The sequence below is a fragment of the Lissotriton vulgaris genome, chromosome 4_1 (genome assembly GCF_964263255.1).
Source record: "Lissotriton vulgaris chromosome 4_1, aLisVul1.2, whole genome shotgun sequence".
Taxonomy (NCBI): Eukaryota; Metazoa; Chordata; class Amphibia; order Caudata; family Salamandridae; genus Lissotriton; species Lissotriton vulgaris.
Genome location: NC_141691.1, coordinates 148622035 through 148910392, shown reverse-complemented (window position 1 = coordinate 148910392; position 288358 = coordinate 148622035). Strand labels below are relative to the sequence as shown.

Genomic DNA, 288358 nt, shown 5'->3' with positions numbered 1-288358 from the left:
GCGGCCAGGGGAATCTTCCGGCGCCTCCTCACGCAATCCTTGACGAGCGCGCTGTTCTCCCGGGCATGCGCGTAGCTCTCCGACGACTCCGCCTCCGCCCTCACGAGTCGCGCTACTCCCCGGAGCCTGCGCGATCCCAGCCGGAAACTTCACCTCACAGACGCTGCACTTCTGGGCCTGCTCGAACCTAGGCCCCTCCTGCCTCCAGTAGCGGTCACGCTGGGGACATGCGCGGAAGCGCTTCCTTCTTCCACTGACGCGGCCGGTGCCCCCGGGGTCCCGCAGACGATCGGAGCAGCGCCGCTGCTCTCCCTCAGTCACTTCCCTCACCGGCTCCACAGGAAGGATGTTCTCAAGCAGCGCCCTCGCTCCTCAGGACATTTATGGCTCCACAGACCCACGACTTCACCAGGGCACGACAAGGAACTCCAGCCACGTCACGGGGCTCACAGCTGTTCTTCCACGCTGGTAGGTGCAGCGCTGGGCATGGGAAGTTAGGGATATCCTCATTAAGAGTGTCCTGTCAGCTTTCACTGGGGTTCAGACTTAGAAGGGTCTTCCTTCACACGCAGGTTGCTTTTCTTCTCAGCAGTTGATGTATGGGGAGGGACTGGTCAGAGGCTGAAGGGGGAACGTCTCTCTGAAGTGACTGTCTGCCTCCAAGACAAACTAGCTGCTCTCAGTGCGTCCACCTCCTCTCACCACTGCCTCACTCCTCCACTCTTGGGTCAGCACCAAATGGCTGCTGGTCACTGGCCTTATATAGGGTGGCCTGAGACCTGCAGAAGTCTCTGGTTGTTTCTAGAAAGTTCCCTATGTTAGCCTATGGGCCTGTCCACCAGTAGTGTCCGTTATGGCAGTTGGTGGACACCATTTTAGGTTTCTGGATGTCCCTAGATTTTCAAGGGGCCTGACTAGGCCTCACAGGTTATGAGGGAAAAATGGCGTCATAGCCAAGGAACACCTAGCCCCCTGACAGCACTGAAAAATCCTGATGGACATATATATAAAAATAAAAATAGAAACTCTGGGAGGCTAAGGGGGACAAAAATAAATAATAATGGTTAGAATATCCCCAGAAGCAGACAGGTCTAACACGCGTCCCCCCCAGCTGAAAGTGGGGAGAACTACCCAACCCCTTGGGAGTCCTCATCACTAAGGCGGAAATACCTGGATAGACCGTCTGCATTGGCATGGTCCGTCCCAGGTCGGTGTTCCACCCTAAAGTCCATTCCCTGTAGGGAGATGGACCACCTTAGCAATTTGGGATTTTCCCCCTTCATTTGCATCAGCCAACGAAGGGGGAGGTGGTCAGTCTGAACCAGGAAGTGCGAGCCAAACAAGTATGGCCGCAGCTTCTTCAGGGCCCAAACCACCGCAAAGGCTTCTCTCTCAATTGTACTCCACCTCCTTTCCCTGGGGAGTAGTCTCCTAGACAGGAAGACCACGGGTTGATCCAAGCCCTCATCATTTAGCTGCGATAACACTGCCCCAATGCCATGTTCTGACGCATCTGTTTGGACAATGAATTCTCTAGCAAAATCAGGGGCCTTGAGAATGGGAGCGGAACACAATGCTTGTTTCAAGGTCATGAAGGCTCGCTGGCAAGCCTCCGTCCAGACTACCCGTCGGGGTTGTTTCTTAGAAGTAAGTTCAGTGAGGGGTGCCACAATAGTGCCATACCCCTTCACGAAGCGACGGTAGTATCCAGTGAGGCCCAGGAAGGCTCGGACCTCAGTTTGAGTCTTGGGGGGCTCCCAGGCGATGATAGCCTCAATCTTTGCCTGGAGGGGCTGCACCGTCCCTCTGCCCACCAAGTGACCTAGGTACACCACCGACCCCTGTCCGATCTGACACTTGCTGGCCTTGATTGTCAAGCCAGCCTGTTGCAGGGCATGAAGAACAGCTTGCAGGTGCTGCAAATGGTCCTCCCAGCTGCTACTGAAGACAGCAATGTCGTCCAGGTAAGCAGCAGAAAAAGCTTCCATTCCAGAAAGGACCCTGTTCACCAGCCGCTGAAAAGTGGCAGGGGCATTCTTGAGCCCAAAGGGCATCACACGAAATTGGTAGTGTCCCTGAGGTGTAGAGAAGGCTGACCTTTCCTTCGCCTCCTCGGTAAGGGAAATCTGCCAGTACCCTGAAGTTAGGTCAAAGGTACTTAAGTATTGAGCAGCTCCCAGCCGGTCAATAAGCTCATCCGCCCGTGGGATGGGATGTGCGTCAGTTTTGGTTACTGAATTCAAGCCTCGGTAGTCCACACAGAATCTCAATTCGGGTGTGGCGCCTGGTGGGGCAGCTTTTGGTACCAAAACCACCGGGCTAGACCAAGGGCTACCAGAAGGTTCAATCACTCCTAGCTCCAGCATCTTGGCGACTTCACTTTTGATGCTGGCCTTCACCTTGTCCGACAGCCGGTAGATTTTAGACTTCACAGGTGGGCTGTCTCCTGTGTCCACGTCATGGGTACACAGGTGGGTCCTACCTGGGACAAGGGAGAACAGAGAAGAAAATTGCTCCAGGATCTGGCGGCAATCACTCTGCTGTTCAGGAGTCAGGGATGGCGAGAGAATCACTCCCTCCACCGACCCATCCTTTTCTTGGGACGAGAGAAGATCAGGGAGAGGTTCACTTTCTTCTTCCTCTGCTCCATCGGTTACCATCATTAAGACAACCTCGGGCCTCTCATGATGTGGCTTGAGGCGGTTGGCATGCAGCACCCTGTGGGGCTGCCTCGGGGTCTTAAGATCCACCAAATAGGTGGACTTCCCCTTTTTCTCCAAAACCTCAAAGGGGCCTGTCCAACGGTCCTGGAGGGCATTTAGCTCTCCAGGTTCCATTACCCACACTTTCTGTCCAGGCTCCAGTTCCACTGGGTGAGAGTTGTGGTCATACCACTCTTTCATAACTGCTTGGCTGGCCTCCAAGTTGTCTGAAGCTTGCTTCCACAACTTAGCCATTTGGCTCCGGAAGGCCAGCATGTAGCTCACCACGTCCTGAGGAAGCTTCCTGGGAGTCTGTTCCCATCCGTCTTTCACCAGTCTGAGAGGTCCCCGTACAGGGTGCCCGTACAAAAGTTCGAAGGGGCTGAAGCCCACTCCCTTCTGTGGCACTTCCCTGTAGGAAAACAAGAGACAGGGTAGGAGGACGTCCCATTTCCTCCGCAGGCTCTCAGGTAGACTCCGTATCATACCTTTCAAGGTTTTGTTAAACCTTTCCACAAGACCATTGGTTTGTGGGTGATAAGGAGTGGTAAACCGATAGGTAACGCCGCACTCCTTCCACATAGCCCGCATGTATGCTGAAAGGAAGTTAGTCCCCCTGTCGGACACAACCTCCTTGGGGAAACCCACACGGGTGAAGATCCCCATCAGGGCCCTTGCCACTGCAGGTGCAGTGATGGTCCTCAGAGGTATTGCCTCTGGGTACCGTGTGGCATGATCCACCAAAACCAGTATGAACCGGTGACCAGCTGAAGTTGGTGGATCCAATGGCCCTACAATGTCGATGCCCACCCTCTCAAAGGGGGTGCTAACGACAGGTAGTGGTTCCAGGGGAGCTTTTAGCTTCACCCCTGTTTTCCCACTGGCTTGGCAAGACACACACGTCCGACAATATGTATCAGACGCCACTTTCATTCGAGGCCAGTAGAAGTGGGGGACAAGCCGGGCAAAGGTCTTGTCCTGTCCTAGGTGTCCTGCCAATGGTATCTCATGAGCCAGTTCCAAAAGAAAGGCTCTAAAGCATTGAGGGACCACCAAGGCCCTGGATGATCCATGTCCAGGTGCCTTGGGCTCACTGTAGAGGAGTCCATCCTCCCAGTAAATCTGGTAGCTCCCTACAATGTTTCCTGCTGCCTGGGCTTTGGCCTGTTGCCGCAGCCCCTCGAGAGTAGGACACTCTTTCTGAGCTTTGCAGAACTCTTCCCTGGAAGGACCTCCCTCCACATGCCATTCAGTAGGGATGGGTAGGTTTTCCAGGGAAGCAACATTCTCCCCTGTGGACTCCAGATCCACCTCCGCAGGTGGCCCGTCTGTCTCACGAGGTGGAGATGTCGAGGCAGGGTCCTCCGGCCTCCTGTCCTTCTCCTCTCTGGCAGCCGGCTGGGCCATTGTTCCAGGCTCCAGCGTAAGTGAACTCCCCCTTCGGGCAGTCGCGGACCTTGTGCTGACACAAGTCCAGTCAGGGGGTCCCAGCATCTCAGAGTGAGTCTGGTACTCCACCCTCCTCCAAGCATTGTGCTCCATATCATTCCCTAACAGGCAGTCAACAGGCACGGCAGGGCTTACGGCAACTCGAAGTGGACCTGCAACCCCTCCCCACTCAAAGGGAACCTCAGCCACAGGGTAGTGGCCCAATCTGCCGTCAGCCATTACGGCGGGATGGAGTACATCTGGGATGACCTGCTCTGGAGACACCAGCTGACTCCTTACCATAGTCATGCTGGCTCCTGTATCTCTCAGAGCCTCCCCTCTACGGCCATTGATGGTGACCCACTGCTCATACTTAGTATTATTAGAGGGCAGTTGGGTCTTTGGAACCATCTCCTTATCTCCCAGGGACACTAAAGTGACACCCGCCCGCTCCCCTCCGTTAACCAAAGGCATCTCCTCCCCGAGCACTACACTAGTTATTCCCGGGGCTTTTCCTCCAGTGGGAGGGGGTGGTCTTTTTGGGCATCTCACATCTCCCTTATAGTGTCCCACACCACCACACTCAAAACAATGAACAACCCTTGGCTGCTGGCTTTGGCCAGGGGTAGGGTTGCGAGGGGGGTTACTCTTAGGGATGAATCCTCTGCCCCTTCCTTGCGAAGTATTTTGTGGCCCTTTTGAGAACTCCCTCTTATTTTCCCCTCCCTCTTTCTTCTGGGGGGCGCCCTGTCCATGCTTCTGGGAATCCCCTCCAGTCCCCTTAGTCGACACCCGGGTACTAACCCAGATGTCCGCCTCCTCAGCAAGCTTCCTGGGGCTGGTCAGCTTGCTGTCCACCAGATGCTGTCGTAGTTCGGGAAGACATTTCTCGAGGTGGTGTTCCTTGAGTATGAGGTCATATAGTCCCTCATAGTCCCCTACCTCGCTGCCTCTCACCCAACCCTCCAGGGCCTTCCTGGAGTAATCCAAAAAGTCTACCCAGTTCTGCGTGCCTAGTTTGTGGCTGCCCCGGAACTTTTGCCTATACTTCTCAGGGGTCAACCCAAACTTCCTGAGCAGCGCTGACTTCATAGCCGGGTAGTAGGTCTGTTCACTTTGATCTAGGGCCAACAAGGTATCCCTGCCAGTGGGGGGCATGTATTTATATAACCCACCCCCCCAGTGGGCTTCCAAGATCCCATGGGCCCTCAGTGAAACCTCGTAGGCGGCTAGCCATTTAGCAATGTCATCACTGGGTACATAGCATGCCATAATATCTTTTGGTAGGTAAGGTCTGGGTTCCCTGATGTTGGTCTGGGTATCGCTGCCACCATTCTCTGATTTGGGGGTTCTTAGGTTTAGGGCTTGTAAATCCATCTCTTTGATGGTCCGCTCATGCGCCAACCTCTTGTCCTCCCTTTCCATGTCCATCCTGGCTAGTTCTATTCTCATCTTCCTCTCCTCCCTCCTATCCTCTAACTCGGCGTTGGTCAAACCCCTCTCCGAGACACTACTGCCCACTCTGGAAGGTGTCCTAGGGCCTGTTAAAAGGTTCCCCCCTCCCGCCTGGTACAGTGTTGCGGTCTCCAGGACAGTGTCCCTGTCACTCCCCTCAGGATCTACTTCCTCCCCGGAATGAGCCTCCACCCATGCCCGGATACTGGTCAGCAGCTCAACTTTTCTGGCGCCTTTCTTAAAAAACACCCCCTGCTGCTGACACCATTCCTTCAATTGGGTCACGGTATAATTTTCCAGCTCTTCCACATTTATCTCCATTTCTATTTAGAGTATAAACTTTTACACAGGAGGAATCCAAAAAGTGACCTGGGGTCAACCTCCACCCACCACCAGTAGTTAATTTAGAAAAAGCTAAATTTAGATTAGGAGGGCCGCAAGGAGAAAACTCCTGGTGTAGGTTTAGTGTATTGCGTCGAATTACTAGTGAGTAGCTGCAACCAAGTCAGTATCCCACCGCTAGGCACCAATATGTTGGACCTGGGGTAGCCTGGCCTAGGGCAAGACTAACATACAGAGGCTCTGTGTAAAGGTTGCAGACCACCCAAAAGTAAAGCTACGCAATAGCACACAAAAAGAAAACACTACACCAAAAATTGTGGGAAAATACGTACTGTTTTATAAACATAATATTTTCTTTGTGGTCAAAATTTACAGTTTATGACATTTCAGATTATTGACATTTCAGCTATTAAACCTCTTTACTTCTAGCAATTTATCAGTTAAATTTCCAATTACAGTTCATACAGTTTTCTAGAGATCAGAAAAACCCACTTTCAAAGATGACCAGCAATACAGTACACTTTACAGTAGTAATAATTACACTTCCAATTAATTGCTTAACTCAAGGTTCAGCATTAATTAACCATCTTACGGACTCTGAACTTAACTTCAATAAAGTAATACACAATGACCAATTCTGGTCACTCACAGCACCAACCTCCCTTTGTGTTCACTCTTGCAGTTGATCTAACTCAGGCTCCACAATTTCCCTCTGTGGATTTCCCCCACCACTGCTGGGTATTTATACTGTCCCTTCTCTCACATAGAGGAAGCACCAACTCTGGAAAGAACTCTCCACTCCCTCCTTCTTGAATAACTGTTCCCCTCCCCTTAGGGTGACACTCCTTACTTGTGGCAGAGTTATCTGCGTGGTCCAGGGGAAGAACCTGCTTCACAGGGTCAGGGGAGACTCAACACTGAGGTCACACAGCCACTCGGTATACTTTCCTCTCTTCTCCCGCTCGCGCTGTATTTGCTGCTAGCGCTCAAGCGGGGAGAGAGATCACAACAGCGGAATGGTGACTGGGCTCCTCTCACTCGCCTTTCCGTGGAGCGCTTTAGCTGATCAGGGGATTTGGCGTTGCTTCAGCGGCCAGGGGAATCTTCCGGCGCCTCCTCACGCAATCCTTGACGAGCGCGCTGTTCTCCCGGGCATGCGCGTAGCTCTCCGACGACTCCGCCTCCGCCCTCACGAGTCGCGCTACTCCCGGAGCCTGCGCGATCCCAGCCGGAAACTTCACCTCACAGACGCTGCACTTCTGGGCCTGCTCGAACCTAGGCCCCTCCTGCCTCCAGTAGCGGTCACGCTGGGGACATGCGCGGAAGCGCTTCCTTCTTCCACTGACGCGGCCGGTGCCCCCGGGGTCCCGCAGACGATCGCAGCAGCGCCGCTGCTCTCCCTCATCACTTCCCTCACCGGCTCCACAGGAAGGATGTTCTCAAGCAGCGCCCTCGCTCCTCAGGACATTTATGGCTCCACAGACCCACGACTTCACCAGGGCACGACAAGGAACTCCAGCCACGTCACGGGGCTCACAGCTGTTCTTCCACGCTGGTAGGTGCAGCGCTGGGTATGGGAAGTTAGGGATATCCTCATTAAGAGTGTCCTGTCAGCTTTCACTGGGGTTCAGACTTAGAAGGGTCTTCCTTCACACGCAGGTTGCTTTTCTTCTCAGCAGTTGATGTATGGGGAGGGATTGGTCAGAGGCTGAAGGGGGAACGTCTCTCTGAAGTGACTGTCTGCCTCCAAGACAAACTAGCTGCTCTCAGTGCGTCCACCTCCTCTCACCACTGCCTCACTCCTCCACTCTTGGGTCAGCACCAAATGGCTGCTGGTCACTGGCCTTATATAGGGTGGCCTGAGACCTGCAGAAGTCTCTGGTTGTTTCTAGAAAGTTCCCTATGTTAGCCTATGGGCCTGTCCTCCAGTAGTGTCCGTTATGGCAGTTGGTGGACACCATTTTAGGTTTCTGGATGTCCCTAGATTTTCAAGGGGCCTGACTAGGCCTCACAGGTTATGAGGGAAAAATGGCGTCATAGCCAAGGAACACCTAGCCCCCTGACAGCACTGAAAAATCCTGATGGACATATATATAAAAATAAAAATAGAAACTCTGGGAGGCTAAGGGGGACAAAAATAAATAATAATGGTTAGAATATCCCCAGAAGCAGACAGGTCTAACACAGAGCCATAGAGTGTGCTGTAAGGAAGAAATGCCCTCAGCTAGCTGTATCTAGAGAGATACAGCTAACCCCACAACCAGCACAAAAAAATATTACTCCAGGCTAATATTACTGGGCACGATACTAGGGGTGTTGGATTTGATTAAGCAGATCAGCCTATGAATGCTTTTCACAGTGATTCATCTGTTTAGAGAGTCTAAGGGAAAAACATTACCAGCTAGGGTACGTGAATTCTATGGTTAGTTGATCTGTTTTACACTTTATTGGTTCAATGGTGTTTATTACTGTGTGGTGTTTTTAGTTCCATATTGTCTTGTGTTCAGTGTTGGGGTATTGTCTTTGCAGTGCTGTTTTTTTAGTTAAAGGAAAATGTGTGATATGGTTGAGAAGGTGGTGTGTCACCACTTGCAGTTGTGTGTAGTAAGGGGGGGAACAGCGTTTACAACGCAACTTTTACCACGCAGTACCTTTACCACGCAACTTTTACAACGCAAGTCGTTATAACGACTTGCGCTGGGGGACGCTGTAGGATAGGGAATAGTTTAATTTACTATCCAAAACCTTCCCTACTATCCACGGGGACTGGAGTTGGAATAGTAAATTAAACTATTCACTATCCAGCGCCCCCCCAACGCAAGTCGTTGAAACGACTTGCGTTGTAAAACCTGCGTGGTAAAGGCATGCGTTGTAAAACCATGCTTAGTAACGACATACATCCAGTAAGGGTGTGTGGATATGCTCTTGTCTGGAATGGGCAAAGTCACAAATCTGAGTTTAACTCATTGAGGGAGGACCTGACCTGGCAGTTCGGGTTGGACTATTTCCATGGGGAGCAGGGTCATGATTGATTTGCATATGGCGGGGTATAAACTGGAATGGCGCGATGAGCAGAAAAACAATGGATTTAAACCAGATGTGTGACTGGGGGTAAATGTTTAATTTGTTCAGTATTCCGCCCATCCTCTGTTCTTTTTGCACTAGTCTTGAATGGGAACACAGTGCTTCAGAAGAAAAGCAAGCGGGATTAGAACAGGTGTTGGTTAGTTGTAAGGAAACAGACAAATTTGGTGGAAATGGATACCTGTTGTATTGAAATACTTAATAAACTTCTTCTATGGAACTGTTTTCAGCATTTTTTGTCACAGTCAATAAGCGAACTTGACAGGCTTGCATTTGAGGCTGCAGGTCTAGGTTTTCCAGGAATTCAGTGTTAAACTGTGCTTTAAAAGGGGTGAAAATGTGGGTGGGGTCTCTAAAAGGGGCCTGGCCAAAGAAGCACAACTAGGAATCCTTTCCAAGAGGTGTGGCATGTGTATTTAAGGGAGTTGCTTAAAATAGGTAAACTAAAATCTCATGCTTCAGCAAGCGCAAAAATCAGTACTTGGGTGATTCTCTGAGTTTTCTGTTAGTAGATCCAGATATATAACTCAACAGTGACATATGAGTAAAACAAGCCAGACCATTGGCTTTGCCAATACTTTTTTGCAATTTCTAACAAATAACAATCAACTTGTAATAAATAGCTAGACCTACAAATGTTCAATTCTAAAAATATGAGACTTAATCAAATATGGAAGAGGCATTGTTCTTCAGAATGGCTCAGTCACCCCTGTTGTCCACTCCATATGACTTTCTTCTGCTGTGTATCACTGTGTCGCCCATTTCATCCAAACATCTTTTTTATAAACCTCCCTCTGGATAACTCTTTCCTCTTTAGCACCATCTATTCATTCTCTCTTTTTGGATGTACTTTCTTTCATCTACTCTACTTAATCATCCTATCCAACACACTCAACCTACCCACTCACCTACAAACACTGCATTTATTCCTTTGGCACTGTCAATATGTTTACAGCTTTATATTGCTTTCACACACTTTCTCATAGCATTACAGTTACAAGTGGCAATAGGATTGCCACTTTGCTCATTTTTTACCAGCTTAGCCTGTATTTTTTTTGTTATATATTTTTTTTATTAAATGAAACAAGCAAGGCAAACACAACATACAGTAGCACTTCCTTCACATGAGGTCAGGTAGACAGTACATCAAATAATAATCAATCATTGTTGGGGGGGGGGAGCATAGGGGAGAGACAATAAACAAAACGATATTACAAACAGTGAATGTGGGGTCAGGGGGAAAGTGGGATATCGATATCATCCACAGCAGGTGGTGTACATATGTCACCTCGAAACCTATTCCATTGCCCCCAGATTTTCTGCCATTTCCGGGGGCGACCCTGGGCCACATACACCATTTTCTCCCGAAACATGCACCAATCCATGTTTTCCTTCCACATCTCAACCGTAGGCGGCCTTTGGGACCCCCACAGTTGTGCAATATCACGTTTAGCAATCATTGGTCCCCGGGGTCGCCCACTGGGTCTGGGCCACACCTCCCTCCAGTGGCTTATGGTGCCCCGCCTCCCTCCAGTGGCTTATCACTGCTCGCGGGTGCAGTTTGCAGCAGGACTTTCAGTGTTTGCTCGTTTCACTGGTGCCGGACTGTCCCCGTGCTGTTTTCCCCGTCTTTGTTGCTTGGAGGCTGTGAATCCGTGGAGGACCCTGATTGATAGGACCCACAGCGGGAGCCCGGGACTGCGAGGACCAGCATACATTGTATCACCCACAGCTGGTGCCTCTTCCTGGGCGTGCCCCGCCTTCTTCAGTGTATTTAACTAACGTTCCACTGCACATCGCGGGACGTGAGCGGGACGGCACCTGGCGAAGCCCGGGCCAAGGGCGGGCCCGTTCTAGCCCGTTCCAGACCGATCAAGACCGGACCGGGCCATCCCTCTTGCGTTGGATCTTTGAGGTCTCCATATCGTATGTACTGTGTATATATAACTGTTACATATATTTGCCTGTGGAGTTCTATAGAGTCAACCTTGATAAGGATGGCCACTTGAGAAAGCAGAAGTAAGGCCGCCAAGGGGGGGGAGGGAACAAACTAACAGGCACTCTTGATAATTTCATCACTAGAACTAATTCAGTAATAGATATGGGTATAAGACTAATGGAGCAAAGAGTATCACTGGATCTAGCAGTGGCTAGAAGAATGTCACAGGACCCGGCAATGACCAAAAGATCATCCTTGGGCTATTGCAATGCGATGCTGCTCGAGGCCCCAGCTGTACTGCTAGATCGTCTCCAGAGAGTTCAAACGGCCGCTGCCAAACTGGCCCTTGGCTGGAATAGGAGATCCTCGGCCACAGCGGCATTGGCCGAGTTGCACTGGCTCCCTATGAAACAGCGAGAGGCTTTTAAATCACTCTGTCTTGTTTTGAAAGCACTGCACGGAGTCGGGCCCAGCTCCCTGCAATCCATGTTCACCTGGTACATCCCAACCAGAGCCCTCCGCTCCTCCACAGCTCGCCTTGTCACAGTACCAAGATTCTACAAAGTCAGGACCGGGGGAAGATCCTTCAGAGTTGCAGCCGCAAAACTGTGGAAAAGCCTGCCCCTCGACATCCGCCAAACAACCGAACTTCTTCCTTTCAGAAAGCGGATCAAAACCTGGCTTTTCCCCAAATATTAAGTCTGGTTACCTCGCTCTGTTGCCCCCACTATCTTCCACCTTAGGAGTTATTTTTACAGCGCCAGGATACCTGCAAGGTGACAGCCGCGCTATACAAATGCTTTAAATAAATAAATACATAAATAAATATAGCATCCACTAGAACACCAGAACGCGCCGATGGCCATGCACTCATTGTGGCGCTACCAGAGGTGCACCAAACCCCGGGCCCACATGTTCAGACACCACCCGCTAGTCAAGAGTCGTGTCCAGTGTCCAAAGATTCCGTACTCCCCTCAGGACCTATTGTAATGGATGACCAACCAAACGAAACAGCAGAGCCAGAGGCTCGGGGAGAAGAGGCTACTATAAATCAACTACGTGGGAGGAAGGAGGGCGCCATACCGAAACGGAAACGCGCCAATACCCAGACAAATGCAAGGAAAAAAGTAAAGGTTACAAAGGCCCATGAGAATAGGGACCCTCTAAACCAAGATGAGCAAGGAACAACCCCTGTTGCACAGGTTGCACCTAGTGACCAGGGCGAGGTCCAAACCGTGGTAGACTTAGACATACAAGAGGGTCTGCAAGATTCCCCAACCCTGAGTAAGATGGGAGACAATAGAGCTGGGAACGCTGATGAGGGCAATGGGATCCTATTAAAGAACATAGGGTAAATCCTAAAGAAACTCCTAACCCCATTGGAATTCAGACTGACACGTATGGAAAATCAGCTACTTGAGGTCGAAAAAAGTATCATCATATTGACAAGCCTCAATATAGTGGGACCATCGTCCAATCACAATGCAGGTGCTGTTTTAGCAACATCAGCACCAGCAACAAATGCGAATAAATCCCAGCCTTTGGATCAGGGACAGGGAGCAAATAGAGCAAACAAAGCCAATAACACCAATATTAGTAATAACATTAACAATACAAATTTAAAAATGGCTAACCCTGTAGGCTCAGTCCCAATAGCTAAAGAACCCTCAGTACTTGCCACTAAGCCCAATCAGAATAACCAGACAGGGCACCCAATGGGGAGTAAATCCAGGGGAGGTTACATCAACTTACCACCAGATGCTAGTCCCTATGTTATCGTATTGACAGGGGTCCCTGAGCTATGTAATCAGCAGGAAGAGACTTTTTGGATACTCAAAAACAAAGTTACACATTGGCTAAATGGGAAGAGGCCCCTACCCCAGCATATAAAGAGTAAAATTCTAATGGTTCGTAGGGTACCATGGATAGGTCCTACAAGAGAAACGATTAATGGCGACTGTGTGGTCGTTACATTTGAAGACCCACGCACTGTGCATTACATAAGTTCCTGGAATTGTTATGATGGAAGTTCTGTAATTAACACCAAACCACTCTTGTTCTTCTATCCACCGAGAAAGTGCACAGAGGGTGGTGGAAGTTGGACTTTGGTTAACCATCATGCTCAGGGTGGGTTTAATGGAGGGAGCCTGGGCAACCCTAGCCAATGGATGGGGCACCAACCACTAACAGATTCAGCTGCTTGGATGCAGTAGACTGACTGAAGCCGACAGTCTGCAATATAACAACCAACATAGGTACTATCATCAATAAATACAGCCCAAGCATGCTAAGTCTGACCCCTGCTAACAGCAATAGGGCAGGACCCATTGAAGTGTCTATAGAAGCGAATGGGGATATGGAACACAACATTGACCTCAGTATAGGTGCCGGCCCTGGGAGCACTTGAAATACTAGTATAACTAGCATCGAAGGAGTATTGGTGGCAGATTGTGCCCAAGGGACGAGACACCATCTTTCACTAATACATAATCTAGGATGTACAAATGGCACCACCATGCAGGGGGAGCAAAATAGAATACATGTTGTACATAATTGGCAGGATGAGCAACCTTTGAGAACTGCCTTTTTAAACATAAGCGTACCCAAGACAGAGTCATTATCATTGAGCTCTCCCGACGATAAGACCATAAAATTAATATCATGGAACATAGCTGGAGTAGCTAAAAATCTGGCTGACCCCCGACTGGGCAAATTATATTGATTCTGGGGATTTTTGCCTACTGCAAGAATCGTGGACCCTTGATACACCCCATAGAGTAGGCTACAAATCATTTGGAATTGGAGCAAAACCCTCTATAAGGGGAAGGCCATCAGGTGGCCTAATCACCTGGGTTAAAGTAACTTCAAGGATCCGGATTGAAGTAATTGACACCGGGTCATTGGACATACTGGCACTAAAAATTACATCTTGTGAATGTAAATCACTTTTCCGAATTAACATTTATAATAGACCTGCTCCCGCATCCAAAGAATCAGCCACCTTGGCTATACTGAATTCCTACCTAGGGAGAATAGTTGGCAAAGATGCCATTATCATAGTTGGCGATCTAAATTGCAACTATTAACCTGTTCCAGGGCTAAGTGATGTCTTTGAGGAAGAAGATCTGGCCAACAACATTCCCTTGTTGGATAATAATGAACCTGCTAAATGCACTGTCTTGGCAGTCCAACTAGTGAAGTTGTGTGCGGAATATGGTCTTAGGGCTTGTAATGGACGTCTCCCGTCTGACATTTCTAAAAAATCCACTTTTTCAAGAAATAAATGTAAAAGTAATTTAGACTTTGTAATAGTTTCAATGTCTATTTGGGAGAATATGATTGACATGGAGGTGAAAGAAAGAATAGAGAGTGATCACTATCCCCTAGACCTATTGATAGAAGCACGGTTGTTTTTGGGGGTGGGGGATGTGTTGCCATTAAATACACATAATGGCCCAAGTGACGAGATTCTAGTCAGTAACAACAGACGAGCACTAAAGTGGCCCCACATACTGGAGAACGGTGACCTCCTCGCAGAAATTTATTCACAACTTGAAAGGAGCTTTGAAGCCTTCGTAGACCTCCCAACTGAGGTAGACAATCCTGTACGTTTTATTGCACTCCACAATGAGTTCTTTGCAGCACTGAAAATATTAGTCACCAAAATGCCTAAAAAAAGCCAGCAAAATGTGCATAATTCGTCCAAAAGCAAGCCATGGTATGGCAAACCTTGTAGTGAAGCAAAGGGTAATCTATTGTTGGCAATCAAAACAAAATCCCCAGAGGATGTTAGGCTAGCAAGAACAGCTTACAAATATGTGCAGGTTGCCTCAAAGAGGGAGTGGGAGGAGCATAGTTGGGCAGAAATGCTGGCGGCAGCAAAGGCAAATGACACCGTAGGATTCTGGAGATTAGCTGCAAACGGGAACCGTGAAGGGAGAGTCGTTAAAGATGTTTACCTAGATGAACTTATGTGGGTTAATCATTTCACAACATTGTACAAAAAATATGATAACACTATTGATGTTAGTAACTAGTCACCATGGCTCACTTTTTCTAACGAGCATTTGGAATTTACAATAGAGGAAACGGAGGTGGCCATTAATGCAGTGAAAAGTGGAAAAGCACCTGGATTAGATAAGATACCAGGGGATCTTTATAAGCATGACCTAAAGATTTGGGCACCATATATAAATTATTTGTGCAATATGTTATCCTGTAGTCTTGAGTTTCCAGAAAGTTGGCGGGGAGCCGAGATTGTCTTAATTTTTAAAAAGGGCGATCGGTCGGAACCTTCAAACTACCGACCGATTAGTCTAATGGACATTCTCCAAAAAATGTACTCTAGACATATCCTATCCCGGATAAATGGGTGGCAAGAAGAGAACAAAGTCCTCACGAAGTTTCAAGCCGGGTTTAGGAGTAAAGTTAGCACAATCGATCAAGTCTTTAGGTTCTGCTGTCTTTACTGGAAATACGTTCACATCAAAAAGGTCATCTATATGTAGCCTTTGTAGATCTTAGAGCGGCGTTCGATCTAGTGCCACAAGATCTCCTTTGGAGGTCCTTGCCCAACTGCTTGTTGATACAGATAATCGAGTTGCATGCTGGGAATTTTGCCAAAGTGAGATGGGGCCCCAATGGGGAGCTAACTCAGAACATACCGATTGAGCGTGGTGTCCGTCAAGGCTGCGTTCTAGCTCCCACATTATTTTCCCTTTTTGTGAACGATATTCCTGCACACCTGGAGGGCTGTAATAATGATTCCCCAAAATTAAATGGAGAAAGGGTACCCACGCTACTTTTCGCGGATTATACTATTTTAATTTCGCAAACAAAGAAAGGCATACAGACACCACTTCATTCTTTTAGTATTTATTGTAACAGGAAAGGTCTGGAAATCCACGCCAAAAAAAAAACCTAAATGCATGGCCCTAAACCCTATTAAACCAGACAAAGGGTGTCTAACACTAAATGGTAAAAAATTGGAATCGGTCCAAAACTTTTCTTATCTTGGGGTCTCCCTTGATTCGAACTTTACATGGAGGCCCCAAGTTGAGAAAAGCAAGTTAATATACGCACAAAACACTAAACCTATCCTTAAAAAGCAAAGTTCAAGCATTAGCAATGCAGTATCACCAGCATTGGAGTTATTTAAATTTTTAAAGTCCAACCTGCAGTTCTTTACGGTGCCGGGATCTGGGGGCCCATGTCAAAGGACGTTTTTTGCGTTATGGACAACAAATTCATGCGTAGTCTTGTCAGGGCCCCAAAAGGTACCCCGTTGTTACCTCTTCAGTTGGACTTAAATGTTAGAAGGACCAATCATTTTGCTATTGTTCGACCATTACTGTTTTGGGTGAGACTCTGGCTGACCCCAGAATTGTTTGACTATCGGAACGGGTTAAAGGAGATAATGTGCTTGGACGTATCAAAATCCAATGTTTGGCTTAAACATGTAAGACTGTGGTTCACTAAAATAGGGTTATCTGACTTCTGGGTGAATTCGGAAAACCTGTCGTTCAATGCAAAAAAAATGGTGAAAATGACTTTCTGGGGCTTCATTTCCGACCAAATAATAAACGAGAATGGTAGTGGAACCTTAGTCAAAAACTTTCTAACATTCAAAGATGAACCCCTTTTTGAGGCTTTCCTTGATGAAGGTGAGCCCCCACTTGCCAAAACCCTATTTATGAAACTGAGATACGGAAATCTTTTGATCAATTCAACTCTGGCGCGTTGGTCTAGAAGAAATAATGATGATGTCCCAAGGATTAGTGAAACCTGCATCATGTGCGAGGCCAAAATTAAGAAGGATGATTTGCATATCCTTTTCTTCTGTACCGCCTATGTGTCAGCCAGAAGAAAGTGGATTAAACCCTTATGCAACCTTTTGGGAATTAGATCATGTAAGACGGCACTAAGAATAATCAAATCTGACACAACCCAAACCATAGTATTCAGTGTCAGTAGATTTTTGTTTAGCATTTATTTTGTGCGTAGGAAGATGTAATGACCAGATTTTCAGACCAGATAGAACCAGCTCACTGAGCAACACCAACCTGGCCAAAACGTAACCACCTCCCTCCTCAGGACCATCTATCCAGGCACCTGGGTACCTACCTGAGGATGGGGAACTCACACTATACAAGCTCATATCATTAGAAACACCACTAAATCTATAGGGATTACTAGGAATACTCACTGATTACTAAGGACATCCATGCCCTACACCACACTCATACCTCATAGTCTCGCGACCACATGGGTCCAGACTAATCTACCCTGGGGCAGTTCTGATTATCTACCATTACACACTGATTACCCTCAGTGCTCACTCGACACGCAATCCGGCGTGTCTACACACTGCTCACCCTCAGTGCTCACTCGACACGCAATCCGGCGTATCTACACACTGGGCTGCAGCCCCAGTGCTCTCTGTTTATCCGGTCCACAATCCGGCGTACCTACACACCGTATCCCCCCGGTGCTCACTCACTTACAACATGATCCACAATCCGGCGGATCTACACACTGACTACCCTCAGTGCTCACTCAAGCCGCAATCTTGCGGGTATACACACTGACCACAATCAGTGCTCTCACTAACGCCACTTACCAATGACGACCACTTTCCTATGAATACCTTCAGCTCTCTGTCTCTCTATGTTGGGAAGTCTCTCTCACTATTCACTAAGGGTTCGCTACTACAATAATATTATGGGATGGCCGAATCACTTAGTGTCAATAATTCCCTAGCTCAAGGGCTCCTCTCTCTCCCTAATTATTCAGACTTACCGGATCAGGGGCAGCATCTGTTCTGGCTGTAACATCTGACTAGAAGAAAAAGGTTACCTGTGCTTTAGGAATAGTGGACACACACTGTATGCCAGAGTTATTCCCTGATTTAAACGCTCCTATTTCCTTTTGATCCATCAGTTGCTAAAGCATCTGGTTAGAAGAAAGGCTAGCTTTATCATAAGAATAACACATGCACACTAGTTCACTAAGAACTGGGGTATCTTTATTACAATAATATCAAAGAATTCATACACAGATCTGCGGGGTCTCTATAACTAACAGAAACTTTAACACACCGCTGAAAGAAAAGGATTAGACATACAGTATGAGGACAAGGTTATCTGCAGGGTCTCTGTGACTAACAGGAACTTTTAACACACCGCTGAAAGAAAAGGATTAGACATACAATAGCCTAGGGAATAAGGACAAGATTAAGGAGTAAGTGTAAAGTGGACTAGTTTAGACTACCTCACCTATTAGAAGGAAGATTTCTCTCTGTCTCTGGTGGGATCAGGGCTCTCTCTGTCTCTCCCTCCGTCACCACAGCTCCACGCCTCTGGCTCAATTACTTCAGCTGACAGCCTCAACTCCTCCATCTGCTTTAATGCATTCTGATAGTCTCTCTCCAGCTTCAGCAATCATCTGCCTTCTTTCTCCATTCCAGAAAACCAATAGAACTGCACTGTATTCTGCAGCTCCAGCAGACATCCTACTCTCCACTCTTCAAGGACCAAACTGACCACTCCTCCTCTCCTGCAATTCTCTAATATGGATTCTTCTCCTCTAGTGAAAAGCTCCAGCCAGCAGCCTCCTCCCACCAGGTCCATGCACCGGGCACCTCGCTCTAGACGCTCCCACAGTGATCAGCTGCTTGTTTCGTCTAGAGACCTGAGCCCAGGGACACTTCTTGATTAGATTCAGCTCTGGCCGGTTCTCTCCGGTTCGCTTAGGGCGAACAACAGCTCAAAACCAAAATATTACCTTTTCTCTTAAAGCATCTCATCTCTGCAGGGATAGAAAGCAAAATGGAGTCTCTCTAGTTCTGGGCCTTGTAGGCCTGAGAAGGATGAAATAACCCTTAGCTCTGTCAGAGTACCTACATAAACCATACCAATGTGTAATATAAAGTAAGGACCACAGGATCCAACCTCTACTATAGGTAAAATAATGAAAGGCAAAGCCAATAGGCAATAGATGGATTAGAGTAAGGGATCTATCATCATATAAAGCAGCTATCCTCTTCTAGGTCTGGAAAAAATGGCTTAAAAGGGAAGAATACAGCCTATAGGTGTGAGCAAGCTTAAAGTCTTTATCACTCCAAAATAGAGCCAAAAAACCCGTCAAGACATTCCACCCTTAGACTTTATCTTGCGAACATCTATAAACAACAACATCCAAGTAAACAAACATCAACATAATCTATCAACAAAACCAAAAACCAAAAGACTCTCTAAAATAAATGACAACTTAAAGAAATTCCAGCTGAAACTTGATGTAGGGAATACAAATCTAACAACCAACTGAAAACAAATCAAAGCACCCTTGACCTGAATGCTGAAACGTATCTAAGATTGATCTGATAACAACAGAAACCAACCAAAGCACCCTCGAACTAAATGTGCCTCAACCTCTAGTGATAACTGATAAAATCTATTGATGTAGGGACATGTTTGTAGAATGAAAACAGCAAGGGGCCTAAATGGGGCCTACCTACTTCGGTCAACTTAAGAACTAAATGTACCTCAACTTCTAATGATAAAGCAACAAAGGGCCTAAATGAGGCCTACCTACTTTGGACAACTTAAGAACTAAATGTACTTCAACTTCTAATGAGAACTCATGAAATCCATTGGTGTAGGGCCATGTTTGTGGAACGAAAATAACAATGGGCCTAAATGAGGCCTACCAACTTTGGTCAACTTAAGAAAGAATTTGGTGAAATTTGACAAATAAACATGACAAACGGTTCTCAAGGTCTGGGCAAACATTAATAATAGAAATAGGACATAACTTGACTAAAAGACACACCTCTCAGAACAACTTAAAGTCTAGGGTAACCACCCTTGGAACTAATCCCACTGTTCTAATTAAGAGTTGATGAATCAAAGTGAAAGTGTAATTACAGGAAAATAAGGATAACCCCATTCCTACAAAATAGCTGGTGTAGCACTATGCATATCAAGCAATAAATCAAAGAAAATTATCTAAGTGTGGTGCATATCTAAAAGATAAATTTGAACCATGCCAAAGGCAATAGGTAAAGGACACAATATCACAAAACTGTTAGCACCTAGTTTCTCACTGTATCACACTGTGGAACACATGTGTGCACCACCATATTTTTTTTATCCCTTCATTGGCAAGACTGTTTTGCAGAAAACAGGAAAACTATAATAGGTGAAAGATAAACCAGTGTAAAGTCAATCCGTAATAGCATAGCATACTAAAGGCAATATATGTATGAGCACTGCATAAACATAACAGAACTGTGATATTTTCAATCGGGCCTGTTTGTGGTAATTGCAAAAGTGGCATAATGTCCATCTGAAAAAAAAAACATGGGAAAAATGCAATGCTCAATTATAACCAAATAATCATAGCACATGACTCGTGCAAAATTTAATTTAGGGTTCAAGGCAGTCAATTGTGGATTCATCAGTGTAGGTCACCACCCTTCATCTTCATCTGTATCCGGTGCCAAGGAAGCACTTCCTCCGATCTGGTCATTAGTCACCAGCTTCCGTCGTTCATCCGCCACCAATCCGGTCTGGTCTGGTTCCATCTTCCAAAAACAACAAACTAACATAAAAAAATTAAAACAAAAAAGTAAAATAACAAAGGGAGTGGGAGGGGGGTGGGCCGACGCACACACCAAACACCACAACCCAACAACCTGAAACGAAAAAACAAGTATCATTAATCTAGCAAAAATACATTTTCCATTTAAAAAGCACCCCAAGTGCTTTTTATTGTCGAAAGAAACCTCCTAATTTATAAAAAAAAAAATTATTCTGAATTCAAGGAATGATTTAAATCATATTCTTTTAAATTCGTTTGGGCAAAATCTAATTTTGCCATACACAGCCAGAAGGGCTGGGGCCTTAGCTACTCTCAACTCATCCGAGAAATAGCCCCTCCCTTCAGAAAGATGTTCGCGCTCAGAGTTTTGAATCCGCTCCAAAAAAAATAAAATAAGCAGGAGCCGAGCTACAGTGCGATGTAATTTTGAATCACTGCCAAGTGCTGATCTCATTGCAGGACCAAGGCTGCTGTCAACCATTCTGTCCAAGCATCTCTAATCTCTAGTCAGGGAAGCTCACTTAGGCCTACTGTATTTATCTAACTCCAAGGGCCAAGCGTCTGCCAATTATTCTGCATGTGCAAGGATCCCTTATCTAAAGTCCATGAAGCTGTCTGCGCCGACAGCAAGGAAGAGCGACTTGACCCCCCCCTTACATAAACATTTCTCCGCGGAAAAAAATTGGAATATAGCCAAGAATAACAAGCTGGCTCACTCTGCTCTCAGAAGTTACACACTGGGCCTCCTCCCTCACAAAGCTCCGAGCTCAGAACTGGTGCCTGGCTCATATCAGCCAAGGTCATTTCAAATTCTTTGTAACTCAAAACACATCTGTTCCCAGGCCAAAGAGCTAACCATTATTCTCTAACTAACCGAAGCAAAATTAAAACGTGATGAAAAGCATCCTAAAATCAATAATTAATAAGGACATATTTTTTGCAACTAAGTCACATGCTAGCATTTTAAAATAAATCTATCATAAAAACAGCTACAGGCTGAAAGGGAAAAATAATTAGATGCAAACACATTTCATAATTCTTTTTGAAAATAACAACATGTAATTTTGCAAGCAGTTATACACTACATATTAAAAAGGGCCAGATTCAACATCATTTATTTTTCAAATAGCCATTTTTCAAGCTGAGTGGGTTAACTTTCACACGCTATGCTAAGGGGCAGCTTGCATTGGAAAAAATAATAAACATGTATAATATCTAGAACACACATTTTATTTTTAAAAGCACACGGTTGCATTTCACTAATTAAAAGCACATTCTATGATGGGTCTGTTTTTATATTTTCTTCTCTGCACAACCGGTAACGCATTAATTAAAGCATCCTCCGTGCAAACCCTTATCTCAATCCGACTGGTTGATTTATAACTTACCGACCTTCGAGACAGACACATTAAACATGTGTTCCAAGGCAAACCCACACAAATACGTGGACGCATTTCAAAAAGAATGTTAAATGAACACAGCTTTTCTCTCTGTGCAAGATGTTACCATTCCGTCAGCAAGCTGACAAAGCACATAGGCAGAACCCAGCAACCAATGAAAGTCAAATCAAACCATCATTCATCTAAACAATCACCGACTTTTAGTGTCAGCTCACATAACCATGCATGTTAAACAGCATGTTAAAATAAATACTGCCGTCACAATTCAAGATATTAACCCTTTGGCAGCTCAAACACAATCATTCCCCAATGTCTGCAGTACATGGGAAATTCAAGAACTTATCACTCCACGTTTTCAAATAACACGTGCGCACATCTACAAAACATTTTCCCCAAGCATTTGAAAGAGATCCAGCTCTCTCCTGCCTAACGCAACAATAGCATGCTCTGTACAAGCCATATCCACATGGCGCTATTCACAAGCCATATTTACAAGAAAGTCAACAAGTTCAAAAAATGACACGCTCTTCACAAGGAATATATTCAAGGCGCAATTCACAATGAATACAGCAAGTCAAAATGAGAACATGCTCCTCACAAGCCACATGTACATGGCGCTATTCACAAGCCATATTTACAAGAAAGTCAACAAGTTCAAAAAATGACATGCTCTTCACAAGGCATATATACAAGGCGCAATTCACAAGAAACAAAGCAAGTCAAAATGAGAACATGCACCTCACAAACCACATTTACATGGCACTATTTACAAGGCATATTTACAAGGAGCTATTTACAAGGAACTCCACAAGTCATATTACATTGAACACATTTCACAATGCACAGCATAAGCAGACGCAGCAAGCAATTTAATGGGCAATTTAAAAGCATTTTTCACACACATTTGTACAATTGGATCATCACAAAGATGTAATTGGCTCCCTCATGTAATGTCACCCTGCAAGCCTGACAGTTCAAACGCCAAGATGAAAAGCATTTCTTCCACCCTGCATAAGTCAAATGCCATGATGTACTGCAATCTCCTTACACTGCAACTGTTCAAGCCATAGGCCAATTTTCGTGCCAAGTGCAAACCATCAAGATAAAAACCAATACAGCGCACACAGGCTTCGTAAACTGTTCGTCGACGCCAGATGTAACTGGCGATTAGGGGACTCCCCCACAACTTATGGGCGTGCCAAGTGCAAACCATCAAGATAAAAACAATACAGCGCACACAGGCTTCGTAAACTGTTCGTCGACGCCAGATGTAATGACCAGATTTTCAGACCAGATAGAACCAGCTCACTGAGCAACACCAACCTGGCCAAAACGTAACCACCTCCCTCCTCAGGACCATCTATCCAGGCACCTGGGTACCTACCTGAGGATGGGGAACTCACACTATACAAGCTCATATCATTAGAAACACCACTAAATCTATAGGGATTACTAGGAATACTCACTGATTACTAAGGACATCCATGCCCTACACCACACTCATACCTCATAGTCTCGCGACCACATGGGTCCAGACTAATCTACCCTAGGGCAGTTCTGATTATCTACCATTACACACTGATTACCCTCAGTGCTCACTCGACACGCAATCCGGCGTGTCTGCACACTGCTCACCCTCAGTGCTCACTCGACACGCAATCCGGCGTATCTACACACTGGGCTGCAGCCCCAGTGCTCTCTGTTTATCCGGTCCACAATACGGCGGACCTACACACCGTATCCCCCCGGTGCTCACTCACTTACAACATGATCCACAATCCGGCGGATCTACACACTGACTACCCTCAGTGCTCACTCAAGCCGCAATCTTGCGGGTATACACACTGACCTCAATCAGTGCTCTCACTAACGCCACTTACCAATGACGACCACTTTCCTATGAATACCTTCAGCTCTCTGTCTCTCTATGTTGGGAAGTCTCTCTCACTATTCACTAAGGGTTCGCTACTACAATAATATTATGGGATGGCCGAATCACTTAGTGTCAATAATTCCCTAGCTCAAGGGCTCCTCTCTCTCCTTAATTATTCAGACTTACCGGATCAGGGGCAGCATCTGTTCTGGCTGTAACATCTGACTAGAAGAAAAAGGTTACCTGTGCTTTAGGAATAGTGGACACACACTGTATGCCAGAGTTATTCCCTGATTTAAACGCTCCTATTTCCTTTTGATCCATCAGTTGCTAAAGCATCTGGTTAGAAGAAAGGCTAGCTTTATCATAAGAATAACACATGCACACTAGTTCACTAAGAACTGGGGTATCTTTATTACAATAATATCAAAGAATTCATACACAGATCTGCGGGTCTCTATAACTAACAGAAACGTTAACACACCGCTGAAAGAAAAGGATTAGACATACAGTATGAGGACAAGGTTATCTGCAGGGTCTCTGTGACTAACAGGAACTTTTAACACACCACTGAAAGAAAAGGATTAGACATACAATAGCCTAGGGAATAAGGACAAGATTAAGGTGTAAGTGTAAAGTGGACTAGTTTAGACTACCTCACCTATTAGAAGGAAGATTTCTCTCTGTCTCTGGTGGGATCAGGGCTCTCTCTGTCTCTCCCTCCGTCACCACAGCTCCACGCCTCTGGCTCAATTACTTCAGCTGACACCCTCAACTCCTCCATCTGCTTTAATGCATTCTGATAGTCTCTCTCCAGCTTCAGCAATCATCTGCCTTCTTTCTCCATTCCAGAAAACCAATAGAACTGCACTGTATTCTGCAGCTCCAGCAGACATCCTACTCTCCACTCTTCAAGAACCAAACTGACCACTCCTCCTCTCCTGCAATTCTCTAATATGGATTCCTCTCCTCTAGTGGAAAGCTCCAGCCAGCAGCCTCCTCCTACCAGGTCCATGCACCGGGCTCCTCGCTCTAGACGCTCCCACAGTGATCAGCTGCTTGTTTCGTCTAGAGACCTGAGCCCAGGGACACTTCTTGATTAGATTCAGCTCTGGCCGGTTCTCTCCGGTTCGCTTAGGGCGAACAACAGCTCAAAACCAAAATATTACCTTTTCCCTTAAAGCATCTCATCTCTGCAGGGATAGAAAGCAAAATGGAGTCTCTCTAGTTCTGGGCCTTGTAGGCCTGAGAAGGATGAAATAACCCTTAGCTCTGTCAGAGTACCTACATAAACCATACCAATGTGTAATATAAAGTCAGGACCACAGGATCCAACCTCTACTATAGGCAAAATAATGAAAGGCAAAGCCAATAGGCAATAGATGGATTAGAGTAAGGGATCTATCATCATATAAAGCAGCTATCCTCTTCTAGGTCTGGAAAAAAGGGCTTAAAAGGGAAGAATACAGCCTATAGGTGTGAGCAAGCTTAAAGTCTTTATCACTCCAAAATAGAGCCAAAAAACCCGTCAAGACAGAAGAAAGGCTTAAAACTATAATGGCAGAAAGTTGAACATGTGTACTAAGTCCCTTTACTTCCATCGTTGTTCAATTTTACTGTTAGATATGTATATTTCAATGTTATATATCGTTTTTAATAGCTGACTATTTATTTAGTAACTGATTGTTGTTTTATAATATGAATGAAATGTGCTGTTATGTAAATCTTTTATGGCAAGTTATCACCGAAATAAAGAATGAATAAATAAATAATAAATAAAGTGGCATTAGGGTTGCCACTTGGCTCATTTTTTACCAGCTTAGCCTGCATTTATTTATTTTTATTAAATGAAACAAGCAAGGCAAACACAACATACAGTAGCGCTTCGTTCACATGAGGTCAGGTAGACAGTACATCAAATAATAAGCAATCATTGTGGGGGGGAGGAGCATAGGGGAGAGACAATAAACAAAAAGATATTACAAACAGTGAATGTGGGGTCAGGGGGAAAGTGGGATATCGATATCATCCACAGCAGGTGGTGTACATATGTCACCTCGAAACCGATTCCATTGCCCCCAGATTTTCTGCCATTCCCGGGGGCGACCCTGGGCCAAATACACCATGCACTAATCCATGTTTTCCTTCCACATCTCAACCGTAGACGGCCTTTGGGACCCCCACAGTTGTACAATATCACGTTTAGCAATCATGGCCCCCAGGGTCGCCCACCGGATCTGGGCCACGTTATAGTCTGTGGGTTCCCAGACGTTTAGCAAACAGCGTCTAGCCTCCGGTAGGAGGGGGACACCCGTAACTTCTTCCATTACATCATAAACCTCGTTCCAATAAGCCACCACGTCGGGACATTCCCAGATAATATATAGAAATGTCCCCACCAGACCACACCCCGCTTACACAAACCCTCCTCGGAGAAGCCCATGTGAACCAAACGGGGGCGCGTGACGTACACCCTATGAAGGATCTTAAGCTGAACCAGCCGAAGTCTCGCTGGGATCGCGACCTCCTTGGGAGAGGAGATCGCCAACTGCCAGTCTTCATCATCTAATTCAAGACCGTCCCGTACCCAGAGTTCACGCAAGGGCAACAGAAGATCTGATCTATCATTAATCAGCTTTTTATATATAAGGGAGATTGTACTATCCGGAACGGGGCCATCTAACAATCTATCTTCCAACGGGGATGACTCGGGTATCGCCTCCCCCACCGAAAAGACAGACAACAAAGCATGGCGAACCTGAACATAGCGAAAATATTCCGAATTCCCCAATTCAAACTCCTTCTTTAACGTATCAAACGATTTCACTTGTCCTTTGACCCATAGGTCTCCCACCTTGCTAATGCCAATGAGGTCCCATCTATCGAACCCTTTTGTCTTCCACAGAGTACCAAGTCTATCTGAGTCAAAAAGTGGGGTCGCTAAAGTCAGGCGGTCCTTCCAACCCATAGAAGCAGTTCAATCATGCCATACACCAAACCGCCGTCCTAGTAGGCCCTGACAGTGACCTGACCACTGATTTCGAGTACAGTGCCCTATAGTAATTACCCCCCCCCCCCGACAGCAACCATTTGTCTATAGCAAACGCGGGATTCAGTTCAGGACCATACATACCGTGATTAATGGCCCCCAACTGAGATGCCCAATAATAGCGATTGATGTCCGGGAGGGCGATACCCCCATCGCACCACGGGAGCATTAGTTTGGACAGCGCAATGCGAGGTCGGCCGTCCCATATCAATTTCCTCTGGAGACCCTCGATGTTACGAAAATAACTAGCGGGGACTATGTAAAGCGTATTTTGGAGGGCGTATAAGAAGCGAGGCAAATACATAATTTTAAAAAGGGCCGCGCGTCCCAGCGGCGAGAGCGGAAGCCTACGCCATCCCGCGACATCCTGCTGCAATCGAGTTAAAGGTGGGAGAAGATTCAGCTCATACCGGGCTATAGGGTATAAGGAGACCCAAATACCCAGATATTTAAATCCCGTTTGTGTCACCTGTATGGGGCAGTTACGCGGGAGGAGGGGGACATCGCCAGAAAGAACATATAAATATGATTTTGCCCAATTGATAATTAAACCGGAGTTTCTACCAAAGGAGGCCAGGACATCACAGAAAACCATCAACGATTTCTTGGGTGAGGTGAGATATAGCAATATGTCGTCAGCATAGAGCGAAATGCGATCTTCATAATCAGTGGACCACCGAATACCCCTTATCGAGGGCTCCCAGCGAATCCAGGCGGCAAGGGGCTCCAGGGCCAGGGCAAACAGGAGCGGCGAAGGGGGCATCCCTGACGGGTACCACGCCCGAGACTAAACAGTACCGAAACTCGACCATTGACTACAATCTGAGCTAGCGGATCTTCATAAAGAAGCCGGACCCTACCGATAAAGCCGGGACCGAAACCAAATTTAGCTAATGCAGCCCACAAATAAGGCCACTCAATGGTGTCAAAAGCCATCGTGGCCTCCAGGGACGCCAAGATGGCCGGCTCGCGCAACGTCCCAGCCCTCACGAGAACTCCATGCAGACGCCTGAGATTCAACGCAGTGTTACGATGGGGAATAAAACCGGACTGATCCGGATGGACCAGGTCACTAATGACAGTGATCTAGCGATTGGCCAGTACCTTTGCGAGAATTTTAGGCTCGGCGTTCAAAAGAAATATAGGACGATACGACCCACACTTGTCCCTTTGTTCCCTTCTTTATGTATAACAACAATCGTCGCAAGTCGCTGGTCTCGTGGGAGAGAACCACACTCACGAGATTCCAAAAACATGTCTCTCAAATGGGGAGCTATCTTATCGGGTCGCAACTTGTATAGCTCTATCGGCAGCCCATTAGGACCCATGGCCTTACCAGACCGCAAGGAGAGGATCGCAAGGGCAACCTCATTAGCGGTTAGTGCGCTATCCATTCACTCTCTATCAAAGTCCAAGAGACTCGGCAGTGCAATGTCACGCAGCAACAAATGAGAGTCCTCCTCTGGCCTATCCGACACGGCGGAGTACACCGTCTGAAAGTGATTAGCAAAGCACTCAACAATCTCTACCGGGTCTGTGACCCGCACACCACTTACCTTCTCACGACCCGACTAGCCCTGTCCTTCTTGTCCAACCATGCTATCAATTTACCTGCTTTATCTCCCACGTCACATAGACGACCCTGTTGCTCTCGACTCATGGCCTTAGCAGCATCTGTAACTAGAGCCCTACATTCCAACTGTTTCAATCTTAACATATGTGTCTTCGCACGGGTTACCTCCTGCTCCAGGTCTAACTCAAGGTCTGCTATTTCAGTTTCAACATTCACCACCGCCTCATTGTTCAGTTTTTTAACGCCAGCAATCAAAGACAGGGCCTGACTCCTGAGAACTGTTTTAAAGGCCTCCCAAAGCGACACTGCTGACGAGACAGAACCCTCATTTTCTGAAAAATATAGATCAAGTGACTTTATCAAATTGTTACGAGTTTTAGGATTACAGAGATACCAAGGGTTGATCAGGGCCACCCGCCCCTCGGTCCCCGAAGATAATTCAATTTGAAGCCACAGAGGAGAGTGATCAGAAATTCCTCGGGCCATATGTTTAACCTCAGCCACAGAAGTCGCCTGTGCAGCAGGCACCAGGACGTAATCAATCCTCGAAAGGCTACCATGGGCACCGGAGTGGAACGTGTATTGTCGCTGAGTAGGATGCAACAATCTCCAACAGTCTACAAGGCCTAAGGTATCGATGAGACCAAAAAGCCAGCTCTGCGCCCCCTCAAGGTGGATGTCTATCAAAAATACCAGACACAACCGCATTAAAATCCCCACCCAATATCAGTGACCCCTCGGGAGAGCTAGGAGAACCCGCCCCAGATCTGCGAAAGTAGTGGATTGCAAACCAGGAGGGACATATACAGATACCAGGGACAGGGTCCTACCCTCCAAACAACCAGTAAGGACGACATAGCCCCCTCTATCATCAAGAACCGTTGCATCCACCTCTAACGGGAGAGAATTTTTAATAAGAATACCCACCCCTCGGGAACCTGAGGAAAACCCTGCATGAGCGGCCAACCGATACCCCTTCCTATTCATAGCGTAGTATGTATTTCCTATCAAGTGAGTTTCCTGTAGTAGGACCACATCTGGGGAATGACGATACCGCCCCACGCTTTATCCTATCCCCCAATCCATTCACGTTCCAATTCAGAAGTCTCAACCCCCTACCCCACATCCCACACAAGAAATAAAGTCCAACCCCAAGAGGAACCCAGCGCTCTGCTCAGAAAGTCTTGCAATACATTGCCTTGCAGAAAACGAAACTGAAAGAACAACACAACCCCCCTCCTCCCCACCAAACAACCCGTTACAACACCCCCCACCCTGCACCCCTGCATAAGACTAGAAAGCCACCCCAACTTGCAGTGTGCCTGTCGCCCTCACATCTAAACTAATCTACAAAAAGTAAAGCAGAGGAGGAAAACGATCCCCCAATAGCCCCGCAACCCCCGAAGTGCCTCACAAAGTCACATTACACGAATTAGTGCGCCACAGTCCAAAGCTTCCAGAATATCCCAGGAACCAGTCAATGATAAGGCTTATTCCTGGTCCATCGTTTTGCTCTCCGTGCCACCACTCTGCCCGTCCTGCGGATGGTGGGCCGGAAGAGTATCAAGCCAGTCGGACACTACGTCTGGTCCGTCGAAAAAATAAGTCCGCTCTGCATGTTCGATACACAACTTAGCTGGAAAAAGCACGACGTATTTGAGGCCCATCTGTCGGAGTTTCCTTTTTACCCCAAGAAAACCAAGTCTCTGTTTCTGCACGGCTTGGGTAAAGTCTGGATAAAAACTGATGGTAGTGTTCTCAAACTTTATGGGACCGCCTACACGCCAAGCCTGCAGGATAGCGTCTCTGTCGCGGAAATTAAAAATTCGTACTATTATAGGCCGCGGCGGCGCACCCGTCTTGGGTTGTCCCCCGGAACTCTATGAGCTCGTTCCACAGAAAAAAAACTGCTCAGTCCCTTGGGTGCAATGTGATTCATGATCAGGTTCTCCACAAAAGATCAGTCGCTGAATCCTCCGCCTTCTCCGGAACTCTTATAATATGGACGTTATTCCGCCTAGACCTTCCTTCAAAATCCTCCAGCCGACGTGCGAGGAGGTCATTGGAAGCCCTTTAGTTGCGAACCTCCGTCTGCATCTCAACGAAGTCGTCTGTCAGGCTAGAGGTCTTAATATCCAGCGATTTAACCTTTTTGTCGGTTTTCGCTAGGTCCGTGCGGATCAGATTCACATCAATCGCCACAGTATCAAGTTTATGGGCAAGAGTCTCCATTTGTCCTCCGAGGGACGATCTGATCCCATTAATGACGTCTTGCAGGGTAGGCTCCGTCGCTGAGGTCAGTGGATCTTTTGTTCCCTCCAAAGACCTACCCGGTCCACTGGGTGACACCTTAGCCTGGGCATAGCGATCCATAATGTTAGTTTGGGTATAGGTGCCCCGCCTAGTAGCCTTTGATCTCTGCTTGTCCCCCTCCGGCTTCCCCGCCATCGTGAAGACAGTGAAAATAATTCCGAACTGGGGCAGGGGGATAAAAGCGCAATCAAGAGGCTGAGTGGAAGGCCATGCCCGGCAACGGTCGACTGTGGTAGAAAGCCGGAGATCTCCGAGGTCCCTCGGGCAGCAGTGCAGTATTTGGTCTTCCCAGCAAACGAAAAACGGAAGTGAAAGTGAGCCGGACCGGTCGTCACCGTCACCTCAGGCCGATGTTGTTTAATTACAACTCGGGCACCATGCCAACTCCACAGCCGGGCATCACGGAGGCGCAGGCCGCGATCTTCAAATTGTCATAACTCCGGCTCACGGGGTCCGATCCGGATTCTGGTTGCAGTATTCGCCTCACCACAGCTCGTCTTAACGGGGATATATATGAAAGTCAGGATAAGCTACAGGATATATGCGGGAGGTTGCGAGGGTCTCGGGAGCCCTGTGCTCACGCGGCCATCTTGGTTGCGCGCGAAGCTCCTTCCCATTAGCCTGTATTTTTAAGTCTAGGCCAGTAAATGTATTGGGAAAAGCAGTGAAAGCCTGTATTTTTTCTCTTCTTATAAATAAATCTAAAACAGAAAAAAATTAAGAAATCAGTCAAAAAGTATTTGAGAGATATGTGTATAGTTTCAGAAAGATTATTAGAGCAAATCGAGGGATAATTGATATGTTACAAAATAGTCTTGACAATTTTCCACTACTTATTCACCTGTCATCTGTTGGCTGTTACATTTTTTATCTAATAAATGTGGAAACTCTAATTGGCACATATGTGGACATTGCTCTGTGTGCCAGGGCTTTCAGTGGTGCCTATCAGGAACACGTCTCACAACCTGAACACATACATACCCCAATATGAGACTTATGGACTGATGCACAAATCTTTTTTGCATTCACAAACGACCCAATTCGCAGAATCGGGCCGTTTGTGATCACAAAAGGGTATTTTCAAATGTACAAAGCCGAAATAGCGATTTAGTAACCTGTAACCGAATCACAACTTCAAATTGGTATTCGGAAGGCGAATGTTTGGGGCGTCCCTTCCCAATACAGATTTATATTGGTATGTACAATTATTTTGCGACCGAAGTGTGGTCGTAAAATATTTGCATTGTACCAGCAACTCAAAGTTGGTAGTAAGCCATTCGCAAAAGGGAAGTGGTCCCTGTGGGATCTCATCCCTCTTTGAGAATGAAAAAATATCTTTTATTTTAAGAGCAGGCAGTGGTCTCCACTGAACACAATAATTTGAATCAGAATCAATATTGACTTCATGACATTGTTCACTGAGCCCAATTCTTGCAACAAGTCGATTGTCTAGGATAAATGCAGCCTCATTATGTCCTGCTCCAGGGCTACAATGATCAGATTGCCCAGATAGACTATTCCTCATACCCCGCAGGTTTGGATAGACTCTACCACTGGTTTCATCAGGTTTGTGAAGCATCAGGGCCGATGAAAGGCTAAGCTGTAAGACTTGGATGCCATACCGAGTACCCCATTGGAACTGAAAGAAGTGTCTGCATGCTGCAAAAATCAGAATGGTGAGGTAGGCATCTTTCAAATCTAAATTGACAATCTAATCGGGCAGTTTGAGAAGGTCTCGCAAAAGATGGATACCCTCTCTTTTGAAATGTCTGTAAAAGATGCAATCATTGAAATCTCGCAGGTTCAGGATCAGCAGGGGGATCAGCATGACATATTGCATCCTTGGTCAATAAATACAAAAATCAATGATTCTATCAAACTCTGCTCACGAAGGGAAAAATTTAAATGTATGGGTTGCACTTGTTGCCCTGGGGTGCAGTGTAACTTGAATTTGAAACACTGAACAGTCTGTAACACCCAAGCATACTGCGTCACCAACAGCCAATTGTGTACAAAAGGGCGGTCTGCCATCCCCAAAATCACACTCCACCGAGGGATACTTTTTACCTTCAAATCATGAGCCAGAACCTCCTGTGGACGCTCCCTTGTAGCCTTCTTTGTGATTGTACTACTGATTATCGACATGAAAAATATTGACATACATGAATATTGAGGACTAAATATCAAAGGACAAAATGACATAAAGTCAGTGCATATAAAGCAGTACAGATTTACTATTCCTAACTCCACTTCGAAGTACCTTGAAGATATGTGTATCAGGTAGGTACATATATGTGAAGTTAGGTATAGAAAATCTAGCTTAACTGTCCATTATTTTTTATATTTTCTCCTCAATATTTAGTACCCTTGATATTCTGACTTTAATATTTAGAAGGCACAACCTCCTCTGTTATCTGCCGTGGCCTTCTCCTGCAGGGGAATAATGTCCCTCCACGTGCACAGTCATACTATCCTCCCCTTCTTAGGGAGGGAAAACCTCTTTGGAGGTCTTGGAAGAATGGGCAGCCTGATGATTGTGGCACCAAATGTACCTAAATCTTTCACAAATGGCACTCCAAATAGCATGCTACCTGCCTCCACGGATGCCAACTCTGTGAGCTTGGGATCAATACACAGTAATATAGATCATCTGTGCTCCACTGAAATTGCGCAATTGTCATTGGCAAGTTGACAAATGGCCCTTTGTGTCCATCCACCCTCGTTTTTTGAACCTCAGTATCATGTCTTTAGACTGTTGCTCCAGTCTGCTTGGATCAGAGACTATTCTTTTGGCTCGCAATAATTGACTGTATGGTAAATGTTCTTTCAACGGTTGGGGACATGATACTGAGGTTCAAAAAATGAGGGTATCCTGATCATATCCTCCAACAGGCGCAAGAACGAGTTAAATCAAAAACCAGAACAGAACTAATGATGAAAACACAACCAAAGGTCAAAGATTCAATTACAGTAGTTTCTAAATATTCTACAGCCAGCAAGAAATATAAAACCATCATTAAGAGACATTGGGAAATTCTGAGAATTGAACAGGACTTTCAACATATTTTCGATGAGGATTCCGTCTTCGCCTATACCAGAGCCAAGAACTTAGGTGAAAGATTGAAACAATCACAGATCGTTCCAATGGTACATAAGGGGACATTACCCTGTTGGAATTGCAATCACTGCAATAGTGTAATTAAAGGTACAGTCAAAAATCATCCCATGAAGGGCAACAAAATTCACATAAGAGCAACAGCTACGTGTGATACCGCAAGCGTAGTGTATATGCTCAAATGTCCATGCGGAAAGACATATGTGGGTCAAACAGAGCGTAAAATAAAAACGAGACTGAATGAGCACAAATCGAATATCAGGACCAAGCAGACCAAATCAACAGTGGCTCAACATTTCGTGGAAATGAACCATAACATCAGCCAACTTAGATTCTGTGTTCTAGAAAATGTACACCGAAGGGAAGGTCAAGACCATAAAAAGAGACTATTGCAAAGAGAAAACTATTGGATTTCCTTATTAACCAGCATGACCCCACACGGCCTTAATGACCGTATGGAATTTACTTGCTATCTGTAAAGAACGATTGTTTGTTCCTTTAATGCGCTAAGTGACTATGTAATTGTAATAAGAACCGTTTCGTATTCACATACATGTATATCATGGTTGAAACACAACATCACACCCCTTTACTACGTTTAGGATTTTCTTTCTTTCTTACTTACTCGGTAAATTATACACTTTTCTACACGACTCGTGTTTACTCCGTCATTTTGAGATTTGGTAATTTATTGTTTAGTCATACTCTCATTCAGCTCACAATTTATTTTCATCACACATCATGAAAATAACAGCGCGTATAAACCACTGACGAGCGTTGCCTAGCAACGATAGCCCTACATAGTTAGATCTTCCGAATACGGAACACCAAACACTTCCGGGTTAGGAGAACGGTCGCGGGAGAGACAAACATGTCACGGTAAGCCCGCATTCTCGAGTGTAAGCCAGCGCAGCTTGAAGAGTATTCTAGGAACTCTAGGGTTTATTTATTTATTTATTTATTTATGTATTTATTTTATAGCATTTGTAAGGCGCACAGCTACCCACAAAGGGTTTCCCGGCGCCGAATTAGCAAAACACAGGGCCACTAGAGAGAGAACAGATCCGAAGGCAATTATTTGTCAAACAACCAGGTTTTTACGCTTTTCCTGAAACTCCTGTAATTTTCTTCTTTGCGTATTTGAATGGGCAGTGTGTTCCAAAGAGTTGGACCCAGGTAGGAAAATGATCTCCCGCCCATTCTGGCCTGTTTATACCTAGGTACCGCAAAGTTCGCTGATGTAGCTGAGCGAAGATTGCGATTGGGAAGGTAAGGCTTGGCAAGATCTTGAAGATACTTGGGAGCAGTCCCCGCTTTGATTTTAAACAGATAGCTCAGGGTTTTAAAGCGAATCCGGTTTTCAACCCTGAGCCAGTGCAGGTCCCTAAGATGTTTAGTAATCCTGGCGTATCTGGGGATTCTGCAAAGCAGTCTGGCCGCAGAGTTTTGTACCAGTTGCAAGCGTCTTATTACTGCTTTGTTTGCACCCAGGTACAAGATGTTACCGTAGTCAAGCCTAGATGTCACTAAGGCATTGACTACGGTCTTCTGGGTGGTAGGTGGCAGCATCCAGACAATTTTACGTAGCCATCTGAGAATAGTAAAACAAATGCCAGCCACTTTGTTGGCTTGCTGTGTCATGGATAGACTGTCATCTATGATGACCCCAAGATTTCTGACCTGAGTGGCTGGTGGCTGGAGCTTGCCCAGTGACGTCGGCCAGTGGGGGTCGTTCCAAAGATCTTTACTGTTCCCTAAGAGGAGGATCTCTGTTTTCTCCCCATTTAATTTAAGTTGGTTAGCCGACATCCAACAGAATATCTCGTGAAGGCCTATTTTGAGTGCAGACGGAGCAGACGAGTCAGATTTGGAGAGTGAAAACAAAATCTGAGAATCGTCTGCATAGGTCATTAAGATGAGACCGAAATTTTCGGCAAGGTTGGCTAGTGGACGAAGGTACAAATTAAACAACAGGGGACTCAGGATAGATCCTTGTGGTACACCGTGGGGAGAGTAGCAAACATCAGAACAGGCCTCAGAAGAAGTGATCTGGAAGGTGCGTAGGGATAAGTATGATTTAATCCATTCTAACGCCCTGCCCTCGACACCACTCTCCTCCAACCTGACAAGCAGTCTGGAGTGAGAGATGGTGTCGAAGGCCGCACTTAGGTCCAGCAAGACCAGTGCCACCGTTTGCCATCATCTCTGAGCTCTCTGATTTTTTCCGTGATCCCGAGCAGGGCAGTCTCGGTGGAATATCCACTCCTGAAGCCAGACTGGGACGGGTGAAGTAGGTCATTGTTTTCCACATATGTTGAGAGAGCCTCATGAATATGCCTTTCCAACATTTTGGAAAAAGCAGGGAGTAACGATATTGGTCGATAGTTGGCCAATATTGTAGGATCTGCAGTCGGCTTTTTTAGCAGGGGGCTGACTATGGCATGTTTCCATAAAGCAGGAACTGAAGCCTGTTCTATGGAGGCGTTAAGTATCTCTGTAAAGGGCGTCAGGGTAGCCTCCTCCAGTTGGCTGATGATACTGATGGGAATGGGGTCACGGGGGGAACCCGATTTGATAGATTTTAGAAGTTTCTTTAGTTGATCCAATGTAATGGGAGGCCAGGCTTCGAGATGACAATTTCCTTTAGAGATTTGGGAGGTGTCCTCTTGGTTATGAGTGGTAATGCTATTTTTATTGATATTAGAGACGATCTTCTCAATCTTTTCAGTGAAAAAGGACGCCAAATCCTGACACTGCTTAGTATTGAGAGGGGCAGCCTCCGCTCTAGAATTTTCTCCAGCCAATTCCTTCACAGTGTTGAAAAGAGTCTGGGATTTGTTAACAGCTGTGTTTATGGTAGTAGTAACATAGCATGCCTTGGCTTTCATGCATGCCGAGTGATAGCTGTTTCTGGCTTTACGGTAGATCTTTTTTTGGTGTAGTTCGTAGTTCTTACGCCACTGTCTCTCCAAGTTCTTACAGGTAGATTTTTCTTTCTTGAGGGCTTCTGTGTACCAAGGGGCAGGGGGACGATGTACTTTTCCTTTGTAGCGGGATAGGGGCAGACAGGCATTCACTGCGTCATTTAGCCATGTCTGTGTGGCCTCAGATATGCTTTCCATATCTCCATCAAGACATGGGTGGTCTTTCTTCAGTGCATTATTAAGATCATCCAAGTTTAAAATTTTCCAATTTCTTCTAAAAGATTTAGAGGGAATAGTGGAAGGGCGTTTAGTGGGTTTTAGAGAAATAGAGAAGAGTGTGAGGAAGTGATCAGACCAGCAAATAGGGGTAGTGTTCAGCCATAATAGTTCTTTCATGTTAGAGATGATAGGGTCAAGCAAGTGTCCTGCTTTATGGGTGGGACCCTTATTGCGCAGTGTCATATCTAACGCCATGAAATCATCAATGAGGTTTTTACAGATCGTATTATTATCATCCTCCAAATGGAGATTCAAGTCGCCGAGTACTGTAAAATTTTGGGCGTTCAAATGGTGAGGTAGAATAAGATTTACCAAATTATCTGACCATGAGGGGTTATTAACTGGTGGTCGATAAATGAGTAAGCCAGAGAAGGTGAAGTTAGGACTAAGGGTAATTTTAAAAGATGCCGCTTCGCAATTAGGAATGTCTGCAGGTTTGAAGTTGCATACGAAATCTCTACTGTAAATAATAGCAATGCCCCCTCCTGTTTGGCCAACACGGTCCCTCCTTACAATAGCGTAGCTCGGGGGGAGTGCCGTGGCAACATCAGGGCCAGCACTATCGTGTAGCCAGGTCTCTGTGAGAAATATCGCACTGGGCTTCTCTTCCATTAAGAGATGAAAGATATCTAGTTTATGTTGAGGTAATGAACGGCAATTTACCAAGTAAAATGTAAAATTGCTAGAACTATCTTCCTGCCGGTGGATTTTATGGAAGGAGCCGTGAGGAGTATCCGGGTAAGGCTGGTAATTTGACAGAGAAAGAGAACACTTAGGACAAGTTTGTGTTCCAGCACAAAACGGGTTCAATGTTGTACATTTCTCATGTCTGGCGGTGCGTAACGCTCTAAGAGACTCACGTGTAATCATCATACCTGAGTAATGGGAGGGGCAGAGTTCTGTGTCCTGTGTCCCGGCCTGGCCCGGACGGGCACAGACTGGCTGACTCTGGCTGGACTCCGGCGATGACGAGGCAGTTTAGTTCTTAGAACTCGTTCAGCGAATTTAGGTAACGAAAGAGCTTTATTGTTTAATCAACGCGCATCATGTTTTAACATTTAGTTTATACATACTTCACATAGATACTCAACAGGAGAACACTGTGTTACGTATGTAAGATTGTTTTCAGATTATTTCGTTATGACTGTTTTGGAGTTCAGACAGTTAGAGGAAGCCCCAGGGTAAAACATGGTTCATTTGAACATGTATTGTGTATAGTCCCATGAAACAAACGGTAAATGTTGCGTTATTTTGTTTTTGTAGAAATATCCCCTGGAAGAAGGCACCGTGATGTGCCGAAATGCATTGGTAGAGATGAAATGTTCAGTACAATAATGAAAATTAAAACATTGGTTTATGAATGAAATGACCAGTGAGAAATGAGAAATAAAATGTGAAACCTAACTACCAAAATATTTTATGAACTTATTGAACCTCTACTTCACGAGAATTTAAAGGAGCCCGGGGGACACACCCCAAATGCATGGGGGTGCAACCACATTACTATCAACTACACTTGTAACGGAGAGTGATACCCCGGAGCACCATACAACTTCGAAGATAGACATAAAATACGTAGTGCGCCCATTCTTCCCTTTTGAAAGTGTCATAGATTGCCACCCTAACAAGGAACAGGGAGGATCAGGCACAGTGGAAGACTGGCATTTGCAATGCAATAGGTCACACATTTGCAAGATTTTAAGCTATTGGCTTTGTATATAACTGTATTATTTATCTGTTTAGATAATTAACTGATAAATAAAAAGGCATTGTCATTTACAATGCCAATAGCTCAAACTCTTGTAAATGCAAGACCTATTTCATTTCAAAGAAGCGACCGCCATGTAAGTGCTTGGAAAGTGAAAATGTGCATGGCGTGCTGAATGTTGCAGGAAACCATGTTCTGCCTGCAATAGGAGAAACTCATTAAAGAAAATAGTGCTTACAGGCTAAATAAGATATATAGACAACAGAAGTAAAAGGGCCAATCCTCATAGGAGGTTACAAATGAAGACATAGTGGTCGTAAAGACGGACTAACAAGCCTATTAACGAATCAAGAAGCTAGCATTTACAAAGGAAAATGACACAAGCCAATAAAAAATGTGGGCGGAGCTTCAAGTCCATACTCTGATACAGCATGCCTCGAAGAGCAGCGCATGCGCTGCCCAAGCTCAACCTAAACAAGCATTGGCATAGACAATAGGTCTCGCCTTTGGGACCTTATAAGTGTTTAGCCATGCAACAGTTGATGTTGTTGCACCAAGGATATTGTGCTGGATAACCAAACACTTATACGGTCCCAAAGGCGAGACCTATTGGCTATGCCAATGCTTGTTTAAAAATATCATTGAATCTCAGGGCTTTCCCCGCCATGTGCTCAGTTGCTCTCTAGGTTGGTTTGCATGTCTCAAATTCTACCTCATTGTGGAGTGTGGGGGTGGGCGGGCCGGAATAACAGGCGTGGAGGCCGGATATAGTGTGCTATGATTAGCAAGGATTTTATTTCTATACAGAAAACTCAAGTCCTTGGCCACGGTGGGTAGGTACAATCCTCGGTGTTCTGGTTGGGCTTCCTCTTGAGGGGTTCCGATGAGGAGAACACAGGTAGGTCTTCTACTGCACGGCTGTAGTTCTCCTTCCTGGTTGCGGGAGTTGGGGTGTCCCTCGGAGATAAAGGAAAGAGACACAGGGCAGTTAGTTCCAATGGTCACGGAACTCAATAGGCTGACACCGACACCGGGAGTGTAAGGATGGAAATAGACCGTGAGGGAGGACGGTAAGGTCGGGGAAGAGGGGAAAGAAAAAGACGGGGTGAAGGTACAGAGTGCCAATAGTGAGGGGGGGGTGTTGGGTGGAAGGTATTATACAGTGCAAGGGTGTTTATAATATACAGTGGGGTGCGCGTGACTTCTGTACAAGATTTACACTATTTATACTAATTACACAGGGAGGGGGAAACACGGAGAATGGTAACAGTTTACTCACGTGCCCCGCCGTAACTCTCATCCGAGTTACGGCCGCTTTCCAGCCACCTCCTGAGGATGCCACCAATCCTCGCACCAAACGTCTTCCTCTTCTTCTCTCTCTCTCCTCGTCCGCTCTCCTACAGTCGTCGCTGCCGGTCCTTCGCGTCTCGCCAACTCCTGCCACGAGTCCACCGCTGGGAACCTTTTCTCCTCTGTGTCGCCGGCTTTTCTATCATCCGCTCGGGTTCCTGAGGAAAGACTTCCGGGGTCAGATGGGGTCACTTCCGGTCCTTTAGTGGCCGTTGCACTTCCGGGGTCAGTCCAGGCCGCTTCCGGTCCGCTGTACTCCGGTGTTGCTGTTGGCGCCTGCAGGGAGACAGAAAGAGGTGTAGCCGGTTTTGGCTGTGGGTTAGTGTTATCGCCCGTATGGGCGGTCCTACGGGAGCGTTGCGCCCGGGAGGTAAGGTCCGCCCCTTCACATCATATTATATCATTCATTTTTTGGGGAGAGAGAACCCGTCAGAGACCGCTGGTAAAGTAGAAGAGCTTGACCCTCAGTGTAACATCTTAGGCAGTCCTCAGGTGCAGGAGAACAGAACTGCTGAGATAAAGGGGAGGATGGGGGCTGCTATCCCTCATCAATGCAATAATAGGTTGTTTCTCATAAACACAATTATAGGTTGTTTTGAACCAGCTCTCCATCCTGGCATCTTTTGGAATGTGAAAACATGCTTTTATTAACCCTATAAGCAGCAAGGTAGACCGCCCTCGCTACATCATGGAATTTGTTTAAGTAAAGACAAGAGAATTGCACTCAGGCGGCAGTTTCTAGTTACCTATCGATTTACCCTTGGTTTTCTGGGCTCAAATAAGCAGATGGAAGATCAGAAGTAATTAAGTTGTAAGGGGGTTATTCTGGGAAGCCGAATATTGTACATACTTGGCACTCCGCTGCCCTGTAGCAGATCACAGAACTCAGGCAACACAGCATTGGCCATTGCCAATGTCTCAGGATTCTTGATAACTAGTCATGTCAAGTTAGGTGGCCTTCAGCTACAGGGAAGAAAAGGCTACGAACATGATAGATGGGAAACAAAAGGTTACGAACATGATAGATGGGAAACAAAAGGTTACATACATGACAGATGGGAACAAAGGCCTAAATATACTAATAGTAGCAACAATCGGCTGCAAATATAAAAGATGAGACCAAAAAGTTATACACAAAATATAGGAGTAAATAGCTACATGCATGATACATGGAAATTAAAGAATGCATATATGACGGATGGGAACAAAAAGTTACACACAGTTAATATGGGAACAAAAGGATATATATATATGAATGGTGAGAATAAAAGTCTTAAGTATAGGCATCTTCACTGACAAACTGATGAAAAATATAAACCTTAACTTAATTATAACAAGACGTGCGGCCGAGTGGTGGGCGAACGAGGGTCAAAAGCATACATGGCAGAAGCCACAAGTCGTGCGGCCGAGTGGTGCCCTTAATGACCCGTGAAAGACAGATGGCGGCTGCGCGCGTGCACGCAAGCGCTAGGCCAGCCAAAGTGTGGGGTAGCACTTTGAAAACTCACCTTCTAAATGTCTCAGAGCAGCACATGCGCTTGCTCAGCGAGACCTAAAAAAACAATCAACTCTGGCGCATTCTTCATGGTAAATTTCTAAACAAAATAAGGACGATAAAAAAGGTGTTGAATCGACCCCGGGGTTCAGCAGTTAGTTGCTATACATCTGGAAACATTAGAGTCTGAATTCTGCAAGATACCACCTCGGTTTTTATTTTCGATTGCTTGCTTGGGGAACAGCATGAATTTCACGCACACATACAACACAAATCCGAGACCATCCAAAACGAATTCACCACAGGACACAGAAAGGTCACAGGAGCCGTCGGCCAAAATACTGACTAAGAAAAAAATATGTGGAAGTACAGATTGTGCGAATTATGTTCCTGGTTTAGAAATAAAACTAGCATAGAAAACTTTCATAACTTGTTTCAAACACATCATAAAAGTCAACCAGATATTAAGACAACAGTAACGGTTTGGAAAAGCACTTGAGGAATTTACCAAATAGCCGGGTTTAACAAGAACATTTCCCAGGTAGATCAAAAGCCCTAATAGATGGTTGTGGGCGAGGTTAAAACCCTGAGAATCTGCTGTGGAAATGAATCCTTGATAACTAATATAAGGGACACTCCCTGCTACGAAATAAAATAAAGTTAAAAACAATATGGCTGCTTTACCAGGGTGACATTTTTCACAATTATGTTCTTAAGTGATTGCAAAACGATAACATGTGGATAACAATGTATTCATTCTCAATTACAGCTTAAAATGTTTTAACTAAAGTGCCATTTTACAAGTCTATGTTTACAAAAACGTTAGAGCACACAAAGCGTATGTCAAATATTTTTGAGTAGAAACATCCACTTAAGCAACTTCTAAAAATACTACTTCAAATTAAAAAAAAACTTCTTTAACAAGAAAGTCAATGGCGATTTCCATTGTTCCTGCTGCAAAGGGTGATGTACTGAAGGTTGGATTTTCCCTGCAGTTGCAATCTCAAGGGTGTGGCTTATTGACACGACCTTCAAGATGCCACAGGCTGATGAACTCAACAAAACAATCAGTCCTGCCTCAGATGAGTCTCGTAGAGGAAACTATGCTGATGGCGGCTGCGCGTGTGAACGCAAGAGCTAGGCCAGCCAAAGTGTGGAGTAGCACTTTGAAAACTCACCTACTAAATGTCTCAGAGCAGGGTACGTGCTTGCTCAACGAGACCTAAAAAGGCTAAAATCCATTTTAACTGTGCTTACTCCTAGGAAACAAACTCATCATTTGATTATTGCAACCTCAACCTGTTAAGCAGTGGGGCATCAGGGAAGAGTAAAACAATCAACTCGCCTCCGTCTACTTCATAGAATTGAAAATTCTTAATGCAGTTGTGGTGTTGCGCTATAGTCTTCGTGAACGCTAGCCCGGGGCATGCTGGGAAAGTGCGGCAGCCATTTTCTTATGCCGCACGCAAATGTATGGAGAAGTCGTGTTCCTGGCGCTCGGGAAGTTAAATGAGAAATTTCCTAGTTATCACAAAGGAACGTTTCAATTCTATTAAGGACGCGGAGGCGAGAATTATGCATAGCCTTTCTTCATTTTATTGACAGCAAGGTAAAAGTAAAACAGAAAAACACGGCATCAAACTACATATCCCATGAGGCGTACAGGTAATCATGGGAGCCAGTCCACCAATCACAGTCCATCCATATCGATAAAGGGAATCCCACGACGTAGTCCTTCCTCTTTCGCTGCCACAGGAAGTTAAGTCGTTCCCAGTCTAATCCGTCTTCTGATTCGATCCTAGGACAATAGAAAGCGTTATAATCTCTTCTTCGTAAAAGATTAGTAAAGGAAAAGAGCAGAGCACCACAAAGCGACAATTGCAGAATCAATTGCATAGCAATAAGATAAACCTTAGTGTAAAAAACATTGTACAAAGGACATGTGACCAAATGAATGTACAAAATGCCATAAGAATCCCAAGAAAAGATACTGATACGTAGCAGGACATCCCTCAGGGCCTCCAAGGAAAAAGGGAGGGAGGCTAGACAAGGCAGGGAGGGATAATCTTTGCCTCTGCGTCCTTAATAGAATTGAAACTTTTCTTTGTGATAACTAGGAAATTTCTCATTCTATGTCAGGAAGCAAAGGCGAGGATTATGAAAGTTAAAGCTTACTCACCACCAGCGCAGCGGCTTCATGGATTGGTTTAAAATAAAACTTCTTAAAAGTAGATTCCGAAGACCAATCAGCCGCATTCATAATGTCCTCCAACCTGCCACCTATCTGAACAGACTTGGAGGCCATGGCTCCCCTAGTGGAATGAGCCCCAAAATGCCTGACATCAATACCAGATTCTGTCATAATCCATTTGACCCACCTAGCAATAGTAGGGGAAGATACCGCATGAAACGTTTTTTTAATGGCAATCAAAAGTTGCCGCTCGCCTGGAGGACGAAGCTCCAAAGTCATATCCTCGTAAGACTTTAGGCATCGAACAACGAAAATTTGGAAAAGCAGGGTAGGTTACCGACCATGTACCTCCTGGAGATGGTAAAGGTAACTCCATCCGGGGAAAAAACACGGGCCGAAATATCCAGAGCCCCGACATCAGACACTCTCTTACAGGAAATAAGACAAAGGAGGATAGCCAGTTTGGCTGAAAGCTCCTTTCGAGATAGATAATCGTTATCTTGCCAGGACAAGAGCAAACGAAGGACCACGTTAACGTCCCAGAGGCCTAAGTAACGAGGCTCCGGCGGACGTGAAAGAAGAATGCCTTTCAGAAGTTTACAAACCAAAGGATGCTCCCCAACAGGAGCCCCATCCACCAAAGAGTGACCAGCCGAAATGGCTGACCTAAAAGAGTTGATAGTGCAATAAGCCAATTTCTGGTGAAAAAGCTCTGAGAGGAAGTTCACAACTTCGGCAACGCAGGCGCCCACGGGATCCAGGTGTTTCGCCACACACCAACGAACCCGTCTCCAAGCTTCTGTACAGCTGGATGTATGTCGTTACTACGCATGCTTTTACAATGCATGCCTTTACCACGTAGATTTTACAACGCAAGTCGTTACAGCGACTTGCGTTGGGGGGCGCTGGATAGTGATTAGTTTAATTTACTATTCCAACTCCAGTCCCCGTGGATAGTAGGGAAGGTTTTGGATAGTAAATTAAACTATTCCCTATCCTTCAGCGCCCCCCAGCGCAAGTCGTTGTAACGACTGGCGTTGTAAAAGTTGCGTGGTAAAGGTACTGCGTGGTAAAAGTTGCGTTGTAAACGCTGTTCCTCGTACCGCTTGGTAATACCCGGGGCCCACGCCTGTTGGATGAGGAGTTCAGCTCCTCTTGAAAGCGAGACGTCAGTCCATCGTCTCCTGAAATCCTCCAAGCCATAAGATGTAAATGGCCTTGGAGAACCAGTGGGTGAGGAAGTACCAGAGGATCTGATAGGATGTTGTTGAAAGACGGCAACCGAAGAGGTCTGTCCCAAGACAATTCTAGAAGGGACTGAAACCAAAATTGGGCTCTCCAAATGGGAGTAATCACGATCAGAGAGGCCCTCTGTCTGCGGAACTGGGCTGCAACTCTCTGAATAAAAGGAAGGGGGGAAAGGCGTACGCTGGAATCCCCGACCAATCCTGAAAGAAGGCGTCCATCGCCTCCGCTCCTGGATCCGGTCTCCAGTTGAAGAATCGGGGGAACTTGAGCGTTCCATCTAGAGACAAAGAGATCCACCAGAGGAAGGCCCCAAAGGGACACAATCTGAGGAAACACTCCGGGATCCAGTCTCCAATCGCTGGCATCCCTGAAATTCCTGGAGTTCCAGTCCTCCACGCAATTCTGATGTCCTGGGAGGTACTCCGCCATCACCGAAATCTGACATTGGAGGCAGTAATGCCAAAAATCCTTGGCAAGATCCGCCAGAATCTTGGAATGAGTACCTCCAAGACGATTGATGTACCTCACCACAGTCGTGTTGTCCATCCTGAGAAGGACACTGTTGGTCATGAAAGATCGAATAGCAAAGGAGCCCACCAGGAGTTCCAGGCAATTGATATGGAGAAGGAGTTCCTCCTCTGTCCACCGGCCTCCCATCGAGAGAGAGCTGCATCAGGCACCCAAGCCCAGACGACTGGCATCTGACTCTATCACTAGATCCGGACGGGAGCCGAAGATCGCTCGCCCGTTCCAGGCCTCCATGTGATCCATCCACCAAAGCAGTTCTGACCTGGCCTCCGAGGAGAGGGAGATCAACTCTGAATAAGTGAGGCATCTGCGAAGATGCGAGGCCTTCAACCTCTGCAGGGCCCTGTAATGCAGGGGACCAGGAAAGGTAGCCTGAATCGAAGATGATAACAAGCCAACAATCCTGGCCAGCTGCCTGAGGGAGATCCTGTTTCGGCGGAGAACCTGCAGAATCTCCTTCTTGATCTTCGATATCTTCTGAGGTGGAAGGTTCAAGGTGGCATCCCTCTTGTCTATGCGGAAGCCTAGAAAGACCATGCTCTGCTGGGGAACCAGATCCTATTTCTGGGCACTGATGGTGAACCACAGATCTTGCAATAGGGAAACCGTAATCTGCAAATGGAGAAGTTGATCGCTGGACTGATCCATCAGGAGGATATCGTCCAGGTAAATGATCAAGCAAATGCCCTTGGTGCGGAGATGTTCCACTACTGGACGGAGGAGCTTTGTAAAGCACCAGGGAGCTGAGGACAGACCAAAGGGAAGAGTCCTGAACTCGTAAGTATGGCCCTTCCACAGAAATTGCAGGAACCTGCAATGAGGAGGGAAGATGGGCACTGAAAGATAAGCATCTTCGAGATCCAGCCAGACCAACCAATCGTTCTGGAGAAGGAGATCTCTTAGCAGATGGGTTCCCTCCATCTTGAAATGTCGGTAAACCAACCATTCGTTGAAGGATCGGAGGTTGATAACCGGCCTGACGCCTTTTTCTTTGTTTTCTACCAGAAAAATATTGCTGAGAAAGCCGCGGGGATGAAGACGAGAGAGAGTGATAGCGATATTCTAAATCTATCAACTCTTTCTCTGAGATTGAAAAGACCAAATGGCGAGGACGAGAGGTTTGTATGGGGGACCCGTAAAACTCTATGTGAAAACCTCGAACTGTCTCTAACACCCAGGAATCTGACGTTAGCTCTGCCCAGTTTGCCAGAAACATAGAAATGTTGCCTCCCAAAAGAACAGGAGAGAGGATTTCTAAGCTTACCATTGAATCCTCTGGAATTCTGGTTGCCACCACGGCCTCTGCCTCGTCCTTTTCCTCCACGGGAAGGGTAGAAGGTTCCTTGTCTACCGTCGATCCATCCATTATTTCGTTTCGCCTGAGCACTGTAGGGCCCTTGGTTATACTGCCGGCCGGAAGAGCGACCCCTGCCGTCCGGCCCCAGCAAAAACCTTCTTAGGGAAGATCTTCTTCATGGAAGCTTGGGCTTTGTCTAGGGCAGAAAAAGTGGCCACAAACTTCCCCAGCTCCTTCACGAAAGGATCGCCAAAGAGAGTACCCTGTGCCACGGGACCCGCCTCAGAGGAAGACAGTTCCCCCAGCTTAGGGTCAATCTTCAAAAGAAGAGAACGGTGACGTTCAGCGGAGAGTGTACAATTGGCATTGCCCAGGAGGCACATTGCCCTTTGTGCCCATCCCGCAACATCGTCCGTTTGGAGAGGAAGACCTGACTCTCTAGAACGTTCTGCCAACTCAACTATCTAATGGTCCTACAACATCAAGAAGCTTGTCCTGACAAGCTCTCCAGGAGCGGTCTATACCCTTCTTAGGGTCCTTCATATATTTAGAAAAGAAGGTGCAAAGCTTGGGGCCTATCTCCGGGGTAGTAGCAACACCGTTAGGGAGAGAAGGTCTGGGGCACTCTGACCTAAGGCGAGATCTCACATCTTGAGAAAGAGGTTGTCGAACCTTTGCAGCAACATAATCTGCAACCTTCTTATCGGGAACCCAATCAGAAGTACGATGGACGAAAGATACAGGTAGGGTCAAAAATATCAGTGTGAACCTGTTCTCCATCCCCAAGATCAGAGCAGGAAGAACGAGGACGCCAAGACCTGCTTGAATCCAGCATATCATCTGAGGAATTGTCATCATCCTTGTCACCCTCTCCGCCATCGGGAAACCGTTCCTCAGAGTCAAAATCTGGGGTGGACTCTCCACCAGTAGATCCGGGTAAGTCTTCCTCCCGGTAGGGTGCGCTTCTTAGCGTGCGCACACGCTTATGAAAAACCTCAGCAAGCTTACTGAAGCCTTCCAGGTGCCTCGCGTCACGCTTAAGGGCCTTAAGTGGCACCACCGAGTGAATGCCACTAGGCTCAGCCCCACTGTCTCCCAGGATACCAGTATCAGTCTTGAAAACATGAGCAGACAGCTTATTAACACTGTCCTTCAGAGGAGCAAGCGCCTGGGCAATGGCCGAAGAAAGGAGCTTGTCAACCTCTGCAGGAGTGCGTCCCTAGAGGGGCGGCACCTCCGCAGAGGGAGCTGCCACATAGTCATGGTCTGAACTTGACTGCATTATCAATGAGGGTCGGGCACCCATACACTAATACACCCAAATAAAAATCCATAGGGTACCCCCAAACACGAGTGCCTCCAACAACAAGCTTGAAAAACTGAGAATGGCTGTTGGTAAATAAGGAAATATACCAATAATGCTGCAGCACCACAATGTGGGTAAAGCTCGTCAAACGTACCGCAAACGCAGCGTCAGTGAAGGGGGGAGAGGCCAAATAATGAATAAATGCCAACCGCCAAAGCCTCTGCGCGTTTTCAGCACACGCGCGCAAAGGGCGCTGTGGTAAAAAGAAGCACCGGTAGCGCGTCGCACAGCGCACGCGCGAAAAGAAAGACGCTCAAGCGAAAGCCTACCGCGTCCACAGCAGATGGAATTCCTGGGTTTCCTGATCGACTCTGTTTCAGCTCAACTGCTCCTTCCCCTTCCCAAGATCAGGTCCATCAAGAGGGAAATAAAATCCACTTTGACCCAGGAGAAAATTTCCTTGCATGTGCTGGCAAGGATTGTGGGCCTTCTGGCCTCGTCGATCCAAGCCATTTTTCCCGGCCCTTTACACTACAGAGCCCTGCAGAGACTGAAAGTCTTTTACTTACAGAGGAAGTTTCACTACGATCACCTAATCCCTCTTTCCCCCGAGGCCCGGGAGGAACTCCAGTGGTGGCTGGAGCACATGTCGGCCTGGAATGGCCGAGTCCTCTTCGGCGCAGCCCCGGATGTGGTTGTCGAATCGGACGCCAGTCAATGGGGCTAGGGCGCTCGCTGTGGAGAATATACCACAGGAGGACGATGGTCAGCAGACAAACTATCATTACACATAAACTGTCCCGAGTTGTTGGCAGGGTCCTTTGCCATCAGGTCTGTCTCACCGCTGAAGAGCAATTGCTGTATACTCCTCCGGATGGACAATGTCTCAGCGGTGAGATACATCAACCGATTGGGGGGGACGAAGTCCCGAATGCTAGTCCACATTGCGAAGGAATTTTGGCACTTCTGCCTGGATCTCAAGATCTCTGTGGTGGCGGAATACCTTCCTGGCAAATTCAATCAGCTGGCGGATTGGAATTCCCTATTTCTCCGAGACTTCAGCGATTGGAGACTTCACCCATCGCTGTTCTCTCAGATCATGACTATGCAAGGCCCCTGTCAAGTAGACCTTTTTGCCTCTCGCCTCAATACCCATCTTCCACTATTTTACAGTTGGAGACCGGACCCAATGGCGATGGGGACGGACGCGTTCCTTCCCCATTGGGGGCAACGGAGGAATTATGCTTTTCCACCGTTTGCGCTGATTCCGAGAGTAGCGACGTTAGTGCGCCGGCAGAGGACGACAATAGTGTTGGTGACTCCGTTCTGGTCGACTCAGTCGTGGTTTCCCACACTGTTGGAGTTATCTGTGGATCTCCCGTTCCGGCTCCCAGTCTTCCCGACGCTTCTGCAGGACCCAGTGGGAGCTTGCCATCCCTTAATCCTGCAGAACCAGTTGACTTTAATGGTGTGGACGCTCTCCTGAGACATGAATGACTTGCAGGCCTTTCACGAAAAGCTTCCGGCTTTATGCAACAAGCGTGGGCTCCTTCCACCCGGAAACGATACTCTGCATCTTGGAAGAAGTGGGTGGGTTGGTGCCTTTCAAAACAGGTGGATCCCGTGGGATCAAATGTAACTGAGATACTGAATTTTCTGTCTGAACGTGCAGCTTCAGGCCTGGCTTACAGGTCAGTTAATAATTTCAGGTCTGCAATTTCTGCTGGTCACGACCACATCGAGGGTAAGCCTGTGGGGGTGCATCCCTTGGTTTGTAAGTTGCTTAAAGGTGTGCGTGTGGCCAATCCTCCTCGGCCCAGGTATTCCACAATGTGGGATGTTACAAAGGTGGTTAATTTGTTGGAAACCTGGCCCAATAATGGTGATTTGTCTTTAAAACAGCTCTCTGCCAAGATCACTATGCTATTGTGTCTCATTTCATGTCGCAGAGTTTCAGATGTTAGAGCTTTAGATTTGGCTGGTAGGATGTTTTCTCCTCAGGGTGTCTCCTTTGTTATCACACGACGGACTAAGACCATGTCACGCTCAGTTGAGTATCCCGCCTTTCCACATAACAGCAAATTATGTGTGTTGCAGTGTCTCAAATGTTATGAAGAACGTACTATTGCACACAGGGTTGATCCTTTAGGTCAGCTGTTGATCAGTGTTCAAAAACCCTTCAAGCCAGTCGCTGCGGCTACTTTAGCCAGATGGGTTCGATGGATCATGTCGGAGGCGGGCATTGATATATCTGCCAATGATGCTCATTCAGCTAGGAGGTGCGATGGCTTCTAAAGCCTATTTATTGGGTTCCCGCTTGGAGGATATCCTAAAAGCGGCTGATTGGTCTTCGGATTCCATGTTTAAAGTGTTTTATTATAAACCTATTCCTCATGTTTCTGATGCTGTGATTGATGAGCTTTGATTGATGAGCTTTCAACCAGCATAATCAGAAGCCTCCAGTCCTGCCATAGAATACAAAATTTTCAAGCTATCGCGACAAGAATTTTAGATTCTATTAAGCACACGGAGGTGAGGATTATCCCACCCGTTGGGACAGTTTGATAACTGTAAAGTTGTTTGAAATGATGTTGTTTAACAACTTTGTACCCGCCCTCTGAGAAATGTAGTTCGTGGGTTTCTTTTCTCAAACCTTCTTTTTCTGTTTCAGGAAATGACTCCAACAAGAGTTAATTGCCTTCTGTGGATGTTGCTGCTCTACCTTCCTTGTGGAAGATCATACCTCGTGGTTATGGATCTTTTCTCCTTTGAGAATTCCTGAGGAACTGTTCTATCCGTTGAGAGTTAAAGACTATGTTTCACTATGACAAGACTGTTTGCGCAAAGAAAGAGGAGGCCAGATTAGTGTCTCTATACCTTATATGCTTGTGACTACTGTGATTGGTTACTGTTATTGGAGGCGTGGTTCAAAGCCTCATGGGAAATGCTGTTTTTTACCATTGTAGTTTTACTTTCATTGGCTCCTGTTTGTGCAGTAAAGAAATGAGAAAGCATAATCCTCGCCTCAGTGTCCTTAATAGAATCTAAAATTCTTGTTGCGATAGCTAGAAAATGTTGTATTCCCTTTATCGATAGGGATGTACTGTGATTGGTGGACTGGCTCCCATGGTTACCTGTATGCCTCATAGGATATGTAGTTTAGAGCCGTGTTTTTCTGTTTTACTTTTAACTTGCTGTCAATAAAATGAAGAAAGGCTATGCATGTTATGTTATGTTATGTTATGTTATGTTATGTTATGTTAAATGTAATTTCTATGGCGCACGGCTACTCCATTGGAGTGTCCCGGCGCTTTATGTTGGCAGCTCATATGAGGATAACATAACAAAGATAAAAACATTTATTGAAAGCGAAGGAGAAACATTGAAGGGTAAAAAGCCAGGTTTTAAGGCCCTTCCTGAAAGACAGTAGATTAGAGGAACCGCGTAAGGCCAGTGGCAGAGAGTTCCAGAGCTGTGGTGCCCTCAGTCTAAAGGAACGCCCCCCAATCCGGGCCCTCTTTACACGGGGAACTGCCGCCAGAAACAAAGATTCAGATCGCAAAGATCGAGCTGGGCGGTAAAAGACAAGCCTGCGCTGAAGATATTTTGCTCCTGAGCCAAAGAGCGCTTTATGAGCCAGGGTCAAAGCCTTAGAAACTATCCGCTTCCGGATAGGCAGCCAATGAAGCGACTGCAAAAGGCCGGACACTCTGACTCGCCTATGAAGGCCAAAGATGGCGCTTGCAGCAGAGTTCTGCACCACTTGCAACCGTTGTACAAGATATTCCGGAAGACCCAGATAAAGGACGTTGGCATAGTCCAATCTGGAGCCAATTAAGGCTCGCACCGTAATCTTCCTGTGCTCTTCTGAGAGCAGAGGAAGAAATTTCCGGAGCATCTTGAGAATGCCGAAACAAGTACCTGTAAGACCGAGGATCTGAGATCGCAGCGACAGACCAATATCGATCTTAATTCCCAGGTTTTTTGCCAGCTGGGACGCCTGTGCTGGGGGGAACAAATCTATCGGCCACCATGCCTGCCAATCAGGATCTGAGGTGCAACCAAAAAACAGCACCTCCGACTTGTCAGAGTGTAAAGGGGAGTCAGTAATGGGCTGGACACGCTGTTTCGGTAAAGCGGGTTTTATTTTCATGTACAATTTCTTTTTCCTTAGGGTCAGTCTTTCCTTGGCGAATTCGGCAGGATCCGTGTTGCCGGCTGGTGTGGCTGCTTTACCAAAGTCCGTCTTGGTCGGGGTTGGGGCTTCTCATGAGGGACCGCTCTCGTTAGGTCCGGGAAGAAACAAAATAAAGAAAAGGACCAATTACTTTCCGTCCTCGTACTTTAGATCAGAGGGTACCGGGGAAGTGAGGGACACCTTTAGTGACAAGCTATTGCCGGCAATACGTGAGGTGTGGTGAGGAAGGGTATTTAAAAGAGGTACGTATTAGCGCGGGAACACACCCCTGCGTCCCACCCAGCTTGTAAACTTGTCCCCTACCTGTCGGAGCCACACTCCTCCCTCGGGAGTGTGGCATGGCGCAGCGCAGTCCCGTTGGCCTCCTGGCTCGTCTTCTTCAGTCTGTAGTGCGTCTACTTCTCCGGATACGTCTGCTTCTCGTCCTGGCTTGTCGTTCACCTCTCCACTTTCTCGCCGGTTCGCCTCCGCGTACTCCTCCGTCCTGTTCTCTCCAACTCCGGTGATGTCACATGCCATCTCCTGGATATCCGGGATCTTATCCAATGCGTCGAAAGAAACGTCACGGTGGGCGGGATCTTCCTCCTGGGCATACTGCCAGTTAAAGGGGCCGAACTGATTACCTTCGGAAAGTGATCGCCACGAACTCTGTTCGTCCTGTGAGGAAGGATTAAGGGATTCCTCGTCATTACAAATCCACCAGTCCGTTTCCTGGTTGTGTCTCTGTATACATGGCACCTTGTTACACTCCTCCCCCCCTAGTTTCTCCCGTTCGGGGAGAACAGGTGATCTAGACAAAAAGTCTGCATTACCATTGTCTCGTCCCTTACGGTGTTTTATCACAAAGGAAAATGGCTGGAGGAATAAGAACCATCTGAGGACTCTGGGATTTTGTGAGGTGTTTCTTTGCATCCATTGTAATGGAGCGTGGTCTGTAAATAGCACAAAAGGACGGCCTTCTAAATAGTCAAGTCAAGTCAAGTCAAAGAATTTATATAGCGCACTACATACCCAGAGGGTCTCAAGGCGCTTAGGGAGGGGAGGAGGATTACTTGTCAAATATCCACGTTTTAAGTTGCTTTCTGAATGCTAGGTGGTTCTGGGTAAGGCGAAGGTAATTGGGGAGTGAGTTCCATGTTTTAGCAGCCAGGTATGAGAAGGATCTGCCTCCCATGGTGGTCTTGTTGTTGCGAGGTACAGTGGCGAGGGCTTGGCTGGAAGAACGTAGTTGGCGGGAGGGGGTGTAGAAGGACAGTCGTGAGTTGAGGCATTCTGGTCCGATGTCGTAGAGTGATTTGTGTGCGTGGGTTAGCAGTCGGAAAGTGATCCTCTTATTGACGGGTAGCCAGTGGAGGTCTTTCAAGTGGCCAGAGATGTGTTCGTTGCGCGGGATGTCTAATATGATCCTGGCTGAGGCGTTTTGGATTCGTTGGAGTTTCTTCTGGAGTTTAGCGGTAGTACCTGCGTAGAGGGTGTTTCCGTAGTCCAGTCGGCTCGTGACCAGAGCATGGGTGACTGTTTTTCTGGTTTCGGTGGGGATCCAGCGAAATGTTTTTTTGAGCATGCGGAGAATGTTGAAGCAGGATGAGGATACGGCGCTGACTTGTCTGTTCATTGAGAGTGAAGAGTCCAGGATAACGCCTAGGTTCCGTGCGTGGTCTGTCGGGATGGGTGCTTTTCCAAGGGCTTCCGGCCACCAAGAGTCGTCCCATGCAGAGGGGGATGTACCTAAGATGAGGACTTCTGTTTTATCTGAGTTCAGTTTCAGACGGCTGTGTTTCATCCATTCGGCAACTTCTTTCATTCCTTCGTGTAGGTTAGTTTTGGCGGTGCTGGGGTCATTGGTGAGAGAAAGGATCAGTTGAGTGTCATCCGCGTAAGAGATGATGTTGAGGTTGTGTTGGCGGGCGATGGCCGCGAGGGGGCTCATGTATACGTTGAAGAGGGTGGGACTGAGTGAGGATCCTTGTGGTACGCCACAGATGACTTCAGTGGCCTCGGACTTGAATGGTGGAAGGCGGACTCTCTGGGTTCTTCCGGAGAGGAACGAGGTGATCCATTCAAGTGCTTTTCCTTGTATTCCGATGTTTCTGAGGCGTTGTAAAAGGGTGCTGTGGCAGACTGTGTCGAAGGCTGCAGAGAGGTCGAGGAGGATGAGGGCGACTGTGTCTCCATTGTCCAGTAGAGTTCGAATGTCGTCTGTTGCTGCGATGAGGGCGGTCTCAGTGCTGTGTTTTGCTCGGAAGCCAGATTGTGAGGAGTCGAGGGATTTGTTGGCTTCGAGGAAAGCGGCGAGCTGGTTGTTGACAGCTTTCTCGATTACTTTGGCCGGGAATGGAAGGAGCGAGATGGGGCGGTAATTTTTGAGTTCGGTGGGGTCCACTGTGGGTTTTTTCCGAAGGGCGGTGAGTTCAGCGTGTTTCCAGCTTTCCGGGAAGGTGGCGGAGTTGAAGGAGCAGTTGATGACATCTCGGAGGTGCGGTGCTATGACGGAGTCTGCTTTGTTGAAGATGTGGTGAGGACATGGGTCTGTGGGGGATCCTGAGTGGATGGATTTCATCAGGCGGGTGGTGTCCTCAGTGGAGATTGGGTTCCAGTCGTTGAGGGTGTTCAAGGGGGGAGAATGTTCAGCATATGGTTGGGTGGGTTGGTCTCCGGGTTGGTTATCGAAGCTGTTGTGGATGTCTGCAATTTTGTTGTGGAAGAATGAGGCTAGGGAGTCGCAGAGGGCTTGAGAGGGGGTGATGTCGTTGGAGTTGGCCGAGGGATTGGTAAATTCCTTGACGATGTTGAAAAGTTCCTTGCTGTTGTGGGCGTTGTTGTCAAGTCGATCCTTGAATGCTGTTTTCTTGGCCTTTCGGATTAGTTGGTGGTGTGTGCGGGTGGCGTTTTTGAAGGCGTCCTTGGTGCTAGTGGTTGGGTCTTTTTTCCAGGCCTTTTCAAGGGAGCGGCAGAGTTTCTTGGACTTCTTAAGATCATCGTTGAACCATGAGGCCTTCTTGCTGCCAGGTTTGTTTTGACGTTTTTTCAGTGGTGCTAAGGTGTCGGCGGTGTTGGATAACCATAGGGTGAAGTTGGCGGCGGCTTGGTCTGGGTTAGAAGAGTGGGCTGGGGTGTTTAGAAGGAGCGATGAGGAGATCTGGTCGATGGTGATTTTGTTCCAGTTTCTTTGCAGAGTTGGTTGGAGGTGGTTGATGGGTTTTGGCTTGTTGTAGGTGAAGTGAACGCAGCTGTGGTCAGTCCAGAGGAGATCCGTAGTGTGGCTGAAGGAGACATGATTGCTGGAGGTGAAGATGGGGTCGAGTGTGTGACCTGCGATGTGGGTGGGGGAAGTGACCAGTTGTTTAAGTCCGAGGTTGAATACCGCAGTTTATCCACGGCTCATCTAATAGCGAGGCATTCCCGTTCTATTGTTGGGTATTTTCTTTCCCGTGGATGTAACTTGCGGCTGAGGAACAAAATAGGATGTTCCTTTCCATCCTCTCCCTCCTGTGACAATACTGCCCCTAATCCTACATCAGAGGCATCTGTAGCCAAAGAAAAGGGTTTGTCGAAGTTGGGAGGTATAAGTACAGGATTCGTTGTTATAGCCTTTTTAGGGAATCAATCGCCTCCCTGGCTTCGTTGGAAGGATGACTCAAGTGAGAGGGTTTGGATGCCTTACTCAGTAGGTCAGTCAAGGGACTGGAAGTTGCCGCAAAGTTCTCGATAAAACGTCTGTAGTATCCTATTAGGCCCAGGAATCCCCTTAATTCTCTTTTGGTGGATGGGAAAGGGGTTTGCATAATGGCTTTAACCTTGTCCTCCTGTGGGGCTATTACTCCCTCCCCTAATAGGAAACCGAGATACTTCACCCTAGGAAATGCGGCTCTGGATTTTTTTGCATTTACATGCAGTCCGGCTTTTTCGAGGGCCTGTAGAACATTCTGTATATGGGTTAAATGTTCCCCCCATGTCCTGCTAAAGATAACAATATCGTCCAGATAAACGGAACAATATTTGTTATGGGTGGAGAGTACCTCGTTCATTAATCTTTGAAATGTGGCCGGGGCCCCGTGCAGTCCAAAAGGAAGTACATTGAACTCATATAGGCCTTCTTCTGTGGAAAATGCTGTTTTTTACTATCCTCTTCTCTCAGGGGCACTTGCCAGTACCCTTTTGTTAGGTCTAGCGTTGTTATGTATTTAGCCTCCCCTATCCTCTCTACTAGCTCATCCACCCTGGGTATAGGATAAGCGTCAAAGGCTGATATGGCATTCAAGGCCCTAAAATCCATGCAAAAACGAGTGGACCCGTCTGGCTTTGGGATCATAACTATAGGGGAAGACCAATTGCTGTGGGAGGGTCTAATGACCCCTAGCTTGAGCATGTCCTCTACTTCCCTTTTCACATCCCCTCTCCTAGCTGCAGGAATCCTATATGGTCGTTGTTTGACTATTTTACCTTCCTCTGTCTGTATTCTGTGTTCTGTCAAATGAGTCAGACCGGGGGTATCAGAAAATATAGGTGAGAAAGGACTTATTGCCTTCATTAGGTCGTCTTTCTCCTTTACCGTTAAGTCAGGATTTATAGGCAACTGCTCTATGGTACTCCTGTTTCTGGTCACAGGTAGACCAAAGTGTGTTGACTTAGAAGGAGGTCCTATCCATTTTTTTAGTAGATTGATATGAAATGTCTGACATCTGGATGGAGATAGTTGTACACAGTAGGTAGTGTGACCTATCGTTTCTACAACGGGATAGGGACCTAACCATTCACTTTTAAACTTTTGGGTGGAAGATGGAAGTAAGAACAATACCCAATCGCCTTTGTTCAGACTTCGCCATCTCCTTCCTTTATCGTAATGATACTTCTGTTTACGTTGGCTTTGTTCTAAATGAGAATATGCCAGATCTCTTAGTTTACCCAACTTGGACTTAAGTTGTTGGGTGTACTCCAACAGAGATCGCTGTTCCTCGGAATCCTCCTGTTCCCATGCTTCTTTGGTTATCTCTAGTAGAGACCGAGGTTGTCTACCGTATAATAACTAAAAAGGGGAACATCCTATACTACTCTGTACTTGTGCCCTTAAAACATACAGGGCGAGGGGTAGAACCTTATCCCAATCCTTGTTTTCTACTGTTAGCATTTTTTTAGTGTTGTTTTCAGTGAGCAGTTATATCTCTCAATGAGACCATCCGTCTGAGGATGGTATGCCGATGTTTTAATCTGATGTAAATCCAACATCTTGCATACTTCCCTCATTAATTTCGAGACAAAAGGAGTACCTTGGGCGGTAAGGATCTCCTTTGGGAACCCTACTCTTGAAAACAACTCGACCATTTTGTCGGCTACGTTTTTAGTAGTGGGGGCCTTTAGGGCAAATGCCTCCGGGAACCTGGTGTGATAGTCTACTATGACCAAGGCATATGTATGTCCGCTCGAGGACCGTGGCAAGGGTCCTATAAGGTCCATCCCAACCCTTTCAAAGGGTTTCCCTATGAGTGGCATGGGTTGTAGCGGGACCGCTTGGGGACGTGTCATGTTTTTCTTTTGACACACGGCACATTTCTTACAGTATAACTCAGCCTCTTTATAAATTCCAGGCCAGAAAAAATGTCTGGTTATATTTTGTGTGGTTTTCTCTGCCCCTGAGTGTCCTGCTGTGAGATGTGAATGGGCATAATACAGGATCTGTTCCCTGAAAGTCGAAGGCACTACCAACTGAGGGTTGTCTCCTGCCTTACCTTCCCTATAGAGTAGATCGTTTTTTATCGTAAATCTTGGATAAGTCAGGGAGGTGTTGGTCTGGGCAGCGTGTGCAGATTCCCAGGCATTAAAAAGTGTTGTGTCATTAGCCTGTGCGAACCTAAAGTTTCTATCCAGTACCCAGGGCTCCTTAGCTAAGTAGGCAGAGTCCTGTTTGGAGGGGGCCGGGAATTTGTCTCTGAACAAGGACATAAAGTCAGGGTTGTCAACGCCTAGAATGATATCTTCTGGTAAGGTTTCTATAACTCCCACTTTGATTTTAACAGGGGCTCGGTTTTGGGGTTCTATGACCATCTGAGCCACTGGATATGGCTTTACATCACCATGCACACATCTAATGTGCACCTGTTCGTTGGGTATAATTTGAGTAGGCAGTACTAACTTCTCTTGTACTACGGACTGGCGGCATCCCGAGTCCAACAAGCCCATTATGTATTTATCATTTATCAGGATACGTACATAGAAGGAAGGTCCCATCTCTGCAGTGTACATGACAGCTCTGGGGATGTATCCAACCTCCATTGGTTCTTCTGGAGGTTTCCGTTTTGGGCACATCCGTGCAATATGTCCCCAATCCCCACAGTCGAAACACTGGGGTCCCTTAAACTGCACGCTATCCACCCTCATTTGCCGTGGTTTCGCCGGAGGAAGCGGATCTGGTTTCTTTTTGTCCATTTTTTGTGCTACATGTGGCTTGGTGCTCTTCTCAGAGTCCCATGCAAATGTTCTGGGTTGTGCTCGAAAGTAATTCGTGGCCATTTCTATAGCTTGTGCCACTGTCAATCTGGAGTGTTGGCGGAGCCATCTTTGCGTTCCGTAGGGTAATGCTTCCATGAATTGTTCTAAGACTATGCTGTCCATAACCTCCTCTTTGCTTCTTTGATTTGGTTTTAACCATTTTTCAGCAGCCATCTTCAGTCTCAAATATAAAGTTTTGGGGTTTTCACCCATTACGCCTCTTTCCTTTCGGAACCGAACACAGTAAGCCTCAGGGTCTAACCCTAGGTGATCAAGTATAACTTCTTTAATTTCTGCATATGGAGTGTTTCCTGCATGATTAGCTACTTGGTAGGCTGCCTGAGCTTCTCCAGACAATAACGGCACTAGAAAAAATGGCCATTTTTCTGTGGGCCAGCCGCAGGCCTGTGCTGCTCTCTCAAAATTAGAGAGGAACGCATCTGGGTCTTCGCCGGCGACATATTTTTGTAGGGATACACTCGAGGGATGGGGAAGCCCAGCTCTGCGATCTGTGCTAAGTCCAGGTGTTTGGGTAACTTTCTGGAGGCTATCTATTTGTGCACTGATAGCATTTTTAAAGAGCTCTCTGTCTGCATCCGCTATAGTGATTTGATTCTTTATGGCCCATTCCAACTTATCTTGTCCCTCTATTAAGTGCTGGATTACTTGTTCCATCAGGGGTTGCTGGTGGGGGTCAGGTAATCCCACTTCTGACACCACTTGTAAAGGGGAGTCAGTAATGGGCTGGACACGCTGTTTGGGTAAAGCAGGTTTTATTTTCATGTACAATTTCTTTTTCCTTAGGGTCAGTCTTTCCTTGGCGAATTCGGCAGGATCCGTGTTGCCGGCTGGTGTGGCTGCTTTACCAAAGTCCGTCTTGGTCGGAGTTGGGGCTTCTCATGAGGGACCGCTCTCGTTAGGTCCGGGAAGAAACAAAATAAAGAAAAGGACCAATTACTTTCTGTCCTCGTACTTTAGATCAGAGGGTACCGGGGAAGTGAGGGACACCTTTAGTGACAAGCTATTGCCGGCAATACGTGAGGTGTGGTGAGGAAGGGTATTTAAAGGGTTTGGGTAGGTGCGAGAAAACTAAGAAGAGGTACGTATTAGCGCGGGAACACACCCCTGCGTCCCACCCAGCTTGTAAACTTGTCCCGTACCTGTCGGAGCCACACTCCTCCCTCGGGAGTGTGGCACGGCGCAGCGCAGTCCCGTTGGCCTCCTGGCTCGTCTTCTTCAGTCTGTAGTGCGTCTACTTCTCCGGATACGTCTGCTTCTCGTCCTGGCTTGTCGTTCACCTCTCCGCTTTCTCGCCGGTTCGCCTCCACGTACTCCTCCGTCCTGTTCTCTCCAACTCCGGTGATGTCACACGCCATCTCCTGGATATCCGGGATCTTATCCAATGCGGCGAAAGAAACGTCACGGTGGGCGGGATCTTCCTCCTGGGCATACTGCCAGTTAAAGGGGCCGAACTGATTACCTTCGGGAAGTGATCGCCACGAACTCTGTTCGTCCTGTGAGGAAGGATTAAGGGATTCCTCGTCATTACAAATCCACCAGTCCGTTTCCTGGTTGTGTCTCTGTATACATGGCACCTTGTTACACAGAGTTACATTTGAGGCTATTCTGCTGAAACCAATTAAAAACAGCCCCAAGACACTCCCGAATGCTCTGTCCGTCAAAATCCTCACCTTTCCTACACGTGAAGAGGAGCTGGGTATCGTCAGCATAAGAAACGATCTGGGCCCCAAAAGACTCCGCCAGTGCCGCCAAAGAGGTCATAAAGATGTTAAAAAGAGTCGGGCTCAACACAGAACCCTGCGGAACTCCGACTCCCAAAGGCGGCATCTCAGCGGAGCTAGGGGAGGCTCAGACCGTTTGTCGACGGCCAGCTAAGAAAGATGTAAACCAGCTGAACACCGTCCCCCTCAGACCGATGTTATAAAGTCTGGCGAGGAGCCCCTCATGGGGGAAAGCAGAGAGCACGCTATGCACGTGCTTCTCCGTAATTTTGGCCAATGCCGGAAGGAGAGAGAGAGGCCTATAATTGGCCAACACCTCAGAATCTAGGCCAGGCTTTTTAAGGAGGGGGATCACCATTGCCCGCTTCCAAGTCTGCGGGACCACCCCCTCCCTCAGAGAGAGGTTCAAAAGCGGGTTAACCAGCGGGCTAACCACAGCCGCCATCTTCGCCAAGAATTTGGCCGGGCAAGGGTCTAACGGCGATCCCGATTTAAGTTTGGCCAAGAGTGCCAATGACGCAGAAGTAGAGATAGGCGGAAAAGCAGCCAAGACAGAGTCCAGGTTGGGCGATGGAACTAACCCGTCCCCACTACTGGGACACACTTCAACCAACCTCTCAGGAAAGGAGTCCTGAATCAATTTAATCTTGTCCGTAAAAAACTTTGCAAGATCACAAACCCACGACTCAGAGGGAGCGGTTTGAGAAAGATTAGATCTGGGGGCCGTAAACTCCCTCACAACAGTAAAGATCTCCTTACATGAGTTGGAGGCTGCCTCTATCCTCCTGGCCAGGTAACCCTTTTTCTCACGGAGGATATCACGATGATAAACTTTGATCGCAGTCCTGTAAGCAAGTCTGGCCGCCGGGTCGTACTGTGAGCGCCAAGCCCTCTCAGCCACCTTACACTGGCGGCGAGAAGCAAACAGTGCTTCCGTGAACCATGGAGCAGAAACCCGCTTTGATGTAGCCCGTAGAGCCGTTGCAGGGGCTAAATCATTCAGCCTATCCGTCAGCCACACCTGCAGGGACTCTACATCCCGCTCTAGGTCTCCCGAAAGGGGACATGGATGGTCGAGAGATGCCTGAGCTAGCATCTCGGGAGTCACCCGATGGAGTGGCATAGAGACAGGTCCATGCTGTTTAGGCGCATTGCTAGGCAGTTTCTTCCTGCCCAGTACACAGAACCTGGCCAGCCTGTGATCGGACCAAAGTACCGGAACAAGCTCTATGTCCTCTAGGGGAGCCGTTGAAAAAACCTGATCCAGGGTATGACACTTATCGTGTGTGGGGCCAGAGAGAAAAGGCACAAAACCGAGGGGAGCCGTAATGTCGGATAGTGTATAATCCTCGCCTCCGCCTCCTGACATAGAATCATAAATTCCTCAACTCTGCTGCAGTTGATTATTTATGCAGCGGAATCACTATAGCAATAGCTAGAATTTTTTGTCAGACATAAATTACATTGCTTCTTCGAAGTCATTGTGGAAAAATCGATAAGGCTTTTTGTGTGTAAAGTTATGGGCATGAATATAGTATACATACCAATAGATCAGATTCTAGCTTTAATTGAACTTTCTCTCACCACAAACTCTCCCCACCAGGGCTTTAAGTGGGCCGGGTCTCAAGGGGTCTGAGCACCGGCAGTTTTTTAAAGAGGGCCTCGAAACGGGTCTCTATCGGGCTCTGTTTTGAGCCCTGGCACAGGCGCTCCGTATTTTTCCGGACTGCAATGGTAGCATTTTGCTGTCAGTGCAGTCCAGAAAAAAGTGCCAGGGCGCACAGAGCCTGATAGAGACCCGTTTCAAGACAGCAGGCACATCGGTGTGTACGTGCTCACATTGCTCACTTCTCACTAGGGGAGAAGTTACGGCATGACGTCATGCCAGGTGAGCGGTGTAATGGAAGGGAAATCCTTTAAAGAGTCATTTTCTTTCCAGATGTCCCTTCTATTTCTGAAACGCTAGAGCAGCAGCATTGCGGTAGGGTCAACAGGGCTTCAATTGGAAGCTTTTTCAATGTTATATGTAACCAGCCATAGTTGCAGCTTATTTACCTTATGCAACTAATAACCATTGACAAAGCCAATAGTCCTTACTTGTTGTAGGTGTAATGTGACTTGTTGTCTCACATATTGGATGCAATGACAGGAACAGCAAAATACAAGTCGGGCGGCACACTATGCTAAACACAGATTTTTTTGCGTGTTATAAACCACGCCCCTAATTACACTGGCCACGCCCCTTTGGGAGACCCTCCAGTTTTTTCATCCCACTTAAAGCCCTGCTCCCCACGATTGGGAAAATGTACCGCGCTCCTCCCCACGCCCCACTATTTTTTTTTTTATAAATCCCTTATCTGCTTTAGTAATGTTAGCAATTTAATATAGGGCCCGTTCTTATGAGCCGCCCACACTGAAACCACTTGGGATAACGTGCATTTGTCAATTAATCTTGATCGCGCTCTATAGAACTTTCAAAATCAAAAATCAAACATCCTCTTCGGGCCCACAGCTCAATCCGGCTTAGTTTTTCGAGCTGTCAAACCACAGCTCGGCTCCGCCCTGAAAGTATAGCGACCAATCGTACTTTAACAGCAAGACACGTTCTATCGGAGTGAATCTGACCAATGGGAATCTCACAACCACGAGCAAGGCGTCGCTGTACCAAGAACATCCCAGGCAATGGAAAGAGAAAAAGGATGCGTTTGCTCATCAGCGACTGTCACCAAAACGGCCATGTCAATATTCTTAATTTTGAACTCGAACGCCTTAACTGAGGGTCCCCAAAACGCAGCACATGAATAGAGTAACATGTACTGTTTTGACGCTGTTTTTTCACAGATATAACTTAGATTAATGTAACTCTACAAAATATCTTACAAACCTGTCCAAAATTAACCACGTTCATTTAGACGCATAGCACAAATTATACTAATCCATGAAAAACAATTAGCTTTACTCCCTATACCACCCTCGAACTGCGTTGACATTACAGCAGTTGAACGTCAAATCGTCAAATGCTGGTTCTGTCTTTTATTTCTTCCGTCACTCGATACACCAAAAATCAAACTGCGCCTGCGCAACCGGCTTTTCTCGACGTCACGTTGATGTCCGGCTTGGGAGGTGTGTCTTTTGCCATGGTGTGAAGTTTTGATCCTTGGTATACACGGAAGATGGCCGCCATGAGATTCTTGCTGCCGGTGCTTGGCGTTCTGTTGTTGGTATGCTGCGGCCTGCCACCCTCCAGTGGACAGAAGAAGAAGGAGGTGAGTGAGGAGGGGAATTCAGCCTCCTGGCACTGAGCTCTGACAGCCTGAGACCCGGAAGTGATGGTCTCAAGGCACTGTGTCAATGCAAGGTGCTCCAGGGCACTTGCTTACGTGAGTGATCTCTGTGGTACCCCCTACTAAGAGCTCCAGGGTGCTCTCTGGCTATCGGATGGGTTGTCTGCCCTGATTGCATGTCGGCTGCAGCATAGTGATTGGTATCTTTTACATGCAAGTGCTCCCAATTATGTTTGGAAAATGGTGTGTTTGTTAAATTGAAGAATGACACTGTAGATAGTTTGAAGTAGTTTAATCCTCAGTAAGCAGGTACACAGCCAGACAGGTAGCAGAACAGTCTTCAACTGAATCCCCAAGAATACACATGACATAAGTAGAACACAGTGACAGTGTTCCATAGAACATGGATGGAACACAATTTAAAGAGAAACTGCATAATACACAACATAACAGTGATGTTCCTTTTTTTCTTCTTGAAACTTGTTTCACTCCAATGCAAATTAATTGAGAAATACATATCACGTATTACATTTCCTTAATCACCATCACGGGTGTCCCCAAATGTCATTTATTTATACCAGTAACGTGGTGTTGTTGTCCTTGTGCGAATCAGTAATGTATCTAATGCGTGCCTTGATCGTTCTGTTGCCAGGTGGTCTAGAATGCCATTAAGCCATGTCTGATTTGGTACTAACTGGCGTCTTTGTACACATTTGCTTTAATTCGTGCATGCTAGAGTTTTACCCGCTGAATTGCTTTAACCATTAGGTGGACTCTTAAAACTAGCTTGAATCGATGGCACGTCTCGTGATTGTGCAGTGGCCTGTATGAAAAGTATTGATATTTTGCATAAGGTCCTCCATGGTTTCTCATTTTTTTCTGTTGCGTTACACAACACACATTTGCTTGCACTACACACTTTCAGGCTTGTCGTGTAGGTATGGTAACGTGCCGTAGGTTGTATTACATACCGTATTTATCTCTTTCTGGTTGTTATGTAGTGCTGTGTTTGCTGTTCTATCAACGGGGCACACTGAACCAACTACTTCCTAGGAGCCTAGTGCACATCATAGTGCCAGTGAGTTATGTTTGACGTGTACTGTTGTAGAGTAATTTGCGACTATTATTTGCTTCTGATATACTGTTGAGATGGCAAATGCTTAGTCAAGTACGTGGCTTGGAGCTTTGCTGTATGCGTAGCAGTGTCAACATTGTATCGGACGTGTATTGTTGTCACTGGTTTTGAATGTTATTTGTTTTGATGTGCAGTCTAGGTGGCAAACCCCCATTCGACTACACGGTTTGAAGTTTTATTGTGAAAATGATGCAGTGCGAACCCTACAGCCACATATTTATAGTTGAGTCACTTTGGTTAAGCCTATAACAACATTACAAACCACGGCCAATTTTATTAACATGAAGGTGGATGCACTTGTTATGACTGCTAGGTGCAAGGCATGGAAACTCCAACCCTCCATAAAGGGGTGCCCAAGGCTCCTGCCCTCTGGAAGTATAGCTCCTCTGCAATGCCCTCCTCTCTTTGGAGTGGCATTTTTGAACATTCTCGAAGGTCCAAATAAATGTAAATGTTCTCTGCAGACTAGAGATTTAAATTTAGCAAGGCCATACTGGAATTGTGAGTGGATGTCACTCCAACTTGATTCAGACATGCAGAAGAGTGTGTTACAATATTTTTTATGTGCAATGTATTTGCGACTGGTTGCTGTACGGTTCTGTAAACTGACGTGTATTGCGTGGCTCGAAGGTCCCACATAGCTTTGCGAACTGTGCCTTAATCCCTCCTTGCTGGATCTTCTTCAGACTTCAGTTCTGTGCCTAGTGGTATGTGTTTCACAAGTTTACTTAATTTGCTTACTGTCTGTGAGTTTTAGGCTGGACTAAAATTGCAGTTTACCGTAAGTGTACACGTATTCCTCGACAAGGGTAGTTAGTTCTCCCAGCGCCCCCACTCCATTTTAGTTTTACAGAGACTGATGCTTGGTGGCAAGTGCTGATCAATTGCGAGATTACAGGCTTTTTTCTTTGTACTATCACAGATGAGTCTCCTGACTATTGTAATTTAAAACTTATCTGTCTTTTATAGCTGAGACTTTGTCCTTCGTTGTCTCCCATTGTAGTGATGAGCGGAGGGAGAGGAGGCAAGCTGTAGTAGGATTTGTATGTATTTTGCGATAATAATATATTACCGAAATGGAGTGTCCATTGAAGTGCGAGGAATCCTTTCTGGCGTCCTCACCCCACCTCCTCAAGATATTTCCCTGTCCTTGTTTTTTAGGTCGACCCTAGCGCAGCGTGCAAGCGCTGCTTAGGAGGTGACCTCTTGGAATTGGTTTGTACTTTTTCGAAAACTCGTACATGTACTGCACTGTTTACAATGAGCACTCGTGCATGTACGGCATCCACCTTGCGGGACCGTGCAGCGGCGCCATCTGTTTCGAATTATCTGCGTTTGTTTGTATTTGCCTGTCTCGCTGTCGCGTTAATTGGAAACAGATGGGGAGTCGCATTTACTTTTACGGCTGCATGTTTACTGATAATTCTCATTGCCTTGCTTGTCTGGCAGTCCTTTCACTTTCGTGCCATGTTGATTTGTGAATAGGTTACTAAAACTGCTCGTGTTTTCAAGACTTAAAAAGGTAACATGGAAAGGCTGTGAATATTAAATGCGCATATATTCCAACATCGGGCCTTTGCAGCATGTAGTATACACAACAGTGTCACTGCCACTGGGCCGAAAATTACAGGAGAAATAAAAAACAAATTACAGTGGGCCTCCGCTCAATGGAAGTTATTTGCTTCAGAAGAGCCGTGCATCACTGCATATTCAAACTGCCAGCGAGGGAGAAATCCAAAATGTATTTCCGGTAGTTTTGCAACACGGATTACAGAGTGCAGTGTCTTCAATGTCCCTTGTACAGTTAAGACGTAGTGCATGCGAAAGCCCAATATGCAGTAAGACAGGCCACGTCGCCATTAATATACTGAACGAGAAGCACGCTTCGCCCCCAGAATCTTATAATAGTTTAAGCTAGAGATGGAGCAATGCAACCAGCTGCAAAACGAAAAGTTATTTAAACGTTTTGAAAAAACGTTTTACCTCTACACCGACAAACAGACACCTCCAAGTGAAAAATAATCAACTTACACACTCGGCAAAACCTTGCACATGCGATACCCTACTAAACTACCGGAAACAGGAAGTAAGAATACATTTCACATGACGCAGAGAGTTATCCCAGCCCACACAATGACATGGATGGGCTACATGAACGTTGTCGTTTTATTTACTGTCGCATGAAAGGGTTGGAGAAACTCAAAAGCGAAGCGAAAAAAGAGTTTATCTCAAAAAGAGAACATTAAAGTGGTGTTTAAGCATCAATGGTATAGATAATATTTGAATTGAAGACTTTCTACGGACGTCTCCTGTTTTTTCAGGCTCTGAAGGTTTTTGAAACTCTGGTATTTTCTCAGCCAGTCTTGCAAGCTTCAACAAAAATATTGTCCCGTAGCGTGTTGTCTGTTTCCAAAGGCTCGCAACCGGCAATGTGGTCTCTTAGTTTTCAGAAAGTACTGAGTGTTGAGACCTTTGTCAAGCTGCTCGTGTTCATGATAGCCACAATCGCCGTAGTTATGCGGCTTTTCCATGCCAATTTTATAAAATTGGAGTACCGAATTATGTGGCCAAGTGGACTAAATTGCCCAGCTTAGAGACCAATTATGTGGCCTACAATTCAGTTAAAGGAACTCTTAGAACCGCATGGTATTTTTACATTCTTTTTAAGTTTGAATGCTGTTGTGGGAATCTGCGTGTATGCTAATAGTGAACAAATTACAAAGAATGACTAAACTCGACGTGCAGCATTTTTTAACTTACCTTTTTATTCTCGAAACAAATATTTTGACAATTTATGCAGCAGATCATACATTATATCGTGCTTGCTGGGCATTAAGTACACAGGACCACTGATGCGCAATGGTACTTTTCCAGTAGCGTGTGAGTATGGTGTTCCATTTCAGTGGCCCTTCCCTCCGCGTAGGAGTCTCTGATGTCATTTCTTACTGCCTATGGCCATCAATGTTTCCTCATTTACCTTCATAGAGATCGTTTTACCTCCCTCAATGACTTCCGTGCACAATGGTACAATCTCTACCACATGTCCAGTTACCACTTGAGAATGTAGGGCACATGATCACCTTTATCTCAGCTACAAGGGCACAATGAAGCAAGGTTAACACACTATAATGCTCCAGTGTAGTGTCTTGTCTGTGGCTCCTGGGGCTCTCGCAACATTTTGCTTGCGGGAGATGGACTTATTTCCTCTTTCTTCAACCTCCTGAAGGAAGTCTGTCACAGCAGGCAGGTCTCCGAAGCTGATTAACCAGCGAGATTCATGGGAGTGACCAGAGTGCACACCTGGATGTCAGCCACAGTGCTGTGCATCCAAAGGCGAATCCGGAGCTCCCAACCCTAATCTTTATTATTCCCTTATCAGTCCAATCTCCCTCTTTCTGACATGTGTCCAGGCCCCTTCCTTGTGATCTATCATTGAATCAAAGAGCCCTTTGAAACGTACACAGATAGCCCGGCTCTTTCATTCTCCAGTGCATGTTCCTATCAGCTTACAGGAATGTAGCAAAACACACCTGACGGGTGGGGATTTCTCCGCTCCTCATGGAAATCCGGGTCCTCCATGTAATGTACCAGTTTAGACACACTTGCACTCGGTGTACATCAACAGCACACTTACTGCGGATTGGTGACGGTACAACGCGTACCGTCACAACGCGTGCTGTTACAACGCGTCCCTTACAACGCAAGTCGTTACCACAACTTGCGTTGGGGGCGCGGATATCGAATAGTATAATTTACTATTCTAACACCAGTCCCCGTGGACACTAGGGAAGGTGTTAAAATAGTAAATTTACTATTTTTAATCTTCTAGCGCCCTCCAGCGCAAGTCGTGTTAACGACTTGCGTTGTTACGGACGCGTCGTAACAGCACCGCGTTGAAACATCCGCGTTGTAACGGATGTTTCCCCTTACTGCACATTACTGTTATCCTCACGTATTATGCTGCCACAAGAATAACTACATGCAGCAAAACGTGCCATCTGCACCGCCTGTTCAGTACTGCAGCCTTTCTGTATTGTACGAGTGTTATTTTAAAAACACACACTGACAGCATACACACATTTACCACATGTGCACTGTATCACACTTAACCCCTTGTGTAGTGTTCTTCTTGAGAGCACACATGCACTCAGCACTTTGTCCATCATGCATGCCCTTCCACATCTACCAGGTGTGAGTTAAGCACACAGCAGAGGAACCTTTGAAAAGGGGAGTGAGTCTTTTGGCCTCACTCCAGTGACACAGGGTAAAAAGGTCCTGTTCACTATACTGATCACTACATGGTATGCTGCCACCCCTGTGCTTGTGCTGCTTAACTCCTGGTGAAGGCTGTAGCGTTCCACCACTATGAGGGCAGTGCTTTGGGCGCACTTGTGGTCCAAAAAGACCGCAATCCGTGAGACAGGCCTATGCCATGGTGTACTTGCATGATCCATGTTCTCCTAGGGCAAAACAATTATCATTCGGGATCCAGACAGTTGTGCAGTACATATCTCTTACTATGCAGAGGACTTTTCTGTCCCAACAGGGACAAACCAAGGAAACTTTTGGCCTGGCTCCTGAAAAGAGAGCGACCAAGCCTCATAATTCTGGGACTGAAAAAGCAAGTGGCACCATAATTGCAACTCAAGGCAGCATAAAAAGGCACTGCAGAAAAACCTGACTCATTTGAAGTGGAAACCGACAGAAGTCACTTGAGGCCTGATGTAGGCCTTTCTTGAAATGCTTAATCTTCCAGTGCTGTCACAGGAAAAGCTAACTAAATTTGAATTAGGATTGTTGTGTAAGCAAATAATTGAAGCAATCAAGGAATACCAAATGGGAAAGCTCTGAGAAGAGATGACCTTCCAGCAGATTTTAATCACGCTTACATAGGTCAGCTGTCAGACATTACTGAAGGTACATGGTGAGGCTACATCACAGGGAAAGCTCCCAGACATGAGAGTAATGATGCTCAAAAAGGAGAGCCACCACTGTACCACAACTATAATTGGCAATTGCCGAGGACTAATTCAGACACTGAAATACTGAGCAAGGCACTGGCTACTAGGTTCCTTAGAGTGAAAAGCTCACTTGTATATGAGGTTCAGTGTGACTGCTACCTGGGTATAGATCCATCTTGAATCTAAGGAGATTAAGTCATCGACTACATGCCCCCGCTCAATTGGAAGAAGATTGTGCACTATTCACGCGTAACACAGAGAAAGCCTTTGACGCGCTTGTTTGGTACCTTGTTTTTGGTCCGAATGACATGGGCCCGGGGGACTTGGTCTATGCTCAGCCAATGGCTCGGGTAAGGTTAGAGAGATTGGTCTCAGAGGGATGGAAAATAGGGAGGAAACCAGACATGGTGCCCACTGTTGCCCCTGCTGGTTGCTCTCAATATGAAGCTTTGGGCAATGACTCGGGGGGGCCCTATACCAGTTGGGCATCAGGGTTGGCGGTGTTGTCCATGCACTGTGATTGTAGGTGGATAACATGGTTGTGTACCCCAGATGACTCTTTGCCAATCCTGCAGTAACCTGACCAATTTGTTGCAGTTTCCAGTCTGCAGACCACCAAACAAAAACATATGTTTTGCGGAGTATGATAGGCATCGCAGTGAATAGTCGGCCAGACTAGGGTCGTCACTGGGAAACGGAAAACATTTTTTTAGATACTGGTAGCACATTCAGCACAAATACGTATGTGCTTAGTGCTTGAGAATCTGGCTAATTCAGTGTGGTTCTGGAGAATTACAGTTGCCAAAATCTTCCTCCAGCGATGTCTGCATGTTCTCACTGTGTCCCTTATACTGGTCAACCTTTCAAGAACTAGATAAGCACTGATATCCTTGGTTTTGGCAGGGAAACGATTAGACCTAACTTAGATATAATCAGACAGGACTGGTATAAGTATTGACTAGTAATGCAGGAGCTGAAGCTTTTATATAGCCTTTCAGTTGCAGCATGCATTGAGATAGATGGGTAGAGGAGGATGATTATGGGGAAAAGGGTTTGGTAGCTGGTACCTGTGAAGGTGAGACTCTAGTAGAGCTACTAATGAGATACCAAGCCATCACACATCCATCGTGTGGCAGACAAAACGATCTTAGGAGGCTGCTGTAGAGAGGATTCTTCAACAATCCCCTTTTGTCGGATCCTTAGAAATCTGGTCTGTATAGCCTTTCAGTTGTAAGCTGAGACATGTGCTTTGAGGGAGAGGAGTGTGGTACAGTGAAGGGCTGATGCTCATCAGGCTCCTTCATAAAATTTGCAGAAGCATAAGAAACGCATTCAGGTCCGGCTGCACCTGTTCCTCCAGCACACCAGGCCGGCCAAAACAGCCAGGGAGATATGGACTCATTAACCAAAGACCTTGATAGAGCTAGGCGGGAGACTGGTCTTGCAATTGTACATGAATAGAAGGCATATAGAAAGAGGACGCCTCTAAAAGTTAGGTAGCAAAGTCAGGATGACCTACAGGAACCGACCCTCTCCAAAAATGGGAGATGGTGTGCTCTCAAGTAAAATAAAATAAAAAGTACAATAGTACGTATTAATGTCATATTCAGGATAACACATTTATAATACCTGTTCTGCACATATATGAAACAACAAAAGCTTAATAGGCTACATCCACATTGAACCTCTATTGGTCCAAGGTACACCGTTTGTGGCCTCCTTTTTATGTATGACGCAGTCCTATGATGTGATAAGTGAATATTGGTGGATGTTGATGGACAGATTGCATTCAATAGCAATCAACATGCTCGGGGTCTCAGTCAAACATATATATTCAGAATAATTTCGAAACCCTAAAAGTGGAAGCTGAGTTAAACATTTACAGTCTTGTGATTGGTTCTGGCTGCATCATCGAGTCCTGCTGGTGCATCCTGTGAAAAGATCTATTGGAATGGGCCCTGGGAGAAGAATCGCATTTTAAGGTCACCAATAGAGAAGAAAGCGCATACTTGGGGGAGATGGTACTGAGTCTTAGGTGGCAGAAAAAGCACCAACAGATTACACGAGAACGGTGATGATGAGACATAAGACAGAAAAGGGTGCAGACCAGACTCACCCAGCATTACTCAACAGAACACAAAACTCTTAACTAGGATGTTATAAAAGCCTACTCTGGCTAATTGTCCTTGAATGTACGGTGCTCACGCAAATAAATAGAATTTTTTTGGGGTATGGATTTCTCATTAGACTACTCTGCCTAAGGACTAACAGGTGCAACATTGTATTTTTAAGTATACAAAATGTGGACCTATATGTTGTGGAAATTTGTATAGTCTATGGTGTCACTTAAAATCAGGGGTGAAAAAACTCCACATAATTAATAGCTACCGTCTTGCAATCCTATATTGTGTATGGCCCTCCGAATTCTCTCACCCAGTTCAGGCCAACAGAGTAGAGGAGCCATGTAAATGTATTCTTACCTCCATCAGCTCTACCTTAAGTGTACCTGGGGTCCTGCCAACCACCCTACTACCCTCCAGGAAGCTATTAAAACAAAAATACCTGGTATCCTGCAACCCTCCCACAACATCCTTGGGAGAACATCATCCTTCCCTGACCACTCCAAAACATTTGGCACTTTAGGAGATCCCATCCTCCCTCAGAAAGACCTTCCTCTCATCCTCCTCCTCGATCTAAAAAACGGTACCTGGCAATATGCCGTGCTCCCTTACCATTCTCCCTGCCTCACCCAACCTGCACAAACCCCGCTCTGAAAGAGCTGGCACTAGCTGACCGCCATTGTGTGAGAGCTGCTGGTCAAGATGCCCTTCTTTGCCCAGTCAGGGCGGGTCTGTACAGACCTGCAGCTGACCATTAGCTCAGCAGTTGGTCCCATAAGAGCACTGCCTGTGATAACCCTGCTCCCTAGGGTCTCGAAAGAATAGGAGTAGCAGAGGATCAGCGCCCGCCAGAGCATCATCTTCGTATCTAGTGTTTCTCCTGCTGCAACTTCAGAACTGTGAAACATTAAACCTGTTCTTTCAGTTCACTGACACCTCTGGAGGGAGTTAGTTGGTTTTGAACCTATCATGTACAATAATGGTTTTCAGCAAGAGCCATATACAACATACATCTTTTGGGCAGTTGGAGAAAAAGAACTGGAGGAGAAGCCAACCGTTCAAGTACTGGGAGCAGGAGCGTAAGTGCAACCAGAACCAGTCAAATTTGTGACATTCAGTAGCAAAGCACTCCAGTCCCATCACATACTGGGCATCCCATGAGTTGTTGGAAAAAAAGTGATAGTTCTTATACCCTCTCTGTCTATGGCAAGTAACATTTTTATATGCAGGTTTTTAACACTGTATGTTTTATTTGGTTTCAGATGGTATTATCAGAAAAGGTTGGACAGCTGATGGATTGGGCAAGCAAACGAGCTGTTATTCGAATTAATGGAGATAAGTTTCGGCGCCTGGTGAAAGCACCACCAAGGAATTACTCTGTCATTGTCATGTTCACTGCTCTGCAGGCCCACAGACAATGTGCTGTTTGCAAGTAAGAAACACAATAATACCCATTCCCCTCAATTCAGTTGTAAAATTTAACCAATTAGTTCACGTAACTCTGTAGCAAAATATTTTTTCACCGAGTGGGTTGAGAATGAATCACTATTTGAAATCGACTATTAACATGACTTAGATCTTGAAAGGAATTTGTGAAATACTGGCAAATTATGCTTATTTGCTTTATGAAAAAACGTTTATAACTCCAATTTTTTTGTCAAGAATGAGTAACTGATGAGTCTTTTAATGATCATGGAGATCAGTAAAGACTTAGAAGTTTAGTTAAGCCCTGCAGATAGGCTGACTACCAGCGGTGACGACAGAGGCAACACTTCCACCACCCTACCCACAGATCACCCACCACATTTACAGAAAGCTGCCTAACCAAAATTGCTTTCACTGACATGGCGAGAGTAGCTTAGGCGGAAACTGGGAATGAGTCGATCCGCTGTTCTGTGGTGGCAGTACCTACTGGCTGACACACGTTTTATTTTCCAAACACAAATCCTCACAGTAGGGAATTTAATGTGGAAAACAAAAAAATTGACGCTCCTGATGCAGTCTGATATATCTCCCAGTGCGTGAAGGCCATTGCTTCTCCTACCCTATGCTACAATGCTGTCACAGACAAGGAAACCCATGGCCTACTTATAAAGTCATCTGGTGGTTTTGCTTTCAACTAAAAGGTACAGGACTCCTCCTGTACCTTAAAGGTAGCATGAAATCTATCTTTAAAAAAATTGGATATCTTTTAAAAGGCACCAAACTCTGCACAGAGAACCAGACACTGCATAACTTGATTCTCAAATTTAGTTTTAAAAATATTTTTATTGTTGCCATGAATCTTTTTATTGTTAGTGAAATTTTAAAATAGTTAATATTTTAATAAAATTACACAATTCATTATACTTTTTACAGTACATAAGACAGCAAATTAAAAGTATTGAGACAGCAGCCGGCCCTTGTTTTTTGCTGAAGCTGCTTCTTCAAAGCTGTAAATCACACTAAGGTACCTAATACTTCAAATATTGATAGACCTTAGAACCTTCATGATCATTGCAGAAATGTATCTTATTTAGTAGAGGATCTTATCTTTATTTCAACATATCTCCTTTTAAACTGATTCCTATCCTTGGGTCAGTAGCAGCTCTAGCTGACTCAACATTAATTGGAACTATATTCTGCTTGTCTTATGTTTCCAAAACGCCCTTGTAATGGCTCGCATCCCAATCAAAACAAATTCTGTAGTGTGCATCACCTGCACCATGAAGACTCAAGGGATTTTTGGTGTATAACATAAGAAACAAAAGAGATACATTTATTCTACAAAGTGAATCTAACTTCTGATCCTGCCAAAAGTAATGACTTAAGCTGTACCTACGCATTCACTCCTGATTGTAAACCACTTTTTCCATAGGGAACAGTGGGCTACGGTTATTCTGTAGTAGGGTTTATGAATACTGATCTACCCTTCAGTACTGATGGCAGGCGATGTGCTGTTTGTGATAACTAAATGATGGTGAACTTGGCCCAAAACACAAAAATAAATTCATATTTATTAAATGTGAAAGTAATAAAACCTTAATACATGTTTAAGTTACTCATGTTCATATTAGTGTTTCTATTTCTGTTTTGATTAGAAAGAGCCAATGTTATGGCATGTTGTAGACCCTTTTTTTAGTGTGATTATGAACAAGACCCACAATGGGTCCTTAAAATGAACGTGGCTTTCTTGCTTTATTTGTGTAAAGCAAGTAGAATATGCTCTCTACGCAAACATTGCCACATGTTTTTTGTTCTGTGTGCTCTGAAGGGGAATTTACAATTTCTTTGCTGCCCTATATTGGCACCATCTGCAGTTACTAGATCATGTTTTTGCTGCAGATTGGCATTGCTCAAGCATAGTTTTTTTTTTTACACTAACTGGGTACTCCATTAACTTGTGTCTCTGAATGCTTCAAATATAAGCATTGTGTTAGGCTGAATGTTGCCCCACCAACTCCATAGAAATGCTGTGGAGAGAAAAGAATATAAACTCTCCATAATTGGAGGGGGCAGAGAGAGGTTGAGGAACATTCTGCCTGTCAGGACATTTAAATTAGTACCTTTCAGTCCACAACAGATCTTCAGGAGGTTCTTCATGTCTTGCACTAGACATCACATAAATGTACCTGCGGTTCTAGAATTATCAGTTAGGGATGTTTTACGAAGACCATTTTATTTAGTATTAGGGTGAGATTCCTAATTTATATTTTTATATCAGATTAGCAAATAATAGACATTTATTTTTATACCATACTCCAGTTTGAGTGTGTACTGATTCTGTGTGGTTTGGCCACAGTCATTGTGCTGCAAGAATCCATGAAAGGGGTGGGCAACATCTGTCTTTCGTTTTTTTTCTGACAAGAACAGGCTTTGGAGGAAAACGAAATCTACCATGACGTGACTCGCAATTAACAGAGGTGTCTTACTTCCTTGGAATGTTCATATCAAGCATTTCCCGCTCAAAGAGGCTCCCTTTGCACTTTTAGTATATTTTCTTAGTAGTCTTTTTCAATTACTTGTGGGAGTAGAAGAACTTCTTGGCACTTTAGCCATCTTTCCCTGGACTCTTTGAACAGGATGTTAAGACCCCAGCTATTGGCCCCCAGAGTACTAAAATATGCGCAATAAAAAATAGTCCTCCCAAGCCGCCTTGATTCTCTTGTGGTGTCTTGGTCATACCGGGAGGCCTTGCCTTAAATGAGATGATGTGAATGGTAAGACCTGAAACAATATCACACAAATATCAGGGCTGCAAAAAAGATGGAATATCCTAGAACACTGTAATTTCACCTTTAAATAAAATATCACTCGTGAAACACAATTCCAACACTGGACACCCAAAGTATACTAAATATAAAATGTCCATGATAGCTATTCAGCAAACACTGTGCTGTTCGTACGTCTGTGGGAACAGTGAGGACTACAGTCGTGTTCTCCTTCACTCCTCAAAACAGTTCATTCTACTGAGCTGTTTCCAATCCCTGTTAAATTTAACATGAAACTATAAATAAAGAGTGTAATCTGTGGGCAAGGATTGTACGGTTCTAGTGCAGTAAATTCAATTGTCCTAGTGTTTGCTGTGAAAAGGTTTTGATCACCTAGTTTTGTCTCCTTGTTTACGGTTAAACAGTAGCTTTTAAAGTTGAATATGTTGCAAAACAAAGATCATAGTGAGTCCGCACCAAGAGCGCCATATCTATGGTGCACAGGTCTTTGTATTGAGAACACATTTTAGGCGTTTTGAACACATAGCAGTGCTTCTTCTGTATGGTGTTTTGTTAAGTGAATGTTCCTGTAAATCAGTAGCTAGCATATGGAATATTATTGTTCAAGGTAATGCATGCGTAGTATAAATTATACTGGATGTCACTAAACCTCTTACTTTTAGCACATGCAGTAGCAGGCCTAAATCAGGTTTAAGAGATTGTTTTAAAACTGAAATGTATTCATGATTGCCGTTTAAGATGTAGTTTCATTGATGGTGTCTTTCCTTTCTTAAGACAAGCTGATGAAGAATTCCAGATTTTGGCAAACTCCTGGAGATATTCAAGTGCATTTACAAATAAGGTGTTTTTCGCCATGGTGGATTTCGATGAAGGATCAGATGTTTTTCAGATGGTAAGGCATATTCTTTTGTATGCATCACGTTGGCCTTTTTGCAAATAGTTGTTTAATTCTGGTTTTATAAATGTAAACAGATAACCTTATAAAAACTTTCCCCTGCAGCGTTGTTTTTTAACAAGTTCACAACAGCCACTTTTATCTTCAGGTACATCAAATTAACCATCTCTCTTTATCTTTATCAGAGTTGAATGTTGTAGCTGGTGAATTTTATGCTTGAGTTCTGTCTTTTAACAACTAGTAGAATCTACTAGTTGGTTAGACTGAGAGTGGTTGGTTGTAGTCTAATATGGACTTTGCCTTATTACTACAAGCCCTGAATTGGTGTACAATATGTGTATCTAAAAGTTGTTATGGGATGACCCAGAGTTGAACCATTTAAATCAATCAGATTGCTAAAATGTCACCAGAAGAGATTTTTTTTAAAGCTCTAGACGGGCAGCAAAGTGTAGTAATCCACACAGAAAGCTTCATATAAATTCTTGAAGTATCTTTAATGGAGGACAAGTTTCATGCAGCAACCATCAGCAATACAAGCAAAATACTGGTTAACATTAGAACATTCCCTGTGATGCAATTCCACTGCATCATATCTTCTCCACTATGGAATCTAAAAGAAAAAAAAATAAAACATTAAAGAAAATGTTCAACCTACGAAATACTCATATTACAGGAACATTTTTTTGAGAATAATTACAAAATGAAATACATATAAAAACATAACATTACAAATGAGATACTTTGCACAAATTACCAAAACTCCACTTCTTTCCATCATCTAGATCAGCCACAGAGCCCTTGACAGAAATTACTTTATGCGGCTGAGAAAACTTACTCTCTCCCTTCTTCACAAATCCAAATTTTCTTACAACAACCCAATCACCTTCTTCAAACACCAATTCCTTAGCACTTTTCCTACTATCAAAATCCATCTTATTACGCCACTGACCATCTACAACTCTCGACCTCATTCTTTCCCTATCAACCCAAACTTTAATTTTTTCCTTCAACCACATCGGCGACTCCTAAGTACCAGGCTCTCTACCTTTCAAAGCCACAAAAGGAGAAACTCCAGTCACCGAATGAGGTGTAATTCTATGACCCCCACATCATTTTCCTTAATTCATCTTTCCATGACAAACCATTAGCCAGAGAAAGTTGAATACAATCCATTACAATCCTGTTCACCCTTTCCACAAGTCCATTGGCTTTCGGACGGAACAAAGCTACTCTTTCATGACTGATTCCAAGACTAAAAAGAAAACTAGTAATTTCAGAAGAAACTAACTGAACTCCATTATCAGTTACAAGAGTTTTTGGCACCTCTTCTTCCAAGAAAACTTATTTAAAAATGCTATCACATTTGCAGTGCTAACGTGTCCCATAGATTTGCAAGTAAACCATTTGCTATGGTAATCAACCAATACTAGTAAAAACCGTTACTTGCTTCCCAACTTGTCAATTGGGCCCAAAACATCCAAAGCTAATTTCTACCAAGGTTTCATAGGTAGTTCCACACATCTCAAAGGAGGTTCTCTTGTAACCTTTACCTTATCACTATTGCTACAAGCATGACAATCTCGCACCAGATCTTCCACATTCTTGTCCATCTGCGGCCACCAATAAGATTCCCTTAATCTTCACTTTGTCAAACTCCTAACTAAATGCCCTTCATGTACAATTTTCAACAACTTTGTTCTCAACAAAACAGGTGGAACAATCCTATTTCTTCTTAAAACTTTGTCACCTTGCAAACCAAGTTCATCCTTTACCGTCATGTATTGTTTATGTAGTCCCTTCGCTAGAGCCGTTCCAAGAATTCATAATCAATTCTTTCTCCTTCTTATATTCCTCATCCTTCTCCACAGCTTCTTTCCACTCATCTTGACTAATAGCAAATTCACAGTCTACACTTACAACGAAATCTTCCAAAATTTCCGCACAAGTCCTCTTCCACTGGCATACTAGAGAGACAATCGGCAATAACATTTCTATTGCCACGCACATACTCCACCACAAAATTGTAGTCTACGACAGATAGTAACCATCTCGATATACAGGGAGTTACACTTCCATCTAAACCCCGTCCACCTTTAAAAATACGGACTTTAAAATTTATGATCCGTCTTTACAACAAAAGGCAAACTCACAGATAACACTTAAAATGCGCCATTCCCCAACAACATGCCAATGCCTCTTTCTCTGTAGTGAGTATGATTTCTCTGCTCCCTGTAATTTGCGTGAAGCAAACCCAATGATAGTTTCATTACTATCTGCCACTTGCAACAACACCGCCCCTAATCCGACATTGCTATCATCCGTAATCAATATAGATTTTTCCTTAAAGTCAAAATGTCCCAATGACGGTGCATTGGAGAGACACATTCCCTGTGATGCAATTCCACTGCATCATGACTGCATCATACAATTCTAAATATCACCACACAAAGGTTGCCTGATACTTCATTAGTAGTGAAGCATTTGTCTGATAGTTAGAATGCTGGACTATTTAGGCTTAGGAGTGCTGTAAAAACCTGCTTTTCACGTGTGCTCTACTTGAAGTGTTGTGCAAGTACTTATCTACAGCTGTTGCAGAATGTCGAGTTTTTGAGACACCAAGCCGGGAAACCGATGAGTGTTCTCACCCGTCCCTAGTTCTCTAACCTGATGGAAGAGGGAACTATTACCGGTAGAATAATCCTTGAGAAAACGGAGAGAAATGCACAATGCTTTCTGGTGCTGGAATGTTTTCAACTGTCTTTTTTGCACAGGACAGGTCGTCAGCACAATAGCTTGTAGTCTTTGCACCAAAGTCGATGTAAATAATTATTATCCGGCCAACAACATTCAAATGAATGGCAATTAAGCAATGAGAACGCCGCTACCTGTCTCCAAAGGAATCGGGCTTGTTGACAAACAATATTCGGAACCTTTCCTGTATCATAGAAACATAGTAGAACTGCTGCAGCAGCTGAAAGAGATGGTAAACGTAGCAAAAGAAGTAAAGGCTCTAAATAGCAATACAACACCCAGAGGTAAAGAATAGGCACATAGGAGGAACGAAAAGGGAGAAACAAAATTAAAATGCTCTAAGCTGAGATCAGGTCGAGCTAAAGTGACAGCAAATAACCAGTGCAACTATGCAAAGCCTTTTTAAGGTTAAGAACTCATGGTGAAACAGTCTTTTGGGCTGCAGATACCCAAAGTGTAATCACCAACCAGGAAGTGCTTCCCCATGGAAAGATTAGTGGTCTAGCCTCTGAAACGTTTAGCAAACTTCCTTCTCTCTTGTCTTCCAAAGCCTCCAGTCTCTCCCTTTATAGGTGTAATGATGCCTATTTGTGATGTTATTTGATTTAACCCAAGAGTGTACAATTTTCCTTTCATCAAGTTATTCACATCCTGATTTCAGGTAGGCCTGATTCTTTTAAATTACTGAAGTGTAACTTTGCAGCTTCAGATTTTTCTATATGGCCATGGTATACATTATTCTGTTGTCTACTATTTAAGACTAGAAACTTTGTTACTATGTGTAAAGATTTTCTTTCTCATCAGTAGTACGAGTAGGTAACAGTACGACGTCACTTGGAAAACGTTGGCTATATTTACATGATTTTTTTCAGCTATTAGGTTTGGGTGCAAGATGATAAATAGAAGCTGAAAATTACTTTTTTAATATGCAGTTTTTAAAAATGGTTTCCTGGGTATATTTCCCTAAGTGGTAAAGTCAAGGGTTTGTTTCAAATACCGCAAAGATGGGTATCTCCAAAAGGAATGTAGATTGTAAAAGTTATGCTATTTATCTATAGCAAAGTATGTTTTTTCGGAAACACTGACTTTAACTGAAGTCTATAGTCTTTTTTTGCTTTTCAAAGATGTCCTTTCTTTTTCTTGGCCTGCTCATCTCCTACAACCCCACCTTTTGAGAAATTCTGTTGGCACCTATAAGCAAAAGGATTTACAATTCACTTTCGACAGACAAAAGTGAATGCAGCAACCCCAACCTGTAAATAACACTCCCTTGAAACTTTCTGAAAAGGAACGCACACTTTTTTCATTGCAGTCCTGCTTGACCGCTACCACTTGGGGTTCGTCTCCATATTTCTCCCTGATGTAATCCCCACAACTTAAAACTAGATGAATGTCTAAACCTTTGCTCTTGCACCTTACCTTGATCATTTGAAAAGCATGTTAAAGTTTTGGGAAAATGCAATGAGGAGGTTCTACTGGATCTTTTCTAGCACATGTCACATAATGACTTAATACAATGATATATTTCTTGGAAGAATGAAATTACCTTTTTTTGTTCATATTGTTCTCAAGGGACCATTCTTACAATCAGTATACATTTTACCTCCACCTTAATTTTGCGAGTGAAGGAATCTGTACCAAGTTGTTTGCTGTCCACATTTGGTGTATTTTAAACATTATTTGTATAACCAAACCTCTGAAGACCTTGTCCGGACAGCTTTACAGCAATGTAAATGATTAATGCACCTTGCTCTAATTTGTAACACAACCTAGTGTCTCTGAACTAGTTTGTTTGCTTAAGAATCGCCCCATTATCAGTTCCCTGTAATGTACACAGCTACATGGTATTTGGGCAACCTGCAATGGCTGTTAATAGCTAAACTATCCCAGTCTTGCATCAAATATTGATAAATATTTAACATTAGAAACACATTTTGGAATTTGGTAAGGGTCATCATGCAACCAAATGTTTTCTCTTATTACTATGCCAGTAAGGTGTCCAGTTTGACCTGGCATCGCCGGTCTACTCAAAAGCAATAAGAGAAGGTCAACCCACCTCTTACAAGGCCACAATAACACACATATCTATAACCTAGAAAGATGGAAGAAGCACTAAAAATAAAACCTGGAAAAACAAATTCAAAGGCAAATGTAACTCATTCACAGCTTCTGTAAACTTTAACCTTACACAAAACCTCATGTACTAATCTCCAGTTCCACCTTTTTTCGTCCTCGTGTTCCTCATATTTATATATCGCAAAACTGTCTTTCATTGTTAACAAAATAAATGAAAACATATTGCTTAATAATGCCTACGACAGGGGACTCCAACCGTCTCTGTAGTCAAATCTACTCCTGCTCATGGAAAGACCTGTTGAGTTACTAGCAAATGTTATCACTGAAATAGGCCATCATGTTCGAGCTAGATATAGGGTTCGCGAATATGATAATGACGCCGATAACCCAATTTATATCAACCTTTCACGGAAGAGGCGCTCAAACATTAATAGACTACATTCTAGTTTCCACTAATAACGCCACACGCATAAAGCACTTTGAAGTGAATAACAATGCACTCGGTGACCACTATCCACTCAAACTAACCTATCTAGAGCCTGATCACCACAAGAACCAAGCTAAGGACCATTTGGCTTTATTGCACCAAGAAACTCTCACATTAAACAGATTGAACGGCTTCACCCTAAAGTGGGGTAACCTAGACCAAGAAATAACCAACACAAGAATAATTAAAAAATGCAGGACTCACATCGATAACTGCCTAAACCCTACTGCAACTGCAGCTGAAATTCTGATCGGATACAATGCAATAGTGAAAACTATAGGAAACAAATTAACCAAACCAGGAAAACAAAACACACTAAGAAAAGGTTGGTTTAACACCCAGTGCACAAAAGCCTATTCGAACCTAAAGAAAGCCCTAGCAAAGAAAGATCGAAATAGAGAAGAGATAGTGCAACTAAGGAAATCATATGCGTATGCACTCAAACAAAGGAAAGAAGAGATACAATGCAACCTTTGGACTCAACTTCTAAATAGCAGTACTCAAAAAGACAGTCTAGCCTTTTGGAGAATAGTCAAGACCCCATTTTTAGCCGGAAACAACGAGGGTCCCTCCTTAGATGTTGCAATAAATGCGGAGGACTGGGTGCAGCATTTTTCAGGGGTTTTTGGAGAAGTTAAATCCGGAGACTCAGCCCCTCCACCTCTCCTCCCATTGGTGAAATACCCGATAGAAATACACTTCACCATCAACGAAACAAAGAAAGCCATTAAGACAACAAAAAACGGCAAAGCGCCAGGACCAGACTCCGTTCCCATGGACCTTTACAAACTCCTTCCTGATCTCTGGTCCCCTCTTTTAACCAAGGTTCTGAACGCAGCCAAGGAAATTAACCTCCCTAACTCCTGGTCAACATCAATCTTGGTCCCTATTTTCAAGAAAGGCAACAGAGACAGTCCTTCCTGTTATCGACCCATCTCGCTTCTGGACTCGGTTGGAAAGATGGCAGGGAGGATACTTCTTGATAGTCTCCAGGAGTGGTCTAAAGAACACGGGGTACTTTCAGATCTTCAATACGGGTTCAGGGCTGGCCTGAGTACCGTGGACCAAGTTCTTAATCGAACCCCGATCCAGCTACAGCAAGCCCTAAACAACTACTGCACTTTTATGACTAATCTTAACTTAAAAGTCAATATAAAAAAACCTATGTGATGCACGCCGGCACCAAAGGGAAAAAGGTGAAGACAATTTTTGTGGACAATCTGCCCCTTGAAAGAACTAAAACTTACCCATATCTCGGCATCACTATTGACGAAGAGTTCAAATGGAAAGAAGCAATCACCTCTCATAAGAACAGTGGGCGCTCTAAAAGCTTTTTCTCTTCGTCTAGGAAAAAGACCTCTGGCAGAGATGATAAAGATCTACAATGCAAAATGCATCAGCACGGCTATCTTCGGAGCAGGAGTTTGGGGAATAACAAACGTAGTACAAATTCAGAAAATTGAAAATTCTTTCCTGAAATTCTTACTAGCTGTCCCAAAGAGCACGACTACCTTTGGCTGCCATTTAGAACTTGGAGTGGAACATATCTCAGATCTCATTAAGATCCAGCCCATAATGTTATGGCGCAGAATATGGGCCACGGACGAATGCCACCTCACAAGAGCAATCATTGAGGACTGTATGAAACTAGAGCATATGAAAAAGATAAAATGGTTATGCTACGTAAAATCTTTCCTTGCAGATATTGGTTTTTCGAGGTTCTTTGATGATCCGCAGTCAGTAACAGACATAGCGAAAAAAGAACTAAAAAAGCTATGCCTGTCCCACTTAACCCAATTACGGATGATGACAGAAATAGCTAAGCCATCAGTACAACACTGCCTAATGATACAAACGGCTCCATCTATACAACCGTATCTGCAGCACGACCTGACGCAATTTGAAAAACTACTTCTCACCCGTTTCAGGTTCAATCTTTTTCATATTATGGTTTCATTCCCTTCTCAGAATATCTGGACACACAATACAACAGCGTGCCCTTGTGACTTTATTTCCCCTCAGTCCACAATTCATGTTCTTTTCTTCTGTACATTTTATACGCCATTCCGTAAGAGGTGGATTGTACCAATCTTAAAAGTAATGAAGGTCAGAAGATGCCGCCCAGCATACCTGGCGTTGCAGTTTTTGGAAAACAGCTTAGTGTCAAAATCCGTGGCACATTACCTTAGAATGTGCCTCAGACATCGTACGAACTTATGAGAATTATAGAGCTGCCTTAATATGGACCTTTAGTAAATGCTCTGTCCTTTATAAGAGAGACTAATTTTAACACATCATGAATTTTTAACGTTTTTAATGGTTTTTTACTGTGTATATTTGTACTTTTGTGGCTTTCATAATGAAAACCGAATAAAGTTGTTTTTGACTTTGACACTGAAATATAGTGAACACACGTTAACATTACACAATGAACACACTAAGCAGGATTATCATTAGTGCCCCCCAAGCATTTGAGGCAAGGTTACCAGCAGAAATGCCATGAAAATGTTTATCAATTTTAAATGCCTCCAACTGAATAATAAATTAGCAGCCAAGCATCCCATATCCTCTGGCACAAATGACATAACCACTGCAATAAGTCTCCCAACTCTCCTTGAATTATTATTCAACAATGAACTTTAAATGTGTTTTTGAATTACATTCTTTTGTCTTCCTCAGCATAGCGATTTGTGTAAATATACACATTTTTGTATACAGTACCTACCACTTTCCATTTTGGACAAGCAAACACTGTTGTTCAGAAGAAAATCAGTTTCTGTAAAAACATCATTTTTGACTTAAAATGATCAGTTTTCATTTTAAGGGAATTTCTCATAGAAAAGGGTGCTCCCAGAATAATAGTTAATGGTTCGGGAAAGGGGGGGGGGGGACAAATAGCAATAAGTAATCACACATCCTGCATAACCCATAAGATTTCAGCAGTGGACTTAATTCCATGTGGATAGACCCCCAAAAAATTTACATGTTTTTCTTTTGATATCATTTAAAAAAAATCTTTTCATTATAGCAAAACCTCTCTCATAAGTACCAAGCATAAAATTCATACATAGATTCACTACATTACATTTGATTCAAAATCACTACAATACAGAGCAAAATGATTTGGGTCACCCTACTCATCAAACCCTCTCTTTCACTCATACACCACTCTCATGCATTCCACATATACAAGTCCTTCAAGAACCCAGAACACAAGCGTTTAAAAATACAACATATTGCTGCTAGGAGAAGGTCCACCAACCCCTTACATGGGCAAAATAACACCAATATCTATAACCTAAAAGACTGAAGTAGCAATAAAATAACACCTGGAATACGGGTCTTGTGATTAGCAGTGCTTCCTTCCTTAATAAGCAGAGACTCTCTGAATGAGGTACTGGGCTTGGTTTCATTTCTGCGATCTACTTCCAGGGTGTGGATGATCTAACTGTAGCTCCTGAGCTACTTAGTGGCAACCCCTTGCCTACTCTTGTGTGGCTCTATATTATCTGAGTTTCTATTGTAGCAACCGACGTAACGACTAATTAGACACAAAGAAAAGGTTTGAAACCTCCACTTGTAAGAAAGTGCCCCTTTTTGCACAGTTGCCCCCACTTTTTATTTGCAAAAGTTAACCTGCACACCTACCTAAGTGTAAATTCTTTGATGCGCGTGTATTCTTTTAATAAATTGTTCGTTATAGGTGCAACCCCGCGTGCCTGACCAGCCCCTGTCAGTCATATAATGAAACACTGAAAATCAAGCACGAGTATGTCTGAGTGCTGGGGTGCACTGTTCTGATAGCCCTGTAAGGTGCTCCTTCGTTTCAACAACTAGTTCTCAAAAACAATTATCAAAAACACTTCTTTGAATTTATCAGCATAAACTCTTCAGTTTTGCTTTCTTGAAGGTCATCAATCAGTATCAATTACTGTTTTTTATCTTCTTATAGCAACAATCTACTTTTATACATATTTCGCCCAAATTTGAAAATAAACAATAATCAGTTTTGTTATGTGCACGATCCCAAATAAAATTTTTAAACAAAACACCTATTTTTGGTTGAGCTGGTGAAACCCTTGTAAGGAAACTCATCAATATATGTCCAATTGAAAACACACTGTAAAAAGGAAGAAAGTGGATAAAGTTGAATAATAAGAATAATACAGAAAATGATTATTTCAATGTAGTGTGAATTAATGTATTTAGTTAAAATTAATTTTTTGTGACGATTCGTCATGATGGTTATGCATGTTTTTCTTAATTTCAACAGTGTTCCCCTGACGAAGGTGCTCGGCACCAAAATGCATTGAGAATCATTTTGAAGTATTATTGCAATGAAGTTGTAAAATATTGGAATATTGTTGTAAAATATTGGAATGTTGTTTTATCAAAAAAACACATCTTGGAAGATTGAATACAGATAATGAACTTACACTCATTGGAATTCTTAGTTGTTTTTTCATAATCATTTTTTCATATCTTGTGTTTCATAACTTGTTTGTTCAAACCTGGTTTAGTTTATTGTTTATTTTCAAATTTGGGCGAAATATGTATAACAGTAGATTGTTGCTATAAGAAGGTAAAAAACAGTATTTGATACTGATTGATGACCTTCAAGAACGCAAAACTGAAGAGTTTATGTTGATAAATTCAAAGAAGTGTTTTTGATAATTGTTTTTGAGAACTAGTTGTTGAAACTTAGGAGCACCTTACAGGGCTATCAGAACAGTGCACCCCAGCACTCAGACATACTCGTGTTTGATTTTCAGTGTTTCATTATATGACTGACAGGGGCTAGTCAGGCATGCGGGGTTGCACCTATAACGAACGATTTATTAAGAGAATACATGCGCATCAAAAAATTTACAATTAGGTAGGTGTGCAGGTTAACTTTTGCAAATAAAAAGTGGGGGCAACCGTACAAAAAGGGGCACTTTCTTTACAAGTGGAGGTTTCAAACCTTTTCTTTGTGTCTAATTAGTAGTTACGTCGGTTGCTACAATAGAGACTCAGATAATATAGAGCCACACAAGAGTAGGCAAGGGGTTGCAACCAAGTAGCTCAGGAGCTACAGTTAGATCATCCACACCCTGGAAGTAGATCGCAGATATGAAACCAAGCCCAGTACCTCATTCAGAGAGTCTCTGCTTATTAATGAAGGCAGCAAGACCAGTATTCCAGGTGTTATTTTTATTGCTACTTCAGTCTTTTAGGTTATAGATATTGGTGTTATTTTGCCCATGTAAGGGGTTGGTGGACCTTCTCTTAGCAGCTATATGTTGTCTTTTTAAACGCTTGTGTTCTGGGTTCTTGAAGGACTTGTATATGTGGAATGCATGAGAGTGGTGTATGAGTGAAAGAGAAGGTTTGATGAGTGGGTGACCGAAATCATTTTGCTGTGTATTGTAGTGGTTTTGAATCAAATGTAATGTAGTGAATCTATGTATGAATTTTATGCTTGGTACCTATGAGAGAGGTTTTGCTATAATGAAAATATATTTTTTTAAATGATATCAAATGAAAAACATTTAAATGTTTTTTGGGCTCTACCCACATGGGATTAAGTCCACTGCTGAAATCTTATAGGTTAAGCAGGATGTGTGATTACTTATTACTATTTGTCTCCCCCCCCCCTCCCCCCCCCCCCCCCCTTTCCCGAACCATTAACTATTATTCTGGGAGCACCCTTTTCTATGAGAAATTCCCTTAAAATGAAAACTGATCATTTTAAGTCAAAAACGATGTTTTTACAGACACTGATTTTCTTCTGAACAACAGTGTTTGCTTGTCCAAAATGGAAATTGGTACTGTATACAAAAATGTATATATTTTCACAAATCGCTATGCTGAGGAAGACAAAAGAATGCAATTCAAGAAAGCAAAACTGAAGAGTTTATGTTGATAAATTCAAAGAAGTGTTTTTGATAATTGTTTTTGAGAACTAGTTGTTGAAACGAAGGAGCACCTTACAGGGCTATTAGAACAGTGCACCCCAGCACTCAGACATACTAGTGTTTGATTTTCAGTGTGCCCCCACTTTTTGCCAAACTGTTAATGTGCTTTGACTGAGTGTGTCCTGGGTTCCTGCCAACCAGGTACCCAGTGCCTATGTTCTTTCCCTAAACTGTACTGTTGCAAAACCCGATTGGCAATGCTCTGGCCACATTTAAGTCCCCTGTAAAAGGTACCATGGGCACTGTGACGAGGGATGGCCTCTAAGGGCTGCAGCACGTATTGTGCCATTTTTAGAGGCCCTTTACCTTTACACATACACACACTGCCATTGCAGGCTGCGTGTTTTAGTGCAGAACAAAGTGAAGAGTCGACATGGCACACATCCCTGTGTGCCATGCCTACAACCCACTGCCCTGGCATAGGTAAGCCACCCCTCTAGCTGGGTGCACTATACCAATGGTGAGGGTACAGGTGCATGAGCCACGTACCCCTACAGTGTCTAAGGCAATTGTTAGACATTTTAAGTGCAGTACAGCCATTGGGAGTATATGGTGCTCGGAGTTTGTCATTACGAACTCCACAGCACCATAATGGCTTTACTGAAAACTGGGAAGTTTGGTATCAAACATCTCAGCACATTAAACCCACACTGATGCCAGTGTGGGATTTAATGAAAAAATGCACTCACATGGCATCCTAGAGATGCTCCCTGAAAAACAACTAACTCTAGTGTCCTGGCCGAGTGGCTGCGCGCCAGCTGCCACCACCAGACATGTTTCTGGACCCCTAGCCTGCCACTCTCGGGGTCCTGAAACAATGCACATCCTGAGACGAGGTGCCAAGCAGCCTCCCCCAGGATGGGCAGAGTCCACGAAAGGGGAGCTTCAAAGGCTTGCTACCTTAGTGAGCTGCCCCAGCTATTTGGTGCTCCCAGCAACTGGCCCCCACCGGTTCTGACCCCCACTTTGGATGGGAGAACCAGCTGGACAACCAAGTTACGAGAGGTGTGCCCACCTTTGCCAACCATTCCCCGCAGGTGAAGCACAATTCTCAGTCTCCGCCATCTTGCAGATGAGGGTGATCCAGCCAACCAGAGAGGCTTATGCCCACCTCCCAACTGACCTCCTCATGGATTTTTGTCACGTCATGCCTGGGTGTATCCATCCTCCAGTCAAGATTCTTCTGGGCTGGTGTGATCCTTTCTCAGCCTCATTCTCCATAGCCACCACCCTCCGGACCCACCTCCAATCTCACCTCCCTCCAGGGTATCCTCTTATTTTGGTGCTTGTGTAGCACATTGTTTTTTGCTTTCAACTTCCGCCATCCCTCAAGTCATTCCTAGGGCTCTTCTGGCATCATAAAGAACCATGATTTCCCTTCAGACACAACCCACAGATTTTTTTAGGAAACTGCATAATGTACTTCATATCTTTTTTGCAAAGCACTGCTTTCACAATGTCGAACAATCGTCTTGTACTTCTTAGGTGGAATCTGGGAACAGCATGGTCTTATTTTCAAATTGGATGGGACCATTTTTGTGTGCTGTCCTCAGGATTGCATTGTGTTACCTGAAGTTAAGAACACGGGCGATGATGGGTCTAGGTCTTGTCCCTGGTTTGGTTGGTGCCCCCAAGACGCAGTAATTTAAGTCAATTTCTTCATTATTCAAGTGACCAGATGATAATAAGAGAAAATGCACTCACCGAGATGTTTTGGGTTGATGTGTATGCACTAAGTTCTTTGTGCATCAATTTTGCCATTTTTTCCCTCCCTTCTTAGAACATTCAGTATTTTAGTTTCACAACCTTTACTTAAAAATGTCAACAAAAAAGCATTCCGTACTTTGTTTATATCAAAATAATTATTTTTCCTATCTTTTTCTTTCATTATAAGGGTTGAGGTTGACATGTTATCATAAAAGCGACACATGCAGTGTTAATATCATTGTTCTCTTTTTATAGATTTAGTTGGTGTACCTAGTTTTAATGGAAGAAGCTGTAGATGTTTTTGAAACTAATGGGGAGCTTTGTTTCATAGCGACTCATGGGCAAGAAGCCTATTGAGTAATCTTTGTGAGGGGTAGGGCTTCAGTTAGCAGGTACTTGTTTTGTTCCCAAGAATAAAGAATTCTTAAACCACCATAATCTGAGCTTTGTACCTTGTTTTTCCCTATTCTCAATCTATTTCTATGCTTGAACCTCTTATGTGAAGTACTTCATCTTGGCATGTTGGCGTTCATAAGTAATTAACGAAGATTACTGCACATTTAGACCATTTGTTTCCATCTTTTCATAGTTAAATATGAATTCAGCACCGACGTTTATCCATTTTCCTGCAAAAGGGAAGCCCAAGAAGGGGGACACATACGAGCTGCAGGTGCGAGGATTTGCTGCAGAACAGCTTTCACGCTGGATAGCTGATCGGACCGATGTCAATGTAAGTACCAATACAAAATGTTACTTTCTGGGATACTAATTTTAAAATGCATCAAAATGATTTAGGTCTATATACTTTTCTTCTAAGTGTCTTGTTTTACAAAATGGACTCCACAGTCCAAGTCCAATTATTAAAATAGTCTAGTTTGGGGACATGTAAGAGATCCCTTTGGCGGCTAGTACTTTGCCGAGGATGATGTCGGCTGAGAGCGACTCCGGGAGGTAGGCTCGCCGAATGAGCGTTTTCGCTGCCCCTTCCTGACCCGGGGGCTTTATAATCAGCTTCACCTGGTGGCTGCTCTCCTTCTGGACATTCTGCCTGGAGCCTGCCTGACCCCAAGATGGCGCCCGTCGGCGCATCGTCGACACGGATTGAGGACTTTCCAGCTCCGGTTTTTACTGAGAGGTCCAGTTTCTTTCCATGCAGTCGGTCGGATGCCGGTGCCCCAGTGCTTGGGACGTGGCTCCACTCTGCTCTACCGTCCTTCTCTCCCTCCCCTCGAGATCTGCTCCACACTCATTGTTGCCTCCTGACTTCCTCAGCGGCGCTGCATTTCCCCCTCCACCCCCCCCACCCCCAAGTCCTCTCTACTGCCTCCGGAGTTCGCCACTGATGCGTTTCCCACTGCCATCCCTCTTGGTTTGCCTCCCTCTAACGTGTGGATCAACATGGAGATTTTATCTGGAGGTATGAAGAAGCTATTCCTCTGGACTTTTGGGCAACATTGCCCCCCACCATTTTGGGTCCACCTTCAATGGTCACTCCGGTCGAGCTCCGCCATCTTGCAACTTGGTCCCTACTGCCAGTCCCACTGACCCCCTCACAAACTATTATTGGTGTCCTTCTCTCCTCCACATGGATACTCACATGTTTTAAAATTGTTATTGTTACCTCTGTTCCTCCCATTCTCTCATGTTCTGTCCCCCAGCGATTATTTGCATGTCTTAATGTTCTAATACTATGGTTCGTATTGTACTGCACTACTTCTTTCCTTTACTCTCTCAGTTAATGTTTGTCTCTTACCATTACCCTTGCTTGCACACCGACTCCTTTGGGTTTTTGCCAGCTCAGTTGACTGCTCCCTGTTGAGCCTGCTTATACCATTTTTTTGACTCTGTTTCTTCTCTAGTTGCCCTTGCGTTTCCCAACCCCTCCCTCTCCTCTTTCCTCCCTCACTCCTCACTTCCCCTAATTTCTTTAAATAACTCCTATGTTCGAGGCATGTGGGCTGCTAAATTCATATCTTAGCATTAGATCGCCGCCTAGTGTTGGGTCCGGATGATCGCACATTGTTGTCCTGGAAGAGTCTTCGAAGTATCCTGAGATAGGTGGCTCCTCCCCTGGACTACAGTGCGCATGGGCATCGGCTCCATCCCCAGATTGTTTTTTTCCGCCATTGGGTTCGGATGTGGTCTCGACGTCTCTCTGTCGGAACCGAGAAAACATAACTTTAAACGGCCAAAAGGCCTTGTATTCTTTACGTCGGTATTGTTTGCGTGCGGTCTCGAGTTCTTCCGTCTCTCGGAGCCGGAATCAGCGGAGTATTTGCACTCTTCGGACATCGAGGCCTTCTCATCGCGACTCGACAGCGACTTTCCAGCATGGAGCGGAGTCCGTTTAAGCTCTGTCCGCTCTGTGGGTCCAAATACCCACATATAGACGTGCGACTGCAGGGCCTGTGCGAGTTTCAGGTCCAAGAAGACACTCAAGATTCGGCGTGCGGTGCGCCTTGAGGCCAAACAAGCGGCCCCGGATCCAGAAAACATCTTCGACGACCAAGAAGAGGAGGACCAGAGCCATCATCTTCAAATCTCCCCGCCCGGAACGGAGGTCGAGGCAGATCCGGAAGACGACGACGGAGTCGTGGGTCAAGGCCTTGAATACGTCGACGAGGTAGGGGACGTCGAAGAGGTTTATGGGGCCGCGGAAGATAGCTCAGGGGACGAGCTATGCCCCGAAGTTTACGGACATAAGGAGCGGGTCACGGGATCGCCTGTCGGCCTTACCCAAGACCCCGTAGCGCAAGCCACGGCCCCGCCTTCAGGCCCGGCCACGGACGTACTTGCTGCGCAGACGGTATCGAAACCGAAACTGAAACCTACGGTATCGACTACACCTAAAATAGCCGACTCAAAATCGAAACCGAAACTTAAGGACTCGAGCGTCCCTAAGATGGCGGCCGTACCACCAAAAACGACTAAACCCCCTGCTTCATCGACTCCGTCGACCTCCGGTCCACAGAAGTCGAAGAAATCTGTCGATTCCACAGTGTCGAAATCGGCGCCAGAGGAGGGATCCTCTAAGAAGGGTGGTACGCACAGGTCAACCGCTGCGACGCCGGCAAAGCCCGCCAAAGCCAGCGGCACGGCTCCAGTTCCGACTGGGACTTCGTTTGTCGGACGCGTGGTAGAGACAGAGCCGTCAAAGTCACACGGATCGAAGGCTGGCACATCTGCGCATCGGTCCAAGGACTCTGGGTCGGCGGATGCGGCATCATCGTCCAAAACTCAGAAGGGCCAACAGGACGTCGGATCCGAAGGCAAGGTCCAGACCTCCTCGTCGGTGCCAAAGGCCACTGTAAGTGACGCGTCCCCCATCGCTTCTTCACTACAAACAATTAGTGAGAAGGCCTCTGCTTCGTCGGCGCCGACGCCATCGCCACAGAAGGCGATAGACATTCCGGTCAAGCCTGCGAGTAAACTCCTCTTCCTTCTGCCGCCAAAAGAGGCGCCGAAGGCCTTTCCAACAAAATCGACGCCAAAGAAGTCGGATTCTTCAACGGCAGGGGCACTTTCAGGTCGAGTACTCGACTCAGAAGAGGATTCTGAGCGTTTTATCGACGCAGAAACGGGCAAATTGACCCTTAGCAAGAGGAGGATCACTTCACAGCCGGTGGACTCCTATGTCATCCCCCTGAAGAAGAAAAAGTTTCCCCAGGACGCCTCAGGCCTCATGGAACCTATCCAGCCCCCTCCAAGAAGGAGCCCAACTCCTTCTCCAGACCACTCTGAAAGTGAGGGATATGATGAAGATGACCAATACACTTTCCCAGTCAATGAACCAGATGCACAGCCAGATTCATATGATGACATTGGTGACCAAGGCACCCTAAAATGTGGGACAGGACCCACAGCCTTTCAGTACACGTGCATCCCCAACAGAGGATTCTGCAGGTTTCCATGCACTCATTGAGAGGGCAGCTGCTAATCATGATGTGGACATGCATGCTGACCCAGTCGAAGAAGACTTTCTATTTGACACTTTTTCAGTTTCTGAAAGAACTGTAAAGACACTGCCTATGCTCAAAGGGGTCCTCAAACATGCTGCGGACATCTTTAAAGAGCCTACCAGGGCGAGGGTGGTCAATCCACGTATTGAAAAAAAGTACAGACCAGCACCTGCAGACCCTGCATACATTCGGGGACAGTTGCCGCTTGACTCCCTGGTGGTCGCAAATGCCCGAAAAAGGGCCAACTCCCAAACAACGGGTGAAGCTCCTCCCCCGGATAAGGAGTCCAAAGTGCTAGAGGCAGGAGGCAAAAGAGTAGCTGCGCAGGCTGCCAATTTCTGGCGTATTGCAAATACACAGGCACTATTGGCACGTTATGATAGGTCGCATTACGACACCCTAGAGCAAATTGTGCAACACCTGCCTCCGCAGTTTCAAGAGGGCACCAAAATGATTAACTGATCTCCAACGCGGCCATAAAGTGTGCACTTGATGCCGCGGACACAGCCGCTAGGACCATTAACACTAGCGTTATGCTGAGACGACAGGCGTGGCTCCGCATATCGGGGTTTAAACCTGACATTCAAACAACCATACTTAATCAACCAGTCAATCCTGATAGACTGTTTGGTCCAGATGTTGACACCACCCTAGAAAAAATTAAAAAAGACAACGAAACTGCTAAGTCTATGGGGGCCCTACAATCACAACAGTTTCGTGGCAATAATTTTCGTCGCTCAGGTGCACGTGGAGTCACCAGAGGACAGATGGGTCAGCAGTCACAATTCTCTAGAGGTGGAGCACAATCCTCGTACCCCAAACAAAACAAGGGGGGCTACAGAGGAAACAGCACCAGAGGACGCGGCAGAGGGAACAATAACTCACGCTCCTCTACCCCAAGCAAACAGTGACTCTGTCACTGCCCCCCGACCACTTAACACCTGTCGGGGGGAGACTACAGCAGTTCCTGCCCGTCTGGATAAACATCACCACAGACAGGTGGGTGCGACAACTTGTCCAGTACGGTTATTGTCTAGAGTTAAAATCCACTCCACCCAACATTCCACCAAGGCAAAGGCCTATGTCCGCAGAGCACTTGCACTTATTGCAGCAGGAAGTGGTGGTGATGCTGCAAAAAGGCGCAATCGAGCTCGTGCCAGTGGGGGAGGAAGGCACGGGGGTATATTCCCTGTACTTCCTTATTCCAAAGAAGGACGGATCTCTCAGACCAATTCTGGATCTCCGTCCCCTCAACCTGTATATACTGTCAGAACATTTCCATATGCTTACACTGCAACAGATTCTTCCCTTGTTAAACCAAGGGGACTTCTTGGCAACCTTAGACCTCAAGGATGCTTATTTCCACATTCCACTACACCCGTCCCACAGAAAATACCTCAGGTTCACTATCCAAGGCAGGCATTATCAGTTCAAGGTCCTACCCTTCGGAGTCACCACAGCCCCAAGGGTGTTTACCAAGTGCCTGGCGACAGTAGCAGCGCACCTCAGGAGGCAGAACATCCATGTCTACCCCTACCTGGACGACTGGCTCGTTCAAGCCAAGTCGGAACAACAGTGCGCCGCATCCATGTCGACTACCATTCACCTCCTTCACGACCTGGGTTTCTCGTTGAATTACCCAAAGTCGCATCTTCAGCCGGCACATGTCCGGCAGTTTCTAGGTGCGACAATCAATACCCTGACGGCCAAAGCTCAACCAAACCAAGTCAGGATAGACAGCATGCAGTCTCTAATCCAAAAGTTCAGACCAAAACACTCACTTCCAGCGAGAGTGTTCATGCAGTTGATAGGCATGATGGCCTCCTGCATCTTCATAGTCCCTCACGCACGGTTGCATATGCGCCCGCTCCAGGAGTGCTTAGCAAATCAGTGGACACAGGCTCAGGGACAATTAACAGACCTAGTGTTGGTTACCAGTCGGGCATACGACTCTCTGCATTGGTGGACTCCACACAACCTTTGCAAGGGCCGACTGTTCCAGGAGCCAGTGCCACAGATTATCCTGACAACGGACGCATCTCTCCAGGGATGGGGAGCTCATCTGCTCACTTACACAGTGCAGGGACTATGGACGACGCAGCAACAGAAGATGCACATCAACTATCTAGAACTGATGGCGATCTTCATGGCGCTCAAGTCCTTCATTGTACATCTGTGCAACAAAGTAGTGTTAGTCCGGACGGACAACATGACCGCGATGTACTACATCCAAAAGCAGGGGGGCACCCACTCACCGCAGCTGTCTCATCTGGCTCAGAGCATGTGGAAGTGGGCCATTCAGAGGAATGTCTTCCTCATGGCAGAACACCTCCCAGGGAAGGACAATCAGATGGCGGTTCTGCTCAGCAGATACAGCCATCAAATGCACGAGTGGGAGATACATCCATCAGTACTCCAGCCGTACTTCCAAAGGTGGGGTCATCCAGAGATAGACCTGTTCGCCACAAGGGAGAACGCACAATGCCAAAGCTTCGCCGCCAGGTTCCCACACCCGCAATCGCAGGGCAATGCGATATGGATGAACTGGTCAGGCAAATTTGCGTACGCTTTTCCGCCAACACCTCTGATACCACTGGTGGCGAGAAAACTAAGGCAACACTCGATGACACTCATCCTAGTTGCTCCAACGTGGGCGCGCCAGGCCTGGTACACCACGTTCCTCCAACTCTCAGTGGTACCGCATCAAAGACTGCGCCTCACGCCCAGGCTTTTGACGCAGAACCATGGAGAAATTCAGCATCCAGATCCGCAACAGCTCAACCTAGCGATCTGGCTCCTGAAGTCTTAGAGTTTGGATACCTCAACCTACCTCCTGAATGCATGGACATCATCAAGGAGGCAAGGAAGCCAACAACCAGAGCATGCTATGCTGCAAAATGGAAGCGTTTTGTCATTTACTGTACAGCCAATGACATCAACCCGCTAGATGCATCTATCCCTAACATCATTTGCTATCTGTTACATCTTTACAAGTGCAAGCTAGCGTTCACTTCTATTCGGATACATCTATCCGCCATCGCAGCTTACCTTCAAAATAGGCAGCATCTCTCTGTCTTCAGGGTGCCTGCCATTAAAGCTTTCCTTGAAGGTCTGAAACGAGTCATTCCCCCAAGAACACCGCCAGCTCCGGTGTGGAACCTCAATGTGGTCCTCACCAGACTGATGGGACCACCATTTGAGCCACTGCACTCGTGTGAACTACAATTCCTAACGTGGAAAGTAGCTTTCCTAATTGCTATTACGTCACTGAGGCGTGTTAGTGAGCTACAAGCGCTCACAATCCAAGAGCCATTCATTCAGATTCATCCAAATAGGGTAGTGCTACGTACTAACCCCAAATTCCTTCCGAAGGTGGTGTCACAGTTTCATCTCAACCAAACTATCGACTTGCCGGCATTCTTCCAAAACCCACAAACGGTGGCGGAAAGAATGCTCCATACGTTAGACGTACGGAGGGCGTTGATGTACTACATAGACAGGACACAACACTGTAGGAAAACAAAACAACTTTTTGTTGCCTTCTCACCACAACACAAAGGCAACCCGATTTCCAAAGCAGGAATAGCCAGATGGATTGTTAAGTGCATTCAAATCTGTTATCAAAAGGCCAAGCGCACTTTAACAATACCCCCAAGGGCGCACTCCACACGCAAATTGGGGGCATCCATGGCTTTCCTAGGGAACATTCCTTTAGAGGACATTTGCAGAGCAGCCACGTGGGTTACACCACATACCTTTACAAAACACTACTGTGTTGATGTGCATTCCAAGCAGCAAGCTGCTGTAGGACAGGCTGTTCTCAAGACACTTTTTCAGGTTTCTGCAGCTGGCACGGGCAACCGCCGCTGATGGAGGGACTGCTATGTATTCTATGCTAAGATATGAATTTAGCAGCCCACATGCCTCGAACTGAATATGCTACTTACCAGTATGCATCAGTTCTTGGCATGTAGGGCTGCTAACATTCATATCGCCCACCCTCCTCGCCCATATCGCCTGTCGCAGCTGCAGATATACTATTGTATTCAATCATTAGCATGGACATCCTTTACACTTTTCACTCCATCTTCTGCCACAATGGCGAAAAACAATCTGGGGATGGAGCCGATGCCCATGCGCACTGTAGTCCAGGGGAGGAGCCACCTATCTCCGGATACTTCGAAGACTCTTCCAGGACAACAATGTGCGATCATCCGGACCCAACACTAGGCGGCGATCTAATGCTAAGATATGAATGTTAGCAGCCCTACATGCCAAGAACAGATGCATACTGGTAAGTAGCATATTCATTCTCCTTCATTTTTGTTCCTGAAACTGTTGTAATTATGTAACTACGTTCTTGAAGCAACTGTACCTCGTTATGTATAGCGCTCTGATACCTCCTGGTCTGCCAGCGCTATATAAAACCTTTCTCTCTGCTCTATGCTTCCCCACTTTCCTGCTACTGACCTTTGCACTCACCTGTCCTGGCTCTTAGTCCCCACCCTGTTTATCTGTGAATTTTCCCTCGTCAATTGAGACCTAGCTATTTTGTCTGATGCCAGATGGAGCTACCTGATTAGCTATAGGGGAGATGGGCTGTGGATTCCCTCCTTGGTCGTCACCTACCCAGTCGGTCTTTAGACAGACTTTCATTCGTCTCTCCTTGTTGTCTCTTCCCTTATCCTCCCTTTCGCACCTCCCCGGCCCCCTCCACTACTTTTCTCTCTCCTTTCTCTCCTCTCCTAATTGTATTGCCTATTGTTTTTGATGTATTGCGTAATTGTTGATCTTTTTCTGTTACATTGTTGATTCTCATGTAAAGCTCTCTGATACCTTCGGGGTTAGCCAGCGCTATATAAAACTCTTGAAATAAGTGGTGGTATGGCTAGGCATGCACATGGCTTTTCTTTTTTGGCTGGGTCATGACGTAGGTTTGGAAATAGATGCCACCAACAGTCTATAGTAAGCCCCATTTTATTGAATGCTTTTTGTGTTCTTTGGACACTAAAGCAAATAGGCATGGTTATGCGGCTGGACATGTTTTCTGCGAACTCCCAAACATTTATTTATTTAGAATTTTTTTTTTATTGCCATTTCCTTTAGTTGCCTACCATCACAATTCTAGGACCGTGCTTCTATATAGGTACAACAATATGAGCAGAGAAATTACATGTCCAAAAGAACAGATGCATATGAGATAAAAATATGCAACAATATCAAAATTCAAGGCAGTTGACCATGCAAAGGCCTCCAGTTAGGGCTCAGAAATAGTAAAAAGCAAAGTATCAAGCAATAATACAAAGCTCGCATAGATGGGGCCTGCTGGAAGACAAAAACGTCAAATTTATAGTAATTTGCTATCCTATGTATCGAAATTAATTAAAATATTTTTTTTAGGATCAACAAGTAAACCAACATATAAAGAATCTATTAGCAACTACACTCGCTCGGAAGTATCAGTTAGTAACTATGTAGACCCAGGCGTCAGTCGATACACAATGCGACGGAGGGAGCTTAATAGGGGGTGGAAGAGAGAGGGTGTGCCATGTGAGTGATCAGGTGGAGTGTGGGACCACTGGTGAAATAGATTCCCAGGATACATGCCTCCCAGGTAAATGTTGAAGCAGATCCTGTGCACCGTGTCAGGTGCAAGGTGACATTGTTCCAGTAGCCAGCAAGTAAGAGGCAAGAACAGAGCAAGTGCACTAGTTCATTGTTGAACAGCATGGGCGTTCAATGAAAATAGCAATTTATTTTATGGGGGGTTAAATAAGCATGGTGCAGGAAGTAAAATGTAATGCATTTGAAACTGGTAGTTCAGGACACTAGCTGGAGCTAGGTCAGCATGAGTCGCCATTCACTGTTGGTGCATGTGTGACCAAGATCTGTGTCCCAGTGTCTTCGCAGTGTGACAAGTGATACAGCAGTATGTGTGTGCATGACGTCTTCTAACCATTAGGTGTGGTGTCCCCCATGCCCATGACACGTAGATAATGGAATATAAGATGTGGTGGGGGTTCCCGTCTTATCTCCCCAGGATTTCTTCAGTATCCCAAGAACAGAGTAAAAGGAATTGCCTAGGTGGGAGAGCAAGCCAGTAAGTCCTCTATGGAGAGTCCTTTCTCGGTATATGTCACCTGAGGAGTGTAAGCCTGCTATGGGCCACTGCTCTAACTCCCTGTGGGAAGTGAATACGCGCTCACGCGGCATTCCAAGGAGCAGCAGAGTTGGAGAATAAGGCTTGATTAAGCGGGTATGAAACGGAGCTCTATGATAACCTCGATAAGTGGTTAGGAGTAGGGGGTGTCCGGAGGCCAGAGCCCTGGAAAGAGGGGAACAGTGCAAGTACTCTTTCAAGATCCCAAGAAGGCAGAAACATTGCAGTACATGCCAAGTTGGCACCTGCAAATCAGTTTGACACCCGCTAGAGTTGGGAAGGTAAATAATGCTGTTTGACGTTGGGAATGTTGAGTCCACTGCTGTCGGGGGGGAGGCAAAGCTTGAGTAGTGCTATTCTATGACGGACGTTATGCCAGATGAGATCTCCTATCATGCGCTGTAGGGGATGGAAAAAAGGACGGTGAACAGAGAGGTTGGCAAAATTGAGCAATAGCCTATGTAAAACCACCATTTTTCTAAGGGCCATGTGAACATTCAAACACTATAATCAATTTTACAGTAAATACCTTCAGCAAGTAACATGACGATTTGATAACTGAAGCTCTGTTGCAGCTAAATTGCTAAAGAAAAGTAAGACGCAAGGTTGACAGCAAATTGCATGGGCTGAAGAAACCAACTCCTGCAAAGCTGTTTTTGAGTATTTGTCCGACAACAGGAATATAGTATGAAGCAAAAGCACCTTACCTTGGTCTATAGTATTCAATTCCTCTTGCCTCCCTACCTCTTCGTTTGCAAGAAAGTTCTCTGTGTAGACTTTCCTTAGCTTTTCACTGTGGTGTGCTGTCGGGGAGTATGGGAGACGCTTGATGTGGAAACCTGCAAAAGTTGCCTAGACCTATTCAGATCCAGGGGTGCACAGATTGCCCTCATTGCCTGGATATGCAATGTAAGAACATGGCGTGAGTTTCAAGGCAGAGTGACAGAGATGCCCACACCTCATCAGTTGGCATGTTGCCCTATGGTTTACATAATTTATTTTTTTAAGACATGCAAACTATCAGGGGTGTCCCATAAAACAGCTCACATGGGGAAGGAACCTTGTTGGCTATGGTAAAGTATAAATTTGCATGTGCATCGACCAATTGAAAGGGAGGTAAGCAACTAAGCAGCTCCCGCCACCGCCAGAACCAGCCTACACGAAGGGATGAAAGACGTCGCCGAGTGGATGAAGAACTCCGATAAAACGGAAGCCCTCATCCTGGGATCATCGCCCTCTGCCTGGGACGACTCCTGGTGGCCCCCTGCACCACTCCCAAGCCAACGGATCACGCACGCAACCTGGGCTTCATCCTGGACTCCTCCCTCTCGATGACCAGACATGTCAACGCCGTCTCCTCATCGTGCTTCAACACCCTGCGTATGCTCCGTAAGCTCTTCCGTTGGATCTCAACCGAGACCAGGAAGACCGTCACCCAGGCACTCGTCACCAGCCGACTGGACTACGGGAACACCCTCTACGCCGGAACCACAGCCAAACTGCAGAAAAGAGTCCAACGCATCCAGAACGCCTCCGCACGACTCGTCCTGGACATCCCCCGACACAGCCGCATCTCCGGCCACCTGAGAGACCTGCACTGGCTCCCCGTCAGCAAGAAGATCACGTTCAGGCTCCTCACCCATGCACACAAGGCTCTCCACGACCTGGGCCCCAAGTACCTCAACGACCGCCTGACCTTCTACGCGCCCACCCGCCAGCTACGATTGACCAACCTCGCCCTCGCCGCCATTCCATGCATCCGCAGAGCCACCGCCGGAGGAAGATCCTTCTCCTACCTGGCAGCCAAGACCTGGACCTCCCTCCCCATCCACCTTCGGATGACCCACGACCATCTTTCCTTCAGGAAGCAACTCAAGACCTGGCTGTTCATGCAGTAACGTACCCCTCTCCCCCAGCGCCTTGAGACCCTTCCGGGTGAGTAGCGCGCTATACAAATGTTATGATTGATTGATTGATACAAAGGGAGAATACCTATACAGTTAACAGAGTAGAACAGTTCTCTATTTGGAGAAATGAATTTGTCCTTATATTACCCCCCACACCTCCTTCAAGCACCTCCCGCCCCCCCACCATTTTTATTTACAAGACAGTTGTTTAGGAGGGAATGCTGATTAGCACATTTGTACAATGTGACCGAAATAAGAAAATTCTGTGGAAGTTTAAAAGTCTCATGTCCGGGGCGTGGCCAAGATGGCGACCTGACCAGACGTCCTTCTATCGGCTCCCCGGCCCTGAACCCCGTATCACCATTTCAATAGCAGGTTATCCCCTCAGAACTCACCGGTTCCTGCTTTGCTGCGTCTGGTAGTACAGCGAGACGCGCCTGCTCGCTCACGGCAAGGGAGATGACCGCCGGAGCCCCTTTCTGATCCTGTGCGGTGCACCTCACAAGCTGCAGCTGTCATGGCGATGGCGGCCTGATACGACCCGACGTGTCGGAACATTATCCTGCGGCCGGCCGGCGAGCGGTGGGGTGCAGCGGCGTGCCCTGTGGCAGAGACCAGAGCCTGGCATTGGCGGCTGGACCTTGGGGCGCTGGAGTCTGCCGGACGTCGTGACCTGTGACAGCCTGGCCTTCCCGGTCGTGCTCGGCCCTGGAGTGAGGCCCCTGGTCCCGGGACTGGCACGGCCATAAGAGACGCCCTGCTGGCCACTGCTCCCTCAGGCGAGAACCCCCTGCTGTGTGCCTGATTGGTGTGGCCGGTCTCCGAGGCGCGGGGGCAACATACCCAGTGGCGACCGGTGTGGAGGCATCCTACCCAGCGGCGACCGGTGTGGAGGCATCGCACATCCGACGGAGGTGAGAGGTGGGAAGTTGCCAAAATTGAGCCCCCGGCTTTGGGCCTACCCCCGGTGTAAGGGTCGCGCCAGCAGCGCGGGTCCGGTGATCGGACTCCAGAGGGAAGGCGAGAGATTCTTCTAATTCGAGGCGGATACCCCCCCCCCCCCCCCCCCCCCCCTGGTGTGTGCGGCCCGAAGGCCGGCTGCGGGTGGAGAGGCCTGCGCACGCAGCACGGGGGGTCATCAAAATCCAACCCCCGGCTTTGGGCCTAGAACAGCATCGGCGGGGGCGGGCTCTCGGCCAGCGCGTCTAGGGACGAGACTCTCCCTGTAGGCCCTCCGACGCCCATGCGCCCAGCTCCCAGAGACCCTGTTGCTGCTGAGCCGGAAGGCCTGCTGAGGCCATAACCTTCACCATTGGCGCCACGGCCGGCCTTGGAGTGGGAGGCCCGGGCGCTACCAGCACAAGAGGGATGCTTGAGACTCTCCACAGCACCTGCACGCAGAGCGGGCCCCATCGTGGACTGGTCCCCGACTTGCCTGCTCGGCGCACTACAGCGGCCCTGAACCCGGAGGCACAGGCCTAGAGGGGACGCTTGCTGGTTCTCCGCGTGGGTCGGCCGCCCCTCTCTGGACTGACTAGGGCGCTGCAAGAGACTGGACTGGGCTGCGCTGCGGAGGAGCTCCGGGCGGCCCCATTGATGACACGGGTCCCCGCGGTCCTCGAGATCCCTGGACTCGGCAGTGGCATGGCTAACGTGGGACGCAGGACTCAGCAAGAACGCCCCAAAACGGGGGAAAACCCAGGCGCCCCCCTCGCCCTCAACTGACGCCACTGGGCAACAGCGAGAGGAAGGAGAGGCTCCCATTACGAGGACCTTCCTGGAATCCCTCTACTGAAACTCTACCTGCCGGACGACGAAGAGTCCGGGGAGGCTTCCCCGTGCAGATCACAAGGTGGGCCCGCACAGCACTCCCGCGATGGCTGGAGCGAGTTCGGCGACTACGCCAATCGAAGGCGCACCTCAAACCTGACCCAGAGACAATGGCCCAGGAGCAAGCAGCAGCCGTCCAGGAGGTGGTCAGAGACACCACAGCTTCCTCCTAAGATGGCTCGATTGGGGGGGAAGCCTTTAACGCTCTGCTTTGACGGTGGGGGGAGGGGCCGGAGAGCCAGAGGGGTTGCCACTGCCACGTTTCCCTACATGATGACATTCTACGGACCTTAACTCCGTTCTGACCGGCCCGAGACTATGGTTTGCATTTGGGGTTTTCAAGTTGGGGTGGGGGGGACAGGGGTTGGAGGGAGGCGGGTTGGGGGAGATGGTTGAGGATTCTGAAGTTGGGGTTAGGGTGGGCACCGGGAGGGGGTGGGTCGTCCAGTGCTCTATGCAGGTCTCAGCCGCCTGGGATACAATTCCGCACCAGGCGCCACCCAGGCTGGGGAACAGCGTTTTCGACTCCAATGTCCCACATGCCATCTACAAGATTTTGACCCTTAATGTACGGGGCTTAAACAACCCAGTCAAACGGCGCGCAATACTGTCCCACTTAGAAAGCACCCAGGCAGACATTTGCTTATTACAAGAAACTCATCTTCTATCCCGCGACTGCCACCGACTCCGCTCACACAAATTCCCGACTCAACTCGTCTCTTCTGGCAACAACAAGACGGCAGGGGTGGCGATCCTGGTGGCACAGCATTTTAAGGGGGAGGCTGCTGGTGTACGGATTTAGGATAGGGGACCTCACGTTTACGAATGGGTCCCTATATAGCCCTAACGAGAACCAGAAGCACTTTTTACACTTGGCCTTGACAGACGTCAGTTACACCAGATAGAAATATCGTACTTGGGGGGGACTTCAACATGGTCTTCGACACGGCCCTGACAGGTCCACCCAGTGCACCCCCCAAACTGGAGCGTTTTCGTCCGGGTGTAGGGACCGGATGGTGGAACTGGATCTTCACGATCTCTGGCGCCGCACGCACCCCCATGATAGGGAATATTCGTACTACTCCAATGCGCATAAAACGTACGCCAGGCTGGACCATCTCCTGGTCACGGGGCCTGTGTGCACGTTAGCTACCGCGACGGAGATAGGAGTTATTTCCCTGTCGGACCATGCGCCAGTCACTACCACAATCCAGTTGCCACCGATATCATACCCCCCCAGGATCTGGCGTCTCAGAGACACCTTATTGCATAAAAAAGCAGTGGTGACGCGCATTCGGGACACTATCCGCGACTACCTGTCTCACAACGCCAACGCCGACACCTCCTTGGCGACACAATGGGCGGCCATGAAGACTGTAATCCGGGGAGAATTTCTGGCCCTTTCCTCTGCGGAAAATAGGGATCGGCAATGCAAGCGAGACTAACTATCCCAGCGGGTGCGCGAACTCTAACAAATGCATCAACGAACGGGAGCTCCCAGAATCTGGAAGTAACTTAAACTCCTAGCGGCCCTGGATATGGACCGGGCGGAGTATCGCACTGCGATTGCAACACGCCTACTATACCGGAGGGGACAAGTGTGGCCGTCTTCCTGGCGAATAGGCTCCAGGGTGCGCGCCAACGGCAATTGGTGAAAGAGCTCTCTGGGCCTGACGGGGCCATGATCACAGAGGATGCCCAAATCGCGGACACCTTCCGCAGGTTCTATGCGACTCTTTACACAGGTAGCCCTCTGGACGACCTAGCAGCAGCGGCATACCTGGACTCAGTCGCTCTTCCCTCCCTGACTCCTTCACAGCCGGAATACCTAGACAGGGATATTCACATTGAGGAAGTGATCTCTGCCATTGCCAAATTCAAACATGGGAAGGCCCCGGGGCCGGACGGCTACACGTCCCTCTTTTACAAAACATTTTGCACGGCTCTGGTGCCGATTCTCACCCGCCTTTTCAATTCCTTTTCTGCACCAGGCGCCATCCCACCTGACCTCCTGCGGGCGTCCCTTACAGTCATCCCCAAGCCGGGGAAAGATAGGACCAAGTGCGGCTCCTACTGGCAGATATCACTCCTGAATGTTGATTTTAAGTTGTATACTAGCCAATCGAGCCTAGCGGCTCGATTGGCCCCACATCTGCCGGGACTCGTAGATCCGGACCAGGCGGGGTTTATTCCCGGACGGCAGATGGTGGATAACACCAAAAGGATCGTCCACCTCATAGAAAAAGCCTCCTAAATCCCTGGGGAGAGAATGATGCTAGCGGTGGACGCTGAAAAGGCATTTGACCGAGTACACTGGCCATACTTAGAACGGGTCCTAACGAAAGTCGGTATTGGGGAGAAAATTTCGCTCCCTCATATTTAACTGTTACAAATCCCCCACGGCAGTGGTGCGCGTGAATGGTTACAGCTCGCAGAGCTTCACCATCGAGAGGGGCACGAGACAGGGGTGCCCGCTGTCGCCCCTTCTCTTTGCCTTGTATATGGAGCCATTCGCCCAGAGGATCCGGCAGACCCCTGCGGCAACGGGGGTGAAGTTTGGCGGCTTCACCCATACCATCAGTCTCTACGCGGACAATGTCATACTGTCGCTAGAGAATCCGCGAATGGCCCTCAACGGCCTGCATCGCGGAGCTAGACATCTTCGCAAGGGTTGCGGGATTCAAAATGAACTTTGATAAATCCGTAGCTCTGGATTTGTCCCTCGCTCCTGCCACCAAAACTTGCTTACAGGACCTCTTCCCCCTGCAATGGTCATCAGACCTCGTGCCGTACCTGGGGATCCAGCTGGCCCCCACTTTGTCGGCCATGGTGAAGGCCAACTATACCGAACTCCACGGGAAGATACGAGAGGAGTTGGGACGTTGGAGGCGCGGCACCCTTTCTTTACTAGGTAGAATTGCAGCGGTCAAAATGACCGTCCTACCCCAAATTCTCTATCTATTTAGAGCGCTACCACTACAGCCGCCTGTGGGTTGGATTTAGCAAACGCAGGCAGACCTTTCGTGCTTTATTTGGCAAGGTCGGAAGCCTAGACTGAAGAGGGCACTGACCACTCTGGCCCCGGAGGCCGGGGGGCTGGGGATACCGGACCTGCGCAAATACTTTCAGGCAGCACAGTTGCGCTACTTAGTAGAATGGAGCAAGTGGGAGTAGGACAAGCACTGGCTCTTCCAGGACCAGGCAGTGGCAGGGCGCCCACTCCAGGAATACCCTTCCTACGCAAAGTCCATCGACCCGCTAACTTGTATGCTTCCTTTGTCACGAGAGTTCCCCTGAAGGTGTGGGACGCCACTAACACCATACACGAGCTCACCACCTTCCCTTCACCACTTACACCACTGTTCGATAACCCAGATTTAACTCCAGACAAGGGAGCCTTTACACACTGGCGGCCCACGGGGTGTTGTTTCCTCTACCACGTATATTTTCCGGGCGGCGTCATTCCCTTCCCACTCTTTAAACAGGAATACACATTACCAGAGACAGAACGGCTGGGCTACATGCAGGTCCGCCACTGGGCACTGCACCCACAAGTGAGAGAGACGGCTGATAGGAAATTCCTACCCTACGAACGGTGGCTTCTATCCCGCACTTCGGACGCCAAACTAATATCAGATCTTTACAAATTCTTGCAACCACCATCCACACACCTCCATAACCCAGGCAGGGATCGCTGGGAACGGGAACTGGGTAGGCTGTTGAGTCATAAAGAATGGGACCAGATCTCATACAGAGCTCGACACTCCGCATAACACCGGGCTCACGGAAACACTAACCAAGGTATCTACATACTGGTATTATACCCCGGAACGGATACATGAGATGGACCGCAGCAAGGACAAAACCTGTTGGTGGGAATGTGGGCACGTAGGCACATTATCACACATCTTGTGGGACTGTCCGCTTCTGCACTCTTACTGGAAGCAGGTGATAGATTACATTGACACTCATTTTAAGACCGAGCTGCCTCGCTTCCCCGCCTACATTCTACTGGGGCTCCCTAACCGATTGACATACCCCCTGCGCTCCCGCACTGGACGTCAGATTGCTATCGCCCTGGGGTCTGCGGTGCAGAATATCCTTACACACTGGCGCACTACTACGGTCCCTTCCCGGGTGGTTACATAGGCTGTGGCACGTGCTGGAGATGGAGAAGTTGTCACTTAACTTAGCTGGAGATATGGATCAGTATGATTAACTTTGGCAGCCATTCCACTCCCTGTTGGTCACTGTATTTAGGGAAATCATCTGCCCGACTGCCCGAGATATCTTCGCCTATTACGGCTCACTGCACCTGAAGGGGGGGGGGATTCCTAAACGGCCTCCGAGTGGGACGTCCTTCCAGGGTGGTGGCAGGGAGAAACTGGGTAGGGTAGGCCTGAACACTGGACGGACGGACGGAGGGAGGGGGGGAAGGAGGGGCTGGGGAGTTTGGGGTTCAGGGGTGGGGGGGTTTCGGAGGGAGTTTCTTCCTTTTTCACAGCACTGCCTATATCGGTGTAACTCTACTGGCTGGATTAATTTTGGAATGTCATCAGGAGGGCTTCCGAGCCTCACGCGCTCTTCTGGCCATCGCAGATCCGCACCTCATATGCAATGTATGTTCTGTTTCTTTGTGCTGCTTCAATAAAAATGATTTAAACCTAAAAGTCTCATGTCTTAAAATCAGTACTTTGATTAGTCAGATTAAGGGCCCATTGCTAGAATGTGTAGTGAAGCACATTGGGGATGTACTTGTCCAGCACTTAGCAATCCATTTATTGTTGACTTGAATGGTTGGCATGTGAAGCTTGTGAAAAACATCAGTACTGCTAGCCACATTATTGCATTCACAGACATTCTTTTAAAATTATATATTTTTTTTTATTGAAAAATAGGAAACCGAATACACGCTTGGCATACCACATGACTGTCTGATTAGAAGTTGCCCATCAATACATCACAAAATCGAGCATTTAGACAATCACACCTGTTCATCTTGACTTCCATGTATAGCGCTCTTCCGGCTCAACCTCCCAATTCTTATATCCCTACCTTACTATCTATTTACCCCTTAATCACCACCCCACCCCACCTCCCCTCATCCGCTCTATCCCCTGTTTTCCTGCCAGGCCCCGCCACACCTTTTCCCATTTCTTAGGGCAGCCTCTAGCTGTATATACCACATGTTCCCTGCATCAATCCAAATCTGTCTCCCAGTCAGCGACCACTGGCACAGAGGTAGCTCCCCCCATATGCCCTGGCTACATTTCTTTTCGCTACTCTGCCCCCCAGTCTTAACCAGATCTCTTTATATTTAGGCCAGTCATGCTCCCCTTTTATCCCTAGGAGCAACCATTTGGCTTCCTGGTGAACCTCCAACCCCATCACCCTCGTCATTCTTGTTAACACTTGCACCCAGTAACCTTGTATATATCGGCAGACCCACAGAACATGAAAAAAGGACCCCTCGCAACCACAACCCCTCCTACACTGTGGGGATTCCACCCTGCCTAGTCTATACATGAGTGTCTGATTGTAGTAGACCCTGTGGAGCACCTTTATTTAAACCAACCTGAACCGGATTCTGATGGCTAACAACCTGGGGGCCTGTAGGGGCTCTGCCCAATCCTCATCCTCTAGTTGTCCCAGATCCTTTTCGAAGGTTATCCTCGAGGGCCTAATAAATCCGGTGAGTTATTCAATAGTTTCTTATAAATCAATGAGACTCCCTGCGTCGTCAGGGCCTCCATCATTACCCGATCTTTCAATGGCAAGGAGTCTGGTATCTGGTCTCCTTCCGACATTTGACATTGCAGGGCATGCCCCAATTGTATATATCTGATCAGTGTCAGATAGATCGAACTCCCTCTGTTAAACCGCAAATGTTATGTATGCCTGGTTCCTCCGGAAATCCCTCAGAAGTTAGATCCCTATATGCATCCATATTTTAAAAATCTTTCCAATCCCTTAACTTCTTGGAGGTGAGCACTGTATCACAGCGGTGTCAAGCCAATGAGTTTTACCTGCCAGCCCTGGAACCGGGTGGCCTCTTTCCATATGTCAAAAACTGTTTGTGTATGCCACGGTCGGGGGATCCCTCTTCCGGTCGCATATATCAGTACCTCAGAGCCACCTGGGCCCTTGTTGGCTCTGTCTACCCTAAAAACTGGGTCATTCACATTCATTCACAGCCAAGAGCTGTAAGGCCCAATAGTAGTTTTGTGTATCTGGGACCGTGAGTCCCCCATCGTACAACCCGCGGTACAGTTTGGCTAGTGCAATTCTAGGTGCGCCCCCTTTCCATATCATTCTGCGGACTTCCTGATAAATTCCTCTATACACCTCTGGTGGGATTTTGTAAGGCGTGTTTTGAAGCATGTAGAGCAATCTTGAGAGGCTCATCTTATAAAGAGCAGCCCTCCCAACCAGCGTCAACGGTAGGGTACTCCAATGTGCTACATCCCCCCCCCCCTCCTTTCCAATTGCGAGTCGATATTTTTCCTAAAGAACTCTTGCCGATCATGTGATATAGATCCTCTAATAATTGAAACCCTCTGGTCTCACCAGATCTAGGCATTTTCAGGGCAAGTGGGGTGCCCCAGCAGATATTGGGTTTATTACCAACTTGGACCAATGAATCGTATAGCCTGGGAGTGCTCTCCAAAGATAAGAAACACTTGAATAATTCATTAAATGGAGCTCTGAGGTTGCGAGATATATAACAGCACATCGTCCTCAAGCAACACATTTTTTCCACCTGGAGCCTCTATACCTCATATCTGGTCATCCTGTAGAATCCACTCTGCCGGGGTCTCAAGAGCCAGGGCAAACAACATGGGGGACAGTGGGCAACCCTGCGGAGTTCCCCTTCAGAGTGCAAAGCTGCAGGATATAACGCCATTTAGGGGCCGATTATGATGGCGGACGGACCTGAGTCCGTCCGCCACCATAGAGAAGGAGGGACCGTCCGCAGGGGCAGCGGCGGTCCCTCCATGCAGATTAGGATGTGACCGCCAGGGTGGCGGTCACATCCTCTATTTTTAACATTGCGGCGGGTGCAGCTTCAAGCTGCACCCGCCGCAATGTTAAAAATGCATGTATTACATGTACATGCACAAAGAGACAGGCACCGCGCGGTGCCTGCCGCTTTGTGCATGTAAATGTTGGGGGGTACCATAGGTACCCCCATGTGCACCCCCCATCCCCCGACACCCTGGGGGCCCGCAACGGGCCCCCAAAAGCCAAAGTCCACATGCTTTTCCACGGCGGAAAAGCCGCTGCGGAAAAGCATGTCTCCGTGCAAATCCTAATTTGGCTGACAGTGTCTTGCAGACACCGTCACCAAATAGCCCTCCCCTCCCCGCGGATCAGTGGCGGACGGACCTGCAGTCCGCCGCTGGTCCATCCGCAGTCCCACCACCATCCTAATCTGGCGGTGGGTGTTCTATGTGGCTGCAGCGGTGAATCCGCATACTCCGGGACGGCGGTGGCTTCCGCCGGCCCGGAGTATGCGGATTCACCGCAATCATAATGAGGCCCTTAATCAGGCCATAGGGGCCTTATAAAGCACGCCAATCCATGCCCTAAAATTTAAATCAAATGCCATCTTTCCATCCACAGCCATTTGTGTTCCCTGGCATGAATCTGTCCGGTGGAGTACTCCATTGAGGCGTCACAAGTTCAGCGGTGTGCTTCTACTAGGGCTAAACCCCGACTGAACTGAGTGGACGATCGAGGGTATTATACCTCGCAATCTAGTTGCTAGAATTTTGGCCAAACTTAGGTCTCCACGTTGAGCAAAGAAATCTGAATGTACGATCCGCAATCGGCTGAGGGCTTGCCTTCCTTAGGTATAATCTCTGCCTCCATTCTTTGATCAGCTGGTAGGCATCCCCAGAGAGCGCTTCATTGAACAATTCCAACATTGGCTTAGCTACTGCCATTCCCAGCCACTTGTACAGTTCGACTGGTATGCCGTTGGGTCCTTGGGCTTTGCCCGACTGTAAACCTCTCAGTGCCTGCAGGACCTTCTCTTCTGTGATGTCCGCTTCCAGGGTCTCAATTTGCTCCCCTGTCAGCTCTCTAAGGTGCATGTTTTTTTAAAAATCCCATGTAGTCGGCATGTGTCCTGGTAGTCCGGGAAGTGTACAAAGCCTCATAATATCAGGCGATGGGCTCTGGTATAGCCTAATTGGTTGTCTGAGGCCTCCCCAGCAAATCCCTTATCTCGAGTACCCAGGTCCTCTCCCTGTCACGATTCTCTAACCAGGCCAGGAGTTTGGCCGCCTTATCTCTTGTGCTAAACTTTCCAGCTCCAGTATCTCTCCCTCTATTTCCGTGCTTTGCTTTCCCATTTCCATTCTCTTGCCCCCTATTATTGCCTGAACTTCCCCTCTCTTCACTGCCTTAAAGGCTTCCCACGGGGTCAGTGCCAAGTCCACAGATCCCTGGTTTTCTTCAAAGTACTGGCTTGTGCACTCATGTAACTTGTCACGAATACCCTTATCTCCTAAATACTGTGAGAAAGTGGCTCTATATATACTAGACCAGAATAAGGTACAGTGTGTTTAGAGTCCACATACCCCAGAGGTATAACAGAGGTCAGGACTGACCTTACTCTCAAAAGTGGTAGCTTGGTCGAGCAGGAAGGCAGTACCAGAGGACAGTGTAAAGCACGTGTTGTACACAGTCAGCAAAAGGTTTCTCACACTCGAGGACTGAACTCCAGGCCAATTGTTTTTATATCAAAAGATATAGTTGTTTTATTTCTAGAACCAATAGGTATCCAAAAATATATACTGTTCTCGATATGGAAGGTCTCAGATGAGTACTTTGCAGAAAGGCAATAAACTTTGTAAAGACAATAAGTACAGGGGTTGCAGTAGGCAACACAATTCTACACATAATTTAGCATTGTTCTCAATGGATTTCCTTATATAAACAGTTGATTACTTTGTAGATTACTTTGGTAATTCCAGGAATGGCTTCTAGGTTCAGTCCTGGGGTCTAAGCTAAAAACAGTTTAGCAAAAACATTTTAGGTATTGTAGTGATTTTTCAGGAATAAAAAGCTATTTTAAAAGTTCACACTTGGAAACTTTTCAACCGGAATCGAATCTGGCAATGTTATCCAATGGGAGAAAATTCAGGTTGCAGGTAAAGTACTATCTTGTTACTTTTGTAATCCCGTACTGGTCTCCTGGGGCCAGCACTGGGGTCTCAACTCAAAACAGGTAAGTAATTACTTTTCAGTATTTCGTATGATTTTTAAAGAATATTTCTAGTTTTCAAAAGTAGATACAGAAGAAATTTCATAGAAAAGCAGACTATGGATTTGAATTTGAATTTAAAAACATTTATATAGCGCGCTTCTACCACGCGTTTCTTGGCGCTTTTTAGATTGCGAGGAGACTACAGGAGCGGAGGGAGTTTAGACATTATAGGCTCGGGAGAAGAGCAGGGTTTTCAGACCTTTCCGGAACTCAATGTAAGAAGGTGTCGTGCGGAGTTCCGCAGGAAGGGAGTTCCAAACAACAGGAGAAAGAACTGCAAATTTTGCTCCGCCCGCCTTTTTCTTCCTGAATCGGTGGGTGGTTAGAAGTGCCTGATGGGTGGATCAGAGCTCTCTGCCCGGGATGTAAGGCTTAATAGCGGAGTAAATGAACTCCGGGGCGGTGCCCATTTTGGCCTGAAAGGTGGTACAGCCGAGCTTGAACAAGGCTCGCTCTTTCACCGGCAGCCAGTGTAGTGCCTGGAGTAGAGGAGTGGCACGGTGGAATTTGGACAGGCCGTAGATCAGGCGGGCAGCCTGGTTCTGCACTAGCTGCAGACGGTGAATGGCGTAGGCCGGAGCGCCATTGTAGATGATGTTACCATAATCAAGGCGCGAGAGCACCATAGCCATCATTATGATCTTCAGGGCAGGTTGAGAGAAAAAGCGAGATATCTTCCTAATGGTTCTGAGGGAAAAGAAGCAGGAGGAAACAACCGTGTTAACCTGTGAGTGAACGGAGAGTGAGGGATTGAGGGAAATACCCAGGGTTTTGACCTTGGGGACAGGGAGCGGGGGAGCACCAAGTGAAAGTGGCCAGTGAGAAGGGGACCAGGGACTGCAACCACCTCCGGTCAAGACTAGCTCCGTCTTGTCCGGATTGAGTTTGAGGTGGTTGCAGTTCATCCAGTCCTGGATGAACAACATGACAGATTGAACGTTCTGGGAAGAAGAGGGGGAGTGGGAAAGGTTGAAAATTAGCTGGAGGTCATCGGCGTAGTTGAACACCGTGACCTCAAGCTGCTGTAACATAAAGATGAGGGGGTAGATGTATAAATTAAACAAAAGAGGGGAAAGTGAGGAACCTTGGGGGACCCCGCATACAACCTTGCGGGAGGCAGCAGTGAAACCAGCTAGGTGGACCGCCTGGGCTCTTTCACTTGGGAAGGACTCGAGCCAGGCGAGGGCCAGGCCCTCTATGCCCGCCGCCCTGACACGGGTGAGTAGGATGGAATGGTCCACCGTGTCAAAAGTGGCGGACAGGTCTAGAAGAATGAGGGCCTGCGGGAGGTTGGTGTCAATGCCCTCGCGTAGGCTGTCCATCACTGAGATTACCACCTTCTCCGTAGAATGGAGGGGGCGGAAGCCCGCCTGCCGGGGGGAGAGGCAGTGATTGGTTTCCACATAGGTGCTCAGGGTGCTGGTTACATGGGTTTCCAAGACCTTACCTAGGTACGGCAGGAGGGAGATGGGACGGTAGTTGGAAGGGGATGAGGGGTCAGCACCGGGCTTTCTTAAGATGGGGATAACAGCCGCAAATTTGTGGGCAGTGGGAACCACTCCATTACTGAGTGAATCATTTAGAAGTGTGAGGGGAGGGGTTGGACAGGCTAGGAAGATTTCTTTCAGGATATGAGCGGGGGCAAATTCCAGGGGGGAGCCTGACTTCACCTTTTGAAGCAGAGGAAGGAGCGTGGCTTTGGTCAGGGGGGGAATGGAAGTGAGTTTAGAAGTGACAGCAGGTGGGGAAGGGTTGGTGAATGTGGGGGAAGGGAGGGGGATGTTGGTCTTAATTTTTGCGACCTTGTCAACAAAGAAATCGTTGAGTGAGTCGCAAAGCGATTGGGATGGGGGAATCGAAGCCGTGGCTCTGTTAGAGGAGGCCAGCTCATGTACCGTAGCAAAGATTTCATTGGTTTGTGACTCTGCTGCCAGAATTCTGTTGGAGTAGAACGCGGTCTTGGCATCGAGGATACCTTGCTTGTATACCTTAAGCACGGAGAGGTAAGTGGTTTTTTTGGCGGGACAGTATTCTCTTCTCCATGCGCTCTCTGCTCTGCGTGCGGCCAGTTTCTTCTCCTTGAGGTAAGGGGTGAACCAGCGGTTAGCAGCGTGGGCTCGCTTGACCGCAATCCGCCTCAAGGGAGCAAATTCGTCGCCTGCTTGAGTCAACCAATTGTTAATAGTAGTTAGTTGGACAGGGGCGGCGAGGCCGGAAAGGTCGGGGCTGGAATTGGCTAGAGATGAGCAGAGGGATGGCATGTCAGCTTTACCCCATTTTCTAACCCAGGTGTTCTTGGGGAGAGGAGGTTTGGCGGCTGGGGCTAAGGCGAGAGAGAAAGAGATTAAAAAATGGTCAGACCAGGAGCAGGGGGAAATGGTAGGAGGGGTAACGGGGATATTCAGGGTCCAGACCTGTTCGAGTGACTGGCCATGTACGTGGGTAGGGCTGTGGACGTGGGGAGTGAAGTTGAGGCTGATCATAAGGTCGGTAAATTCTTTAGAAAGGGGGCTTTCGGCAGGATCATTGGGCCAGAAGTTCAGGTCGCCTAGGAGTAACACTGACGAGTTGTTTACTACCAGTGTTGCGAGAATGTCCTGAAGGCTGGAAACAAAAGTGGGGGTGGGGTGGGGGGGACGGTAAATAAGAACAGCGGTTAGGGGAGCCGAGTGAGAAGTAGCGCGAATTATCAAGCAGTCGACTTCGGGAATGGGGGGAGAGGATAGAGTCTGAAAATGGAAATCGGTATGAGCTATCAGGGCCACTCCACCGCCTCTTCTGCCCTCCGGTCGATCCGCTCGGATGGTAGAGTATGAGGGAGGTAGTGCTGCTAAGACGTTGGGCAGGGAGTCGGCTTTAAACCAGGTCTCTGTTAGAAACAGAAGATCCGGTTTATGGGTGTCGATGTAGTCGAATAGCTCATACTGATGGCTGACTGCTGATCTGGTGTTAAGAAGCACGGCCGTAGTGTTAAAGGTCGGAATATGGGGGGCTGGTGGAAGGGAGAGAGTGGGGGGAACAGTGCAGGGCAAGGGGGCAGACCTGATGTGACAGCGGGAGGAATGGGCGATGGAGTAGAAAGGAGACCTAGGTGTTTCAGCCGATCGGAAACAGACAAACTAATAGTGCCAGGGGTCCAGTACGACAGAAGACCGGGGGAGGAATAAGTCAGCAAAGGAACATTAGGAGGTGCCCCTTGCCGCGGACGGGCGCAGACGGGCTGGACTCTGGCGTGACTCAGGCGCGTCTACGGCACGCCCGCTGCGCTCGTCCGCTGCGCTGACACATGAGGGCCGTTTAAATGGAGACGCAGCGGGGGGGAGTGGCGTGGGTGGGGTTGGGCGATCCAGCCCAAGCCAAGATGGTGGCCACGGCCGCTGTGAGCCCGCGATGGAGTTAGCTGCCAGCCAGCCCCGCACAGCCCCTAGGAAGCAAGGTAGGTGGTTAATAACCTGTGAATTTTCAGTGCAGGTTAGGAAATGAACATTAAAAATGTCGCAACCAGAAATAAAATGAAAGCGTGCCTCCGCTCTCAGTCAGCGTGGCAACGCGCAAATATTAAAAGTACGAACGTAGCCCTCAGCTCCTGCAAGCAAGCCCACTGCCACCGGGCTGCTCGCTATGGAGAAAATACAAGTTACTAGTAAACCCGGTAAGGATTACTTTTGCGGTTCAGTACTGGGCTACAAGGTACAGTACTGGCTTCTCACCTGATCACAGGTGAGTACTTCGGAATTCGGGTGATTTTATAGGAATATTTTTAGTTTCCAAAACTTCACACTTAGAAGATTTTTCGAGTCAAACCAGTCAATGTTATCCAAAGGCAGGTAAGTGAGTTATCGGTTTCCATGTGAGTACTTGGCTGGTGAAGTAGGGGTTCTGGGCATAGACTCAGGGGACCCCCAGGGTCAGGTAAGTGGGTTCACCCCCAGCGGCACAGGGGCGGCCGGTTGCAGAGGTAGTTAGGCCCAATGTTATCCAATGAGGGAAAGTGGGCCTCCGGTTGGTGGCTGCTGGCTAGCAGGCCACGCGGCTGTGGGAGCTGGACTCCTGGTCACTTGCTCAGGGCAAATGCAGAAGTAGGATAGGCTACAGGTTGCACTGCCAGGCACACTCTGGCAGCTGGGTGCAGGGTGCTTTTGAGCTGTTAGGCGCTCAATGTTATTCAATGAGGAACTTGAAAAGGGAACAAAAGCTGCAGGCTCGGGGGCGAAGGATCTTCTGGAGCGACCAACAGTTCAAGGGGTAAGTTGGGGTCTTGGAGGATAGGAAGGCACCCAGGAGTTGGGCACAGGGGTCCGTGGGGTGCCGGGTGCAGGGGTGTCTTTTGAGGTCGGGAAATCTTACCCCCTGCTGGTTGCGGTCAGAGGGGTCCTCTGTTCCGAGGCTGCAGGCGTCGTCTGGGTCGTCGAGGAGGGTATTTGGGCACTGGACTTCGGGTCCCAGGCGCCGGGGGACGTCCTTGTGGTCCTGGATCACTCTGCATGAACCAGGGGTGTTGTTGCAGCTGAGCCTCTGCTGATGGTAGTCCCAGGCTTTAAGAGGGTCAAGGCAGGCAGGTCCTCTGGGTGTCCCATGGTTGCTGTCCGCAGGAGTGCCGGGATTAGGCAGGAGCAGGTTCCAGGATCGACAGGCCGTTGGGGCTGGGGCCAAGTCAGTTGTTGTCGTCCTGCTGCACGGAGGGTCTTCTTCCTCTTGATCTTCTTTCTTCTTTTCTTTTCTTATCTGGATCTGAGGAAGGAAGGTTCAGTCCTGTCCTGGGGTGGGTACACCCCCTAGCCTGCTCCTCTCCTGTGGGAGGGGGACAGGAGCCTAGCTGTGATTGGGCAGGGCTCCCTATCTTCAAGATGGCCAGAGCCTGGGGTCGTGCTTCACCTAGTCTCCCCCACCTGAGGGGTGGGGTTGGCATAGGCTGGCACACCCCCCCTTCCTTGATGTAGTTTTTCCTGCCAGAGTGGGGGTCAGGACTGGTGGGGGCCAGTTGCTGGGTACAGCAAATGGTCTGGAGAAGCTCACAGAGGCGGCATGCCTTTGAAGCTTCCCCCTGCCCATCCTGGGGGAGGAGACCGAGCACCTCGCCCAGGATGTGCATTGTTGCAGGCCCAGGAGAGCGGGGGGCTCTCCCCAGGGGTCCAGCAACATGTCTGCTGTGTGGCAGCCTCTGCAGCCACTCAGCCAAGACGTGGATTGTAGGCTAGGTTTTCAGGGGGCATCTCTAAGATGCCCTCTGGTGCATTTTACATTAAATCCCACACTGGCATCAATGTGGGTTTAATGTGCTGAGAAGTTTGGTATCCAAACATGTCAGTCTTCAGTGTAGCCATTATGGTGCTGTGGAGTTCGTAATGACAACCTCCCAGCACCCTCTCTTAATGGCATCACTGCACTTACAGTGCCCAGGAATGGCCCTGGGTACTGAAGGGGCACAGGGATCATGCACCTGTGCCCACACCTCTGGCATAGGGCACCCAGCTAGAGGGGTGACTGAAGTATGCCAGGGCAGTGGGTTCTGTGGGCATGGCACACAGGGATTTGTGCCATGTTGACTCTTTGTTTAGTTCTGTACTTAGACACTCAGCCTGCAAAGGCGGTTTGTGGGTGTCAGGGTACAGGGCCCCTGAGGGTGGCACAATAAGTGCTGCAGCCCTCAGGGGTCTTCTCTGGTGACCATGCCCTGGGTACCTATGGTACCATTTACTAGGGGCTGACAAGTGGCCAGAGATGTCAATTGGGTTTTAGTCGTAACACAGTTCTAGGGAAGGAACACAGGCCCTGGGTACCTGGTTGGCAGGAGCCCAGGGCACACTCAGTCAAAGCACATCAGCAGTCAGAAAAAAGTGGGGGCATACCAAAGCAAGAAAGATGGCACTTTCTCACAAATACCAGGACTCACCTTGGGGATGTGATCCGCCTGTGTGCCTACCACCTAGGCCTCCAGTGGGGAATGGTCCGAAATCCTCCTCACAAGGTGTGTTGGTGTTGAGAACGTGGATATCGGAGTTCGCAATACTAATAAATGGTCTTCCATGTGGAGCCAAGAAGTATGTGTATTGACAGGAACCAGGGTTGTGTTCTCTCCCCAAATCCACCAATCCCATTGCGGATGCAAACTGCGACAAGAGCGCCTCACTCGCTCCTCCACTTCCCGCCCGAGCGCTTGTTCTGTCCATGCTCACATCAAAGACTGCATTTAAATCATCTCTTATCAATAGTATGCTGGGGGAAGCTCCAAAAACAACCCCCCTGACCCTCCCCCCCCCCTCCCCTCTCCAGAGATGAGGGAGGGTCATACTCAAGAGTCGGGGCGGGACATATGCCGAGCAGATGTTAAGATCTGTTCCATCCCATGACCTATTGAGGGCCACATATCGCCCATGGTCGTCTCGCCATTTCCTTGGAGGGATAAACTGCAGGGATTTCCTCACTAAGATACATTTTCTCCCCCCCCCCCCCCCCCCCACCCCCCGAGAGTCAATTGTGCATTCAGTGTGGGCTCTGGGGGCATACCCCATTCGATCCAGGGCCTTGTAATAGTGAACCCTGAGGTATGTCTCTTGTATCATCACAATGTCACGGTTGTGACTCCGTAGGTGTTGCAATATCAGTGTACGCTTGATGCTGCTCCCCAACCCGTTAGCATTCCACAACCCTATTTTCAACTCCAGGAAGCATCATGATTATCTATTGTCTGCATCACCTAATGTGTAGGTCTGGAGGATGTGTCTGAGGTCTTTTCCGCTCACGAGCCCCCAGGGGACCGTCCATATAGTGATAGCCCCTTCCCAACTCCCATCATAAATGCTCAAGTCGTGGTTTTGGAGAGCAGACCATTTCATTGCGTTTCCACAGCTGCCACCTTCTCAGAAATGTTGTGAAAGTCAGTAGATTTACGTCAATCGTTACTGTGCCCAATTTAGGCTCGATGGGTGTAATGGATCCACGGAGCTCCAGTATGGCCGCCATTATTGTTCATAAGGTGGGCTCCGTTTCTTGTAGCTGACTTCCCACTGGGGGCATAGATTTCCCATCATGAGTCGAGGTCCCAGCCGCTGACATCTTGCAAAGGGTTTTTGGGGGTGTCCCTTCACCGTTGCCGAGTTCACCTACTCGGGGCTCTTTCCTCCACCCCCCTCGCCCCCCCCCACCCCCGTTCACTGATCACTCAACCTCTCCCTCCACAGCCAGTGGTCTGCCCCCTTGATCCTTGTTCTCTATTTCGCCTGTATCCAAGCCACACTGGGACTCAGTCAGTCCTCGAGCAAGGTACCTCACTGTTTGCAGTTGCTGCCAGGCGTATCTGTGACTAATTCCTGCAGCCGGCAAGTCCATCACTGGTCCCCCCTGCATCCGCGCTTACCTCGCTATTTTGGCAGGCCACCATCTTGGGCTGCCGCCCACTTGCCTGATAAGAGCCAGATATCTCTATGGGGGCCCTCTTCAAGGGAATTACGTTCCTCCGACTGCCATGTACCACGTTCTCCCCAAGGGAGTAGGGGGGTGGGGCATTGCTCGTGCCTGCTGCCTTTTTGCCACTGAGTCTATCCCAGTATCCTTTGGCCTGGCGTCCGCGGCCTGTGCACCTCACGGTTCTGCGCTGCTGGGTCAGCGTCGTGGCCAGCACAACGTTACCGGCTCCCCAGCCACGTCTTCCCGGCAATACCTTGGTAGTTTCCGCCCCTCCGGGAGTCAGGCGATCACTCCGCCCCGGTGCACCAGGATCGCTCAGGGGCAGGCGCCATCTTTCTCGGCCAGTCCGCAGTGCAGGCAGTCTCAGCAAAAACGTCCCTCGCCTCGCTTTCAAGCTTTCAGAGCGCCACTGGTGGGTACCGCAGCCACATCCCCGCTGGGACAATGCCGTAGTGCCAGGATGTGTGTGCGGATGACAGGGTGTTAGCCCCGAGCTGATTATGGTATTGCTTAGTAGTATTTTTACACACAATGCTGGAGGATATCCTATTGTATACACTAATGTGAAATGGTGTTGAAAGGTACAAGGATGCGCTGTACAGTTGGGGTCCGATTTTTAAAGATTTTTCTTGTACCAAGATTTTAGTCTGAGCTTACTCAGGATTTCCAGGCATAAGGGCCGAATTTGCAAACTGCATTTTGGAGAACTTGAAGATGTACTCGAGTAGTACTACTTACTACAAAAAGCAATTCAGACATACGGTGGAGCAGGGGCGTAACACAGGCCCCCGCAGCCCACGCATTGCGGGGGGGCCCCCACGCTCCAGGGGCCCCATCAGCCGAGCCAGCAAGGACCACATATCTGTCAGGTTTATTTGGTGATTACTGATTAATGGTTATAGCATCGCCTTCGTTTATTGCACCAGTACGTCGCCGTGGCCTCTGCATAATAGTGCAAGGTTCGCAGAAGGCTGCATGTTACTCTCAGGATGGGGCTGGTCTGGGATCAGGGACCATTGTAATGCTTAATTGAAAGTGCGCGCGTGAGGCAGGCTTCACAGAGACCAGAGATGACGGAGAGGGACCGTGAGGCCGCAGGCCATATTTTAATTGTTGCTAGCTCCTGGGTGGCTTTGCACTGCAGTGTTGCCCTGTCGGGACGATTGCCCTGACGTCATGCGCAAATCACGTCGTTGCCCAGTACTTTCGTTTCACTTTAGTCCCTTTCACAAGGAGACTCCTGAACCCGACTACCAATGGCAGTCCATCGCTGAGGCACCCCCCAGCAACTAGCTGCGTGCTACAGCATTGTACACCCTCCTCCTGCGACAGCATTTGACTTTTAAAGATCCCCCGTCTAGAGTGGGCAGGTAGGACCCGAGTTCAGCAACAACACTCAAGTATCTAAGGCAGGCTTTGCATAATGGTGCGCAGCGCTGCCGGCCTCGGCCGGCAGGGGCCCCTGCTGTATTTGAGATGGTGCTGGCGGGGCCCCGGCTGGGCCCCCCCCCCCTGGGAGGCTGGCTGGAGTCTTGTAAATGGTGCGGCCGCCAGCCGGGGCCACCCTGAGACAGTCTAGTGTTCGAAATCATGGTGCGTGCGGGCCCCGGCCGGGCCCGAGTCTTCGATGGCCTGGGGCCCAGAGAGCAAGTCCGAAATGGGGGGGGGGGGGAGCGGCCGTGGCCCCCGTTAGGCCCGTCATCACCCAGTGAGAGAGTGTCGGACTGGAATGGAATGGTGACTGCTCGCACCTGATGAAAGCAAAGGCAGCAGGACAGCAGAGTGGGAAATAAACATGTAGAAGTGGGTGGGTGGGTGTTGCTCATGGCTTTCAAGTTATGTATTAACAGAAGCACCAAAAAGCGCTGTATTTATTTTGCTGACGCGCGACCTGTTTAGTTGAGGAGAGCAGTTAGTAAGTTGAAAGATGGTCCCCATCGGCTGTGCTTTTACATTGCCCTAGCAACTCCTTTTAACTGGCAGCCATCTAGTTTCCTCGGGCGTTTATTTGCCCTGCTATGCATCGATTTAACTGTGAATGAAATATCTTTATTTTTCCTGTATTGACTATGGAGCCTGTGTTTAGATCACTCCTGCAACTTCCTTGTTGTGCGCCTTTTCCCCGTCGCCCCTCTGTGAAGAACTTTCTTCATCACTACAGACAATATTTTCAAACTCCACTTTTCTTTCCTTGGCAGTGGATGGACGGGAGTGAAAACTAACCACATCAAACCAGTGTAAACAGGACCTCACTGTACAGGCTAAAATTCAGTGGGATGAGGAACCTTAAGTGGTGAAGAAGGTTAAGCATTTGCCCTTGAATTCATGCAAACTTTTAGAAATGTAAACAAGCAAAATCAACTTTGCTCTTGGAAGCTAATGAAACTGGTCGCAAACAAAAGTTATGTATTTATTGTTAGTGTTATATAGCTCAATGGACGGAAAGTGAAAGAATGAAAGGCCTGTCCTGCGGCCCGCCGCCATTTCATAGAATCAGGCGGCACGTAGTGCCAGTTTAGACTAAGAGAATCAGGCGGCAGTGCTTAGACTGAGATAACTGTTAATATCTTAGTCTAAGCACTGCCGCCTGATTCTATGAAATGGCGGCGGGCAGCGGGACAGGCCTTTAATTCTTTCACTTTCTTTTCCGCACTTATGCCGCTGCATATGCGCGTGGGGGGCGTGGGCACTAGGGCTGGCTGCTGCTGAGTGGTGGTGAGCAATGGGGCAGCCCCAGGGCACGCACAAACATCATGTGCCAGCCAGCCGGGCCAATAAGCAGCAGCACTCAGGTGCGTTTCCGTGTGGGGCGTGTGCGTGGCATCAGGGGCGCCCGGGCGCGGCAGCGCGCATAGCCATAATTTAAAGTGAACTACAGAAGGGTGGGGCCTAGGGTCTGAGGGATGAGAGGTCTGAGTCCAGTGAGGGTCAAGGCGGGGCTAGGCCTGGGGTCTGAGGGATGAGAGGTCTAAGTCCAGTGAGGATTAGGGTGGGGCTAGGCCTGGGGTCTGAGGGATGAGAGGTCTAAGTCCAGTGAGGGTCAGGGTGGGGCTAGGCCTGGGGTCTGAGGGATGAGAGGTCTCAGTCCAGTGAGGGTCAGGGTGGGGCCTGGGGTCTGAGGGATGAGAGGTCTGAGTCCAGTGAGGGTCAGTGCGGGGCCTGGGGTCTGAGGGATGAGGGTCTGAGTCCAGTGAGGGTCAGCGAAGGGCTAGGCCTGGGGTCTGAGGGATGAGAGGTCTGAGTCCAGTGAGGGTCAGTGCGGGGCCTGGGGTCTGAGGGATGAGAGGTCTAAGTCCAGTGAGGGTCAGGGCGGGGCTTGGGGTCTGAGGGATGAGAGGTTTTGAGTCCAGTGAGGGTCAGGGTGGGGCTAGGCCTGGGGTCTGAGGGATGAGAGGTCTGAGTCCAGTGAGGGTCAGGGCGGGGCTTGGGGTCTGAGGGATGAGAGGTTTTGAATCCAGTGAGGGTCAGGGTGGGGCTAGGCTGGGGTCTGAGCGATGAGAGGTCTGAGTCCAGGGTGGGGCTAGGCCGGGGGTCTGGCAGAGGGATGAGAGGTCTGAGTCCAGTGAGGGTCAGGGCGGGGCTTGGGGTCAGGCTGAGGGATGAGGGTCTGAGTCCAGTGAGGGGCAGGGCTAGGCCTGGGGTCTGAGGGATGAGGGGTCTGAGTCCAGTGAGGGTCAGGGCAGGGCTAGGCCTGGGGTCTGGCTGAGGGATGATGGTCTGAGTCCAGTGAGGGTCAGGGCGGGGCCTGTGGTCTGAGGGATGAGGGTCTGAGTCCAGTGAGGGTTCGGGTGGGGCCTGAGGGATGATGGTCTGAGTCCAGTGAGGGTCAGGGCGGGGCTTGGGGTCTGGTGAGGGATGAGGGTCTGAGTCCAGTGAGGGTCAGGGCGGGGCTTGGGGTCTGGATGAGGGGTCTGAGTCCAGTGAGGGTCAGTGCGGGGGTCGGGGTCTGGCTGAGGGATGATGGTCTGAGGCCAGTGAGGGTCAGGGCGGGGCTTGGGGTCTGGTGAGGGATGAGGGTCTGAGTCCAGTGAGGGTCAGGGCGGGGCTTGGGGTCTGGATGAGGGGTCTGAGTCCAGTGAGGGTCAGTGCGGGGGTCGGGGTCTGGCTGAGAGATGAGGGTCTGAGTCCAGTGAGGGTCAGGGCGGGGCTTGGGGTCTGGTGAGGGATGAGGGTCGGAGTCCAGTGAGGGTCAGGGCGGGGCTTGGGGTCTGGATGAGAGGTCTGAGTCCAGTGAGGGGCAGGGCTAGGCCTGGGGTCTGAGGGATGAGGGGTCTGAGTCCAGTGAGGGTCAGGGCGGGGCTAGGCATGGGGTCTGAGGGATGAGGGTCCGAGTCCAGTGAGGGTCAGGGCGGGGGTCGGGGTCTGGCTGAGAGATGAGGGTCTGAGTCCAGTGAGGGTCAGGGCGGGGCTAGGCATGGGGTCTGAGGGATGAGGGTCCGAGTCCAGTGAGGGTCAGGGCGGGGCGTGGGGTCTGGCTGATGGATGAGGGGTCTGAGTCCAGTGAGGGTCAGGGTGGGGCTAGACCTGGGGTCTGGCTGACGGATGAGGGTCTGAGTCCAGTGGGGGTCAGGGCGGGGCTAGGCATGGGGTCTGAGGGATGAAGGTCCGAGTCCAGTGAGGGTCAGAGCGGGGGTCGGGGTCTGGCTGAGAGATGAGGGTCTGAGTCCAGTGAGGATCAAGGCGGGGCTAGACCTGGGGTCTGGCTGACCGATGAGGGTCTGAGTCCACTGAGGGTCAGGGCGGGGCTTGGGGTCCGGAGTGAGGGGGGGCCCCCCTCCATGTACCTTGCAGGGGGGCCCCCTGAAGTATCGTTACGCCACTGCGGTGGAGATCTCTACTTCCACTTCCCCCGTCTTTTCTGTATAGATATCTCCGCAGTGGTGTTGGGGATTCCTGCACATTTAGGTATACATTTTTGTAGCAAATGTGAGCGAAAGCAGGAGAAGGGATGCGAAAACGGGGAATAATTACTACTACATGGGTGGGATTAATTAATAGCTAATGAAGGTACAGGGAGGGACTTGCTAATGGGAAACACACATCCACAACAGAATAAGAATATTGGAATTTGCAAAACACACATGTAATGAAAAAAAGGCTGAAATCTATTCCAGCCCAACCTTGGAGTAAGTCCAGCACCACACATGGCAAACAAAAGATACTGCACACTCCCAAAGAATAAAGTGGAGACTCTCCAGGAATTAATGTTAATTTAATTGAATTCATTCGTAATTTAGATTTTCTGTACATTAGATTTTGAATGATAAAATTGAAGTATACATATTGATCACATTTTATTTTTGTTATACATTTAGTAAAACACTTAAATATATAAATAACTGTGCATCTGTAGATGCTGCCTGTGCTGGATTACTAGCATTAACAGGTGTATATTTTCCCTTCCTTTTGATGGCGCTCCGCAAACTGTGATGTATAATATGATTTTTTTTTTAAATCGCAGCATGTTCTGCAACCAATGTACAAATGTTTGTTTTTTTCCGAGTAAATACACTATTTGCTTAAATTGTTACCTTTTTATAAATGCTGACTGCAGTGAACTATTTTATTGTCTCTGACTGAATGATTTAAAGTAAGAACTAACAAATGTATTGTTGGACTAAAATACTTCTCTAACTGGTACAATATGAAAGGGAATTAAAATGTTATTGTTTTGTTAGATTCGAGTGATAAGGCCTCCCAATTATGCCGGACCGCTGATGTTGGGTTTGCTGCTTGCTGTGATTGGTGGACTTGTGTATCTTAGGCGAAGCAACCTAGACTTCCTCTACAACAAGAATGTTTGGTCTTTAGCAGCCTTGGTAAGTTATCCTACAATTAAACTAACATAATTAGTATGCGTTACATTGTATTTTCTTGGATCTATTTCAGTGATGCTCCAAGTCCCATTGACTAGTCTACTCGCTGCGACTGATGTTCTTATGCATCATCACCATGCACAAGTAGTTAACATTGGAATAGTTCAATACCCATGAATGCCATATGCACAGGGAAAGGTCTTGCACATTTTTTGTTTCTTTAATAAAAGTCAGAAATATTTAATATAACTGCCTGTGTGAATTGTGCGTTATTACGGAACATTTTTTGCAACATAAAATAAACAGTTAAAAAAAATGTAAATGACCTATCTAAATGCACATATATTTTGCCTTTTTTATTAGGAGTAGATAACTATGATTGAATAGCAAGCTGATAAAAATTACCGTAATCTTGTTTTTTTGGAGATTAACTTCAAAAAGAATGTGGGTAGATTTGCAGAACAGTTTCTTACTGGAAAAAACTGTGTTAACCCTGTGAGACATACCTTAAGCACAGAAAGCAGTGCTGGGACTATTTAAGAGCACCTCTTTGTGATGGCTCAGTCTAATGAGAAATCTATTAATCACTCAAAACTATTTGAATTATTTTCAGGTTTTTCCAAGGAGGATTTGTGGAGAGTAATTATGAAATCAAAGTTCATGCTCCTGACTTAGAACTGGGATCCTCTATCAATGTATTGTCTTATTCTTAAACACTTTTTAAAATGCCAAGCACATCCAATACCCATGTGGTCACGAAATATATTTATAATTGAAAACACAGGAAAGGAAAACAAATAGTAGCGAATTAGCCATAGCCTGGAAGTATAAATACTCCCCACCCTTATTTCTCATCCATGGACGGGGATCCCACATTTTAAGGTATCTTATCAGCATATCTTAATATGTTAAATTGTTGAACTGTACAGATAAATCATGGAAGACATATTACAGTAGAACAGTAACTTTGCCTATCTCGTATGAAGAGCAGCACAGCAACAGCAGGCAGGACAAAGCTATTTAAGAAAATAGTGCTCTGAGACTGTCATTAAAACGTACTGAGTAACACTTGTAACGGGGTGTCCTTATGGGAGGTTACAAGAAGAGAAAAGGAGGGACTGGTACGCCTATTGACCAATGAAAAGCCACCCTTTACAAAAAACAGTGACAGGAGCCAATTATAAAGATGGGCGAAAAGGGGGCACGGCTTGCGAGCCAAGATGGTGGACGTACCGTAGAACAGCTCCACATTCACCCCTTTTATCCTGCACAGTGCTCTGTGAAAGCTACTGATTAACCACTGTATGGGGCCGGGATACTCCAGACAACTAGTGCTTTGATGTCGCTACTAGCGAAATATCGAGGAACTAAAGGCAGGCTGCAGCAGCAAGCACTGAGCCAGGGGCATGCCGGCGCATTCTTACGGCAGCTGTGGCTAGGCTCCAGCGAAAGAGGTCTGTGGGAGGATGAGATGGAGGCGGTACTCTAGTAGACGCTGACCGCTGTGGCTTATAAGAGAAGCAGGAGGGGGGGTGGCAACAAGACTGACTGCGATCGGAGAGAATTTGATGCAGCAATAGCAGAGTCTGGCCTGCAGGGTCAGTCTAGACACTGCAGGAATAGGAGAGGGCCCGGCGGACAGACCGAACCTAGGCCCACCGAGTGACTGCCAAGCGGGGAGCAGAGAGAACGCCCTAATCGGGGTTGCCAACGTCCATACACAGACCTACTGCAGCAACAGGAGGCAGACTCTATAATCTGGCAACCGCTCAGAAGGCCCGGGAGCAGAGACCAGTGGCGGCCATTTCTTCCACAGCCTGAGCGGAACTGTTCGGGCCAGGCACAATGCGGGAGCAGCCGGCAGCTCGTTGAGAAGGACGACGCTGCTATCAAGTAAAGGTGAGCCAGAGAGGTAGAAGTGAGGCCAGCGCGACTGTTTTACTCTTGAGGGCAAGAAGCACAAAGTGGAGCCCGGAGGCCGGTTCGGGTCTAGGGCCCACGCATGTCATCTGATTGCAGGTTCTGACTGGGAGGCGCTGTGAGGAATAAGATTAGTGGTGAGCAAGGAAGCAATGAGCACCTACGGTACACTGCTCCCATGCTAGAAAAGTTTTACCATTTCTCGCTGGCTGGACCATCCTTACACGCCAATACTGCCTCTAGCAGCAGCTTCCATGCAGGCGAAATGGACCTGGGCAGAACAGAGTGACTCTCTACGCTGTACGAAGCGGCGCCGCACAGCCCAGGGATGACATAAGTGAGAAGCATAGGACCCACCATTGGACTTAAAAACTCCTCTCAAGATGCTCTACGGCTATTGGCTCACACAGGCAGCGGTAGCTGAACACCACCACTCATTCACACGTTGGCTGGACCCGGGGAGGAAACGCATCACCACGCAAGCAGAAGCTGGGGTCCGTGATGAGGGAATCAAGGGCTTAACTAAAAGGTCCCCAGATAATGTAAAGTACCCTGCAGGGCGTTGCCACATGCCTACCGTCAAACAGCTGGTCATGGGCTGACTGCGATCAGACAATCCACAAACAGGAGCACGCTCCACAACAGTTGAGGCACCACAGGCGGATGACACCCTGGACCAAGAAGTGGTACACCACGCGCTAGCTGCTAAATTAGACACAGTGCTGAAGGCTGTCAAGAAGATAGTAGCTGCTCTTGACCAAACGTGCACTTCCCTGGAATCTAAAATCGACAAAGTTGCATTGGATTTCACCCTATTATGTGCAGACCACCACAAGCTGGCGGAAAAAGTTTATACCAAGGAACACTCCCTGGCAGAATTACAGCCAAAAAACTCGCGAAAATGCCACAGCACTACACACACTATTGACTAGGATGAGCACACTAGAAGACAAGCTGGAAGATGCAGACTGTCGCTCACGCCAAAACAAGTGGTGGGCCTACTTGAGGGTGAGCAAGGACAGGACCCAGTGACCTACGTTGAAAACTGGCTGAAAAACCTGATGCCTGAAAATGCACTGTTGCCTCATTTTGTGATCAAGTAGGCTCACAGAGTGCCAGCACACAAGCCACCAAATCCAAGGCCATTATTATTCAGTCTTCTGAACTACAGAGACAGGGACATTGTTCTGACAGAAGAGCATAAGCTGACTGAAATCAAGATCCAAAACGCCGGGATCATGCTATTTCCCGACTACTCGACGCAGGTGCAAAGGCGACGGAGCTCCTTCTTAGCTGTGAAGCGTCACCTCAGTGAATCAGACATACGTTACTCTCGATAATTCCTGACTCGAATGCAGGTGGTGGCGAAAGGTGCTGCCCGCTTCTTTGACACACCATCGGAAGCCTGGGACTGGCTGGAAGGTGCTGGCCTAGCAGAAGGGCACTCATCGCAGGGAAGGCACTGTGGAAAGATGGGTCGCCGTAGAGGCAGAAACAGAGGTGCTGGTCGTCCTGGTCCGCCAGCAGCTTTCCCCAACTTCGAACCGATCATAACGGAAAGAAGAGCTGCCATAAATGTAGCTGCAACCCTTTTGGGACCTGACACCAAACTCTGACCAAAATGTGGAATCTTCCAAATCTCAGAGTGTGGAGGACCCTTCCTGAATGGTCCGGAGGCCTGGCCTCTCCAGCCTTGCCTGTGGTCACACCGCAGTCCTCAGCTGATATAATTTGACTGGGAGTAGGTAGATATTCAATTGCTCAGGCACCCTGCACACCTCATTGAACATAGTAGGATGCCCCGACCCTTACAGAGGCCAATACTTGTGTTATAGGGGCTATGGTTTTCTCTCCATGCTGGACTGGGTGTGGAGTCCAAGAGAAATGGCGCTATCACACCACGATAGGACACTGGGCACCATCAAACATGTCGAGACACAATCAACGCTAAACTTGAGACACTATAGAGGTAATTCAGAGTGGCTGCCATATCACACACCTCCCTGAGCCAGATACCAGTATATTTGGTAGTTGCCACGGTTGGGCGATGCAGTATGGGCAGATCCACGTTCCGAGTCTGCTCTTATGAAGTTATAAATGTTACAGTTAAGACCTCAATTTTCTTTTCAAACCTACGGAGCAAAAATCAATCACCTTATCTTGGTATGCACATATACAGTTAAATACTGCAGCACGTCATGGAAGTGCATATTCTAAGGGTAGCAAATATCAACAAATCCCCGATTTGACGTTAATAAACATTTTCAACTGGAATGTGAGAGGCAAGCACACACCGGCACAGTGACACAGATTGAAGCAGAACGCCTGCGCAGGCGCTGGAGGGGACAGGTGTTTAGTACAAACTACTCATCACAAGGCAGAGAAGTGCTAATATGGGTAAAAGCGGGGACCCCCATGTGCAGAAGAGGAGGTGGGTGGGGGGCAGACTAAGAGTTGCCATGTGTTCATAAAAAGTAGGTTGAATGGCCACAGTGTGCTGGTAAGTTCCATACATTCCCCGAACTCCGATCAAGCCTTATTCCTACGCAAATTAACTGATGCTCTGGCTTGATGGAGTGGAATCCCCTGTCTAATAGTAGGTGATAGGTCGTACCCATCTCTAACTCGCACTACAGCTATATCAAACCTAGAGGCACTGACTGCATGGCTCGATAACTGGTCCCTGATAGACATATGGTGCACCCTTAACCCCAATACACTTATATACTCCTTTTACTCTCCTGTGCATAGGCTACACATCAGACTAGATTGCATTGTAGTATCGCCCTCACTGCTTCCCCTGATTACACAGACAGAGTACTTAGGACGCTCACACTCCACTCCCAACCCTCAGCATATGCAACTTACTTGAGACACCGGCCCGCCATCCATCCCCACCTAACGTCTCCAACCAGCAGAACCAGTGTTCCAGGCAACCCTGGGGATGGCGATAGCGGAGTTCTTTAGGAATACGAGGGGTCAGCAGGAAACACACTACTTGAATGGGATGCTTTCAAAGTCACTATCAGGGGGCGCAGCCTAGGGCTCACATGGAATATTCGCAAACAACTGACTGACACCATTATCAAGACTGAACACAAACTCCTGCTCTATGAGGCATAAGAGATGATGCACATAGGGAAAGCACAGGGGCTAGACATCGTGCGTAACGAACGTGTGGAACTGCTGGAGAGACTTGTATGTCTCAATTATACAGCACACTCTGCATGCACACATGCAACACCAGACAGAGCAGGTCGGTTGCTGGCATGGTTACTGCAGCAGGAACATCCCCGCCAACCCATACACACTTCTGCATACAAGCTTGGGACACATGTTATATACACAACACAAAATGTGCTTAAATGACACAGCATTATACAGTGCTGTACGATTCCACTGTTCGATATGATCAGGAGCGCTTGAACACCATTCTGTTTCGGTGACACTAATAACGATCACACCTGAACAGCGAGAGATGCTGAGCGCACTGATAGCTCTAGAGGATGATCGGGAGGCTATTGCAACACTGGCAACAGGCAAAACTCACGGTTCTGACTGGCTACCTGCTGAATACTACAAGGCGTATGCCATAACATTGACCCCGCGGCTACATACCATGTACACTGTGGCCTTAGCAGACTCCATCCTTCCTCCGTCCCTTCCCGAAACGTGTTTGGTCTCTGAGCCAAAGCCTTACAGGGAACCCAAGTACCTGGGCTCATACAGGCCTTTGGCTCTATTGAATACTGACTATAAGATCCTAGCGAAGATCTTAACAGATCGCCTAGTGCCTCTAATTCCAACTTTGATACATGCAGACCAAAATAGGTTCGTACCTGCCAGCAATCCTGACTTAAACCTGAGGCAATTCTTTAGAGTTTTGGCGTACTCCACCAATCGATGGCTTTACTCTGGATGCTTGAGAAGGCCTTTGATTCCCTCAAATGGGAATATTTATTTGCTGCATTTCCACCCTATGGGCTTGCTGAAACTTTTATTCTCATGATCAAACTACTATACAGGGAACCAACAGAACAGGTACGAACAGGCCCTTACATGTCTGCCCCGATCAGGGTGGGGGTGAGGAACCTGGCAGGGGTGCCTACTATCCCCGTTGCTTTTTTCATTAGCTATCAAACTGCTTGCAGAGGCTGTGCGGGTGAGAGGCGCAGACTGGAGCATCTCATTAAGAGATGGGCTACATAACCTCTCATTGTATGTAGACGACCTTCTACTATATATCAATGATGTTTGAGCTATCCCACCCTTGATAGTGCAAACCTTGGAACGCTTTGCTTCCCTATCGGGGCTGATAGTAAACGCAACAAAATCATACCTCTACCCCCTTTGATCATACCTGCCCAAATCCGATATATGAACTCAACTGGGTTCACATAGAAAGGTGAACAAATGTTTTCGGATACTTAGGAATAAGAATTTATCGCCAACACACTGACCTTATGGGGTGCAACCTAGGCAGGCTGCTGATTTACATCCGATCCCAAATGTCTTTTTGGGACACTCTCCCACTCTCCGACATGGGCCGGGTGGTGCGAATTGTGATGGTGGTGTTACCACGACTCTTATATTACTTCACCAACTTACCTCTATACATCTCCCTGCCCTTTTGTTGCTCACGAGAGAGCACCATCAGAAACTTCCTTTGAATGAATACACGCTGCAGAGTAGCCATTAAAAACTATACCTATCGACCAGTCAGGGCGTACTGGCACTGCCTAACAAGGAGCAATACTACCTTGCCCAGCAGATGTAATGGGTGGCCCGATGGCTGGCAGGTAGCCACCTACCTGACACAGCTAGAGCCTCTGCACCCCGGTCCCTCAACGCTCTCGTTAATTTGTTCCACCCCTGCAATAAGGGGAAATCACCAGCACCACTACTGCTTAACATGGCACACCGCTGCTACTGCAGATGTTCATACATCACAAGACACTCCGTATGCACCAGCTCAGCAGTTACAGGGCACGCCCAAAGGCTCCGCAGTGACCAAGACGGTTGAATTGCGAAAGTGGGGGATCCACGACATGTGAGACTTGTACAGTGAAGGTGTCGTAACACCATATGCCACCCTGATTGCGAATGATTGGTTGAATCCTGGCCAGTTTCTGCTACACCGCTTGCTGCTAGCTGCCCTAACTCACCAGTGGGACGACATGCCCACTGAACCCACAACATATTTAAGAATCCAATATCTGCATGTCATGGGGACCGTTGGGCATTTCACTAAATGGTTTGCAGCCTCCCTTGAATGCCACACGTTGATAGCGTTATAGCCCCTAAGACTACGCTGGCAGGAGGACCTACGCCAATCATTCACAGATGCCAAGTGGGACTCTGCACTAGAGAGCCCCATATGCGCACCCAGGAATGCACACTTTTGACTAATGCAATTCTATGTAATCCAAAGAGAATACCTCACACCGGCTAAAAAAATACTTTGCTTGCACAGATGTCCCCTGCCCATGCTGTCGTCTTGTAGATCCAGACTTGCTACACATGTTGTGGAACTGCCTGCGTATCCAGGAATATTGGAGAGCAGTAATCGATATCCTGTTTCACTCTACGGAACATATAATCCTTTTGAAATGAGAGGCCTGTATCCATCACTTCTATAACAGAAGCAAACAGCAGGTGACCTCCCGCTTTTATTTACTTGGGAATGGTCGCAGCGAAGTGGCTGATCACGAAGAGGTGGAAAGCATCCAAACCTTCACAGGCACTGGCTTGGCAATGCTCTCTACAAATATGGGCCAAAGCGCCAAGTGTTGCGTTACGTCGAGGTCACACTAGGTCTCCGTACAATCCCAATCCCGACAAACTGGGAGGCGATCATGAATGATTTTCAGAATGAACCCTGCACTACCGCAGACTCATTGAATTCCCGAGGCAGCGCAATAGGCGAATTGGAGGGAGTAATTTACCCCTGATGTGGACATGGCTGGGAATCATTGCAAGCGAACAACACTCAGACCATAACCACCACAGACCTTCTGGTATACACTCCCCTGATTCAAACGCGAAAGGTGGGCGGGGCTTACTAAGATTCATTACTGCCCACTTCTCCAATTGGTAGGTCAATTTACAGTTGTTACGCCATGGGCACCAAGATAGGACATTGAGAGGGACCGGATCCCCATGCCAAGTAACGGAGATGAATGTATGGAATAAGTGGAACCATCCTGTACACGAGTGATCATCACATACAGAATAGTACTGAACTTGGGTTGACGCTACACAGTCGTGGAATGAGATGTGCATGTAGTAGACTCAGATGTAAAATTATTTAATATGAACTGTGAATGTCTAACCTGTTATGGTTAATAGAAAATGTACAAAATTCAATAGAACAGATTTAAACCCCAAAAAATGGGCAGAAAGTGGGCAGAGCTTCATGCCTTAATCCTGAATACAACGTTTCTTGAAGAGCAAGCGCTGCCTAGGCAAGACCAAAAATAGATGTGTTTGTAAAGCGCACTATAACCCGCGAGGGTATCCTGTTGCTGAGTGTGTTTGTGTATGTGTATGTGTATGTGTATGTGCATGTGCATGTTTGTGCGCCTAACCCTGCCTGATAGAGCAGGAGGCTCTGATGTGGAGTAGGTGGCCATTTCATGCTTTAGGAAGGATTTAAGAGCACGACCGACCTCCAGATCTGTTTCTGTTTAAGCATGTAATGTGTGCAAGTAAGCGTCCTGTGGAGATGTCTGTGTGGTTGGTGGGATGAGTTACAACTGTTGAGGTAGGTGGGGCCTGGGTTGTATTGCAGTGCCATTTTTCTAGTTGTCCGGGAATATGGCTGAGTTGATGGGGCATTGAGGATGAGTTTTAGTGCTTAGCTGATCAGTAGGAATTCTTTGGGGAAGGGAGGTCAGATGGTGTCCCCTCGTTGATGGTCTTCATGATAGTAAGTGATTTTGATGGTGATGATGGCAGGCCAGGAGGTCATTGTTCGTTCTTGGGATGTAATGAGATGTTGAGTTGCGACAATGATGGGGGCTTGGTTGAGGGTTGAAGTTATTGAATATGGAGGAGCATACATTTTTTCTCTTCTCAGTTTTTGCTTTGTGTATCCAATCCTGATACTCGCAATAATAACCTTTCTCTGGACTTAACATGGAGGAGAAGAGCGGCACATAGGTGGGAGTAGAAAACAACACTAAACAAGCATGTCTGTTACTATTAATAGTGGGAACGCATTCAGTGAAACTACAGACACGGAAGCACATGTATTGGGTGTCCTATATTCCATCATGAACATACCCTACCAAAAGCCATACCTTAATTCTGGGGATGGAAGGGCCACGTTATCGAAGTCTGTGTTCAGTTTGAGTTGGGAGAGCCAGTAGGCAGCCTCCCAACCACAGAGATAAGCAAACAGATCTGTAACTTTGAAGTATAATCAGCTGCCACTAATCTTCCAATGGTGGGACGCAGTAGTCTTCCCTATTCAGAGTAGCTTGGCCGGTAGCCCTTGTCCAGCATAGTCTAGCCCGCCACTGAGAAGTGGCAAAACACAATCCTTTGATGCACTGCTTCAAATGCATCCATTGATTTTCAGCAGTCCCATCTCCTGTAACTTTGGAAAAGCCATTTAAAACCGAGTCTGAATAGTTTTGTTATAAATAAATATGAGAACTAAGACCATTTCCTAGACTTCGGCCTTTAACACCCAGGGACCTGCTTCCCTTTGTCATCTGCTTGGTAGATTGTTTACTACTTCATGCTTGCAGCTAATGAGTGTTGATTTCTGGCTGAGGTGTAGCATGGGTTTAGATTTTGGGGGTATTTTGTGTCTTTTCCCAGTAGACCTCGTGGACAATATAGAGGGCTTTGAATTTGATCTTGTATTTAATTAATAGCCAGATGAGAGCTTTCAGATCGCCCTCTGTGTCCCATTTACTGAGGGAAGGCTCTCTGTGGCTGCCTTGTTTATGCTTGGAGAGTGTTCAAAGCTACCAGCTTATTAATACTATTTTTGTCACATTTAATAGAAGGGGATATGGAGAATTAAATGCATTTGAACTTACCAGGCTGAAAAGTAGTGAAATATATCTTAGCCTCTGAAGCACTTAATAGAAAACACATGTTCAGCATACATCTGTGTAACTTGTTATAAAAGCTGGAATGTTTCCTCTCATCAGAACAAAGTCACCTTAATATGGATGGAGTGATGTAATGACAATGCTATTAATGGCTTCTTTTGGAAGCCTTTATTAGAAATACCAGATTATAAATCTTCCATCAGCGCAAGGCTTCTCCAGAGCAGGGATTGGACCAGGAAAAAGAAGAAATACAAGCCAGCACCTGATGATCTATTTTACATTGAGGGATCATGTATCTCTCTCGACTCTTTAGAAAGAGTTTGCTCAGGGAACCAGTGATCAACTGCCTCCGAATAAGGAGAGCTGCAAGATCAATCCTGCAGGAAAGCGAGTTCTAGTGAGAGCAGTGACCAATAACTACCTCTTTATGCCTCCTTTCAAGGTATGACCGGTAACATCTGAAAGAGATAGAGCAGGTAGTCAAGCATTTGCCAGAGGCATGCCACAAATGTGATAGTTGGTGCAATGGGGAAAAGCCATATCTAATGCAAACATTAGATGTGCATTAGATGCAGCAGACACAGCCTCTGGCTCCAGCTATCTGAATTTTGGGTTGCATTCCAGCAGCTCATCTTCAACATGCCCACAATTGGACACTGTGGTCAAGACAATAAAGGATAGAGCTAAAGCCATGGAAGCACTTCAACGCAAATTGGTATGACTGTTTTTCGTTCCAGCAGAATGTGGGGGTGCTAAGTCTGCAGCAACACGTTATCATTTCTGGCTTTCAGAAGTATCAGCCATTTGAGGAAGGACTGTCTCACAAAAGTGTGGAATTCCTATAGCCCAACGCCCTGGACAAATTGTCTGGGGTCAAGGACAAGTTTTGATGAGGCTACGTATAATGCTCCCAGAATGCTCTAATTAACTGCAAAATTTCCAGAAGCCTCAAAGCAAGATTGAGTCTTTACTTTCAAAATAAAATGGTCCCAAAAAAATGCAACTAGGATTTTTTGTTGTTGTTAAAATACAGTGAATTTTTAGATACCATTTAATTGAAGTATCTGTTAGTAAACGTGTTGATAGATGCTAAATCTTTCAAAAAATATTCATAATGAAAAATAAGTGTAACCAGTTTCAACAGCATTAAAGGAAACCTGAAACTAAACCATTATTGGATAAGCCAATAGGTCTGACATTAGTGGTCAGTCTTTTGGTTTTGTCAACGAGTGTCTTGTTTGACATGTTTTTTATAAAACTATTTGTTGTGGGAGCAACCAGGCCCTCATCATTATAACCAAAATTAACAAAAAGCAAAAATATTTTTGGTTCTCAAAATGCACACATTGTCACAGTAGTCCCTGGCACCCAATCCTTAAAGAAAGTCATGTAGGTGTACCCACGGTATATGTCTTTGCATTAGTGCAGATTTACAGCTTTTATGAATTCACAAGAATTTGAAGCAGCAGGCCAGGAAATCGTACTCCTAGAAAATATTTGTTAAATACATTTTAGTAAGATCAAATTTGCAGATTCAAGAGGGCATTCCAACCCTGGAACTATTGCTTATGCCTCCAGCTCGAGTATATAGAGCTGCGCGAAGGAGAGAAAAGAAGGGAATTGCTAGTATTCTGTACCTACTATAGTATGAGCTGTGACATAATCAGAGAGGCTTTTATCAGAGTTCATATATGAGATTGCTGCCCTAAGTTGGTACCAAACTACATGTCACCAAAGGGACAAGTGGATGTTTTTACATGACCAGTACATTTATGAAGCAACCTGTTCCATGGACAAATAGATATTTATTAAATTCCACACCTCTGGTCTCAAAATACCTATACCAGAAACATCTTCCGAGGTAATGGCAGAGAAAAGGGTAGCGAGAGCCAAGAAAAGGGTGCCATTGCCTCCAAGCAATGACTTTCCTAACTTGCCGTACCTATCTGGTGAAAGAACAGGTTATTTATTACACAGGGCAAGGCAGAGGGTGGATTAACCTCAGACAAGTAGATCCTGCCAATTGTCCAACGGTGGATAATCCTTAGAATTCCACACCAGCAAATATCCCACCTTGCTGTTCGCACTTAGTCGGAAACATCAAAGACTGCTGCAAGAAGTGCAAGTGCTACTCAGCAAGAGTGCCAGAGAACCCTTCTCCTCCTTACCAAAGAGTTCAAGGAGTAACACCCTGTACTTCCTGATTCTAATGAAATATGGCCTGCTGTGGCCTGTCCCCAGCCTGTTAAACATTTACATACTACTGGAGCATTTCAGAATGACTACTCAACACTGGCATTCTGCCACTGTTTGTAAATATCAAGGCTCAAACTGAAAGACTCCTAACCTTCACATCCCCATCTATTCAACGCTTCATTGTTACCTTAGATTTGTGATAAATAATTAACACTTTTAATTCAAATTGTTGCCTTTTGGGGTCCACACTCCACCAAATGTCTAAATCAGTGGGTGCAGGACATCGGCGAAACACAACCATCCGTGTGTTTCGGTATCTGGCCAACAGGCTGATGTATGTAGCACCCATCATCAATGTCTAGCACACACTTCTGCACCTCGTTTCTTTAAAGGGTAGGTTTTGCAGTCAGTGCCTAAAAGTCACATCTCTGCCCACAGCGGATACAACCATGTCAATGCTGAAACGATTGGAGGTTACCCCAGATACCTCATTTTCAGGTAGGGGAGCACATCTACACAGCCTTACTGTTCAGGGTGTCTGGATGCAGCAGAAACTTCACATCAATTTTTAAGAGTTGACCGCAGACCTACCCATTTTCTTTCCACAACCTCAAAGTTACAGAAAGCGCACTGAACACATTAGATTGCTTTGACTGTACCAAAACCATTTGCAAGGCGAAGCAACTTTTTGTTACGTTTGCAAAACTTCACTTGGGAAATCCTATCTTAAGTTGGCCTTTGCAAGGTGGGTAGTGATGTGTATACAGAAATGCTATGCCAAAGCTAAACATTCTGTTCATACTTGGCTAAAGCACATTCTTATTGTAAAAGAGTAGCCACAACAACTTTCCTAGGATACATGCCACTTAATGACGTACAAGGCTGCTATGTATAGTCCACGCCCACATACTTGCACAAGGTATTATTGCGATAGCAAGGAGTCCGGGGTTGGACAAAATGCTATTTCACACATCTGCTTAATACACTGGCAAGCCACCACCGTTTCGGGAGAGTACAGCTTTCTAATATATGCCGAGCTTGTCACTTACATTTACCAATGCGATGGAAAAAAGTTTTAGCTTGTAACTATTTGTTTATTGATTTAGTAGATTCACATGCCTCCACCTAGCTCTCCAGATAGATGCTGGTGCTTCAGATGCATGGGTCCACACACATACATCCTGACATTGCACCTCTAGCCATTTGCAGTCCAGCTTTGCTCTATTCCACTTAGTTTTACTCATACTTTCAGAGGAAAACACAAAGTGAGGTGGAATATTTGTCTTTCATTGTTTGCGCTAGATACCAGAAATGTTCAGAACATGTGAAGCAACAGCACTTTAAGCTACACACAGATAGCACAAAGTAAGTCCCTTTTTTGTTTGATCAGTAGCATAGGGAATTAACTCGACATACTGTAAAGTTCCAAAAATGAGTTCTATTTTTGCACATCAGAGCTGAGGTGCAACCCTTGTGATCATCTTCCACAGTAGTAACTCTTTGAGCTAAGAGAGGATACGCGTGCTTGTGAAAACAAATTTAGCCTAACCCAGGTCAGACCTAATGCTTTAATGTTTTTAATGTATAGTTTGCACAGATTTAACCTAAGAGATACATGAGTCTATTGCTTCTATATAGAGACCTGCTACTTTTGAAAGTTTGTAATGCATGGGGAAGTCAATCTTTGAAATAGCCATGTTTCTGCAATGAAGTCCACTTTTGTGAGCCTATATATATGAAGATTGCATTAAGGTCAGGGTACCTAAAGTAACCTCTTCCTCAAAAGACCTAATTTCTAATTCACCGATGGTGGAAGCTGTGTTCATGAACATACAATTTGCATCACAACTGGCAAATGTAACTTTTGTTTAGCAGTATTATGTTTCTAAACTTTGTTTATTAGATCTATTTTTTTTTCATTTACAAAACCAATCATCACTTTGTGAATGCATGGATTGTCTGAGGCCACATTGGCCTCCACTTAGAGAGGAATGTGTTTGAACAGTTAGTAATGATCCTGCCTGAGAGAGCTCTTATCATGGACTTTACACAGGAAGAACACTTCACACTAATTGGGCAGATGAGGACAGTTTCAGCATTACTTGGGAGCTGACTTGTCTATTTAAGTACACCATCCAATATGGTGGATCCTACTGCTGCTCTGCTTTACAAACATAATTAAAATGCAGGCTACTCTGTAGTAAACAGACTGAAGATTTATTATCCAAATTGTGTGGGAGTAAGTTTATGGTTCTATTTTGATTAGGCTTAGACACTGCACCAATTGAAACCCTGTATTCACCTGTATCCGTTATCCAGGGGTCCAACATATAGGTCCAGGAGAGTGTTACCCATGCCAGAAATTTAAGAAATCCCTTAGCATAAGACCCATTTACATGTAATGCATTTACATTGTTTATATGCAGGTTATCCTGAAATCTAGCTCAGATCCAGTCCTCCTCGGCCTGCGTTGGACACTCATACCCATTATGGTGTCTTACTAGTATTGTCCCACCTTATATCTGGCTCTGGGACTTGTTCCAGAGACGTGTAAGAAGAAGCCTGTCACCAGAGGAGCTGAGCACCAAGGTCATGTTGGACTAATTTATACGAGACCAGCTAGCTCCCAAATGTAACCCTGGGAACAGTGAGGTAAACTTGCCTAATGTCTTGAAATTCTGCTTTCTGAGACTTTATTTGGAAGACCTGAAAGGACCTGATGAGAGACCCAGTAAGATTTCATCACTGAAGAATGGCACCTTTTTTTACTTGCTTCACAGCTCGTCTCGGCCAAAGCTTTTTCCTCTCTTAAAACCTGTGGCTTGTTCCTGCCAAATACGGAGCTATGTATGATGTCAGTGTTAGCCTTGGTGTACCAACCATGCTGTGAAAAAGCCACAACCAGGGAATTGTACAGTGCAATAAACTAAATTGCAACAATGTGCAACTGTTGTAGGTCACAAGGAAACGAGAACATAACCTTCCATAAGGCAATCACTAGGCAGTATGCACCAAAATGCAATGAGGTGAGTTTACAATTAAGAGCTTTACTCCGTCAGGGTGGTGGGATGGTGATACCATTATAATGTGTAGGACCGATATAGGCTCCCAGAAGGGACAAGCCAAATAGGGGTTTGTATGGAAAGAATTTTGATTGACTACAGCAAGAACCTATAAGGGGAGTAATGTTTAACTTGTTCTCATAATTAACTCAACCCTCGTCTTTTAGGCCCTTGGAAGATGTGATGCAGGCATTTGAATTAAATTTGTGCTTCAACTCATGGCTCATCATTGGAACTCTGTCCTATCTTTGGAACTCTGTCCCACACAGTCTTAAGATTACCAGCAAGTGTTCTGCCTTCAGACATTAAAAACCTTCATTTTCTTTCTGTAAGTTAGCCTCAGTATGTACCTATGAGCCCTAGACCCCAAATTACGTTAGTGTGTGTCAGTGAGACGTGGACCTTGAGATCAGTCTCTGTATGTGCCAAAGTTCTAGGCCCTTAAGTTAGTCGCAGTTTGTGTCAGTGAATCACAGGGTATTACTTTAGCCCACTTATGTCTTTGAGAGGCCTAGGCCCTTGTGTCATTGAGTCCTATTTCTTTAAGTGAGCCTCTGTGTTTGGCAGTGAGTCTTAGGCCCTTAAAGTGGTCACAGTATGCATTGATTCTTAGTGTGTTTTCCAGATAGTAGTATCAGAAATCAAATCAGGTTTTTGCTTGAGTTGGCCAGCAATGCTTTCTGGCTAAAGAAACTGGGGATTGTCCAGTATAGCCAAGTGAGACAATGTTCCCAACTCTGTTTAAATCGGTTTGCTGGTGTTATGTTGGAGCCAGCTTTCTCTCATCTAATTTCAGTAACTGCAACTATTGAAACAAACTCTATCTGGCCTGGTTTCTCTTTCGGCCTGGTTTCTCTTTCGGCCTGGTTTCTCTTTCGGCCTGGTTTCTCTTTCGGCCTGGTTTCTCTTTCGGCCTTCTCAGCTGCTGAATGGTGTTTGCATAATAAAAATGAGGGTGTTGAACCTGGCCCTTTTTGCAGGGTTATCCCCAAAGGTTTTGCCTGCTTCCTAGTTTTTCTGACCTGTTTTTGTTGTCTTTAGGACTGCGCACTTTACAACTGTTAACCAGTGCTAACGTGCATATGTTCTCTGTGTGAATTGTATTGGTGAATGGTTTATCTATGATTGGCATGATTGATTTATTAGTAAGCCCCTAGTAAAGTGTACCAGGTGTGCCCAGTGCCTGTAAATCAAATGCTACTAGTGGGCCTGCAGCACTAATCGTGCCACCCACATGAATAGCCTTGCAAGCGTGTCAGACCTTCCACTGCAGTGTCTGTGTATGCAGTTTTGAACTGCCATGTCGACCTGCTTCCCTTTTACTACAGGTTAGGTACCCCTAGGGTAGACCCAATGTAGCTCCATGGTCAGGGTGCAGTGTATTTGAAAGATAGGAGATGTACTGGTGTGTTTTACATGTCCTAATAGTGAAACCCTGCTAATTTCATTTTTCACTATCACTCCCATAGGTTATCATTGGAGCTGCCTTGTAACGTCTTACAAGTGTAAATTCCAATTGGGAAGGGATAGAGATTTGGAGTTTAGGGTCCCTGAACTCACAATTTAAAAATACTTGTTTTAGTGAAGTTGGTTTTTAAATTGTGGGTTTAAAAATGCCACTTATAGAAAGTGCAAATAAGTGAGGTATCTAGCGGACTATTTAAATTTGCTGTCAGCTATTTAACAGACTTAGACCAAGATCCTGGATAAGATGGTCTTCATCATTTAATAATTCCTAGTTGAAAAATTATTATACATATTTGTTAGAGGTACTCCTAGCGGAGATGTGCAACACTTCACCATTTACACAATGTAATACTTTAAATTCAAAGAAAAATTAACAAAAACCATGAATGAAGAGCGATACATTGGTGATTTCGTAAATAAAGACTTCACAATACAAAATCAAGTGAAGAAACAACATATATATATCAATTGGAACTATTACCAGTCAAAGGAAAAAAAGGCAATACGGTACCCCATATAACCAAAGGAACTTATTTAAATGGTACAAATTTGGGATACCATCCAACGGGGGTAATTCGTTTTTATGCAAAAGGAATATACATTTTGGAACCATTATTCTCCTTAATTGATATACACTTTTTATATACAGCGAACTGATCCACCGTTGGTAAAAATAGTGCCAACGCATTTCGAAACCCTTTTTTTTTTTTGTTTTAGGGCTTCTCTTCAGGGCTGTGACTGTGTTCTGTGACAACAAAAAGAACAAGCATTTACAATGCAATGGTCTCGGCATCATTAAAATTAGAGCTATTGGCATTGCTCATGACATTTCTTTTTTTTTCTTCCTTAAATCATAAATAACAGCACTCTGCACTCAACAGCACACACCACTCTGCACCTGCACTCACTGCTCTGCACACTCACTCGGCACTCACTACTCTGCATTCTGCACTCACTACTCTGCATTCTGCACTCACTACTCTGCACTCACTACTCTGCACTCACTACTTTGCACTCTGCACTCACTACTCTGCACTCACTACTTTGCAGTCTGCACACTCACTACTCTGCACTCACTACTCTGCACTCACTACTCTGCACTCACTACTCTGCACTCACTACTCTGCACTCACTACTCTGCACTCACTACTCTGCACTCACTACTCTGCACTCACTACTCTGCACTCACTACTCTGCACTCACTACTCTGCACTCGCTACTCTGCACTCGCTACTCTGCACTCGCTACTCTGCACTCACTACTTTGCAGTCTGCACACTCACTACTCTGCACTCGCTACTCTGCAGTCTGCACACTCACTACTCTGCACTCACTACCTGCACTCACTATTCTGCACTCTGCACTCACTACTCTGCACTCAACACTTTGCAGTCTGCGCACTCACTACTCTGCACTCACTACTCTGCACTCACTACTCTGCACTCACTACTCTGCACTCACTACTTTGCACTCTGCACTCACTACTCTGCACTCACTACTCTGCACTCACTACTTTGCAGTCTGCACACTCACTACTGTGCACTCACTACTGTGCACTCACTACTCCGCACTCACTACTCTGCACTCACTACTTTGCAGTCTGCACACTCACTACTCTGCACTCACTACTCTGCACTCACTATTCTGCACTCTGCACTCACTACTCTGCACTCACTACTCTGCACTCACTACTCTGCACTCACTACTTTGCAGTCTGCACACTCACTACTCTGCACTCACTACTCTGCACTCACTACTCTGCACTCACTACTCTGCACTCACTACTCTGCACTCACTACTCTGCACTCACTACTCTGCACTCACTACTCTGCACTCACTACTCTGCACTCACTACTCTGCACTCACTACTTTGCACTCTGCACTCACTACTCTGCACTCACTACTCTGCACTCACTACTCTGCACTCACTACTCTGCACTCACTACTTTGCACTCACTACTTTGCAGTCTGCACACTCACTACTGTGCACTCACTACTGTGCACTCACTACTCTGCACTCACTACTCTGCACTCACTACTCTGCACTCACTACTCTGCACTCACTACTTTGCAGTCTGCACACTCACTACTCTGCACTCACTACTCTGCACTCACTACTCTGCACTTTGCACTCACTACTCTGCACTCTACACTCACTACTCTGCACTCACTACTCTGCACTCACACTCTGCACTCACACTCTGCACTCACACGTCTGCACACTCACACGTCTGCACACTCACTAGTCTGCACACTCACTAGTCTGCACACTCACTAGTCTGCACACTCACTAGTCTGCACACTCACTAGTCTGCACACTCACTAGTCTGCACACTCACTAGTCTGCACACTCACTAGTCTGCACTCACTACTTTGCACTCACTACTCTGCACTCACTACTCTGCACTCACTACTCTGCACTCACTACTCTGCACTCACTACTCTGCACTCACTACTTTGCAGTCTGCACACTCACTACTGTGCACTCACTACTGTGCACTCACTACTGTGCACTCACTACTCTGCACTCACTACTCTGCACTCACTACTCTGCACTCTGCACTCACTACTCTGCACTCACTACTTTGCAGTCTGCACACTCACTACTCTGCACTCACTACTCTGCACTCACTACTCTGCACTCACTACTCTGCACTCACTACTCTGCACTCACTACTCTGCCCTCTGCACTCACTACTCTGCCCTCACTACTCTGCCCTCTGCACTCACCACTCTGCACTCTGCACTCACTACTCTGCACTCACTACTCTGCACTCACTACTCTGCACTCATTAGTCTGCACTCACTAGTCTGCACACTCACTAGTCTGCACACTCACTAGTCTGCACACTCACTACTCTGCACTCACTACTCTGCACTCACTACTCTGCACTCACTACTCTGCACTCACTACTCTGCACTCACTACTCTGCACACTCACTACTCTGCACACTCACTACTCTGCACACTCACTACTCTGCACTCACTACTCTGCACTCACTACTCTGCACTCACTACTCTGCACTCACTACTCTGCACTCACTACTCTGCACTCACTACTCTGCACTCACTACTCTGCACTCTACACACTCATTCTGCACTCACACTTCGCACTCATAACTCTGCACTCACTACTCTGCAAAGCGCGTCAATTATAATATTTTATCATGAACTTCCTTTAAAACACACCTTTCTGCAGTGTTGTGTCTCCATTGGCGCACGCACCGGAAGTCCGGCAATATCGCATGTGACGGGGGCGGGGCGGCGTCCGGACCGGAAAAGGAGGCAGGCGGACTAAATGCGTATCGCGGCCCGGCCAAACGAACGGTCCGTGAATGATTACCCTCCCCGTTGGAAACATTTCCCAGGTAAGAGAAGCATTATGCCCCCAAATAGTCTGAACATCTGCAGACAGGGACGCGTAGACAGCGTGTACCCTTGTTCACAGCCTCACACTTCGTATAACTTTTTGAGAGCTACGCCGCGCGGGGAACCTCTCCGGATGCATTCAATACAGCCTGCAGTATCGTGAGCGGGTTTTAAACCCAACCGGTGCTTTCTTTACATTCTGGAGCCTGTTTGTGTGCGACGGGGGCAGGGGCGGAGGGGGAGCACTCGTGTGTGTGTGCGTGTGTATGTGTGGGGGGGTGTCTGTATGTGCGTGCGTGCATGGGCGCTGGTGTGTGTGTGTGTGTGTCTGTGTGAATGCTCGACAGCAGCTGCCCACAGCGAGCGCGACACTTTAATGCATAGTGAGGCGCGGCTGGTGCACTGATCAGGATGGCAGCAACCGTTTGAGCTCTGTTACGGCGTGGAATTGGAATCTAATATACAGTTACCTACAGTGAGAGTTAGCCAACGCATTCAATAGAGCCTGCAGTATCGTGAGCCGGTTTTAAACCCAACCGGTGCTTTCTTTACATTTTGGAGCCTGTTTGTGTGCGACGGGGGAGGGTGGGGGGGGAGGAGCACTCGTGTGTGTGTGCGGGGGGTGTCTGTATGTGCGTGCGTGGGCGCTGGTATGTGTGTGTGTCTGTGTGAATGCTCGACAGCAGCTGCCCACAGCGAGCGCGATTGCGTGCGCGTGTCAAATCGCCTCCAAGGCGATGCTCGCGGCCAGCAGTGTCTCCTGGGAAGCACACTCGCTAACAATAGTTCTCGGCGAGAACGCGCTTCGCGCGTTTTAGCCGAGACCTAAAAAAGTTCTTATTTAAAAGAGGATCTTTTTTAATTAAACATTGACCCTTCTATCTTCTCTATTTAACCCACATGTACCTGTTATTCCTTTTTGTTCACGTTTCTTTGAATTTAAAGTATTACATTGTGTATATTGTGAAGTGTTGCCCATCTCCGCTAGGAGTACCTCCAACAAATATGTATAATCGTTTTTCAACAAGGAATTATTAAATGATGTACATATCTTATCTGGGATTTTGGTCTGTTGAATTTAAATAGTCCGCTAGATATCTCACTTTTTTGTATTTATTGGCCCAATCTAGCTGTGTGGTCTAGCTGTGTGGTAAACCCCCACCCCCCGTCTACCCCTCTTTTGTGGTATTACTTTTAGAAAGCGGGCATTTTCTTGCTTTATCATTCTGTACCTCAGCCTGCCTGTTAGGTTCTCATCTGAGGGAGGGTGACAGTTGGGCTGTTTGTGCATTCACTCTAGGAAGTCACACAAAGGGATCTGAGGTGTACCCTTCATATCCTGACGGCCCATCAGGCTGATGGGTCTTCCTGAGCTACAGTGGTGACACCAAATAGAGCTGTGCCTGTCCTCACACAAAGCTGTCTCCACCCCCCTGTAGTGTGTCTGGAGCCAGGTCAGGTCTCGTGCACTACAGAGACTTTTCTTTGAAATTTGCTAAGTTCAAAGGCCGAAACTGGTATAAGTTCTGGACCTGTGACTCCTTCACCTCAGGGCACTTCTGGACTAAAGGAAACTCTGCCAAGAAGAGCTGTATAAGCGGTCAGGAGGGACTGCCACTTTACTGTTTTGTTTTGCTTTGCTGTGTTTTTTCCTGATGCTTGCTGCTTCTGTCTTGAGCAGTGAAAGGACTGGACTTTGCTTTCTACAGCCAGCTTCCAGAGTTCTCCAAGGAGTTATGTTTGCTTGCCTCCTGTTAAAAACTCATGGCCATCAAAGACTCCCATCTGCAGCCCCTGAACTCCTCTGATTTGAGTTCTGACCTTCCAAGTGGTGGCAATTTCAGTTGTGTGCCATTGGAGGTGACTTTGGTGCTAAAAACCAAGTAAAATCTACGCATTGGCTCCCAGCACCTATTTTTATCAACACATCGCTACACAAAACTGACGCATCGCCACTGCCTACACCAAAGTTGGGGTCACTACTCGTTGAAAATAGACACATCGACATCGACAACATCGCAGGCTCCAGCTCTGCCATCGCAGCATGCCAGAAGAATTGCTGCAGTGTGAGTTTTGAGCACCACATTCCCGAGGTAGGGATGCATCGCTCAGACTCTGACTTAGCACCTGCTACGCAGCTGATGATGCGAAGCAGCGTCGATTCGCTGTAACACATCAATGCAGCATGTCTGGATTTTTGACACACCATTTCTGGGTGCTATTTTTTCAATGACACAGCATCTCGGTAGGCCCGAGGCCGCGTGTCCAGAAACACTCATCACCTCCCCTTCCAGTAAAGAACCGATGCATCATCACCCCTCTCCTAATCACCCCAACCCCCGTCAACTGCAAGAAATCGACACATCACCTCCCCTGCCCAGCAGTAAGGAATCGATGCATCACTACCTCAGCCGACTAGACTCCCTTTTCTAAAAAAGGGTATGCCACAAACTCACTTAAGTAGTGGATAAACACTGTGATGAACTGTCTTTTGAAACAATCATCAGAGGCATTGTGCTTGTCCCGCTATTAACATTTATGCTCCAGAAAAGCGTTCTTCTACATGACTAATCACGTCATGATAATTTGTGCCATATTCCTGCTGAAAAGTCTTGGAGCTACTGATTTATTTGTCATTTCTACATTTAGGTTTGTTCTCACTGGAGCCAGTGTTACCGGCTGCTTCCTTTGACATTTACTAAAAACCATGATGCACGTTTTCTCTACTTTCCCATTATTGTTTTACCTACATTTCATGTGGGCCCCTTAAATAACTAAAGCAGTTCTCTGCTTTTTGGTATCATACAAAGGAATTGCTTATGGTGGGAGATCAGTATCTGCTGATGGGAATGTAGCTTGTTGCATTCTGACAAAACTTCATATTAACGTCCATGGGATTTTGCACTGCTGGTGGTGTACACTGAATATAGCAAGCCTGCTTCTTGGAAAGTATGAACGGCACATATGGAAATTTGGTTGTACAACATTACTGAATGATATTTACTTTTCTGTTCTCAATTTCTGTTTTTCTAGTGCTTTGTACTTGCAATGACATCTGGACAAATGTGGAATCATATCCGAGGGCCTCCATATGCCCACAAGAATCCCAGTAATGGACAAGTGGTAAGAGCAGGGTTTGTCTACAAAATGCTTGTTGTGGTTGCTAGTGGACATAACTTGTGATGTTTAATTTGATTGCTTTCTGGGAAAGTCATACTTTATACAGCAGTATGCTAAACTGCTTGCCAAGGTTTATTGGCCAAGTTCAAAGCCATTTAATGGCAGATATATCAATCTTTAGTAGGCTAGAGTGCTTTTAGAATATTCTTCTGAATATAAAACGCTCTAATCGGAATGATAGGGGATACAGACTCTTTCGAGTGTTCCCCTTAGCCACAGGTGGAGGGAGGATAGACACCTAATTTTCATTTCTAAGGCCATTGCCTCTTCTTTTTAGGTAAACTGCCCAGCTCCAGGCTCTCTTGACGTCCGAGGTAGGAGCTTAATAGATACTTCCATGTAACCATGGTTCTCCTTTAGGATACCTAGACCTATGTAAGGGATACAAGAACAGAATTTTTATTTATTACATTTTCATGCATAGAACACTAAAAAAAAAAATACTTTTTTTCAAAGGATGCAATATTTGCAGTTAATCTTTTTAATAGGGCCAGTTTTATCAAATATTGGCAAGATAAACTTCATCTGTGTGAATGGCCACTTTAACTTGCCCCAGATACAACGTAATGGAGAACGAAGTGATCCACACAGGCATCAGTCCTTAAATAGTAACTCATTTAGAGAATCTACATGTTCTACTGTCCCAGCATGCACACCCTAGTTAGTTAAGGAGCTTATTTTGATACAGAGGTGAGAGTATGAAGCCATTCAAACCAGTTTTCAACTGTGCTCCTACTTTAACTGGGAGGAAAAATAAGTATAGCTCCCTTCTCCTTCACAGAATCTTCTTTGATGGTGATAAAGATCAGAGCATGGGTACTCGCAAACCTTTTTCCAAGGGGCACACAGTTTGGTCTTTGATGTGACAGAGTCCCGCATTGATATTAGCAGGGTGGTGGTTCGGTGAGGAAAGGTGGTTGGTTAAGTGGGTATAGGGGAAGCAAAGCATATACATCTAGTGGCTGAATTGCACAATGTGAATTAAGAAAAGCTGGCCTTAATCCCAGCTTCCCCACTTTACCAAATTGTGAAATTCTAAGCAATTGATTTTTCACTTTCCTGCCTTTTTCTTCATAGCACATATCAGGTTTTCAGAAGTGTGCTGTACAAACCTTCTCCTGTGTTTGATTTAATGAACGATAATGTTGTTTTTTTTATAATAGGAACCCAAGCCAACCTAAAAGTGCACATAACAACTGACGTGCCCCTTAGTTCACGGTTGCCATTGTGGTCAATGTGGTGGGGGGGTGGGAGGCGGTGGTGGAAGTAATGTTTCTAAATCTGTGTATACTTTTATTACTGCTTATGAATCGGTTATAGCAACTGTTGGCTCTGGGTGAACACTTACCATTCTCCTAAGTGTAGCTACCAGCCTAAAGGGAATGGGGGAAAGATTAAGTCTCATAGGAAAAGGAAAATATGAGAAGTCTCTTTCTGCAGGATTACTACTCGCCTCTTCTGTGTAAGGTATAGAGCAGTACGGAGTATTGCATCCCTGTTGCTATAGTATTGTGGAGCCAGGGGGAAGGGTATGAGCGGAGATTGATAGGGGGAGGATAGTGTTCTATAAATAAAAGGTGTGTAGTAGGAAATAAAAGGTTTATCTAAATATGATTGGAGACGCAAATAGCAATGTATATATAGAATGTAGGATGGGTGGTTCAGAACATTACTAACATAACCATGTGGAAGAAAGGAGAAGGAAAAGGTGAAGATATATGCAAACTTGTACAAGTGCTAATGTGAAAGATGAGCTCTAAAACGAGGGGCAACTGCCATTATATTATTAGTTTAGAGAACATTAACTAGTGTTTGACATTGTCACTAATTAGTGTGGGTTATTCACTGTGAGATTTGTTATCATTTCCTGTACCTAGGAAGGGTGACCATAACTGAAGAAACCCTCAATCTGATCCTGGAGATTGCAAATGACTCTTTCATAAGAAGCCATATGAATCATGGCTACTAACCATACATCGTGCGGCTGTGGGTTCAGTGCTCTCCACTGACGTAATATACATATCTTTGCTGTGGCTAAAGCAGTGTGTAGGAGTCCACGTTGAGGTTTTCAGAACGCTTGTGATTGATGCAAATTGTGTAGGAGGATGGTGGCAGAAGTAAGTGGGAGATGTAAAGGCATCGTAGTACATAAGGTCTTACCCACATGGGCCCAAAAAGTTGTATCAACGGACATTCACAAATAATATGGGTTATGTAGCACCCATCATTAGCGCATCTCCAGCAGTTAGCATGGGAGGTAGCCCTTCTCTATGTAGTTTTGTTGGTGACCAGTGCCAGTGATGGAGGATTTTGAATAGACAAAATTTCAATCTTGCCTCACAGGTGCCCTTATTCAATTAGTCTAGGATCTCCGTCCATTCGTCATCCATTCGAGACTGATAATCTGGATTGCCATCTGGTGCTCAGACCTTGTAAGAGGGGTTGCGAAAAGACGTGGGATGTGAGCACTGTTCCCGATAAAGTGCGTGCTCGCGCAGCAAAGTCATCCCAAGCGCGCAGTGTCTTGGTTTTAGCACGCATACTGTTCCTGACATCCAGTGAGACCGTTTGCGCCGCCGCTTTTAAAACACGAGCGGCGCGAAAATTGGTCAGTTCCTGGTTGCGGCCTGGAGGCAGAGACAAGGGTGACAAAAGGTGCGTTTTTCCCTTAGGGCCTGTGGGGGGCTCGCATTTACCAGAACTCACTTGCTGCATTCATTTTCCTAGTAGTGCGCGGCTATGAGGCTGATTTGGGCTTTTGAAATAGTATTCCTGTTAATTGCAGCACTCGTGTGCGCTGCAATTAACATGAAAACTATTTCAAAGGCCCACATCAGCCCCGCACTGTTGAGAAAATGAATGCAGCAAATCTAAAGCACAACAAGTGCTTTCTTAATCCTGAAAACACACGTGCTTCTTAACTTTCTGCATTTCTTTTCATAATAGTGCGCTGCTGCGGGGCTGATGTGGGCCTTTGAAATAGTATTCATGTTAATTGCAGCGCACAAGAGCACTGCAATCAACATGAATATTAACTATTTCAAATGCCCACATCAGCCTCACAGCTGCGCACTATTATGAAAAGAAATGCAGAAAGTCAAGAAGCACGACGTGTGTTTTCAGGATTATGAAAGCACACCTTTACTTCCAAGGTATGATTTAGATGAATGGTCGGAGCTTATTGGACAATTTGTAATGAGAAGACCGCCCTGAGGAGCATACATTAATTAGGGCAGACCAGAGTAAGTTGCTAATTCTATGGCTCGATAAGGGAGCACGACGCACCCTGCGCATAGCTGCCAAGGACAGGTTTCAGTTTGCTTATGAGTGATATTTCCATAATTTCAGTGTAATTATGAGTGACATTCAACGACTATGAGTGACAATTTATTGTGAGCAAAATACGCATGATGGTAAGAGATAAATATTAGAAATAACAGCCTTTTGTCAACGCAAAGCACTAAAATGTCTTCAAACTGCTCAAAATCCACCAACATTACAGTCAGAAACGTAATAGTGCTGAATGTTTGTAAAGGGGAAGGTTTTCTGTAGGATAATATTGTGCAGACAGCTGCAGGTTGCCTTGCCTACCCCTTAACTCGAGCTCTGGCTATTCTGCTGTCTGGGAATACCCCAAAGTTGTGCTGTTTGTAAGCCTCCCGGGGCCTGATCGCTAATTCCTATTGTCGATTCCTCTCCTGCTTATGGCCCTCAGCACCCACAAGCTCACAGAGGAGTGTTAACTGCAGACCTACCCAGTTCTTCAGTCGTGTTCTACCTTTGTGGATCTAGGTAATGTATCAGCACAGCCGGTAGGGTTGGTCCAGTGTCTGTAACTGACCTGGCTGTGTTTTCGGTTTCCTTCTCTGATTGTTCTTTAAAATGAAGGAAGTTTTTGTGCCTTGTGCCTTCCCTCATCTCCCTCTGGCTGCATGGAATGACCTCCCTTCTTTAGGTCGAGGTAATATCGGTCTGCCGAAGGCAGAACCGGAAGTACCGAGATTTTATGTTTCTTAGAGTGGACTATTTGTCCCGCCTCTGTTTTTGCCTCTCTCCCATTGGCTGGCTTCCTAAACGGAGGCCAGCCATTGGAGGAGAGAGCTGTCCCTCCGAATAGGCTCCGTCCTTTTCGGATTTGGAGGTGTGTTTGGTGTTCTTCTTTCCACTTTTAGGCCACGCCCATTCTGAGAACACCGAACAGACCCCCGAATCCAAAGAATTTCTGAAGCTTGAGCCCGCCATTTTCCTGCTGGTAAAGTTGAGGTAGGCTGCTCTTTCCTCGTTCTTGCCGCCTTTTTTCCCCGCCCCCTCCCGCTGTCCGTGCCTTTGTTCCCATAGTATCCCCCCCCCCTCCCGCTGTCCGTGTCTTGGTTCCCGTTGTATCCCGCCCCCCCCCCCCCCCGCTGTCCGTGTTTTTGTATCCCGCCCCACCCCCTCCTGCTGTACCCGGATCGCCACCATTACCTGCCATGACGCCGCCAAACCTCCCACCTTTCTCTTCTGAAAGGCATCTATGCCCTGACCCCGTGTGCCGCCGCTGATCGCAGCCGCCGCCACACCGTGTCCCCAGGGGCCGCCCCGCACCCTGCTTCCACCCATCTCAGAGGCCGAAGTGCACCGCCCGCCTATCAGCCGCCCCGAACCCCCGGTACCAGAGTGACTCAATTGTACGGTGCGTGCCCTTGAGCGTTTGCTCCGCACCGTATTCTGCTACTGAGGCCGCGCCGCATCAGCTGACCTGCCGGTACAAGTCGTACCCGCTTCTGGTTGCCGCCGCACCGCCTCCCCTCTTGCCTGCTCACTCCGGTACCTGGCCAGTGCCTTAGCGCCAGTACCCTGCGTTGACCCGCACCGCACACGAAAAGAACAAGTACGGCTCATGCTTGAAACAGACATGCCGTTCGCCGATTGAGAAACCCGAAGGTACGCCTCTCACGCTGGAAGCGTGAATCATTGCACCACGCCCCTGTACGCCTCTCACGCTGGAAGCTTGAACATTTGAATTGTGCCCTGTACGCTGCGCACGTACGCCTGAAGCATACGCCGGCGCCCGCAGCTAGAGGCTGGAAGTTACGGCTCGTACGCCACCTGGTGATCTGCGCATCGTTCCCCTTGAGGCCGCGCCGCACCACAGAACCGCTCTGTACACTTGAAACGTACAGGCCGCTCGGTGCCGCATTGCCGCCTCAGGGGTCTCTGGCCCACCACCAAGTATTGCCTACAGCCCGGACCTGCCCAGAGCCCCTCCGAGGTCCCGCCTGGACGCCACGCCCTGCGGCGCTTCTCCCCAGCCGGACCCCTGCCCTGGAAAGGAACGTCTAGGTTGCTGCTGCAACCCAAACAGGTACATTGTGTACAACGCCCCCGGGGGCCCGCAGTGGACCAGAAGGTCCGTTTTGATTGCTCCTAAGCCTCCTGCCAGCCTGGTAGGGAGCCCCCGTGAGGCAGATCCACACAGAGCGCTATTTACAAGCGCAGGCACATTTAAAAGTATTGGGGGCATTTTTGTTAAACCACGTGCTTAAGGAACACTGTTTTAAGAAACACCTTAACAGAACTATTGCCATCCAAGAAAGTATCCATTCCAATCTTAAGAAAAGTATTGTGTGCATCCTAAAGTAATGTTGTTTATGGTCTTGTGATAAGTCTCACTCTCTCTCTGCTAATGCAATATGTCTAATGCAATATGTAACACATATGCAAACACTTAAACTATTGACAATAGAAATGACAATAACATTTACTTAGGGATAAAGAAAAAAAAATAAATAAGCAATGCCAATAGCTCTACCTATATTATTGCCGAGACCATTGCATTGTAAATGCTTGTTTTACAGAAGAACCCGAGGAGGAAACCGAAAATACAGCCAGGAGTTTTGTTTCATAGCTTCCTCTTCAGTCAATGGCGTTGGCAACAGTTGGTGATCATGAGACCATTAATGATCAGAGTAAAGATGATCGGGAGCGGCGGGACTTGGTTTCCTGACATAAGGGCAACACAGAAAAATGCTGCAAAAACGATGCCATTGTACCGAAACAGTGCACACTATTCACGACTCTGTCACTTATTCTGACAGAAAACATCTCTCTTTGGACTCTCCATGTGTGGTGCACGGACCGGCACAGATTTGATTGGTTCGCCTCCCACTCTGCTGTTTTCACAGAGGTTGGTTACGTTTCCTTTACGCTATTTAGGTCTCGCCTATGAGCTGGACCTTGTGAAGACTTCTGAAACCCACGTACAGCTCTTCCAGTAACAGGGGCAGACAGCAGCATGTACTTGGCCCCCGCATTTTGGAAAGCCAGTCTCAGGCACACACTAGGAAACACACAGCACGCCGGCAGCCTCGAGCCTGTAGCAATGCCTGGGCAGCACTCTGAACTAGCATTTACTGCAACACGACTGGCACTGAGGCAGCTGATCGTGCTGCTTCTAAAAACAAATAATATGTAATTAATATTAACTCACTCGGTTAGCTACAGCAAGCACTGTCAGTCTCACTTACTTGTGAAGCCTAAGGTCTAAGACTAGTTGGTTGCAGAAGAGACTCCCTGCTTCGTCCTGGGTTCCTGAATGGCAATGGGGGCCCCCGGTTTTAAAATGTTGTAACCCGACTGGGCTAACAAGGAGGGAAGGAGCCAGCAAACACAATGACTGTACGTAAGAGGGTTTTATTTGGTGTTACAAGTATATGGTAACGTGATTGGAAACGGAAGTCTGTCGTTGAGGAGCTGGGCTGAATGGTTCCTGCTGTCCTTCGTTTCCTCTCGGTCCTCCTGAGTCCTCGGCTCTCGTCACCGGACGTGCCCCAGAAAGAAAAGAGGATATGTAGTATTTAGACAACCGTTCCGAATACTACCAAATAATTTGGGGAAGGGAGTGCAGGTAACACTTTTGGAAACAGCCACCACCAGTGTAAACAATAGAATATTTCTGAGAGGCAGTAATCCTCGTACCAAAAGCTGTGAAGTGGTTTTCAAAGAAAGAAACAAGGCAGAGGATTCTGCACACTTGCAACCACCCACTTGTAGTTACCCCTTCCCTCCCTTAGGTAGAAGAGGCCCCGGAGTCTTCTCCGTACCTGGTTTAGCAACGCATCTCCATTAGCGTGGCTGGGAGAAGCATTTTGCCGTTGGCCTCCTGGCTCTCCTCCCGATAGTTCCTCCAGGTATTCTCCGCTGCTTGGAAGTCCCTCCGGGCGATCGTTGTTTCTCCACTCCTGTCTGCTTGCTCTCCGTCTCCCTCCGTCTTTGCTCCCGGCTTCCCTTGTTGGTTCTTCCGTGTCCGCCCTTTTCTCTAACGTAGTCAGCCGGGATAGGCCGACGAGCGCTGTCGTCACGGGGGCAGTCCTCGGCTATGCAATGTCCGGGTCTTCTTTAAAGGGCCATCTCCAGTCCTGTGAAGGAGATCAAAAGTCACTCTCGGGGGGACACTTCGTCTGAATCCTGTGACTTATGTATACGAATCTTTGCCTTGAGCTGGCTTTCTAGAATGGAGCGCTGACACTATTATGCTAGGAAGAATAGGTGGGGACTGTGAATTCTACGGTCACTTGTCCGGTAGTAGGAGAGAAAAATGTTGTTTATTCATTTCCTCCTTGGTCTCTTTCAGTTCCATCTGGACAAAGGGCCAATTTATACAAACCCTAAATGATTGAAATGATTTGAGATTTTTAATGGATCGCATCAAGCCCCATTTTTAAAGGTGGGTGTATTATATTATGCAAAACAGGTCTACGCATTAGGCTTAGGGATGTATACTTGAAGCTGTATTATATTATTGCGGATTTTAAAAGTAAACCATGGCAGTGCATTGAAATCTATAATAAGGAACGACACCGACCTGAATATTTATCTACATCAAAGTATAAGGTGAGATGGTAAAAACAGAAAGCAGGACTCCCTTAGTTAGCTGAGGAACATAACCTGGAGGCATGCATTGATTTTGACACTAACTTGAGTATGCTTCTGTCTACAGATACATCCTGTACTGTGATAAATAGGACTTAGAGAGAGGGAACTAAAGTATCTTTGTGTTCTCGTGAAACCATTTCTCATCTTTATTAAGTTGATAAGAAGTGAGCATTATGGACACCTTATTTGATTTAGAGCGTGCCATGGTAAGTGCATATGTTTGCATGGTGCGCAGTAGTGTGTGTCTTTCGATAGATGGTATAGAATGTGAACCTGTTGGGTGGTGGGGGGAAGGGGGGAGTGTCTGGGGTTGTGTTCCTTGTTCATGATGCTCAAATCCTTAGATAAATACGTAGATATGAGGTTTCTTTATGAATTTAGACAGAATAGCAAAATGTGGGGTTTTATTTAAAAAAAAATGTTTTTGTATTAATGAAAAATCTTATATTGGTACCACCGTTAAAGTCCTGTGCTTTTCCAAAGACGAAGTGTACTTGCTTGGGTAACCAAATTAATGTGTGTATCTGAATTGCAAACCTGCCTTAAGACCCATCATGTGGCGCTGTTTTCACTTTTTAAGCAAAAGTTTGGAGTGATTTTTGCACTAATATTTGTCGCTGCACCCACACGCGCATTCTGGTTCTTGGCGCACATAACATTGGCTGCAGCGCACAAACCATAGAATGCCGCGCACAGAGGAAAACAATTAGAGGGAACATTGGATGTGAGTACTTCATATAAACCGGACGTGACCCCTTATGTTTTCCCCAGGTATGTTACTATTTATTTATTTATAAAGTTTTATATAGCGCAGACTAGATCCCAAAGGATATCAGAGCGCTTTACAGTTATAGGGAAAGGTAACGATCAGATCATGAATCAAACCTGGGTAGTAAAATAAAGATAAGATCAAATAGTTCACGCATAACAATTCAATGATAAGTCCAGAGAGGACAAGGAGGGGGCTATATGATGTAGCGTGGTGATTTAAGGGTAGTAGGTGAATAATCCTAAACGGGAATAACAATCCTACTATAGAAAAATCTCAAACATGAATTATATGTGGCTTCTACTAAGCATTGAATCAAGTGGTAAACAACTAATAGAACATTTACATACCTGGGTGAGCTCGCGATGGGGAAGAAGATGTAACATAATGATTAGAGGGGAGCAAACACAATAATAATGTACAGGAAAATAAACTCTACCAAATAATCATATACAGGGATGAATCATATTATAATATTATAATAATAATTATAATGTCCGATGCCTTTGAGGCGGAAGATAAAGTGCAAGAAGGGTATATGTTTTGCCCCTCCTATTAAGGTAAGAACTTCTTCATAAGGAATTTTTTTGCTTCCAATTTGAAAGCAGCCTTGGAAGAGATCCTCAGAATTTCGGGTAGAAGGGAGTTCCAAATTTTTGCAGCAGATCCTGAGAAAGCTCGGTGGAAAGTTCTTTTTTTTTTTTTTGTGGAAGATCCGTGGTTTCAGGAGGAGGGAATTGGCACTCCTTGACTATCTTCCTCCGCCAGATAGTTCTAGTTTTTGTGCGAGGTAGATAAGAGTTTTGAAGTGGAGGGCTTTGTGTGAAAGGTAGGCAATCTTCAGTTGAATTCTAGCTTCGTAGGGTAGCCAATTTTGTGATTTTAAAACCGGAGAGATGTGTGTATTCCGCTTGGTACCCGTGATCAGTCTGGCTGCTGTGTTCAGAGAGGCCTTCAGGGGGGCCAAAGAGTATTTAGGGAGTCCACATCTCGTGGCACTGCCGTAGTCCAGTCTCGGTAGGACAAGCTCTTGGACCACTTGCTTGAAATCTGCTTGCGGTAGCTGGTGAAGTCTGTAACAACCAAGGTTGCGGTCCTAAGCCCTTCCTCCAGCATTGCCCAAGTTGTGTGTATTACCCAGTTTGTTGTGTAGGTAGACCAAATTCCTCTTGGAATTGTGCAAATGTTTTAAGATCACCATCATGGAGGAGCTGGTCCAGGGCATCAATGCCTGCTGCCATCCATAGGGGCCAGGATATTGTTTGTCTGTTAATGTGTATGCTTCCGTTAACCCATAAAGGGGCTTTTCCATGGATTCGAGAGTTCAAACCCAGCATTCGATGTGCACGTTGCCAAGACCTGCACAAGGCTGATAGAATCGGATTGGTGGCATCATTATGACTAGTCCCTGCCCCATATAAAGCGGAAAGGCCTGTCTCTGTTGATAAAAGATGCCTTTCTATATGCACCATTACGGCACGTCACGGGCTTTTGAGATCAGATAAGCCATTTGGGATAATTGTAGTGAAAGGACATAATGCTCCACTGGGGTAAGGCTCATTCCTCCACAGGACCGATGTGCCTTAAGTTTCAGCACTGCTAGACGAGGTCTCGCTGACTTCCATACAAAGGATTTTATCTTAGAATCTATTGAGCGCAGTGTGGTTAGAGGAATCGGAAGGAGGAGCATACCAAGAACTTATATGAAACGTGGTAGGATGACCATCTCTACTTCTTGTACTCTACCCCACATTGAGAGCACCTTCGCATTCCATTTTTCAAAGTTGCGTTGAATCTGGGTAATCTGGGGACTTACGTTATCTACAATCTTCCCTTCCAACCCGTTGTTCACAGTACACCTAAATATTTGAGGGACAAGGATTGCCAGTGAAAGGGAAACCCATGTATGGCTTCTTTTGTGGGCAGTGCTTCACTTTTGTCACAATTGATTTTGTAACCGGATAAGGAGGAGAAATCATCTATAATTTGCAGTATGGATGGTGGAAAACAGGGCAAATATGTGAGGGTAAGCAGAATGTCATCCATGTGTAAATAGTTTTGATTCTCCCTTCGGAAGGCTTATGCGCGCAACATTGGTAGCCTGACGTATTGTGGCTGCTAAATGCTCCATAGCTAAGAGGAAAAGGAGTGGGGGCACCCCTGATGAGTTCCTCTATGGATCCGAAATGGTTCCGACACAAAGCCCCCACAATTTACCTGTGCAGTAGCATTATCGTATAGCAGACGTACTTTGGCTATAAACTGGTCCTCCAGTCCAAACCTCTCTAATACTTTAAAAAGATATTTACATTCAATACGGTCAAACGCCTTTTCTGTGTGTCAAGTGACAATGCTAGTGCGTCATTTCGGAGGCGTTTAACAGACCATAACGTGTGGGCCAGAGTGCGGAGGTGGTTCCTAGAGGAGCGTCCTGGAACAAATCTATACTTGTGTATGGTGAATTAAGGAGAGTAAGACTTGGTGTAGACGGGAAGCTAGGACAATAGCCAGCCTTTTGATATCACAATTAAATAGCGATATGGGACTCTAACTGCCACAAAGTAGCTTGCTCCCACCTTTGGGTAGGACTGCGACTACAGCTTTTTTAGATATGGGACCCAAAGAAGCCTTATGCTCCGCTTCCTAAAGCGCAGTCTGGAGGGAACAAGCCATCTCTGCACCCACCCATCGGTAAAATTCCGCTGGGAAGCCATCTTCACTGGGGCCTTATGGGAGGGTAAGGAGTAGTTTCTGTCCTGTAACTCCAGTTCTGTAGTAGGGGTATCTCTATTATAGTCCTAATCTAGTGAATAGTCCCGCCCATGTGCGTGGACCCCGGCAATCATAAATAATCTCTTAAGTTGTCAAATCATGCAGAAACTGCAAAGACGCTTAAGAGAGAATTTAAAGACCAATAATGCAGCCTATATCCACAGGCTACACTGTCCAGTACTTCAACTAGAAATTCCACCAAACAAAACCACCCACAACACAGCCTGCCCAGTTTCTTCCATAGAGAAACTTGCCTCTACCAGTAAAAGACTCTGGAATGATAGAGAGGAAGGGATGGGCAGACAAGCCCCATAGGCTGCCATTATGTGACTTAAATAGGATACTGTGCCTTTAAGAGAACTTTCCAGAACTTTCTCCCAGTATTCCAGAATGCACAGCAGGTCCCTTTTACTTTCAGTTCTTTTTGACTGGCGTAGCACGACAGACCTGTAGCATTCCTTACATGAATATTTATCTCCACCAGGGAGGAGGGCGGGCGCTTATGACTATAAAAGAGATACCCCTACTACAGAACTGGAGTTACAAGACAGAAAATACTTTCTCTGTATTAGGGGATCTCTGTGTATAGTCATAATCTAGTGAATAGAATGGCAAGCCCATCCCCACACCAAAGCGGCGGTGGAGAAAAGAAATTAACACCACTTTTGTGCGAACAAATTCCGCAGCGAAGCCTGCCCAACCTGAGCATCTGCCCTGGCATCAGTGTCCAGATAGTAATGCTTAGCAAAGGTATGAACCGACTTCCAAGTGGCCGCCTTGCAGATCTCTGCAATCGGAACATTACGGAGTAAAGCTGTTGTGGCAGCTTTTCCCCTGGTGGAATGAGCCTTAGGTTTACCCCCGAAGGTCAAATTAGCTTTTTGGTAACACAACTGTATGCAGGACACAATCCACCTAGAGATGGACTGTTAAGAGGTAGCAAGACACGTCCTGACCGATCCATAATTGATAAATAATTGGTCTGACCTACGAATATCTTTGGTTTTATCCAGATCAAATTTCAACACCCTCCTAACATCCAGGGAATGTAGAGACCTTTCCGCTGGAGATGAAGGATTCTGAAAAAACGTAGGCCACGTTATGGTCTGGTTGACATGAAAATCAGAAATAACCTTGGGAAGAAATTTAGGGTGAGTACGCATAACAACCTTAGCAGCATTCAATACAGTATAAGGTTCTTGGCAACACAATGCCTGAAGTTCAAAAGGCTCCTTCATCAATCTGGACAGAACCACATTCAATTCCCATGAAGACGAAGGAAGCCTGACAGGAGGGAACACTTTCTTCAAGCCTTCCAAAAAATCTTTGATCACAGGGATCTGGAAGAAGGAAGTCTGTGAAGGGCATTTCCTGTAGGCAGTCAATGCAGCAAGATGAACCTTAATGGAATGAACATTAAGGCCAGACTGCGCCAAATGTAGAAGGTAAGGAAGGATTACTTTTTCCTTGCACGTCGTTGGGTCATAGTTCTTGGACTGACACCAGATACAGAACCTCTTCCACTTGTAAGCATAGGAAGTCCGAGTGGAAGGTCTCTTTGACTCCTTCAGTATGTCCATGCAATCTTCAGGCAGATTTAGATGGCCATATTGCACTATCTCAGGAGCCATGCCGCCAAACTCAAAGACGAGAGGTTGGGGTGCAACATCTTCCCCCCGGAACTTCGTGAGAAGGTCCGGCCTGCACGGCAGCCGAATGTGAGGAAGGAGAGACCGGTGAAGCAGGTCCGTGAACCACCACTGTCTGGGCCATTCCGGGGCGATGAGTATCATCCGAGCCCTGGATCGGGCCAGCTTGATGAGTACCGCTGGAATCAGGGGAATGGGTGGAAAAGCGTACAGAAAGCTGTTCGACCAGTTGATCCATAACGCATTCCCCAGCGTCCCCTGCTGGTAGTACCTGGAGGCGAAGTCTTGGCATTTGCTGTTTTCAGCGGTGGCGAACAGATCTACATCTAGAGTCCCCCACCTTGCGAAGACTTCTCCTAGTGCTTCGTCGTTTGACCCATTCGTGGTTTTCCTTAATCAGTCTGCTCAGTGCGTCCGCCTGAACATTCTGCACACCTGGCAGATGGGTAGCCGTTATCGTCAGTCCTCTGGCCAGAAGCCAGTGCCAGATGGCCTGCGCCTCCTGGGACAGAGTGCGTGATCTCGAGCCCCCCTGCTTGTTGAGGTAATACATCGTGGTGGGATTGTCCGTCTGTACAAGCAGAGAGTTGGTCTGGAAGGACGGAAGAAAGGCCTTCAGTGCCAAGTGAACAGCTCTGAGTTCCAGGAAATGGATGTGATACGTGGCCTCCATCGGGTACCACGTTCCTTGAATCTGTAGGTTTCCGGAGTGCGCTCCCCACCCATGGAGAGAAGCACCCGTCACGACAGTCTGCGTGGGAATGTCCTTCTGGAAGGGAACCCCTCTGAGGAGATTCTCCGCTGAACAACACCACTTCAGTGACTGAAGAGCATGCAGAGACAGTCGTATCTTGTCGTCCCAAGATCCTTTCCTCTGATCCCACTGGTCCTGCAAGCACTCCTGCAGCGGTCTCATGTGCAGCCGTGCGTGTGGCATCAGAAAGATACAAGAGGCCATTGATCTCAGTAGAGAAGACACCGTCCTCACTGTTGTAGATGGAGTGGTCATAAGAGCCTGAGCCTTCCGAAGGAGTGATAATCGTCGCTCTTCCGAAGGAGACACGCTTGCTGACAGCGTATTGATGGAGGCTCCCAAGTACTGTATGCATTGGACCGGAGTCGGGACAGACTTGGACATGTTGATGTGCAACCCCAGCTTGTTCAAGAGAACGCACGTCTTCTGGAAGTGTGCTCGAGCTTCCGAGAAGGAGGATGCCTTGATCAACCAATCGTCCATGTACGGGTAGACTAACACCTTGTTCTGTAGTAGGGGATCTCTGTGTATAATCATAATATAGTGAATAGTCCCGCCCATGTGCGTGGACCCCGGCAATCAAAAATAATCTCTTAAGTTGTCAAAATAATGCAGAAACTGCAAAGACACTTAAGAGAGAATTTAAAGACAAAAAATGCAGCCTATATCCACAGGCTACACTGTCCAGAACTTCAACTAGAAATTCCACCAAAAAACACCACACATAATACAGCTTGCCAGTTTCTACCATAGAGAAAACTTGCCTCCCCCAGTCAAAGACTCTGGAATGATAGAGAGGAAGGTAGGGACAGACAAGCACCATAGGCTGCCATTATGTGGCTTAAATAGGATACTGTGCCTTTAAGAGAACTTTCCAGAACTTCTCCCAGTATCCCAGAATGCATAGCAGGTCCCTCTACTTTCAGTTCTTTTTTCCGGCTCCTGCTTACAGGACCCTGGCATTGAGCTCTCCCTTGTTTCAAGGGTTTTTTGGATATTTTGGCACTTTTGTGTTCTAAAAGTGTTTCAGTTTACTTTCTTGGTGTTCTCTTTCTCTCTTTTGTGCTGTTTCAGGCGTTTTAGGGCTCTAAAATGCCTGGCCTTTTTGATAAGTGCCCAGCATGTGGGAGGAAGAAGGCCAAGAGCGATCCCCATGATGTCTGCATCGTCTGCCTCCCTGAAGATCATCTATCACAAAAGACAAGGGAAACCCTACTCACAAGGAACCAGGGCAGAAGGTTATATCAAGAACAATGGTTCCAGTGGTGAAATCAAAACTAATAACACTTAATTTATATGGCTCAATGGCGATAAAAATTACTACTGAGGATTGAGGATGGCTGAAAGAAGAGGCATACACACAATTCTCTATAATCCTCTCTCGTTTTTACTTTGTAGTCATATTCAATTATGTCATACAGAGTAGTTCATACAAAAAAGACATCAACAATACATAGAAGTGCAATGTGTCCCAAGTGTGTCAAAAACAACCAAACTAAACAGTACAAAACACATAGGTACTCTAAAGGCACAGTGGTTTCCTAAATAAATACATATACTGGAAAATGACCCAAATTAGATATATAATTTAATTTTTCTGAGTGAGTCTACACAATCGAAGGCACTCTGTTTAGGGGTTCTATTCCACGTAGCGTCGACGGCGTTTCGACCCTTAAGGGTGAGGGTCTCGTCAGGACAGGAAAATGAAGGACATCTTATTTCTGCTTCTATGATCACCCATGCGTGGTATAAAGAATAAAAAAGATCAAACACTTACAAGTGACCCAGCCGGGCACACTTGCAGTGGTCGGGGAAGGCGCAATATGTGGCACAAGGTATTAGTATAATGATCTGCAGTAATGTTGATTACACCTGCAATGGGTGTGACATGGATTGAATATTTGAATCTTTGTCCCAGTATTTTGACAGACAAGGGTAGTGTCTGTATCAATGCATTAGATGAGGATAATACCTCAATGCTGCAGAGCTCGGTCGCGTCTTGCAGCTTCTCGCTTCCGTCCGCTTGACAGGTGTAATCAACATTACTGCAGATCATTATACTAATACCTTGTGCCACATATTGCGCCTTCCCCGACCACTGCAAGTGTGCCCGACCGGGACCGTTTGCTGGTCTTCCTGCCTCTGGGGAGCCCCCCAGAGGCCTCAGCAGAGGGAGCCTTCCCAGCCTGCCCAGACCCACCTGCAGCCTGCAGTCGTTTCTCTTCCAGGCCTTGGAGCCTAATCTTCAGCCTTTCCCTCAGGGTCCTTGCTGAGAGGTTCTGGCAGATGTCAGTCTTCAGGGACATGTGCCTCAGGGAGACAAATAATGCAGATGTCGTGTGGAGCAGTCTTGGCCTTCTTCCTTCCACATGCTGGGCATTTGCCGAAAAGAGCAGGCATTTTAGAGCCCTAAAAGCCTGACAAACACACAGGAGAGAAGGGCAACACCAAGAATATAAACTGCAACCACTTTTATCAAAAAGTGAACTTAAATCCAATATAAACCCTTGAAAAAAGGGGAGAGCTCAATGCCAGGGTCCTGTTAGCAGGAGCCGGAAAAAAGAACTGAAAGTAAAAGGGACCTGCTGTGCATTCTGGGATACTGGGAGAAAGTTCTGGAAAGTTCTCTTAAAGGCACAGTATCCTATTTAAGCCACATAATGGCAGCCTATGGGGCTTGTCTGCCCATGCCTTCCTCTCTATCATTCCAGAGTCTTTTACTTGTAGAGGCAGGTTTCTCTATGGAAGAAACTGGGCAGGCTGTGTTGTGTGTGGTTTTGTTTGGTGGAATTTCTAGTTGAAGTACTGGACAGTGTAGCCTGTGGATATAGGCTGCATTATTTGTCTTTTAATTCTCTCTTAAATGTCTTTGCAGTTTCTGCATGATTTGACAACTTAAGAGGTTTTTTTTTATTGCCGGGGTCCACGCACATGGGTGGGACTTTTCACTGGATTATGACTATACACAGAGATCCCCTACTACAGAAATTGGCTATTGCGTCCGAGATCTCCTCTTTGCTGATTTCTCCCTCTAGAAATTCTGTGCTTTTATCCGAAGGGCAGGGTAAGTTTTACCCTTCTAAGGACGGTATCTAGCTTGTCCCCATCAGATTGCATCCCAGTATTGTAAAGAGATTTGTAGACCAAGGAAAAATTGTCAACAATGTCCTGAGGTCTAATTAATGTGACTCCTCCAGCTGATGTTATAGCCGGTATGGCCATAACTGTGCCGCCAGTAGCCTTCCTGCCTTTTCTCCCTGTTCATAATGTCTCCTTTGCAGGGCATATTCTGCCTTGGAAGTAAAAAGATTATTCCAAAGGTTTGTGGTGCTGAAGGGTAGGGTTAGCTGTGTATAAGTGAGTATAGGACGCTATATCTTGTTCCAGTTCTTTCTGCCGATCAACATTTTGTCTATTAGCTTGGGCTGCATCTCTCGTATGGTAGCTTTTGTTGCCGCCCAGAGGATTCTGCCCAAATTTAATTATCCTTGATTAGTGGAAATGTAACCCTGAAGGTGAGTTTTCAATTGGCTTTACCCTTGGGGGTTCTAAGGCGCTGAACATTCATGCACCAGGGCTTATGTCCCGGTCTGGCCAGTGCGACTTCCAGTGATAGGAGGACTGGGGAGTGATCAGAAAGGGCTGCCTCTAGGATGTGGGATTCCTGGATCAAATCTACCACATTCTGAGAGACCAATAAGTAACCTAGGCGAGTGTGTGAGCCATGGGTAGGAGAGGTAAATGTATATTCTACATCTGCCGGATGAGAAAGGCGCCAGTGATCTACCTAACCATTGTCTGCCAACGTATTGCCTATCAAAGCTCTGACTGCAGCGTTGCTCCAATCCCCACCAATGATGTCTTGTGAAGCGCCTACCTCTATATGAAGACCATTCAACTGAAGAAAGAACAACTTTTTCGCTTTATTCTGGGCATAAACTGAACCAATACAAATATGAGTTTCCCCAATTCGCTGTTTGGCAAAGACGTATCGTCCATCTGGCTCCGTCCAAGTCTTTTACACTGTCACCGGTAGAGATTTAAGAATAAGCATCGCTACTCCACATTTGCGAGGGAGTCTCTCGTCAGGAGCATCTCCTCCTTGTACACTATTATGGATCACCTTTCCCACCCATTCCCTGCACAATTTGTCAGACTCCGGGTCATCAAGGTGGGTTTCCTGAATAAGTGCTACATCTACCCGGTTTGATTGTAAATGAGAGTATTTTGTTACTTTTGATGTAATGTGTTAATCCATGAACATTCCATGTTACTACACGAAGAGCGTGGGTGGGCACCATGTCTGAGGGAAAGAAAGGAACAGTCAGTAATAAGTGATTGCTATAAATCTGTCCGAGGACACATGAGGTTTTGCTAGTTCTGTGGGGAGGAATGAGAGAAAGAAGGAAAGAGTGAGGAAGGGAGGGTAAATAATAGAGGAGGAATCCCTGGTCCGCAACAAGAGTGATATAATTCAGTGAAGTGCCGGGGAAAATTATGACATACGTGTGGGGCTGAACTCATGTCCCAGAAAAGAGGATACAGTATAATACAATTTGTTAAAGGGAAAAAGGAAGGGGGGTGCGGATAATGGTAAGTGTTGGGAGTGAAAAGAAAAAAGAAAATGAGAAAGGGTGGTTAAGGAATAGGGGATGCTGACTGCTATACGGCACTGGGGATCCTAAACTTTTAACCGCAGGTCCAAGCACGCTGGAGCGCCGCCATGAGAAGGGGCCTCATCAGGAGAACGGGGCAATGGCTAATAAATGCAAAACAAAAGGGTAATTACACTGTACTGATCGGAGTGTGCATAGTATTGACAAGAAAGGAGCTCCGCTGTGTAACGTTGGGTGTATATTTATCCTCTGGGTTGAAAGGATTGCATACATGTATATAATACAATCAAAATCATGCGAGATTAGAATATCAGCGAAAATGTTAGTTCCTTTACATAAATCAGTAAACATAAAAATAAAGCCTTATATTCCATTAGTATGAGTGGCATCTACAGCATGTATTACTGATAAAATAAGTAAAATAATTAACACATGAATCAAAGTTAATACAATTAACATAATTAGAACAAATCAGCATAGGTGATACTCAGCTGTCCGGTGGCTGGGCAATTTCCTTCTTCTCAGTATCTTGAGCTCATCAAACTCTACCACTGGCAAGGAGGCATTCAGTGCAATCATAACTATGACCATTAACAAGACTATGTGTAGACCCATCTCAGTCTCATTCTGCTTCCGAAGCAGATTTTAGTGGGATGAGATTTGTCTCTATGTTGCTACTGAGTAAAGGCAGGCACAGTTGAAGGGCCGAAGCTTTGTCCTCACGAATTCGAGTAGACCTCTCGAGATCTCTGCCGCAGTGTCGTGGATTGCTAGTATTCCGTCGTGGATTGCTGGTATTCCGTTTTGTATTGCCCGATGTATGCATGGAAGAACTAGGTTGTACTGGCTCTGGAGCGCAGTGCTGTGATTCCTTGTCCTGTCCAAGCAGTCCGTGAAGAGACAGAGGTCCTCGTAAAAATCTTTGGAGATTCCATCTTTGGTGATGTGGAAGTGGGCAGGTTCAAAGAGACCATACTTGATCTCCATTTGGCATAATTGAGACCTCATTGAAAGGAATGCCTTACGGCGATCATTAGTCTCTCTGTGGCCATAAGGCTTCTTTGGGTCCCTTACCTAATAAAGCTGTAATCGCAGTCCATGCGGATTTCATGCCCATCATATGTGAATAGACCATGAGTACGTGCTTATGCTAGTAGTTGCCTTGTCTGCTTGTGTCTTAAGAAGCAGGAAATGAGGGGTTGTGAATGCGTTGTAGATTCTTTGTGCAGTGGGCCAATGCATTGTGTACGCTGTATTTCCAATGGAGGATCAAAAGGAATGCCAACTAATTTCAGAAGGATTTTTTGAAGGAATGCTCAGGCATTGTTTCCGGTCTTACAAGTCGATCAATTTGCTGCGGAGGAACAGTAGCTCTTGATTTCAGCTTTTCATTAATTCTAGACGTTCTTCCACAGCCGTCAACTTATGATCAAGCCTTTCTACTTTTGTATAGAACCCAGCAAGGTCTACTCGTATTGATTTCGCTTCTCCCGATAAGGACCATATATTTGTGTCCATTCCTTCTAGCCGCTGGCTGACAGCGGAAAATTCTTGCAATATGCGATCCATAGTCTCCTCTGTGCGGAGATTAGGTTGATCTGGGGTGAGCCTTCTGCTGGCGAGATAGTATTTTTCATGGACATATTGCGTGACTGTTTGAGTACGTCCCCAAAAAGGGGTTGCTTGGAGGATTTGCTTCCGTGCTTGGTAGTGGACATTCAACTTTTTTTGTCTCAGGACAGTGCACTGAGTCAATGCAGGGGCACAGAGCGGCGACTGATTCTATTAGGCAGAAGCTTAAGCGGTATTTGTTTTCCGTAGGGGTTTCGGGTACGAATAATTCACACTTGTATGAACCTTTCCTCCTCCAGGATATCTTTGTGGGGTGCTGAGTGCTGGCCAACGTCAGTATTTTCCTCTCACATCATCTGTTTGAGTAATCAGGAACTTTCTGTTTATGGGAGGGAGACTTGATCTATCCTCACCGTATGTAAATTGTCAACTTACTGTACTAATCTTTTAATGCTTCAATATTTCTTGTCACCTTTGTCACGTTGCGATCCTGAAGATATTCAGAGATGACAAGTGTTTATGGTGGTTGCCCTTTCCCCTCTTTTGCGGCACTCCCCTCAGTAAGTATTCAAACCAGTTAGCATTGGTGTGGAGGCCAAGGCTTAGAGCATGTCTGTGGGAACAATTTCTGCAAGTACTCTACTGGTGCTCTTTTTTTGTGTAGCGTGGATGAATTGTAATTGAAGCTTTGGAGGCACTTTATAGAGACCAGGAGTAACATTTTTTACAGGGGGATAGTGAGACGGGTAAAACGCCAAAGGCTACTTCAGAGTTCCCAACTGCGTTTCACGCAATATATGAGGCTTCAGTCGGTGTTTATTTAGGGACCCAGGCCATCATCATGCCATAGATTCTTCAGAGTTCGCAACGGCAATCTAGCACATTGTGTAAAGGCTCAAGACGGCACTGGTGCACCCTAAATTGGAGTGGGTGTTCAAACTCTAGCTGTTTATAGGTCAAAGATTTTCCTGGGCACCTCAATGAAGGTAAATGGATCTAAGGGCTAAAGTATAGAACAATGTGGTAACTGCAGTGCTCTCTCGTGGCTCGACAGCCGGCGCGCTCTCACTTCACCTGAAGCCATCAGCGTTATCAATAAGAGTGCTGTTACTACTCGTATAGTTTCAGGTTTGTCTACCTTATTGAAGGTTCAAGCCTGTTTGTGTCAATGAGGTCGGGATCTTGGTTATTAGTCAAAGAGCGCAAAGGGCAGGAACATCCTATTCTTAATCTAACAGGGCTGAGGTTGCAGGTATGTCCCCAGGTGCGGCACCCCTTCACAGGTGATATCCCACATTAATCCCAAGGGGTCAGAGTGTTGAGGTACGCAGCAGCCATGACACGCACCCGTTTCTCAATTGTCGTCTCTTCCACAGTTTTCCAGACGTCATCGGTCCAGTCAGAAATAGTGCAGCCGCTGCTCACAAAACTCCAAGCCCCCGACGTGATCAGATATGCAGGCCCGTTTGCATCATAGAAGCCAGGGTCTCGATTCGTCACGATAGTACACGGAGGGTGGGAACACCCTCTACTCTAGGGTCGAGGCTGTAGGCATGTCCCCAGGCCCTGCGTCTCCTCACAACTCAGTTCTCGCTCCTCCCGAATTGCATCTTAGTCACTTTGGGAGTTTAACCCATCGGTTTCCCATGATCACTGTTTCATAAGAAGCACCAATGTAATGCCTGTAGCCGTATATGGGCAGCCACCTCCTCCTCCTCCTGAAGCTCCCCTCACAGCGGAGCCCGCAGATCAAGCAGCCATCTTTGTCCGTGGCCAGACCATGCCTCCCCACTTATTGAATTTTGAAGAGACCTTATCATATTTTTACACTTTTGCTTCAAGATGGCTTTGAAAATGAAGGTATTCCTACTATTGAAGCATGGTGAGTCGTTCTCTCGGTTCGAGCACATTCATCTGCTACATTTTCTCTGGCTACTCACTTTCCTTGTACTTTGAGTTGCCAACATTACAATTGTTTGTAGGCAAGGTAGTTATGGAATGTGGTTACCTTGAAAATGTTTTCTTCCTGCACACCAAACAGTCTTAAAGAGCTATTGTAGATCGACTCAATGTGTGTCACTCTGAGGGGGTCAGGTGCTGTCTAAAATTTGGGACTATGAGGAGAATTGCACAGAAAGAGGATATGCGTCTGGTTATTGAGTAAGGGATTTCTGAAGTTGAAGACCTTTCCATTGTACAGGAAAGTCTGTCTTTCAACTGATGTGCTTCTGCAAGTCTTGTATGCAGAATTGCCACCAAGTACTGGATTGTTCTGACTGGTGTTAAGTTTATTTGGAGGATTCAGGCGCTTTTTTATGAATCTTGTGTGACCTTCAGACGAATGCATCTTAATCACCCTGTAATCCAAGAATGCCTAGAAAAAGAATCTGATGCATTAGAAAAGCAGATGACACGTTGGTTAGGGCATGCAGGGCCATCTTCAAGTGAAAAGTATAATTCTGTACTGAATCATCAAAAATGTCACTTACACTCCATCACTGAAGAGTCTGCACTCGGTGACAAGGAAGACTTCAACCTGCTTTATTGGAACCAGGCCACTCCCGACCCAGGGACACAAACGCAAGAAAAGAGATATGCGTTTCGGCTTTGTAACAACCTTTGTCAATGTACCTCGCACCATTTTGTTTGATCAATTTATACTCATTAACATCATTAACCTAAAAGAAATCCCCCCTGCAGTAATAACATTTTATCAAAACAATTACCAAATACAAGCATCGTAGTCAATGCTGTTATATTGAACTAAACTGCTGCAGGAAGTTCTCATTAGAAAGTAATTGTTAGAAACTCCCAAACGGCTACTATATGTATCCTGCACCGTCTCGTATTCACAGCCTTGTAAGGTTGCTTACTCCAGTGTATTTTAGGAAGCTCGTATTTGGCCTTCAGTATCTCGTATATCACAAATGTCTCCATTTTAATTCATTGCAAATCTGTGCACTTTAAATATTTTCATTCCAAAGTCTCTATGAGATATCGGAGACACGGGTAGCCTTCAAGTCCCATAATGCCTCATAATTGCTTCCAGGTGAGTGGATAGTAACACCATCTAAATTTAAAGTCTTCGATAACAGTGTAGCCAGTACTGCAATAAAGCCACAAATGCAGTTGAAGTTCATACTGTTGTACTCCATCAGTAAACTGTGAGTCTCACCTTCACCAAATAATATCACAGACTGGGCAGCACCGTTAATTTGATTCCCAGGAATCCATAGTCAAATTAACTGTACTGCCCTATTTGCGATTTGCTTTTTTTTTTTTTTACTGAAGCTGAGACTCAGATTATTAACATTATGAACTTCTTCAGCTGCATTAGTGACGTTATTGCAGAATTTGGGACACTGTTATCGGAGACTTTTGATTTAGATGGTGTTTTATCCACTCACCTGGAAGCAAGTATGAGGCATTATTTGACTTAAATAGAACTCAAAATTAAATTGATAGGATGACCATCACAGACCAAACACAAACCTCTTACATATATCACTTTCGTTCTGCCAGGCTTATTGCAGGCTTTATTCAACCCACCCATGTAAGGCTGTTTGATTTAGGTGCCTGGTTTGCAGCTAAAGGTGCACAACATTTCCATTAAAAGAAAGATATTAAACATCTTTGGATAGGGGCCAAGGATTTTAGTTAAACGTCATCTGTTCAAATTCATTTTTAATTTAATTTTCATTCCTAGAGATATCTAATAAAATGTTTATATGTTTTGTCTTTTCACATTAGGTGACTGAAGGTGCGCTTAATTTGACACGTGTAGCATGCCTGATGTCACAAAATGACCATTGAACAAGCTCTACTGAGCACTGTTAAGTCTGAAAAAATATATTTTGCAGAGAAAGTTTAAAGTGTACACTACCTTTGTAAATACCTCTGTAAATTGACTTTCAGACATTTCAATTCTCAAATGTACTGTGCAGACCTTTGTATTTTTCCAGCTATTTTCTTGCTCATTTTCTCTGAAAGAAATTAGATTGTCTTGAGGGGAGGAAGGTGTTCAAGCTAATGGCATTCTTCTTAAATTGTTGTTACTGTTTATTAATGTATATACTTATTGTCAGGCTTGTTTTAGTCTTTCATATTGCCTACCCCAATTCATTTCTTGAATTTTCTTTTGTTTTTCAGAACTATATTCATGGAAGTAGCCAAGCTCAATTTGTGGCTGAAACGCACATTGTGTTACTGTTCAGTATCCTTTTATGGTTATGCAAGCAAGCCAGACTGCAAGAAATATACATGACCTTCGCTCTCCCCCTCTTACCCAATTAGTTTTAGAGCCATAAAGTCACTGTAGGTATACACTGTTTCTTTGGAGTGCTTAAACACTATTTTTGTTGTATTTTTATTTCCTTGGGTGCTCTTGTTATTGTCAAATGGTTGGGCTACAGGTGTGTATGTGCTTGTTTCGATCTTCATGTCTTACTTTCCATTTAAGCCTTTCGAGGAGAAATGAGGAGAATGACTTAAGTTGTACTGGCTGGTCCTTAATGCAGCTGCGGCAACAGAATACCATGAAATACATCCACTAAAACATTCCTGTCCAAGATAAGCAAAGAGATTGTTTCTTGACAAACCATCAGGCGACGTAATGTTTGCCACTCCGTTCCTCTCTTGCTTCTGAATTTATACTCCCCTGTGTTCGGAAATTGTGTGCCCCTTGCAGTGGATCCACCTCTGCTACTCAACTGCACGGCTCTCAAGTATTCTGTACTGCTCAGGTTTATGTGAGATTGTTGGCTTATTTTCATTGTGCGCCTATTAGCCAACATGCATGAGTCCTTTGTTTCTGTTGCCGTGTGTGCGAGCGAGGTTGGTCTGTGTGGCAGTGTTGTGAGGTCTGAAGTAATTAAACTACATCATGCTCACCCTAATGAGACTCTTTTAGACTCTGTTGGCTCCTCTTACTGCACTATATTCAAGACCAGCTGCATTGCTTACGAAGCTGACAACCAGCAAAATCTCATATCGAACTATAAAGCTCACCAGCTCCAGTGGCTCTCAGCACCGCCATAGTAGAGATGATAAACTTTATCCATACATCCATCCTTCATCCATTCACCCTTTCATCCATCCATTCACCCATCATTCATCCACCCATCTTTTTACACATCCATCCATCATTCATCCATGCAATCTTTTATCCATCCATACATCCTTCATGCATCGAACCTTCCATCCTTCCATCCACCCTTTCATCCTTTCATCCATCCACCCTTTCATCCATCCACCCTTTCATCCATCCATCCACCCATCATTCATCCACCCACCTTTTCTGTGCCTCTCTCATGGGGGGAGGGGGAATGGGGGGTCAGTATCTCTGCGTCTTCTTCCTTCTTTCCTGCTCATGGGAGGGCATCTCTGTGCCTCCCTGCTGGGGTGGGAGGGAGGGACGTGTCACGGGACCCACAGCTCCAGGCGCGCAACATCCATTATACTCAAAGGGCTACACTACAGCCTGCTCCCCCAGACCCCACCCCCACCCACTTTCCCCCGTCTCGTGTGTGTGAGCCTGGCTGAAATCGTTTCAGGGACACACACACAGCCACACCCGAGTACTTGAAATGTCTTTAAAAGACCTTCTACTTGTTAATGAGCCTTTGATGTTTCTCACACCTCGGTGTGAAAAAGGCCTCCGTCATGAGCACCCTCGATCAGCCCAACGCCAGGAATTGCATGCCCCTGACAGAATCTGCGACCCCCTTCCAAGGACTCCACGACCCCCCCTGGGGGTCGCGCCCCACAGATTGAAGACCTCTGTGATAAAGTGTTAAAATGACACAATAAGAAAAAGGCTTGGAGCAATACTACCCTTTCTATGAGGCCCACCCCAATAGAGCTTTAATGTAGGAAGAGCTAAAGAAACAGCACTCCAGGAACGCTACACCATAGACGGTCCCTTTTGCCTACAGAGCTTACATCCCCGCAACTTGGGAAATGTTTTTGGTTTGTTTAATTTATGAGTTTGGACCTGTACAGAGCTCCAATGCCTCTGGCTAGGTTTGCTCTGTTTAATACCACGTACATACATTCATATAACTGTTAAATGAATTTACATTGGAGTAATTATAACCTTAATTCTGACCCTAATGCTAAACACAACTGTACATTTTATTACATGCATTTATTTTTTATTTCATTTTATACAATAACAATTTTAATACTAAGGCTTACACCAAACAACAGTAAAATGTAATTAATTTATTTCAAATTAAATCTGTTGAAGTTAATAATATTCTTAGGTGCCGCTGGAGCCGCTCGCAGCGGCTGTTTCTTGCCACCAGCACATACCAGGAGAGTGGGAGCCAGCGGGACTTCACAATCCAGAAGCCCCTGCAGCCAACAACTCCGAACTCCTCCCCCCACTGCCTCATAACCGCTCACGGCCGCCACCAGCACATACCGGGAGAGTGGGAGCCAGCGGGACTTCACAATCCAGGAGCCCCTGCAGCCGACAACTCAGAGCTCCTCCCCCTATTACTCTCGGCCCATATCATTGGCTACGCTCACCGCTACATGGGACGCGCGCGGGTGCGCGCCGGGCAAAGCCTAGGCCAAGGGCGGGCCCGTTTGAGCCCGGAGAAGGCCAGGCCGGGCCCACTCTTTAAGGTTTGGCCTCGGAGACGGACGATCAACGCTGTTTGGTAAGTCAAGCATCACTGATCCAAGTTTCCCAACCGAGGGCCAAAACATTCACCCACCAGAGATGGCGTCTGGTGCTACCAAGGACAAGTTGGGCATGAAAAGTGGGGGTATGATGGGAACACTGGACTATTTCTTCACAAGAGCCTCGAATGTGCCCTTATCTTAGAACTGGGTTTACCTTATAGCAGCAGGAATAGTGTCCTATCTCTTGACGCCAATGATGGTAATCTTACCGTCTCTAATGACAGGCGCAGAGTCAGTTGGCATAAACTTGTGGAACACCCGGAACAACTAGGGAAACTCTATAGCTCAATAATTCCCTTGTTTAACGAGGTTTCAGTGCTAATCAGCCAACCACCTTCTCATGATTATTTAACTAAGCTGGAGGCACTTCGTGAGGGCATATTGCTAAACTTGGCAGAGCTACTTAATCCTCGGGCGTCCGGGAGGGTAAATAGGGTGCCCCACCACTCATGGTATAATCCAGCATGTAGAAAGGTTAAACAAGAGCTATTGCAGGCTATAAAAGACAATGATAGAACTGCAATCAAAGTTAGGAGGGCCTATTATAAATGGCTGACCAATTGCGCCAAGGAAGAGTGCGATCACGAAAAATGGTCCAGCTTATCTCTGGCGCTTGTAACCAAAGATTCCCGCAAATTTTGGTCTATAATTAATTATGGCAGCAGTGAGCCGAAAGCAGCAATAGAACCGAATATAGCGCCATAAGTCTGGGAAGGTCACTATCGGGCCTTATATTCCACCGAGGGACTTATTGACGACACCAAGAACCTGGTCGCCCAGTTTGCATCAACTTTGCACCCTGAGGTGATTGAGTTTACGGTGCCAGAAGTCTGCAATGCTATCTCCAAACTTGCCTCAGGTAAAGCCCCAGGCTTGGACAAACTCGCGGGGGATCTCTTTAAGCAGGAACCTAAAATCTGGGGCCCATACTTTCAGATTCTGTTCAATGCGATCCTGAGAGACATGATGGTTCCCTTTACTTGTATGGGGGCAGAGATAGTGCCTATATTTAAAAAAGGGCTCTCCTCTGCTCCCATCCAACTACAGACCCATCAGCCTCATTGATGTCCCCCAGAAGATTTTTGCAAGACTCATTCTGGACCGGTTGCAGGACTGGATAGAGGAGTCTGCCATCCTCAATCCCTATCAGGCAGGGTTTAGGAAGAATACCTCCACTGTGGACCAAATTTTTCGTTTACAACTCCTGTACTGGAAAACAGTGAGATTAGAGGGTGGCAGTCTCTATATGGTATTCGTCGACCTTTGCTCCGCCTTTGACCTTGTTCCCCGGTGGGAACTCTGGCTGTTCTTCTTGAGGTCGGTATTCCTATGCACCGTCTGTCGGTTCTGATGAGGCTACATGAGGCCGACTTCGGCCAAGTCAGATGTGGGAAAAACGGTACACTTTCATCTAGATTTTCGCCATCCCCGCACCGTGGAGAGGGACGCTGCCGTAACTGTGGGCTGTCGTCGGTCGTAGACCCTGATACTAGTGGCCTATCATAGCCTCATCACTATTTGAAGATGGTTCATCTGCACTCCTTATCTATACCCTGAAACTAGTGGCCCATTTTAGCCTCATCAATATTTGAATATGGGCCATTTGCACTAAATATTTGTATTTTGTCACTGGTTTTGGTACAAGCTTATACCTTGATTTGCCATCTTTGAAACTGCACTCTTTATCTGTCTACACCAATCAAGATCTCCGCAACATTGGAGGCGTTGTTTCGGTTAATGACTCTAGTCGCCCTGATGAAGTTCCTATGTTTGGAACGAAACGCGTTGGCTATTGTCCAATTATGAATATTTGATCAAGAATAAAAGAGACTGAAACACATTATATTGGCTGCTCTTTGACTTCCTTCCTGGTGCTGCCTCCACGCATGTTTTTGAAGTATTGTTTCTGGATTTCCAGTGAGACCCAACCACAGCAGGTCTCGGAGGCTGTTGGCACAGGACTTGATACTTTGTCGGGACTGAATGATTGAGGTGCTCGACATCTAGTCAGCTGTGGTGTCGTAGTTTTTTTAAACTTTCATCTAGATTCCATGTTGGCAGGGGGATAAGGCAGGGTTGCGTGCTCGAACCGACCCTGTTCTGTCTCTATGTCAACAGAGTAATCGCGCACCTCAATTGAGTAATGCACAACGATGCGCCAAAGCTGGCAGGCAACAGGGTCTCTGCAATTATGTTCGCCGATAAAACCCTTTTGCTTTCTAAATCCCCAATGGGAGTACAGCGAATATTGGATGGTTTTCAGGAATTCTTCACCATTCGAGGCTTAGAGATCAATTCTTTAAAAACAAAATGTATGATCTTCAATCCCCTGAGATCTACACGGCCAAACCCAAGCCTAGAGGTAACGATCTTAGAAAAGGTAACCAACTTTGACTATCTGGGGTCACAATTAATGAAAACTTGACGTGGGGTCCCCAGCAGATTAAGTCACAGTTAAAACTGGCTCAACTCTCGGGCGTAATTCTTAAACTATCTATAAGTCTACAATTAAACCTCTGGGACCGCCATTGGAGGTGTACAAGGTACAAGCTAGGGGTGCCATTATGTATGGGGGCGAACTTTAAGGCTACTCCAACAGGTCCGAAATCACCAGGACCGAAAATAAATTTCTGACAGGGCTGTTAGCACTACTGTCTATTACCCCACTCCTCCCCTTAAGGTTTGACCTGGGAATTAGACCGATCGATGAAGAGCTAGCGCTAAAACCCCTGAGATTTTGGCGCAGGCTCTGGGTAACCCCGGAGCTGTTACATTACAGAGAAGAACTCAAGGAAATACTGACCTTTACAGATGCAGGGAATATTCCTTGGTTTGCTTACATAAGAAAAGAATTCACAAGGTTAGAAATTTGGCTTATGGTCTGACCCAGATCGGGGCTGCAAAAAGCTGTCGCGCACCCAGCTCACGAATATATTTTGTGCCGATAGACTCAATGCTGCACTACGCAATCCCCAAATTGGCTCTACAACAGCCTCTTTCTTGCTGGTTAAAGATTCTTATCTACTCAAGCAATTTCTTGATGACATTTATCCTCTTTTAGCAAAAAAACTATACGTTCAGTGGAGGCATGGTGTTATACCACTGCAAGCTTTTACCAGTAGGTGGTCACCCTCTGCCCCGAAAAATTGTCCAGCATGCAAATGCGATACTGAACCTGAGCTCCACGTGCTGTATTTTTGTCCGGGGTATCACAAGGCTAGGAACTATTGGCTTGTTCCTCTATGTAAAAATCTAGGCTTCCGACAATGCATGCAGGCACTTAGAATATTAAAAACTTAAAAACTGACACAACTGGTCCGATTGTATTTGCCGTCTCAAAATTTTTGGCTGCCATGTGGCATAAGCGCAGGCTCCTAATTGCCCGAACCTAAGCCTGGATTACCAGTTCCCAGCCACATACTGTCCTTTTTATATGTTCTTAAATTGCTATATGAAATTTATTTATTATTTTAACAAATCCTAACTGTGTTTAATACTCATGAAGTCCGACCAATTGTTTCTTTGGTAAAATTTTGCTGAAACTGTTTTTGCTACAATTAATTTATACTGTCATCTATTTGCATTGTTTTTATACATCCATGTTCTCTTTTATGGCACACTGCCGAAATAAAGATCTTTGAAATTGAAATGATAACATTCTGTATTGCTAACCCTTAACTTTCGAGAAATTATTTCTCAATTACAGTAATAAGTTTGTCTCTTAAAATGTACTTTTATAATTGAATTAGTTACTAATAATCCTAATTGAATTACACGTTTTTTTCCTGATGGCTTGGATGTGATGCAGACACAGTAAAGGTACTTCAAAAGTACTGGAGGGAAGTAAATGTCATAGAATTAATAGATCAATATAAATGTCTGGCATCATGTACTTATGTTGTCACTATGAAGCAGATTCACTCCTTCCAGCACAAGTGTTCTAACTCTTCTGATGGTGTCAAACTCCTGCTGGAAATGTTATTGTCTTGCTCAGTGAGGTGCTCAACTTTTAAATTTAATGAGCCTGAATTACTTAGCGATGAATCCCTCTGTTAGAAATGGGATTTTTGGCAGGCTAGGGCATGTGCCAAAGCCAGGCAGAAACCACAACTCCAGTCAGGATAAGGGAGTTACACTCCTAAAATATCCCCTGCTCACCCCCTTGTAAGCTTGGAATGAGCAGTCCGGCTTATCTCAGAGGCAGTGTGTAAAGCATTTGCACATAACCAACAGTAATAAAGTAAAAGCACTACAAAAGGACACCACACCAGTTTAGAAAAATATCCAATATTTTATATACTTAAGACAAGACCAAAAATGATAAACAAATCCACAATACAGTACTTAAAAGTCCACAGTTATCAAAATACACTTTAAACAGTTCCTTAATGACGATAGCTCTGTCCGGGGCTATCATGGCGTAGTGAGCAAACAAATCCAAACAGTTCTGGCTGCCGCGGTGTCGTGGGCCAGCTACGGTATCTGGAAGACCCGCAAACAGTAACTTTTTGAAATGCAGGGCGGTTGCGACCTCTCTTTGAGCTTCAGAAAACTCGGCGTCCGCAGGCGTCTGTTCCGGTGCATGAGTCTTCTGGGCCCTCGAAGTCGCACACGTTGAGGTCGATCTCCTCTCTGTTGGAGTCAGGAGCGCTGGCGTCAGCAGGTGTAGTGTGCTGCCGTGCGGTGCGAGCAGCGGATCGATGGTGGCATCAGATGGCGTCTGTGAGACCAGGGTCGCAGTGCGAGATGAAGGCGGTGCTCGTCACGGTGCTGGCAGGTCACCTTGCAAGCAGCGGCATAATCGTTGCTGAAGCGCTGTCGTCGCAGATGAACTGGAGTCGATGGTGCCAGCGTCGGTAGGCCAAGGCTGCGGTGCGGGATGAGGGCGGTGCGTCATAACTTTACGAGCGGTGCCCTCGAACCACGGTGCAAGCAACGGATTCTATTTCGGCGTGGAGCGGCATCGTCTGGGATACCAAGGCGTCGTCGGGAAGCGAGGCGGTGCGTAGTGCAGTGCTCACGATGGCAGCGTTAGCAGGCGTCGTCTGTGAGACCAGGGTCGCGTTGTGGTGATGCCCTCTGCGGTGCCTTCGGGACACTGAGTCGGCAGCAGCGTCTTAGACGTAGTCGAGTGGTTTTTTTGTGTTGCAGCACAAAACACACAAAACAAGAGCTTGAAGTCATTGCTGTTCCTGAGACTTTGTGAACAGGGGACAAGCTCTGCCTCAATCCCGCGGAAAAACTCAAAAATTAGGTTGCAGAAAGTCCAGTCCAGGCCTTTAACTGCCCAAGACAGAAGCAGCCATTGCAAGTCAGCCCAGCAAAGTGGTCGTTCCTCCTCACAGCTTCTCCGGCTCTTCTTCTTTGCAGTCTTCCTGATCCAGATGAGTTCTAAAGTTCAGGGATCTGGGCCCCAATATTTATATTCCAAAATCCTTTGATCTTAGGCAGAGTGTCTGTGCCCGGCCAGAAGCAATTCTGCCTTCTCTGGTGGGATTTCCTGGCAGGAGGTGGAGACCGCATTGTCAGAGGCAGACCAGGCTCTTTGAGGTGCAAGGAAATCTACCCCCCCCCCTCGCACCCCCCCCCCCCCCCTATCGCAGCCAGGGTTTATTCAGCCCTTTCCTGACCCACCTAGACTATCTGGAACCTCTCCTGCTTCCCAGCCTACTGTCATTCAAAACCCAGACAGGCAATCCACGTTCCAGCAGAGGCACACGTGATGACTGAGCAAGAAAATACCTACTTTCTAAAAGTGGTATTTTCAAACACAGAATGTAAACATCCCCTTCACTAAAAGATGCATGTTCAGATTCTGAGTTTAGACATACCAAATTTTATATTTTTCTACCTAATTCCTAGGGCCCGTTATGTTTATAAGATGTTATAAACAAACTTCCCATTCTGTCCTATAGGGGAACAGGTAGCCTTGCTATAGTGAAAAACGAAATAGGCTGTAATTCACTATCAAGACATGCCACACACACACCAGAGCATGTCCTAACTTTCACTTACACTGCACCCTGGCCACAGGGGTGCCTTGGGCCTACCTTAGGGTTGACTAACCTGTAGAAAAGGGAAAGTTTAGGAACTGGCAAGTGTGTGCACTGGCCAAGTCGACATGGCAGTTACAAACTGCGCACCGACTCTGCAATGGCATTTCTGAGTTACCTTTTTAAGGCTACTCACGTGGGTGGCATAATCAGTGCTGCGGGCCCACTAGTAGCATTTGATTTACAGGCCCTGGCACACTCGGTGCACTTTACTAGGGACTAATAAGTAAATCAAATACCCAGTCATGGAAACACCAATCAATAACACAATTTACACAGAGGGCATATGCACTTCAGCACTGATTAGCAGTGGTAACTTGTCCAGAGTCCCAAAAGCAACACAAACAAGTCAGGAAAAAAAGAAGGAAGAAGCAAAACGTTTGGGGATAACCCTGCAAAAAGGGCCATTTCCAACACCCTCTAAAATCATGGTAGTGGGGTTCTCTGACTCACATTGTTGCCAACTTAGTCTTTTGTTCTACCAATACCTGTCAACAAAGCAAAAAAAAAACTGAAAGTGGTAATGGACAACAATTACAGTGTAGTGAAAACATGTTTGTTACATCTTTGTATCCCAAAAATATGTTTGCTATTTTATTGAACATGTTTGTGTAGCATTTTCAAGACTCCAGGGCAGCTATTGATTGACAAGAGCCAATCAAGGGAGAAGATCGAGAGGGATGCCTATAAAGGGGAGCATATTACAGACAGAAGAGCAGTCGCATGACTCAAGAGAAAGAGATTGTTTTTTGAGGTTTCACTGACTATTCATCAGACTAAACAACTATTATTTTTGAAAGGCTGTTCCATCAGGAACTTGAAGCATTAGACAACTTATACTTGTGTTTTTGTTTGTACGTTTTTGCAATTTCAAGGTAAGACCATCTTTACTTAGTTTGGATTTGGAGCCCTATGCAGTGATTTGTTTTCTTTAAGTGGTTAACTTAAATGAATAGGTTTGAGCCACTGTACCTAATCTGAGGTGTAGTTAAACACTCTTGAGTCAGACTAATGTGCAATGGCAGCCTGTGAATGCTGAAATTAAGATTAAGGCATTAGCCATTGTTCTCCTTTCCACATTGCGTTCTCTTAACATAACAAAAGTATGTACCCCCATTTTTTATTAGTCTTCAAAGGGCATGCTAATTCTAGAGTTGCCTCCAGTAAATCAAAACTGAGCAGGTGGAGGATTCCATGCTTCTTCGCGGTACAGGCCAGGAAGCTGTGGCATCCCTGACATGTAGCATTGCAGAAGGTAACCACTTCATCCCTTTCAGGAAACTGATCACAGCCTGCTGACATAACCTCACTTTCTCCTTATGGATTAAATGCCCATTTTAAATTGTTGAGCACCTTGCAGAAAAACTCTGATGCTACTGGTGATGAAACCGAACTAGAAATAAAGAAAGTTGTGAATTTAAGTAGCACCAAGCAGTTGGGTCCTAGACGACTGCACTACCAGGGCTAGTCACAGGTTTTAATACAGCATATTGCCCACCTCAAGTGGTCTGCTGCTAGTAAACCACAAAAAATATCACAAGCTAGTTTGAATGAAAGGCAACATATAAAGAACAGAAAAAGATGTAAGCATTCAATGACACAACATAATCAGATGCTGTTTTTCATCTTTTATTTTCAGCTTTGCAAAGTACGCAGATGACGAAACCAGCCAATGCGTTTCACCCAAATATTGGCTTCTTCAGGGCTGAAATGGCATACAATATTGGGCAAACTTTATTATATTAACAAAGACTACATGTATATCTCGCACAATATATGTTACAACTAAAAAACAACAACAATTCAACGAGAAATACCAAAAGACCATAGATGATGTGAGATAAGGAAGAGAAAACAGAAAAAGCAGAGTAGAGTATCACCAATGTGCGGAATTAAAAAAAATTGTTGGCATAATAAACAGAAGTAGTGAACAAAAGAACCAAGACCAAAGATCAAAGATTAGAGATAAGTGAGAAGAAATAGCTAGTCATGTATCGTGAACAAAAATGCAGAAGCAAAAGAGAACTGAAATTGCTCACAGCATCCAAGAGGATCAATGAGTCAACCTTAAAATTTGTATCTACACCAGGCCCAGTGATAGGTGCAAAAAAGGAGCGCGAATATTGGATTGTTGGCTTACCAAAGAAATATTTTGGCGATGAGATAATCCTTCACGAGTAGTCAAACATACGGCGAGAACTGTTGTTTCTAGAGAAAGAAGTAAGGGTATATCTGAAAGAAACGGGTTAGTGTTAGATTCCTCACCTTAGAATATCCCCAGGCGTCAGACTGGATCCGGAAAGTTTTGCGTAGCAGTACCCCTGCGTGTCGGTAGGCGTCGTCTGCGGCTCCGCGTCCGTCGTTGGCGCTGGAATGATGTCGCCGGAGTACTAGACGCAGCCCTCGCGCGCTGATGTCAGTTCTTCTTTTTTTTTCCACGCCAGCAAGCGCAGATCCGTAAAAAGTGGTACCCTTTAGTCATTTTTTGACAAAACGTTTTTGATATGTTTTTCGAGTCGAACGACTCCATCAGTGCTGGTAGTGATGCCGGGTTCAAGCCCTATGCCGACTCCAGCCGACTGATGTCGGTTACCGACCCCCATCGCCGGTGCCTGTATTGCTTAGGTGACAAGTCGTGCCCCGACTGCTGGGCCTTGATGTCGAAAGCTAGGCGGGAGCTATCCCGTAAGCACCTCGAACTCCGGCAGTCGGCCCGCGCCGCTCGAGGTCCCGGTCCAGGAGGAGGTCGAGGGACCGGTTGCGGGGGCCGGAGTCATCACAGCTCGGCGAGTCGACCCCACTCGTCGGGCTCTAAGTCCTCAGGTACAAGAAGTCACACGAAGTCGAAGAGGCGACATCACTCTTCTGACTCCCCCCGACGCTAGCACGACGTGGCCGGGGCCAGCTCTATACCCGCTTGTCCCTGGGCTGAACGTGACACCGGAGGAGATCAACGCATTCCTTGTGGCTATGAGGAATCGCTCTCCGAGCTCTTTGGAGGTGCCTTCAGGCCCCGGGGGTTCGTCTGGGGGCGCTAGCGGGCCGTTGGCTTCTGCCCTGGCACCGTCGGCGACTTTGGTCCCGACGCCGCAGGGCCCCACTGGATCAGTCGGATCCGGGTCGCCGCTGGTCGACCTCATGACTCCTCTGCCGACCCCTAGGGTCGGCGACGTCATCCCTGATTCCCCCCTCCCCCCCCCCCCCCCCCCCTCCCCTCGATCCTTTTCAGACATCGGAACAGCGTTGCTCGACTCCACATTAGACATCGAGAGAAGAGCAATTCTTCTATGATCCGGCCCCATCATTTGAACCTGATTACCAGGAGATGGAGGGCGAGGCGGATTGGGAGAGGTCTGAGGACCCTCTGGCACAGGAGTGCCAGTCTTTTCAGGACTGGGTTGGTGAGCTAGGGGAGGCCAGTGGTTTGGACACTTCGCCCGACACTGGATTTGTCTCCCCTCCTACCATGGCTACGGAGGAGGGGGCTGCCTATAGTGTGGTGTTGATGAGTGCAGCCAAGGCCTTGGCTCTTGAGCTCCCTGTCGCGGCCGTGGGGACTAACCTCCTCACTGAGGTCCTCAAACCGCAGGCAAGCTCTTCGGAGCCTCTACTGCCGTTCAATGAGGCCTAAACTGAAGTTCTGTTGGGCACTTGATCCAGGCCCGCTACAGGTCCCCCTGTAGATAGGAATGTGGCCATACGCAACCGCCCGGCCCTGGGCGACCCTAGCTTCCTGTCCACCCACGCGAGAGCCTGGTTATCCAGGCCTCTAACTCCCAGACCGCATTCCCGACAGCTCCTCCTGATCGGGAATCCAAAAGGTATGAACAGTATGGGAAAAAGATATTCTCCTCACTCAGTTTGGGCTTGCGGTTGGTCAACACTGCTTGCTTTTTGGGCCGTTATTCCCACTCTCTGTGGGACACGGTCGCGGACGTACTGCCACAATGCCCGGAGGAGGCACGGGTTAAACTCGTCCAAGCCCTTGTGGAGGGGTGAGATGCGGCACTGTATTCCTTTCGATGTGGGCTGGATACCACGGACTCGCTAGGCACGGTGATTGCAACGACGGTGGCGGTTCGCCGCCACACCTGGCTGAGGTCCGCCAACTTTTCGGCTGATGTCCAGAACACCCTTATGGACATGCCGTTTGATGGCCGTCGCCTCTTTGGCGACAAGGCAGACAGTCGGCTTGAGCGCTTTAAGGACTCCAGGGCTACGGCCAAGTCCTTGGGCCTGTCTGCCCGCGCCAGCAAACTGCTGCCTTTCGCGGCCAAGGAAGGGGCACCCCTGCATGTCCTGCCAGCCACAGGCCGCAGACTAACATCAAGACTAACATCAAGCGCGGTGGTAGCCGTGGTAACTGCCGTGGCGGCGCCAGGGGACAACGGCGAGACCAGTCCACATCTACCCCGCAGCATCTGCCTCAAAGCCTTCCTAGTCCGAGCTTTCAGGCCCATTTAACGCCAGTGGGGGGCAGGGTTCGCCATCACCTCCTCCACTGGCGCACCATCACTTCGGCCAGGTGGGTGCTGCAAATCGTCCGAAGGGGCTACTCCCTCCCCTTCGAGTCGACCCCTCCAGCCATGCCACCACAGTACCCCACCGCATGTCGGGGATCACTTGAAACTTCTGCAAGAGGAAGTTACGGCCCTCTTGGCCAAGGGGGCCATTGAGCGCGTTCCTAGGCCAGAAGTAGGGTGTGGTTGTTACTCCCACTACTTTCTGGTACGCCCTATCTTGGACCTGCGGAACGTCAACAGCTTGCTCCGGAAGGAGAAGTTCAAGATGCTGACTCTGGTTCAGGTCTTAGCTGCCCTAGACCCGGGAGACTGGATGGTAGCGGTGGACATGCAGGACGCATATTTTCACATCCCCGTCCTGCCGAGCCACCGGCGTTACCTGCGGTTCATGGTAGGCCACGAGCATTTTCAGTTTACTGTGCTCCCTTCGGCCTTACCAGCGCCCCTCTGGTGTTCACGAAAGTGATGGCCGTGGTCGCAGCTCATCTGCGCAGATTAGGGGTCTCAGTCTTCCCCTATCTCGACGACTGGTTGTTGAAGGCGGGCTCGCCCCAGACAGTCGTCAGCCACCTCCAGACTACGGCCGACCTCCTGCACATGCTGGGGTTCTCCATCAATGTGCCGGAGCGGTTCTGGACTCTGCACAGTTTCGGGTTTATCCTCCCGAACAGCGGGTTCGGGATATTCAGGCTCTGATTCTGATCTTTCAGCCTTTATCCCGAATCTCGGTCAGGTTGAAGCAGCGGCTCCTGAGGCTGATGGCCTCCTGCATCCTTCTGGTGCATCACGCCCGGTGGCAGATGCGGGCTCTGGAGTGGGACCTGAAGTTTCAGTGGGCCCAGCTTCAGAGCAACTTGTCCGACCATATCCTGATCTCCTAGGGCACTGCAAAACAGCTGCAGTGGTGGCTCACGGACCGCATTTGGGTCAGCGGCAGATCCGTCTCCATACCCCAGCCGGAGCACATACTTGTGACGGATGTGTCCCTCCTCGGCTGGGGGGCCACATGGGAGAGGCGGAGATCAGAGGCCTCTAGTCTCCGGCGGAGTCCCGGCTCCACATAAACCTTCTGGAGCTGTGGGCGATCCGACTTGCACTGAAAACAATCCTCCCCTCTGTCCGGGTAAGTGTAGTGCAGGTCTTCACGGACAACGCCACCGCCATGTGGTACTGCAACAAACAGGGCGGGGTGGGGTCGTGGACCCTTTGTCAAGAGGCTCTGCGCCTCTGGCAATGGCTGGAACATCAGGGCACGACCCTGGTGGTTCAACACCTGGCAGGTTCCCTGAACGCGAGGGTGGACGAACTCGGCCGTCGGTGCATGATGGATCACGAATGGTGACTGAACTCGGACGTGGCGCATGGTCTCTTTCAGCAGTGGGGAGAGCCTTGGTTAGATCTATTCGCCACAGAAGAGAACGCGCAATGTCATCAGTTCTGCGCATTGGAATTTCCAAGGCGGCACTCACTCGGAGGCGCTTTTCGTCGTAAGTGGAGCTGCGGTCTTTTGTACGCCTTACCGCCTATACCACTTCTGCCCAGAGTGCTGAAGAACAGGCGCGACCGGGCCCAAGTCATCCTTGTGGCTGTGGACTGGGCACGAAGATACTGGTATCCCGAGCTACTCAGCATGTCAGTCGATCCCCCGATTCGTCTGCCTCTTCAGGAGGGCCTTCTGTCGCAGCAGCAGGGGACGGTCCTCCACCCGAACCTGTCCAGCCTCCACCTCCATGCGTGGAGATTGAGCGGTGGCAGTTGAGGCCATTTGACTTGCCTCCTGAAGTCTGTAATGTGATTCTGGCAGCCAGGCGTCCCTCCACAAAATCGGTATACGCCTGCAGGTGGAATACATTTGTGGCATGGTGCACAGCAAAGTCTGTGGATCCCCTTTCTGCCCCCCTTTCAGAGGTTCTCCTCTTTCTTCTTTCTCTTGCCCAGCAGAGCTCTGCTCTGGACACTATCAAGGGCTACCTCTCTGCCATTTCCGCCTTCTTAAGGCTACCTGATCAGCCTTCTCTTTTAAAGTCCCCTGTTATAAATAGATTCTTGAAGGGCATCACTCACATGTTTCCTCCTGTTCCTTTCGTGATGTCTCAGTGGGACTTGAACCGTGTTCTTACTTATTTGATGTGCGCTCCTTTTCAGCCCCTTCATAATTGCCCTCTTCGTCTTCTTACTCTTAAGACTGCATTCCTGGGTGCCATCACCTCTGCCAGGAAAGTGATTGAGCTCCAGGCTTTATCTTCTCAACCTCCTTTCCTTTCTGTCCATCCGGACAAAGTTGTTAAAGAACGTGTCCCTCCTTTCTGTCCAAGGTAGTCACGGTCTTCCACATCGGGCAGTCCATCACCTTGCCCACCTTCTTTTCGCCTCCGCATCCCTCGAAAGAGGAAGAGAGGCTCCACCGTCTGGACCCAAAACGTGCACTCTCATACTATCTGGACCGCACACGCCAGTTCCGAGTGGATGACCAACTCTTTGTTGGTTACGTGGGCGCTAAGAAGTGACGGGCGGTGCACAAACAGACCATTTCTCAATGGGTCATCTTGTGCATCAAGGCTTGTTATTCGCAGGCTAAAAGCCTACTGTGGGGCTACGTGCCCATTCCACTCGGGCCACGGCGGCTTCTACTGCCCTGGGTCGGGGAGTCCCCTTGCAGGACATCTGTCAGGCAGCTACGTGGGCTTCGATGCACACATTCGCTAGGCACTACTGCCTGGACAGCCAAGTCTGGAGAGATGGCTTTTTCGGCCATTCCGTTCTCCAGGACTTTCTAGTGTGATCATTGGTTCGCAGACCCACCACCGGAGTTGGTATTGCTGGGGTATCTATTCTAAGGTAAGGAATCTAACACAAACCTATTTCTTTCAGATGCGCAAGTTACTTCCCTTCGATAACGATATATCTGTAAGAAACAGTAGTTGGTGTTAGATTCCTTACCGCCCCACCCATCCTCCCCGTTCTGCGAACCGATATCTAGGGTTAAGGTCATTCCTTGAGGGCCCTAGTTTTATGGCACCAGTGTTAGTTTTTATCATGGCTCTGCGTTTCTGGCGCGGAAAAGCTGTGTATAAGAACTGACGTCAGCGGGCGAGGACGGCGTCTAAGAACTCCGGCGATGTCATCCCGGCGCCAACGACGCCGGATGTGGAGCCGCAGACTACGCTTACCGACGCGCAGGGATACTGCTACGCAAAGCTTTCCGGATCTAGTCTGACGCCTGGGGATTTTCTAACCTAAGGAATCTAACACTAACTACTGTTTCTTACAGATATATTGTTACCGAAGGTAAGTAACTTGCGCATCAGTGAAACAGTTCCCATGATAGCAATAAATTGCTTGGGAATCAGTCCACCAGATATACCTGAATAGAGAATAGTTTAGCTCTGAAGTAGATGGGGGATTCTCACTGAGTAGCCCTAAAAGCGAAAGTTGGACATCAGTGCACTATATCAGAAAGGGGACCGCCATGGGTTCAAAATCTGCGCCATCATACGCCAACCTCTTTATGGGGTGGGTAGAGCGTACCCATGCATGGTCAAGGGCGGCCTCAGAATGGACAAGACATGTCCAATTCTGGGGCCGCTACATTGATGACATTCTCATCATCTGGACAGGCACTGGAGTGGAGTTGCTTGAGTACTTTAACTTTTTAAATGAAAATACACTCAATGTTTTCTTCACACTACAAATGTCCCAAACAAGGATAGAATTTCTTGATCTTGAGCTATATGTTCAAGACAAGACCATTCACAGCACTCTACATACAAAAGCGACAGCGGTAAACAGCATCCTACATTATACTAGCTCGCATCCACCGTCCACAAAGAAAGCCATTCCTTTAGGGGAGCTTCTGCGTATCCGCAGGAACTGCAGCGATGAAGACAACTTTGCCCTTCAATCTGATATAGCCATGGAAAGACTCAAAAAGAGTGGCTATGATCTGCATACCCTCAAGATGGCTAATAAGAGGGTCCGGAACATAAAAAGAGAAGATACCCTTAAAAATAGACAATCCAAACGTGATCAGGAAAACCAAAGACTGTCATTCATTACCACCTATTCTACTTTGAATCACGAGTGTTCAAATCTTTGGGCAAACACTGGCAACTACTTAAGGGAGTACCTGGGGTCAGTCAAATGATCACAGACAGACCCTCTATGACCTTCAAAAGAAGCAAAACAGTGAGAGATGCGCTTTGTCCCAGCTATACGTTACCAAGGGCTTTCACGCAGAGAAATTGCTTGACAAAACCCAAGGGCTTCTACACATGTAGCAGTTGCAACATTTGCCATCTTGGTTGTAACAGAGTTCCAAGATTCCAATACAACACAAATACTGAGTACAGTATCAGACAGTTCATCAACTGTTTGACTACTTTTGTGGTATATGTCATAATTTGTGAATGCGACCAAATCTAGGTCGGAAGTACGACTAGACAAAAGTTTGCATACAACATCGCAGAGCAGCAATCAATGGTGACACTTCTTATGCTATTGCATCACATGAATTTAATGGAATAGATAGCATTGGGAACAATCAGCGAGGCGGTGACAGGGCACTGACACTGAGACAACTTGAAGCCAGGTGGATATGCGCACTACGCTCATCTAGCTTAGGGCTCAACGCTGATAGGGAGATGCACTTCTTTCTCTAGAGTCTCTCACCCATTGCCTGCCCAGATACCTACGAACTAACTTGTGTGCCATTGAAGTCTTATTTCAATGGCCTTTATCTGTAATGACTTAAAAAGACTGGTTGAGTTATGTTGGGCAATCATGGGCAGTGAAACAGCTGCAAACAACATATCGTTTGGTTCTGTTTTCTCCAGATGTGACGCTATGTAGCTTACATGTGGCCTAACTGATTAAAACAATATTTTTCTCTTACTGCTTATTTTATGGTTTAAAATATTTTTCAGATGTAACGTTGAGTGACTTACCTGTGGACTTACTAATAACTCTGGCGTCGGCAACACTTTTCTCTTAAATGTTTAATTACTGTTTGCTGAACAAAGTTGTGGTGCTTACACCGTTCTGTGTTTTTCCTTTAGATAGCGCTAATGCAGTCCCAATGTATGGATCGTTCTATTCTTGATTGCTTACGTGTATTGTACACATACTGTGTTTGTGTGTCATTTGTTGATCTACCTCTGAGGAAACTTGCACTTCATAAATGAATGTATTATTTTTTGTTCATATTTTCAGTGCTTTATCACACTTGGCCAGTCTTCTACTTTAGTTTTTCCTTTTTCTTTGCGTTTATTATACCTATTAGTGCGGATCTAATTCTAGTAGGAAATTATCTTTTTTCCTCTCTTTTCCTTATTGGCTCCAGCACTCTGTAATTTATTTACAATGGTATCTTCTCAACCAAGGTCTGTCAGATCCCGCGTGGGACATTACCTTTCATTGTGATTCTAGGTTTGGGTAGTTTGTAACTTACTTTTCATGAGGTATTCATGCCACATGCATGACAATGTGCCTTTGTGTTAAATCCTGCACCTCTGTTGGCTTACCTTGCTTCTCATAGCAATTCGTTTACTGCATTCTGTCGGGTGCCGATTCGCTAGCACCCCGGCTCGTGCCTCCATTTACCCGGAAGTAATTGTTTTTTACTTCCCTTGTTTTCTCCCTAATTGCGCCTTAGCCGCCGCTACCGCCTGGCGCGTTCTAGTTGCGCTGACTTTGATCACGTGACCCGGAAGTGGCATCAGGACTTCACCCGGAAATCAGTTCTTTTCTTCTCGGCACAAATTAAATGAACGCACACACTATAATAGGAGGGCTCTGGTCGTTCGAATAGTTGCGCTGAACTCTACTGCCTGAAAGACGGCCTCCGGACACGGCTCCATTGATACGTCGCGGCTACTATGGGATTCGGGTAAGACGAAGATTTTGAGTACTGGGTCTTTTGTGCTAGTATAATTTACTTTAGCGGTAGTTATTTACCTTGGAGGTCCAGGACTGCGCTTTTATCGTTCTTATCGACCGTCCGACACTATTGTTAGACTGCTGCTTTACCCTGCGCTATCTAACTGCACACACTTATCCCCCTACTTACTGAGTGGAGTGTAAGTGGACGCTTTTGGGATTTGTAAATTATTGTTAAATAAAAAACTAATGCGTGCCATGTCTGACCATGAGGCTTTTTTAAGAGGTCGGGATAATTTCTCCTGCCATGTCAAATTGTTTTGGAACTTAAGGTGCTGGCTCCACTCATGCAAAACCCTCCCATGCTGTACCACAGCTATTTAAATTTACATGTCTGTTCTTCCTGATGCCTACATCTCCATCTCTGTCTTAGTTCCGGTTAGCCTACGCTGCTGGGCATTTCATTTAAATACCTCTTAATCCGAATTTTTCCACACAACAATATGCTGTTAACCTTATTCAAATACCTAACTGCCATGTGAACTGACGCCGCTTGCTTATTATTTCTTATGCTAGCGTATGATGTCCCCTTTCAATGGGACCCCTTTTTCCTCACTGCCTAGCACACGACAGACTGGGTATTCCTTCTTTTGGCCGGAGTGTGCCAGATTTGCTACTTATTTTAAATTTAAACACCATGGTCATTGTATGCTGTCCTCAAGGGAGCAAGTCTTTTTCTTGAATTAATTCCCCTCTTGTTTTACTTTGGTTTTTGAAACCTGGCACAAGAACAACTTGTGGTTATGGTCTTCATATTTTACTTGGGACCCATTAGTCGCACTAGCATTACATCATCATCTTTATGTAATCCTACTCAATACACCAATGGGAATATAATGTTCTTACTGGTTTGCAACAGCAATACCACGGGTTATCATGTGGCTTTTTCCTATATATGAAGTTCGTTTGGCATGTATTATGAACCACTGTGTCTCTGCTAGTTTCCAATGAGTAATGAAAGGCAGCCTAATTTCGAGATATTGTTTGTGTTTTGGTCACATTTCTGATATAGTGCACTGACGTCCAACTTTCGCTTTTAGGGTTACTCAGGGAGAATCCCACATCTACTGGAGAGCTTCGCTATTCTCTATTCAGGTATGTCTGATGGACTGATTCTTAAGCAATTTATTGCTAGCATGGGAACTGTTTCACTGACATACCCTTAGTTCTTCTGTCTCTAGAAACAACAGTTCTCACCGTATGTTTGACTACTCGTGAAGGATTATCTCATCCCCAAAATATTTCTTTGGTAAGCCAACAAATCCAATAATCACGCTCCTTTTTTGCACCTATCACTGGGCCTGGTGTAGATACAAATTTCAAGGTTGACTCATTGATCCTCTTGGATGCTGTGAGCAATTTCAGTTCTCTTATGCTTTTGCATTTTTTGTCACGATACACGACTAGCTACTTCTTCTCACTTGTCTCTAATCTTTGGTCTTGGTTTTTTTGTTCACTGCTTCTGTTTTTTATGCCAACAATTTATTTAATTCTGCATATTGGTGATACTCTCCTCTGCTTTTTCTGTTTTCTTTTCCTTCTCTCTCATCATCCCTGGCCTTTTGGTATTTGAATTTTTGTTGTGTTTTAGTTGTAACATATATTGTGTGACATATACATGTAGTCTTTGTTAATATAATGAAGTTTGCCCAATATTGTATGCCATTTCAGCCCTGAAGAAGCCCATGTTTGGGTGAAATGGGTTGGCTGGTTTCGTCATCGGCGTACTTTGCAAAGCTGAAAATAAAATATGAAAAACAGCATCTGAATATGTCGTGTCATTGAATGCTTACATCTTTTTCTGTTCTTTATATGTTGCCTCTCATTCAAACTAGCTTGAAATAAAGAAAGTTAAATCTTAACAAAATATGTGCTTAGACCGATAAACATAACTTTATGCAATCAAATCTTCATCTTTTGGGGTAGTGCATAGAACCTAACCGTGTGTTAATTGAAGTGGAATGGGCAATGCATTTGCATCAGTTAAGCCTTAACCAGTTTTCCTAGATGGTGGAGTTACGTTGGGAATGGTTCTTCTTCATGAAGCTGCTACTTCTGACATGGACATCGGAAAGCGGAAAAGTAAGTACTCTTCTTAAATAAACCTATAACGCCTCAGAGCAGGGCTCCACCTTATTCATATTCAGATCTTTTTACATTTCTTTTATTCTCTTATTCATAAACTACTTTGATAAATTATCATTTTTCCACTAAATTGTGATTGTAATGATGTGCATTTCGATTTTAAGCACAATTTGTCAAAATAAGTCCCTGTCCCCTCACCCCAACATTATGTCAAATGTGCAAAAAAGTTACTCAGTAAATGGCATAAACACGTGATGAGGTTATGCTTGGTGGTTTCTCCAGGGGTTTAGAAGTAATAAAAAAGGCCTAAATCCTTCATATTTTAAGTGCTCAGTTATGTAGTGAAGTGGCTATGTCATTAAACTACCCTTCACTAACTAACTAATTTTTATGAAATTGAACAAGTCTAGAGTTGCTTGTTGGTGAATCTAGATATCCATTTAGCTCTGCTTGGAGCATACATATATTTCACACAACTGAGCTAAAGCTCCACTATTTATTCTATGTCCACCTTTCATTTGGAATTAGAAAAAGATTATCTGCAGTTTCTTGCCTTTCTTAATAGATTGCTAGTCAGAGGGGTTGACTTTGTCTACACTTTCTTGTCCCCCGCCTTCAGGAAAAGATAACTTGTGTCCACCAGCCTTTTTAAGTGTGTGGAGCTGTGTTGAGTATTTGTAATTAGACTTATTGTAAGAAAAGTTGACATTTTGATTTAAAGCAATAAAATTCCCAGATCAGCAAGATCTAATTCCCTCACTTTCCATACACACAACACAGCACGTTTGTCTCAAGGTTAGATACACAAGGCCAGAAAGATCAGAGCAGCAGCGGTGCTTTGTACAACTATAGACAAAGGCGTTAAAATTGACTTACCCCTGCATTTGTTACTTAATCTCAAATCTCACCTGTTTACTCTGGCCTTCCACTTTGAAACCCTCCTGCTACCTTGTTCCTGCCGTAGAAATAGTGATTTCTTTTAGATGTACCTCTTATACGACTCTTGACATCCTTACCTGAACAATGCAACTGCATGCGTGGCATGTATTGCCACTCTTTCTTTGCTGCCCTCAGTGTCCATGTCCACCCTAAATGACTAACCTAGATAAAGAAACTAAGCATGGAGTGAAATTCCGTAACTGTAACCAGTGGCAATATTTTCTTGGCTCTTTTGTCAATCAGAGCACTGGTCCAGGATTTTAACTCTGTGAATCCTTTATTAGACTAGAAAAGATATTTAAGGTATGCATGAACTATCATATTCTCGCACATCTTTTGGTTAGGATAGGATAATTTATTTTAAACTGCAAAAGTACAGATTGTGCTATCAATTCTGTGTTTAGGAGCACTAGGGAAGGGATTCTGAGCTTGTCATTCCCATATTTCAAAAAAGATTTTGTTTTTCTTGGTCAGAAACATGCCAATGAAAGCAGACTTCAGAAATTTCAAGGTGTCTTCTGATCAATTCCAAGGGGAAAAGGTAGACTTTAAAACCAGTCAGAGGTAGTGAAATCAAAAACCCCTACCTGGTGAGGACAAAGAAAGGTGTAAGCTCTAAAATAAAAATAAAAACTGCCTCCTCTTAGAGCAAAAACGTTTCAATTTCCAGATTGGATGTATTTGTTGAAATTGTTTGGACGAGAGGATTGATCAAATGGTGAGCAGAGGAATAATGCACAAAACTGCCTCTCTCATCAAAAAGCTGTAGCTCACGGTCCAGTAGGGAACTGCTGCCTATTTTGGGGTTTCCCAAGCAATGAAATACCAAAAGAGAGGACATCCGTTTCAGGAAAGTAATAAGATATAAAGTGGGATTCGGTTTACTGATTTCATTAAAAGAGGGTGTATAATTGGTGCCAGGAAGTGCACTGCAAGATGATTTCCCATTGTCTTTCCCAAGCTTTTCATTTGCAGTCTTATAGTGGGGGGCTCTTTTTGAGGACCTTGTAAGTTGTCTAATCAGTATCTAGTCACCTTAAAGCAACGCACAGAGTATGCATAAATTGGATAGATTGTATGAATGAGGCCTATGGCTGAATCATTGTTAAAGAGCCAGCAATGTAACAAATTAAACCATTCCAGTTGGAAACTGCCTCACTTCTTTGAATTATGCTGCAGCATTGAGTGCCATTTTCCTCTTTTTAACAGAGTAATTATAGTATTGTTTAAAAAATGTAATTTGTGTTTTCAAATATTGGAAGTGTACCTGTAGGTGCACTTTTTTTCTGGATTATTGTAGCCTAAATTCGGTTATTTTTTTAATATTCCGTGTGCCTTAATGTTGGGTCTGGTGGCTCAGTGGACTAAAGCTGCGACTGCAGAGGCCTGTGTACGAACTCATGGTCACAGGTTCTAAACCCGGCGGGTCCACTCAGCCTTTTATCTATTTGAGGTCGATAAAATGAGTACCATTGAGTTGGGTAACAATAAAAATCTGTTATTCAGCGCCAGGACACCTTCGGGTAATCGTGCGCTTTACAAATACATCTATTATGTTATGTTGTATGACTACATGTTGGATTATTTTTATCTTCATCAAATAACATTGATTTGCAATTGTTGTTTTCATTGATGGCTTGTGACTTACCTGCTTTTCTCCTATTTCCATTCTGTAGTAATGTGCATGGCTGGCATAGGCTTGGTTGTATTATTCTTCAGCTGGTTGCTGTCTGTCTTCAGGTCGAAGTACCATGGGTACCCATACAGGTATGTAGATCTCTTGTGGATTTCAGGTATTTTGCAAATATGCAGCACAAGGAAAACTTGCAATTTGGTAATCCGTGCCCAGTTTGATGGTTGCATTTGTTTGCCAGGCTATCATGAAATGCATGTTCTAGGCATGTGGGCTGCTGAATTCATATCTGCATAGATCGCCGCCTAGCGTTGGGTCCGTGTGATTGCACCTTGTTGTCCTGGAAGAGTCTTCGAAGTATCACGAGATAGGTGACTCCTCCCATGGACTACAGTGCGCATGGGCATCCTCTCCATCCTCAGATTGTTTTTATCCGCCATTGGGTTCGGATGTTATTCCTATACTCCAACTTCGGAATCGAAACAAAACTTTTATAAAGGCCAAAAGGCCTTCGACTTCGACGGTATTGTTCTCGCTCGGTACTTCATGACTCGATCAAGCTTTCCATCTCGAACCGGTCGTCGACGTGGGCCATTGGGCCTTTTCGACGCCACGTGGTCCTGCTGTTGATGGAAAGGAGCCCACAATGCCACTCAAAGTTCCCGCATACTGACAAGCACTCAGTATGCAACAAGTGCCTTTCTCCAGACCATAAGGAAGAAACCTGCTCAACCTGTGCCCAATTCTGGTAGAAGAAAACCATACGGATTCGACGGGCCGCTAGGCAAGAGATGCAGCGACAGGCACCGGAACCGGACAACATCTTCGATGATGACCAGGAACTTCCAGAAGCTCCAGATTTGGACCTAGAGATAATCACATCGAGGACTACTCGGACTCCGACTAGATCCCACCGGGGCAAATCGTGAGTTCATTGCCCCCGACACCAATTACCCCGTTACCGAAGACTCCGGTCGAGGCATCGCCAAAAGGCCTTAGCCAAGATCCAAAAAAAGGTCGCCAGCCCCGCCGTCCGGCTCGGCACCGAAACCTACGCCTTCAGAGACGCCAGGGCCAAGTAACGTGATCCCAAAGAAGGTTCCAGAGCCCAAAAAGGTCGTCGACCCGAAGAAGACTGTACAGCCTAAAGGCGTCGACCCAAAGAAAACAGTCGACCTGAAGAAGGCCGTCGAGCCGAAGGGCGCCGACCCCAAAGAGGCCGTCGATCCAAAGAAGCACACCAAGCCGAAGGGCGCCGATCCAAAGAAAGAAGTCGACCCTAAAAAGCCAGCTGTGCCAAAAGTCGCCGAACCGAAGAAGGTCGCCGACGGAAAGGGTGCTGTTTCGAAACCTGTAATCCGGCTGAAGAAGGCTATCGAACCAAAAACAAGCGCTCCAAAAACACTAATCGATCCCAAAAAAGCATTTGATTCGGCAAAGGACAGTCAACCGAAAAAATCTGTCGAGCGCAAACAACGTGTCGAACCAAAAGACCCGGTCGACCCAAAATCACTCGTCGACCCGAAGAAAGGGCCCGGGCCGAAGAGGAACAATAAGGCACCAAATGTCGTCGAAACAGAAGGTGTTATCGACCCACAGTCAAAACCAAGGACAGTGGAGGAAGAGCTCTTACATCCAGATCCATCAGACGACCAGGCAAAAATATATATTAATCCTGAGACTGGTAAAGTCACAATCTTGCAAAGGAAGAATAGGCCACTGGACGCAGACTCTTTCCCCCATTCCACTAAAGAAGAAGGATTTTGGGACTTCTCCCTCTAGACCCTTCAGCCTTTCTATCCCACTATGCCTACTACACCTTTTGCTCCTTACTCTCCTTCTCACTATGGGGACAATGAGGGAAACACAGGGGAGGATCCACAGCATGATTATGATTATCCAGAGGATCCTAACCCTCAAGATGAACCATGGAGGGAGCCAACTGACCCATATGACACTCATCCCATCCCTGACGTTCCCTCATACCCAACTAAGCCGTCACCTACTGACAACACCATTGACTTCAACCAACTAATAGACAGGGCAGCGCAGTACCACAACGTAGACATGCACAATGACCCTGTAGAAGAAGACTTCTTATTTGACACCTTCCCTACTTCAGAAAAAAGCGTCAGAACACTTCCTATGCTAAAGGGAGTATTAAAACACGCGCCTGATATATTTAAAGATACAGCCAGGGCACACGTAATCAATCCGAGGATTGAGAAGAAGTATAGAGCAGCCCCTACAGACCCTACGTACATCAAAGGTCAGTTACCATTAGACTCACTGGTAGTGGCTAATGCACGCAAAAGGGCCAACTCACAGACAACAAGGGAGGCTCCTCCTCCTGATAACGAGTCAAAAATACTAGAGGCCTCAGGTAAAAGGATAGCATCACAGGCCTCCAATTCATGGAGGATTGCGATTACACAAGCTCTGCTCGCTCGTTATGACAGGGCGCACTATGACCAGCTTGAAAGCTTAATGCAACACCTGCCTGAGCCTTTTAAAGCCCAAGCTAATGACCTCATACAGGAGGGAAAATTTATTACAAACGCCTCCATCAAATGTGTGCTTGACGCAGCCGACACGGCAGCCAGGTCTATTAACAATAGCTTTTTACTACGCCGACATGCAATTCTGCGTATTTTGGGTTTTAAGAACGAAGTGCAGTCCACCATTCTTTTTTTTTTTTTTTTTTTTTAAACCTTTATTGTGCGAATAGAGGCATACAAATACGGGCCTACAACCAATCAGGCCGGCCACGACACATTATGGACGCACAAGAGTCAACATTGAAGTTTCCCGGCAGTCGCCCAGTGGTATACAGGCAAGCAATCAAACATTAAGAGTCCGAGTGTAACCGCTAGAAGCAGGATTAAATAAGGTTAATTTTATAATATAAGAGGAAGTATAGCAGGATCAGTTGCAACTTTCGACATCTAAATTCCCATGGCGGAGTATATGTAAAGCATCAATACAAAGGGGCTGAGATAATTGGAAATAATAGCAACAATTGACAGAAATCAGCTTATGATCGCCCCATTTCAGATCAGATCCCACCACGGCCCGCCACACACCCGTCACCGCCTGAATGTTAGCTAGCACAGATCAGAAGAATCAGAGCAGCAACGTAATAGCTATCCACTATACTAACCCAAATAAAGAAAGAAAGAGGGGAGGGGTAGAGAAGAGAATGTCAGAAAGAGGGAAAGAAAGAACGCGGCGCCATTGCACTCGCCCCACGGCAAATAAAGCACGCAGAACTGGAGGACCTGCTATTGGGCCAAGTCATGGAAGACATGCTGTATGTGCAATCAATATCGCGGAAGCGGGAAAGCAACTGCTTCACTATCCGCTAACATTCCATGGAAGATGCGCGCAGACACCGCGCCCCGATAAAGGGACACAAAAGAGCCATAGAACTAAAGAAAAAGGAAAGCCAACAACAGAAGGACCCCATCCCTCCCACACCACCCTGCACCCCTGCAGAAGGCTACGGCCTACCCCCCCAGCAGCGTGCCTGTCGCCCTAAATAGAACCCGAAATATAGAAGAGTCAGAAAGTAAGAAAAAGAACACAATAGACCAAAAGAAGAAGAAAAGGGAAAGGGAAAAGGAATCCAGTGGGAGAGGAGATCTGCAATCGACCATTCAGCTCCTACCCCCCGCCAGAACACAATTGAAAACCACATTAAAGCGAGAAAGACACAACCTCGATTATCAGGAACAGGAAAAGGAATCAGCCATATTGTCACAGCAGCTGGTAGTCCTCATTCACGTACATTAACCAGTAGTCCGCCGAAGCAATTCTGTCTCACCCCTGTCCTTTCCTAATCATAGCTTTCGTGCGCAATAAGGTGACAGGTAACAAACAGTTCGACATGGAGTACACACAGGATCGATACAGGGCAGGCCAAGGGTGCAGTCTAGAGGACCCCAGTCTCGGACAGCAAAGCGAGTAGTGGCTGCGGCAGACCAGACTGTCAAGTAGCAACATCAGGAGCAGCAAACAGACCGGGTGCGGCCCGCCATCCAAAACAGCGAGGTAACCCCTGCAAGGCAGCCGCGGGACCTCACTAAAGCAGTTTGAATCAAGCATCTGCCGGGCTCCCCAGCCAGACTGGCGTGGACGGGTCCCAACGTGGGGCCCTCGCTCATGTTCGCCACAATTGAAACTTCCTGGAGATTCGGGACCGCTGACATATGATCACGTAGGTGCACGGCGGCATCATACTCCGCAGCAGCCGAGGGGGGCAAAGCAGCACACACCATCAGTCGAGCCACATTCATGGGGGACAGGCCAGCAGGCATGGCGGCAGAACCACTATCTCGCGTGCCAGCGTCGAAGGCCATGGCCGCACGCAGAGAGCATAGGGCGGCCAAGACATCACCGATCGTGGGCTCACACCCACAAGCCTCAGCCATCGTGTGGTTCGACAAACTAGGTTCGCCGCCCCAAGCAGGTCCGGGACCCGGGGCGCCGGCGGCCATCTTGTTAGTACAGCAGGGACTCTCCGCTCCTTAACTTCTCTACCGGGCGTTCGAATAAAGCCCACCGGAGTCTCCTCAAACCCCAGCAATGGCAATCTTGATTCAGAAAGATGAGCCACCAAAAAACGGGGGTCGCTGGCGGCGCCGTCTCACGGGCGCCGCATGCCGAATCCGGGCGAAGGGCTTCAAGATGGCCGGACAAGGCAACAAAAAGCGGGGGGACAAGCCTCCTGTACGGTCTACCCCTGTCCGAGGCGGGCCGCGCCCCGCCACAGAGCCCTCGGGCCACCAGACCGGGCCCAGTCAGTCGCCACCGGAACAACCGCACAACGGCCTCTTCAGCCGACCCCTCTCCACCACCAGGGCCGGCGTAACCACACCACTCCGGCCGACCGTCGCAGGCGAGTCCCCGTCCTGCACGCCGCGGAGGCTCCAGAACAAACAAGGGCACAACTCCAGATAAGTGTCAGCAATGTTTCACCTTCCCATATTTAGTCGATTGTGTCTCCTCGGGGCCGGATGAGGTACAGGATATGCGCTTCAGGCAGGAAGGTTGAAGGAGCCGGGCTACAGTGCGGCCATCACGGTTGCGAGCTTGGCTCCTCCCCCCAGTCCACCATTCTTAACCAGCCAGTCAATCAAGACTTCATTTTTGGCCCCGCAGTCGACACCATTTTAGATAAAATGTAGAAAGACACAAACTGCTAAATCAATGGGTGCATTGCAGTTTCAGCAACACAGAGGTTCCTTTCGACACTCCTCATACAGAGCAGCTACAGAAGGCTATACGTCACAGATCTCATCTTCATACAAAGGCAACACCCAAAGTTCCTTTAACAAAAACTCCCAACAGAGGAGGTTATATGTGCAACAATAACAAGGGAAGAGGACGTGGAGGCAATAACACCAGAGCCTCCACTGCCACAAAACCGTGACTTCATCACGCTACCTCCAGCCCACCAAACACCGGTCGGAGGCAGACTCCAACAATTCCTACCTGTCTGGAACGCAATTACCACGGACAGGTGGGTGAAACAAATTATCCAGTATGGTTATTGCCTAGAACTCACTTCTACCCCACCAAACATACCACCCAGACACCGTCCTATGTCCAAAGAACACATCACCCTGCTACAGAAAGAAGTGAAATGCGTGCTGGAAAAGGGGGCCATAGAGCCATTAGACTCTGGCCCTGTCCCTTTCCAACACCAAGGGACAGGGGTATACTCCCTATACTTCCTCATTCCCAAGAAAGACGGTTCCCTCAGACCAATATTGGACCTCGGACCCCTAAATCAATACATACTGTCGGAGCACTTCCAGATGATCACACTACAGCAAGTGCTCCCGTTGCTACAGTAAGGAGACTTCCTGGCAACCTTGGACCTCAAGGACGCGTATTTTCACATACCCATCCATCCAGCTCACAGGAAATATCTCAGGTTCACAATAGGTCAACACTACCAATTCAAGGTTCTGCCCTTCGGGGTGACCACTGCTCCAAGAGTGTTTACAAAATGCTTAGCCACAGTAGCTGCACATCTCAGGAGGCAACACATCTATGTGTTCCCGTACCTAGACGATTGGCTCATACAAGCGAAATCGTACCAACAGTGTGCAAAAGAAACATCTCAAACACTCCAGCCGCTACACAGACTAGGGTTTTCCATAAACTACCCAAAATCGCATCTACAACCATCCCACATACAACAATATCTGGGTGCGACTATAGATACCTTAGTGGCAAAGGCATACCCAAACTCAGCGAGGATAGCCAGCCTGTTGTTATTGTTATTGTTATCTGGATTTTGTATAGCGCCAAATCACCGTCGGGTCTCAAGGCGCTTCTGACCGATACAGCAACAAGAGAGGATAAATAAGCATGCAGATGCTCATTCGCAAATTTCTGCCACAACACTCTCTTCCAGCTCGAGTCTTCAGGCAGCTCATAGGCATGATGGCCTCCTGCGTATTCATTGTCCCCCCATGCCAGACTCCAAATGCGTCCATTGCAAGAATGCCTAGCACGGCAGTGGAACGAGGCTCAAGGACAACTAAAAGACCTAGTGTTGGTAGACAGTCGCGCTCACAACTCTCTGCACTGGTGGAACCCACAAAACATTTCCAAGGGGCGACTGTTCCAAGAGCCGGTTCCCCAACTAGTACTAACAGCGGACGCATCACTGACAGGATGGGGAGCCCACCTCCTTCACTACACAGTACAAGGGCTCTGGACAGACAAACAAAAGAAACTGCATATCAACCAACTAGAGTTGCTAGCGATATTCCTAGCCCTAAAAGCATTCCAAAAATACTTGTATAGCAAGACTGTGTTGATCTGGACGGACAACATGACAGCAATGTACTATATCCAGAAACAGGGAGGAACACACTCTCCACAACTGTCCCACTTAGCACCGAGCATATGGAAGTGGGCAATTCCAAAAGATATCTTTCTCCTGGCAGAACACCTCCCAGGGAAAGACAATCAGATTGCAGACCTGCTCAGCAGGCACAGCCAGCAACTACACAAATGGGAGATTCACCCCCAAGTTCTCCAACCATTCTTCAGGCAGTGGGGGCACCCAGAGATAGACCTGTTTGCCACAAATGAAAACTCAAAATGCCAGTACTTTGCCGCCAGGTTCCCTCATCCGTTGTCACAAGGCAATGCGATATGGATGAACTGGTCAGGCAGATTTGCGTACGCTTTTCCCTCAGCACCACTGTTTCCGCTGGTGGCACGCAAACTGCGGCAACAGTCACTCACACTGATCCTAGTTGCTCCCACATGGGCGAGACAGCCATGGTACACAGCGTTCCTGGAACTTTCAGTAGTTCCTCATCAAAGGCTGCGCCTCGCACCCCATCTTCTAACTCAGAACCATGGAGAAATCCGACACCCAGATCCCAATCAGATGAACCTAGCGATCTGGCTCCTGAAGTCTTAGAATTTGGATACCTTGCCTCCAGACTGTATGAACATCATTAAAGAGGCAAGGCGAACCAACTACGAGAGCATACTATGTAGCTAAATGGAAGAGATTTGTTATTTACTGCAACAATAACTAAATCAACCCTTTAGACGCTTCCATACAGAACATTATATGTTACCTGCTGCATCTTCAAAGATGCAACTTAGCGTACTCTTCCATAAGCCTACACCTAGCGGCTATAGCAGCATACCTTCAAAACAGGCAACACCTTTCACTGTTTAGAGTACCAGCAATAAAAGCTTTTATGGAGGGTCTTAAAAGAGTGATCCTTCCAAGACACCCACCTTCGCCAGTCTGGAATCTAAATATAGTACTTACCAGACTTATGGGACCCCCTTTCGAACCTCTTCACTCATGCGAATTGCAATTCTTAACGTGGAAGGTGGAATTCTTAATTGCCATTACCTCACTCAGGCGAGTTACAAGCACTAACCATTCAGGAACCCTTCATGCAAGTACATGCTAACAGGGTGGTTCTTAGAACAACCCTTAAGTTTATGCCAAAAGTCATATCCAACTTCCATATTAATCAATCAATAGAACTGCAAGTGTTTTTCCAAAATCCACAGTCAGTAGCTGAAAGAGCCCTACACACACTGGATGTAAAGAGAGCTCTGCTTTATGTGGCCAGAACGAAATCATTTAGGAAGACAAAGCAATTATGTGTTGCTTTTTCACCACAACATAAAGGAAATCCTATATCAAAGACAGGAATAGCCAGACGGATCGTTAAATGCATTCAAATATGCTATCAAAAGGCTAAACACACTTTAACTGTCCCCCCAAGAGCACATTCTACGCGCAAAATGGGGGCATCCATGGCTTTCCTAGGGAATATTCCTCCTGAAGACATATGTAGACCAGCCACATGGACTACCATACACACCTTCACTAAACACTACTGTGTAGTCGTGCAAGCAAAGCAGCAGGCTGCTGTAGGCCAGGCTGTCCTCAAAACTCTTTTTCAAACTGCTGCAGCTGGCACAGGTAACCACCGCTAGAGGAGATACTGCTATTCAGTCTATGCCCAGATATGAATTCAGCAGCCCACATGCCTCGAACGGAATATGCTACTTACCAGTATGCATTTGTTCTTGGCATGTAGGGCTGCTGACATTCATATCAACCGCCCTCCTCCCCGGTGCCTGTAGCAGCTGCAGCATTATCTTTTGCATGGCCATCTCTTACTTTACTATCTCCATCTCTGCCACAATGGCGAAAAAAAATCTGAGGATGGAGAGGATGCCCATGCGCACTGTAGTCCAGGGGAGGAGTCACCTATCTCGTGATACTTAGAAGACAATCCAGGACAACAATATGCATTCATCCGGACCCAACACTAGGTGGCGATCTATGCACAGATATGAATGTAAGCAGCCATACATGCCAAGAACAGATGCATACTGGTAAGTAGCATATTCCTTTTATATTGTTTTCCTATTATTAGCTGCTCAGGAATAGCATGCATCTTCAGTAGATTGGTGGTTGATGTGTTTCCAATCAGCATTTGTCACCCTTGGGGGTATCTTGGCACTGGGGTGTGAGGTCTGACGAAAAGGCAGGTCTTGAGAAAACGGCAGGAAGAGACGAGCAGAAAAATGCAAAACAGAGGAGGGCAGAAAAGAGAGCAAACAGAAAAAGCTAAACACATGGCAGAAAAAGAGCAGAAAGGGACAAAAAGGAGGCCAGAAAAATTAGCTGAAAAAGGTCAAACTGAGCAGAAGAGGGCAGAAAAATGAGCAGCTAAGGCCAGAGGGTAGACAAATAAGAAGAAAAGGCTAAACTGAGCAAGAAATGAGCAGAGGTGGCACAGAGGGCCGTAGGTAGACAGGCAGCAGAGGGTAGAGGACTGCGGGCAAGCTGGACTGAAGAACTGTCTCAGGGGTAGCTGGCACAAGGACATACTCTGGTGTAGGAACAGTTGAGGGACATTCTTGAAGCTGCAAGTAGGCATCCTTGTATCATAGAAGTATATAGAAGACAAAGTTGCGCTTCAAGTTAAATACCACATGACTATTCAATTACAATAGGTTTAACAGTGTAGACATAGGAACACAGTACGGAAAGAATGATAGAAATATGCCTGCGAGTAATTGTTAATTACAGCTGGTGGTAGGTGCCAACCATTACAGGAAATAATGCTTTCCAGTAGTAGAATGCACTTGCTTGTTTAATGCTGAGGATTGCATTTACTGCATTGTTAAATGTATCACCACCACCACCAGTAATCTTATTAATGCGGCTGGAAAAATATTGTCCACCCCTGTAATTGAAATGCATGTCTTCTCTGCGATAACTTTATCCACCATTTCTGTTAAATGCTTAGTAGTAGGTGTTCTGCTGTCTCTTTTTGCCAATTCTAATGTAGAAAGACAATACCACAGGAGCAGGGTTCTCCAACGTTTTTTGTAATAAGAGCTACTTATGGTAAATAGAAATCATCCTGAGCTATTAATATTATTAGTAGTAAAATAGTGACCACAATATTTTAGTTGCCACCATATGCCTAATTACCAGGAGTGATCACCTCTGTGCATCGGGCATGATTCCGAACAGTAATGTAAAAAGCCTTTATCAATTTTGAATGCCTTTATATGGGTAATATACAGCCAGATCTACAGTGCCTTCAGCACCAAGGTAATAGTATTAGTAATAAATATCCTTAAAGCTGCACGATCTATCACTTCAATATGAGCTTTAAATATACTTTGAAAATTCAATATTATTTCTTCAAACATTAGCTTATAAGTTCTGCGATTAAAAATGTTTTCATCTCGAGTGCATTCTTTTCAATTTTTGTTTATATATATTCAACCAAGCAAAACCTTCTAATGTAATAGGCTGGGCTGCACACAGGAGAACTACTTACAGGTAGTTAGAGAGCTACCAGAAGCTCACAAGCTACTCATTGGAGAATCCTGCACTGTTGATTTTGACTGAGCAGCCATTTCCTGTAGGTGGTAATGGTATGCAACAAGGGCCTTGGTTTGTATTTTTCCTCAAGAGGGAAATATAACTGGATTATTGCATTAAAGGTTTTGATTGTACGTGCCAATAATTACATTTTAAAATATGCTTGAATGGTGGTAGATGCAACACTTTACCACAAAGGTGCTCAAACCTCTGTCATTGATGCTTAAAGTAAAAACTAATTGTGGAACAAACGCTTACCGTAGAACACAGGTGGCAGAGAGACAGAGAGCTCTTTCTAACACTGTACCAGAAAGAAGATTTTTTGATGGATACTTTTTCCTATAGACGTTTGACCGTATACATATTCCAGTTGACATAGTGGATCCAGAAACTCTTGAAAGCAGTAGCTCCCAAGTGCTGTGGAACTTCAGTTGTGGTTTCAACTGCCCCGGGACAGGACATTCCCAGCCTTGTAGATGTTGCAACCTGGTGTACTGGTCTAGTTTTCTGTTTTTCAGACCTACCAGATGTGGGTCTGGAGTTTCTCTTTGTATTTCATCAGCAAGCAGCTAAGCTGAATGTCTCCAACTTACATGTCCAGGCTCAAGCATTGCTGCAAATGCTGTAAGGCAATGCCCCTTCTGAACCCAGTGACACTTCTGAGTTATTTTGAACCTGAACATGATCCATCATCTGTCAGTGTGCGCTTCCTTGCATCCGAAGGCTATACAGTGAGGCCATGCTCTTCTTTACCAAGTCACGTAAGGAGACCCCAAACTGTTATTTTTACCTACTCATGTATGGAAACAGTACTTCGATAAAAATAGGAAGAATCGCAAGAGGGACCAGCGTTTTTCCCCTATTTCTATATAAAGGTCCCACTGTTGGGATAATTCGGAATTGGTGACACGGTTCTCCAACCCTGGCAAATTCCTTCTTTTCTTAGGAGTCAGATTCCTGAAAAGGGTTAAACTGAAGTTCCAGCTCCTTCATCCAATGCCTCGTGGAGTCTTTTTGTCTAGCCATGCCGGATCTGTATCTCTCTTGCTCCCAGGGGCCATTAGGGATTTGAAGGTAAAACAATTTCCATCTAGGTTCTGCAGGGAGATGGTAAGCGAGATAAATCAACAGTAACGGAATGATCAACTAAAAGATCTTCCAACAAAAGTGTAAGCAGCACCTTAGGAAGCAAACCTTTGATTTTTCCTTGAAGAAACTGTCCTGCTCCAGGTGCTGTTCAGAGCCTCAACTTCATTCCCCTATGCCAAAACGTCCCTTGTCATTGAATAGATGCTAAAGCTGACATGGTTGATAGTACAATTTCCAGGTCCATTGGCCATCCAGAACAGGTCTATCTTGTTTTGCTGGATCTGTTCATGATCTTTCCTGCACCATCTCGGTGACCTCCTGAATGAGGAGACTGTTGAGGCAGGCTTGATTTCTCCAGCAGCTCTTAAAATCCCTAGCACCGTACCCCCATGTGCACCATCCCTGGTGTCAACACAGCTGCAGTCTGCCATGGCACAGTCTCCTGTTTGGTCAAAGTCTCCCTTGCACACATGCAGATATTGCCCACAGAGCCAATTAGGCTTTCAGAGTCATCGCCATGGAAGACATTGTCCACATGGCAAGGGAAAGTTAAGGCATACTTTTTAAGATGTTCCAATAAAATACATTTTCGGCTCCAACTTGGGCACCTCACTACCTTAAAAAGTTTGCATCTTAACTAGAATGAGGATTTTGAGACTGCTAATTTTCTTCCTGATTATAATAGTGGTGATGGCTTATATCTGGTCTGGAAGTTCCTATGGGTGTGGAGGGTGATGTGGGCTACTACATGCGGTTAGTACTGATTACATGGGATTGAAAGGTTTATGCTGCCTCTGCAATCATCTGACCACGGCTAAGTATCTATAAATAGCAAGAAGCCTGATAAGCTGTTCGAGCAGTAGCGGCACCCCCCCCCCCCCAGCGCCTTGAGACCCTACGGGTATGTAGCGCGCTTTATAAGTGTCACTGATTGATTGATTGATTGATTGATTGATTGATTGATTGATTGATAAGAGTCTCACAGCCTGAGTACACAATTGGAGGATCATAGCTTTTGTTTTCTGATTTACAATCCAATAATCACCTACCAAAGACTTTAAGAAAGCTGTATGTATAGCCCAGCATGGGGTGTTCAGAGTCACAGGAAGACAAACCCTCTTAATTAAATAATCAGGGACCCTCTGTAAAGGGTGAGATTTTGATTTAACTCACAACACTTAAACTACAATTCTAAGCTCAGAACACTATTTTTTATTGTCTCTTTTAAAATCTTTGTCTCTCAGTGATCGAATCTGCAAACTTGTCAAATTCCCAAAACAGCACATGTATAGACCTCAGCATTTAAGAAGGTCCCCCTTTCATGCATTTTCAGTGCTTCACTGGGGTATGCAAATTCACAATAAGTCCATTGAATTCACAACAAATCAGGTTCTCGAGTGTAACAGGGTTGGACACGTGCTACAATATCACCAGCATTCCTGAACTCCCCTACTTCAAGCTTCACAAGTTAATTGATTTCAATTTTAGTGACTTGTTGTTATAACATTCCCATCATTCACAGGTTCAAGGTTCATTAGTTTGTCGACTTAAAATGATGAAATACTTTGACACTACAAGCATCCTTTTTCATGTTTTTGCCAGACAGTCTTTCTGTATTACAGAATCTCGATGGGTACACACATCTGGGTTTCTAGAGTCCTCTGTGAAGGCTCTGGAAGAGAACCTTCACGCTGCCAAAACTTCTAAGTACCATCTGTGGAGTTCTTAAATGTGAAGCATTGAACTCTGAGGATGTGACCCAAATCCATCAAAGGTTTGGTGAAGGATCAACCAGAAGCATACATCCCTGCGGCTTAGTTCTCAGAGTCGAGGCAGGTCATGGGATGTGTAAAAATGCATAAAGATGAGCAATAACAATTTACATGACATAGCAAGTGTATTGCACCAACAGACTCAGTGAAACATGCATTAACATACAGCAATCTCCTCCTACGACAGTACAACACTGAGGTGTGGGGATGGCATCAATTACGTAACACAGACCAGGTGAAAAACATGCACCGATTCAAACAAAGTGTTCAATACTGCTACATGGTGGGCTCTTAAGGGTACAACTGGAAACCTTAGCTCTAGTGTCCCATGGATTCCTGACACTGGGTCTAATTTATTCACCAATTGTGAGCAGATTACACAGATTGCCGGGTCATCCAGCTAATCTGAAAGGACTACACTCTTCCCTTATTGTCCCTTCCTCTATACCACCCTTCTGCCAGGATGTGCTCTAAATTACACACCGCAGTTTTAGAGCTAGTAGTCCTTGCCCTATTTAACAAACGAGCCCTCATCTAAGTATTACCGGCCCTGAATGTAGGGGAATGGATGGCATCATTAGGTTATCTGAAAGAAACACGTAGTGATAGATTCCTTACCTTGGGATTACCCCCAGGCGTCAGACTGGATCTGGAAAGTTTTTCATCAGCAGTACCCCTGCGTGTCGGTAGGTGTTGTTATGCAACTCAACATGCTTTGTTGGTGTCTGGATGACATCGCCGGAGCTACTTAGACGCGCCCACGTGCGCTGACGTCCGTTCTTTCTTTTTCCGCGCCAGCAGGCGCAGTTCTGGGAAGAGCAAGTACCCCCAGTCACTTCTCAACTGAGATTTTTTAGGCCTTTTACCTCATCCTCTCGAGTCGATTGACTCCTTGTGTCGTAGGGATGCCCGGTTTCAAGAACGGTGGGGACTGTCACCGCATGATGTTAGTGACGAGCCCACACCGCGTGTGTCTCTACTGCCTGTGGTGCTACCATGACCCCAAGTCGTGCCCCGACTGCCGGGCCATGGTGCCAAAGACTTTGCCGGAGCTGTCCCAAAAGTTGCTTGAAGTCCGGCAGTCTGCTCCGCGCCGCTCGAGGTCCTGGTCCCGTGGGAGGTCGAGGGACCGATCGCGGAGTCGTCACCATCATTCTTCTCGATCTAAGTCTTCGCACTCGGGCTCAGGTAAGTCAAAGCATTTCAAGAAGTCGTCGAAGAAGCATAGTCGCTCTTCGACTTCTCCTCGCCCGTCGCGGCTGAGGGTGTTTCCACCCCTGTGGCTCCGGCAGAGCCTGCAACATCGCCCCCAGTCTACCCCCCTTCTCGGGTGCGGGGTCGATGCCTGCTCAAGTACAGGAGTTTCTTGCTGCCTTGACACATATGGCACCTTCGTGGAGACGCGTTAGATCACAGGAGATTTACCTCCAAATTGAAATACTCCAGAAACTTGTTTTGTCGCATATCCATTACGATGCAAATTAGAGAACCTAACAGAATGTACAAGCAAAATTGAAATTAGCCTTGAGAAAGCCCTGGTGCAAATCGCCACAGAGGGCGAAACATGTGTCGGCTGTCAATGCTCGAATTTGCACCAATAAAATTCTGTCTTTTCTAAAACTGGAGCGACCTTATCATTTGAGTGGCATCTTGAATTCATGATTACAGGATTCAACCTTAAAACAATATGTATACAAAAATGGAAAACATACTCTCTCCCTCCTAAAAACATTTCTGATGTGTGCTCTCTTTGATCCACTTCACAATTGCCCTCTTCGTCTCCTCACTTTAAAGACTGCTTTCCTGATTGCCATCACCTCTACCATAAGAGTGAGTGCGCTCCAGGCGCTTTCTTCTAAGCCTCTTTTTCTCTCTGTCCATCCGGACAAAGTTGTTCTAAGGATCGTCCTTCTTTTCTGCCAAAGGTTGTCACTGCCTTTCACATCAGGCAGACCATCAATGTGCCCACATTCTTTCCGCCTCCGCATCCATCTAAAGAGGAAGAGAGGCTCCACCGTCTGGACCCAAAAGGTGCGCTCTCTTTCTATCTAGGCCGGGTGGATGACCAACTCTTTGTTGGCTACGTGGACGCCAAGAAAGGTCAGGCTGTGCACAAGCGGACCATCTCTCGGTGGGTCATTCTGTGCATAAAGCCTTGTTACTCCTTGGCTAAAAACGAGCCTCCAGTGGGGTTGTGTGCCCACTCTACCAGGGCGACGGCAGCCACTACTGCTCTGGGACGGGGAGTTCCCTTGCATGACATCTGTCAGGCAGCTACGTGGGCCTCGCTGTCACATTTACCAAGCACTACTGCCTGGACAGCCAAGTCCGGAGTGACTGCTTCTTTGGCCCTTCTGTTCCCAAGGCCTTTTTGGTGTGATGTTGGTTTGCAGACCCACCACCGGGGTTGGTTTTGCTGGGGTATTTATTCTAAGGTTAGGAATCTATCACTATGTGTTTCTTTCAGATGCACAAGTTACTTACCTTCAGTAACGATATATCTGTAAGAAACATCAGTAGTGAAAGATTCCTTACTGCCCCACCCATCCTCCCTGTTCTGCGAACTGATTTCTAGGGTTAAGCTCATCCCTTTCAGGGCCCTAGTTTCATTGTACCAGTAGTCCGTTTCTTGCATGGCTCTGCATTCCTGGTGCGGAAAGTAGTGTACAGAACTGACGTCAGGGCACGTCTAAGTAGCTCCGACGACATCATCCCGGCGCCAACGACGCACACGGAGCCGCACGACAACACCTACCGACGCGCAGGGGTACTGCTGACGAAAATCTTTCCATATCCAGTCTGATGCCTGGGGGTAATTCTAAGGTAAGGAATCTATCACTACTAATGTTTCTTACAGATCTATCGTTACTGAAGGTAAGTAACTTGTGCTTTAGGTGCCTCCTTTTATCTTCTGATTCATCCCGGTCAGACGTTACCGAAGGTACAAATTGGGATCCCAGCACTATAAGTTCACTGTTATACTGTACAGACTGGCAACTGCTCCATGCCTCTTCACAAAAGTGCCGGCAGTTGTGGCGATTTATGTATTTCTTTAGTTGAGTGACAGGCTGGTAAAAGCAGGGACCCTGATGCTCCTCAAAGATCACCTTGAGCGAACTCTCCTCCACGACTTGAACTTCACCATCAATGCCCATAAAAGCCACCTCTCCTTTGCAGGCTAGCATTCATAGTGGCACTAGTGGACAAGACCTGCATAAAGGCTTTTTCTTGTGAATAATCAGGAGATGATTAAACATTTCTGACTGTAGCTGAAATCCCACTTCTGTAGGTCTTGGGCTTCATGCATCATATGGTTACCTTTCACCAGGTGGCATGTAAGGGCCTCTCTGTGGTGTCTGGGTCATTAGTACCTCAAGGGTTAAGAGAATCGTATGGCTCCGATGTAGATCTTCCACTTTTTTTTATCTCGATTTACACTGGTGGATGGAACCCTCCAACCTTTTGGTGGGTCATTCCTTCAGCCTACTGCAGACTCCAGATACTTTGGTCACAAACCCTTCATCACTGTATAGGGGGACATGACAATGCGGAGCCTTTGGTCGGTGTTGGAGCACCACCAACAATTAAGTGAACTTGAGATGTAGGTAGTCCATCCTGACTTTGAGGCTTTTCTCCTTTCCATCCCAAAGGCATCCCTTTTTTCAGACACCACCACCATCCATTATATCAACAGACGATGTGGCATAGAGTTGTGGATCCTATGTTGGAGGGCTTTTAAATCCGTGCCAGGGATTTTTCCCAGTAGCACCTCCTGTAGCATTCTTCCTCAATATAAAGACACCCTCCATCATCTCTCACTAGTGGGAGGTGTATCTCGAAGTGATGGAAGCAAACTTCTCTAGATAGGCATTTCTATCTGTGAATCTCTTCGCCACAGCTCAGAACAGTAAGTATTCTCAGTGTTGTGCCATACATTTTCCTCTGAATGGCTCCCCTTGAATATGCCTCAAACACACAGCATCTAATCAGAGGATGCTTGCAATTTGTCTAACTTGGCAATTACTCAGGGTACTATTCCAACCCATCGTTCTTTTGCCCACCATGCTACCGGTAACAAGACCCAGCCATATGCAAATCAGTCTTAAGAAGTGTAGATACTCTATCTCTCAAAATAAAAAAGTGCTGGTACTCAGTACCGATCAGTACCAGCACATCTAAAGCACTAGTCCTGCTCCAATAGAAACAGTTCAGCCTTCACTCCCAAGCTGTGTCCTCTCTGAAACGTAACACAAGCAACTCAAGACATATTTTGGCTTGAATTGGCCTATTCAATTGGGTGCAGCTTGGTTCCGGTGGCTCAGTGAGCAACGGAGCCACGTCTGGGCATACCCTTGTGGAAGGATCGACTGCAGACCATCATGAGCGCCAACTGGGCTCAGAGGATCGCTACTCCAATTTGTTGGCACTCAGACCCCTTTTAGTCTCCCCTGCAGAACAGACCTGTTCTTGTGGCAGGATGCAGAGGTCCTTCACACCAAATGCTGCCCTGCTAGAGATTGAGTGTTGTGAATTAGCCCTTTTTTCTTCCTGATGGGGTTTTGAATATCATCTTGGCGGCTAGGAATCCCCCAACTAAATCAACGTATATAGGTTGGAGAGCTACATTCATCCAGCCTTGCGAGTTGGAACACCAACACTTTTAAGTCTTGACTTTCTATCAGCCTGAAATTTGCAATAAGACTTGAACTTTATGATCTGCAGTGAGGACAGCTATTTTCTGGCCCTGTCTACCTTAACTGGTTTGCTTGATCCAGCCTTACTGTGAGATCGCCATGTGTGCCACGTTTTCTGAGCGGTTTGCTGTATTTCTTCTTTCACTCTATTTATTGTTTATTACATTTGAATCTTCTTTGACTTTCTTGAAGGCATTTGTGTTTGACCCAGTGCACAGTTGAGTGGCTCAAGTTCTTACCCTGAAGACCTTTCTTTTGGTGGAAATAATTTTGGCGCTTATGGTCAGACTTTCTGACCCTATCCGTTTATTGAACCTTTACAGTTCTCCACCCAGATGAGTTAATTTTTCACACATAACCATCCGTCTTAACCAAGGTGGTTTCTGAATTTCATGAGTTTTATTTAGTTACTTTACAATCTTTCTTACCTTCCCCGTATCCAACCAAGAAATAGGATGGCCTTCACACACATGACCCCAGATTTGCAGCGGCTTTTTCTATATAGTCCTCTCATCAAGACCAAGTGAGTCATCTGCTCTTTGTGGGCTTTGCCAAAGCTTATAGGGTCACGGCGGTGACCGAGTTCACCATTTCGTGCTGTGTATTTCTGCTGTGCCTAGGCCAAAAAAGACTTCTCCGCTTTATCCATGGCTGTGTCTACCACCCTCTTCATCGGTTTCCCGGTTGGCAACTTCTACTAGGTGGTTACGTCGCCATATTTGCGTTGTTTTTTCTAAGCACTACAGCCTCTTGTCTCAGGCACCCGATGACTGGTGCTTTGCTAGAGTTCTTACCCTTCTGAGAGGGTGCTGACGTGTAACGGGTTTCCCTATCAGTGGTGTAAGGAAGGCAGGGCTTCAGTTGTATGTTTTGCTGTCGATTTGCTGTACTTATCAGGTTCCTGTTCTAATCTTTTCAGTTGGCACTGAATAAACGTGAGGAGACTTATACTGGTGCACCGGGGTGGGGGGGGGGGGGGGGGGGGGTGGGGGGGAGATTGGGGGTGTGAAGCCTGATTTCATCATATATATCTGGGGACTTTTAAATTCACAGGTAGAGTTGGGCAGTTCTGGGGAGCTTCTACTTTCAAGGGTTTCTGCAAGGAATCTGATACTTGGAAGATTGATAAGGTTCTAAAACTGCAGTTAGGGAATCCATCATAATTTGTTTTACAGAAAGTAACTTGTTATTTTTAAGCAAGACTCTTTGCCACTGGTGTCCGGAGTTACTGAGGTATTTTTATTGCGAGTTGTGGTTTTTCACACAGTTTTCATCTGCTTTCAGCAGCTGAAATGTCCATGCGAAACATCATGGAAAAACATGCAGGAATCAGCACAAAAACATAGAATCCCACATTGTACCCCCAAAACTTGAAATCCTTGTTATTTCCCCGCCCCTAGATGTACTAAAATTCCAATAATTCCAGGGTTTGGAAATAAGAGGGATAACTCCAGACCAACTAGTAATGAGTACCTTAGAGGGTGGTGTTCTCTGCACCCCTTAGTAGTAAAGACAGTTGTTTGCTCCATCAGTACAGATGAAAGACTACGCCCCCACCCCCAAGAAGCAAAACAAACAATTAAAATGTAGGGCATTTTCTTGAAAACAGAAAAAGAAGAGGCACATCTTTTGGTAGATGAGCTATGCTTCACAGAGAGATTATAGATTATTAGATTTTAGGAGTGGAATGGGCATGTGTTTTTTTTGTTTGTTTCTGAAACTCCTCTTCCTCTTGTGTTTATTGAGCCTTCCATTGATGGTGATGTTGAGAAGTCTGTTACCAGTAGGGCTGATGAACCCACTGGTGGTGGTACTTCATTCTGTTCACCTGTAGCAAGACTTCAGGCATGCTCTTCTTCTGTTGAACCCTACCATATTCAAGGTGATCACTTTAGCCTTTATCTTGTGCTCTTCTTTGGTGTGAGTACGAAGAGTTTTTTAATTGAAGGTATAGTCAAAATGTTATGTTACAATCAGATGTAAGACATGGTTGTAGCAACAATATTTGATGCATGGATACCTTGCGACAGAAGCCAGTAGGCGATACCTCAGGAATGTGCTGGTTATGTTGTTAGTTCTTGACCTCTAAATTATTTGCAGCATCTAAATGGTGTCAAATAGGCACTCTACAATAAGTGGAAGTAAATGAAGAATATACAAATTAATAATATCCAAAGTGATGCATAAAAATATTACAGTGGTCATTGATGCATATGGGAACAAAAACGTTAAAAAATAATTTAACTTTCACACAAATAAAAGAAGCACAATTTAAAAGCAACCAGAAAAGACAGAGCAAGGCTCAGATCAACTGAAATCCGAATGAGCGTGCTTAAACGTAAACGCTAGTTCCACAGCTAGAAAAAGACTGCTAAAAAAGGCCTCTGTGGACTGTTGCTCACAACAAAAGCTGAGACTATTTAGTTGTCATTAATGCTTCCTTCTTGTCACACAACTGGTAGTTTACTCAACTGGTGAGAACGTTCAAAAACTAATGACTGGTTTCAAATGTAGTGGTTGAAGAAAATGGCTGAAACACTTGAAAATGTTATTATTAACTGAAGATGCTAAGGGAACAGCTTCTAAAAATCTGAGCTTGTTAGAATATCGTGATTGAGAATGTAAGAGATGTAAGATTTCTTGAATTGAGAGAAGTGATCCGCAGTAGAAGTAGCAGTGAGATCATTGACACAGTGAGATATGGAAGTGAGAGTGGAAAGGACATCGAGGACTTTAAGATGCCAGAACCTCAAATATTGGAAGCCGGGGTAGAGGGAGAAATCGATTGCTAAACAAAAGGAATCAAAGTGATCACGCCAGTCAAATAGAAGAGGAGTCAGTCATGTGTCCCTGGCAATGATGACATCGAGAGTACTGCCAAAATCTTGCCAAGTGAGGTCCATTAGTTGGGTCAAAAGAAGCAGTCCTAAGGGGAAACATAGGAGGTGTGAAGATCAAAATAAAATGTGGGCTTTTATATGGGGCAACAAGACTCCACCGGTTACGAGATCAATGTTGTATAGGACTCCTTTTGATGGGGTCCCCACATTTAAGATGCTTCATAGCTGCCCAGTTGACCTCGCCTTCTCTTGGGTAGGGCAGAAAGATAAACCCTGGGTGCGGAATAAACAGCAGGCAACACCTCTTATGGCTTCCCCCTGGAGTGCACAACCAGTTGAGCCCTTTTTTACAAATCAACAGGTACTACCTAATATTGAGAGAGTTGTCGAGCTAAACTACCCCTCCCCTGTCACCCCTTTTGTATGGAACTCCAATTTATTTTACCGGGGGATACTTGTTAACAGATTTGCTCAGTGGAGAGGTGGATACTTGCAGACCTTTTTTGTTGAAGCAGTGATCAAAACACAAGATCCCTGTGCAAACGACTTTAAGAAACAAGGGAATTAACCACTTAGGACAAGTCCTACCTATGCCGTCTGACTACATTATGCTTATCATGTTGTAGTAAAGATGTATTCTGATGGTAGAACAGATTAAGATGCAGGAAATCCCGGCCTAATTAATCTTCAGAACAGACTTCTATCAAGGGCTGCCTATCGCCTACAGCTTCACGCCCCTCTGCAAATTATTTGCAAATCTCTGGTGCCTTCCAAGAAGTGCAATTTCAACAAGCATTGGAAATGCAATAGGTCTCGCATTAGGAAAGTTTGAGCTATTTGTCTTGTAAATGACAATTTATTTTATTTGTGTTGGTTTTGAAAATATCTAAATTAATAGCGTTGTCATTTACAATGCCAATAGTTATAACTTTCGCAAATGTGACACCGATAGCATTTGTAATGCAATGTGTTGTATTTACGTGACTTACATGTATTGATATTACAAATAACAATGTCTTTTAATGTTTTTAATTAAATAATACTTAAATAAAAGACTGCTAAAAGACGATTTGCGTACACAACAACAAACCACGCTCTAAAATGAACGAGTCCATATGTACTTGGCAGAATTTGTAAGTTTAATCTTGTTATTCCAAAAGAATGCACATGCACAGTATATGAATGGCAATTTTTTTTTTGTCCATCAGCACATCATTTTCCTGTTCATCTTCCTAAGAAAAGAAAATCCTGATAAAAAAATAGGGCACTGTAAACGGAACGGAGTGTGAATTAAAAGCTACAAGAAAAACTGCACATCACTTGTCTTGAATGCAGATATCCGACCAAGTAGCTGAGCCAGGAAGAGCCTTGTAATCAAGAATATTGGTCCAGAGGGGCCGCCCCAGCATCCACCAGCTACGCTCAGTGACCCCTGCTCGTCTTTAAGGGGGCGTAGATGAAGAGAGCGATTCCCCTATTGTGTCCTGGCCAGCACTGATCTAGTTACTGTGGTCAGACAGACTGGTGATTTTATTAAAGCCACCCCAGTCACAATGGAAGGAGACACGCAAGTAATTGTATCGGATCGAGCGCTGCATGTTTTTGTAACAGAGGCCACGGGAAATGAAGCTCATTGCCCAGGATCACACAGTGTGGAGAAGCCTGCCTCTTCTGGCCCCACACCTGACATTTTAGATGGAGCAGACCACCTACCTCTCCGTGTGGCCGCGAATGCCCGCCAAGAAGGGCAGGGAAGGGAAATTCCATTGTGGGGAAGTGGAGAGAAACACGCGTCAAACTGCTCGGAGAACCTATAAATTAAAAAGTATTCTCTACGGTCGAAGAGGGGGTGTCCTCTCACCAAGAACGCAAGGTAGAGTGGGTAGAGCTGTACGTTCTCCATTTACTTTGTTAAATACACTACTTAGTTGTAATAAACACCAGATTCAAATATGTGGCAACTGGAATTTGACCCAAATAGATGAGTCCTTTCACCCCAAGCCTGGTGTGGTCTGCCTTCGCCCAGATCCTGCCCCTGTGGCATACAACCACATTCAGGCGACTAAAGTGGATGCAGTGGAACAAGAATATTTCTAGTAGCGCCTACACTATAGGGGAGACGTGTATGTAACCCTGGATGCACCAGCTCTACTTTCGCCAGTCGACGCACTTGCCTCGGGGCTGGGAGGGGGCTAGCCTGCCCAGAAGCGGCACCACATAATTTCTTGTCGCCCGTGTGGCAAGGAAGTTACATTGTTACAAAAAAGATTAGATTAAAAGTGCCACAAGCCTCCATTCTGTTACCACTAAATCTGACCTCCGTCGAGTGCTTTGAATTTCAGACGTGCGCCCCGGCGCTACTTTAGTGACTGCATAAACATGACCGCAGCTCACTCAGTGTGAAGGGAGGGTGTCCTCTGTAAAACTAGGGCATCAAGGGAAAGAAGAGATTTGTTTTTAATTCGTGCTTTTTAGAGAGGGTGTGTGTATGTTTGGAGGCAGTCTGCAGTTGCGGGGATGCGTGTGAGGTGTGGACGCTTTGAATCAGACTAAACAACAAAACAAGAACAAAAATATAACTTTGAAACAGACCGTCCAGGCTGGACCCCGATCGAATTCCGCAGCGAAGCGGTTGTAGATGTGTGCCCAAGGGTACATTCAGTGCAAAGAAGTGCGAATTTAACCTACGATTTGGGGTGCGACGGGGCCGTATGTCGGGTTTAGTTTTACAACATTCACGTGAAGCCGGAATATGCAACGGGAAATGCGATTTGTCCTTTTCTAAAAGATAAGACAGTTTGAGGTGAGTGTATCTGGATGTGAACAATCTACAGCTGTATACGAGAACGGCTAGTGTTTGCAGGAGAGGGGGGAGGAGAAATGCGACACGGCGGACAGGGGAGGGGGCGGAGTGGGTAAAAAAAATACAAGACGGGGGAAGGCAGAGAAGGGGAGGGGGAGGAGAAATGCGACACGGCGGGCAGGGGAGGGGGCCGAGCGGCGATGAGGGTGTGAAGCAGCAGGGGCCTTTGAAGTGAAGCTAAGCTTCACTTCAAAGGTGTGGGAGGAGTGCTGCTGGGGAACAGATGGCGATTTGATGATGTGCACGCGCATTTTAGGTCCATGCTCTTGCGCATTGACCTAAAAGCGCACGGGCACAGCACCAAATCGCCAGTTGGGATACTAGTTGGGTAAAGTCTGTTTAAGTCGCTTTAGTCTCGCTCTGCTCAATGCGCATGCGCATTGAGAGGCGAGACCTAAAAACTGCATTCATCATTGTGAAAGCAAAACCACAGGCTTTTCTTTCAGCCTTGTCTTCTCTTCTCCACTCGGGCCGTAGGTGATATGGTTTTCTGGTATCTTCATCCCAGTCAATATGAGCAATGTCTTTTGGACTGGCTCTGTTCTTACAAATCTGTTTGTGGCTCAAGTGGTTGGTATATTTTCTGTAGGTATGGAATGGTGCATTTGGTGGAAGCTTGTGCAAACCAACCCAATGTTTCGTTCCAAAACTCTCAAAATAAATATTCCTACAATGATTCCATGCTGCAAAGGTTAAAAAATGCCCAGTTGGGGAGGAGCTACGACACCAACCAAGATGGCAGCATAGTCTCCTGGCTCCGCTGACCTCCGTCTTCCGATCTATTATCCTGTCGCCTATCCTGGTTACCCGTACCCGATCCGTGTGTGTGATCTGACCTGCTTTCCAGTGGTGCAATCCCGGAGTTTCTCCGCCATTGTGGAGCGGAGTTACATCGATGGTCGTCTGAGGCCTAATCCAGCAGAGACGCCGGGGTCTCTAGTGCGGGCTCCGCCGGGTCCGAGTTGAATAACAACGGACTGCTGAAGGTGGTCGGGTCCGCTCTCTGGAACATTCGGACTTTTGATTGGTCTGCTACCACCAACTGCCCAGTGCCCTACAGTAGGTGAGGCGACGAGTGACGAACGGCGATGTGTCGCGGGGGTCCCTGACCGGGGGTTCGGCATTCACATTGTGGATCCCCCCGGGTCGGTACCTCGCTGCGTACTATTGCTTGCTAACCATCAGTCCCTCATGGCTTACTCCTGCTCCGTTTAATTTTGCCCCGGAGAAGGCGCCACTCCGTGGGGACCACCATGTTGGAGGAAGAAAGGCAGCTAGCGGAGCAGGCTCGAACTGGCCCGTCATTGCGAAAGGTGCTGGAGGCACTCATGGCACTTAAGGGAACCATTGCAGTCCAGACTTGCAGTTTGTTGTCTGCGACGGATGGACTCGCAGACCGGAGAGCGGATCCTGACTCGACACCCGTGCCCCGGCTACCAGCCTGCATTTCAATATATGTCTCAGACTTGTTTTGACCCGCGCTGAAAGTAGGGTCTGCTCCTACTGTACTGGATCTACCTGGCGGTACTGTGCCCGATCACCCAATGGAGCCGTTGGAACCCCCGATTGTGTATCCCTTGGAACATTTACATGACATCCCCATTCTGGAACTTTCTAATTTTTACCCTTTGCTGTTTTGGACCTTGTCGACTCCCCTCCCCTGTCGGTCTTTCAAGATGGCGGATGGATTAAAGCTTGGCTTCGGAGACAGGGAGGGGCAACACCGGCACCAACCATCCACATTGAGATCTGCCGCACTTTTCTCATCTGTGTACTCTACTGTTCTGTAGACTCTTGCAGTAATTTGTGGAAAGGGCTTTCTTTAATTAACGACTTTAGTGAATTTGATAGACGGGGCCAGGGTTGAGATTGTTATCTGGGTCTCTAATTGTGCACTAGGTTTAACAGGATTGTTTTCTTGATCTAACGGAGTCCGGGGGGGGGTTGGTTATGACGGGGAAAGGAGACCGGGAGTCCGTAGAAATATGCCCTCCTCCGATTTCCCTCACCGAGTGGGGTTCTTTGCCTTTTCTTCTTTCTCTTCTTCTATATTTCGGGTTCTGATTACTGGGCGACAGGCACGCTGTGAGGGGGGTGGCCGTAGTCATCAGCAGGGGTGCGGGGATGGGTGTTCGTTTTTATTTTTGTTCTATGGCCTCTTTTCTTCCTTCTCTTCCCTTGTCTTCTTCTCTTTTCCTTTTCCAGGTTAGTGTAGTGGGTTCGGCTTTCTTACATCCTTGACTCTATATCTGTACCTTGACTTTCTGCGGTTTTGGTGCTTTGGGGCGGACAATACTGAGGGAGTAGACGAACAAAATGCGCTAGTTTATCCTGATGACTTACGTCTCAACTCCGTTGACTTGGTTGATAGCGAGTTTCTTTTGGACACGTTGTTTCTTTGCTCGCCCCCTTGTGTGATCCGAGACACTGTGCGACACCTGACTCTTTCTACTTATTATTTTAAAATGAAAACCTCCTATCCGGTGTCTAAATTGAATTACCTTTGCAACCGATGCGCTTTGTGAATTGAGATCCTATGCTTAGCGGCCAGCCCTGGGGGTTGTAGGCCCTTGTCTGTATTTGATTGCAAATGTTAAATAAAGGTTTTCAAAAAAAAAATGCCCAGTTGTGTAGCTTGCGGGACATTGAGAAGAATGAAAAGCTTCAATACACACTTGCAAGAACCTCCTGAAATATAAGAATATAATTTAGCAACAAAATAAGCTAGTGATCTCTTTGGTGGGGAGTGTGCTGTAATAACGGTGTCCTGTTGCATGTTATTTATGTTCTTCTGATGATGGAGTTTTTCCAAAATTAGTCCATACTGCGAAAAGGGTGTTGCCCTTAGGTGTTAGAATCCAACAGAGGTGCAGTTTTGATTGGCTGTTATGGTTCTGAAACAAGGTGTCTTAGGCAATGTGCAGAATTTTTGGACTGCTCACCTCTGGGGCAAGAATAGACTATCAATGTACCCCTGAAGGAAGAAGGCTTCAACTTATGCACATAAATGTTGCAATCTGTGTCGAAAAAGGAGAACGATTCATGGACTTCACTATTCGTGGGGTCGATCTAAAAGGCAAATTATTGCATTACATATATAGTGCCCCCTGCCAAATACTACATGTTTGCTGTTTGTACAGCAGGAAAAGATATGTAGAATAGTTAGGAAGACCGAAAGACATCTGTAAAGAATGTGTGGCTGCTTTCCAGTGCTAAAAGCAGGGTCTTTGCCTCATTGGTGAAAAGCATGCCACTAGAAAACCAGGACATTTGATCTGCCCCTGTTTGTGCATGTTCACATCAAAGAAGCACGGGTGGGGCAGAAACTCCACAAAAAGATAGGTGTTGAAGATTTACCATCTGGAAGAATTTTGGCAGGAGATAAAGCAAGTCTAGAGATATTCCAGTAAGGTTAAAGGGGGACAGCCAATCATACGGAGGCAATATTAACATTTCCAGCCAGTGAGATTGGACATGGTCAGATCCTGCAGATGGGATTTAGCCAGGAGTGCTTAATTCAAAATGGGTTACCCAGTGGTCGCCATGAATATTGGGCAGAATACAGTTAACCCTCACATAGTGAATTTGCACAACAGAACACGGTTTTGATTCTGTCATCAGGCATCAGTTTGACACGAAGCTGCTGCTGAGCTCACACTGTTTTTATTCATCAATAAAGGGAAATGGCTACATACAGTACGTAAGTAGCCATAGGGTGTATGATTTATAGATGTAACATTAGTAATATGCATGTGTACTCTATTTTTTATGTTCTGCTAAAATTGTAGTTAGTTTGACAATATTTATCAAGGTTTTAAGACAACATGGGCTGTAAACCTGTGTATAGCTTCACTTAATTCAGCTTTTCAAGTGGGTTTTTCTCTGTCTTAAATTATACAACACAACAATCCCACCCTCTTTCTCCATAGTCTGTAAGTGCTGAGAAATTAAGTTGGCGATGGGGAGAATTGTTAGGCCAAATGTTTTATCAGGCTCTTCAAAATGTGGTGGTTATTAGAGCACGTGCCTGGGATGAAAGCTATATGCTTCAAATGCCAATAATCGTTTGTCAATATTTACCAAAATCTGTTTTGTTTTTTTTCAGCTTTTTATTAAGTTAGAAAAGTTTGAGACGAATCTACAGGATCACTGCAACCTGAATTCCTGTGCATGCATGGATTATTCAGAAGAGCTAAACATCTTTGGTTCAGACTACCTCTTTTGAAATGTTGGGGATGGTGGTTTCCAAGAAACATTACACCAAAGAATACGCAGAAGTGACTCCTGCTATTGGCCACATAATCGCATCCAAACTGCATGATGAAATCCCAAAGGTTCATACGAAAAGAGCCATGAAATAAATGAATTGATCCCCCTTGCATGCTAGCGCTAATGCGATGTGGTGCCCTTTACCATGTTTCACTACTGTGTGCAACGCCTTTCTAAAAGAGCAGTAAACTATATTTTAAAGCCACACAGAGTATTATGAACCTGTCCCAAAATATCTTTGTTCATATTAAGATTAATTTTTTATGTATTTGTCGACTGAGCTCAAGCAATCCTACTTTGCTGTATGACTTAAGAAATACAGTAATGCTGAAATATTTCATTTCTTTAACAACCATTTTGGATAAAATGTAATAGTCTGATCCATGCAGTTTGGAAACCTTGTCTATAAGAGAGGCATTATTATGCGAGTATCCATTTAAAAAAGGAGCACATCAACTATTTTGAGTAAACTTGAGTCTTCCCCTGCACCCCTTATCACTAAAAAGTAATGTTACTTTTGTTTTTTGAATGTGCAGTAATCTAATCCCATCATTCTACAGAAAAACTTAAGCAATTTTATAAGTTAACAGTGCTGGACAATTTATTGTGATTTGAAGAAAGACACTTGCTCCATGATTGGCATAAGAAGGTTTGCTTTACATTGAGGGTTATATTTAGGAACTATGGGAATTGTTATTTAATAAACTGAGTACCAGGTACCACTGGTTCTGTAATGCAAAATGGATCGGCCATATGTATGTGACCAACATCACCCCTGTGCACAGTAACAATGTGATCAGTCATTTCCATTCAGCTATATCTTGTTACAAAAATTGAACATGTAGAAGTTAATAGTAATGCTGCTATGAAAGTGGTTAGTTTCTGTCCGTTCAGGCAAGATCTCTCCACCCTAGAAAGTAGATAATTTAGAACTGCCTGATAAGGAAAAAAAGAATAGTCTTCAAATAAAATAAGTGATTTTCTAAGAATAGTATACGTTTTACTGTACAATGATGTCTCCCAGAGGAATGTGTATAGCAACAAATAATTAGTAGGTAGCTGGTTAGCCTCATTAAACTGTAATGTTGTATATTTTTATTTCTCTCGTCGTGCATATTTCTCAGGCAAGCAGTACTTATTATGCCTTCGCTAACATGGTAGGAACACACATTACCACTATGAAATATATGCAGATTATGGCGTACGGAGCCCATTAGTCATCTGCTACCGCATAAGAAATGTACAATCTGCAAACGGAGATACTGCAGTTGGGCATCTTTACGACATTACATCTTGTACGAAAATGGCAAATTGCTAAAGGGTTAAAGCAGAATGTAGTCAGAACATAAGAAAAGTAAGTAAAGTATGTAGTCTTGAAAAAAGTATACCACCCTGGGGCAAGTTTCAACAGTGGCTAACATCTATTCAGTTGGGTTTTTATTTTGATTTTTTTATACTGAACAGTTTTTGGAAAGTAAATTAATTGACATCTAAACATTATTTTTATGCAAGTTTGCTACGTTTACTTAAATCTGAAGTGCCTTAACTGCATAGTAGAGGTCTTTCATTTAAGGGCTTTGTTTAAAAATCTAGTCGAGATGCATCCTTGACTTACACCTTTCATAACTTATTAACTGTGTAACAGAGGGAGAAAGTGCTTAACTAGGTCTGAATAATTTTCAATAAAATCATTTTACACTTTGCTGCAGTATCCTTTTTTTATTTTTGTAAATAATTGATCATTGTCATGTTCATGTCAATCTTAAAGGCTTTTCTTTGAATCTCCAGTTTCTTTTCTTTATTTTGCAAATCTGTGATAGTGGTATTTTAATGGTGGGTTCGCTTTACAAATCTAACTTCGTCGTGGACTGCTTTTCCCCTGTGATTCCAAAATTCTTGATGGGACAGCGGAATAAGAATGTGACTTTGAGATCTCAGTGTCCACACTGACACAATCGTGCACTCGCCGTGCTTGAATGCAATGCTGAACCTGCTGTAAAACGTTATTTATAAAGTTGCTAAATATGTAAAGATTTACGTGGTTATCAGCATACGAGTATCAAAAGGAGGCTAACCACCCAATTATTCGGGAAAGCGGCCAATTCTTTGCATGCCAGAGGTTATAGACGACTGAAATGGCTTTCAAGATAGAAGCTTCTAAAACGAAAGATATATAGAAGATGACAGGATGTGATGGGTACCACATTTTAGACGACATGGACGCTCATTTCATTTATTTATTTTTAGATTGTTCTGTTGTGCCACTCTGACAGAATGACATATGGAAGTCTTAACCTTACATGTACTTGTTATTGTCCAAGCTCTGCAACAGCACCTTGCCAGAAACAAATAGTTGATCTGAACTTTAAATTTAGCTGGCATTTTACACTGCTTAATGTTAGTCTTTATTGGGTCTGAATAGTGTACTGAGAAATTTATGGACATATATGTGTGCATGTGCCCTAATTAAGACGATTCATAAATTATTAATCATAATTTAAATAATGGCTTGCACAGTTAAGTAAATATTGCAACATATCTGTGGTTGTAGACTTGTATGAGGGTGTACTCCCCAAATCTCATCTGATATCAGATGTAATCACAAGCAGCCCTAGGTCAAGTTTAAAACATAAACCAAACTGGTTGCCTGTATTTCGATTTATGTATGTACCGTTTGTAATATTTGTGACTTTTTTTATGTTCTGAAAATTAATTAATATTTCTTTGTTCTCTGTGAGTTTTTGTGTTATATGACTTGATCGGGCCATGTTAACGAACTAACTAATGTAGGCAGCACCCTATCAAAGTTAATCCAGGGCTCTGGCAAAAATTGAGTGATATGATGAAGGTATTCTGCTATTCTGTGGTCTTACACTTTTAGAGCACTATGAAGGTGGTGGCAATGATTAGCATTTTCCAGAATGAATACCGAGGCCGAGCTTGAGGCTGAACTAATTCTCTACTCCACAACAAATGGCATAGTGGCCTAAACTAGAAAAAAGGATTGGATCTTTTTTATTAATCTTTGCTTGGTACAAGCTCGAAATAACATTCATGTAAGAGATATAAATTGCAGTTTAACAACCAAGTTATAGTGATTTGCCCACTTAATGTTTTTTTTTTAGTTATTGCTGTAGTTATTGCTTCCAACATATGAGATACATGAAATGCTACCCCCATCAATTGAATCGGATTGTTATGGATATGTATCTGTAAGAGCGAATATGCTTTTTGTAGTAGGAAATGTGGCTAAACAGTCGGATCTGCTGACTGGAGCTAAGTTCGAGTCCTGGCAACGTCTAAACATCATGTGATTCTGGGTAAATCACTTATTCGGTCTGTTCCTAAAAAAACTGATCTGACCTCCTGTAATATAATCTGGTGCACAAGTAAAGCACGTACTTTAATCAACCAATTATTGTATGCAATATTGGGACTCTGAAGAAATATATATATACACCGTTTGTCAAATATTCAGTAATCTACTTTCTAAATGATATTTGCTTTTCTGTCCTGGATTTAAAGCAAAGCCTGGCCAAGGAATCATTCACAATTTACATGTTCAAGTTCCGGGCATAATCATACTTAATACCAGAGAGTTTACAAACCCTAAACAATAATGCTTGCTGGAGTCACGACAAATAGGTTAGTGATGAGAAATGCTAATTGACCATCAACGGATCTTTACTCATTCATAAACATTGAATATCTTACCCTCCGTGGGGTGTTATGGAACACACTATAAGTCAGCAGGCTGGCGTTCTTTTGCAGAGAGAGCTGCATTGGCAGTTAAGGAGCAGTTTGTTTTACTACTTTGAATACAGGGTTCTCTCAGATGATCTGTGTTTTTCTGACTAATTTCAACATGTACTAACAAAACCTCATTTGATATGTCTTGATCTGTGACACCTCTTTCTGCAATGTGTAATAAGAGTAATTGGTTTTGGCACTAGTTTTTCTCACGGGTTCATCATGCTTTCCGTGGGTAAGTGTCCTTCTTAAAACAATATTTGAAAAGGATCTACATTTCTTTCTTTTTTTTTTTTTTTACATTATCTTCTGACAACCTTTTTGTCAACGATGCCTTTACTGTTGGATAATGTTTAGGAGTGCACTGAAAGAAAGCCGAGGATCTAGCTCGGAGGTAAGAAATCCAAATTAATAATTTTGTCTGCTGTAGGATCACTGCCTCCTGAACTAAAAAACTGAGAGGGGTCACCTCTGACCTGCCCCCACCTTATCCACACAGTAAGGTTCAGGAAAACAATGGCCTAGAGAGCAATGCTCCTGTTGCAAAAAAAGATGAAGATGATTGAAGTCTAAGAGCTCATCGCTTGGGATTTTCTTTTCACCCTCAAAGACTAGATGTTGAGCAGTGCCATTTCTGTTTTATCGCACCAATCAAAGGTACACTACCTCTAGCAACCTAGGTTCCTAGATTAAAGTGCATGCCAATTCCCAAAAGACATTACCACAAACCACTTGCCCGTGACATACTCCCAGGATTTTTCAATAAGCACTGGATCCAGAATCTTTTTAATAGATGATAACATCACTTTTGAGGGCAGGGGGCACACATTTTTATTGCAAGCTTTTGTTAACCGACCTCCTTCCAGATGGACCAATGTTTGCTGAAACCAAGAATTAAAATATATTTCCAGCTATGACAAATGAAGGCTCCATGCCTATCTAAAAACATATATACTACCAGAACAGGACCCAGCATTTTTAAGAGTAGATGCTTTGGCTAACTTTGTAACACAGTTTGACAGAAGATCTATAATCTATCATCTAAGACCATAGAAGCTGGTAGTCCCCCAGCACTGGATATTTGAAAGATACACATGCTTGAATATTCTCTTTCCTTAGGCTCTGTATGCTCTGTAGTAAATGTTTATAGAGTAGTGTTTTAGTACACTTAAAATTGTCAACCCCCATAAACAACCTGTGGTCTATGTACCGCACTATTTTACCCAAACTCTGGCCAATGAGGTGGGGAACCCAGAGGTTCAACTCCCCACAAAGGCTGCCTGGTGCAGACTTTTTTCCACAAGCTGATAACAGCGAACCCTCGGAACTTTGCTCTTCTTTTGTTATTACTGCTTTTTTCTTGCACTACTGGTGTTATAACCTTATCCCTGGGACTTCTCTCTACTTCACTTGGACAAGGTGATAACAGTGTGTGTCCTTTTTGTTCTTGAATGGTTGATCCCATGCAGGTTTTATCATTATATAACACCCCAGCTAAATGTAAACCTTTATTTGAGCCTTGCCCCTTCTGTGAAACTAAAAAGACATACCTAGATATTACTCCCTAAAAATAGATACTATTTCTGAACTATTTTAGACGTGTCAGATGACTCATCTATCGGTGAGGATTGCAACTGTAAGACTTATTACAATAGGGAGACAAGAAATGTACCCCCCTAAAGGAAATGTCACTTAGTGGAAAGTCATCAAAAAGCATTCCTGTTAAGGCTACAAAAAGAAGGCTTGAGTTGGTCAGAGCCTTTTCCTCCAATTTTCGACCTCGACTTTAAAACCCTGCCTACAAATTGCAGGCTTCTAGTGTGGGAAGCAACTGGTAAAATCAAGATTTCTGAGACTTTTTGGCCGTTTGGTGAGGTTTTTTTGCCTACAAGTTCGAAAGAAGCATCTTCTATTCTTGACCACTTCATCAGTTATCGCAGCGAAATCTCATAAAGCTCCTGACCTTGTCTTGTAAGTATCTTTCGTCTACAACAAGACCCTGCTTTGTTGATGGCTTCACGGTCAACTAAAACACCACACATAGTCATAACTCTTGTTGATGTTTACAAAGACTACCGCCACATTTAAATAAAAAATGTATGAACAGATTTTATTGAGTTTTCAGAAATAAACAGGGACGTATTACCTCTCGTCTATCAGTAGGATTCAATAAGTATTCACATAATGGGCAGTTCATGTCATCATTCAAAAGAAATAACATAATATCCACCCCTCCCACACAATGACTACCACCACGTTGACATATTGTACGTCAGTCAGTGACCGTCCTATTGACGACTTACCTGTGAATGACCATTTCATCCGTCTCTCTCCTGTTGATGGAACCATTGTCTATAGCTGCCCCACCAACCACGTCAGCGTCTTTTGATCTCTAGTATACCTTTAATAAAGACCCTTATACAAGTACTGCTCGTGCCATTGCTGCCTCTGCAGATCCTTCAAGTTATGTGAGAACCACAATTTGCCAGACAGTAAGGAGGAGATAGCAATCAATGAGTAGGATGATTTAGAGAGATACAATAGAACGATTCGGTAGTCCAGCGTGCTAAGGCTTATGGAAGCGGTGGACGAGTTCGGAGGTAGCCTTGTTGAATGCTGATTTCGGTAGACCTAAAACGATCGGCAGACCAGAGGTCACGAGCCTTTAAGGCGGAGTGGAAGAGTCCTGAGGTAGCCTTGTTGAATGCTGAGTGGAGGTGATCTGAGGATTGTGAGGCCGCTTAATCATGTGCAGGGATAGTCTTGAGGCGGGCTGAGGAGAATGTGAGCAGAGAACACCGTCCTAAAGGGTAGCATAGCTACCCCTGTGGACGGTGTTCTTGCTATCCACTGTCCTTTCAAGAGGGCTATTCCTGCAACCAATTTTTATCAGTCTCATCTCCTCATTCAGCCTTGTAACGTAAATTGGCTGCCTCGAAATAATCCATCAAGAATATGACCGCTAATTTCCCCCATGGGTCTAGCTGGTAGAGTAGATTAGCCGCTACTCTTGATATCTTCCCCCTCTCCACTCCCAACCCCTCCCACCCCCATTCCCCAAGACAAAGTTGTAGAGCTGGAGTTGATGTTGCAGAGGAGAGCCACTGAGACATAGTGCAGATTGTCTTGTAAGACACTGCACATTTTGGATATGATCTACATTTGTACTGCAGTTATTCTGCACAGCCTTGAAAAATATTGTATGATACATTGTTGCAGTTTTCAACATTGATAGATAATTTAAAGTGATTATCTGTGTTGTGGAGGGGGCAATCTGTTCTCCAACGTATGTTACAGCTTTCGATGACCACAAAATAAAAAGGAGGGCACAGAGTGCCTGCTCTGGTCAAGGTTAATATTAAGAGCTAGGTCCTCTGATTTTTATTTTTATAATATTGTCCTGAAACCAAAGCAATTGCACTGTATTCTTCCACATTTGTCTTTAAGTATGATGGGAAGCACATCAGGTTTGTGTTTGAAAACATAATGTCCATGTCGAACATTGTCGCTTTAAATGTATCTGCACCTATTTTGACTTCACTGTTTCCCTGTGTCCATGTATTTTATCTTCAAAGGCTCCATTGTGAGGGCAACTGGCAACCGTCATGTTCCCCTTAAATAAGAAGCACTGAGAAGATTGTACCATTAATTCTAATCTGTGCCTTCAGATTGTAATCGCTCGCCTGCACCAATGACATGAAGTGTAGGGTGAATCCACAAGTTTGCGCCGGTCCTTTCCTGTATGTCCAGCTGACTCTATTAAACACTTTTTCTGCACCAAGAGAGAGTAGTGCAGTGATCTTGCATGTCTGTTGGGCGTTTTTCCACTACATGTACTGTTTTCTTTGTATCATTGCCACATTGCCATCCCAGGATGAAACTAGTCTGCTCTGAGTGTATCTATTCAGGATTTAGTCTGTTCACCATTATGCTTGTGAATAATCTGACACTGAGGATCAGGAGTGAGATATTCAATAGGATCCATACTACAAATGTTCCTTGCTGTGTTTTTTAAATAACTGATATTGAGGCAGGCCGTTATTTCCATTTGATATAGATACAGTAGTGCAGGTGCTGCCCAGAGTCTCGGAGGAGGACCGGGCTCTACTCTCCCAAGCAATCTGAGATGGGAGAGATGCAGCTAAGTCTACCATCAGATGTGGCTTGGACACAACGGACTCGCTAAGTTGAGCTATTTCCATGACGATGGCTGTTCGCCTCCACACCTGGTTGAGAACGTCTGGTTTTTCGGGGGATGTCAGGCTAACTTCATGGACATGCCCTTTGACGGCTCCCGTCTCTACAGAGACTAGGCAAATGCTGCCCTTGAGAGCTTCAAAGACTGGTGGGTCACGGGAAAGTCTTTGGGTCTCACCCTTAACATCCCTTGCTACCGGAGAACGTCGATTAGGAACGCTCTCTGCCTTAATTCAATCTTTTTAAAACTTGTGGAAATTGATTTGAGAATTTACCTGTGTTTTTAATAATTGTCTTTGTAAAATTTGCACGTAACGCTCAGGGTGGCCACTCCGACACCCCAGCTGATCTCTCCCCCCCCCCCCCCCCCCTCGCATCAGAGCCAATCACGCTGGTTAGGGGCGGGGCCAGGAGATTTATGCAGCAATCAGCACGGAGGCGCAGCGGACGCGCGCAGCGGGCGTGCTTCGGCGCTAAAGGCAAGCCCGTCTGCGCCACTATGCCTGTCTTATCACCTACTCCCCCGATTCCCTCAAACTGCGCGCATTTAGCCTTAACCCCCTATGTGAAACAGCAAGCCTTATCACGAAGATGGGAATCTATTCGGATCATAGCTCCTTCCCGGAAATATGTAACCAACTTAACCTAGGACCACTGCCCCTGCGAAAACAGGCCCAACTTAGCGCTCCCCCACTAGTCATTTGCTACCTTAATACCCGTTCCCTGGTTAAGCACTAAATGGACATGTATCTTTTATTAAAATCAGACAAACCGGATATTCTGTGTTAGACAGAAACTTGGCTGACTATCAACTCCTCCCCCGACATCTTGGTTGTATTACCAGCAGATTACTATATCATCCAGGCTGACCGCCCCCCTGGGAAAGCAGGAGGAGGAGTTGCTGCAATTATCCATGACAAACTTCAACTCCCTGACATGCCTCAATCTCCTGGAGTCGGAGAACCTCGTAATCAAATTTGAATCCCCTGTCGATTCATTTGTCTGTGTACTTGTCTATCGGCCACCGCACTACATGCCATCGTTTCCCCTATCCTTGAGCGAACAGATCGCCAATCTCGTCATTGATCTTGCCAAAGTTCTTCTTGTGGGCGATCTTAACTACTGGTTTAATGACCCCCACGAATGCTCCCATTCCTCGGAACTGACTGATCTCCTCACCAATCTGAATCTTACTCCATGGGTCTCTTCGCCTACCCATCAAAGAGGGCATATTCTCGATCAAATATGGTCCAATAATTTGACAATAACGACCCCCACCATGTCCCCCTGTACATGGTCCGACCATTATCTTATTAAATTCACACTAGCTCTTACCTCCACCAGAAAAATCCGGACGGCTACTGGCGGCCTTGCTAGGAAATGGAATACCTTGGATAAAAAGGAATTCATGGATACTCTGACTAGATCCGCCCCTTCGCCTCACGCTGACATTAATATATCCGAAGCCAATCTTTCTAGCTGGCTACTTGCTGCCAGCAATACACACGCCCCTCTTAAAGTTAAACTAGCTCGCCGTTTAGACGCCCAGAGATGGTTCTCGTCCTAACTTAAAGCCCAGAAACGTATTTTTCGTCGACTTGAACCGCAGTGGCGGCATGATTACGCCCCAGAATTAAAGCTTCAGTACATAACAGCACGCAAGGAATATATGAAATCTATTCTCCTAGCCAAGTCTACTCACTTTTCATCACGCATCCTTAATACCAAAAACAGCTCCAAGGAGATTTTCTCCATCATGAATGAACCGTGCGTTGGGCCGTGTTCCCACAGCCTTCAAAGAGGCAACAGTGGTGCCTCTTCTGTAAAAACCTGGTGCTGACCCTTCCTGTATGTCCAATTATCGCCCTATTTCCCTCCTACCCTTTTTAGCGAATGTCTTAGAGTCACACGTTGCTAGATGCCTCTCCAACTTTCTGGAAGAATCCAATTATCTAGAGCCACATCAGACGGGCTTTCGGCCCGCCCATTCAACTGAATCCGTTATCCTGGCGGTACTGGACACTCTTCGGGAGGGTGCAGACCGCGGCTCCCCTCAGGCCTTGATACTCTTGGATCTCTCTGCTGCGTTCGGCACGGTCGAGCACACCATCTTGGTCGACCGGGTCGGACAAGCTGGGATCCAGGGCACCGCCGCCAGCTGGATAAGCTCCTTCCTGAAGGACAGGTCAACTAAACAACATGCAGGCCCCCACGCAGAGAATTACCTGTGGTGTCCCACAGGGCTCCTCCTTATCCCCTCATCTGTTCATCCTCTACATTCTTCCTTTGATACAAGCCCTTAAAGACAAGAAGGTGACTGTGTATAAATATGCAGATGACCTTCAGCTTGTCTTTCCAATGGACAACTCTGACAGTTCAATTGCGGACTTTCAGGCCACAATGAGATTCATTCAACTCTGGATGGACCAAAACCATCTGAAGTTAAACCCTGGAAAGACAGAGCTCGTTCTCACAGGAGACAGCCACAAGTTCTGGGGCCTGCATTATTGGCCCCCAGAATTGGGCTGCCCACCTCTCCTCTCTTCTTCGGCAAAAACGCTTGGAGTAACGCTTAGTAGTGACCTCTCACTGAAATCTCAAGTGGGTCTTGTAGTCTCTAAGTGTTTTTTCCATTTACTGAAAATTAGGAAGATCCTTGGAAACGGTTGATGTTCTGACTCCTTTCCGTCAGTGCCATGAGACTGCCCGGTGTACGTGCGCTTTACAAGACATTCTTAACATTAACATTAACACCACCCCCTCCAGGGCTTCATGTGCTTTTCACTCCTTTCCTGGCTATGGAGCATGCCAACCCTATTCCGACCATCTGGCCCGCAAGTTCAGCAACCACTGCGGGGTTGTGGACGTTGTTCCCCCCCTGGCCCCCTGGGTCAGGAAACAAGAAGTCGAGGCTGGCTTTGACCCCCTCCTCCACTGCAAAACCTTCTAGTCCCATCCCCCAGGATCACTCTCGGCCTGTCGGTGGCAGAATACACCATCATCTCCACCACTGGTAAAACGTTAGGTCAGACAGGTGGGTGTTGCAAAGAGTCCAAAGAGGCTACTCCCTCCCTTTCGAGACTGCTCCTCCATCTATGCTTCCAGTGTATAATCCGATGACGGAGGATTACCTTGCTTTGCTTCGCGAGGAAGTCAAAACTCTATTGGCCAAGGGAGCTATAGAGAGGGTTCCCGGGCCTGAAGTAGGCAGTGGTTGCTATTCCTGCTACTTTCCGCTCCGCATGAAGGACTGTGGCCTTCATTCTACCCTAAACCTCTGAGCCCTCAACTACTTCCCTGAAAAGAAAAAATTAAGATGCTCAGCCTTGCACAGGTCCAGTCTGCTTTTGACCCAGGACACTGGATGGTAGCGCTGGACTTGCAGGATGCCTATTTTCATATTCCAGTCCTGCCTGCCCATCATCACTACCTGTAGTTCACGGTGAGTCAAGAGCACTTTCATTTTGTGGTGCTTCCCTGTGACCTCACCAGCGCCCCATGGGTGTTCACAAAGGTGATGGTGGTGGTCGCAGTCCATCTGTTGAGATCAGGTGTTTCAGTCTTCCCCTAACTCGACAACTGGTTGTTGAAGGCTGGCTCACCCAAAGCAGGCTATGGCGAACCTCATGCATTTGCTGGGGTTCACTATCAATATGCTGAAGTCAGATCTGACTCCCTCTCAGATGTTCCTTTTTATTGGGGCGGTTCTGGACACGGTTCAGTTTCAGACCTATCCTCTCAAACGGCGAGTCCAGGATATTTAAGCTATGATACCGATGTTTCAGCCTCTATCATGGATTTAGGTGAGAATGACTCTGAGGCTATTGGGCCTCATAGCCTCCTACATCCTTCTAGTAACTCATGCACGGTGGCACATGCAGGCTCTGCAGTGGGACCTGAAGTTCCAATAGGGGCAGCATCAAGGAAATCTCACCAACCTTGTTCAGATTTCGGAGGGCGCTGTGAAAGACCTGCAGTGGTGGATAACGGACCACAATTGGTTCAAGGGCAGACACCTCTCCCTTCCCCACCCAGATCGTACAGTAGTGACTGATGCGTCCCTTCTGGGATGGGGTTGCCATCGGAGGGAGGTGAAGATCAGAGGACTTTGGTCTCCGGCGGAAACCAAGCTCCATATCAATCTGTTGGAGCTTCGGGCGATCCGACTGGCACTGAAAGCTTTTGCAGTCAATAAAAGGAAGGCTCGTACAGGTGTTCACTGACAACACTACTGCCATGTTTTACTGCAACAAACAGGGCAGAGTGGGATTGTGAACTCTTTGTCAAGAGGCCCTGCATTTCTGGACTTGGCTGAAACAACAGGGCATTTACCTGGCGGTTCAACACCTGGCAAGTCTCTGAACTCCAGGATGGACCAGCTCTGCTGAAGGTGCCTTGTGTATCACGAATGGTGTCTCCATCCGGAGGTGGCACAAGGTATCTTGAGGAGAGCCTTGGTTAGATCTGTCCGCCTATGTAGAGAACGTGCAATGTCAGCAGTTTTGCGTGTTGGAACTTCCAAGGTAGTTCTCACTCGGCGACGCTTTTTGCCGCGAATAGAGCTCGGGCCTCCTATACGCCTTTCTGCTCATACCACTCCTGACTTAGGAGCTCAAGAAGGTCAGGAGCGACCTCACACAAGTTATTCTTGTGGCTCTGGACTGGGCACAGAGAGTTTGGTATCCCGAGTTTCTAGACATGAGCATTGATCCTCCAATCAGGCTGCCCCTTTGGGAGGATCCTCTGTTGCAGCAGCGGGTGGGCATGGAGGGGGGTGTTCGCCACCCAAACCTGTCCACTTTCCGCCTTCTTGCATGGAGATTGAGCGTTGACAGTTGACCGCTTTTGACCTCCCTCCCGAAGTCTGTGCGGTTATCTTGGCAACCAGGCCTCCCTCCACAAAATCTGTATACACTTGCCGATTAAACAAATTTAGTAAATGTAGCACAGACCGGTCTATTGACCCATTATCTCTTCTCTTATCTGAAGTCCTTCTGTTTATACTTTCTTTGGCACAGGAGGGCTCTGCTCTCGAACATTGAAGGGCTACCTTTTGACCCTTTTTTCTTTTCTTCGGCTCCCTGATCTGCCTTCTCTTTTCAAATCTCTTCTGGTGCAGAGATTCTTGAAGGGGTTGACCCACTTGTTTCCTCCTTCACCTTTTATTATGCCACAGTGCAGCATAACTACCCGCTGCAGTTGCTCACCATCAAGACCTCTTTTTTGGTAGCAATAACCTCTGCCAGGAGGGTAAGTGAACTGCAGGCACTGTCTTCACAGCCTCCTTACCGGATGGTCTTTCCAGACAAAGTGGTTCTCCAGACTAGGGCATCTTTTCTGCCTAAGGCAGTAACACTCTTCCATCTGGGACAGTCTGTTACCCTGCCCACCTTCTATGCACCCCGCACCCTTCCAAGGAAGAGAAGTGTCTCTATAGTCTGGACCCAAAAAGAGCATTATCGTTCTATCTCAATTGCACCAGAGAGATCCGGGTGGAATCCCAACTCTTTTTAGGGTACGTGGGTGCAAAGAAAGGCCATGCTATCCAGAAGAGGACTATATCCTGATGGCTTATCTTCTGCATCAAATCTTTTACGCCTTAGCGAAGAAGGATCCCCCTGAAGTGCTTAGGGCCCATCCCACCAGGGCAAAAGCGGACACCATGGTGTTCCCGTTTCAGCTAATCTGCCAAGCTGCCACATGGGGATCTCTGCACACATTTGCCAGACACTACTGCCTGGATTACCAGGTTTGCAGAGAAGGCCTGTTTGGTCACTCTGTTTTGCAGGATTTTCTGGTCCAAGCCATTCCGCAGTACTTCACCCGGGGATGGTATTGCTTGGTTATCTGTTCAAAGATAAGAAATCTGCAGCTACATGTGTCTATCAGATGGACAAGTTACTTACCTTTGGTAACTCCTTATCTTGTAGAGACATGATCTAGCAGCAGATTCCTTACCGACTTACCCACCCATCCTCCCCACACTGTGGAATTGGTTTTAAGTGTCAGCAATTTTCCTTCAGGGCACTGTTGTTCATTTTTAACACACCATGGTCAGTCACTTCATGGCTTCGCCTTCTGGTGTGGAAAGTCGTGAAAAATACTGACGTCAGCACGCCGGAGTGGTGGTTATATTGCAGACGATAAACACAATGCAGTCTAACATGCTGACGACATAACGCGGAGTCGACCAATGGCAGGGGTACTGCTAAGAAAAATCTTCCGGATCCAGCTGGACACCTGTAGGTTCGAAGGTAAGAAATCTGCGGCTAGATCATGTCTCTACCACATATGGTGTTATCGAAGGTAAGTAACTAGTCCATTAGGTTTCCAGATTCATCTCTTACGCTGTCTGTTTTCTCTGAAACACTCCTTGCTCTCAGCTGTGCTGCCAGCAGGATTCCCCAATTTTCTACTTGAGACAGAACTTTTTGTTGGCTGGCAAAATGGCACTTTCAACCTTATCTGTGTCTAAGGCACACAGCTAAGAATGTAGTGAGAGAACTTTGCACCAAGTCTTGGGGACCTGATGGTTCTCATGTGAACTTTTGAGCATTGCTAGATCTCGCTCAGACTCTGCCGATTTGTCTGCATGCATCTTGTTAAAGTGTACCGATTTAGAGATGAAGACCACCGGCAAAACCACTTTCTGATGGATACTTTTAAACACAGATTGTTCACCTTCGAATACTCCCCAGGTTCCAGACTGGATCTCCCAACCAACCGCCCCAGGTCGCATTCGCGGACTTGCAATCAGGGCTGTTCTCATGAGAAGTCAATCATAAAGTTGAGGTCCTCCAGTGAGTTCAAACTGAAGCATAAGCACAAACATAAAAAATACTTGACCCTATCTCCCCATTCAATGTCCAAGGAGGAGCCACAAGAACATCACAGTGTTAGTCACTCTCCTCCAGAGGTCCAGGAACATGGAGCTGATTCCACCCCCAACCCGTTACTGGTCCCAGGCCCCCCCCCGCCCCCCCCGAGTATCCCGGCCATCGGCAAAACAAGATCTTCATAGAAGCTGTGCTGCAGAATTTCAGCACTTTTCTACCTCCTTCTGGCTTCATTTCGGGCCCCAAGGGCTCTGCCGGACCCCCAATCAGGTTTGTTGTAACAGGTCATTCCCTGGAACTAAACATAACAAAGCTATTTGTGAGCATGCTAAAGCCAAAGCTGTCCTATTTTGGTTGTGACTTATTAAAGCCATGGGTCATCAAAAGATTTTTGAGAGGTCATCTCACCCTCAACTTGCTGAGGCATGCTTCATTATTCCCTGGCACTGACTGGCCCATTTGAACCCATTCTGGATCCTGTACCGGCTTCAGTACAGATACCTCCTCTGGCAGCTGGACCTGTGCCGAAATGCAGATTATTCAGTCCTGGTACTGTAGGTACCAAAGAAGTAGCCAATCTTGATTGTGATGTAATGCATGCATGCAAGATCTGGCAACCTGGATGTCCGCAAACTGTTTGAAGTTGAACGGTAGCAAGACCGAGGTGCTCGTGGTGGGGGGAGGGCCGTCTGCTTGGTCATCGGCATGGTGGCCCCCCTGCCTGGGAGAAGTCCCAGTCCCATGTCAGGAGGCAAGGAACCTTGGAGTGTGGCTGGATGCGGATCTGGCATTTGGCCCCCAGATCAGTCGGGTGGCAGGGGTGTGCTTCGGCGTTCGGCGGGAACCTTAAGGAAGGTATTAGATCTCCTCCCTATCGCGGCTTGAAGGACGTTGGTGCACGCCCTGATCACTTCGCAATTAGATTATGGGAATCTGTTGTATCTGGGGGCCACGGGCAAGGTCGTGGGCCGCCTACAAGTGCTGCAAAACGCTGCGGCGCGTTTAGTCCTAAGGCTCCCTAAGAGATCTCCCTCTAGAGCAGCGCTTCAGGCACTGCACTGGCTCCCTGTGGGGAAAAGGGTGGAGTTTAAAGCTCTTTCCACATGTCATCGCATTTTGAGCGGCAAAGCTCCTGCTCCACTTCAGAGTCTGGTGACCTGGTATGAGCCCACGCGCAATCTTCGCTCCTCCCGAACTGGGTTGCTAAAGGTTCCAAGAGTAAGGAAGGCTCACATGGGAGGGAGATCCTTCAGCAACCTCGCTCCCAGGTGTTGGAATGCTCTGCCTTTAGAATTGCGCTTGGAACCGTCTGAGACCATGTTTAGAAAGAAACTCAAAACCCATTTATATAGTAGGTAGACTTCTTTAGGGGCGGGAGGGGCGGCTACTCCACTTATCATAGCGCGGGGACACGCCGGTGGCGTAACCAGGCGCTTTATAAATGTCCAATAATAATGTCTGACCCTGCAACAAATTTAGCCCAATCTCCACCAGTGTCTCACTATAAATTTATGAAGAACAATGGGTCCTCCTTAAGCCTTATTCAGCTCTGATGCCTCAAGCATGTAGTAGCGCTAAGTATGGGCGGAAAATCCGTTCCGCTCGCGGATTTTGCAGATTTTCGGTAAATTCGCAATCCGCGAGATTCGCGAATTTCCCGCGAAATCCGCAAATCCGCGAGCAGCGGATTTTATGGCTTGCTCGCACTGTTCGCGTGAGTTCGCGGCTTCCCAGTTCAACTTCACGCCCCGCGAATAAGCGCTAAATTGCAGAAATACGATCTTAGCAAAACTGAAACTACTTACCAGGTTCAAAAGTTCAAGCTCATCATTAGTAGCCATTTCCTGTAGTGCTTCCTGAGGGGCCCCTCCAGAGTTCAGTTGCCTACTTGCAACTATTATGTGACCCTGCTCTGACCCTCAGAATAGTTACACATATGCCACAAAGGTCCTGAATTACAGCTAAGGGAGACAAGCAGGAGCCAGGCTGGAAGTTCAAATCCAATAGTGACACATTAATCAGCCCCTAATTCATTATTGTCAGTTGGGGCAGGGCAGGTGTTGTAACTAATTTTGCAACAATGAAAGCACTTAGCAAGTGCAAAAGATCACTAATCAGGAAGCTCTAAGGAAGCAGGTGCCAGCTAAAAAAATATTCTGTGACACATTAATCAGCCCCAAATTAATTCAGGTCACTTGAGGCAGGGAAGGTGTGCTTTGCTTTGCCACAATAATGTACACTGGATAACCAGAGGGTGCTGTGTTGAAACAGAGGGTGGCATGGGTGGGCCAGAGGGTGGCATGAGTAGTCAGAGAGTGGCAGTGGTGACAGAGGGTGGCAGTGACGAAGAAGAGTGTCCCAAACAGGCTGGACACGTAGAAACAACAAGTTCGCAAAACTTGCGACCCGACAGGTAAGTTCGCGTTTGCGAAATTGTACAAAACCCTTGCGAACTGGCAGAAACCCGCGCGAACACAAAAAAAAATTTTTTGCAGAACGCGAGATTCGCAAAATTCGCCCATGCTTAAGTAGCGCCAACAGGCTCCATTATCTTTTTGCATTAGACTGGCCCTACATTTTGATGACCGTTTTTGCATGGATTTACAGGATACTAGTGAGTTTGATACCTCCCTTGATGTTGAGTTGGACATGCCACTTGGCCCGCTGACTGAAAAGAATGCAACATTTGCTTTTGTGGTCAGACAGGCAACTGAGGACCTGGATATTCAACTGCCCTCTCAGCATGTACAATGGGACCCCCTCAACAAGTTTAATTGTGGCCAAGGAACAGAGAGGGTTGTTCCTTCAATGGCCATACACTTCAAACATTGGTATACATCCTACTTGTTAGAATTTGGTGACAAAGTTATTCTAGACAATATTTATTTCAACATTTCTTTTATTCTCATTTTATATGATTTCTTATTATTAGATTTGTAGAAAATTATTTCATCATGAATACATTTTTTTGAAGAATATTTTTTCTTTTATAATACATGTAAACAAATATCACAGAAATAGATATAAATATGTACAAAAAAATATGACAAGTTATTTAACCCGTTAAGCGCGCTGCAAATTCCGCACCAGAATCGTAACGTTCAGCGGACGTGCGCAGCACTGGCGAGGTAGTGCACGCGACGTCCGCTGAACGTTCGCAGCGCTTAACGGGTTAAAAAGACACCACCTGATACCAAACACGCAAACTCAAAATCCTACCATTCTCACACCCATACTTCATTCAAACCACACTATCAAGGAAAAAGGGGAAAGCTGAGTTACAGTTGGCAAGATCTAAATGCCAATTCTAGGGTCTCAAAGAACAATTTGAGGCCCCTGCACCAAATTCTAACAAGTAGGATGTATACCAATGTTTGAAGTGTATGGCCATTGAAGGAACAACCCTCTCATAGTGATGTTATTCAACTGCCCTCTGCCGAGACCAAGACGGACATCATTATGGAAATTCTTCAGCCCAGTCCTGCTATGTCTGCGGAGCGCTCCCCTGCAACAAGGCAATCACTAATACTCTGACGGGCACTTGTTCGAAGCCCTGTTCCTGACCACCAGTAAAGAGGTTGGTGACTAGGTGTCACAGACCGGTGCCTGATGATGCTGTTTTTCTCCCTAGATATACTACTCCAGAAACCCAGTAAAGTGAATCCTAGTTCTTTTTCCCGCGACTCCTCTGGATTAGGAGTCCAAAAGGATCGCCTTGGTCAACCTGGCACTGAGATCGCTCAATGCAGTTTGCTTGTTAGGTCACAACTTGCATGGCCTATGGGACATGGCCAGTGAGATCTTGCGGTCCTGGAAGATCTTAGGGCCTCTCTAGCTGAAAGAATTCATGATGGACTGGACGCAGCCTAGTGTTATGTTTCATATAGGTACTCTTATATAGGGCCAAGTAACATTGTACCCTTTCCCTACATCTCCCCTACATTTCACATGAACGGGCCTTATAAGGACATAACCCCTAATAAGGACAGAACGCCTTATAGGTACAGAATGCCTTATAAGTATTGACGCCTTTTATGGACTAAACCTTTCCCCTAGTTCCATGCAGAGGGAGGGTTTTTCCCCAATCGATATTGACGTCATCCTTAGCATGTATGAATAATTTATGAGGACGCTACCCAGGGGGTATACTTCACCTCTCCTATCTACGCACAGGGTTTAAACCCATACGTCGTCCTCATACAAAACAACGGCTAACACACGCACATGGACTGTATAAATACAGCACCTCTTGCTATCAATAGTTGGAGGGAACTGAGACTTCAAGGCCGACACACTGACCAGAGACGCTGAGGCTCCTGCCTGTTGTCGCTCCAGATGACTGGTCTAAAACTCCCTTGCGGGTGTCCAACTCGAGACCAGGATGAGGTCCCATCCTCTCATTATTGGGGTTAATGGGGTTCGCCTAAATCCTAGTGGGATTTTTGGCTCTTAGGCTTATTAGCTCTTTCACACCTACTCACATGCAAGGTACACTTAGGTACATCTAAAGGGGCATCTTAGGAGTATGTGCTTTAATTTATAAATGCATTTTATATTCATGTATATGTTCATGACTATTGCAAAATGATAGAACTGTACTATTGCTTTTTATTCACTGTACTGCTGATCCTGTATCTCTGCTACGGTGTAACAGTTGTAGCAGCCCATATATTTTACACTAGAAGAACAACAGTGCGATAAATTCTTATTGTAAACACTCTGACCAAATTAGCAAGCACGAGTGACTGGGTGAAAAGTAGTATATTGATTTCAGGTGTCTGAGGAATCCGTGTTTGTTGTGTTCTGAGGTTGCTAAAAACTAATCAATCTTATAAAATGTATAACATGAGATTCTAGTGGCACTGTGAGCTAACTAATGCAAACAAAGGCTAACATACTCTGTGGGGGTTCACAGAGTCAGTCTACCACCAGACTCACAGTGTATGTTGTCCAAAAGTGCAGGTCCTGCATAAGGGTTCTATAGGAACTACAATACTGATTGCCTAGGCAGGGTGGTGGGCACTAGTGTTGTGCTCCGCCACTACGCGTAGAGGTGTTCCAAAGTATTTTCAGGCGATGTGCAAGCGTCTCATTGATATGCCTTTTAATGCTCTCACCCTCTTTTTGTTTTGTTTTTTAACAAAAAGCTGATTATGCCCTGGAGTATATTAAGGAGAGTAGAGCTAAAGTGAATCTCTGGGATTGTTGATTTGCCACCAACCAGTACCCACTTAAGTTTAGGAAATTTCAGGGGTTACTCCAAGGAAATGGCATACAAACAGTGACAATGACCCCAGCCGCTGCAGCTGTCAGAGGCCGAGGATGTGAGTGCACTGTGAAAAGCCTGCAGAGGCACTAATCCTCACCATCCCCTACCCTAATGCATTGGTTTGCCATTCTCAGAACAAGCCCATCCTGTTGTACAGATTGTTCAGCATGGTTATGTCTTTTTTTCTGTGTTCTACCACATCTTCACCCCACATTGAATAGACTTTCAGAGGAGTATCTCTGCATTTTCTTAAAGGAGGTGCAAATGTTGGTCTCCAAAGGTGCTATCAAGAAGGTTCCAGAGTAGTAAGAGAAGAGGGTTGTTACTTTTGCTATTCATTGTACCGAAAATGGACCAATGCCTCTGGCCTATATTGGATCTTTGACCTCTGAATACCTTCCTGTGGAAGGACAAATTATAAAAGATCATGGTTAGCCCAGATCTTGCCACTCTTTACCTAGAAGAGTGGATGGGGTATTTGGACCTGCAGGTCAACCATGAGCATTTCCAGGGCTACCTTTTGGCCTCACCCGTCCCCCTCGGTTATTGACGAAAGATATTCAGTGGTCCGGGCACACCTTTGGAGGTTGGAGATACCAGTCTTCTACCTCCATGACTGGCTAGTCAAGGCACGCTTGCCACAATGACCCATAGACCACCTCTAACCAAGGGGGCGTGGCTATGCACGCAGCGAGGTCAGACGTCTCTGGGTAGAGCTCCGGCGTGAGCTCCCCTTCCCCGGGATAATTCTCCGTGAATACTGACCACAGCCGGTCCGTACTCTGGCAACTGCAGCCCAGACCCACCGGCCATCGCCATGCCGAATTTCACGCTGCTGGGTGACACCTGGCCGCACCGGGACCTCTAGTCCGACGGCAGCCGCACTCCTGAGGGCCGGGTCGGCAGCAGGAACTACGCAAGCCCGAGGCTTGCAACGAAGAACAGGGCCGCGGAGCGAGGATTGGCGCGGACGACGGAGGCGGCGGAAACGGGACGAGATGCCCAGGCCCCGACGTGCAGCCCTCTGCACGAGAACCACACCCACACGAGTGACCCCTGACTGTTTCCCGGCCGGGAAACACGAGTGGTGCGCCAACAGCATGACTCCAGCGAGTGACATCTAGCTGGAACACGCGACCACCGACCTCACAGGTGGCGCGGGCGGAACAGTGTGGAGCGGCTGGAGGGCGAAGTTGCTGAGCTCCTGGACCGTGAGTGCGCTGCTTGGGACCCATAGCTGATGGTGGCATAACTCCTATGGTGGGCAGAAATGATGGCTGCAACTAGGAGTGGTTGAAGATCTGGACTTGCGACGCACTAGGCTTGCCTCCATGAAGGTCTGTACCACGCAGCGGCCGGGCCTTGCCTAGGAAACATACTAAATTACGGCGCCAAGGACACTCACGAGGCACAATCGCTAGCGGACGCGTAAGATAGGGGGAAGGATCACCGGGAGCAAGCGCACGGCGCAGTGATTGCTGGTGCTGCGCCACAGTAGACACCGGCGATAAGGCCTTGGGGAAAGTACTGGACACGCAGCGCGGAGACCAGCGGATTGGCCCGAGACGACCCAATGGTCAATCTCTGATAGTGGAAGTTTCGCCCTCCCTCACCAGAACATACCTGGCTGCCCTTCCGTGGACAAGGGACATTGTAATAAGCAACAAATAAGGACAAGAAACAAAAAACAACAAAAACCCTAGTAGCCACCCATATCCCTGCCCACCCCCCACATACAAGCGCTTCCCTGTCCGCACTTTTTGGGACTAAGCCTGGTATTGACTGAGCTAACAGACACTGTGCCCACGGATATCACGCACGCACTTTCGGCGCTGCCCATGTCTGGAGGCACCAGTACGTGTGCTGGCTCCGGAGGAGCGCAACTACGGGACAAGATGGACAAATTTGCGAAACAAGCGGAGGCCGACCAAGTGACGACCAAACTTGACTCTGTGCTCGCGGCCATGGAGAGACTGGAGGAGTCGGTGCAATCCACACGCAAGTCGCTAGAAGCTAAGATAGATTGAGTTGCCATTGATCTCACCACTTGCGAGCGGACCACAGGAAACTAGCAGAGCGCACCCAGACTCTAGAGAGCTCAGTCTCGGAACTTGAGCCCCGGGTCACCCAATCGGATAAATTAATGAGGGACCTTCTCAACATAGTCGAGTTTCTGGAGGATCGGGCGGAGGATGCGGAAGGACGTGCGGATAGTGGGAGTGCCGGAACGATGGGAAGGGAAAGATCCCACGACGCACATGGAAGACTGGCTGCGTACGTTGTTACCAGAGGGAACACTATCGCCCCACTTCGTGGTGGAACGGGCACATCGAGTACCAACGAGACCTCTTTCCCCGACCACTCCTCCTCCGCATTCTGAATTACAGAGACTGGGACTCCATCCTGAGAGAAGCACGCAAGCTTCAAGACATCCAGATCGACAATGCCAAAATTATGTTTTTTCCTGACTACACGGTTCAGGTGCAGCGCCAAAGGCACTCTTTTCTGGCGGTGAAGCAACAATTACGCCATCTTGGTCTCAAATATTCCCTCTTGTTCCCTGCTAAACTCCGTGTGGTGACGCATGATAAAAACACACTTTTTTTACAAGCTCAGAAGAAGTGGAGGCATGGTTGGACAGTGGTACTGATAAGGCTCCCCGACAACTTGAAGAAACTTCTAATCTATAACGGATCGAGGTCCGAGAAGGAGACGCCAAAATAGATCGTTGCCGGTTTCAGAAGACCAAGCACAGATGGGTGCCGGACCACCTGAGGACGTCATGCACCAGGAGCCGCTTCTGGGATACAGGCTACCAGCCGGGAGACACAGTGAGTATTGATCCTGACTGTATGGCAGCTGGCATTAGGCCGGGCGGACAGGTAACTGCCCCAGCCGGCAAGGCCTGACTGGCTGCTCCTCTGGCCCGATGGGCTCACCGGGACTGCATCACCTATGCTAGCGGCTGCCGCACTGGGGGTGAAATGCATGCAGACTGCCGTGTTGTAAGAATCACCACATGATATACCGCAGGGCCGCTGTGTTCGATAGTTACTCCCCAGGAGGGAGGATATACAATATCATTTACCCTTTGGTTATGACAATTCAAACTTGCTCAGCAAGCAGCAACCCCCCTAGAACTGAATGTTGACTATCTCGATAGAGTGTTTGGACGTCTGCACGTTTTGCAGCCGATCTTTTGGTATTACTCCCCATGATTGTTATTAAGGTTTATTGAGCTGTCTGGATCGCTTGTTGTTTTATTGTGTCTTTATCCTTGCATTGCAGGTAATCATAACAATGTCATTGGTGTACAAATGTGGGGACTCCTGGGTGCCAATGTTCTTACACATGGCATGGCGACATAGGAGTGGAGGGGGGCGGGGATCACCTAAACAAACGTAATGGCGGAGATCAAATTCTGTACATGGAATGTGTGTGGTATGCATACACCCTCACGTAGATATCAAATCTATTCTTATTTAAAACGACACTGTGTCCATATTGCGCTCCTACAAGAGACCCACTTAAACGAAACAGAGGTACACACGTTGCGCCGCAGATGGCGTGGCCAGCTCTATGCCACGGGTTATTCCTCCTATGATATATCGCACACTGATATGGGTGCGGCCGGGGACTCCCTTTGAGGTAGAACACTCTCACATTGGCAAGGAAGGTAGACTTGTGGTAGCGAGAGGAGGGCTAGATGGGCGCCCCATAGTACTGGCATCGATAAACGCCCCCAACACAGACCAACAGGGGTTCCTTGCACAAATCTCTGCTGTCCTATCCCCCAGGCATGGGCTCCCCTGGTTGCTAGGTGGTGCTTATAATTGCGTCCTGGATGCCACGTTGGACCGCTCCTTTCCGCCGCTACCAGGTGCACCTATGTTGGGAGCCATGAAAGCCCTTACAACCTGGGCCCCACAGTGGGATCTGCGTGACGCATGGCGGTGTCTCAATCCCGATGTTAGGATATACTCTTTCTATTCCGGCGCCCACGATCTACACGTACGTTTGGACAGGTACATGATGACTAGCGACTTACTCCCTCACGTAACTGACGCCTATTATATGGGCCGCACACATTCAGATCACAACCCACATGTCTTGAACCTTGCATGGACACACGCACATCACCCTGTCCCCACCTGGAGCCTGCAGCCAGATTTGCTTCTTGACGCCCCATTTCGGGATTCTCTATTTGAACAGATCGTACGTTACTTTGAGGACAACGCAGGCACGGCATCCGCCCCCCAAATAGAATGGGACGCGTTCAAAGTTGTGATCAGGGGCCACTGCTTAGGTACGTAGGTTAATATGCGGAGACAACTAGAAAAAGATCTGACGCGGATTGAGATTGCCCTCATATAGAAAGAACAGGAGGCGAATGAGAACAGGGAGGAGAGCGTGTTGGAGGTTAAGGTGGATCATGAGCGGTTGTTGGAAAGGCTGCCCTGCCTCAACTATGCGGCCCACTCGGCCCACACTCACAGCATGGGTGATTAGTCTGGCAAGCTATTGGCCTGGCTGATTAGCCGAGAAGACCGAACGATGCCGGTAACGGCGATACATAACAGCCAAGGCGACATGCTATACACGAACATCGAGATTCACGAAGCCTTTACCACTCATTACACTGCGTTGTATCGTTCTCAACTGCAGACTCCCCTTCCGGACAATGCCGAATATCTCGCAGATATACCCTTGCCGTCACTGAGGGATGTCCAGCGCGGAGACCTAGAAGCACTCATAACACCTGAGGAGCTCCGCGTCGTCATAGCTGCGCTCTACAATGGCAAATCCCCAGGGCCGGATGGATTGCCAGCGGAGTTTTATAAGGCTTACTCGGATCTGCTGATCTCAGAGTTGATCCGGATGTATGAGTCGGCAATAGAGGACTCCTCCCTCCCGCCCACGCTCAATGAGGCCACCCTCATCTCCCTCTTAAAGCCAGGCAGAGATGGAAGGCAATTGGGCTCGTACCGACCTCTTGCTCTTCTAAATACAGACTATAAAATATTGGCTTCCACATTGGCGCAGAGACTAGCCCCCTTCATACCCACACTAGTACATGTCGACCAGAATGGTTTTGTGCCCACGTGGAGCACCTCACACAATATCCACCAGCTATTTAGAGTACAAGAGTATGCAGTACAGCAGTGGCCAAGGTCGGGGTGCCTAGTGCTTGATTTAGAAAAAGCCTTTGATTCGGTGGAATGGCCTTACCTTAGGGCGGTATTACAGAAGTATGAGCTGAGAGACGCCTTTATAGATTTGGTTAACTTGCTGTATCAGACGCCCACAGTGCGGGTCCGCACCGGCGGCCTATTGTCCGGCGCCATCAGAGTTCGGAGAGGCACGAGGCAGGGTTGTCCCCTGTCAACGCAGCTCTTCTCATTGGCAATGGAGCCACTGGCGGAATTGCTGCGAGGGCAGAGTGCGTATTGGGGTATCCCATTGGTGGATGGTATCCATGCGGTCTCCTTATATGCAGACGACCTGCTTCTATACATTAAAGATCTCACTCATGCGCTAACGGACACCTTTTGCATCTTTGAGGCCCTTTCAGGACTCGGGGTTAACTGGGGTAAATCTGGGGTCTACTCATTCAGCCCGGACATGCCAGATTGCGAGGTGCGACTGGGCGGAGTACAGCTAGCCTGGCACTCTACCATGTTCAGATATTTAGGTATTCATATTTACCGGTCCCCCCCTGACCCATACGCAGATCCTCACACTGTTTCATCCCCTAGCCAAGATACCTCGCCCGACACAATTGCATTTAGCAGTGGCCCACAAGTGCTATACATGTAGCTTGCGGCTCACACAAAAGTGACGCTCTATGCCCCTGCACTCCCTCTGCTGGGCACCCCCAGGAATGGAGGGGTAATAACTGCGTCCACTCTGGAACGATGGGTGCAGGACGGGATAGAAACGATGGCTGAGCTGTACACAGAAGGCGCTCTGCTCCCATTCGATAGACTAGCGGCGACCACTGACTTACCAGCAGGACAATTTCTCTTACATACATCATTGATACGCACGTATACAAAGGCTTGGGGAGATATGACCGAGGAACCGCAGACACATTTACTAGTGCAATATTTGCATGTCATGGGGAATGGATCCCATGTGATCCACTGATTAGCGCAAGCACTATTGTCACACACGGCTTGCACCCTCCAACCACTGAGGAACAAATGGGCAGCAGACAGGGGCAGAGACTGGACGGACAAGGAATGGGAAAGGATACTGGAAGGGCCCACTAATATCCCACGCAACTCTCGTTTCAAGATCATCCAATTTTACATAATGCACAGAGCATATTTGTCACCGGACAAAATTAACCAATATTTCGCAATTGACACGTCAAAGTGCCCACGATGCGCACTTGTGAATGCTAACCTACTGCATATGCTCTGGGCCTGTCCTGGGCTGCTGATATACTGGCACAGCATAGCATCTCTATTAGCACAAGGGGCTAGCGCGGAGCTGCCACACACGTGGGAGGCATGTTTGCTTGGCTTACTTAAAAGAACAAAACATACTAAAGTTCGTGCTAGGTTTTGGGATCTGGGGCTTGTCACCGCCAAGAATCTCATCACCAAGCATTGGAAGAGTAAGGACCCGCCACACATTGAACATTGGTACACCTCCTTTAACAACTGGGCGGTGGCGGAGGGTGCAACCCTACACAGGGAGGAGACAGCGAGATTAAGGGCCATCCCATTAGCACAGCCCTGGGATGATATTTTAAACTCCTTTCGCCAAGCATGCCTTGAACAGGGAATCACCTAGGCGCCTGTTTTGCTTGCGGTCATTGGCATGACGGACGAGAGGGAGAGTAGTGCACTTGGGAGAGGGGCCTTGGCCTCAGATGCCAGTGGAATGTCATGCTCACGATACAAGTTGCTGACCGCACATCACCAATGAGTGGATCCCCACCAACACATTGCAACCCTCATACCTGGGAGCAATAACACACACACCTATCGACATGTATGAACACATTACCTGCCTACCCACCTTATTGACTTCCCCCAGAATAATGCTCTCATTTTCCTTTTTTTTTCCCTTTTATTGTTATAGACCCTTTTCATTATTAACCTATATATTCGTTCTCACCCCCCCCCCCCCGTTGACCGAGTTAGTGGTGTCCCGACAAGCTCCTTAGCAGACACATTAGTTAAAATGTTTGAAGACCTCAACGTTGAATGTATCACCTTTGTTCCTTAATAGGTTCACAATACTCGCTCCTAAATTTGAGGGGCCACTCCACATAACGGGTCTTCTAGGCATGATAAGCGGAACTGCCACATGCGCATGACGCAGGGCCTTAATTGATACGCTCATGTGACTTGAGCCATAACAATAACCGACCCAGGCGACAACCTACCCTTTGACACCCCACTGGGCACACAATTGCAGGACATGATGGGCCATGGCTTTGCGACATATACCGCTAACTCAGTTCCTAAGCTCCATCTGTCTTTCAGCTGATGACCCATTGCTCTATGGAGATAGGAAGTACTCTTCGGTATAACGTACTGTGAGGAACTGTTATTGATCCATGCATTCCTGTTTCCCTTTCCGCATTAATGGTCGTGATATGAGGAAAAAAATGTAATGTATAATACTACTGCTGTACATGATCATTGCTGCAACTCGAAAGGATGACCTGTTTCTCTCCTCAATATATTGCATTGTATTGTGACTATAAGCTGAAACTTTAATAAAAATATTCAAACAAAAAATAGACCAGCTCTAACCAACAACTAACCTATTGACATCATTGGGGTTCACGATCAATAAATCAAAGTCACACTTGACTCCTTCCCAAACATTGGTATTTATTGGGGCTATCCTGGACACATTGCAATTCAAGCCCCCCTCAACCCCCACCAACACCACAGTGGTTCCAGGAAATTTGGGCTACGATTCTGATCTTTCAGCCTACATCCTGGATCTTAGCAAGGGCAGTATTAAGGCTACTTCGCCTCTTAGCCTTATGCATGCTTCCAGGTCAGCTACTCCAGGTGGCAAATACGGGCTTTGCAATGGAATTTGAAGTTCCAAAGAGCGCAGCACCAAGGAAATCTATCCAGATTTTGAGAAAGACCGCTCTTGACCTGCAGTGGTGGCTGCTGCTGCAATGCAATTGGTCCAGAGACAGGCCCCTTTCCCTTCCTCGCCCAGAGTTGATAGCTATGATGAATGCATCAATATTGGGTTAGCCCATCTGGGAAAGGTGGAGACCAGAGGGCTCTCTTCTCTGGCAGAAGCCCAGCTCCATAACAGTCTGTTGGAGTTGCAGGCATTGAAGGCCTTCCTGCTGTCCATCAAGGGGAGGTTGGTGAAGGTTCTCGTGTACAACACCACCATCATATGGTATTGCAACAAGCAAGGTGGAGTGCCTCTGGGGCTGTTTTTAGTATTTGGGCACATTCCTGATCGCAAACCACCTCTGAGGATCCTTGAATGCCAGACCGGATGATCTTAGAAGGGGAAGTCTGGCAGATCACTAAATGCATCTAAATCTCAAGGTGGTGCAGGGTGGGAAGAACCTTGGCTAGACCTTTTCATTACTTTGGAACATGCAGTGTCAAAGGATTTGAGTGAAGTTTTCAGTGAGAGAACGCTCAGTAGGAGATGCATGCCAAATCGAATGGAACATAAGACTCCTTCATGCCTTACCACCCGTGCGCCTTATTTCCTGCATTAAAAACGATCAAGCGTGACTGGGCTCAAGTCAACCTAGTGGCTCCTGTGTGGGCCATGACTGTGCGGACCTTCAACTTCTGGGCATGAGCATCAGTCCTCCAGTCCAGCTGCCACTGCAGGACCAACTTCTGGTACAGCAGTGGGGCAGAGACCTTCACCCAAAACTGCGCAACCTTCAGTTCCATGCGTGCTGATTGAGCAGCAGTAGTTGACTGAATTTTATCTGCTGCCTGAAGTGGTGGTTGTCATCGCAGCCAGATGCCCTTCCAAGTACAATTATGTCGCTCGCCGGGGCAAAATTGTAATCCGATTTAATATCCGCAAGAGTGACTCTTTTCTGGGTAAACTGTTGTTCTTTTATTCATTTTGACTTAGAGCAGCAAGGCCTTGCAGTGGATACTATTAAAGGCTATTGGTCAGCCCTTTCCTGCCTTTCAACGATTGCCGGACCAACTGTCCTTGTTTAAATCATATGTTGTAGTGAGATTTATAAAGGGTTTGACAGACATGTTCCCTCCCAAACTTTTTGTGATACCATAGTGGGGCCTAAACTTGTTTTTGCGGTACAGTGTTTCTGCTTGCCATGCACCATGGAACCACAGTACCTTGCATGTCCTCGTGGTTCCCGGGCTCAGAAGGCACTGCATGAAGCCCGCAGCTGCAGGCAATGAGTTTCATTCACCTGGGGCTACCTTCCTTAGAGCTCCTGGGCTCTTAGCTGTTTCTTCCTTGATTCCTTAACTGATTTTTCCAATCCTTTGTGTTTCCATTCATGTGATATGTTGATGTCCTTTCCTTTTCTTTATCCTTTCTTGTATAAAAGCTTCAGTCTTGTTGGAGTGTGTGTGTCCCAACAAAGCTGTGTTCCTTCTCTTGTTTGCTCGCTCCCTCCTTCTTATCTCAGCTCAGCTCCCCTAACTTGAAGAATTCCACGTTTGGATTCTGGACTCCTGGTTTTCTTTAACCCTCTGAAGTCTTGTTTCATCAAGGAGTTTTCTTTATGCCTCTCGTTTTTTCCTCCTGAGAAGCTGTTAGCTTCTCTAGGGCACTTGCCTACTACATATATACTAGTGTGTAGGTGCATTGTGGCTTCTGGAAATAGTCACTCGTACATCGGACAGGGGAAGACCTGGACCGTACTGGATTACGTGTAAGTATTCAAACACTTGATCTTGATGTTTCTTTTGTACACCTTTCAAGCTGCTGCATAGGTGCTCACTGCCTCTTCTGATCTTAAATACTATCTTCCTCATTACAATTACTTTAGTTTGTCACATGAGTGAACTTCAGGGGCTGGAACATTGCTGGAAGAAGCTTCCACATCTAGTCTGTCACCTGGGGAGTGTTCAAAGGTGAGGTGTCTGCTTTACATTGAGTATCCACAGGAAAGAGAAATACGAAAGGTAAGTATCCCAAAGTGTTGCTATAAGCATTTGGTCTACAAGTTTCAGTCTATGAGAACCACAATATCCTCCACCACTTCTACTCTGACAGCAGTGTTCCGAAGCAGTGAGTCGCTAATTCGCTTCTTGTCTTTTGGTCCAAGGAACCTTGATTATGACTGCATGAGGTTGGGGTAAGACAACGGCTTGGTACAAGTTAAACAATCAATATAAATACATGTACATAACATTATATATTTTATATACTTACAATTATTCCTAACAAAAGATTTTCTTCTCCAATGAGATACCTTGAATACAAATATCTGCTTTCCTAAAAAAAGATATTGATTGTTTGGTCATGTGTGTATGTCTATTAAAGTGCCCTTGATTGTGTTAATTGAATGATAATATATGGACATACATAGCCTGAAATGCTTTGCGTGATTGTATAACTTGTACCTAGCCGTTATCTTTACCCCAACTGTAATTTTCCCTACAGCTAGCAAGTTCCATTGTTTACCGTAGGGGTCCCCTTTTTACCAAACTATGACTGCATGGGGGACATGGTATAATAGTGCCTATCAGTGCACCTGTGCTAAGCTGTTACTGATAACAATGTGGCAAAGTCTTCCGTATGTGCCATGTGCTGGCGGGTAATATGACTATTCTCTGTCATCTGGATGTTTAGGACTCGATATGGCTTGCAAACTCAATGAGATCAGCCACTCCCTGAAATGTGCTGTTGTCGTCCCAATCACACTATGTTTCTGTATCGTGCAGTTCTTCACCCTATCCCTTACCAGGTTCAGGTCATCTCCTATGATAATCTCCCCAGCAGTCTCCTTAAATACATCCAATATAGCATGTTTCATAAAAGTTTTTTGATTGTCATTATACCAGTGTAGAGATGTAACCATCATTGTCCGCATGCCTTCAAAATCACTGTGAAGGTCCTGTGGTCTCTTCCAGTGTGGCATGCTGAATCTTCCCTTGGACATGCTTCCACATAGCATTTTCACAAATACTAAATATTTCTTGGGGAACCCCTTGGACCATAGCTTACACCAATCGCGCTTCAGAAGGTGGGGTACTTAGAGAAGACAGATGTGACTGTTCTGTGATTTCAGCAGGTTGATGATTGCCAGGCGTTTGGCCAGAGTGTTGAGCCCTTTACCATTTAAGCCAGGTATCTTCACCATAATGCCTGAGCAGTATCAGTATAATTACTCAAACATTCTCCAGTTCAACAGCACTTAAGTTGATCAGAAGCAACCTATTTCTGGACCTCCACTTTATTGTTCCCCTCGTCTGCAACACACAGCAGAGAGTGGGCTTCGTTCAGTATTTTCTATTGCAAATTTTTTCCTGTTGTGCAATTCAAAAATAAGTTAAAAGGGCATTCCTGATTAAAGGATCAGTGCCTTGCTGAAAATCCTGTGTAGTTAAGTCAAAACTTGCTTGAGTATTCCCCGTCATCATGCTGGTAATCTGAGTAGTCAATGTTATACAAAAGTGGTCCAAAACACTCGAACTCTGAAAAAACTGGGGGCATGGCCAGGCGGGGAATGGAGAAATGGAGTAGTTATGTTTCGCCTTACCTCTGGGCCCCTGTTAGCTCCTGCAAGCATCCACAGTATAGAGACAGCAAGGCCGGGCGAATAACTACACGGGGGCGCCGACGATCCTCCTCTGCACCTGGGAGAGTCCATTTCTCCCTTTTTTGGTTGTCCTGGTGAGCGCCCTGCACATCTGTGGCCGGGGCCTAGCGGAGTCGCAGCCGCCATCTTAAGGAGCCGTCCCTTACACACACTGGTCAAAGTGGGCGGGATCGGAAGGGCACGGCGTGCCCCTACTTTTTTAATGTAACAAAGTCCCCTACTTCATTTAAAAAATGTGTCCCAGGACAGCAGGAATGCTCCGAACTTAAACAAGCATTTACAATGCAATGGTTTCGCCTTTTGAAAGTTTGAGCTATTGGCATTGTAAATGACAATTTTTATTTAGGTGTTGGTTTTGAGAATAAATAAATAAATGGCATTGTCATTTACAATGCCAATAGCTTAATCTCTCGCAAATGCGAGACCTATAGCATTTGCAATGCAATAGGTCGCGTATTTACGCGAGTTTGAGCTAATGATATTGCAGATAACAATGCGTTTTATTTATGTTTAAAAAACCAAAACATAAATAAAAGTTCTCTCACACTGCTGCCTCTCACACACTGCTGCCTCTCACACACCATACTCTCCCACACACCATGCTCTCCCACACACCATGCTCTCCCACACACCATGCTCTCCCACACACCATGCTCTCCCTAGAAGACTCACACTGCTTTGTGCTGGATAGTGCAAAAGAGATAACATGTAGCTATAGGAACTGGTTACTTCTAGATAGGGAGCAGATGTAGCGATCTGATAGGTCTGCTTGCGCAGTTAATTGTTGGCTACAGAAAACTGTAAGGACGGGGGGTGGAGATGGTATGGCCAGAGTGTATAATCATGGCACTTAAAGTACTGGACAAACTGTGATTGAGGTAGTGTCGACGGGAAGCATGAATCGGGCAGAGCAATTATTTTTGTGCAGAGCGGGACATCACGCAACCCACCCCTGCAAACGACACCATGCACAATTAAGCTATTTTACATTTTGGCTACAAAAAAAGAGGGCCCTGCCATCTACATGTTAACAGCTGTTTTTTATGTAATAGGAGCATGTAGAAAACACTTAGTTTATTTTGTTAGTCTCCTGAAAAAATGCCTTGTATCCCAAAGACATGATCACCAGTGTCACAATTTTGAGAAAGGCATAACCTTATACAGCCATAACCAACAAACTTATAAAACATCATTATCAGCAACAAAACACCAACTATCCTTACACTTCTTTTACTTACCATAATACAAAAAGAAGGTTAGGATCTTGTAAACCAGGGAGACGAGGTGTAAAACCCGATTTGTACTGGGAGGCCAAACCAGCTGCAGAAAACCCAACATACGGCTATACATCACGTAATACAGATATTCTAAATCTAACAGGCATATTTCGAAACAAATACCATTTTAATGCAGATGACTACTACTTATATCTGGTGCATGTGGCGTTCTTAACTTTTCAACTAGGAAAGAAATACGAAGTTGCACAGGCCTGTACAGTTTAATCGGATGCCTTTCAGTTTGGAGCACGCTCATTGTACAAATCTGGACCGTTAACCTGTCCCTATTTAGCCAAGCAAAATGAATTCAGCAGGTGGTCTAGCCCTGGCCTGGTGTTCGGTTATGGGTTGGGGCATAGGCCATGTCGGGTTCTATAGAAACCGTTGGTCCTTACCTAAGTGAGGAACAGGAGGCCCCAAGGGCTTCAATGAGCAGTCTTCTCTTGTGCTCCATTATAAGAGCCATGTATTTGGTATGACACAACTATCCAGATGGTCGTGGTTGCACGCATAGATTGAATGAACGTGCCGAGTAGCCAATAAGAAAGCTTATCACCGTCGTCGGTGCCCGGGGACTCACACTTGTTCGTGTGAATGTAGGTCACGATAGGTACTCACCCAGCAGATTACGAGCCTTCATGGGGAGCGTGAGCTCTGTACACATCTTCCCCTCCACACGGACAGTGGGAGGGGCGGCAGGAACGGACAGCGGGAGGGGGCAGGAACACGAACAGCGGGAGGGGGGGCAGGAACGGGAACACGAACAGCGTGAGGGGGGCAGGAACGGGCACACGGACAGCGGGAGGGGGGGGCAGGAATGGGCACACGGACAGCGGGAGGGGAGCAGGAACGGACAGCAGGACATCACGCAACCCACCCCTGCAAATGACACGTTAAAAATGGCCAACACAAACATTTAAAAATAAAATACATACGCCCACCGCCGCATGACGTGCTAAAAGGGACAGGATGAGAAAAACATTGCCGAAACGCCCACAAATCGCCTCGGACCATGACGGACAGATCTCACTTCCATTTATGGAGCTAGCCAATGGAAGTGACAAAGGCACCATACTCTTCTCAAAAGTTTTCGCCTGCGCGAACGCTGCTGCGCACCGGACGCCAGGCGAAACCTAAAAAGCACATTTCTCAGGGAGAAGTATTGTAAGCTGGTCCTCTGACCATGCTTAAAGGAGAACGAGATCTAGGCCATGGCTGCACTACCCCAAACCCTCCCAGCTCGTTTTGCGGCTACCCCTTTAAGTGCCCACCTCTTGAACTCAAGCCACCCTAACGGCACCTTGGGGTGGCGGGGTTATATGACGTTTTATGGGCATGCACCGTTGCACTAAATAAAGTGTCAACGCCAATAGCAGTGTTCACGGGGAGTGGGTTAATTGTCGAGATGGGCCTTCACACGCTTTCCGTCACCTGCACACCTCACCATATGTCGTGATAGGGCTGGGTCCTGTGATTTCTGGACCTTAATGTGGTAAATTTTCTGATACTTTTGTTATTTTGAAATTTTCACACATACAAACAGTCTCTGCAAAGCTTTCACCTCATTATTAGCAGCACTGAGAACGTGACCTGTCAACCTTTGTAAAGGGCCCCTCCACTTTACAGCAACGCAAGTCACATTGTTTTGATACATTTGAGATACAACATTTTGTTTTAGGTAAAACCATCAGCTTATGAAGCAGATGGTGCTTTGTGGCAAACACGGCAGAGTTATAATTATGTGGAAAAGATTTGAAAACTAGGATATTTTGCCATTCATGTTTGAACTTCAAACATGCTGTCTCTGGTGGGTGGTATTCCTAGACACCTATAGTGCTCATGGAGAGAAAAAGGAGGAATGTGCGTAATAGTAATTGTAGAGGATAGTAGCATGAAGGGGACAAAATAACTGATTGAGATTACTGAGGACCATTACCTATTTTTGACTCTACCAATGTTTGAGTCTCCTAATTTCAGAATTGATGCATTTGCAATTCTGAGTGCTATCTAACTTGAGTAGTAATTACACAAACTACTCAGTCAGTCGGAATAACTTTAGGCAGGTTGCTCCCTATGCCGCGCCGCACCGCACCACCAGTGTGCCTGTGCCCTTAGCCCAGCTGCCGCTGCTGCTGAAGAAATTCGAGGCCCTCCTCCATCTGCAGGCTACCACCTGCGCCTCATCCCTGGTGGCCAGTGGTAGGCCGTAGGTTGCCCTGTGTCATTCCAATGTGTTGTTGTCTTAGGTATTTTCTCCTCGTTTCATTTCTCCCTTACCCTCTTCTGCTATTCTGTGTCATTCCATTGTGTTGTTGTCTTTGATATTTTCTCTTCGTTTCATTCCTCCCTCACGCTCTTCTGCTTTTCTGTGCCCTTCTCTCCATTCCTCCCATGGTTCTCCCACCACTGCGTACCCGCCCCAGCTCGCGTCACTTCCGTCTAGTGTAATTGTACTGCTTTGTTTCCACGGTTGACTTTGTCCCGTGCCATCCTTTGCCCTTTTTGCATTCTGTACCCCTCGCTCTTCCTCACTCCCGCTCCGTCCCCTGCGGCCCACCCCCTTCACTTCTGCCTAGTGTAATTGTATTGCTTTGTTGCCACTGTTTATTTTGTCTCTTGCCATCCTGTACCCTTTTTGCATTCTGTACCCCTTGCTCTTCCTCACACCTGTCTCCTGCCGCTGCGGCCCGCCCACCCCCGCTCGCTTCACTTCTGCCTAGTGTAAGTGTATTGTTTTGCCACTGTTGTTTTTGTCTCGTGCCATCCTGTGCCCTTTTTGCATTCTGTACCCCTCTCTCTTCCTCACTCCTGTCTCCCGCCACTGCATCCCCTGCGGCCCCGCGCACCCGCTCTCCCATTCGTCCGCCTCCACCTCCCAGCTGCTCCTCCCGCCCACCTCCCCTTCTTAAGGCAAGCCTGAATGCGCCCGTCCGCGTCTGGACCGCTCCCAGCACCAGAACCCTTGGCCCCTGCGAACGCCACGATGCCCGTCTTTGCTACGACTCCAGCACCCTCCACGCACTCAACGCCGGACGATCATGCACCTGTTGCCTGGCCGCCCGAAGCGCACCCAAGCACCCTTCTCCTACTGGAACTGCAGCTTCAAGAGCATCCGACCTGCCAATCCACCGACCAGGAAAGAACCCAACTACCTCAGTTGCATCCTTCTCAACACCCGCTCCGCCCACAAACACGCCGTTGAACTCTGGGACCTACTCGACTCAACCTCCCCAGACGTCGCCTTCCTGACGGAGACCTGGCTGAACCCTCCTCAACACCTGATATCGCCATAGCAATCCTGGAAGGCTACAAGATCTCCTGCAGGGACCGCACCAACGGAGTGGGATGAGGAATCACCATCGTCCACAGGAACACCCTCATAGTCACAACCAGCACCGACGACACCCTCAGCACCGCCGAACACCTGCACTTCCAGATCCACACCGACCCCAACACCACCCTCGGAGGAACCCTCGTCTACAGACCTCCGGACCCCGACCCCAGTTTAGAGACTCCATCGCCGACTTCATCAGCTCACACACCCTTGCCTCCATGGACTACATCATCCTCTGGGACCTGAACTTCCACCTCGAGAACAACAACACCAACTCCACCACCCTGAGCGACAACCTAGCCAACCTGGGACTCAGACAACTCGTCACAACACCTACCCACTCCACCGGCCACACGCTCGACCCCAGCTTCTCCGCAAGCCCCCACCTCCTTCAACCACACCACCGAACTCCACTGGACCGACCATCGCTGCATCCACTTCACATTCCGGAAACCCACCACGCACCAGCGCACCCAACAGATGCCTCGTCGCTGCTAGAGCAAAGTCACCGAAGACCAGCTAACCACCACCCTCGCCCAGAGCCCGCCCGCAACCTCAGACAGTGGATCAGCAACTGTGCCAACACCCTCACCCTGTTCAAGAAATCCTCCAGCAGTCACACCAACAAGAAAGTCAGCTGGTTCACTGAAGACCTCCAGGCCTCCAAGCAAACCAGCCGAAAGCTGGAGAAGAACTGGCTCCGTGAACGAACACCGGACAGCTACACAGCCCAAAAGAACACCACCCGCAGACACATCACCTCATCAGATCAACCAAAAGGGCCTCCTCCAAAGACCGCCTAGACAACAACGCACACAACAGCAAAGAGCACTTCAACATCGTGAAGGAACTCTCCAACCCCAGCTACAACACCAACAACATCCCACCTTCGCAAGACCTGTGCGACTAGCTGGCCACCTTCTACAATCGCAAGATCGCAGACGTACACAACATCTTCAATGCCACGACCGCCCCGACAACCACTGAGACCTCTGCCCCAACGACCACCAACCGCCTGCTCTCCTGGACCAATATCAACGACGACACCATCAAGATCATGAACACCATCCACTCGGTATCTCCGTCAGACCCTTGCCCACACCACATCTTCAAAAAAGCCAGCACCGCCATTGCACCCCATCGCCGGAAAGCCATCAACATCTCCTTTGAGACAGCAACCTTCCCGGAGAGCTGGAAGCACGCAAAGATCAACACCTTACTCAAGAAACCCAAGACGGACCTAAAAAACTACTGGCCCATCTCCCTGCTCCTGTTCCCGGCAAAGGTCATCGAGAAGACCGTCAACAAACAACTGACCCGCTACCTTGAGGAGAACAGCATTCTGGATCCGTCCCAGTCCGGATTCCGTAGCAACCACAGTACCGAGACTGCCCACATCGCCGCCACCGATGACATCAGGACCCTGCTAGACAACGGAGAAGCCGCGGCCCTCATCCTCCTGGACCTATCAGCCGCCTTCGAAACGGTCTGCCACCGCACACTATGAACACGCCTCCACGATGCTGGGATCCAAGAGAAGGCCCTAGGCTGGAACACCTCCTTCCTCTCCGGCAGAACACAGAGCGTCCGCCTCCCTCTTCTGCTCCGAAGCCACCGAGATCATCTGCAGCGTACCCCAGGGCTCATCCCTCAGCCCAACGCTGTTCAACATCTACATGGCACCTCTCGCCTACGTTGCCCGGCTGCACATTATCATCTCCTACGCCGATGACACCCAGCTGATCCTCTCCCTCACCAAGGACCCCCACACCACCAAAACCAACCTCCACGGAAGAATGAAAGGCATTGCCGAATGGATGAGGAACAGCCAACTGAAGCTGAACTCAGACAAGACCGATGTCCTCATCCTCGGATCCACCCCTCCGGCCTGGAACGACTCCTTGTGGCCGACCGCACTGGGAACAGCTCCAACACCGACCGACCACGCAAGCAACCTAGGGGGTCATCCTCAACTCCACCCTCTCTATGACTAAGCAGGTCAATGCCGTCTCTTCCTCCTGCTACAACACCCTCCGCATGCTCCGCATGATCTACAAGTGGATACTTATTTAAACTAGAAGCACGATCACCCAGGCCCTCGTCAGCAGCAGGTTGGACTACGGGAACGTCCTCTACGCAGGAGCCTCGGCCAAACTCCTGAAACGGCTTCAACACATCCAGAATGCCTCTGTACGCCTGATCCTCGACATCCCTTGCCTCAGCCACATCACACCCCACCTGAGAGACCTGCACTGGCTCCCCGTCAACAAGAGGATAACCTTCAAGCTCCTCACCCACGCACACAAGGCACTCCACAACACTGGACCAGCGTACCTCAACAGCCGACTCAGCTTCTACACCCCCACCCGCCAGCTCCACTCCACTGACCTCTCCACAGTCCCACGCATCCGAAGAGCGACCTCCGGTGGCAGATCGTTCTCCCACCTCGCCGCCAAGACCTGAAACGCCCTCCCCATCCACATACGGCAGACCCAAGACCTCCTCAAGAAGACTCCTCAAGACCTGGATTTTCGAGCAGTAGCAGCATTCCCCAACCCCCAGCGCCTTGAGACCCGCACGGGTAAGTAGTGTACTTTACAAATGCTATGATTGATTGATTGATTGATTATTTCGCTAACACAATGAAGGCATAAAAAGTATACTACATATAAAAAAAATTCACAGCATTACAGTGAAGGTAAAATACAAAAGATTATATGAAATTTCCACATTATAAAAGTATACATACATAATTATTAGCACAATACAGTAAGTTGATTCCTCTTTTATCATGCTGAAAGGAAAAGGTTTATTATCCCCTCATGCGCAAAATGAATTTTAAACAGTGTCATGTGGCCCTCTACTATCTGCAATTATTATCTGACCCTCTTACCTGTTTATCTTTGGCGTCTTTCTTTTTATCTGCGCTAAAAAAAGAGACGTTCAATTAGCTGAATTTTTTATCTTTAAAAGAGGAATCAACTTACTGTATTGTGCTAATAATTATCTATGTATACTTTTTATGCCTTCATTGTGTTGGCGAAATAAAGTTATTCTGACACAAACTACTCATAAAATAGTTGTATCTCATTCATCTGATACTGCTAAAATCATCTGCAAACCCAACATGTACGGGTTGTTTGAGAGTGCTATGTCTAGATACAATAACCGGAAACTACGAGGTATCTAATGCTGGCTTCATGACATGTTGCGTGAAGCATGTAAAAAATGCATGAATACAATTTTGTCATCAACAGTGCTCCCCAACACGTGGGGGGCCTCCTGTCATCGAATCTAAAGCCAAATGTTATGTTCAGAAATGGTTAGAAAAAGGAAGGAGAAGTGCTGATGAAAGAAACTGCATGGCTTGGACACAAATGGCTTATGATTCCACTTATATGCGAATTTGGGACATTCTGTGATTGAAAACGTATCCCACATTGTAAATGTATTTTAATGTCAATAACTCATATATTAAACCTCAAATAAACGTATATCTATTGGTTGCATTAAATAACGTTATAAGCTGTAACTCGTCAGTGAGATGCCAAAGATACTAAAAATTGGGATGTTTTGCTCTTTCCAGCCACACCCCTGTCTCCGCCCACATCCCAATCCTCTGAATATTCCCGCCCCCTGATGCTCCACCCAGAGTTCCCCTACTTTTTTCCCCCCACTGCTTACACATCACTGTGATGAAAGCGAAAGGAGAAAAAAACTTCTGGCCCTGGGGCTGGTAAATCGGCCTGCTTGCACCAAGCGATTGCGGGTAGCGGTGCCCCGGGCATGACTCCCCTGATATCCCTCCGGAGCTCAGCTACAGCTGGCCGGGTCTAGAGTGCTAACGGGCTCTGCCAAAGGGAGACACAGAGTGTGAGAAGTTGGCCTGGTATATGATGTCCACTATTCTAGTGGGCACCTTGCACCACTCCAAACGACCCTTATTGATGGTAGGTTGTAAAGTCAACCTTATAGAAAGCTATCCTAGTGGTAGCTGTGGAGAGCAGCCTTCAGGCTAAGACTTAGAGGCGAGTTAAGCAAGTTGTTTTACCAATTATAATCTCTTGAAGGATCAAATGAAAGCACGCCACACAAGGTATATATCAAATATATATGTATTTATTCTAAACACAACCCCTCTGGACTCTTTATGAGGTAAAAGTACAATACAAGGAACTTAATTAGCATACGATAAGTTACACAGTATACATTATGCCCAACGGGCCTCACAAACCATATACTAAAATAGTGGTATAAGAACCACGTCTGGGTTAGAAAGCAGGCCTAGGGCCTGAAAAACTGCTGTGGCTACCTGGAACCACCAAAGGTTAGGGTGCAGGAGGCCCACGGGGGAACGCTTGCAGTGTCTAAACACAGCAGCGGATCACCATTGACTTTCTATGGAGAACAAACAAGTTACAATTAAGATTAAGGGCACTTCTAGGTGAAATACGATGGAACCCTTTTAGACTTAAACACTTCAAGAGTCAAGACCCACAGGAGCACCGGAGTACTAAAATCACCTCACCCATGGAAGCCGGGTGCATAGGGGTCTTTTGGTGTTGGGTTTTGTCGTCGATTCCAATGGAGAGCTGCGAAGAAATGCTGCAGGCGACCAGAGAAAGAGTGTCTGGGTGGATCCAAGGGTGGATCTGAGATGTGAAGAACCAGAAAGCAGAAGGGACAGAGTCTGGGTCACTAGCTAGTGACCAGGATGGCGATGGGAAGATGCCAACCTATGTCTGGTGATTTCAGTTGAAAGAGGTGATGCTTGACTCTTCAGCCACGAGGATCAGGAGGCGTCAATGACAACCAGGAGCTGGATTCGAGCTGTCCCATAAAGGATCTAGTTGACTGCGTTGTCGGAATCCAGATTGGACCCAACAAGCCTTGGCAACAGCAATCCAAGCAAGATGACAAGATTGGCTTTGGTGCAAGCCAACAAGGTCTGAGAGAGTCCTCCTTTGGAGAGGAGTGAGACCACATCTGGAGCAACCAGGAAAGCTCAAGAAATCAAAGATGGCCTTTCGTGGGGGCTCTCTAGCCAACGACTAGGAACTGCAAAGGGGCCTCAAGCGAAAACGCACAAAGAGGGCTAACGGATCACTTGTGGAGTGTAGTTCTCTGAGCTTTGGTGGAAAAGGTGCTCGGGGCAGAGGCTTCAAATACCCCAATGCACGACTTCGGGATACCTCGGGAAGTAGGTGCAGTTGCAGAAATACAGGATGTCCAGGAGTTCCGGTCCCACTTCTCATGTGTCCACTACAGGCCTCAGCTTTGCTGGGAGCGCAGGTCAGCATCAGAAATGTCTGGAAGTCCATGTCCTGTGTCGCAGATTCTTCGAGATCCGGCGGGAGCCTCGAAAATGCATACCGGCAAAGATGCAGTTGGTGCCTGTTTGAACAGGGTGGTCACTCCTTGACCACAAGGGAGATTTCTTCCATCTTCCAGTCGATATGGAATGTCGAAGGTCCAGGATATATGTTGCAGAGTTTCTTCCAGGGTAATCTAAAGTCCTAGGGACTGGGATCCTATTCTTATAGCAAGATTAGGGGTTGGACTAACTCTAGGATCCCACCTATGGGAGGACCTGGGGAGGGGGTGGTTACACCCCTTCCCCTTTGTCCAGTTTCGCGCCAGAGCTGGGGCTGAGTGCCCCAGCAACCAGTTTGAACTGGGAAATGCATTGAGCACCTTGTGTGCCCCGGGCAGTGTCTGAAAAGCATTCAATGAATGTAACCCACCCTGCCCCAGTACACTAAAGCCTTTCTGGGGAGGTGCTGGCACCTCCCTGGACAGGATACCTATTGTCCAGGCCTCCCCTGCTGGAGGTTCATCCAGCAGCAGGAGGGCAGACTCATGTCTGTGGCAGCAGCATCCATTTTGTGATGCTGAGGCTCTGTTTAACCGGGTTTACCAGTAACTATATGTCTTCTCCTTCTAGAAGGGTGGAATGCTACCCCCGCCGCAAGAACTGGTGGGGGGAGGGGGGTAAGTGTAGTATTCCAAAGTGTTTGACACCTTACACGACATGTTTTGATAAAGCCAAACCACGTTAGCATTAACCGCAAGGATTATAATGCACTTAAGAGTATATGATATGCTATATCATAGAACAGCTATAAGGAGATGGTTCCGAAAGCTGAAGAGGGGCTCAGCTCATGCTACGGCATTCTCTCACACAAAACCAAGCACTCTGCCTTCAGGATTGTCAAGGCCTGCCATAGGAGTGACCTATAGGTTAATATGTGTCTATATATATATATATATTTGTTATGTAGGCAGCACTATCCATCCTGCTAAAATCAGTATACTCGAACACATGCGGGCAATAGCTAAGGGGGATGAGGCATACCCTGTTGCACGTCATTTTGACAAAGAACATCAATGCAATAGGGACGCTTTGACCTATTTCTGTCTAGATCATGTGCCCAACAATCCTAGAGGTGGTGACGGGATTTTGAGGCTACGGAGGCTGGAGTCGCGGTATATTATTGATCTTCAGACCAAGGCTCCACATGGCCTCAATAGTAGTGAAGAGCTTGCCATACATCTAGGAGAAAGATAATTGTGGTAACTATCACTGATTCTTCTGATGAGGTTTTTACCTTCACATAAAATATGCCTATTAATATGTCTGTATATATTTCTGTATCTATTGATGAGACGAGTATGAACAGCAGATGTCCATGGGATTGAAATTAAATGTTCTATAGGATTTGTATTCTTTTTCTTCTGTTCTCTTTCTTCCTTTTCCTTCCTTTCTTTACTTGTATCCTCCATTTCTCGCTTAACTCTTCTTTCCTTCTTTCCCTCTACGGTTTGGTTTTATTGCCTATATGTATGTATAAATGTATAACAATTTGGAGGCTTTATTCAGTCGTGTTGTTTTCAGTTAGTATGAATTTGTATTATACATCCGACCCCTTATGCCGATGAATTTGCCCATTCAGGGCGTGATTTGTTCTGTAAGATGATCAGCGGGGCCCATTTTTGGGCGTGTTTTATTACTACATCTTGTTGACGGATTATCATTTATTTGTATAGTGTGTTGATTTCGACATTCTAAGATGGCGCAGGTTTAAGTGGAGATGCAGCGATTGTGCGGTAGTCCATTCCTTGTGTCCATGCTGGGGTATGGATGTTTAAATACCTTGATTGTGTGGCGCTTCGGAAAACATAGAGAAAGGTTTTCAACTAAACGCGTCTGTTTTCGTTGTGCAAGTTTACTGTGAATAAAACCAATAGTGACTAGCCCCCGAGAGTGCTTTCTTTCCTGACGGAAGTCTGGTGTGGAGAGAGAGTTGAGCTGCAATTACTATGCGGGAGCACCCCCGCGTGAAGAAGCACACACTTGGGAATAAAGGTGCTGTTGAGCGAATATATATATATATATATATATATATATATATATATATATCTATATCTATATCAAAGTAAGGGGTGATTACACCACCTTACCCAGGCTGCAATTGCAGACCTGTGGTGTCAGTTTGGAAGGCTAACCAGGGGTGGCATAATACATGCTGCAGCCCCTGGTAGGCCTAGGGTGCACCTATGCCCTGGGTACCTAAGGTACCATATACAAGGGCTCACACGCATGACCCAGTAACCAATCTGGTATGTACCTAAAGTACATGGAGTTCATTTTATAGAGAAAGCAGATAGACTGGGGCCCTGGATAGCAGAGTCACAGGCCAACTAAGTCGAAAACCAGCAAAACATCAGGCAAAAAGTGGGGGTAACCATATAGTAAGATTTCACCTTCCTACACAGAGGATCAGGGTGAGTGGCGGCAGTCTCTCTCAGGACTCTTCCTCTCGCATGTCCACTAGAGCGGACCTGAAACTCGTTTGGACCACAGTGTATTCCCGGCATGCAGATTGACTTAGGATAGAAAAATGAGCAATAATAACCAATAACAATGGACCAACCGGTTCCAAACCATTCATACGCTTCCCGGTTGGTCTGCTAGTTATTGATTAGTGTAGCTCATTTTTATTTATTAAGTTGATTACTGCACAGGGCTATTGCTACCATGTTCCACAGTCTGCACAAGACATAACCCATTCCTCCACCAGCGGACACTTGACCCACATGACTCCAATGTGGGCCTTTGTGTGGGGGGGGGGGGGGCGGGCATGCACTGTGGGAGTGGCCCTCTTTTTCAAACTCTAGAGCCAAGAGGAGCGGAGTTGCGTGCTCCTGAACCTCTCTGTGCCCACTTGGCCTCTCCCTTCCTCCACATCTATGTTCTGTGGGTTCTAACACATATGCTGCCTCTAGATAACTATACCCATGGGGACTAAATTGCTATCTCTCAATGTGCAAGGCTTCAACTCGCCTAACAAATGCAGACATATATGGGGCTACATATTGCAACATGACCCGGACATCCTTCTTCTTCTGGAGACTAATCTTTTGAGGGCATACACTCAACGGATCACAAAGTACCCATTGTGAGACAAGGCATATGCTTCTACCGAGATATTAGGCATGGGCTTCCACTCCTCCGTCTCTAAAGTGGTGAGGGATAGAGAGGGGCACTTCCTAACACTACACATGCTCAAAGAAACAAAGCCATTCGCGCGCCTTAATATATATGCCCCCAACCAAAAAACGGGCTCTTACCTGAGACGTGTGCTACATGAACAACTGGCAGGGGTAGATGGCGACAAATTCTTTGTAGGCAATTTCAATTTAGTGTGGGACCCTAAATTAGACCATAGCACAACCACGTACCAGGGCACTGAAGCTATGTCTGTGCAGCTTAAAATGGACATCTCTGAGCTGGGACTAGTTTACGCTTATCTCTATAAACACACCGATCGTAGAGATTACTCATTCTACTCACATGTCCACAGACTCTACTCATTGATCATGTATTTTTAACGCTTTCCCTTGTGCACAATCTCAAAACAGCAACTATTGCGGACATCTAAACCTGACCATGCCAAAGTACAACTTGTCTGGCCTGCCAGTACTTCCCCTCGCAGGGGCACACCTCGTTGGAGCATACCCCAGTGGCTCCTTCGGGATCCAGTTGATGTGGCAAAGAGATGCAAGGGCATTGCTGACTACTTTTAATTAAAAACTCTACCTAATGCCTCTTTAAGGCTGCCATTAGGATGGGTGATCTCTACTATAGCCATTGCCACAGTGAGAGAAATACAATTGGTGGAAACTAACCTAGTGGCAGAGATTAAGGCGTTGAAACAGCGAGACCACTTCACGGCCTCTTAAAGGAAGAAGTGACAACTTGCTATGCTCTGTGGTCAAAGGAGGGCTCATCACACTAAAAGAACTGAATGCTCCCTCTTGGCTCTGAAATAGACCTTGGGGGGGACAGAGTATGTTCGATGCTAGATAGATGACTCCATCAAGTGCAGGCTAAAGCGCCCAAAGCTAAACAGCAGATGGAAGACTGAGACTGGACGATCTCGGAGGTGTGACAAGCAAACCCTTAGCCATGACTACCCGCCGTATGGAGGACGTGGTGGGCATCCCATTTGGGGGTTGGACTCATAAGATCAGTCTTCTATTCGCAGATGGCCTTCTTCTCTCTATCTCGCAGCCATCGATCTCTCTGCCAGCAATTAGCGTGTGCTTTGCCAAATGTGAAGTGGTATCCGGCTTCAAAATTAATATGTCTAAGTCATGCATGCTTAATCTCACCATACTCCTGCAAGACCTCCCTGCTCGGCAAAGCCTAATGCCCTTTCAATGATCGATCTTATGTCCGATTTGATATCTAGGGCAGGGGCGGCTCCTCCACGTGGGTGGAGGAGCGTTGCCCCACTGCTTTCTAGCAGTGCAAGAAGCAGAAACATCAAATGGTATTTTAAATACCATTTTATGTTTCTGCTTCTCGCACTGCAAGAAAGCAAAAGGGTATGCCTGGTTGGGAGCAGGCGGGGTTGGTCCTCCAGGAATCCAGGGGAGGAGTGGCTTGCCCACTCTGAGTGCGCTGACTGTTTGGTCGGCCCCAGGGCCGTCCAAAACAGTCATACGCACTCTGCATTTTCTCTATGTAGGATGCAAGCAGCCTGCATAGAAAAAATGGTCCCCCCATAGATGCAGTGTTGTGATTGGCTTAGGTGAGGAGAGGTAGGCTGCCTAATTCTGCTTCCTGTGAGCAGAGAGAGGAGACACAATGGCGGACTGGAGGCGAAGTAAAGTTAAATTTTGTTTGATTTATTTATTAAATTACACCCCCGTGCACTCCCCCCACCCTGCCTGTGAGTAGCAGTGGCCATGACTGATCTAGGGCTCAACCTGACCCCAAAGCTGACCTCCTGGATGCAGGTCAACTGGTTGTAACTTCGATCGATCCATCTTGGCAGATTTCAGGCGATAGAAGCCTCTCCACATTTCCTGATGTGGTAAAAATTAATGTTCTCCCTCTGGCTTTGTTTCTTTTTTTAGACCCTGCCGACTACGACATTTACAACAGGACATCTGTTGCTTTATTTGGGGTGAGAAGCTGTTGAGGAGATCTACTGATGCAACACGGGACAGGGGTGGACTGTCTCGACCCGCACCCGCACCCGCACCTTCTCAAATATTTTTTTTTCTTGTTTGCAAAACTGTAGAACTAACGGAAACATTCCCCCTCCTGTTCACTCCCCTCCCTGCTACCCTACATTGTAGGTTCAAAACTACCCACATCCCCAATGTGCAGAGCGCCTGTCGCCCAACAAAAAACATTAGTTTGTAACACAGGGTTGGTTAGCGTTACACCCAGCGCATCGCTGATGGCCCTCGCACTCAATTCCTTGTAACCCTTTCCTGCTACTAGTCGTTCATCATGGCAGTATATATAACACCTCTTTACCCCATGTTGAGGCTCAGGGAGCCACAAAAGCCCAGGTCTCATCCCATCAAATATCAGATCAAGTATAGTGCGTCCTATTTTGTTTCTGGCCTGGGCCTCCCGTGCCCTCCCTTCCCACCCCGTGTGTGCCCTCAACCTCGTTCTACTCATCGGCCTCCAGGGTTCAGTCCTGGGAAATAGAGTTACTCCCTGGGATCCAGGTGCAACGCTCTTGTTGTTCCGAGTCCTCTACATTTCTGCGCCCGCGACTGTTGCCCTGCCCTGCCAGGACTGCTCGCTGGTCGATCTTTCCTCCTCCAGCCAGTTCCAGACCTCCTCCGGTGTTGTAAAGTACCAAGATGTACCGTTGACCAGCACCCTGAGCTTAGCTGGGAAGAGCATCATGTATTTAATGTTCTCTGCCTGTAGGGCTCGTTTGACCTTTTGGAACGTACGGCGTTGGACCATCATGGTGAAGTGGTGGAAAAACCCAATAGTAGTGTTCTCGAATAGTAAATCCCCTTTTGTGCAAGCGGCCTGTAGGATCGTGTTGCGATCTCGATTGTTGAGGATCCGCGCAATGATAGTCCTTGGTGGAGCCCCCGGCTTCGGTGGTGGTATTGGTGCCCTGTGCACCCTCTCCACCGAAAAGAGGGCTGACAGTCGTTGTAGGTGGTTCAGGATGAGGTCTTCCAGAAACAGGTCCACACTGGGGCCCTCCACCCCTTTGGGTACTCCCACCACCCTGTTATTATTTCTGCGGGCCCTACCCTCCTGGTTTTCCAGCTTCGCAGCCATAGTCTTTTGGTGTTGTATGAGCTTTTTGTATCCGTTCCTCCATTTTCTTTTGCACGGATTGTAGCTCGCTTATGTTTGTTTGCACCACTTCAACCTTCTCGGGGGTCTTATTCATGTCTGCCCGCGACAGCATCACTTCAATAGTGACCTTATCAATTTTGGTCTCTAGTGTGCTACCAAGGTCCCTGATGGCGGCCATGATAGCACCCATGGACTGCTCCACCATTTCTTGTGGGTCTGCAGCCCCGTTGCCCTCTGTCTGCATCGCCCTAGGCTCCGCATATTTATCCAGCTTGTTGGTCTGTGCCTGCAGACTCCCCTTGGGTCGCATATGATGCGGGAGTCCCACTCCCTCTCTTCGTTCCTGCACTGGTCTCCACCCTGTTTTGTGTGAGTGGCTGTACAGCAGATTCTCATCAGTGGTCCCAGCGTCCACGGCTGCTGCACCCACAGTTCAGCGCAGATTCGGGTCGTAACCGGGGTGTCCCCCAATCTCGTGTCTTCCAGACTCTTCCACTCTACCCCTGAAGGGGAGATTAGGCCATACACCGCCTTTGAAAAACTGGTAAGGCGTAAGCAGGCTCCCGGGGTCTGATATCCAATATATATCTTACACTGCTACGCTCTACGTCACTGTGGACCTATTCGTACCAATCATACTGGCAGGGTACTACTACTGAGGGTCTCTCGCCTAAGCAATCGGATACCCTCTGGCAGAACATGTCCAAAATCTGTAGAAGCTTATCCCTTGGTGAGACGGCGTATAAGGTCATGTACCCACAATATTATACACTGGCTCGCCTCTCCGCTATATACCCCGCCATGTCCACACTCTACTGGTGATGCGGCTTGGCATAAAGAGACTTCTGTCATATTTTGGTGGTCATTTAGCCTCACTACTATTTATTGGAAAGAAATCCTAGGACACGTTAAAGTCACTAACTATAGGATATCCTTTCCGGACCTCTTATCTCATGGTAACTCACAGTGACGCACACTGATTGGACACTCATCAGCCGCATGCTCCCTGCAGAACATCAGCTTCTTGCATTAGCATTGAAAAAGACGTTTTCCCCTTTAATGGCTCAGTGGTTCAGTCATCTATGACATGGCATGGTGATGGAACAGCTCTCACACAATCCAGCACACACTGAGGTTACATTTCAGCGTATCTGATGCTCACTGATCCACAACTTAACCCGATTGGAACTTACCTGTTTTACCCCACCGAAGATGCAAGCCTTTCAGCTTATTGACTAATCTCCCTCTGAAGCCTGTGCCGGGTGCTTGGGACCTCTTCCCACTAATAGGACCCCCGCCTATATTACTGAAGGAGGAGTAACACCCCCCCCCCTTGAAGTCATTTCATTACCATTGGCCAGGAATTGTTATAATTTGATGTTTTCTGTTGTTCTTTTCTGACCTTGTATGTCTTTTCTCTTGTTGTGTGACCAGCTATCGTGTAGGTAACCTCTGAATGCACCTGCTAACCCCCTGTGTGCCTTCCTATCTTCCAACAGTATTTTACCAGTGCCGCCATATGTACATTTACTTTGTTTCCAATGAGTCCTATTTTATCGCTTGTTGGTCACCAAGAGACATCATATGTGGTTGTGTTAAACTGAAAATGCTCTATTAACAGGCTACTTTATAAATAAATAAATATGAATTAAAAAAAAGCCATAGACCATATGTAGTGAGCACATTATATTATACTATCCAAACTGTGGCCAGTCTCCAAAGAGGCTGAGTTGCTTAGAGTTTTGCAGCTAGTCAAGCAACATCTCAAACAGGGCCTCCTAACCAGGAAGTGGTTGGGTCGCTTGTCCATTTATGAAACATGCCAAAGTTGGAGCGCTGTAGTTGGACGTTGTTTTTCTTCTTCTACATTGGAACTTTGACAGATTCACATTTTTATAAAACATACCGCTTAATTTGTAAAATATTAAATGCAGGTGCTGACATTTTGTAGGCGTCCACACCCACTCCCCCCAGCTCCACCCACTTCCTCACTGGCTCCACCCACTTACTCTATTGGCTTCACCCACATCCTCAACTGGCACTGCTGAAAACCAGAAGTAATACCTGGTCTGAATTCCTACCTTGGGAATTTAATGTTTGACTTGAAACACATGTGGGTTTTCGAAGCTCCTTGTGAAGGACATCTTTAATAAAATCAAGGCAAAATCACAAAAGAGACTGGATGTTATGACTTTTGGAACTGAAGATAATGAACTTTTTCTTACAGTGAAAGGCCTGACTCTAAAGTAACGCTGAAATGACTACTTCTACTTCTGTTACATTATGTGTCTCTCCAGGCTTGATTTTCAAATAACATTCTAAACTGCTAAACTATTTGTAAAAGACAGTGCCACACCTTACACACTTCTCAATTATTTTGCTCTCAGAACTTGGGGAATTCAACCACTGATATATGTACATGTTGCTGCCAAAGGATATATGGCTCTGTAGAGCTCAGTGGTGCAAGCCCACTATGAAAGCATCTATCACATTAACAATATATTGGACTCTGCTAGATGCACATTATACACCTCTCTGGCATATGCGCGACCTGTAACTGATTTATGCACATCATTCACACATGTAATATGCCCAATATGGACATCTGAAATATATAAGGTCTCCAAAATGTGCATATATCATAGGCTTATGTAAAATGCAGTGTCACAGGTATGTCTAAAGTGTACAATGCGGACCCTTTGTATATGCACGGTATGCAATACTGTTGTATCTGAAAATTACACTGTTCAAATGTGCAGATGATTTAAGCTTTACAGGGAATATAATGTAGGTCAGCAAACTTCACAGACCCACGTGTCCACCTGTGCAGTTTTCTGTTTGGACCACTCACCCTGCACTCATACAGGCACACATCTCTCTCTGCACTCATACAGGCACACATCTCTCCCTGCACTCATACAGGCACACTGCTCACCCTGCACATATACAGGAACACCGCTCACCCTGCACTCATACAGGAACACCGCTCACCCTGCACTCATACAGGAACACCGCTCACCCTGCACTCATACAGGAACACCGCTCACCCTGCACACATACAGGAACACCGCTCACCCTGCACACATACAGGCACACCGCTCACCCTGCACTCATACAGGAACACCGCTCACCCTGCACACATACAGGCACACCTCTCACCCTGCACACATACAGGCACACCGCTCACCCTGCACACATACAGGCACACCGCTCACCCTGCACTCATACAGGAACACCGCTCACCCTGCACACATACAGGCACACCTCTCACCCTGCACACATACAGGCACACCGCTCACCCTGCACACATACAGGCACACCGCTCACCCTGCACTCATACAGGAACACCGCTCACCCTGCACTCATACAGGAACACCGCTCACCCTGCACTCATACAGGAACACCGCTCACCCTGCACTCATACAGGAACACCGCTCACCCTGCACACATACAGGAACACCGCTCACCCTGCACACATACAGGCACACCGCTCACCCTGCACTCATACAGGAACACCGCTCACCCTGCACACATACAGGCACACCTCTCACCCTGCACACATACAGGCACACCGCTCACCCTGCACACATACAGGCACACCGCTCACCCTGCACTCATACAGGAACACCGCTCACCCTGCACTCATACAGGAACACCGCTCACCCTGCACTCATACAGGAACACCGCTCACCCTGCACTCGTACAGGCACAGTGCTCCCCTGCACTCATACAGGCACAGTGCTCACCCTGCACTCATATACAGTGCTCACCCTGCACTCATACAGGCACAGTGCTCACCCTGCACTCATACAGGAACACCGCACACCCTGCACTCATACAGGCACACCATTCCCCTGGCACTCACACAGGCACACTGCTCTCATACAGACACACTGCTCACCCTGCACTCATACAGGCACACTGCTCACCCTGCACTCATACAGGCACACTGCTCACCCTGAAGTCATTCAGGCACACTGCTCACCCTGAAGTCGTACAGGAACACTACTCACCCTGCACTCATTCAGGCACACCAGTCACCCCGCACTCATACAGGGACAATGCTCACCCTGCCCTCATACAGCCACACTGCTCACCCTGCGCTCATACAGGCACACTGCTCACCCTGCGCTCATACAGGAACACCGCTCACCCTACACTCATACAGGAACACTGCTCATCCTGCACTCATACAGGCACACTGCTCACCCTGCACTCGTAGAGGCACAGTACTCACCCTGCACTCAAATAGGCAAACCAGTCATCCTACACTCATACATGCACACAGGTCACCCTGCGCAGCACTTACCATGCACTCATACAGGCACAGTGCTCCCGGGCATTCAAACCGGCACACCAGTCATCCTGCACTCATAAATAAAGAAAATGGAACGACTTAAAGCACACATAGTAATCTGTGGAATCGTAGATATGCATGACCACACATTAAATCCCTTTGGTACCTTTAGAGGAACACTGTCTCTCTGAAAACAGAACTTTTAAGGTTAAAACTGTTAATGCGCTCAGAGTCTAACAAGGAACCCTCCATGTTGGTCTTTCCAGCAGCTGTGATTAACCCGCCCGCCCAGCCTCTCTTCATTGCAGCGGGCAATAAAGACGGGAAGCAGGTCTGGACACTTCCAGGGGCCGTTGCTGCCTTTAAAGCGTCTGTAGTCTGAAACGTATGTAAAATGCTCAAGACGAAATTGCATACCAGTCAATGTAATGCAAACTTCTCTTTAAATGTGCAGGGAGGCCAGGGGCTTTGTTAGACCATCTTCGGATGGATGGCATCTCCATACCAAACTCAAACATTCAACACGCTGTTTACACTTTACAGCATTACTGCTGCCATTATCACGACATCCCTAATGCAGATGTCCTGCTCTCCCGACAGTCAATCCTATCAATGGCGACGTGCGGGCTGGGGCTGCAGCCTACAAAGACACTGCAGCTCCAAGGAGCAGGGAATCGGGATTTTGGCAGCACTGACGGGTCTGCAATCCTGCTGCTCGAGGCAACAGTGGGGACAAAAGCAATGCACGCCTTGCTACATTGCTAACAAAATGATCTGCACCCGTTACTTCTCGCACGTGGGCTAACAACTGCCAAATACCTCGTGGGCCCCTCCTCCAGCCCCTGCTCTATGAAGAAAAAGCTTCCCGGCCAGCATGGGGTGGGGGAGGGATTCACAAGTGACCTTCAAATCAACTCTGCCTGCTTGTCTCTGGCGCTGTGTGTTCCGCCCCAGGCTAAAAGACCTTCAGAAACAAATACATGGGCATTGTAAAATGACGCGCCCACCTCCGTGATAATACAACCCTGCCTCCAGGTTCACACATGGGCAGCTGCACTGTGAAATTACCTTCACAGTCCTTAAACGCGAGTTTCAGGTTACGTACTGCCGAAACAGCTGGTGGCCTTTTCTTTTGTTTACTGTACTATACTACAGTAATCGCCCCATGTAGACCCGCCCTGAGAAATAAGTGCCGGTGCTTAGCACCGGAAAGCACCGGCACAAATTAAGCACTCAGTGATACATTTGAAATGCATAAATAGGAATTAGTAACATGGCTTATTTTAAACAGAATGCTCAGCAGTACTTGTCCCACTCCAGTGTTTGATGTGACGAGGCAGTAATGCTTCCTGTAGATATGTATTGATGCCTTGCAAATCTCAGAAATTGACACTCCTGCAAATTGTGCAGCTATGCCTCTAGTTGAGTTAGTGCAAACGTTGGTTCTGAGATGTCTGCCAAATGTGTTAATGGCAGAACGCATTGCATAGGTACAGCCAGCGAACTGTGCCCTGCATGCACAAAGAACAACCTTTGTAGCAGTTGCCAAAGGAAACAAAGTGCTGAACTGTTTTCCTGAACAGAATTTTAGACTGTTTAATTTGCAATGGACTTCATCTGGAGTGGTAGGCTCTGGAAGAAAGGGGCTAGAATGCTCTATGGGTTTGGATAACAGGGAATCCACCTTTGGCATGAAGCGTATGTTCTTTGTAGGAGCAACTCTGGATTGTGGGTATAGAATTTAATCAATGAAGTAGTATTTGTATAGTGTGGGTATCCAGGCGCTTTGCTACAGGTATCAGTTGAAAAGCCAAGTCTTGGGTCCCTTCATGAAGTGGTTCCGCGAGGGTGCGGTGCGTAGGGGGGGGTTTTCAGGCTTTTGCAGCGAGGAGGGAGAAGGAACGTCCTCTGAGCAAGCGTGAGGTTTGAGGAGCGGAGGATTACATGGATAAAAGCTTCAGTTTCTTTCGTTCTGGCTGATACAGTGGCCAAGAGGGTGGTCTCCATGACCGCATTAGAAGGAAATGTTTCTAAATGAACTCAGAGGGATTCACTCATCAGTTTTATGATACCTTATCAAAGTACCATGATGAAGGTGTGGCTTTGCTTCAGGAGGAAACGCCCGAAAGATACCCCTTTTCAAATTCCTTAAATTCTCTGGTGGAGAATACAAACTGAGTTGGCTGAGTCCTAAAATACTTTGAAACAGCACCCAAACGGAAACACATTGATGAATATTTAAGGCCATATTTCACCAGATGTAACCGGTGTGGCAGAATATTGTGTGGGCGGAATGACTAAAAAGTTCAAGTTATGACCCGCTGCTCAAAGGCAGAATCTTTTCTATTTTAAATAATGTTTTTCTTGTACAGGCTGCGCTCTGCTTTCAAAATGATCTGCCATTTAGGGGCTTGTATTAAGAATGAGGCGCATTTTCCTGGTTAGCTTTGGTTGCACCTTTCAAAAGGTGTGCACAGCGCTAACCAGAAATAAATGCACTGCATTGTAGTGAATGACTGCCCCCAGGGCAGCCGCAAACTCTGGCTGCCCCCAGGGCAGCGTATTCAGGTGAAAAACAGAGCGGCAGCTTTGAAGCCGCGCCATGTTTCCCCCTGCACTTTGAAGGGGTATTTGAGATCCCCTTGCAGGCAGGTAAAGTGAGTGACTGCACAATCCTGATAGTGAATGTCTGGGGTGTCCATGGGATCCCCTGTCCCCGTTCCAGAGGGCTGCCATCAGGGGGCGCACTGTCAATGTGCCTCCTGACAGCTTCTTTGCCTCTGCGCCGGCATCTGTCATACAGCGCGGGCCCAGAGGCACAGGGATTCCCTAATTTGCATAGGGTTACGCCCCCATGCAAATGAGGGAACACCCTCTGATGATAGCGCTGGTGCTTTATGTGCGCCAGCGCTATCAGTATTACAGAAGGGGACGCACAAGCTTCTGCGGCTGCTTCCGTAATACCAAAGTGCCCCAGGGAGTGCAAAGCTGCTGCAAACGTCCCTTGCGCCCGAGGGCACTCTGGTAATGCGGCCCCAGGTGAACTGTTGAGAGAACCACAAGTGTCTGTTCTGAACTGAACTGAACTGTAACGTCCACTGAGAGATGCCAAATTTCTGTGTAGCAAAAGTGCTTAACCCAAGCTTGGGCTACCAAAATCAACTTGAAATAGCTCTCGAGTTTTGGAGCACTTGTGAGATGAGAGGAACTGGAGGAAACGCATGTGAAAAGAATTCTGATCAAAGAATAAAAAGAGTATCGCCCAGAGTTCCAGGTTACTACAATCTGTCTGTGAAGAGTCTTTAATTTGTATTATTCACAGTGGTGAACAGATAGAGGGGGTTTGAGGTTATGTGGTTGACCACCTATTGAAAAACAATTGCAGCCTTTGCATGTTGATTTCCCACTTATGACCGCCTGAGTCAAGTCTGCTGAAGGTGTCAGCTTTCAAATTCTGCGAATGTGGAAACATGTTCACAGATAGATCAAAGTTTTAAAGGAGAACCCAACTAAGGAGGATCTGAGCTTCTTGCCCCTGAGTTTATTTATTTATTTTATTTTATTTAGCACATTTGTAGAGCGCACTGTTACCCGGAGGTGTCCTGGCGCTGGTATGATAGAGCTAGGGTGAGTGAGTAGGATTACTGAGTGAAGAGCCAGGTCTTAAGTCCTCTTCTAAAAGCCATCAGGTCCTGAGATTGTCTGAGCACAAGTGGGAGTTTGTTCCAGCGCTCTGCCGCCCCAAGGGAGAAGCTCCTGCCTCCCCAGCGAGCTCTTTTAATTCTGGGGACCGTAACCAGAGCCAATTCTCCTGACCTCAGGGTTCGTGCTGGTTTGTGCCAGCGAAATAGCAGTTTCATGTATCTAGGGCCCATATCATGAAGGGCTTTAAAGACCATGCATAGTGCCTTGAAGGCAATTCTCTTACGAATTGGCAGCCAGTGTAGAGCCACCAAATCCTGCGTTACCAATGCAAATTTGGGAGTGTCGGTGATCAGGCGGGCGGCTGCATTTTGCAATAGTTGAAGTTTATTGAGTACACTCTGCTGGGCGTTTAACATCAGGCAGTTACAATAGTCCAGGCGTGAAAGCACTAGACCTGTAACAATAGTTTTCCTGTGTTCCTTCTCCAAATACGGGAGAATTTTCCTGATGGTTTTGAGGGTATAATGCAGAGAGGAAGAGAGTGCATTAATCTGGGGTTTAAAGGACAGGGAGCTGTCCACCAGTATGCCCAGGTTTTTTACTTTGTCCACCGGCGCGGGGAGGGGTCCCATTTCATCTGGCCACCATCTCGGCGACCAGAAGTTCTCCCTAGCTCCAAAGAGCAGAACCTCTGTCTTCGAGGAATTCAGTTTAAGGCAGCTTTGTGCCATCCAGCAGCCCACTTCGTGCATACATTTTTTGAATCTATCTGCTGTGTTATCAGTATTGCCGGGTAAGAGAGACACCACAATCTGTGTGTCGTCCGCATAAGCCGTGAGGTGAAAACCGAACGATCGAATCACCGGGGCGAGGGTCGACACATAAACATTAAAAAGGGTGGGGCTAAGCGAAGATCCCTGGGGGACTCCACAGGGCAATACAAATGAATGCGATTCATGGTCTCCAAGGGCCACTGACTGGGTTCTATCGGACAGGAAGGCCTGTAAGATTTTTAGTGCCTTTCCCTGAATTCCACAGGCCCTCAACCGGTCCACCAACAAGTTGTGGTGGACCGTGTCGAAGGCCGCGGAAAGATCCAGCAGAATAAGGGCCGCTCTACCTCCTGCATTCATCACCTGCCTGATGTCTTCCATTGATTTGATCAGGGCGGATTCCGTGCTGTGTTCCGCACGAAAGCCGTGTTGGGAAGGGTCAAGATGATCCCCTGTTTTTAAAAAGGCGCTTAGTTGTGCATTCAGTCTACCTTCCATAATTTTGGCAGAGAGGGGGAGTCGGGCGATCGGTCCATAGTTATTCATCTCAGTGATGTCTAAGTTGTTTTTTTTAGCAGGGGCAGGATGGAGGCTCGCTTCCATCTGGAAGGGTATTCCCCTTTCTCCAGCATCTGATTAAAAATGGGAGTAAGTCCCCTGGCAATGGCATCTGGAGCTAGTTTGGCTATTGCAGTGGGACAGGGATCATGAGGGGAGCCTGATTTAATTTTTAGTATGCGCCTCACTACTTCCTTTTCCGTGATAAGGCTGTAGGGTAGGTGGATCGTGAGGGTCGCGCCCCATTCTCCAACACCATCGCAAACCTCATGGACTACGTGTGAGAAGGTGGCCTGATATGCAGTGCTCACTATTCTAGTGAACACTATGTATCAGTCCAGCAACCCTTATTGATGATTGGTTGTAAGTCAACCTTATAGACCAGCTATCCTAGTAGCGTGGATACGAGCAGTCTAAGGCTAAAGACTCGAGAGGGCGTGTTAAGCCAGCTGTTTACCACACATATACCCCTTGGACACCAAGTGAAAGGACACCACACAAGTGTTATGAAAATAAACAGTTATTTATTAAGAATCACAACAGCCCTGTACTCTTTATGAGGACAGGGTACTTAGCACAAACCAAAACTCTTACAAAAATACTTAAGTTAGCACAGTATATACAAATGCCCGAGGGGCACGGAAAACCATATACTCTGAAAGTGGAATGCGAAATTACTAGCAGGTAAGTACAGTACTAATAGCTTTTGGAATCGCTAGGACTTGACTAGGGAATCGTTAGATTACTTCTAGGAAGCCTAGGGGACTCGGGTGCAGTGTGTGCACTCTCACGCGAGATGCGGACAAAAGTCTATGGTAGCTAGAAATTGCAAAGTTAGTGTTCTCGGGCGAACCCGACCTGGTAGGAGGAAAACGAAAGTAGATTCTGACCCTTGGATAGTGAGGCTATGCTGGGGCACCGAAATGCCGAAGTTACCTAGCCCAGGGGCTGCAGCTGCATAGGACTCAAAAGACGTCGGGAATCCTCGTTGCCGGACCAGGAGCCTGGAAGGAAGAAGTTGCTGGCAGGCGACCAGTGAAGAAAGTTCGGTGGATCCAAGCCTGGATCGATGGAAGATGACACCTGAAAGCAGAGGGGACCAAGTTCGAGACTACTAGCCAGTAGTCAGTGGGCACCAGGAGGGCACCGGATGGTAGCCACCTCGACTAGGTGAGTGGGTGACGCTGTGCTCGGAGATCTCACGGACCAGGAGGCGTTGTCGGCGACCAGGATGGAGGATCGAGCTGTCCCACGAAGATAGAAGCTGTCGGCGTCGCTGGACCCAGGATTGGGCAACAAAGCCTTGGCAAATTCAAGCCCACGCGGTGGACCTAAAATGGCGTCTGGAGTGGACCAGGAGGGTCCGGGGTGCCTCTCTTGAAGAAGGAAGCAAGGGCCAGCCTGGAGCAACCAGACCAGCAGCAGTGATGTCGTCGGGCGTCGTTCAGAAGGCCACAAGCCAGCCGGCTAGTAGCCAAACAACGCGGTGCACAGCAAACAGCAGAAGGGCCCCACGCAGATCGTGGAGATGCAGGGAGGCTGACCTTGGGTGCTGGAGCTGCGCAGGGTCGGGGCTTCTCGGACCCCAAAGCACTCACCAGTGGAGGACACGGTGGGCTTGCAGTAAAGATGTCGTGCAGTCTTGGCGATCGTCGGTCCCTCGAGGTCTCGTCGCACTCACGGTTCTCAGCTTTGCTGTAGAGGTGAGTAGAGGTCAGAGGTGCCAGGGAAGCCGGGTCTCGTCGAGCTGGGTCATCGGATTCGTGAAGAAGGACTTGCAGCAGACCGCAGTGTTTCTTAGGATGGTGCCCGCTTGATGCAGGGTGACTACTCCTTAGCCACAAGGGAGAATCTTGATGAAGAAATCGTGAAGTCCTTTCGAAGAAAGTCGTATCTTGATTCCAAAGATGATCTAATTTGAACAGGGGGCCCGCTCCTATCTTTATACTAAAAAAGGGGGCTGACCCGGTGACTAGGTCCTGCCTATGGGTGGGACCAGGAGGGGGGTGGTTACACCCCTCTCCCCTGCCGGACTTCCCCAGGCCAGGGGCTGGTGTGCCCCTGGAACTGGTTCTGACTGGCCTATGCGTAGTGAGCACCGGGGTGCCACTCAGCAGTCACCTTCCTGAAAAGCCCTGCCTACCCAGGATACACAAAACCATGTCTGGGACGGTGCTAGCACCGCCCCTGACAGGAAACCCTTTGTCCAGGCTCCCCTTGCTGGGAGGACTCCCAGCTGCAGGGGGTCAGACTCGTGTCTGTGGTGGCAGCATCCATTTTGTGGAGCTGAGGCTTTGCTTAACTTTAACCGGGGTTCACAGTTACATACATGTCGTGTCCCTCTAGAAGGGTGGAATGCTAACCCCGTCGCCAGAATTGGCGAGGGGTTAGTATTCCAATTCGTATGACACCTTACTCGACATGTTTTGATAAAGCAATACCAAAGATAGCATTTAACCGCGAGGATTATAATGCACTTAAGAGTATATGGTATGCGATATCATGGAACAGCTATTAGGACTTGATTCCGCAAGCTGCAGACAGGCTCAGCTCATGCCAGAGCACCATCTCACACGATTCCAAGCACTCTGCCTTCAGGATTGTTAAGGCCTGCCATAGGAGTGACTGATAGGAATCTGTGTGTCCATTTTTAGGGTTAGATATAGGTATACTATATCTACAGCAAAGGGTGATTACACCACTTTGCCCCAGCTGTCAAGCAGCCAGTTGTGTCAAATTTAGGAGGCCAGCCAGGGGTGGCATAATACATGCTGCAGCCCCTGGCAGCCCTGGGTACACCCATGCCCTGAGTTACAGGGTCTGATAGGGTGGCCCAGTCCCAATTGGAGATGTACCTAGGGTACATGGAATCCATTTTAAAGAGAGAGCAGTAGGCCTGGGGTCCTGATTGGCAGGGTCCCAGGTCGACCATGTCCAAAACCAGCTAAAACACAGGGCAAAAAAGTTGGGGGCAACCATAGTCAGGATGTACCTTCCTACACAACCCCCCCCCCCCCAAACGAAAGGAGATAAGGCTATCCTTGTCCAGGTAAGCCTCTATTACCTAAGTGGCCATATAAGGAAGGACCAGCTCTGGCTTGGTTTCCCCCTGTGTCATGGTCCACTAGGCAACCCCTCACCCTAAGGGTATCTGAGGGTCTCCACCATAGGGAATCTCTGTCTCTGGTGTGTCTTGGGAAAGAAGGAGGCTGATGCTGGGATGGAGTACTGAAGTGAGGCTCCTCTACCTTTGGGCTCAACTTCCTCCAATCACCATTCATCATGTGTGCCTTTCTTTCTTTAGCTGAGTAGCACTGAGCTCTCAGGGTCAGCCTCTGGCTACCTAAAGCTGGAGGCTGAGTCCCTCTGTTTGGCTTACTGGAGGGACAGGTCAGGTCTGGGGTTTTTAGGCCCCATGTTTGGCTGTGCCCAACAGTGTCCAGCTGTGGGAGTTCCCTAACTACTTTTAAGGGGGATCCCTCAGGAGTCTGTTCTATTTTCACTTGGCTAGGTTTACCAGCTTCAGTGATCCTAATCTGCTGATTAAGGGGTTCTTTTGGACAGGGGGCCCTTTTGGGTCCACCACTGGCCTCCCTGATCTCTTCAGCCCTGGGCTGACTGAGGCAGGGTAGAGAGGTGCAGGTTACCTGCTCCAGACTGGGTCCCACCTGGGAAGGTTCCACTGCCATCAGGGGCTCTGCCAGGCTAGGCCTGACTACCTCTGGGGCAGTTCCTTCAACAGGGGTAGAGTCAGTTCCCTGAGGAGGCTGGCTCTCACCTAGTGTCTGGGAGGGGGAAGAATCTTCTTCCTCCTCAATGCTCTCTGTTTGAGTGGAGTGATCCATTGTTTCAGGCTTCACAACCTCACTATCTGTTTGAGTAGAGGCTGAGACCATTTCAACCTTGCCAACCGTTTCAGGAGGGCACTCAGTCTGTGTTTGGGCTGTGACTGTCACAGCCCTCCTATCCTGTTCTGGAAAGTCTGTCTGAGCCTGGGCAGTGGCTACCACTGCTCTTCCAACCTTTTCAGGGAGGAATGGTGCTTGGACTGGGGCTGTAGCTATTACTGCCCCACTAACCTGTCTGGATAGGCCTATCATTCTGGAATGAGTTTCTTGTTCCACCTCAGCCCATGCTGAGAGTTCCAGGTCATTCCCCAGTAAGCAATCTACAGGTAGGTTATCTGTCACTGCCACTCTCATGGGCCCTGTGACATTACCCCAGCTGAGCTTGACTACTGCCATGGGATGCCTTCTCTTCATTCCATGAATGTCTGTCACCTGATAAGTAAAACCAGGGGTCAGTTGAGCAGAGGGGACCAGATGGTCACTCACCATGGTGAGGCTGGCCCCTGTGTCTCTGAATGCCTCAACTTTCTGACCATTCACTAAAACTTCTTGTCTATACTTTCCCAAAATGTGGGGTCCAGTAGTGAAGTTGGCAAACCCCATGCCAGTCTCACAGACAAGAGTGTGGTCAGGGAACCTGGCTAGGCCATAGTCCTCCTGATTGCCCAAAGTAATGCCCACCACATTCTTGGGGGCACTCCCACCACCTGGGGGATTACCACTAGTGGTAACAGGAGGTTTAGGAGTATTACCTGGGGGTATATTTCCCTTATTACCATTTTTAGGGCAACTGGCATCACTTTTGTAATGACCCACCTGTTTACAGGTATGGCAATAAGGTTTCTTCTGTTCTGAAGGAGTGTTCTGGGACCCACCAACCCTTGTTGGAGTTTTGGGGCCCTTGGGAAGTCTTCTCTGTGGATTTATCCCCACCCTTCTCTTGAGGCTTGGTTGATTCCTTTTTCTGGTCACCACCCTGGTTTTTAGGCCTGACCCTGGTTCTGACCCATTTGTCTGCCCTCTTACCCAATTCCTGTGGAGAGGTCAGATCAGAGTCTACCAGGTGCTGATGTAATAACTGGTTCTGACAATTATTTAAGATTTGCTCCCTCATAATTAGATTATACAATCCTTTAAAATCAGTAACCTTACTACCCAGTAGCCAGCCTTCAAAAGCCTTAGTGGCACAATCAACAAAGTCAGTCCAATCTTGAGACTGAGTTTTCTGGGTGTCTCTGAACAGCATCCTGTATTGTTCAGTGGTTAAACCAAACCCATCAACCAGTGTATTCTTCAAGATTTTGTAATTGTTAGCATCCTCCACCCTTGTGGTGAGGAGCTTATCTCTGCCTTTACCATCAAAGGAGAGCCACAAGATAGCTGCCCACTGACTTTGGGGAACACCCTGCACAGTGCAGGCTCTCTCCAAAGCAGTAATCCATTTGTGGATGTCATCCCCTTCTTTAAAGGGGGGCACTATCTTATTCAGGTGCTTTGTATCAAAACTCCTTTCCCTATT

General features: G+C 46.7%; 1 protein-coding gene across 1 annotated transcript; it reads left to right on the top strand.

The window, feature by feature from the left end:
• Positions 1 to 63275: 63275 nt before the first annotated feature.
• Positions 63276 to 227358, top strand: MAGT1 (magnesium transporter 1). The gene is made up of 10 exons (XM_086918407.1): positions 63276 to 63891; positions 73388 to 73557; positions 77111 to 77228; positions 90799 to 90939; positions 126425 to 126565; positions 149675 to 149764; positions 174017 to 174080; positions 195075 to 195149; positions 197768 to 197858; positions 225493 to 227358. The coding sequence occupies exons 1-10, from the start codon at positions 63799 to 63801 to the stop codon at positions 225506 to 225508; spliced, it is 999 nt and encodes a 332-aa protein (XP_086774533.1). The 5' UTR covers positions 63276 to 63798; the 3' UTR covers positions 225509 to 227358.
• The last annotated feature ends 61000 nt before the right edge of the window (positions 227359 to 288358 follow it).

Coding starts and splice junctions, on each gene's coding strand:
- MAGT1 (XM_086918407.1), top strand. CDS start 63,799: ATGGCCGCCATGAGATTCTTGCTGCCGGTGCTTGGCGTTCTGTTGTTG. Junction 73,558..77,110: donor AGACAATGTGCTGTTTGCAA/GTAAGAAACACA, acceptor TCCTTTCTTAAG/ACAAGCTGATGAAGAATTCC. Junction 195,150..197,767: donor GGACATCGGAAAGCGGAAAA/GTAAGTACTCTT, acceptor TCCATTCTGTAG/TAATGTGCATGGCTGGCATA.